Below are 243,793 nucleotides of genomic sequence, written 5' to 3' on the forward strand. Positions count from 1 at the left end.
TGTCCCTAATAAACCGAAATAAACTTGGACCTTATGGCCAAACTGGGATCCATCAAGACAGAGATTCTCCAGAGGAGAATGAATGGGAAAGTCAGTGCTCTGAACGACTGTGTGAAAACTAAGCAGAAAGACGAGGAGCAGCTTTAAGAAGATAAAGAGCTTGAAAAAACTCTGTGACACAGACGCAAGATGGAGGAGGACATGAAGCTCCTGGTCCATAAAAATATTAAGCTGCAAGAAGTGGCTCTGATGTCAGACAAAGACAAGGCAAGGATTAAACAGCAGGAAGAGAAAGTGAAGAAGGAGACAAGAAATAGACTGAAGAAGGAGAGGAAAGAGAAAAAGAAAAAGAAACAGGAGAGGAAAGAGAGAGAGATGGGAGAAAAGGAGAGGACCCCCCCACCCACATGCCAACACTCCCACTCCACTTCCCTCCCTTCCGTCCTTATCCTCTACCTCAAACCTGTAAATATCCAACCCATGTTCGTTTTGTACAGTACGGTTCCATATAGAGTAAAACAGATGACACAGTTGTGGATACCGTGTGATTGACACCTGGTCGATGGTGTAGGTGGCCATTCAGAGTCCTCCTACAAATATAGTTACTTCTGGTTTCAAAAACCTAAGATGGTGCTGAACTAAATGCAAAACTCAAGGCTTCCATACATAAGTTCACAAACCAAACAAGCGCTGTTTAACACTTGTATGGTTCTATGGAACACTCTGAGTCCAATGTTGGCTAGTAAATAATGATAAAAGTTTCCTTTTAAATATCATGTGGCAAAACTCACAGTGGGTCTTAGACACAATTTTAAGCATGATTTAAAGCATGATCAACAGCCAACGGGGGACAATTAAAATGTCCTCTGTTGGCTTGGTGGTCCCCTGTTGGATAGGTACTCAAGTGTGCGCACATGCACACACATAAGCCAATATCCTGACACTCCCCCTTTTAAAGAGCTCCAACCATTAAAATTGATTGTTTTGGCCAAAAGACATGTTCAATATTGAATCAGGCAAATTATAAAATGTCATCTGATAATGAGTTAAGCAGGAGTTTCTATTTCGTAAAATCAATGTACAAAAATCAAACCTGGCAACATGAGCGTCAAACAAACCAGCCTGGGATGAGAAAATACTTTCACCTCTGCTTAACATTTCCTCCATTCCTCACCCAATGTTCTCTCTATAATAAGATTAACTTTCAAAAGATCCCATAATCCATCAATGACATTAGCTACAGAATTCCATCATGCCAGCAAGTCAAAATACATTACCGATTAAATATGGGATAGATTAGTCTGGCCTTGAGCCTGCCATGTGGAGATTGCATGGTACACTGTCAGGGTCCCCTTCATTACATACCTCTCTTTGGTGATGAGAAATGAACACAGTGTGTGGTGGCAGCATTGTGGCTCACTGGCTGACCATTTCGGGCTCGTCTCGGGACATCTTCCCCACACTTGCCATCTGTCTTGGTTTCATTCTAGCTCTCTAAATGGCGTGACTCACTAATGGCTGTGTGTCAGAGATGATGCTCCACATCCCTCCCCAGCAAGGAGTGTCAGGGAGGGAGTCAAGCAACCGTGCAATTGCTAATGATCTGTAGGACTCGCTGGGTTCCTGATTGATTATTTAGTTCTGTAAAGCCTTTCCTTTAACTGTAGTCCTGGGATTAGAAAGTGTTTATAATAGGTTGTACACTGTCTATAAAAATTGTTGTCCCCTTTGCATACAACATAAGCTAAGTATTAGTCAGCTGGCTGTTCCCCAACAGACTTTATTCAAGTCCAAAAAAACAATCTTGTACACTGTGTACTGAGCTGACATTGACTTTTGCATGTAGGTTTGGTAATTGGTTCTGAATCACTTTTTATCTGAGAAAAAGAAAGCCGGGGTCTGGTTGTGTAATAACCACAACCAATTGGTCATGATATCTGTCTGACACTGTCTTCACAAGCTGGAGAGACACCAAAGCAGAGACAATAGCAGGAAGTTATATAGCTAGTCCTCGAAAGGTCGGCGTCTACCAGTCGTCAGGCCGTGCACGTACATGGGGTATTGGGGCGTAGCTTTAACGAGAGGGCCGATCAGTTTAATAAAAAAATAAAGTGTAGCCTACTCTTGCTAGCTTTTCCAGGCATACCAACCCTGCCTTGAAATTGAATACCCCAAAACTAACAAACTTGTCTGAAGCAAAAAGTTTGCCAATATAGCTGCTGACTGGGCTACTGACTCAGTGAGACTAAATCTCCATTTGCAATGTATCAATGTCCCATGATGCAAAAGGCCAACCCTGATAAATGGCTGTCCACTACCTGTCCTTCATCAAACAGCAGACAAAGTCTGTGGCAAGCTGGTAAATAAAGTGGACCATCTAAGCCATAGGCACAGTTATAAAAAAAATTCTAAGAGATGGTGGAGACCAAAACAGAGGTAAAGGCAGAGTTGAAATATGGTCTGTCCTGGCTCCTTAATGGTGGAACGAGCTCCCCAATGACATCAGGGTTAGGGTTAGTCTACTCTACTCTTCACTCTACACCCCAAACTGTAGAGTGTTATCTTTTTTTAAGCTTGTGTTCTTGGCTGGTGTCAACAGGAAATATCAACTTTTCACCTACATGTAACAGTTACGTGTGCAGACGTCATTTACATTTTTTAACGCATGTCTCCCATGGCAGCACTTCAATGTGTATGCATGACTGTGACTGGGAAAGCATCTTAACATCAGTGATCCAAGATGCTAAAAGGCTGATAAATAGATTTCATGTAACAATGTTAATTTACCCATCTGTTAGCATTATGTATTTATAACATCGAACAATGAAAGTAAAGATAATTCAGTAGAGACTTTAAAGAGTTTCGCTGCTGCTCATGACAGGTGTTGAAGCACAAATGAGAAAGTATCTATTAAATCGAGCAGCCACAGACAGTGAGGGCGCTGGGATGGCGTATACACATTGTGTGCAAGGCTGCACTAGCTGAAGCACACTGAAATGACAGCAAGGAGCTGTTAAATGGTATTTCAACTTGCCTGCCTGACATAAGCAAGATTGCTGGCTGACAGAAAGCCTGAGCAGATAACCGAGTGTATTCAGGGGCTGATAATAATTGTGAGGCAGGGACATGATTTGTGCCCTACAGACAGAGTGATGAGAGATTTCCCTGCAGCTCAAACTAAAATTGACTTCATTATAATTACATCAACAACAAATGTATGAAGTGATAGAATTGTAATCTCTGTTAAATTATTAAATTCACAAGTAAAGAACAATGGGATTACCAAAGTAGAATATTGTGCCCCTTTCCAAGCAGGTGAAAGAGAATATTCATATAATCTCTCAAGACTAATTATTTTAGAGCCCAATTTAGCAAGTATTTGAATTCATTACCTATTCCAGTCAAAATCTATCACTGACATTCACATTTATTTTTAGTCCCAGTCTGAATCACCCAAAGCTACCAACAACATGGTGCATTTTCATTCAGGCCCATTTCGTCAGAATTCCCCAGTTTTCTGCCTTTGCCCCTTCCCCCCCCCCCCCCGGATAAAATATTAATGCTGGATCCTTGACAAAATGATGACATCTTATCAATTAATGATGGGTGTAAAAGTGCAGGGGAAATAGAAAGCCCTAATGTCCTTTTTCATCTTCTGGGAAAAAAAGACTGATGTTGTGGAATATTTATACACCAGGAATTAGACCCGGCCTTTAGAGTGGTTCTCATTTTCATTGAAGTGAATGTCTGGTAAGTCACTACCTATATCACAGCATGATGTAAACCAATGCTGACTGAAGCTGTGGTTCACCGATTAAAGTATTGCAATATGTGTCTGTAGAGATGTTTCTGCAAAACAATTTTTTATTAAGTTGCTGTGAATGCAAATGAAACATTTCCTACTGCTGCGACTTCACATTAAAAGCATTTAAGTGGTAAATCATGATTTGACTTTAATTGTGAAGTAGTCAGTCATGAAATACCCATGATCCCTGGTAAGAAAGTATAACATTTTAGAATATTTTCATTTTGTGTATTTGGGGTGCCTTTAGGAAAGGTCATCAAATATCAGGCCAAAAGAATGACATTTAGGGTATTTGTACTGCTGTCAAATGCCAAAAAGGGTCAAATTTGACCCAAACACTATCTAAGAGTTAACTGTCAAATTGTGGGACTAAGTACTAATAAAGGATTATTTTACACACACAAAGAGTGTTTTAAAGAGTTTTAAACATATAGTTAAATAGTATTAAATAACAAATTATTAAATTTAAATCAAATGTAATTTAAATATCTTAATAAAAAACAAAGTATGTACTGAAATAAATGATAAATAAAATAATAATAAAATAATAAATGCAAAACTTCCTCATCGGTAGGTGTTCCCATCACCATAGCAATCAGATGCTCAGATTTGAATTTGAAGCTGATTTTGATTGACAGGGACACTCCCTCAATACATCCACTGTTGCTGTTACAACAGGATGAATCTGATTGGACAACTTTGACAGGAGACCTCTGATTGGCTGTTGGTTGCCTTAAAAACAGTTAAAGTTTATAGACAGTTTGCTATTGCACTCTGACCTTTACTGAGGTAAGTCATGTCTCACTCTCTCTGTATTTATCCAGCATGCTAACCTATACAATTCAGGCTCATAATTAAAGTTTGAAATGAAACTACTGTAGAATATGAAGTTGCTGCTGTTAAATATTGATAATGTGTTGTTTTCTTTGCTAGTTTCTGTTGCTTTCATGAGAAATGTGGGAATATTGATGATGGCTTGTCTTGTGTTTTCTGCTGCTTATCTTTGATTCCTGTGGTATTCTTGTCATTTTATGTTGCTATTTAATTGAATGAGTGATACGTGATAACATGATGCTAAGTAGCGTTAGGTCGCCTAGGCCAGGCAGAGCGAGGCATTGTGGAAAAAATATCTTTAGCACCAGGATATTTCACATCATATTCTACCAAACAATGTGATTTTTGTAACAGTGTGGAGATTAACCTTGGTATTTAACAATAGTATTTAAGGCAAAGTAAAAAAAAAAAACTGCCATCACTGCCAATCAAATTCAGACTCAAAATTCAAATAGAAGCATCGGGTTGCCATGGTGATTGATGAGGGAAGTTTTCCCAGACATTTATTTCAGTAAATACTTATTTTTACTGGTGAGTTTTATATGGTTTATGTGGAGTTTGACTGTGTTTAAGGACAAGTTGACGGGAGCTTAAGCTAACGTTAGGAGCATGTTACATGAGGTGTGTAGCTCCTTTAAGGAAAAACCCATCCCTCTCCATTGGGTCTAATGTTATTTCAGAGAAAACATTTCTGGAAGGAGCATCAACTCCCATAACTCGCTCCCACGGTCCCATTTTAACTTTTTTTTAACTCTCGCCAAACCAACATATATCTCTGTGTTCGGCAAAGTCTTGGGATTCTGTTTTTATTTCACAGATATGAATTATAGTTGTTTGAGTGCTGCACTCAGTTTAGATTTGTCTCTTCCCAGTGGGAAGAGAACAGGTGCATTAGGTTAGTGAGTTTCCATGGCAACCAGATAAACACATAGCAGGAGGGGAGTCTCTCTCTTTTATATTTTATATTGAATGTTTGTTAATAGATCAATTTCACCTAAATGTTACACACTATTTCATGTTGTCACCTGCAGACAAACGTCATTTGACTCCAAGATCCAGACGAGAACAGAAGCTTCTTGAGAGAACGAATCCTCAACGACCACAAACCAACAAACAACTGAGCAGACAAGAGAAAATTGTGCATCAGCTGTTTGAAGAGCTTCATCAAGAAATAGATCTGCTCTCTGTTGTAAGCCATGCATGAACAAGACATTGTGATGAGCCTCCGAGCCAACAGTGAGATTATGTCCCTTAAAAATGGAAACTTGTCTCTGAAGGAGCAGGTGGAGCAGCTGCAACACCAGCTGAAAGACAAAGATGGTCTCATAAAAAAAGAGACCAAGAAACGGCGTGCTCGCTGCAGGGCCTACATTCACTGCCTGGCCGAGCTCACTGAGTGTCCGGCCAAGGCTAGGAGTATGGAGGCAAGTCTGCACCAGGAGCCACCTCAGCCTGAGACAAGCTGGAGCAGAGAGGTGGAGGTGGAGAAGGAAAACCAGGCTCTGAAGGGGCAGGTCAACCTGCTGGAGGTCGGAGAGAAGAGGTTGATGGAAGAGCTCATAAACAAGAACCAGCTCATCATATGTGAAACCAAGAAAAGGAGAACACCTTACATCAGCTGCCCAGCCTTGCACACTACCGAAGAAAAGGAGCTGAGGAAGAGTCGGGGGCTGGAGGTGAAGCTGCAGCTGCAGCAGGAGACGACTCCAACTGAGGGAATGAGCTGCAGAAAGGTGGTGGCCGAGATGAGCTGGAGCAGAGAGGAGGAGGTGGAGAAGGAGAACAAGGCTGTGAAGGAGCAGGTCAACCCGCTGAAGGTTAGACAGAGGAGGAAGGAGGATGAGCTCATAAACGAGAACCAGCTCATCATGAGTAAAACCAAGAAAAGAAAAATTCGTTCCAATGCCTACTTCGGCTGCCTGGCAGAGCTCACTGCCGAAGAAAAGCTGATGAAGAAGAGTCGGGCAGAGACACTGGAGGTGGAGCTGCAGCAGGAGACGACTCCAACTGAGAGACTGAGCTGCAGAAACGTGGAGGCAGTGAACAAAGAAAACACGTCTCAAAATGAGCAAGTTCACCGAATGAAAAGTGAACAGAGGAAGAGTTGAGATATAAGGTAGAGCTGATGAAAACCGAAACAATGAAGAAACAAGCTTCTACGAAATCATGCCTCACCATCTTGGGAATGCTGAGGTAGACAGAGAAGGAGCTGGACAGTGTTGAGAGGATGTGGAGGAGAGAGGAGCAGCAGCTCGAGACAGTGAAGGTGGAGGACCAAGACAAACGTCTGAACCAGCAGACAATCTTTGCTTCAAGAAGAGAGGGACGTTTATCGTGAAACCTCTCAGCCTTTTCCCTTCACCCATTCTTACCTCACCCACTCCTTCCCTCCTTGCCCCCACCTCCCTCACCCTTTTCCTACTCCTCAAAAACAAACCCCTCACCCGTTCTCCCTTTGTACAATATTATAAATATTTTAATGATGTGAATGTTGTAAATATGTTAAATTTTAGTACAGTACAGTAGTACTAGTACAGTAACAACTACCTCTGTCTTTCTGAATATAGATACAGGATTCATGGCCCTGATCAATTAACACAGTGTTGGAGTCAAACACATCAGTGTGATTCATTTAGTGTGCTACTATTCACAACAACACAGCAACAGAAGACAAACAATGTTTCTTTACTTTTTTACATTTGGTCTTATTTATATATTAATTATGACAATAACACAATAATAATAATCTTGTCATCAGTTAGTTTTCATATTTATTTTAACTGTTTGCTGATGATAAATGTAAAAATCACGACATTAGGCAACCATCTGTTTTTGTAAATCTAGATTTCACAGCATCTTTTGTGTAACAATGTCTATTTTGGTTGTTTTCTTGTTTACAAATGATACAAAGATTTGTCGGAACCATTTTGAAACAAATGAATAAGTGGAGCTGGAAACCGCTGCAGGTGTCAAGAGGGAAATCCTTGGCAGTCATTCATGAATCAGAGGACAAGCCAGAAAAACTTCTTCATCCTGGTCCCAAGCAACACAAACTCGCTGTTGGCAAGTAGGAATGTTAAAGGCTCACGCTGTCAGGTTTAGTTAAATCAGGAGGACCCAAGATGCAGAGACAGAAAAGTTTAAACAAAAAGTGTCCTTTTAATGAGGCAGAGTTCTTTACAAAGCAAAATCCATAAAGTCAACGGTTCTCAAAAAACACAAAAGAGCAAAACAGAAAAAGCAAGGGAACACAAGAAGACACTAAGAAGTGAGGGATGATGGAGGAGAAATGACAACGGGTGGAAAGACGACCGTGTACGACGACGAAGGTAAGCACAGGGGAGGCAGGGGTAATTGGACACAGATGAAACACATGTGCAGACAAACACAAGGTCGGGAAACAGGACAAAGACAGGGAGTAAAAGGTGGAAACACACAAGGAGCAGAAACCACCAAAAATAAACAGGAAACAGAACTCAGGGAGAAAACATGAATCCAAACACAAGGAAATCTCAGGTACAGGCAAAACCCAACAAACAATCTAGAATCAAAATGATTTATTAAAGCTACAACTAACAATTACATTCCTCAACTGATTCAATGATTTATTTACTAATTAATGTTTTTTTCTCGAAAGTAAATGAATAAACGCCTAATATATTTTTTCCACAGTTCAAGTTGATTCATATTTTGTATACCCTGAGCCTCAGTTTATTAGAAAGTATATTTAATTTCATGTGGCATGTAAATCTGAATATTAGTAGAATTTCAATAGATTAGTAAACAGCAGGTAGTTACTAAATAAACACTGAGTTTCAGTCCTTCTCCATTATTATTCAGTTTTTTTTTTTATTGTGCCGTTTGTGACTTTGTTCCTGACACTTTTTTTTTTGTTAGCACTGTGGAGTGATGCCAAACACAATCTGTAAAACATGGGCATTCCTGACTTTTTGTTTATCCTTACACACACACAGTATATAACCACCCGCCATTTTATCAGGGGCGGCTGGTCAATAGGGGGCGATAGGGTGCTGCCCTCCCAAAGAAAAAAAGATGATAGTGATAAATGTTGTTAATTATCATTATATCCGTCATTATTTTTAAAATGTACTAAATTATTTCCATATGGCTGAAAATAGCCCCACATCGCTCTCATAGACTTTTATCGTAAAACAGTTTTTTTCAAACTGCAATCTGTTACACGTACACATGGGTACCTCGGATTATGCCACTCAGTCATGGCTAATGGGAGCAACTCGATCGTGTCGCTCAAAGAAATGCCTTTCAGCCATCGTAGAAATGAAGCTATATTGGCAACCAAAGAATTAGGACCACAAAGATCGAATTTAAACATCAAGCAAGCATCTACCAAAGGAGGGAAATGTTATAAGCGGGGATTTTCACGGAGCTGGTATGACCGGAAATAATGGTTAACAGGATGCGAACTAGCAAACGCCTTGTTTTGCTACCCCTGTCTTCTATTTCGTATTATTAGTTGTTAGGGACAATTTTTTCTTCCAAGGACAACAGAGCAAAGCTCTTCATTAATATGCACAAAGGTAAAAATATTAAAAATAAAAGTACTCATAATACAGAAATATTTCCCCTGAGTTTTATATTATTGGATTAATTCTGATGCATTAATGTGTGAGTAGCATTTTTACTATTATAGTTTGTCATGGTGGAGGAGCTCACTCATCTCTATACTGTTAGTAGTTTATTTTACAACAATGCATTGTATTTAACTCATCAGTTTAAACTGATACAAATCGCTGTAGTTTCTACAGTAACATTTTACAGTAACTTCATGTGTCGTTTTACGAAGTTTATCTGTATATCGCAATGCATCTTAATTACAGTAGCTGACAGCATTTTTCCACAATAACACATTGTAAAATTACAGGAAAGTTGTATTCTGACTGTAGATGGTGCATGTTACAGTTAAATACTGTTCATTTCGATTGCGTCGCACGAGGCGGTTTGAAAGAGGACCTTGACATGAGAGCATGGGAGCAGAGGAGCAACAGCCGTGTCCAGCCTCTACGTAATACGTAAGTTGAATGTTAATTACCTACAAAATGTATATGGGCTTCAACTTTGTTGGGATGTCATTGTAATAACATTGTTGAGATCTTAATTAAACCAATGCTATTGTTTGCAGTTACTAAAGTGACAACTTACTAAAGTGAATGACTTGAAGTGAATCAATGATATTTGAAATTGAAAAGCTAGTATGCAACCCTGCCAGGATGCTTTGTTATTAGGGGAGCAGTTAAACTCAGTAACTAAAGATAGCATGCTAACGCTAGCGCGCTAATGCTAGCATGCTAACGCTAGCGCGCTAGCTGGGTGAAATGGGATTGGGCCTAAATTGAACAGTCAGTGACTGCAATTTCCCATTATTGTAGCCAAGTCGTGTTTTGAACATAGGGACATTTGGCATTCATCTTGTCTACTTTATTTGTGGGGAGGCAGTTGGCTGTGGAACTTGCTGATTTGGGTATTCACAGTCTAACAGAGGTGGTCCAGGGCTCAAACTACATGTGTGTTAAGCAAGAAGATCTCCTTGATTATTGTCTATTAATGGTGTACAAGCTGAATGGCACATCAGTGATTATATTATGTGTCAACATTGGGTTCTCACAACGGGGCGGGGTCTATATGTTGGACACGAGTCAAACGCAAGAAACACTCCCAAAAGGGCATCTTTTGAGGAAAAAGGGGGAGTATCATGTGGTCAACTGCTTGTCAGGGTTTTGTATTTGTCAATGTGTAGTTTCCACCGTTTCCAAAGTGTTTTCAGTTTATTAGTACCTTGTGTTTCATGTATATTCTTGTGCTTATGTTTGTATGTGTTTCTGTGTCTCTGGTTTTCCCACTCCATGTTCTGTTTCCTGTTTTATTTTGTAGTCTCTGTTCATAGTCTGTGTCTAGTTTTACTTCCTGTCTGTGATTGTCTGCACCAGTCCTCATGTGTTACACCTGTGTCCAATTGCCCCTGCCTTCCCTGTGTGTGGATATAAGTCTCTGTGCTCCCCTTGTCGGATTGTTGTCGTATGTCAGTTGTGTTCTCTGGTCTGTCGTCTGTTAGTTGTGATATCCTGTCCTGATCTCCGGTGTTTTTCGTATCCTGTGTCTCCTGGGCCTCTGCATCTCCTGTGTAAGCCTCCTGTGTGTTCTCCCATGTGCTTTTGTTGTTTTGTCTGTTAAAGACTCGTTTTTTTGCATTAAACTACACTTTTTGTTAATACTCTGCGTCTGGGTCCTACTGCCTCACACACCCTGACACTGCTTTTTTGTCCATAGAGCAAAAAGTGTTGCTTGGAGGTGGCCATCCCAGGTGTTTGGTTTATCACCCACCAATTTAGTCAAGGTCCTGTAAGGTCATACACACAACATTGAGACCTTAAGATTGCAGTGTTAAAAAAGTCACAAATAGACATTTACAATACCTTTTGAATAGTTCCATTCATTTTTTCCACCAAGCCGTTAGTCTGGGGGTGGTACGGAGAGCAGAGACTTCTCTTAATTCCCAGCTTCTCACAGACATTATAGTTGAGCTGAAAGAAAAGTGGAAACATTCATATTGAGCCCATACCATTTAAGATACAGATGGCATGAGGAGTTCTTACCTCATTAATAAATTCTCTTCCTCGGTCCGTGAGAAGCCTTTTCGGCACACCAAACTTATAAAACAAGTCGAGGATGCACTCTGTGACCTCAGCAGCACATTTGGTCCTCAAAGGATAGGCCTCTGTCCATTTCGTGAAATAATCATCACACAAATGTACTGGTGGCCCTTTTTGGTCGGTGTCAGTTTGCCAACCAGATCCATCCCCAGAAGCTCAAGTGGCTCAGTTACCTGAGGAAAGAGCATGTTATGGAAATGTGTTCTTATTCTGGGGTAGGGACTCATTTCAGTGCAGTCACCTCAATTGGGATGTAAGCCTTCTTTATTTTGAGGACATTCCTTCTGGCCTGGCATTGAGGACACTCCAATACCTAAACAAATTTGAGAAATCAGTAAATGAGAAAAGAACCAAATTGAATATGAAAGAGTGTGTTTAATTTACACCACCATGCACAGATTACTGACAAAATTAGATCAAGCTCACCCATTTCCTTATGTCCTTTTCCATCCCAGGCCAGTAGTACCGCAAGGAAATGGCATCCACTGTTTTCTCCATCCCACAATGGCCTCCATGCTCACTCGCATGGAATGCCACAAACAGATTGTTTGCCTCCTCTGGTGAGGTAACAACTTTGGCGAGATACTCGCCCTGCTTCCTTCTACGGCATACGTAGTGAAGCTGCCCACCTGAGGGCCATGATGATATTAGTAACTCAACATCAGTGCCTTATTGTTTGGAAAGACAAGGCCTACTACTTACCCTTAAAGATGTAATTTTCACATCTCCTCTTTATTATAAATCGGTCTTTTGAGGATAAACCAAAAGGATAGGCAGTATGCCTCAGGAAGCCTTTGATTTCCCTGACCATTTTACGGTCCATTTTAACTATCTAAGTGTCCCTGACTAAACTGTTACTAATCTGAATATTACCCTGTGCTAATTTATGCCTATTGCTACTCAAATCTAACCCTAACCCTTTCTATACTATCCCTGCTCTAAATACTCTAAATACTTCGTCACCTGAATTAACCTCACCTCAACAATCTCCCAAACTCTATCACTTTCTCAATTCTCTTTTGCTATTTGTATTTCTCTCTCTCTCTGTCTCTCTCTGAATCTCCTTACTCTCTACAAATCAAGAGAGCTGAAAAATCCATATATGTAGGCCTTGCCACCACCAGGTGTGAATCATTATCGACTGTGATTGATCGAGTGCGAAATTAGTGTCCTAATTATTTAGGCAATTGGGACAAGCTTAGATCATTAAATTAGCCAAACGTTTCACACATGGATCAAATTAGTATCAAAGTATTTGTATACATATTTATAATTTCCATTTTGTTTTCTTACTGTGATGTTTAAAAACGACAAACAGCCCCAAACTAACCATGTTGTGGATGTGGACCAACAGGTTAAAATATCATTTGTCATTTATTTGTACATTATTGTTTGTGTTTTTTACATGGACAATGAGATACTTGAGCATTTGTATTAAATTAAAACGTTTGTGATGTGCTAATATGTTAATTGGTGAACATTAGCTGGGGAGCCTTTAACAACCTCTGGGCCATGTATTCTGTAGTTACAATTTAATTATATAGTATTTGTATTGTGTTGGAATTTCCACCTGTGTCTGATGAGGAAACGGAGAGATAAAAAACAGATGACCCAAACAAATCTTCAAAGGTGTGGCTATTACGTTGGTGAACCATAGAGGTTATCTGGACATAAATGGGTAGTCTCTACAGTGACTTTTGTAGTGCCATGGCAGTTTGAATTTCGTGAAGATGAGTGCGCAGATGTGCATCTAGACACTAAATAAAAGACCTTACACCAAACCAGCAAACCATGACACTAGTATTTTTTTCAGACTAAAAGCTCTTACGAGCCTCTCATTACTCGTGTTTGTATACTTGCTTCATACCAACCATGATATCAACGAGCATACGAAACGCGCACTAATAGTAAGCATGCAAACTATTTGTGGCTTCTGCTTTGTATGTGCGCAGGATATAGCAGTTTTTGATGATGTCGTATGTGTGGTAGGCACACGGGCGCAGCGGCGTCCAAATGTGTGAAGTCTGAACGATTATTCCGAGTTTACGGTCAAATTGTGACTGTCACAAGTTAACCTGGGCATACTCCCTGAAACAATAACACATGGTAAGATGTGCACAGGCTTCACAGTCATCGGAACATAGAGGTGACTCTGTAAATCACCCCGATCAGTGGCGTGGTGGGCAGTGCCATTGCCACTATGTTAGGCTCTTTTATGTGGACCACAGCGCATCGATTCCCGTGGTGGGATTTCTTTCACATTTATATTTAGTCTGAAGATGATACTGACACAAAAAGGCACTTTATTTTTAATGATGTTTCCTGAAGCGTCCACAATTGCCTGTATCACCACACCACATTGTTCGTGAAAATACAACAAAATATAAATAGTTTTATTATTATTTATCACTATTATAATTTGCCAGAGTTACACAGGGAACTTTATTTACTCCTTCGACTGACACAGCTCCAACAAAGCACGTAGTCATCAGACAGAAGAGAAGAAATACACAACACGTTGCTCGACAATGAACACGTTAAGTTAGTTTTTCCAGATTTGTCATGTTGACAACACACTCGACACACTTCAGACAGATCATCTGATGAGTGCACACAGATAAACAACACTTGCATTGCAGAAACTACGAAAAACAAACACCCGTTCTCTGATGAGCGTTTGGGTTGTTTTCGTTCTCCGATGACTGAACCTGATCATCGACAACATTGAGTACATTTTTTTTTAAATCACGTCTGCTGACTTTAACCAGCAGCGACAGGAGGACACATGAAGCTTTACACGTCCAATAGAAGCACGTTCACCAACTTTACTCACAAAAACACCGCACGAGCTTCCGCTTTGTTGATGTGAGGGGATGTTTTCATATGACACTTGTTTGGTGTGTGCGCATTGTAATGATCACTAGCGTCAAACGAAAGCTCTTTGAGTGGAGCTGGTCACGCGTGTGTATTCTTCATAACTCCCCGTGTCTCCTATGAAGAGGAGCATCAGTTTGTGAAGCCTGGTATTAAGTATGCAGCGTTTATTCTGTGTTCGGACTATCACCAGATAACATGGGCGTTACCTTAAAGCACATCTGGTGTTATACAGCTGACAAAGCAAAGAACGCGACATTTAGGTGACGCGTGATGAAGATCTCAGCGACTCGGTGGCGTAATGAGATCGTCATCAGGCCAGAAGCTAATGGTGCTTCGGCTCGTTGTTTCGAATACCGTTCAAGATTTTTGTGCTATATATATTTTTTTTTTAACCATTTGATTTATATTGTTGTCTCAACGTGATGCTGACACGAACACATTAACTCGTGAAGGGTTTTTGTTTGATGTTTATTTCAACGAGACCTTCAGTAGATCACCGCACTTCACACACAGGCACTTTGTGAAAATGACGAATCTGTGACTGGCTCTGCAACCGACCATCAACATCTGGAATAAAGTAAACATATCGCCATGATCACCAGTTAAACTGGAACACCGGTACAGTCAGAGACAATTTGGGGTTAAGTGTCTTGCCCAAGGACAGTTCAGCACGTGAAATGGGGATCAAACTGCTGACCTTCTGGAGGACTCAGGAGGTAGGTTCATAAAGGAAGTAACAAAGCAACAATACAGGCAAAAACATTATGTATAAGGGAAACACAGTCATTCCAATCACATCTCCATTATTGACCAGGAACTGATATGCACAGTTTTTTGGCGTCTTATGAATTCCCTTTTCTCACTGCATCGTTAAGAGCTGTACTACTTTCTTGTTTCAGATGATCTAACACTCAAAACAGTGGATAATGTCCGAAAGAGCTCATGTGAGAACAAAGAAGGAGATTCTGCCCAAAATGTCCATGTCATGAAATGCCCATCTCAGTCTCCATGTTGAATTTGTCTGGTTGCCTTGGTTACTGCTTTGGAGACAGTTTTGACACTCAGACTGAAGATGGTGTCTTAAAGTTGTATTTGAGAGGGACACTCATTCAGCCAAAAGTTATGGTTGAAATTACACTAGGATTGTTGTATCATAATTATTTGTATTGGACCATTATGTATTGATGAATTCTGATGCATAAATGTTGAATGTGCAGTTTGGTTGTCCTTTCTTTGGGAAAAGTACAATTAATCCATTACTCAACTCTAGTGAATTAACTCAAGTATGATTTATTCACAAGCAGTGCCATCTTTCTTTCTGACTGTCGAACATAATTCCTGTCTTTCTAAACATTTGATGTAGGATTTCTTTGGCGTACTTTAAATATATATCAAGAAAAAAAAGCTCACAAAAAATGTATTTGTCCCTGTCTAATTAAACTGTACAAACATATGCAAGCTCAACTAAAATATTTGCTTATTAGGCTAAGAATTTTTCAATTACATTTTGACATTGCAAGGTCAAATAAGTGGTGTCACTATCTGAAAAGGAAAGGCTGCATTGTAGGCCGCCTATTTGCCTGCCTTTCTCTTATATCTTGGCTGAGCCTGACTCTCAGCTGTCTGAAGGAACTGTGCTGTGGAAGTGATCAGCAGGCCTGATCAACTGGTCTGAATGATGATGGCTTTTCCTCTCATCTTCCCTGCTGTTGTAGTCACTGTTTCTCTGGAACCCCCTACTGGTGTTATCTGAGCAGGGAAAATATTTCCTCTTGCTAGGCCGCACATCTTCATGATCACCTCCTTGTCTTTTCAGTCCTGACCGAGCCTGACTCTCAGTCAGGGAGCTGCCTGTAGGACCTGTGCTGTGCTGGTGGGGATCAGCAGGCCTGGTCCTCTGATCTGACTGATGATGGCGAGTGTACCAAGAATCACGTCTGCTGCTGCAGGTGGATCTGCCTGCAAAGTCATCTCTGCCTCTTTTCCTCTCGTATTCCCTGCTTCTGCTCCTTCTCCCGTCATAGTTTCCCTGGAACCTTCTGTTACTATTTGACCAGGGAAGAGAGTTTCTTTTGTAAGGCGGCACATCTTCATGATCAATCTTCCTCTTTCTTGACCCATCAGGTCCTCTGGTCTGGGTGGTGGTGTAGGGATGTAGGTTGGTTTGGTGGTGCTGGACTGGGTCGATAGCTGTGCACGGGGGCTGCTTCACTGATCCACACACAGCTGTGTCACTGTCAAAAGTCTGGATTTGCTTCTGACAGATTTCCATCATTTGAAAACAGGACTTAACACTGCAAGAAAATGAATCCTTTCATTAGCTAAGTTTATAATGTGTGTGAGATAATTAAGATGTATAAGAGACATTGTAATGACCTATGCATGAACTTTATCCCTAGTAACAAAAGGTACAAGTGGAATATATATAAGGAAATAAATTATATATTTAAAAATATTTAACCAGATCACAATATTGACTTGCTGGTTGCTGTGATGGACCATGCTGGCAATGTGGCGCATGCTGATGAAGTTATGTTCCAGCACCTGAAGGGGTGTGATCCTTCTGTCGGGATCAAGCTGAAGCATCCTCTTCAGTATGTCCACAAACATCAGCATGTCATTCGTCTCTGTAATTTTATCTGCAGAGTTGTGATGGCAGATGCGTTGGATCTGAAACACAAACATATCTTCAGTTGGCTACAGTAGTGAACCTCTCTGGAACATTTGAAGTGTTTTATTTTTATCTTAAAGAAATAAGCTCATGTTGAATGATCTAAAAGAAGACATGCATTCAAGAGTTCATCGAGGGAGGTGAACTTCAAACTCCTGTTCTCCATTGGCTGCTTCCCCGTCTCTTTAAGGTACTCCTCTGGTGTCTGTTCGGAAAGTGTTGTTGTTAGCAGTGATATTCTGGGTACATCAGACTTGCACAGAGAGGGAACCCAATATGTATACAGCAAGGAAGACATGAGATAGAGAAAACATATATTTGAATATAATAAGCTGTTTCAGGTCGGCACCTTGAGTTTCCAGACGGAGGTGGTAGAGGTGACTTCTCTCTTGAAAAATCTGTGAGTTTTACGTCCATGGTTCAGTATGGTGTCTGGTAGCTGACCCTGAGTATCCATAATGAATTTGATCTGAAAATACAACACAACTTAAAAATTCCAGGTGACCTACTACTGATTTATTTCTATATTATGCACATAATATGCCCTAGAACTTAAGAGAATAGAGAAACAGTGCACTTCAAGTTGTATGTGTACCATTTCATATTCACCCGAACCAGGGTAGAGCAGTGCACCGAGGTACATTGCTGCAGACATGCAGCCCAGAGACCACATGTCTATGGCCTCTGTGAAGGAATACCCCAGCAGGATCTCTGGAGCTCTGACAGAGGAGCAACAACCATGATCACATCAATATTTGCGTGGTTTTGAAGGACACCTTAATAACTACATTTGGAGCAGCGTAACTTTTACTGCTACAGGAGTAAAACACCTCACAAAGACATTTGTGTGAATGGATAAAGACAGGATACATGATTTTCCAGCTAATAATACACCACTAAGATCTCTCATGGTTCCAGGTACTCACCGGTATGGACGGGTCTGAATGTATGAACCCAACTTGCAGGCTGACACTTCACAGGCTAGTCCGAAGTCGATCACTTTGACCCTGAACGGCTCCCGATGATGATCAACCAACATGACATTGTCTAACTTGAGGTCTGCATGCACAATCCCTGCAGCTTTCAGGTGGTTGAGTGCATGGGCAATCTGAAAAGTTCAGACAATCATGTTCCACCTGTATATATTGTCATACCGTTTGTTAGTGTAGCGAGTAAAACAGGTGGATATACCTGCTGGACAATTGGTCTAATCTCTTTCAGAAGGAGAGGTCTGAAATATCGTTCCTTCATGAAAGCAAAGAGACTTTTGTCCAGGTGCTCAAACTCCAGGCAAATGTGTCCTCTGTCACTGAAATCCTGGTACCACTGAACAAGGTTGCATTTGTTCTGGTCCAGCGATCTCAGTTTCTTCAGAGTATCCACCTGGTGGTCCATGGCAGGTCACAAAAAGATTGTATATCAGCTTGACACATGTTAACTTAAACAAGGCAGTACATATGTGTAGATATGGATTGCAGATGGTATAATTCAAACTGGGATAAGGACAAACAGATTTGTTTCTTACCTCTTGAGCTGCCATCGTTGCATACAAGCCCTGCTGTTTGATCATTTTGATGGCCACAGTCTTCTTATCGTCCAGTCTCTGGCACTTTACAACTTTTCCAAAAGCGCCCTGTCCGACAAAAGACTGCACCTGGTAGTTGGAGGACCCGGAGGTAAGAAGGCTTCCTGGAGCCAACTGGTTTTGTTTATTTAGAAGGATCCCCATTAGCTCTACCCTAAGACAGAGCTACTTTTAGTGGGGTCCACATTTAAAACATACACACAAATATCAAACATTTAAAACATACATTACAATACCAATATAAAACATTTAAAACCTACGTTACATTACAAATACCAAAAGTTAAAATACATAAAAATAATGATCATACAATTTTATATTACAAATATCAAACATTAACATAGTGGTTATGCAATTTTACCTCTGTCATGATATAAAACACTGATATATCCAATTCCATAGAAGCGAAAACTGCAAACCATGTAAGAGAATACTACATCACCATCTAGTGTCACAAGTATGCTGTACCCAAGTGTTTTATTATTTGCTTTTTGAACATACATTTACGTGTCACGTTTATAATTTCTGTTGGTAGTAGGTTCCATGACTTCATGTTCTCTGTATCCCACAGTGCGTTTAAGAAAATTGGTATTAGCTCTGGGGAGTGAAAACCTACCTTCTATTACTCGTCTAGTGGCATAGTTATGTGAGGCTACATTTTTATTTAGTTGCCTATACTGATCTGCTGGCGTTTTAGACTGCAAGAGGCGGCATGTTGATAAAAGAAGTGCAGCAGCCATCCTGTCTTCAACTTTTAGCCAGTGGAGACTGGCATGCATACTCTGTATGCTGGTTCTGTAAGGACACTCTAGAGCAGTGGTCACCAACCTTTTCGAGCCCAAGAGCACTTTTTAATTCCAAACGTAAGCCGAGATCTACCACCCTGATATCTTCCAAAAAACCCACTTAGGAGGGTCATTTATTATTTTTTGCAATTTCTGTTAAAGGCTGAATGTACAATAAATAAATATACACAAAGAGAGGCAGTTGTGCAACTTTTTCTATTCAATGACAATATTCAAATTAATATCAATTCATATTTACAATGCAAAATATGTAGCTTCTCAGTTCCACATCATGTTCTGCAGAGGAGCTGCTACTGCAGCACAATGTTGTTACATATAGGCTTTGATTTGAATATGGCCACAAATATGATTATTGCCTTGTATGAAAGAAGTCCCTTGTACTCAAATAAATACCAGTACTACACAGTATGAAGCCGTGCATCTTTCTGCTCCCGCAAATATTTCACAATAAAAAAAACTTTTTAAACAAGGGAATGGATATCATTAACAAACTCTGGAATGCTTTTATTTTGAAAAGGCATACAGAAAGTGTTGCAACTATTTGTTTGTGACATAAATTCATCAGATAAGCATTAAAACTCAGGTGAAAGATCATTTTCTCTGTTTATTCTGCTGTGAACCAAAATGTTTATCTGTCTATGACACAAATGTATTTACAACACTTTCCGAACACGTTTCAAAGTAAAAGCACTCCAGCGTTTCACTTTCTGAATCCACTCATTTGTTCCAACGGGGCTTTGATTGTTATCGACAGACCGAAAGATGCGCATCTTCATACCGTAGAGTCCTGACATCTAGTCTCGTACATAATCCGACTTGTATTGAAGGAAATGCAGGAGATAAACCAGCAGCTCAGACGCCAGTAGCGGACACACAGCGCGTGTGAAAAACAGACAACCGACACACAGCTGATCTGCGGCGAGACGACAGCCAGTGAGTCCAGAGAGTTGGGGGATCGACAGTGAAGACTGGGAGATCGACCGGTAGATCGCGATCGGCGGGTTGGCGACCACTGCTCCACATTGTGCCGCTTTGCTGTCGTAACAGTTGCCCCGCAAATGAGACACACATTTTTCTTTCACTGTCGTAAAAAATAACTCTTCCTCCCAATCATTATGAAAATAGTATGTTTTCTTTCGCTTTTCTGCCATGTTTTCTTTAGTTTGGGGGGTAAAAACCACATCTAGCTCGCCGTCGTTGCTGCTCCCGCTAGCTTGTCTCAGCATAGAGTGAGATGGCGGTTTGACTTTTTTTTTTATTTCAAATTTCAGTTTTTCTTTTTTTTCTTATTCTTTTTTTAAGCAATGATCCCCGCGAGTCGCCCGCAATTACATTGTAATCCTTTGAACGTCTGTGTCAACCATTGTAACCCTTGTAAACATGGCTACCCTATTGTTTATTATGGGCCGTCTTCTGTCTGGAATTGATTGGCTATGAAAGAATACAATACTGGAAAATTGTAGTTATTTCAACCACTAGTAATGGTATCCAAATTTCGATGGGGTGTTATTTTATTTAAATAGATATTTTAAATAAAATAATTAAATATTTTAAAGATCAGTTAAGTAGGCAACATTTCTGCAGCCAGAGTTCACCTTCAACACAGAGAGGGTTGAAATATAAAGGCTATCCTGATAATTTTGCCAAAAACTTGTTAATTGATGAAAATATTTTGATTCCATTAACTTACTAATAATAATAACAATAATAGTGTTCTCTGAGCAAGTGAGCAAGTCCTCACTTGCTATTTAAGTTGAACAGCCCTGGGGTATTGTATGATATTGAACTTTGGTTTCGTAACAATTAATGCTGACACTCAAAATGACAAACAATATGAGAGACACTATAAAAATGGGAGACTTGTTCAAAGATGGCAAAACTTTAATTTGATATTAGAACAATTAATGTGAACTTGACATGTAGAACAAAATTGGAGCAAATATTGCAACTTGCCACCTCGCACAGCAGCATCAACCATAACCCTTGTTAAATACAGGTGTGACAGAGGTCTTTAATGTCTTACTGTGAGTGCTTTCATTGCTTTTTGTCTGTTAGCAGGATTATGAAAAAAAACGACTACACTGATTTCATCGTCCCTTGGCGGAAGGGTGCACTGTAACAAATTGCTGTCGCCAACAACAGTGGCACCAAACTGGGACATCTACCAAACATTTTAAACCACAACAATCATGCCAAAAATATGTTTAGTAATAAACAAAAAGAATATATATTAACTGAATATTTAATGATTTTTCCTACCCATTTTATGGTGGCCTCAGACCACTCCTTACTTTGGAACAATTTTGTTTGTTATTGAATGGTAGTATTACTACACACTGGAGCCACTAGGTGGCCTGTGCAGTGGTGTGATGTGTAGAAAGGCTCCAGTGTGTATCCAGGCTGTGTTTCACAAACAAAATAGTTCTGCATTCACACCTCCAGACAATTAAGTCTCTGATCAACCTAACCCCAATCTTAATGTCTTTGACCTGTGAGTGGATGCCGGAGTAACCCGATAAAACCTACGCAACTACATGAGAACCTTCTTCATCTGAGGCGACAGTGCTAACCATCGCACCACTGTGCCACCTTTCTGAATGATCCAACTCAACATATGGAAAACAATCGTCAAATGTTATTTGTATAGCCCATATTCACTAATCCAATTAGTTTCATTGGGCTTAACAAGGTGTGACATCCTCTGAGTAAGGAAAAAAAAGCGTAATAACAATGGAAATAAAAAAACGTAGAAGACTCTGAGGGATCCCTCTCCCAGGACGGATAGAAATGCAATAGATAGTTCAGCGGTGTAATGAAAATTACCTGCCCACATTAACATTCAGTAAATCACTGAAGCTTTTTTTTTTGTCAACATAGTTTTCCTGATATCTTTGTAGCACGATAATAGTCAGCATTTTGTTACAATGCAAAAGTAAGCAAAACAGTTAAATCTCATCGTATCCCTGAGGAGATGAAGGCCTAATGGTCAAATAAGGTGATAAGTAATTTGGTTTGTGTGTCACCATGAGTTATGTAAGTCATTCATTTGGATATTGCTTACAGTGATTTTAAATGGGGTTTTAACTCCTATTCCAGCTCTGAAGATTTTTCATTCACCGCAGCAGCTTTGAGAAGGCTGACATGGAGCTGTGCCAGCCAATTTGACGGATGTTATGTTTATTGTCCTGTGTTGGCATGTTGATACAGTATCAGTTAATAAAACCAACATTTTAATTACGTGCACCATTCTTTAAAAATGGTTAATCCATTCCCATTACACTATGAATTGGGATTTTTCAGAGTCTGGGGGTTTTACTGATCACACTAGTCTAAAGTCACATTACTAACATTTCCATTTTTGTACTACACTGCAGGCAAAATAATTTAAAGCTGAGCCCTTTTTTTTTATATACTAATTCTGCTCTTTGAATGTATGTAGTGAAAAGTGCCCCCAGATATACAGTAATCTACAGATTCCACAAATGTTAAAACACATTTATTGCAAACTGTTCATCTTATCAGCTTCACAACTGGCATGTGTATGTTAATTGCCTGAGAAAGTGCAGGACTGAGTTTAGTGTGATTCGGACACGCGGTACATTACAATATTAATACAAATTGAATAAACGTGACTAATCACAGTCAGTGGATGGGTGGGGGTGGGTTGAACATGTCTTCTTCTATGTCCTCTGAGAAACTACAGCAGTGGTCGGTAACTGGGTCAAACTGTGGGTCAAAATCGCCAAATCATTTTGACTATTTGATTATTTTTATTTCACCATATGGGACTGACACTGACACAGATGGACCGACCCGCGACAGGAGCAGATCTTGGTCATGTCAACGACAGGCACAGAATAATTTCCTGTTGGAAAAGTACAACGTGAACTTGGGTCTGAAGATTGTGTCAGTTGCTTAACAGTCCTCTGAAATGATCCACATGCAATGAATGAAAAAATTGCACCGGATGAAAAGATAATTGAAACTAATAGATGAACGATACATGAACAGTAAAAAAGTAAATTCAGCTTCATTCCATGAAAAACAGTGACTATAAAATCTCCACTGCAGATAAACCAGGTAGGATAAACACAAAGTTTTCTAACTTCACTCTGCACCATAGACTGTTGATAAAAAGCTCTGCACACAACGTCCAGCACACAAACAATAACAAAGTGACGGTATATTGTAGAACTGTTTGAGGAGGACTCACTAATGACCAGGAATAACTCTCAAGTAGCTCCACAGCATTTACACAGGACAAACAAAAAGGCCGGTTAAGAATGGGCACAGCACCAGTATCAATAAAGCTAATAAAACTGTGTACGATACAGGGATTAAGTTGTACATTAGAGAGAAGATCTCTGTCGAACATAAATAAATCACCTCAGTGATTTTTGTTATTGTTAGACTCAGTAGGTGTGCATTTTATTCTATCGAGGAAAAATGCCAGGTCTTCACTCAGCACCTACCCAGATGTGTGAAAAGAACGTTGACATTTGATGAGGGGTGTGTCTAACTGCGACTGTAGATGAGGATCAAAGCAAAGACTGACATTGAAATGTTTGACCTGAGCGATAAGGCTGCTTCCATTTCAGCAGCTTTCTTCTAGCCTTGTAGCCTTGTTACTATCCCACGGAGTATTCACACACCAAATTAATTATTGCTTATTTTAATGTCATCTCAGCTCACACACTGTGCATTTAATCAGCTGTTTTCATACATACAGGCAATCATTTCTGCTATAGAAATGTCTGATGACTAGTTTACTTATTAAAATAAATAAATAAACCATTAATAACAAATGACAGCATATGTGGTGACGGATGCTGTTGGTTTACAATTCAGAATCAGAATTCTTTTTATTGCCAAGTATATTTACACATACAGGAAATTGCCTTGGTGTGGTTGGTGCATTTTGACATAAAAACAACAATCGGACATAAAACAACAATATATACAGAAAGAACAATAAGTTATGTTATGGGCACGTGCGGTGCTAAGGTGCAGTGATTGGTTCCGGGATAGTGCCAATAATATATAAGTTATAAATTATGTGCGGGGGGGGAGTGGCGGAGTCAGTGTGATGCAGGGGGCTTGTTTGTGAGCCCCACTGCCATGGGGAAAAAACTGTTCAGGTGGCGCGAGGTTTTGGTCTTGATGGCCCGGAACCTTTTTCCGGATGGGAGTCTCTGGAATAGGTGGTGGCCGGGATGGGAAGGATCAGCAATGATCTTGCCTGCTCTCTTACTGGTCCTGGAGTGGAACAGGTGTAGGAGAGCCGGCAGGTCGCAGCCGATGACCTTCTCAGCTGACCGAATGATCCGCTGCAGTCTGCCCTTGTCCTTGGCAGTGGAAGCAGCGAACCAGACGGTAATTGATGAGGTGAGGATGGACTCAATGATGGCCGTGTAGAACTCGACCATCACTTTCTGCGGCATGTTGAATTTCTTCAGTTGCCGCAGGAAGAACATCCTCTGCTGGGCCTTCTTGATGATGGTGGTGATGTTCTCAGCCCACCTCAGGTCCTGTGCAATTATAGTATATTCTGTTTTCTATACATTTCAGCCTCCTGTCACGCAATTCAAACCCAGATTAGAACATATAATTTTGACATCACTCTCTTGCCCCCTCTCTGTCCCCAACACAAACCTTCAACACACGCTGACATCTTCATGCACAGTACTTACAGTAAAAGCTTATCATGTAATAACTGTTCTTACATCATTAAGCTCGCTTGGCCTCTGTGCTCATGAATGAACACTTCAGTCTTTTTCTTTCTCCCTTCTAGGTTCCTCAGTTCAGCTGCTCTGTGAAGGATGCCCCCCTTGACACCCGAGCAGCTCTCTGTCATCTGCGAGATACAGCTTCATTTCTCTGACAGTGAATGATCTTGTGTGCTGCACTTGGTGGGGACACACTCATCCAGGAGGAACACACCAACATAGCCTCATATATCCAGCCAAACTGCCATTAGGCTCGAGTTTGGTAATGAACACCGTAAAATACAGTTTTGAGAATTCGGGTTCTCCTTTGCCATTTAAGGGCCACCGTCAAAGGAGAGGAGAAAGAGCAGAGTGCTTTAACAGCACTTAAAGAGGCAATGTCATTTATCCTCATTTTATTTAGATGCTACGTCTGAAGAAACAAGAAGCAAACGGATCCTGAATAACCTGTAAACTCCAGGTTTGCAAGAAAGCCGAGACATGCGGCTCAGGAAATCAAGAGTTCAATTGCTCAGTTGGATCATTGGTCTCCTATTAAAAGCAAAATTACACCCAGAGCTTTTAAATGCAGCAATCAATCCATTGATGGGGGCACTGTGTAATTTATTTCCCTTCTCCTTAGGCTGCCACTGAAGCTGTCTCCTCTGCTCTAAGACTTTTGTTGATGGACTTTATTGATGCACATCCCTGTTCTGTGGCTTCGAGAATAAATGCAGCCATGGTTAGAACATGAAGAACTCGATTGTTTGCTCCATCCCATCCAATTGGATCTGGAGGTCGAGCTGTAGCGGTGGATGATCAATCACAAACTAGGTAGTGGCTTCAGTGCAGTAGGGGTACCACTGATAAACGATGAGGTGCTTGATTTTGAGTCTTGACCGGCCCAAGGGTGCACTCAAGCCAGGAAGCGATGAAGAATGGAATGGTGACATGTGTGGACGAAATTATATAAAAGTTGGGTGTGGAACTTTCTGAGGCATCTGGATTTATTCCCAACGGTAAAACATTGACGACAGGGTTGATTGGGCAGCACTCGAGAGGTTTGATCTCGCAGGATTCTGTTTGGAAAAGGCTGGATTATAATTTGGTCTGCAGATTGATTTGGTGTTGATTTTCTATAGGCGTGGCCACAGGGATGGCAATAACAGTTAGTCGGTCAGTCAGCCACTCTCCAGCCTGACACGTCTCAACAGCTGTAGCTCTTTACCTGCCACAGCTCAGAGGATTGTTGTTTCTCTCAGCCTGTGTGATTGAGCCTGTTCAGCGCTGAAGACAAATGAGTTGGAATAGCTGTCCGCAGCTCTCACTTTCATTCTAACCACAGCTTGTCACACAGATGGCAGCTGTCAGAGTTCTGACTTGACAAGAGTATGAACACAGTGATTTATGAGTGGGTTAAAAAGTTCCCTATAGAAGAATTAGTAAGTGAGTGGATGAGAAGGTGGACATTATGTTTGAGCATCATCATGAAACAAGACACATACGTTACAACTGATGATATTGATTGTACACTTCCATGACATGCATGACATTTTATAGGGTCATTTCCTTTTTGCACTTCATGTCTCCACTGATTCTCATTGAAAACGTTCCAGGTCATAACACACATTAGTGAGTATCGACTTGAGATAGACTAATGTTTTTTATGCCTAACACACACTGAGGAACACCTGCCATTTAGCAGCTTAAGAGCCTGACGTATTACATATAATATATTTGCCACAGCAACTGTATATGTTTATAATATATCAATGACTCTGCATGGATGCCAATATTCTGGTATTAACCCGATTAAGACAATCTGAAAAAGACACTCAATTTTATTATAGCCTTCTCTGCGTATAATCTTATTCAGATGAAGGTTATCATGCCAGACATGTGGAGTATTTTGCATTGATGGAATTATGTAGATATGTATATGTCTTAATCACATTATAAAGTCCTGTTGGAGGTTTCACAGCATTTGCAACATTGATATGTAATATGTTAACAGGAATGAGAATGGAATATTCTATTAGCAACTAATGTAAATATTATGATCTAAAAATCAATCTGCTGCTTTAAGAAAATAACTTTAATAAAAGTAGGTGCAGATTTGATTTAAAGCTATAGAAATGTCATCTGTGACGCTTTACTCTTGTAACAACCAAAGTTCACATGTCAAGGCACAGACTGTATCTGAAGATGGATGATGCGTCTCCATTTCCTCCCACTATCCAGAAATGAAGCCAAAATATCCTGGATACTCTGTCATCTTGTGCATTTGGAGCCACAGTCTGTGCATTAGTGGTGTGCGATACTGCAAGATTTGGTATCGATCCGATACCAAGTAAATACAGGGCCAGTATCACCGATACCGACACTTTTTAATAATTAAGGTGGATGCATTCACTGCTTGTGTGCTGTGCTGCTGGCCGGGGGGAGGAGGCGCAAAGTGTGCCTGCTCCGCTTGCTTGTTTGCCTGGCTGGCGCCGCTGAGTCACGTGACGGTAAGACATCAAAACACAAGAGGGGGGAGGAGGAGCAAAGTGTGCCTGCTCCGCGCTGCTCTCATTACACTGTTATTGATCAATACCAACGTTGGTATCGATATTAGGATCGATCCGCCCACCACTGCTGTGCATGAGTCATCGGGGATGGAGCTGCAGTAACAAGGTCCCGTCGATACACGTGCTGCACCAATTGTGGTCAGTCTCACCTGCCAATAATGGTGTTTAACCCCATTTTTATAACATCACTTACTGGAGAAATAAGCACTTGGGCATGTATCAGTTTGATAGGAACTACCTAAATTGACAGAAATCATTTTTGTAAAAAAAATTACATAATGTGTACATTGCTTTTTTTGTTTGGTCAGAGTCCCATCTACTCCTATTAACATGGAGGAGATGGGTTTTCGTACCTATACTACAGTCAGCCATCAGGGGGCGATTGAGGCACTTTAGCTTCACGTTTGGGGAGCAGTCATGCATTTTTATATACAGTCTATGTGTCAAGGTTAGAGTTGGTATAATGTTTGTCAGTGAAGCTAAATTTATAGATCAAATAAAAAAATTGAATTATCCTTTTATCACAGTTATACTCACTGATAATTTTGAGAAGTAACCGACACACACCATTACCTCGACAGCTGTAAACACAACACAAAAGTATTGTTTTGATTTGGTGTGTTGGAGCATGTCAGCAGAGAGATGATACAATCTCATGGCCAGTCACCAACACACTTTCATCTCAGCCATCGTTCATGCCATATGTGGCTTGACAGTCTTTGTAAATATTTACTATTTCTTCTGCATAATGGATATGGAGTCACTGGTGTCACTATTGCTTTAAAAGGGGGGGTTGCCATAGCCCAGTGGGTAGATGGGAGAGGAAAGACCACTTGAGAGCAGCAGAGATGCTAATCAACAAAGACCTTTAAGCGTGGCAGTGAATCTCAACTACTGCCCCTGTCAGTGTTCCACGGCTGCACAGTTTTTCTTTTTTACCTCTTCATTGTTTGTTCAGCAACAAGCCTCGTAGGTGTCTGCAGTGATTGATTGGGACGCACGATTCCTCGTAACACTGCGGCAGACCAGCACTTCTTTTCTTGCAGGAGATCAGGTTTGCAGGTGCGGTCGCCCCAGCTGATGATACATTTGAGATTGCGTCGACTAAAAACTGCAGTGTCCATTGATTGTGTTCATTATGTAGAATGATAATGATTCACAAGCCAAAAGACAACAACTGCTTAAAACAAGAAGTTTAAAACATCTTTTCATATCCATTTTTATGATCCTAGTTCTCTGGGAAAGTTTGAGATTTTATAGATATTTGAGCTCTCTCTTGTCCTCGCCAATGTCTGCAGGTAATTGTGGTGTGTGTAGTTGGCTGTTGCAGTTCATTCGTATGCCTAACACAGTCTGCCTGTGTGTTTGTGTAAAATAACTCAACACGTAGATTTTCAGGTGGGATAATTCATTTTCTAACTGAATGGTCAAAGGTCACAGTTGAGGTCAACAAAATAAGGGCTAAAGAGATCTAAAGTTCATATTGATGTGAAAAGGATTCCCCCGTCATGTGATCAGTGATGTCATAAAGAAGTCACAATGAAGTCAGAAATGTATCATGCCTAGCACTCATGATGTTAAACCATTTACACTCAAATTCACTTTTAGGGATTACCCAGGGATTAGCCTGAGTTGCTACCAATGCAAACTCCACACAGAAAGGCCGCAGGCAAACAGGGAACCTTCTCTCTGTGAGGTGATAGTGCTTAACGCTGCCCCACCATCCTGCCCTCTTACATTAAGCGATCATTTGTCATCATATGGTATACATTATGTCTGGCCCTCTCCCTGTGCCCTTTGCTGGGATTGTCCCCCTCTAAACTGAGCCCCAAGGGGTTGGGCTAAAAAATCTTCTCATAGTAATAGGGACACCATTCCTTATGTCATCAGCAGCCAACAAACGTTATTAAAATTTAATTTACGGGACACAGAGTAACGAACATTACTGGTTACTCTCACCCGGACTGTTTACATGCTTGTTTTGACAGTGTGAATAGCGATTTTCCTGAATTGCTTGTCACAGCATCTTAATTACTGTTTCATTTTCTACTGGATTAAAATATTCCGCTGGATAAACAATTTTTTTTTTAAGATTAATAATCAATTTGGAGATTTCTTACTTAGATTTATGAACATTTTACCCGCAGCGGTCGCCATCTTGATTCGCTTCTTCTGTTCGTAAAGCATTTCCGAAATTTCTGTCAAACCCTTCGTTTTTGGGCGGTCCTGAATACACTCTGGTTGAAGGGGTGTTTGAAGGGCTAAATGGCCACTAGCCCTACACTACTTAGAACAATGGGACAATGTTACCCCTTTACAGACATGCACAAAATGAAGGGGTAGGGCTTAATTGGTGAATTGGGAGAGGGCATTGTCATTATTACAATATAAAAGTTAGCATTGCTTGATTGTGGTCGATAGCAAATGCTCAGGGTGAATTGCTCCTCCTGTTATACCTTAGGTAGTAATAAGTAGTATTTTTTGTATATGAACTTTTGTATATGCACTTCCTCTACTTACTCCCGAGGCCAGTATGTGACAGTGGTTGATGTACACACCAGTGCTTTGTCTCAAATAATTCAGTCAGTACCATTGTTCCCTACACGCTGCTTTGCTCACTTAAAAATGAAGGTTTTATTTTCTGACCACTGCCGCCTGTGTTATGAGGAATGAAAATTACACCACCACTGGTGCTGACAACATGTCCTCCTTCCACTTCTCCTGCCACTTTCACAAATTTGAAAGCACACTGGTGGTGTAGTCAAGATGGAGATGGTTAAGGGAAAGAAGCATCCCTAACAATAACCCTCTCCATATAATAAGTGTAGAAGCTGGGAAAAGAAAAGAAAATAGATGGAATTTTAATTATGAAATTTAAAATTCTCATGTTAGACAAATGTTTGCTTTCTCAGTCAATTTTGAGACTGAGTAAATCAAACTTATGAAATGTTTAATTTCAGTTACCATTGCCTTTTGATTTACAGTCTCAATTATTTGAGATTTGTGGTCAAATATATGATATAATAGGTCAAAAAAGAGTTTTGACTTTTAATCTGTTTTCATGGTGGAAATGGGCTTCCACATTCTTAGGAACCAGATAGAACTTTCCTCTGTTTGCAATATACTGTGTCCACAGTATATTGATTGCTCTTCCAATGTTTCCCTTTACATGTGGATTCTAACAACTGACAAGGTCGCATGTTGATTGTTGCTATCTGCAGATCTGTGTGTGTGTCTGAGAAGTTTAGAGCTCCCTCAAGGGACAGCTCATGAGGGGGAGTCGATGAAGTAGAGTGTCGACACGCCTGCCTGCATATCTGTATTGGCTAGAATACCCTTTAATCTACAATATTTTGGTCAGTGTGTTCCCCTGAGTCAAACAATAGATGGAGATTTTCCAAATAACGTCTCCATAATAGACCATGCAATATTGTGCGGAGACGTTCCTGCAGCTTCAGGGTCAGTTAATACAGTTCATGATGTGTGGCACTCGCTGTGGAACGTAACATGCATGTGATCAAACATCCATCATTCAGAGTAGGTTTCAAATATTGATCGCTTCAATGTGGGAGCGGGACGGGACCTTGAAAACACCCATTTGGGGGAAGAGTGAACTTAAAACAGAATGAAGACAGAAAATCCTTTTTTAGCACCAGGGAATCTTGAACCTTTGTCATTTAGTTTTCTGTTGTATTTTTGGCAGAGGCTGGACTATAGTTACATGGCAGATGGAAGGACAATGCTCACATAGTTCTCATTTTCTTTCTCTAGTCATCCGTAATCCATGCTTCCCTCCTGCGACGCACGCTACAAAGTGTAATGTACATGGGGTAACATGCATTGAACTTAGATGTGTAAATAGCCATGAATATTTCAGTTCTTATAATTTTTTCACATCGAGGGAACAACGTGCAACAGCAGTTCTTTTCTTTGTATCGCTCAATATGCAACACTGGCAAGACAGTGAGGTGAAAGAGCTTGTTGGTTTCTGGAACATACATGAGTCACAGGGGGGAAAACCAGAAAGGCAAACTGGCAATGAGAAATGACTTGCCTTTATTTTGCAGGTTTACCAATGTTTTAAAGGGGACATAGCATGCAAATTCCACTTTGTTAGTGCTTCTACACGTTAATGTGGGTATCTGGCATGTCTACCAACCCAAAACCTCTGGGAAAAAAACACTTGCGCGTTTTGTTATGGTTCCTCTAAGTCAGAAACGTCATGCTTGAGCGACTCGATTGAGCTTCACACGGGACGAGCATTTCTCCGCTGGTCAGCCCGCGATTCACTCACATGTGGCATTTGTCTGGATCGTTGGGACTGGGAGGCTGCAGCAGCTGCTCGGGAGCGACCGCTCGCTCTCCCATGCGTGAGCTGGAATTTGTGTCAGCGCCACACAGCCAGCAGTGTGGAAGACTTCCGCAGTGTTCAGCCCTACTGTGACACCGAACCCCCCCCACTCGTGACACCGAGCCCCCCCACTCGTTACACCGGACGCGGAAGCGCCGCTGCGAGGCAGCACAGCGCCGTTCTCAAGCGCGCAGCCGCCTGGCTGTTCACACGGGACGAGCATTTCTCCGCTGGTCAGCCCCATAGACTGTATATATAAGGTCAGCCCGCGATTCTGCTTTCTCCGCTTGTTGTTGTACCCGTTGAATGTCGGGGTTCGGGGGTAAATGATGGTCTTCATAGCCCCCCCCCCCCCCACCTCTCTTTCTCTCTCTGTCTGTCTGCTTGTGTGCTTGTAGTGGATGGGCAGAGGGGGACATTTAATTATGTGATTGGGAAAATTAAAACTCCAGGACAACAGAAGGGGAATACAAAGTATGGGATGCATATTTGATAATTTATATCATATAAAATATGTAATTTATATCGTTTAAAATCATGGGGGGAGAGGGGGGAGGGGGGAGCTGGCTCATTAGCATTTAAAGGAACAGGCACTCAAAACAGGTCACTCTGTGGAGGGCTGTTTTATACAGGGTAAAAAGGGTGCTGTTTTATATGATCCTTGTGGTATTTTGACCAAAGTATGTTACAGACATTTCATTAAGACCCCAAGGAACCATATCAACTTGTGGTAAAATGGGCATGCTATGTCCCCTTTAAAAAACTGCATATATCTGCTAATTTTGGTTTTAAAGAGGTATAACTTTCAGGTGGACTGCTTGTTATACAGTCAGCCAGGAGCGTTTGAAGGGACCTGGGGGCCCCACATTTAACCAAACTGACTGAGCTGGTGGGGCCTTATTAGGTTTCTGACCATGATGCCATCGCAGTCCCCTGTACACAGCTGAACAAAGAATTTAAGAAGTTTCAAATCAAAGTGTCGTTGACGTGAGCTAACGTAATTAGCCTTTCTCGGGGGCCCCGGCAAATGCCTGCTTTGCCGCCACGCCCCTGCAGTCAGCAGGTCTCAGTTTATATTCCTGTGTGTGTTAAATACAGAATATGATGATTTACAGATTTTCAGATATGAGTTAAGTCTGGTGCGTTTTTAACGTGTAGTATGTAACAAGAACTTAATAATTTTTCAAGTAACTTGCACAACATTGAGAAAAATTACAGTTACAGACACTCAAATGACAGCAGTGTTCAACATATTGGATGTTTAAGTGATAACTTTGATGCTGACTTTATCATGTTAACTAAGGCTTTGATGACCTGGTTTATTTGCCTGTTTAAGTTCCTGAAATGTGGAAAAAGTGTGTAGGCTGGGAATGTAATACTGTATAAGATCCTCTGTCCGTCATACTCTGTCTCAATGCATTTATCATGCTGCTGGTCAAAGTGAAGAAAACTGAAGATAACTCACTGTCACTTCAAACCTTCCTTTCATGAGCACTTTCAAACTCCCCCTCTCAGAATCATTTTCAGTATAGTTCTAAGGGAGTGAATCATCAGAAAATAGTATAGTCAGAACAGCAGGTGACATCAGCATTTTCTGAAGTCGCAGTTCAGTAAAAAGGAAAATGGTAAGAAACATTTTTTTTAAATGTTGTAGTTTACTGACCCAAAAGTTGTAATTGGCAAAAATTGTAATACCCTAGTGACTTCCATGATCAGCTGGAGGCATCTCTCTCCTTGTTTGTGTGATTCACCTTTGGTCCCAAAACTGTCAGACTTTAATCCACGAGGTTTTGATGTAACCCTCTTATTGCAGTGTAAAATAGAGTAAGGGTTCAGAATATAATTCAATAGAAGAAAACATTGTTATTAACCATGGTATTTTATAAAGTGCTGCATGAATTAGTCTTTTTTGCATTTTGCACTCACTTGTGCTAGAGTCAATGGTTTTTCTAATATTCTATTTTTAACTTAGTCCTAAAAAGGTTGTTGTCAACAAGTGGTAAACGAGACTATTGTTTTTGTCGATAACCATCAGGCTGAACATGAAAGCTGATCTCCTGGTAGTACTCGCCTTTACAGCCTTGGTGTGTTTATTCTTGCGTCGTTCCAAATGATTACTAGCTTTCTCAGAGGCAAGGTTTTCGCAGAAGAGGTAATCTCAACAAATCAAGTTAGAAATTGGAAGCGTCAGTGGTCGGAAGTTGAAGTCATGTGACAGTAGCGTAGTTTGTTTATAGCCTTACATTAACATTGAATCAATACAATATTTAAGAATCAAACTTAGGATTGTCTCATTTCTTTACACAATAATCCAAAAGCAATTGTTTTACTGTATTTCTTGTGTCATTGTTTTTGTGGGTGTTTGTCAGCACATGTCTGGATCTTGTTTTTTGGTCCTCTTTTAATTGCCCTAAACCCAATTGCTTTATTCATTGTTCTTAGCCAATGGTTGAAACTCCATCCACAAATGGATTGAGGATAAGTTATATCTTCTAATATGCACTTCTAATTACTCCCATTTCCTATTGTCGTTATTTTTGCAAAACCTACAAATAAAACAACACAGTGTATAACTGCTTTTCAAAAAATATACTTTAATACAGACATGTTTATAACCAGCGTGCATCTATGACCTTTAAACCATGTAAATCAAACTCAAGACAGAAGTACTCATGACACAAACAAACGTACAGCATAACAAGTCTTGACATGCCTTTGTAAGTACAATACAACAGACGGGCAGAGTTGCTTGATATTCAGGGTGAGGAGGTGAGAAATAGGAGCTTTAACAGATCTACACATGTAGGAAGTGTTCAGCCCCTTTATCAGCATGCAGCGCAGTCTGTTTTCCTTGCACCGAAATGTAACACACTGGCAGCTTTGTTTGATTTATATCCTGTCTGATCTTCAAGGTGAAGTCATTGCTTCCAAAAGCCCCCAACGCACCTACTGTATCTACAACAAGACGAGTGTATGTGTGTGTGAAGGTGGTGGGGGAACAGTTAAGTGCAACTTTCTGATAAGGAAGATAGTTTGTGGACATTTAAACACAAACTTGTTTTTTTCTTTATGACACAGCAGTAGATAGTAGGGGTTACTGACCAGATGTAATATTGATGACTAGCAAGACATGGCCATGTCATCCACATATGAGCAACCAGCATACATTTTTAGTCACAATGTAGCACAGTGGATTCAAATGTTTTGTGCTACTAATTTCTTGAACCTTGTCCGACACAGAAAGCCTGACTGTGACTGTAGGGGCTGTATTGATGGGCTGCTTGGTACGTTCACATGTTGTGTGTTTTCTGGCTCTGTGCTGCTGCTCATTTTTGGATGAAGCCGTTGGCTCACTGGGAGATCAGCAACCACAGCAAACTCCACACAGAAACCACACATTAAGCTTTTCAGTCAATAACTCCATGTAAAATCTACATTTATGACATGACACTTAATTTACCTTACAGCAGAGGTCAGAGTACAAATCATTTGAAGCCACGCTTCATTGTCAGGTTTATGTTTGGCTTGTTCACATCTATTGATTGGTCGCATGTCAAACACAAAAATTGTTGATACATATTTTGTGTTTGTCAGCTGCACCAAGAAACACATGAAGTGTTAGCAAATTCTGCCTTAACACGTTGTATTTATACTAAACAATCAGGTAATAACCATTTGATTGTCCGTTTGCAAATTTGAAGGAGGTTGAGTGTAATACTGATGTTAAAACACAAAATATGGCCATACTGGAATTGAGAAATGATCTTATATACTACAACATATAGGGTGTATCTGTTGAAAGCTTGGCATAGTAAAAAAAATAAACACAAATTGAATTCATACATTTTTGTAGGGAGGTGCCACCATATTAGATTATTATGGCTAATGTGTAAGCATGCAGTTGTCATCTTACTCTCACATACAGAGAACCAGAAAATAATAGCTTTTGTTCATAGTCATTTTTTTGGCCATCTTATTCATGTTAATCTAAAAATCCATGTTTTAATTTTGTTCAAGTTTTGAGAACATAATAGAAACTTTTTTCACAAGCTAGTTGCAAAAGTTCATTCAATCTCATACACTGTGTACTTCCTGGAAACGGTGATCGCAACGTTTGACAGTGATTTTCTTGTCAAAATATCTACCCACTGCTTTGCTCACTTGACTTAAAAATAATTGTTTTACTTTTTTGTACCATTTTAAGTGATAATGGAAATTACACCGCCATCTGCGCTGATGTATCCTTTCTTGGCCGTCATTTTCACAACTTTAAAACCACCTTGGTGGTCCCTAAGATGGGAGGCCAAGATGGCGACCGTTGAGGATGGTAAGTTTCTCATTCCAACTGTTTGACGCGTAGAGTCTGCTCACACATACACAATTGCAAAGTGAATATTGTGGGTCAATGTTCACCAAAGTTGAACACCACATGAAGCCATGCTACGATTTGCTTCACCCCAGGAAACAAATGTTTTATTCACCTCCTCACTCGCACAGATTGGAAGTGAACGACAGGCGAAGGTTAGCCACTGAAACATTTGCGTATGTGTGACCTTGCCTTTATGAATACACCATCAGGGAATATGCACTGCATGTTGCTATACTTGTTATGGGAGAATGCAAATTGAGGCACAGCCTATTCACCATTACAGCTCAGCAGGTAGCTTATTACCTGCTGATGACATGGAGTTGAAAAGACAAGTGAGCTTGAACCATACAGTGAGTGTGCAGCTGTAAAACCAAAGAGGAACTCGTCCTTTTAGCATAACACTGCTGAGTGGGATTTTACCAACATGATGAACCCTTTCACAAAAGCATTTAGCAAATACTAAAATAATGATAAGTGCATGTTTATGTTCCAAAAATGTCAAAAACATGTGATTTTGAAATTAAAAACAAAGCAACAGCGTTAATGAAATATTAGCTCTTAATTCTGGGAAAAACATATGTGAGATAGAGGCTGACTTGGCAGTTGTCTTCACCATGGCCTCATGTTGTTATGCTTCAAAGGCAGTAGGCATCACATTTAGTTTGACACAGAGGCATTGATACTCAAAAGCTGCTGAATGTCACCTCTAACAGACAGAGTGGCCGGACATGATTAGAACACACACTTAGTTCATGGCAGACAGACACAATAGTGCTACTTTTTCAACACAGTGAATCGCTGTGCAGCATAGAGAATACAACAGTGTTTCGACAAATATCCAGTAATAGTGAACAAACATGCACCACAAAGTGAAGAAGAAGACATTTTACAAGTCATTGCTACATCTACTGTAGCTAACGGTGAAGTGTTCAACTGTGTGACCGTAGTTAGCTTTTATATTGCTGTTGACCTGTGCTAATGGTGGGAATACTCATTGCTTCTTTGTTTGCTACTCTTGTGCTAAGATATTTGTTGGTGCTTTATCATCTTCACAGTGCCTTTAGAGAGCTTATTGTAATAAAGGCAGTGAATTGCAATCTGTGTGTGTTCATGTGTGTGTGTTGTGCTGTGCTACTTAGTTGTGTGCATGTCTGTGTGTTTGTTTATCCCCTGCTGGCACTTCATAAATATGTTGTCCTACTACATCTGCAAAAGAGACAACAGGAGACTGGCATCTCGAAGTCCCATTGACCATCTTCACTAAAAGATGAAAGCTTTGACACAAACTAGTCCACGAAGGACTAAAGTAAAGTAAAAGTATCCAAATTCAGAAAGGCTGCTGCATCCTCTTGACGAGCAGAGATGAATGAGGATGTGCTGCCAAAGTACTGAAACAGCATAGAAAAACAACGCTTTCTCTGCAAGCGCCATCACAGGGCTTCAAAGGAGAAGGCGAGGACGAGATGAAAGGCTGGATGCATTGTGGCGTTTTTAAAAAAAAACACTGGCTAGCCCTATACTAACTGATGTCAAGGTTTGCATTTTTAGCAGTCTCTTTTTTTCACGAGGATATGAAGGCTGACGCTATCAAGTCGAATCAAGTGTCCTCTGATGTTACACACGGGCAGGTTTGTAATGATGGTCACGAGAACATTCAAGTTATTCTCTAATATTATGACAGAAGCGTGTCCAGCAAGCAAATATTTACATAGATAACTTGTGGATAAAGCTCAGAGCGTTTCTGTTGGTATGTCTCCTTCTTGTCCTAGCTGTTGTGCCTTTTTTAGTCAAACATTGAACAAACAACTGAAACATGCTAGAGCACAAAACCCTTCTTTTGTGTTTAGTCTCCGTCCTTAATTACTTTTTTTCAAGTGACATAAAAAAATTTGCCTGATCCATCCACTTTGAAAACCTTTCAAGAGCTGACTCTGCTTTGCACTGTCCATCTCCCCAAGTTCTGTAACTGTCTAACAGTTTCAGAAACACACTGTATCTAGATTACAGATGGTTACTATGGGCTCTCAGGGTCAGTAGACAGTAACAGAACGCCTATTGGGTGTGTTACATTGGACACACTTTGTTCTCTGGGATGGGCAGCTGGGCAAACGAGCCGCAGTCGGTCGGGGAATCGTCAGACCTGGGTGATGCATTGCCGCTCAAAGGGATGCGGGCTGCGATTGCTGACATTTCTCCTGTTTGACTCTCTGCGGTAATTCCTGGTCGCTCAGAGGTCTGGTTCATGTTGCTGTTGGGTATGGTCCCCTTGCCGGTGAAGAGCTGGATTAGGCACTTCCGGAACTGGGCAGAAAAAATGTGGATTATGAACAGTGAGATTGAAACAAGATTGAAATCATTTGTGATTGCAATATTTTAGGTTAGGGTTAGAATCACAAGTGACTATATTACACAACATGTAATTGTGTCTGCGCTGTCCTCTCAGACACGCACACACAATGACGATGATTCCCTGTCTAAAGCTGTTCTCGGAAGAACACAGCCATTGTCAAGTGGTCCTCACTAATAGCCCCAAAATCATTTGTTTCCACATTACTTTTAATCTAAAAAACACTAATTGACCTTTTTCAGTGCTGAAGTTCCCACTCTGTGAAGCCCCGGGGGAAAATCCTGATTCCTGACCCTTAGTGACCTGTCTAATTCAACATGCAAGCCTCCTAACTGCTCCCCTCAAGCCAGTAATCATTTTCAAAGTGTTGCATTAACTCCTCTATCACCCTCATGAAAACAAGCAGAGGGGTACTCTAGGACTTAGATCACTCTGGGACCATAAATGTGATGTTAAACCTCTTACATCTCCTACTTCCTAAACCTTTGAATAACAGAGCTTTTAAAAAAGACTCCTGCACAGAGAACACGGTCGTAAACATGAAAGGTGGTGACATTAATGTGAAAGGATGCAGTGCAGTAGTTGCCACGATTAAAGACTAAAGATAAATAAAGGATCACTGTAATTTGACAAAATCTTCACTATTGTTTGGTAGAATCGTAACCTTAAATCTGCATTTGTTGACATACTGTCTGACCTTCTAATGTTGACAACTACCAATTCACACAGACAGTGGAGACGTAGTCACTCTTTTTTGCTCTGGTTGGGTCTCCACTAACCCCTGAAGAATGTGTCTGTCTCTTCAGCTGCTGTTACCCAGCAGCAGGAAATCAGTATCATATACAAATCAATTTATTAATTTTCTAAGAATTTCTTTATTTTGTCACATGCTCTATTTTTAGGCATTTGTGTCTGTTGATGTTGATCAGATGGTGAAGCACCAAGGAATCTGATCCTCAAGTGACATGGGTTTTACAGAATACTATTAGAAGTAAACAGCTTGTTTCTAAAAGGGCTCCTTTACCTTTGACCTTTTGACCCAGAAAAGTCCTTGGATATTGCTACTACAAGTAGTTGTGGCCATGCATCATGGAAATCCCCTGATACTCTGGTTCCCCTCGCTTTGTTACGTTACTCACAGGCCCTGTTCAGACCTGACGTCAACATCCATCTCAAGTGATCTGATCACAAGTGGACAACTCAAGTGTTAATGCCAGATATGAAGAGAGTCAGAGAAAGGAGTATTGCGATCATGCACTAGAGGTCAGGTGACCTCCATGAGCACCAGCAGATTGGTTGAAGCAGCAGGGGCTCCGTATAACCCAGAACCTGTCCTTATTTACATCAAGTGTAAATAAGTCTTAGTGGATGACCCATTTAAAAGTGAGTGCAACTCAGAAGTGGGGCAGTCAGATGGACATGCAGACTCTGTGCTGCTCCCTGGCAAGAGGGTTTTTATTATGGCAGTTTGCCAAGCACATATACAGTGCATGTACTGTAGCTGGACTGTAAAAATAGGTCGCTCTAAAACTGTACTGTGGCTAAGTCTCACATACAGTCATGTTAATCATAACTGGTTTTGACAGTTAGAATGTTCTCTATTCTGACAGGAACGTATAGAATCCTATTGAAACAAATAAAACCAGGCATGCAGGGTGAAAACTTGCCACCAACAGTGGAGCAACGTGCGAATGGTGAGTAATGTGAACATGAAAAGGTCATTAACAACTTGGAGGAGACTTCAGGAGTGTGAACTTTGAACAACGGTGGCGCCAAACTGCAGCGAAAGGTAAAGTAAAACTGATGTGACATCTGTAAATTGGACACAGCATGTTTACCAGAGACACAACAACAGCACTAAGTCAGTGGCTCCAGTCTTCTAGGAGCAGGCAGACCTGCAGGGCATCACAGTTTAGCTTGAGGACACTGTGAGCTCTATTTCTGCACACAAGGAGTGTTTGGCTGTGGAGCAGCGAGTGACTTTTTGCACGAGTAACGCTTTGTTCATCTTAATACATAAACCTCTTGTTACATCAAAATCAGCAATTACACATAGCTTTTTTAATTGCTTGTAAACCCACTAAGCCAGACGTTAGTCTTTACTACATAAACTAGACCACGGACCCCCATTTGACAAGATGTTTGGTTTTAGTTGTTGTTTATGAAATGTACATATGGATGAAATTATTATGAAAATAAATTCACCCCTAGTGGTCCCCGGGGACTTTTTTCTTTATTTTAGATTTTGGTAATCACAGTTAATGAGTCTGTAATCACCATTGGGAGGCAGGTTTCAGCTCACAGCAGAGAAAATAATTGCATGTATTCTAAATAAGGAATGATTGTTTTACAGGGAAGTTACCAAAACAATTGCTCTGTGGTTACATGATCAAAAGTGACTCAAATGGAATCTAGAAACATATGGACAGACCTTTTTATATTTGCACAGTCAACAATGATTACCCAGAGCGTGAGTCTCTAACACTGAGACAAAGAGCGAGACAGTGTAATGCAAAATTAAACAAGGTGGATGGCACTAAAAGAAAATGTCAGCATGCGCCCTTTCACATACCATAGGTTGTTTTTTTAACAACGAAGGCATACATGGACAGTTTTACCTTAGTCACACACTATGCATTATTTAGATTATTTAGCTGACAGACATAACAGAAAAAGAAAATCGTTTCAGTATTCTGCAGCAGCTTTCATCTGTTGCACACATGCTGTGATGTGTCTCAACCGTGGCAGAGGAAGGAATCTCGCCACCTGCCATACTCTGATGAAACTAGAGACTTATACAGCACTGAGCACACAAGGTCCTAGTGCGGACTGAAATGAAAGTTACCTGTTTGTTCATGAAGACGTAGATGATTGGGTTGTAGACAGCGGCTGTCTTGGAAAAGAAGGCGGGGATAGAGGCCAGCCTGGGATCGAGTTGGATGGTCGGATGAGCTGTGACCAGGATGGCGAAGGCTGCGTACGGCGTCCAGCCCACCATGAATGCAACGATCATGACCACCACCATGCGGGTCACCTGTCGCTCCGGCTTCTTGGCGCTGGCCAGACGACCATGAGACACCTGGAGGAAACACAAAACCATGACCGTCCCTACAGCACTTTCTAACTTACTCAACACTTCAGCTCTTAGGATTCAACAAATATAGGCTTTTCAAGGCTGACACGACATTAAATATCCATCTCTCAATCTATTAATTGCATAAAAACTATATTTGGAATTCAGGTCAAGAACTATTCATCTTATCAGCTTCACACTTGCCATGTGTATAAATAAAAGCCCAAGGAAGTGCAGTGTCTAATTTGGCACGATTTGGACGCACAAAATAATAAGATTTGAATAAACAGACAACCAGGGCTCTGTAGCAGCGGCGCATGGGACTCATCAATGCAAGTGACGTTCACAACAACCGCAACAACTGATTCCCCAGTTCAGTTTTGAGTCTTTGTAACAGCTCGACCACAAACTCAGACATTGGAAGTACGTGTGCAGAGGATGCGACAGCTGCCTCGACAGTTTCCTTTTAACGCTTTTTTCTTCTTTTAAATGAAGAATAGGTGCTTACATCTATCTTATTTCTTTTATTTAATATTTCTGTACAACATAAATATCATATTCTTCGATACCTTTGTGTCAGGGTATTTATAAGTGTCTCCAAATCTATATTCTAGTATAGCCCACAATTACTCTCTGCTTTTCATACAACTTTAATGGAAGTGTTTCTGCCAGACTGCAAACTGGTGTAAGCGTAATGCAGGCTGCTCAACAACACGGCCACCAGCGGCAAAGTGTCTGCCCACCACTGGATTTGAGTTATAAACCATGACGGCTCATTTCAGCCAATGCAGGCCGAATGCACGGTAGATAGACTGGTTGTAATGAAGGTATAAATGGCTTTAAGGCAAAATGTGGCCAAGCAGAATCGCAGCAGAGGACGACTCGCACACAGAACAAAACAAGATCCAGACTGAAGTGTGAATTTCACATATGACAGAGCTGTACAGACAGTAAAGAAATGTGCAAGACTGCCAAAGTTTCAGTCCATGTTGGACTGTCCTCAGTGCAGAATGAGATTACCACAGGTCACAGCAGCTCACAGAGAACTCAAACAAATTCTGGTAAACATACATACAGTGATGGAAGTTAGACTAACTGGTGCAGACAGACAATAACAAAGGGTGACAAAAAACATCTCATGTCCAATTCTTCCTTGCAGCCACTAGGGTGGAGTGTTTTGAGGTAAAAAGTATATCTACACTCACATTGGAGTAGAATTTGATTTATATTACCCCCACAACGTTTGAGTCACTTCATATCAATGCAGTATTTGTAAATATACCTTCTTTAATGTTCTGTATATAGTTATTTGCTGCTATTATTGCTGTTTTTTCTGCTTAAATTTAATTTGGAGGAAACCTTTGCACTAATTGCACCTCTGCACATTATTCACTGTCTACAGCTCTGCAACATGTGAAATCCAGACTACATTCTTTGTGTGAGTCCTCCTCTGCTCTTCTGTGACTTTTTTCTGACCGCTGCACCAGAAAAGAAGACATACAAAGAACACTCTTCAAGGCACAGCTCAACCCATGCCTACCATTTAAATGTAGCAAGTAAAATGTCCTCCCTGTGACTTTTGATTTTGCAGTTTTTAATTAAAATTTAAAACTCAGAAAGGATTGATTAAAGCATGTGAGACCAAGGTTGTGCCTCTTTGATATGTCTTGCTTTGTAAACATTGAAATCTTACATTCTAGTTTTCTTAATCATCATAATTTGATATTTAATCATTGCGTTACATATCATTTAGCTGACGCTTTTATCCAAAGCGAATTACAATAATCATCATAAAATTTGATAAAAAGCCTTGGGTCAATTTATAGCTCAGTCTAGTCACCACTCTGTAATGGACAGTGTTGTCCAGGAAGGGACAGAGATAAGTGTCCAACAGGTAAAGCAGCCAGCACCCCCCAAGAAAACACATCCAACATCCCTGAGCACATCACACTAAAAGCTCCATTTTAGCCACACTAATGATTTTCTGTTTTTATGCAGTCAATGAATTTACAAAGAGGAAAACTCTACAGAGCCACTCTCTAAACTGGCCAGCACTGTTTAATTGTTGGTGATAAAGCTCCTAGTGAACCACTCAGTCCACTTAATTAACTAGACAGGCACTCAGTAGAGGACTGAGCCGAGGCCAAACAATCCTAGACGTCTCACTCTTATAATGGAAAATAAAGGATAAAATCTAAAGACCCTATACACCTGAGAAACAGACATGCTTCACAAATCAGCTCCCTCTCTGCACTAAAGTGTAATGGTTTCCTCTCTGGCCTTACGCCCCATCCAAACACTGGTGCAAATCAGTTCAGCACATTTAGCAAAATCCTGCTTGCGAAGACATGGGTGAAACCATAACTTCCTTTGAGGAGGTAACAATATCGACATGAATCCAGAGAATGTCCGGAGATTATCGGGAGTTCAGTGCATGTCTGAACGCAGCTTGTGGGTCCATTTACAGCAGGTCACCAGAAAATTAGCATTCGGGTTCCAATTAAAAGGTAGTTTTCATTTTCCCTCATTTGGACTTCCAGCCTCATAACAATCATGAAACAGACCTTATGTCACATTAAATGCAGTCCAATGAACATTTGGTCTCCACTGGCAGATATTAGGGTGAGTGATTGAGTTATTAAGATGACAAAATGAAAACCAGTAAACTCACGGGAAGAGCATGCATTTTTTTTCTCTATTACATTTGTCAGCTGCAGCTATTCAGTATTTCAAATCCACATGACTGAAAATACAGGTCGTTTACTTTAAGCACACCCCATCAGAGAAAATGTGCCTTTAAAAACATTGAGAGAAATGTAATTAATCTAAAAGCATAGAGTCTTATGAAATAAACTGCAGAAATGCGTTTGAGTGAGAACTGACCTTCCTGAGCTTGCGGAGGAGTTTCCCGTAGCAGAAGAATATCACTCCCAGAGGGAAAATGAAACAGGTGGTGAAGAAAGTGATGATGTAGCTGTGAGCCGTCATGTTGGTTGAATACCTGGTCAGACACAAGAACAGGGACACAGACAGTCACTGTGTGTGTGTGTGTGTGTGTGAGAGAGAGTGAGTGTGTGTGAGAGAGTGAGTGAGTGTGCGACCACAACGTAAACATTTTAATAAATAATGTTTACTAAGCAGAAATGTAGCCCTCTGACTTGTCATCTCTTGATTTTGATGAGGACGTTTCCATCAAGTCGCATAAGATCAATACCAAATTGTCTCTGCAAGAACAAAGTGGTTATCAGGCCCATAATGTCCCGGCTATGAAATGTCATTTTTTAATTCACAGGCTTTTATCTAGCTGGAGAGAAGGATGACAGCTTTGCACCTCATTTGAGCTTAATTTAACAAAGGGACATTTCACAGCTGAGACAAATGTCTGTGGCCCAATTAGGGGCCTGAGGCCTGTAATTTAGTCTAATTATGTTATTTCCATGAGAATACCTACAACCGTCAAATAAAACAAGCCCCCAGATTCATTTTGTAAAGAGTGTGTGTTTGTGTGTGTGTGTGTGTGTGTGTGTCATGCATGCATGCACCTTAATCCTTGTTGAACCAGGGAAGTGTGGCTGAGCACACATTTATGATGCTGCAGCTCACACCTCATTTTGTCATGTGTCACATACTGTATGTTAAATAATTATTCATGATGAATAATTATTTGCTCAGTTCGTTCAAAAATACTAAACTTAAAAAAAACATCCAGGTGAGCAGGATTGTACTGTTGTTCTGTGAAGGATTTGTTGTTAGTTACAAAAGAGAAACTCTAAATATCTGTAATTCCTGACATGTTCTGGGGCCCTTGTATCATTAAGACTTCCTCCCTTCATTTAATTTAAGACAGGACCAGGGGACAATCCACAACAGTAGTTTGTGAAGTTCAGTTTTGAAGCCTCAAGTTTTTGTGGAGTTTTTGTTTTTAAACCAGAAGTGACGCAGGGGGTGAGAGCACGAGGACTTTGCATGTACCACCTACACCTGCTAGCTGTCAAAGCACCACATGCATTTGGGTGTTGATTCTATGCGATTACCATGTATTTGATTCTGAATTGAACCATCATTTACTGAATGAACATCATGCTGTAGTGAAGAAATCTCAGAACTAGAAATTGAGACCATAAACTCTTTAGGAAAACGTTTACTGATGTTATAAATCCGGTGAGAACTCCAGTGGAGTTGCCCTCTGCTGGTCATTTGAGAGAACAAACATTTCAGGCACTTGCGAATTGGCTTCACTTTCCGGACCTGGAGTCTACATCCCTTTTTAATTACAGTCTATGGCCAGGACATGAGCTCATCTGGATTCTAATTGCACCCTTTATGTTCTCTGTAGTTTTATTCAAACTGATTATAGTATTTCTGTGGCAATCTGAGGCCATTGGCTTTATTTCTCTGCTCCCTTAAATGTGCAGTAAAATCTCTTCAAACTCCAAAGAATTGTTGAAATGAATAGTTGCCTTCATACGCTTTTTTCCCAGCAGCTCCACCTTTTGATAAGGAGGCTAAAGTGCTTTGAGATTCAGGGACTTAATGAGCCGCTACGGTCTGTGTACAGCATTTAAATAATCTCCGACAGCGCTGTCTCCAGCCAGACTGTCATGTTTGACGAAGTGCATAACATGAACCTGTCCCGATAAATCTGTCAAAACAATGTTCAACAACTTCCCGCATGACTGAGGGAATCTGCTCATTTGCACTGCAGAGCTCAACACTGGGGTTTCAGGTCCTTTTTTAATACCATCACCAGGAGCCTGCAAATTTAAAAATGTTTAAATCCAACACAGTAGTTGTATTTTTATGGAATATTTATTCTAGGTGAACAAACGTATGTCCAATAGCTTTAATACTATTTAGCTGCATTAAATCTCACAACAGCCACCGCCAGTGTTGTGTCATGAACGTGCTCATCTTTTTTGGTGAACCGAAAGGCTCAGTTCACAACTGCTGAACTTGAGCGTTGTTCACTCATGAAAAATGAAAGATTTAAAGAAAATGTATACTTTTAGAGTGACTATTACCTATGAAATCATGCAATTGTGTAGCCCACAATCTATAATAATCTCTAGCACAACATCTGAACAGTATCTCTGTCATATTTTAGTCTTATAAAGTGAAGCAGAGCAAAGTTAAAGGTTTTAATAGGGACCAACCAAGAGAAGAAGAACTCAATTTCCTATATGTTACTTTGTCACTGTCTAATGTCGACCGGGAACCAGGTGGGTTTCAAGCAGTTACAAAAAAATATATATATAAGAGCGATAACTATATTTCAATCTTTATGAACTTAACTTTTGTTTTTAACTGTGAAATTGCACAACACTAGCCACCGTCCTCACTTCTTACAGAGGAGAAGCAGTGAACAGAGGGGATTTAGAAAGTTCACATCCCTTTACTTTTGCACGTTTGATTGTGTGTGTGCGTGCGTGGAGTTTCTCAGTCACCCAGCTCATGGTGTTTCCAAGTGCGACATGAAGCTAAACTGGACTTGCTGGGGGTTCTTGAACACGTTTCACCTCCTCTATTTCGTAGAACGGTCACCAAAAAATAGAGGTGGTCCACAACACCACCCATCAGCCACTTACAATTCAGTCTTGAGATCCCGCCCCAGGCAGCTTAACACCCATTCATACTACCACTCATGTGACCCTAACAACTCACATGTGATCTCCACAGAGATCAGCACAGCAGGTTTAGTTTTTTTTCCCCCAAAAGGAAATCTCTGTATTGAACTGCTTTCATCCTTCACTCATTTCTCTTCTGACGGGTCTCCCTGTCATCGCCTCTGATGGACTTCAGTTTGTTTTTTGTCCTGACGTGCAAAGTGTGTAGAGGCACCTTATATACACACACACTCACAGAAGTGAGCATCCACAGGATCAAGGTCTCAACTCATCTCAGGGATGAATAAAGCAAAGAAGGAAGCATCTGACACAGCACAGGATCTAATTGTTTATAATACCTTTTAATAGACTACAAGTAAATATTTTTACAAATAAGAACTAAGAACATATTTTCACTTTGTCAATCATGCAAATTTATCCATTAAAAAACTGGAATGGCCCTCAGCAGGTTCAACAGTCACCTTATGAAACCACATTTAAATTCACTAGATCTGGATTTTGATTTAGAGCTGCACAAAATTTCACAAACTCATTAATATCAGTCCCCTAAACATGCCTGATATTATATGCCTATCATATGCCTGAACCCATGAATTATTCTTTGAGAAATTGATAAAAATGTTGAAATGTTAAAGACGGTGAAAGAAGAAATCGTGGATCCACCCCCTGAGCCGGATCCACACCAACATTTAATGGGTTCCTCCCTGACCCACATCAAATCCTTCCACCTAGTTTCATGGAAATCAGTTTTTGCGCTAACTAACAGACAAACACATGAATCTGTGTCAGTGATGTTGGTTAAAGTTAATTCACAAATTTAAATTAGCCTGCAAACCAAGTGATTATTAGCCAAGAAGCTGCAACAAAGCAGCTGGATCAAACCACAGAATGACGCAGGTAAGCTAATTATCACAGTAGATGAATACACTGAAACCACCACAACCACAACTTGGAGGTGTAAACACTGAAGTATCAAAGTCACTTCACAGAGAAATGCATGCAGTCCACATTCCGACACTATGAGCTTATGGCAGTAAGCGATGACGCCGCTGCTGCCAGGGCTGGAAACAAATTAGAATTACAATTTGTCTGAAAGAATAATGTCTGAAAACTGTTTGTGTTAGAGAATCACTTTCTGATGTGAAATCTCAGGACTAATTGTTAAAATACTTTAAATTCTTACCATTTGTTACTACTTTGTATTTTCTGTGCCCAGAAGAAATAGTGGTGGGCTGGTGGAGTTAAAGGGAATCATATGATGTTTTTTTTAAACATCCAAACCACATTTTTACATTAAGGTTGATGTAAGTTTCAGGTAACAGCGTAGCTATTTTTTGTGTTGATAGGCGATTGGTAGGAATGAGTGCAGGATTATTGCAGCTCAATCTTCAATTTGAAAAATTTCAGGTAAAGAATTTCAGTGAACAAGGAAATGACTACAGCTTCTGATCTACAACGATCTAACGACACAGACTCGGTGGCTCTGTTTGTAAAAAGCGAGTTTGTGATCTTTTTTTTTAAAAACACAATAAGTCTACTGTACAAACATGTAAAAAGTGTCTTTATCTGATAACTTAATACAATGGAATCATGGAAAAGATGGTGACAGTCTGTTCTTAGAAGAGCTAAATATTATAAATTAATTATGTCAAAATAAGACAGAAATAAAAGAACATTTTATTGTTGTTGACGAAACTGAATTGGGATAAATTGAATTATTAAAATGTGACGGACACCACATTTTTGATATTGAACAAAATCATCTGTAATGGTTCACACTGAGCTCCACCATATTAAACCACAGTTTCCATTTGGCTTCAGAGATGCTGCCAGTTGTTTTCTCACTTGTCATTATTGATTTCTTATATATAATGTGCGCGAGATTTTCTGAGCAGCTCCAGGGTTTTCAGATGACAATTTCCATCTGTGTTTTTGTAATAAATGTCTTACACAATAGCTGAGCTTGAAGGGAATTGAAAGAGAGTCACCAGTACACTGGTGGTGACTGTATCCCAACCCCTCAGCAAGGATGCAGCCACCTACTGATAATCCACTGACACCATGCAAAATCCTTCCAGTTATGTTTTTTTAGGATTGAGGAGTTGTCCAGTGCTGCATATTGGCAAAATGATGCACACAGATGAGGCATTTGAAATGCATCAGTTTGTGCGCGTGGCTACGCTCCTCACACACCTGTGCTGTTTGAGCTCCGGCTGTTAACCAAATGTTCTGACAGAGCTCATGCTGTGTGCAGCCAGAGGTGGATCGGGTCATCTATGAGATCACACATGGAGTATCCCCATAAGGTGATCTCTTAATTGTATAGTCTGGAGCATCCGTTCCTCCCCTGTATGCTTCATTGGAGTAATGGTGCCTTTAGAGGGCTTGAGGCCAACTCTCAGCCCCCTATCTGCAAGACTTTGATCAAAGCAGCTAAATAGCATTACCCAGATGGCACCCTGAGGGCCAAGGTTACAGCCAACTGGTTTCTTGATTCCGTCCAGGAGACACATTCACACAGTTTGAGCTAATACAGTTGAAGCAACATTGTATATCTGAGTCACAGGCTCAGTGCAGAATGTGTATGACCTTTATCTGTTTGTGTGTGAGGTGTGTGGGGAGGGAAATAATGAATGCAGGGCTCTTCTGGGTTTGAGGTTGGGTGAAGCACCAGGTTTAAAATAAGGTTAAAGTCCAGTATAAACATGGCAATAGACAAATAGATGCTAATTTTACAAAGACTGGACCCCTTTCTGTTTGATCAATGCCTAGATCATAACAGAATAAAGCAATTTCCATTACTGCTCATTTTAGAAAGGTCATTACCAGGAAACATGTTCAAGCAGACAATGACTCATTGCTGCTTCGAGCAGCTATTGCTGGTGCAGTGGCGGATCTAAGATTTTTTCTGATCAAGGGCAATAAAGGGGGCATAATTTAAACAGAGGGGCTTTGTTTACAGTTAGCTCTATAGCTTTGAGCAAATCCACACATCATTGTATATTGAAATGTTTTCCTTGTTCAAGCACATTGTGTACTTCAGGAAAAAAAATGTTTACAGATTGTCATATTTACTGTTAGTAAGGGACTAGTTTATTTTTTTAAAAGACGATTGACTGCACAGGGACACTTCAGGGGCCAATGAGGTTGCAGCTGGGGCTAGGGCCCCTCTGGCCTTGCCCCTGGGTAGTGTTAGTGACATGGCTACAGCTATCAGCACACTGCTGTCCACAGCAAGAAGCAACTGAGAATTTGATTAAGTGATGTTGATCTCAGTGCTATGATTAAATCATCCTGTTCTGTTATTACAAAGGCAGATTCTGTAGCTTTTAGATCAGTCAAGCCAAATATTTTACGACAGACCATAAAAGAAATGTATTCATAGTTTTTACCATTCCTGTCAGCCCTCCCTCTCTGAGTGTCTCTTATAAGAGGTGCTGCGAGTGTGTTCATGGGCGTAACTGGGCTCAGGAAGATAGGAAAGCAAAACTTTGTTTCAGAATACATTTTTTAACTACATGTCAAAAGCATATTTTTGTCTCCGTCAGGACACAATTTAAGATAAAAAAATGAACTGTAGCTTCTGCCATTTGGATGATGTGGCCCATAAATCCTGAAGACTAATTTTCTCACATACTCCTTGTGGTATTGAGCCATGGGGACAGTTTTCTGCCAGGATTTTGAGAATTATTAAATACTGTGTGCAGCCACCTCAATACTATAAAGGTGAACAGAATTTTGTTTGTGCTGATCAAGGCAATAAAAATGATGCCTGAAAGATTCCACAGCAATGTGTCTTTCCAGAAACAATAGCCCGGCTGAAATCAATAACCCGCAAACTTCCCTGTCACCAGTTTTTAATTGAGACGATTTCTCAAGTGGTAAGAACAAAAAAAAAAAACAGGGAGATAGAAAACGTGTGTGTGTTCTGTGGACTGACCCTTTAAGATCAATTTTGCTCTGTCAATTTGTATACAGTCATTGATCCTAGTGAGTTACAGAGATATAGGAAAAGATGTTGGTTTCTTACCAGTCAGGCTCACAGGTTGTTCCAATCTTGCTCACAGTGTATCTGTTCCAGCCCAGCACAGGAGGGAAGGTCCAGATGAAGGAGAAGGTCCAGACGAACAGCAGACCCAGGATGGCGTGCTTCGCTTGCAGCCGGATGTTCCCCAGGGGGCGGCAGATCACGAAAAACCGCTCGAAGGACAGAACGGCCAGAGACCACAGGGCTACGATCCCTGAGGCAAACAGCAGGAGGTCAGTGTGTGGAGACGCAGTGAGAAAACAGCAGTAGGAGAAACACCTTCAAGACCCGGAATTATGAAAATCAATGCTGTCTTTTTATTTGTCATCACACAGTAATACGCCTATAGACTATTCTTTCCTGTCATAAGCCAGAATGTTTGAGCGCATAATGTCTGTTTTTGATTCTCCACTCTGTGGTTGTATTTCATGTTTTGGAACTCGTCCAGCTGGGGTTGCCTGCTTTAACACTTCCCTCTTAAAACCAACCATATTTCTCAATGTGTGAAAAGAAAATGTTTTTGTTCCGAGGTGGACACATCTGTTAGTGTCTGCCCCCCCAGACCCACTATGGGATGTTCATGAATCGCAAATAAAATTTACACCAATACTGCGGTTAATGTTTTTGACCAAATCTGAGCTTTGTAGAAAAAAAAGACACAAAAATGATTACGTTTCACTGTATTAATCAGTAAAGGTGGATGCAAGCAAGCAAAAGACACCTCAGTGGCCTATTGATTATCGATCAACAAAGGTTTCCTCACCCCAATCTATGACATCAGTAGGTTTCTTCTCAAGCCGCAACCGCTTCTCATCCTAATGACAAGATATGGTCCGTGTTGCTGTGTGCTGCAGCCGCTCTTTGCCCTGACGTATTTGTTTTCATCTACTTCTTGAATCCTTCATAATGGTGCTATCTGGGGTGGTAATTCAGTGAGTGCAGGATCCACCATGACAATTCACGTATTTAAGTCAATGTGCTTAGATTAATTCTGTGTCGTGGGGTTTCAGCTGTCCTCCTCTGGCATCTGTATGTTAAGTCGATAACGTGATATATTGCTTCAGTTAATATAAACTGTAATGCGTGTCTGGAAAAGAAAATCCAAGCTGTCTCATTGAAATGCTACAAGTTATTGAAAGTGACAAACTATTGCAAGTGAAAGTAGTTTGATCATATTTTCATAGAATCATAAGAAACTAATGATATTTTCCGGAGCATCTCACATAAATTATGGTCTATCGGCCAATTCGATGTAATAAAAACATCTTGTGACTTCCAGTGTCATTCTGCTGTTGTCGACTTGTCTAAGATGCCAAAATAGGATCGGCCAAACCTTGTTACCAAATCCAATAATGAGCCTGTTTGCCCTGACATGAACAAGTTTCTCTCTTCATGTACTGGAAGTTGCTGGATCCCACTTTGAGGACGTCTTTATTCCGTCTGAAAAGGAGCTTTGGTGAAGGCTGTGAAAGCAATCCACTGACTTAGTTAAATGCTATTGGCGGTCACTGTGCTGGTAACGTACTTAATGGCCAGTCATGCACCACAGTGTGTGAGGAAGCTTCATGTGCCGTACTGCATCTAACATCCGCCACGAATGTGGATTTGATTTTCTGCCTTAGAGAATCACAATGGGCTTTTCGACTGATCCTGAGCTCTGGCTTTTATACAGACAATGGCAGCACAACAGCAAACATCAGGCAGGCATGAAAAATCGGATGCAGGGAACTCTGCAGCGTAGACTCACAGAAGTTAACAATGAGTCAGAGACTATTTCCACTGTTATCCTCACAACTTAGAACACATTTTACTTTGTACACACACTAAAGTCCATCACCTCAGCCCTCATGCCCTGGTTTCACTTTCCCATGTGCTAATGCGGATTACAATTACAGAGCTGCATTGTTGGGAAACATCTTAAAAGTGTGCAGCTCGAAAGGATTTACAAAGTCTATTCTGTGGATTAAACAAGAAGTTTAACCCTGGAAAAAGCTTCAGTTAGGTTGTGTTTTTGCTGCTCAAATCTGGGATTTTATTAAATGTTCTTAAAGTCTTAGGCTCGTTTATAGTGTGTTGCATAAATCTTTCAAAGAATCCTCTAAGAAACTGATCAGTTTTTTTCCATTTTGACAACAGCTGTAGTTGGACAGATTTGTAAATTGTATGTCACCTCCCTCTCAGACGTTTTAATTTATGAGCTGATGTGCCATGTGGGGATGTCATTAATCTTACATCTTTGCACTATATCAGCAATGCATTGAAGAAAAACAGAGGAGAAAGTTGTAAAAACCTACCGAAGAAAGTCACAGCAAACCCCTCCAGGATGCAAGCCCACTTCCCAAGGAAGAAATAACCCCTGGAGTTCGTCAGGAAACTTATTACTCCACCGGTGAGGGAGACCAGAAAGTCAGCGATGGCCAGGTTCACTATGATGTAGTTCAGGGGCTGCCTGAGCTGCTTGAACTTGAAAGTGACGAACATGACGAGGAAGTTCTCGCTCAGGGACAGCGAGGTGACCACGAACATGAGCACCGCCAGGATGGTGAAGTTCCACGGCGCAATGTTCTTGATGGGCGCATTGAAGGGGTCGTCGGTGGCGGGGAGTTCCGCGGCCACGGTGTAGGACACAGCGTTCACGGACAGGCTCGGAGAATCCATCGTCCCCGGACTGTCGGCTACTTGCTTGGTGACCCTAACCGAGAGAAAAGCCCGTCTGCGCTCGCTGCCTCATACCAACAACTTCACGTGGAGTCACTCGCAGGGATCCGCGCTCGCTGCTCTGTGCGCCGCGGAGCATCCTGCGCGCACCGGGACTCTTCTTTCACAAACTTCTGCTGTGGAGAAATCCGCCTCGGCCGAAGCGCACGATGGAGACAGAGAGAGATCCGACAGAAAGCCCGAGCCGAGCTTTTGGACAGCCGGAGTGTGGTCTACATGTGAGGCGCAGCTGCGGAGGATCGAGCCCACGCTGCGGGGCGCGCAGCAGAGGCGATGTGCAGGAGAGCGCTGGCAGCAAAGTGCACGAATGACCGATCAGTGGCATCTTGGAAGCTCTTATATACTCTGCTGCTCCGGCATCGCCGCCACGCGTCCTGATTCGCGTGCGCATCACTGCCTGAAAACCACTGCATCCAAGTGTCCGGGCTTGACGCGCGCACACTCCGGCTACACCCGCCAGGTTAAAGCTGGGTCCGACCCCACTCCGATTTTTTTTTATCACGAACCAATAATCACCGTGAAGTCAAGTGAGTCCCTGTCTTTAGGCGTCACACACGGACACCTGGTGGATTTGTCTTTTTAATGCGCAATCATAAATCATGCGTAAATTTATGCACTAATGGCTGATTGGTGGATTCATCAACATTAAGTACACGAGTGGAGTGCCCGTTCTAAAGCTGGCTTTTTGTTTGTCCGGTGTTGATGCTCTGCAGCTACTTCAGAATGATCCCTTGTCATTAGTGAGTCCTCCTCAAACAGTTCTACAATATACTGCCACTTTTTATTGTTTGTGTGCTTGACATTGTGTGCAGAGCTTTTTATAAACAGCCAAAGGTGGAAGGAGTGAAGTTAGACAACTTTGTGTTCATCCTACCTGGTTTATCTGCAAAGAAAATGTTATAGTCAATGTTTTTCAAAAATACAAATGAATTTGCTTTATTACTGTTCACGTGTATAGTTTATGTATAATTTCGATTGATTTACTCTACTGGTGTTTGCTTTCATAGATTGCATTTCAGCTATTTCAGACAGCTGCAAAACAATTGATATGATTTTCAGGCCCAAGTTCACTCCATTTCAGAATAGATTAGAATCTTTAAAAAGATAGTAATTCAGCCTAATGTGAAGTATTGTAGAAACACAATTAACAATGTTCTTTTACTCTGAAGACAACTTGCTAGAGAGGAAGTGATTCTATGAATGTAGCTGCCATGAAGGAGATCAGCACCCACTGCTGCGGGGACTTTCTGTGACAGTCCGATGTAGTGAAATAAAATAATCCAAATAATCTGTCTGTGATTTTGACCCACAGTTTGACCTTTAGTTGCCGACCTATGCTGTTTTTTATCTAATGATGTAGATCAGGGGTCTTCAGCAGTTTTCTGACCAGGGACCCCTGAGCTGATAGACATGGAACAGGTCTCACACAACAGGCTGAGGTTTGATTTTAGACGCCCTACTAAACAACAACATGCCACCATATCCACCTGCTCACCAACAGTCCAATGAACTTTAAAAAAGAGACACTTTACAACACAAAGGTCCTAAATTGATCCCATTTTCCAAAATGTCCCACTGTCACTTTTTAGCCAGATGTCCAAAACAGAGAGTAAAGCAACAGTAACAGCAGCGGCTGATAGGCGGTCCTGACCCTGAGACATTATTAGTAGCTCAAAGGTCGAACAAGCTGAATGTTGCGGTGATAGTTGTGACGCATGATCAAGCTGCAACTGACATTCTGGTTTCATCCACATGTGTTTCAATAATCCTATTTTGCATTTAACGCCACAGCCTGAGGATTCTAAAGGGCCAGACCTTTCTAAAGCAGTTACAATTTTGCTGTGAATGTATTTCATATCCCACAAACATGTCATTTATATTTCAGGTTCTCCTTTCAAGTTCACTTCGAGCCAGAACTTGAAGGTCAAGTCCGCGCAGAACTTCTGCTAAGAGGTGAATTACCATCCTGCTGAACCTCATCATCTCTGCCCAGTCTTTGATCTAGTTCCCTCTTGTGGAGACCAGCCTGTCACACCAGTGACCATCATATAAATGAAGATGTATTGCCTGTGCTGTCTGTCCGGACCTCTGTGTGACTGCTTTTGCCTTTGACAGGTGTTAAAGTATCATGCGCAGAGTATAATCTTGTACCTTGGACGAAAAAGAGTCAAAAGAGCAGTTTGTGCTCCGACTTTGTCTTTGGGATTTTCTTCACTGTGGCATCATTCACTCTGCAGTACTGATCCGTATAATTGACATAACTATTTTACATGAACAGCTACATGCTGTAATTCAGCGATTTATATGTTAGAGACTTAAGCACTGACAACACTAAAGAAATCACTAGTGTAGGTTACAAAATTGCATTATTGTGACACGTGCAGTTTTTTAACCTTATATTGACAGACAACACAATCCCACCCCTCAATTATGTGATCACCAGGCTCACATCAGGGCAGTGACCTGTGGAATTGGACGGTCCAGCTGTTTCGCAGAAGCTTATGATTGGATGGAAACACAAGCCCATGAGGGAAAATCTTGAGAGGCATTGGCAACTGAGGGACCAACCTGAAATGGAGACGTTAGTGATCATTCTTTCCATTCTATTAGAGTGTGGAAGTGCTGACGATGGGAGAAACCCAGTGAAAAACAATTGAATTAGATGATTGTTAAAGATTTATTGGTAAAGTTAAACTCAGTGTTATACAATTCATATTTCTTTCTCATACTCAAGGTCTGGGACATCACTGTATAAGAATAACATAACTCCAGTCATACGTTTGATGTGAAATAAAGAGCCTGTTGTTTAAATGTGTTTTTATACAGCAGCTTTTCCAGTCTCACTCAATGTGCTTTACAGGACAAGTCACATTCACCCATTCATACAGCGCCTCTATATCATAGAATATGACATAATATAACTTTAAAACAGTATCGGCACAGCCAATATCTTGCCAAGGCAGAATGCAGATTGGAGAACCTTGGGGATCAAACCCCCGGCCTTCTGCATGACCCTCTCTATCTCCTGATCCACAGCCACCCGTTATCATTGTAACACGTTGAAACAGGTGCAGAAGGGTGCAGGACTTCACAGTCACTTGAGGCAGCCTTATATCAAAAGTATTTGTCATATAATATCATATAATAATCTGCCAATTCCACAAACGTCTGACTGTATGTGGAACCGTTCACCATATTAACTTCACTTGTATATACTCGATTGCCTGAGAGAGTGCAGTGCTGATTTTGGTGTGACTTGGACATATGATACGGTCGATATTAATAAAAATGTAATACACAAGCGACCAACCTTGTAATATAAGACTGACACAGACATTCACAGGAGTCACTGGGGCAGATCTCCATCATGACAAAAACATTCATAAAATCACTTCCTCTTGTTGTCTTTTTCTTCTTGCAAGTTGTCTTCAGAGTAAAAGCACAACATTTGTTTGTGTTTGCCTTGCTTCATACTAAGCCAAATTACAAAGCTTTTCTTTTGAAACGTTCTGAATTTGGGTCTGAAGATTGTGTCGATTGCTAAACAGACCTTTGAAATAGTCGACATACAATGAATGAAATAAATAACACCAGATCAATTATTCAAACTTATATATAAACCACACACGTGAACAGTAAAAAAGCACATACATTAAATGAAAAACATTTGTATAATTTAATTATACAATTTTTATTGCAGATAAACCAGGTAGGATGAAAAAAAAGTTTTCTAACTCACTCTGCTCTATAGACTGTTTATAAAAAGCTCTGCACACAACATCCAGCACACAAACAATAAAAAGTGAACGTATATTGTAGAATTGTTTGAGGACTCACTCCTGACAAGGAATAATTCTGAAGTAGATCCAGAGCTTTAACACAGGACAAGAGAACAGAACATTAAAAAGAGGCACGTTTAAAACAGGCACTGCACTAATATAATACAATATAATATACTTCTTGACATATTTCATGAGCCCACTCTTGTTGACCAAATTCGTCTCCTTCCATGCTCCCTGGTTTCTGTGGTTTCTCTCAACCTTAGAGTCTGGAGCGTAAAGGTGAGATAATGCTCTGCTTTCCTGGGGGACAGGAGAAAAACTGACCTCACGGGTTCTGTTTATTTCACCTCCCATGCTCCCGATCACCTGCAGTGGGCAGAAACACCCTCCAGCTCTGAAGCTTTTGTGCTGGTGTGTGTGAGCTCAGTTGCGATAACCTCCTGTGACTTATTTAGGTGAGTTTGGACATGTGCGCTACACACCAGTCTTCCACTCGATGATGGGGTGAAAATACAGAAAACAGTTAAGGGACTTGGCAGCAAATTGTTTTTCTTGAGCTTTCTAAATCTACTGCTGTATACAGTCTTATCCAGGGATTTGAACTGAAATGTTAAATCTATACACAAACACACATTTGAAGAATTCTGTATTCTAAACGCATAGATGCTGATCTTGATGCGCTCTCACAGACCTGTTTGGTTATTAGAAGTAAAATAAAAAATAAACAAGGATTTTGTGTGCCGTGATTTCAAAGGCTACCACACAAACAAACATTTCAGCCTCACTCCAAAAGAGAATTCCAATACTATCCGCATCAGACATTTGAGATTTAATACACACTTTGATCATGTGGCTCAGCAGACCTGCATACTGCATGTGGCACCAGAGCAAGGTGTGTGTGTGTCTCAACATTGGTTCTACATTGAGCATTTTAACATCAAATACACATCACTGAATCTGAACAAAAACTGTTCCTATCTCTGGTTTGGTCTGGTGCTGACATACTGGTGTGTTATTGGAAGCTCATTCCCACAAGGGTATTTATGATTGATTGTCAGCCAATCCCCCCTGAATTGTGCCCAATAATATAGGAAATAGTGCATTGTGTGTGACACAGATCAGAAGAGTACAAAGTAAATAGTTATGCAATAGTAAAATTTATTTTAATTTTAATTCCCACAGCTCTGGTGGTGTTATACATGGCCTTTGTCATAAAACTGTTTGTGGAAATAAAAAAACATTACTTATTTTCACATGAGCTCCGGAAATTACCCAATTTTTGTCACTTTTTGAAATCTTGATCAGCATCTTCTACTCTTTTTGATCCTGAGATATTTGTTGTCTTCCAGTTTTGCATCCATTGCATGTTAGAAATGACATCTACATACCCACTGGAATATGGGCAACTGACTCGTACGTTCGTTTTCTCAGGCACTTCAGTGAATGTCTGAATGCAACTCAAATTGCAATGGATCTATCAACAAAGATTCCAATGGAGGAAATCTGCCTCAATCTATTGACACTCAATTAAACATTTTGCAGTGATGGACCTGTTGACTGTGATTAGGGGTTCTTAGTTGTAAAGCCTTGTGTCAAAAGGTGGCTTTGCAATGACATGTTGTTGCCAAGTGACATGTGTACAGATCTTGCCTTTATATAAAAAGGAGAGCAGAAATAATGTGTGTTCTCAAAAAGGAAATTATCATATGAATGCAAAGTCAAGGACAAACATGAGAAACTGGGAATATGTGCAAAAAGGAGCAACACATCACTGAGGTGCTTCAGTATTCACAACTTACATCGGTGTTGCTCCTTTGACCATTTGACTACAAACACTATCAAACAAAATTGAACTCATCCTACAAACATGTACCGTTAGAGAAGTTTGTTGCCCAAAAAACCCATTAAACACACATTATCTAACCACAAAGCATTTGGTGAGCATTTTTATGTAAGAAAAGGGAGCATCCTCCCTTTTCTTACATTCTGTATTTTTTTTGTCTAAAATTGTTGGACATTTAAAGTAAATAGGACCTCACACTGTCAATTATGTGTACAAACCAACTTAGAAACTGTCAAGCATTAAAGTTTTCTGATCAGGTTTGATTTGCTGCGTTTCAGAGATTTTAAGCACTCGGAATGGCGTCTTAGAAGCGAACACATCTCGTCTCAGTGCACAAAGCCCTGTATGAAAAACAATTTAGAGAATACAGTGATGCAGAAATAGACTTGGAGGCGATGGGGATAATTTCGCAGCTCTTTGATTAGAAGATGAAATTCTCCCCGTTCCTGACGGCTCCCCAGGATTGGATGGACCCAATGTTTTCTTTTTTCCAAGAAGTGAGAGGACCACAAAATCACCCTCACCACTCGACTCCATTTTATCTCCTTCTCCAAATTTTTTAAACAAATTGAACCATAAAAACACATCGAACTAACACCGAGGCCACACAGGATGCGTGAGCGGCGCTGGTGTGTTGAGGAATATCTTGCTTTTCATTTCGGCGCTCATGTTATCAGGTTAGAACGCTCATACCTACTGCGTGAAACACATCTCAGGAATGTTCACAGCTAAAAGGGCAGTGAAAATGATCTCTCACCACAGTTTCAATGTCTGTATCTGTCGGACATGTAACAAACATAAAACACTTCCTGTACCCATTTCAAAGTAAAAGCACTCTAGCGTTTCTGTTGACTGAATCCATTCACTTGTTTCATCATGGTTTTTATCGTTATTATTGCAAGACATGAAGATGCATGGCTTCATAACGTCCTGGCATTTAGTTGCGTACATAGGCTACTGTTATTAAAGCACAGTGATACAGTGATCATACCAGAAAACTCAAGTACAGTAGCAGCTCCGCAGCAGACACACAACAGACATGCTCCCTGTGTGATCAACAGACACATGTGAGACACAACCGATCAGAGACGCAGCCGTTATGCACTGCACACACACACTCGAGTGATGAATAATAATTTTTAAAAATCATACAAACAATATGGACTCAGTGTGCAAAGAGCAATATGACAGAAACAGCTGCTGTCAAAAACTGAAACTTTACTTCAGGTCAGATTTCTACAAAATGCACTCTTGCCTCAAAGAACAACGTGTTGACTTTTTGCGATGAACAGCGCAAAAATCTGTCCTTTAACCTATTTTCAGCTGGTCTGTCTGAAGATACCACTGAGTTTACAAATAACAACTTCCTCTGTGTCACAAAAAGTCACGGGGCAGATTGAAACAGTAAAAGTATCTGGGGGCACCAATCAGCTGATCATGGTCCCATTTGTTTATAGACCATTTAGCAACATGCTAGAGTGTTGAGATGCTACATGTACTGATTTGATTATTGTTAATTGAGAGAAAATATTGAAGTGCACCTCTCTCCCGCAGGTTAATCCGGTGAGACCGATTCGATGTTTGTCTATCTTTGGCACAAGGCTGTCAAACACAGGCCACACAAATTCACTCCCTGTGAAATCACCAATGGGCAATACGGCCTTCCCTCGGCACAGTGACCTTTGCCCATTCTCCTTTTTCAGAGGATGCAGTGTTTTGAGTAATGACTCAGTGAAAGGTCCTGCATTGATTACTCCTTAGGCTCCAGTGGATGGTTTGCTCTGTGAACTGAAAGCAGCAGACCATCGGCAGGGCTCACCGGAGGAATTGCATACCCCCCCATAACATGAGGGCTCACTCATTACCAACAAATCCCTGAAGCAATCCCTCCTGGGTTACCGGATTTCTTTTAGACACACATGTCATTAGGCGCATGAACAACATTTTCAGGAAGAACGATGCACATGATGGGATCCACATCCCCGTGCATGGGTGTGACCGCTCATGCATCTAACTTAGCTTAACATGTGGTCACCTTGAGAGATGATTAATGCAACAGAAACAAACATAACAGATCCACAATGAGAGGCAGAGTCAGTCAGAGAAACAATCTGTATAATTACTGGTCACCTACAGGTATTGATTTCTACATCAGGTCTCGGTTGTGGTTGTGCTCGGTGCTTCCTGCATGTGCTCATCTTCAGCATGTGTTGGAAAAGAAAAAGCCATCGAGAAGGAAATGGTCTCCAGCAAAGTTCATGTTTAGATGAATGAGACTTAGCATGCACATTTTATACACTGGGATATACAGGGAAAGGTTCAGCAATCAGAAATAATCTGGATTGAAGAATCTGAATGAGATTCAAAGATTCAAGATGAAACTTCTTTTCTATTAAATATCACACAAAAAATATATTTTAGAAAGCTTGAAGAGATGAGTCTGCTCTCTGCTCTTCTATTTTGAATGGTTAAGAGTTTTACCAAAGTAAAAACGCTCAAAGAAAGAACAGGTTTTGGTCCATGTCATGGATGTTTTTATAAAATTAACATGAAGGAAGTAAAATTTACTTTAACAAAGATTCACAAGGATGACAACATTTATCTCAGATGGCCAGACTTCAAATCATAAGTAAAAGTATTCGGAAATGACTTATAGGAATTTTTAACACAAGTTTTCACGTAGATTTCAGAAAATCCATGACATGAACTGAGAGAAGTTCTGAATTCTGGCTGAGTTGGCATGAAATGACATTTATATTGACAGAATAGATCAAGAGACCTGCAAGAGTGTGTGTGTGTATGTGTGTTCCTATACTTATATATTTGTGAGGACCGTTTCGAGCATAGAGTGAGGACATTTTGGCCGTTCCTCACTTTTTCAATGGGCGGTTTTAAGGGTTAAGACTTGGTTTTAGGGTTAGAGTTAGTATTAGATTAGGGTTTAGTTTGGATGATTATGGTTATGTTAAGGGGCTAGGGAATGTATTATGTCAATGAGAGTCCAAACGTGTCTGTTATATTATCCAATGTTGTGGGGACCTGAATCTGTTTGAGTCACATTATGGGGAATTGTCTTCCTTATGTGGACAAAAAGACCCCCCATAACGTAAATCATTCAATTGGTTAGGCCAGGTGTGTGTGTGTGTGTGTGTGTGTGTGTGTGTGTGTGTCCTGCACATTAGCCGCTACCATGTGTGTTTTTGTGCCTTATGATCAGCTATAGTCAAAGTCTTCTTATATTTGGGTCAATGAGGTTATTTATCGAGAATACAATTATTATTAAGATACATAATATCAAATGATTATAAAATCAAATCATTTATAATCATGGGGATTAATTTGAGTCACATTAGACTCATGTCCTCAGTATCTCTAAAACCCTGGCTCCAGCTCTGCTCAGTATTTCATGTGATGTGATGTAGGGACAAAAGCAAGATAAGGGGAATGGCACATCACAACACCCTCATTTAAACTCCAGGTGAGCTCATTGGACACAGAACTTCAGTCTGACACACAGCGTGCAGACGGACCAATTACCCCTGACTTGAAAACCCTGTAAGACTAATGGATTTCTACAATTTTGTCACAGTGTGCCTCAATATTTGTATTAAATGCAGAAAGTTTAGACTTGGAGGGAACTTCGACTTGACTCAGCAAATGCAGATCAGAAGGACAGTCGTCTCATCAAATGCACTTTGATTCCGCAGTTCTGTATGTGAAGCTGAGATGACCTATGACAGAGCCTCAGTATCATTTCTGCACCTTCAGCCCGGGCTCATTCCTCCCACTCTGTGGACCTTTTAGAGATCAAACAGTCGTGGCACAGACTGTGTGTGCGTCTGGTCTGGGAAGGGTGGAGGTGACAGAATAAGATTTTGTTGACTTGTTTTGATGACATTCATCCTGGGCCCTTTCTTAATATGCCAGTTGGCTGAATGGCATTACACGTTTCTCGCTCCCAGTTTATTTGCCTTCTCTCTTATCTGCTACATGAGAGGCCCAGACAACCCCCCCATCAGGAGATGACTGATAATTGTCTGCGCCCTTCCAGGAAAACGCAGGTAAGGGAAATGGACTGGCATTTATCCCCCCATTAGTTTATTGGTCCAGCTGGAAGAAAATGGAGGCGAGGCTCCGGGCCGCTGGAAGACAACTGTTTGTGCCACTCCTGCAGACCCCTGAGTGTAAATCACAACCTCAGCAACTGAATTTCTTTCATGAATAAGATATGAAAAAGCTGCAAAAGTTCAAATTCTTTCCTCCATCTAATTTTCATTCTACACCATTAGATGTCACGTTCACTAACATATGTTAATTGGTCTGAAGGGAAAAAAGAGGCATAATAGCAAAGTGGGGCATCACTGAATGCTCTCATTAAGTCACATGTCAGCTGAAACCAGACCTCAGCCTTTACCCCTCCTGTAGTTATCTTAATCATGCCCCCCCGCCACACATGGAACCTATATAAATGCTAATTGCTCCTTTGTAATTGTACACAATGCCAGATGTCCGATGCACATGCTAATAATATGCAACAGTCCCATGAAGCTGCAGCAACCTTTGTGATTGTGCAGATAAATGACTTTGGTTTTAAACTGTTCATTTGTTGTAACCTTTTAGCACTATGCTGAATCAGAGAGCAAAGCATTGTGCCGTTCATTTGGTGTAATGTGACACTGACGTAGGCGGGCCTCCGCTGGTGTTGCAGTGGTTCGACCTTTCCAAACTACTCTCCAGGGGCATGTCTGTAAATGTCGGATCACTTCCTATTATGGGCGGAAAAAAAACTCATGTCTTACTTCTTGTTATCCTGCTTATGTATAGAACAGACATGTGTTGAATGTTAGAGCCAGAGTTATGTGCATGATAAAAATCAAATAAATCCTGCTGTGGTCGGCCTTTGCCTGATATCTGGGTTTGGCAAAGGTAAAAGGAAAAGTCCGATTTGTGTAAGGCGGTTGTAAAACCTTCAAAGTTGTAATCCTTGAGATTTCCACAAAAATCTAATTCCAGTGTTGAGACTACATACATATTTCAACATATCTGAAATTGCGTTTCAGTGAATTTTCATTCAATGAGCTTTCACTGGTGATGGCAGTCTGCCTATCAAAACATGAGGGATTCAGGAAAAGGGATGCATGGATGTAATCAAATGGTTACTTTTCTATCTCTTGACACCTTTTCAAAGCTGCGTTAAGTTATTGCTAAAGCAAACAGTACTGAAATTGCTTCACAATAAATTGTTCTCTATGTGAAACAATGGCTGCTATTGGGCAACAATCGTTTAAAAATAGTTTAAAATGTTAATCTACAGTATCAACAATTTTGTGAGAACCCCTTGAAATTCTATGATCAGCTATGTTCAACAACACCATTGTCAGAAACCTTCTAACGAGACCCCATGCCACTAGATTTTAAAGGTTTGGTTGAAGACTAGAATGTCAGTGTGTATGTGCCTTGGATAACTTCATTCTTGACAACTGCTCATTAAAATGTCTAAAAACATACCTATGTTATGTACTTTGTTGAGTGGGGTATTTACATTACCAACAATTTTCAATCCCATGCAGCGAAATCCCTAATTTTATTAAAGGTAATGTATCGTATATAAATCTACAGCCAGAAGCCTGTTAGACTGTAGAAGCAGGGGAAAAAAACAGCCAGCACATCTGCACCTCTCTCTCTATGTGTCAGTGTGGATCTGCTGTGGCAGGAAGCTTTGGGGACAGACGTTCGATAGCCTCTTCATCTTATTACCACCTGGCTGAAGGCTGGTAAAAAACTGAGGCCACACACACTCTTCAAAAGTAATAGATTTAACTAAGATTAATAAACGTAAAACCTAATGTGCTGCGGTGTGTAAGTGGTAGAGTAATCAATCATGATACAATTGTTGGCTGGTGCAACACACCAAACAAAGGAAGAGGGATGATGAGGTTGCAGCAGGACAGGCTGAGGGAGAGGGTGACACTGCCAAGAGGGCAGTCCACCGGAAGAGGTGTATGCGTGAACACAAATGTCCCAGTGAGATCCTATGGACTTTCTCCACCTTGCCCCTTAGTGTCAACTCTGCAGAGAGTCCGCAGAAGTCGATGTGAGGACACAGCAGGAGATTCCCCACTGGATTCACCAAGTTTGGCTGCACAACAGGAGATTGTAATGACAGATCAATGAGTTTTAAGTCAATGAGTTTTAAATTAAGTTAAGCTTACACTGGCGCACATACAGAATAGGTTTGACTCCCAGCCATGCAGAGACCTTTGCTGCATGTCAAATCTCTCTTTCTCCCACCTTCACATCTCTAGTGTGTATCTCTAATTAAAACCTGAGCTCTCTTTTCTCTACCATGACTTAACTTTGAGGTCAGGTCAGAGCCGGGCAGTAAATAAAGTGAAAACACTGATAAAGGGGCGTTGTGAGGCTGTTGTGGCTGTTTGGAGTAAATCAGTGTTGCTAAATGAGCATGGCCTAAAGGGAGGAGGGTGATGGAGCAGCTGGCTGTCTGTTGGGAGCTTCAGCACCGCTGGAAATCCAGACTGGATGCCCCTGATGCATGTCTCAGACACTTCTGAGAAAGTCAACCAGATTTATCTGCCAAACCCCCCACTCATTACTGTGTGCCTGTGTGTGTGCGTGCGCGCGTGCTTGTTCATGCCTATATGTTCAAGAAAAAAATATTTGAATGTATTCATCCTGTGTAAACATATGGTGTAGGCTGTAAATAGACTGACATTTGTAGATTCTGAAGCTGTCGCAAATGTGCTGGAAAAAAATCTCCAACTTCTGCGGAAGAGATTTCCTCATTTTTCCCAGCATGTTCTGGATAGTATGAGTTATTTAATGTATATAACATGTTTTATTGGAGAAAAACATCTGTGCAGGTAATAGTGAAATAAATAGTACAGCTCAATTACTTTTGCCAAAATATATATGGAATGGAATGTGGGAAATGGACCAAAACACTAATGAGTAATTTCAAAATACAAAATCATGCAAATCACACATTAACAGAGGGGGATCCACGGGGGTACTGGCCCCTGCTGAAGTCTAAATGGCCCCTGAAGAACCCTTGTCCTGTCAGTAGTTTATTTTTTAAATAAATTGGTCACATACTATTAATACTAACAATAAATGACAATTTGTGAAGAATCTTTTATTTTCTTAGCTAGCTACCTAAGTACACAATGTGCTTGAACAAGGACCAATTTTAAAAATGTATTTTACTATTGTCTTTTCAAAAATACCAGAATCCAAACTTTTAGTTGTTCAGCTTCCAGTGAAGGAAAAAAAAGTTGCACAAACATCATGGGAACATGAAGATGTAACAAAAGAGACTTTGAGGGTTAGCAGCTCCTTAATTCTCTTCAAAAAGCACAAATGGGACTGCAGTTGGAGCGGTGCAACTCCAAGGTCACAAATTTCTCCGCGCCTCTTAATGAGGTGTGTTGTAAATTCGAGATCAAACACAAATCATGTCAACAGGGCAGCGGGGAAGGGAGAGGCAGGAGAAGACGGAGCTCCAAAAACGAGGCCAGTCTCAGCTGTTTCGCCTGAAGGCTCGAGAAGGCCAGCGAGATGTGGGTCTGTCTACACGGAGGAAAAACCAACTGTCACCTCAAAAACACAGCCCCCCCTCCCCCCCTCGTCTCGCTGCGACCACATGGGGACCGGGCAGACATGATGTTCTTCACTTCCTTCATCTGTATTACACAACATGACCCACTTTGTGCAGGTCGTCCAGATGAGATAAGGCCAGACTGTCAGTTGCACAGAGTTTCTGAAGTCAAACGTCAGACAGCTACTTGTCTGATGAGCTCTTGCAAATAACAGCTACTCTCCTTTAAAAAAAAAAAAAACGGTATTATTGTTTTTTAATCATGATCCACTGCCAAACAATCCAGATATATCAATTAATGGAGTATTCCAGTATCTTGTTTTTCATAGAAAAGCTATTGGATACATGAGAGAAAAAGGTGTAGAGTACTACTACTTATGAGTAAACTCACCCTTGTGTCACAATATTGTTTCATGTCAGATGAGCTTCGCTTTTGTTTAAGGGACAAGAGAACTATGTACAACATAAACATGCCCCTTTTTAAAGATGAATAATTCTAGTTAGAAATTTCAAAATTCATTGCCATTTAAAAATAATACGAACTTGTCCAACATCATTCCTGATTGTGTGTTTTGGTGAAACACCTCCAGTAGCTTGGAAGTTTAGCCAGTGGATATTATTCCCATATTACTTTTTACAAGCCATTGTTAATGTGTTTTTAATCACAAAAACATTGCGGATACACTTCCATCTGGATTGTAGGGATTTGGTGGACATGAGAAAACAACACAAAAGCCTCAAGGCAGAGACTGATCTTGAATTAAGCACTAAATCTGTTCAATAAGAAAAAGCTAAGAGATCAGGTGAAGAATTATTCAGAATGTGCACAGCTAATGCGAGTTAAGTATGTTAGGGTATTAGGAGAGAAGATGGTCTCAGAAGAGAAGAATAGAAAAAACAAAACACCTTTTCGACATAATGGAAGCAACAAGACTGGCCAAAAGCTCTCAATGAAGGCCCGGTGCTCAGAGTTCAAAAACCTCGCACTCAGTGATATGCAATAGTACTATTAGTTGTTGTAGTAGTTAGTTGTCAGCAGTAGTAGTAGTACGGCCACGTTTGGCTTCCAGGTGTCCTGCCCTCAGTCACCAGGCTCACGATGGAAAGTCTGACCAGTAGAGACTGGTTGTGTCTGAGTGGTTCAGAGAATTTGCCATTGATGGCTGCCACCTTCTCAAAGAAAGGAAGAGGCGAAAATAGGTGAGAGGTTAGAGTCTGGCAGTGGATGATAGAGAAATGTTTTTCTGATCATTGTAAAAAGCCATTTTTACACCTGATGCTGGGTAAAGGAAAATGGGAGAGATTGATGACCCCTGAAATCAGCAGGGCTGCTGATTTAGGCCAATGTCTCGTGCATCTCTGAGATCAGTACGCAGCTTTCAATTGGCATCAGTCAGGAACAGGTGAGGAGGGTTAGAGCGAGCAGGTTTTGGCCACAGGCGAAACATGAGCGGACATGAACTCAGTGTAGAGCAGAGACTCTTTGACCTTAAGTGAGGAAAATGTGTTAAGAGGCAGTAGAGTGGAAGTGACCAGAGAGGTGGGAGACAGGTTGAGGCAGAACAAGACTAGAGGTGGTGCAACAGAGGGCTGTTCCTGGAGGCATAGAGTGAATCCAGTGATAGTGGTCAGAGAGGTGAAGGGGTTTGACCGTTGGGCAGGGTGTGGCACAGTCTTCTGTGCAGCCAGGGCAGCAGTGTTTTCTGGTTCGATCCAAGTCACAGTGACGGGTTAACATCGACAGGAACTAATGCCGAGTTCCGTTATACCTTGGAGTTTCGGATTTATTGGCCCCCGAGTCGGAAGTTGCAACTGGAACTCCCACCATGTTGGAATTTGGACTAGGAAGGGCGGAGGAACCTCACCACCCCAGACTTTGAAATCCAAGATGGATTTAACTGTTTATTAGAACTTCTGACATTAAATCTGTGCTTTTGGTTGGTGGAGTCAAACTGAATATGTGCACCAAATATTCAGTTTGACTCAAGGATAACCTAATTAGAATTTTGAGGTCAAAGGTCACTGACCATACAAAAATCCTTTGGCCTCTTGAACATGATATCTCAAGTCTGCCTTTAGAGAATATCTTCACATTTTGACAAGTTGTAACTTGGACTCAAAGATGTACTGATTAGATTTCAGTGGCCTCATATAAATAGGTTAAAAATATATATGTAGACTGAAACTGCAGTGGTTGGCGGAGGCATACAACCACAAGGTGGCAATACTAGTTAAATCATTTTACTGATATTAGTATTATGGCATGCTATTAGTTTTACTTTGGACTGTATTAATGAAAAAATAACTTGAAAACAACTGATTTATAAAATCTTGACAATGGAATACAATAACGTTTATTATATTGACGGGTTATAATGAGAAAAGATTTCTGAGACCAATCAGGTGAGCCAATCACCTGAGTGCAGTCAGAGTTTAAAATGTCCTGTCTCCCTCCTGTCAAATCAATTAACAGTTTTGCATCATCTGTCTGCAGTGCTGGGCCATATCATTGCATTAATCACTGTGTGTAAACTATGCTATATATTCAGAAAGCACACACAAAGAACTGCCTTTTAACGGAATTTTTAAACATGACAAATGAAACTTGGTGTGCGCTTGAAAGTCTTCAGCTAATTCATGTTCAAGGGTGGAGGTCAGTTCAGGAATGTAAACTTGTAAAGCCTAGGTGAGAGGTTTCTTTAAACTCATTGAAACTGAAATGAACCACCAAATAAGTGTCCTAAATATGTCTGTAATAGGTCTAATAGACATGTGGGACCTATAATATACTTTTTAGAATATGCACAGGGAAAATGTTTCCGACACAATATGAAACAGAATGTGCTCTTAGCGGTTGAGTGGACCAATAAAGGGTTTATGTTGGTTCACTAAATGTGATTTATGGGACCTACTTTGTCTATGCATCAGTACATACAGAACAATATGCAGAGGAGCATCAGATCATTCCACACTGAGCACACCCCCTGCTACAGAAAAGAGGGCATTCACACAAGGACAAGGTAGTTTTTGGACAACAAAAAAAAGTGGTCTGCATTCTTTCAATTGCAAAGTGACTATATGAACATAAAGATACAGATAGATATAGATCAGCAGCAGTAAGCAGTGTAACAGATTGGTAGGGCGGGCGAGTGTCCAAGTTAGGAGTGGAAGAGAACAGCTTGAAGGCTAATGAGCCAATCAAGTGGATATCCTCTGGAAAAATATGTCAGGAGCTGCTCTCATCCCGGTGATGTGCTTAACTGAACTATGGCTTAATTCTTCCTTAGACACACAAGCCCTTCTTGGAAGCTTTAGACGAGCCAAGCAGAATAAACCTATTAGCCTGTTGGACACTTTGTTAAAAATACCACATCTTAACATTAAGCGTCTATCAACTTGCTGTAAAAGCATAGAAGAAGAGGAAGCAGTCAGCTGTGCGGGAATTTACACAAAAAGCAGAGTAGAATCCATAAAATCATGTATATGTCAATCCATGCATGTGTAGCCTACTTCCTGGTCAGAGCAAATCGGTTTTGAAATTGGACAATGAGAAAATAAGGTTGATCTTCTAATTCTCACTTTGAAATGCAATATTCAAATAAGAAAACATAAGCTGATGTTGGTGGTAAAACAGTCTCCAGGACAACTGGAATGAGAAGCACTGTAGTAGTTACGGAGTTGGGATCACTCGGTCTACCAAGAGGATGACCCAGATATAGAGCCCAACGCAGTGAGCCAGCTTTATACAGCATGGAGAATGGTCTGGCTGCACCCATAATCAGTCTGGGGGGGGGGAAAAACCAAACATTGTACCTTCTACCACATTCCATCCCTGTTTCATTGAACCAGTCTTAATCGTCTGGGATGGCGCCAAGTCCAGGATCCAGCAATGGTGACCCTGCAAAATCGAGGGAACTTGTTTCGGTGGAAAATCACTGTCATTAAAATGACAAAAGGAATAAAGATAGACTTATCATATGCTGCTGCAGAGGGAACACACATGGCTAATCCACCCACAGTCAACATCCGGTGAGTCAGACGAAGGTCGGCGGTTCGATCCTCATTTACCCCATTTTGCATGACAAAGTGTCCTTGGGCAGGATACTGAACCCCAACTTGCCCCTGGCGGCTGTGCTGGCAGTGTGCAAGAGATGTGTGATATAGAAAGTGCTGCACATAGATGCATTGTATGATGAGTGTGAATTGAAAAAAACTGCACTGCAAAGCTCTATGAGTGGTCAAGACTAGAAAAGTGCTGTATTGATACAGACCACTTACTAATAATAATAATAATAATAAACATGTATGCTTTACCAAAAGGTTTGTTAGAAACCAAAGGGGTATTGTTGGGAAAATAATCATAGACATTGTCACAACATTTAGCTGATTCTTTAAACAACATTTTACATCTGGTTCAAAGAGAACTTGTGATAAAGCCCACTTGATTTGCCTCTCCCCACAACCCTTAAAGAAAAAGTGGTATAACTAATGGATGGATGTGCATGGATGGATGGATGGATGAACTTGGAGTCCTTATTTGCACACAAGTCAGACTGAGGACGTTGTTCTCCATGGCTTGAATTGGAATTGCTTTGCTGTGGTTGATCTGTGTATAAAAATAAATACACTGTAGCTATTATTAGTCTGTTAAATAAGGGATTCTATCCTCTGCCATGTCAGGGAGATTTGAGGAATTTGAGCGGTGCACAGGCAAACTCCTTGGACTGGTGTCTGACGGATGTAGGCTGTGTTCCTTAAGCAGAGTCCTCCACGCCGGCCTCATGTGAATTCATGAGGGCAGAGGAGTTGGAGTGACTCTCCTCTCACGGTGACAGCTCTCCTGTAGTGATTTACTAAATGGCCCGTGAGCAGCAGCCCCCAGAGAGAACGCTCAGGGTGGAGCCACAGAAACACATCCACGGTAGCCGAGAGTTACCTGAAGCAGGAAATTCAATCCAAATCCTGACATTGTTTATAGTAAAGCATAGATAATGGGCAGTATAACTCTGCATCTCAGCACCTACCCTGATAGCTACAATAGTACAGAAAAGCCTCAGGGGAACTTGGGAGAGAGAAAATGGCTGGTATTAATAGAGGAGATTTCTACTGGAGACTCCTTCACTGTGGCTATGTACAAATGTCACCTGGAAAAACTGAGCATATAATAGGTAACAACCTTGGTTTATCCCTCTGTGTTTATGGGGACAAACAGCAGCATTCTCTTTGCTTTTTCCTCCCATGAAATAAAACCTGGTGCTAATGAAAACTCTAACTCTGAAACTGTGGTCAAAGGCCTGAAAGGGCTAATTAATAATACTGTCAGTCAATACAGGATTTAGGTGATAAATGAGATCACTGAGTCCCATCTTACACCTGGTACAAAGTGGCGTCATGCGTGACGAAAGTGTCTTTGATAGTTTCAGACTCACACAGTTGCTCACGTTGTTGAAATAGCTAAAGCACCTATGCCCACCTGAGAGCATATTGGCACATTGCTCTCCTGAGGCAGTAGAAAATGATTTTAACCAACAAAAACCTTGGTCTGAAGTCAGTGGCACATTATTTCACCGTTATTTTAAGGATGAATGATCAAGATAGAAATATACACTAACATACAGAGAAGTTTTATCATATGGTGGTTTGTTACTTTTTACCAGCGGAGATGGCCCTTAAAGAGGTTACACTGACTGCAGGTAGGATTCCTGCCGGTGCTGCTGATGGTCAGTCAGAATGTGACGCATGCGAGGCAAAGATCGGCAAAAATGCAGAACTCTGTTAAATTTAACTGAAGGTAGAGTGGACAGGCAAAAGTCTGCAGATGAACAAAAGTTCCAGTTGAGTTTTCAAAAAATTACAAAACTTCCAGGGCGCGGCAGAGGAACAGAGAGACTGGATTGGTCGCCTGAACACAAAAGATCCCAACACGCTTTCCTCACGATCTTTTTTTTGCCATCCGGTTTCAACTTTCAAAAACAAACTGAGGATGCCACAATTAAAGGGGACATAGCATGCCCATTTTACCACAAGTTGATATGGTTCCTTGGGGTCTTAATGAAATGTCTGTAACATACTTTGGTCAAAATACCACAAGGATCATATAAAACAGCACCCTTTTTACCCTGTATAAAACAGCCCTCCACAGAGTGACCTGTTTTGAGTGCCTGTTCCTTTAAATGCTAATGAGCCAGCTCCCCCCTCCCCCCTCTCCCCCCATGATTTTAAACGATATAAATTACATATTTTATATGATATAAATTATCAAATATGCATCCCATACTTTGTATTCCCCTTGTTGTCCTGGAGTTTTAATTTTCCCAATCACATAATTAAATGTCCCCCTCTGCCCATCCACTACAAGCACACAAGCAGACACAGACAGACAGACAGACAGAGGTGGGGGGGGGGGCTATGAAGACCATCATTTACCCCCGAACCCCGACATTCAACGGGTACAACAACAAGCGGAGAAAGCAGAATCGCGGGCTGACCTTATATATACAGTCTATGGGGCTGACCAGCGGAGAGAAATGCTCGTCCCGTGTGAACAGCCAGGAAGCTGCGCGCTTCAGAACGGCGCTGCGCTGCCTCGCAGCGGCGCTTCCGCGTCCGGTGTTAACCCGGCGTAACTACTGTAACCCGGCGTACAGTAGTGCTGAACACTGCGGAAGTCTTCCACACTGCTGGCAAGACCATGTAGGGAGACTTCCAGTTCCTTGTTATGACACAATACCCAGGAAGCTCAATCGAGTTGCTCAAGCATGACGTTTCTGACTTAGAGGAACTATAACAAAACGTGCGAGTGTTTTTTCCCCAGAGTTTTTGGGTTGGTAGACATGCCAGATACCCACATTAACCTGTAGAAGCACTAACAAAGTGGAATTTGCATGCTATGTCCCCTTTAAGTCAGCAACATTAACTATAAGAACACACACACACACACACACACACACACACACACACACACACACACACACACTCTATCTGCACACACAGCACTCTCTCATAGGAGATAAGAGGATGGCAGAATTGACAAGTTGTCATGGGTGATTCATGACAACCCCCCCGCGCTCAGTTAGAAAAGATGCATAAGAGACATATATGGCAGCACTAGCATTAATTTGGACTTTCCAAATATTCATCCTCCTTTTATCCTGAAGAAAATATCTGGCTCTCTAGCTGCTAAATGCTCTGCTGTGTTCTCAAGATAAATGCTGACTTCGTCTGTCTGCTGGTAGTTTGCATCAGAGCATAATATCTAAAAACAGCTGTGGGCTGGAAACAAAGCAAGTGACAGTGATGTTGGGCAAAAGGTAAAAAATGTAATTATGAACTTAGAGGGTTTTCATGAAGTAGAGTTTTAACAGCGACACAAGCAGGTTAGTTGTATGTGTCATATATATTTTGAAATAGGGAAAAGTTTTTTTCAGATAAAATAAAAAAAGAAGTTTGGAATTAGTGGTCTCATATGTGCAGTATGGCTGACTGCAGTGTCCTTGTACAAAAATGTGTTTTTTTGTTTTGGTTGTTCTTTTCAATTTGGGAATGTCCTCGAGAGCTGCAGAGTCACTGTCATCCTGTCAGAACATACAGGCTGAGTGTGCGTTTGTCAGGTAATGTGTTGAGTCGACTTTATCATTATCATACATCTCGTCGCTGCTCCTGAACTGCAGGTCCTCTTGTCCTTGCACGATCTCCCGGTACAGACAGTTTTCTCCTCAGCGTTGCCAACAGTACATCTCCTATTGTATATTCAGTCATTAACTCAGAGAATAAACTGATTTATTCCCACTAAGTGACACTAAGACATAATGTACACAGTTACTGGATTCTGAAACTTTAACAGTGCAAGAACGCTGAGGTTGTGTAAGTTTGTGACACACAACGGTTACCGCAACACATGGAGCATTACTCACTGCTCTTATTTGAGGATTTGTAATTTTGATCTGTGGATGAGCGAAGATATTGTCCAAGCAGTGAGTCATGTCTTGTGCTCCGTGTGCCTCACTGTATAGGATTGCCTTGTGGCTGCGCTACCTGACTCGTAGGCTTATTTTAAAGTCCACTTTATTGCACTGATAATTTGAAGCAAAGAGTCTCTGATACTTTTGCCCACTGTATTATATATTTTTTTGAATTTTAATGAAGCACTGTGTTTTGTCAGGATTGTTGGTATCAGCACAGGCAGGTCGGACCCGAATGCAGACCCCAAGACAGGCAGATTTAGTGAAGATGCTTGAATAATGAAAAAGCTGGATAACAAGCAGGCGAGATGACAAGGTTGGCAGGCAGGCAGGGGCAACAGGGGAAAACACACATCAAAGAAACACAAGGAAAACACTCCAACCAAAGCACGAGCAGAAACAAGCAGCCGAAGCAAGAAGAGCCAAACGCAGTGAGCAGCTTTATATGGAGGGAGGCTGATTGACGAACGAGGTGCAGATGAGAGGTGACTGATGTGAAGAGGGAACAGGTGTGTGGGACAGACAGGCACAGATGAACTCAACTTTAAAACAAATAAAGTAGTGCTTTCTGAATATTACACTAAATCTCAATAACGCAGCAGGGTGCTTGTGTGGTTTGTACGTGTTGTTTTAGAGCTTGTTGCTCTTAAAATTGATGGGAAATCATTAATCTTCATACCAACTTAAAGCTACACAAAAAGTTTAATTGAGGAAAATGCACCAATTTATCTGTGGAATCAAGGTACAAAATGGCACTACAATCATTTATATATAGTCTTATATAGAGGAATGTGGGTCTGATTGATGATTCGTTATATAAACTAAATAAAATCATCTGGATCGAAGAACTGCTCAGACAAATCAAATTATATTGATAGTATTTACAGGCAGAGATTGAGTGGTGACACTGTCTAATGCCGGATAGTATTTCATGAGGTTGGGAGTAACTCTTTTCCCATAGGACCTCTGACCAGGGCAAAACTGATTTACTTCTAAAGTCTCAGCGTTCCTTAAGAAATCGACCTTGCAGGGTATGAAGCCGACGCTGCAGCAGGGAGCAAAGGCAATATTTTGGATCAGTTGTGGCTGTCACACAGCCCCCTGTGGTCCTTCCAGTCAATCCTTACCAAAACCCTAAGAACACTGGAGAGACGAGGGGGCAGATCACAGAGAGGTCAGTGGATTATCCTCCTGAATGACGTGGACAAGGTTTCTGGAAAGAGATGTTGCTGTTAACATTTTCTAAATGTCTATTTTAAATGCTGTAAGCGTCACATACAAATTATACTCAACTCCACTGTGTTGAGGTAGCAGCAGAAATCGGTTTCTAACATAAGAACATGTTTAAATGACATTTAAAAGAAAAGAATATAAACAAAACCAAGGGTTAGGGTTAGGGGGTCTGACGGAGACGTGTTGTCGATTCAGATATTGTATTTTCCAACTTAATAAAGTGGATAGAAAAACGTAGTCTTGCCATTTAAATGAAAAAAAAATTACTGAACCTGTTCACTGCGTTAATTTAGTTGCCACTGTCATATCATAATGGTATGAAGACTACAATCAATCCTGTGAGCCCCTTCTGCTTCTCTTGTTCAATGTCTCAACTTCCTACAAAAAACGAAAGTCCGAACAAGCTAACAAAAGAAAATGTTCATACTGGAAACAATCCTAACCTTGTCAAGAATAGATTTTTGTTCATTGGTCAGCACCATGGTTCGGAGCACCTTTCACCTTTCACCTTTCACTGTTATTTAGGTTTGGACTAAACTGAAAATGTAATAAACAGTTCTCTTGGGATGTGGATTTACTCTAAACTGCAGCCCAGGTGTGGGTGTCTTCTTCATACAGGCACATCGTAACAATGCAAGCCTTTCACTGCAAAACTCAATGGAAAAATCCTATTTTTCCTCAGCTGCCCCAGAGGCTGAATGGGAGCCAGGTTACAATCTAATCCTGATTTACTCACAAAATCACATCAGAGCGTTTGAGCTGAGGATATTAATTGGTCTGAGTGGTTTCACAGTCAGTGTCCGTGAACAATACCTTCATTTGTTCCCCCCACTGTGCGACTGGATGTTTACATGTCTGACATGACAGGCGCGGCTGTGGTCTAATTACGCTCGCCATTTATCCACAATCCAGCTGATCTCCTGCTTTTCTGTCCCTTTACAGTCAGATTGTACAATGAGGTATCAGGCTGAGATAAATGGTAATGAGAGCAGAGGGAAAAAAGGCCCTTGTGACAGGCCGCTCTCATCTATCAGCCTTTATCCGAGTCTGCACACCCCTCCTTCTGGCCCGCTTCTATTATCAGCCATGATGGTAGTGTGTGGAAACTCATCACATTAAGCAGTAATGGGGCTCTTGAATAATACTAATGTATATGTTTTACCCACAGCTGCTTGATACATATTCACACACCTTTCAACACACAGATACTGGACAGGACTTGAAATGGAAGATTTTGGACATTTTACATTCTTGCCATCAAATACGTTTACGCAGCAGTTTCAGACAGCAGTGTGAGGTGCTGCGACATGTGGGGATGAGTGTAATTAGTTACAGCGGTAAACCACAGCCATGTCCCTCCTCCATGCTCTCCCCTCTCACCTGGAGAAAGCTGCATCTACCCCTCCCTCACACTGTCCCCACCAGTTCATCTCTATTAGGGAGCAAATGAGCTGTCGAGCTGCCCACAGAAATGCTCAGACAGACGAAGAATGGGCCTCGCTGTCTCCTGACGCCCCGGTATGGGCATCTACCTTCCACTCTGCACGCCGAGGCTACTGATCGATCAATAACCACGACGCTAATTGCTTCTTCAAAAGAAAAAGTAAGGCTTTACAAGCCACTTAAAAACATTGATTGAAAATTGTGTTCGGCAAACCCGCTCTTTAAGGATGACTTCGGAAACAGCAATGGGCATTGCTCATGAAATATCCCCGTTATCGGGGTGATTTGAAGTTCTGACCCAGAAACAAGAGCCTGGAGAACAGAGCAAGCTGCCAGGCCCGGCCACTCATTTGTCTTCATCTGGATAAACTCCTTATCTTTCATCTGCCTTTAATTCTCTCACTTCTTATTCACTCTGTCATCAATATCTGCAACAGCCTAAGCGGGCCGGCCTGCTGCCAAGGAGAGCAGACATTAGCACTCTGTCCCTGACAAATACCCTCAAGAAAAGAAAATGCCGGGGTGTTTTGTTTTTAAGGGAAGAAAGGAAAATTCAAACAGTGGCAGCTGCCGGGGCCTTCGGTCTGCGTCAGAGGCAGCAGGACCTGAGCCATGCTGACCTTTGGGTGTCAGAGTGATCAATCAGCCCGACCCTGTGAGCGTCCTGCTCTCCTGAACGGCCCAGTCTCTACCCTTGATATCTGCCTAAGAGGAGGCATTACATTAATCTCCCTGCTGACTGTGGTTACGAGAGCTCCAGACGCACCAGACAATGGTCCAGCTCCACCTCCTTACCTCAAACCACTCCTCTGATCATCGCCTTCATAACCAAGAAACACTGTCACCCTCACAAAACCATCTCACTTACTGCTGTAAGTGCACAGTTCCTTGGATGTCAATAAGGTCTCTTATATCGACAAGTCATTTTCTTTCAGATCAATAAAATCATCATGGTGAGGAACTGTTTTTCCTCCAGCGAGGTTTGTTGAAATAGTGTGACTCACCAAAAGGACACAGCCATCATTTGTTGGACATCACTGACAAATGAACTTTCAGAATACTCTAAACCAATGTTGCTTTTTTCAAGACGTTAACATTTTAGCAAAAGGTTAATGTTTCATGATTGACAGAGATTTTATTTCGATGCTCGACTCCCCCCAAAAAAAGAGCTGAATCAAAGCGCCGTGAATGCAGATACCTGGAAGGAACCTGTGCAGTGATCGTCTGAGTGTTCTGTCTAAATCATCGCTGCCTCATAGCCTCCCTCAATTTTGTGTGTGTCTGAAATATAACTGATAATCCCACCGGGACTTTGGCAACCAAGGAACGCCCAGTTAAGAAAAAAAATATTTATATTCCACATTCATACTTAATGATCATTGTAGTTTGTTGATTCAAACAATACATTGACATAAATATTAACTGAACTTCATGTTCATATTATTCATACTACACACACACACACTTATAACCCCTGACCCTTTCTGTGGACACTTGAGCCATTTTCAGACGTACTCCTCAAAATACCTGCACAATGGAGTCGTGACTTTCTCTGAAATGTTCCTTAAACATTCAGAACACAGCAGGAGATTCTCCAGTCAGACCCTTTAACGACAACAGAACATTCTCTGGAGCTTTCAGGCGAGGGATGGCACATTATGCCGGACACAGGACATAATGTAGAAATTCTACGGCAGAAATTGTTTCTTTTCCAGGTTGACATCTTCGTCGGTGCCTTCTACATGTATGGCGCCTATTTTGTAGAATGTGAGAAGGCTCTCACTTGGACATTTGCATTCACACATACAACCCCTAGTTTTAGGAGATTATCCAGAGGTCAGTGCATGTCTGAAAGCAGCCTCATTGACATAGTGAATTCCCAACCCCATCGCCCTAACCTTGACCATCATAACTGAGTGCCTTAACCCAACCCTAACCTAAGCCTAAAGATAAGCTCAACCCTAAAAGAAAGTGTTAACCTTTTAACAGCTCATTGATGTAGCATCAAAAATGAGGACTCACAAATGTCCTCACAAATGTCTAATAGCGCCGCAATGCGATAGATGCAAAAAATAAATTGCGTTGACTGTGTATTTAAAATCATCGTGCAAATTTGTGTTGCGAATGGTGTGAATGAACCATAATGCTTTAAAATTAAAATTTACTACATTCTTGAATAATTTGAATAAAAGAAAGTACGGACACAAACTTGAATAGGTTTAAGCACAAAAACTGCTGTGTTATGTTCAGGGAAAGCTCAGAGAGGGTTAACGTAAGTGTTTACAATAAGAAGCACACCGATAAGGCTGTGGAACAGTCACTGACAAAACAAACAATGATGACTAGTGGTTTCAAATGGCACATCCAAAAAAAAAGCTCCTGGTGGTTTTAATTGAGCAATGATTGGATCTAACAGAAGCTGCTTTCAGACATGCACTGAACTCTGGATAATCTCCTGAAATGATCTGGAGCGACTGGGAGAACACAAATGTCAGCGGCTCCAGACAATCTCCAGTCCCATAGTATTCACACAGGATTCATTGTGAGTGAGGGGGCGTGTTGATGTTTCAAACACGCAATGGACGCAGAACTGAATTTTTTATTTTTTGTATTAAACGTAGATTAAGCACCTGGGTGTGTTTGTGTCTATTTATAACCTTGTAATGGTGATTCGACAACGACTGACGGAGATCATGACAGCTTGAAAGGTGACTCAATTTAAATTGCTGTGTCAGAGTTATTAGCACAGCATGAATCTGAGTGTTGCCTAATGGTTTCTAATGGGAAATCAACAACACTGTCCTGTTTCATTACCTGTATTTTGTCGACCCAGTCACTCTCATAGTGTGTAACGTCGTCCTTTATATGCTACACCAGCTTCCTTCTTAATTTACTCCCATCATAATTATTACTGCTGCCTGAGGTCACCAAATAATAAAACTAAGAGTTATAATACGCAACATGCACATAAGTCAGTCTCTGTCTCATCAGGGAACATCGGTTGTACCTCTCACAACCTCTCACTGACTTTAAAGGGATAGTTCACCCAAAAATGAAAATCACTCATTATCTACTAACCACTATGCCATTGGAGGGGTGGGTGAAGTGTTTGAGTCCACAAAAGACTTTTGGAGTTTCAGGGGTAAACATCGTTGTAGCCAAATCCAATACAATTGAAGTAACTGGTGACCACTTCTTCAAATGTAAAAAAAAAACATACTGCTCCTGTGGGGTCATCCAAGTGTCAATAAGCCTCGACATTCAAATTCGACTCGAAACTCCAAAAGCGTTTTAATCTCAATCAGCATAGTGTGGAGTAGATAATGAGTGAATTTTCAATTTTTGGTGAACTATCCCCTTAAGTCCCTGCGATGATTTTCTTTCCCTCTGAGGTTTGTTCTCCTTTGTGTGAGAAGCACCTGAGTCAGCTGCACATTCCTGGAAGATGCCCAAAGAAAACATGGTGCTTACATGACCGGAATCTTAACAATGGAGACTCACCTGGAATTTACTGATCAACAACCACACAAATAAGTTGCCCTATGATCAATAATCAGAAATCAAACTTCGAGTCGGTTAAATGAAGAAGACTTTCTGTACGTCCCGTTCATTCACAATTCTCTCTCACTCTCCTAACCTCTTCTAATCAGCTGACTGTTGGATGTTTACAGTTATCCAATCAGATTTTGCCATCATCTCAATCAGCTCATGTTGTTGCCTCCAAACTTAAACAATCAATCTATCTATCTATCTATCTATCTATCTATCTATCTATCTATCTATCTATCTATCTATCTAATTTTATTTGTATAGCCCATATTCATTTGATTCATCACAATTTGTCTCATAGGGCTTAATAAGGTGTGGCATCCTCTGCCCTTAACTCTCATCAAGAGTGAGGAAAAACTACCCAAAAAGCCGAGCATGTCAACAAAACTAATTACAACATTAATGAGAAAAGACAGTGTCTAACATATATGCAGAGGTGTATCAAGTTGTTATTATCAAAAGTATTTATACAAAGGAAAATGTCTGACAGAGATGAAGGGAGCAGTAAGGACAATTGTAATGATAGAGGTATTGCCAGTATTGGTTGTACACATAAGTAGACATATTGTATATCTATGCAATTTGGTGTTAAACATAATCCATGATCCTGGATCTGTTACGATAAAGCACAAGGACTCTGAGGAATAAGTCAAGTCAGTCCCAGTCAAATTGAAATCTGTTCTCTCTCTCCCCCTGTCAGCTGTCATTGATTCTCTGCGGCCCTCCTCCTCCTCAATCACCTCCAATCTCCATGTGCAGCGTCCTATCATCTCACTCCGATCCTCAACATTCATAGATCCATTCAACCAGCAGTGTTGAGGCCCTGGGGGGTTTCTGTTAATGCACATGGCCCCACCCCCAATCAACCTTGATGACATCACTAAGGGTCTAAGTGTCAAACGGACTCTCATTTATATCACACCTCTTTATTTATTCTTTTCTTTCCTGTTACTGTGCATGGCAACACATTTTTCAACTGAAGCCTCTTCTGATGGAGCTGAATGCTTCCATCCTTTCACCGATGCAGAAATGCACTTTTAAAATTGACTTCACTCACCATCTGTTAGACCCTCAGTTGAGTCTTCAATCTTGAAAATGTTACACACTTGTGCCCAACACGTGCGCTGAGTAGTAATATGAGTTGAGAACCTCTGCAGCTCTGCCTTCAAACACTATTTGGAGACGACGCTCCTCAGGAGAGAGAATTATTGGTGGAGTTAAACCTCAGCGCTTGAAGCCAAAGAAAACCTCAGCTTGTTATTGTGAGTGGTTGGACTGAAGTGTGCATCTCAGAACTGCACAGATCATCTTTGTTTACTGCAGGACGCTGATTCAATTCCTTGACATTGAACTCATCGTGTCGTCAAACTGCATTTATAGACATGCAGTGTATGAAACGGATAGTTGATTAAACCATTTTTACGATAACATGTTGTATCTATGAATCTCCACATGATTAGATCTGTGCAGTAATGACCCAGAGCAGCTGGGATGCACGAGGCCGCAGGCAGTGTGAGTGTGTGTGTGTGTGTGTGTGTGTGTGTGTGTGTGTGTGTGTTATCTCACTCTGTCAAGGTGATTGGTTTTCTCCTCATCTCACAGAGGAACTGAATCAAACACATATATGTAAGGTCGGCCACAATGTTGCCGTTAGTTACGTGAAACGCAGTCTGCAGCCAATCCAGACATCACGATTCGGAGGCTTTTTCCCATCAGCAGCTGCTAATCATCCACAATATGACACCAAGCTCATCTACATCAATGCATTTTCCTGAGCATGAGGCTTCACATAGAAAGAACAAAGATTAAAGTGTGTTTGTCAATCACATAGTGTCACTTAGATTTGCCCTCCAGGGCCAAATAAGGTAAAAATTGAACATCTGAATTATTCTGTACCACAAACTGTAGAATTTAGGCCGTGTCATTGGCTCCCATGTTGCAACCACAAAGCAATAAGCTGACCATGTAGTCTTTGTTAAACCAGTGTTCACTGAGGTATCCATGGGAAATTTAAAGGGATGATATTCCCAAATCCTTAAGTATCCATGAAGATATGGTTGTCTGCCGTCCAGCCCTGCCCGGGCCGAGGAAATAAGGCTGCCTGAGAGTTTTGGCCAAAAGCGATGTTTTTCTAAGCTACAGTCAATGAAAGCCCAGCTGCATCACCCAGCGCTTTCATTTCCCTCATGTCCCCCAAGTTATTGCTCCCTGATCTGAGCAGTAATGCTGCCTCCGACGTCTGATTTCCAAATGGCCACATAACAGAAACAAAGACGGAATGTGTTTGTGTTGAGAGGAATGTGTCCTGAGATGACATGTCATTCAAAGAGCCTCACCGTCTGCATTACTTTTCTTTTTTTTTTACCTGGCTTGAGTTGATTTAAAATGAGCAACGAAAAATGTCACACATTATACTCACTGATCAGACCTCACCTGACTTATGAGAGAGAAGTGGAGCAGACGAAGGAAACTAAAACTGGAACCACAGGACGAAAAGGAAAAGGCCTTGAATGATCATAAACCCTGAGCTGACATGGTGACTAGATGATCTACAGAAAAATGCTTCATTTGGATGTGTAATCATAGGATCACATCTCATCGTTTTAAAGTACTCTAACATTAACATCAGCCTCTACAGTGTGTGGATGGTTCAAACTGGGGCACATGAGGGCAGAGACCTGCAGACTGACACACATTCATGGTCTGCACATACACACACAGACACACAGAGACACACACACACACACAACCAGGTAGTTACAGGTAGTTGTCTCTCTCCTTGATGCAGGCTGCCATCTAGTGGCTGTACTGCCTTCATACTCCTCTGAAGTGTGAGTTTCATCACTGTCATTAAAACTGAGTTTAAACAAATCAGTTTCTTTTTTAGATTAGAACCAACTCACACCACAAAAAAATATCAAGGGAAGCTAAAATGTATTGTGTAATGACACAAACTGGTGTAAAGGGTGTAAATAACTCAGTGGTTCCTCAAGCCATGTCAGTGTGGTTAAACAGGACCTCTGAATAAATTCTATTTTGCTGAAGATGACTGTCAGTAAGCTGGTATCTTACGTGTTTTACTCGCATTATTCATTCAGAAAACAGAAATTAATGAAAAATATTTTTGAAAATATAAATCCATGTTATTTCATGAAAACTCAACCAAGTTCCATGTTCCAAGGTTTGTTGGTGTTGTTACCTGTTGATAAAAATATCATCTGCAACCTGTGTCCAGATCGTTGTTTTCTGTTCGTGGCCACTAGAGGGAGCCATGGCGACAGGGATAGTGTCTATTTACTGATTTTGTTAGGTAGTCAGGGCACGATAGTTAGAGGATTAAATATGTGTTTCACACATACACTGAGATTATCTGAGATACTCACTGAGATAGAAGTAAGAAAATACGACGTGAATCAAAAAACTAATAATAATATGTTATATTTTAAATGTTGGTGTGTTCTCTATGGTGCCTCCAGTGTGAAACACACACAATTTACGAGTATTCACGACAGTTCTTGGTTGATTACTATGAATCTATGTGTAATTGGTGACAGAATTATATAAATCATATACATTGTAAAAGGATTACTGAGTAGCTTCAAGGCCATGTTGTGATGTCCTGTTTTGGTAAGTCAGTAGAGGGACAGTAGGAGAACAGTATTCTGACTCACTGACAAAGTCTATCAACATTTGAGAAGCAAAGGGTGTTCTGTCATTTTGTGGAATGTGACGAAATGCTAACATTTTAGCTCAATATCAAATTATTTACGAGGGGGGGGGGGGACTTTCGTCTAATGCAAAGTTGTACCATTTTGTTTCACAGACACAAAATGGTACAACTTTGCCTTACACGAAAGTTTAACCTGGTGCTCATAAATAACAAATTATATCCAATAACACTAGAGTGAAAAAAGAAAATCTTCTGACATGATTTCTCGGAAACTAATTTCTTTGTTGACGAGTAACCAGTAACAATTTTAATAATCACAAAAATGTTCCTTCACAACTGCAGAGTATCTGCAATAGTATTTATCTGTATTTATCTTATTTTATTTCTCTGAACAGTGGTGTTTCAATGAAACTGCAGATGTTGCTGATGTGTCAGTCAGTTACAACATGAGGCTCCTTCGAGTCTTTATTTTCTGCTCATCCGGGGGAAACGTTATAAATGAAGTAGGGTTCACTTCCAGCCGCTAGAGGGCGCTCCTAGACAAACTAAACAGGGTTCCTTTGATTTCCTGTGCTGCACCATTTACATGCAGTCTCCAGTTTGACAGGGTCCCAGTCTTTATTTGTCCATCAGACTTTTCATTAGGTGCTCACAGACAGAAACTTTATTAAGAACAGCAGTAATTAAATATTTCAACTTGTCTCATGACCTGCTTGTGAATTAATATTTTCTGTTGAAACAAATAGCAGGTTTTAGGCCTTTATCATAGAGCAATGTACTTTTTTAATGTTGGTGAAATTTGGCGTAAATTAGACTGTATGTAAGTGTCTATCTGTGACGTATATATTTCAGTGTGAGTCGCTTTAAATGGCAGACAGACAGTGGGTGCTGTTGGAGCAGCTGGACGTCCCCTGTGACTGAGCACGTCCACCGGCTCCAAACCAACAACAACCCTCTTTTTGTCCAAACATCTGCTTATCTCCTCTGTCACTGCGCTGTCAATTCACATTTGTGTGGAGCTCCCACTCAGATAAGATTATCTTTACGCTGTTTATTAACCTATTTCCAGTCAATGGCGGGACAAAGGCCTGCGGCAGATACGCGCCATCAGCAGGCCAACAATCCACAATAGAGTTTACTGCATCAAGAACACTGCGCTATGAGCACTCAGAGCAACAGGTCTGTGCTAGTCTACTACAAATATATATGAGGAAATGATGTGAATAAAATCCTAATATCATTTAAATTAGTATTCTTATTATTCTTATTATTCTTATTATTCTTATTATTCTAATTATTATTATACTTATTATTCTAATTATTATTCTAATTGTTATTATTTTTTATTAATATTACCGTTGGTTTCTTCATAATTGTTATTGTTATTATTACATTATTATTATTACATTAACATGCAATAATCGATAATTATGTTGGCTATAGGTCTGTCAATATCTTCATTTTTAAAAGTGGACATTTTATTTAATTGGTTTCATTGTTACTTTATTGCTTTCACATATTTTTAAACAATTATGAATCAATATTTTCACTTTCTCTTTCTTTAATAAGCCCCGCGTCTATTTCTTTTATAACAAATCTGCTTTTGAGAGTTTAAACTTTAAATTAGTTGTAGATTTACGAGATCAAAATCCAGATCCTTCATCGTGTTGAATTGCGCTGATGGTTTTGTGGTGACGGGCCGTTTGGCAGCTCTGCTCACTGGCTGCAGATGAAGGTGCCAATCTTTGTGTAATTGATCCCACACTGGGTCAGCCTCTAACTGCATGTGTTTAACTTCACCATCATCACATGGACCAGCAGGCTGAGCTGCAGGGAAATCTATATAAAGCGCTTTTTATTTTTTCATCATTCCACCCAACAGCTTCTCCTATAGTGATCATTTTCAGAAAGACCTTAAAACAAGATAATAAAATCCATGTATATCATCAGGGGGAAATATACGGGTATAAATTAGACACAGAGGGACATTAACAGAATTAGAAACCGTGTGTATGTGTGCATCCCTTTAGGCCGGAGAAATACAGTCAAAATTGTGAATCACCTCGCGTTGAAAACCTTTTTAAAATCCACAATCTTTCCCCGGTGAGCAAATGGTTCAGCAAGGTGCATTTGCTGAAGCCTTTCAAATGCTAACGTGGCCATATTTCACTCTTACAACCTGCTCACATCTCCATAAAATATTACTGCACTCAGAGTGATGACTGCACACACACACACACACACACACACACACACACACACACACACACACACACACACACACACACTTTGCCCCCCCCCCCCCCCAAAAAAAAACCCCTCAGGGATTATCTCCCTCATATAAAATCCAGCTCCGTCCTTTAAAGACTTTGTAGCTTCTCTTAAATGATCCGCTGCACTTTTATTTATTTTTTTACAGGTTTTTTTTCTCAGATGATAAAAAAAAACATGAAACACTGGGGATAGTCAACAAGGTGATGTTAAGTTATTTATTTTTACGAAGTTAGAATAACTCAGTTTATCCCTCATCATCTAGGACCCAGTGACAAAACAGTTTGTGCAAAGGAAAATTAAAATAAAAACATCGTAACTGGTTGAGAAGTCATGACCACATTATTTTATATCGAATAAATCCACTGAAAACAAATTGAAAAAAATACTACAAATCAAGTTGGACTAAACATACTTATTTTTCTGTTTTCTGTCATTTATATAATATTCACTAAAATCATAACAGATCTGTTCCTCTCTGTCTTGTCCCACTTTAATATACTCTCATCGTCTGCCAGCAGCTTATAATGTAAATGTATATTCTTTGTCACATGTAGGAAACAATGATTTCCACAGTGGGAGACGCGTCATTAACAAGATCTTAATAGTGTGGCTGCGTGGTGCGTTCAGGGTCTCCTCAGACACCCTGCCCGCCAGAGGCTTTAATGAGGCTTGGATAAAAATTAGTATGCGGACACAGTTGTTGTATATTCTATTTAGTGCAAAAAATTTGGAGGAATTTTGTCTGTAAAGTTTATCAAATTATAGTAAGTCAGTTTAAAATAGTAAGTCATTTAAAAAAACCAAAAGTAGAAAACTTTGGCTTTGTAGTGCATAGGCCAATAGGCCTATATATATATATATATATATATATATACATATTTATAACACAGTCTTTGTTATTGTTCTGGTGTTGACTCTGCTTGTAACGTAACTTTCAGACAGACTATGATTGATCATCTGTCATTAATCAATTCAGTCAGTCACTGACGCAATGAAACGGCTCCTTCGTGTTGCAGCATAAACTAAAAAAGCTAATATTTCCGACAGTAAGTTAAGGCACCGTTTTTCCAGCGAAGACGCACGTGTGAAGCAGCGGAGTCCCCGTCTCGTCCAATCACGTCGCTGTCTCACTCAGCCTCGTCCAATGGGAATAAGGCTGGTGCAGGTGGCGGCGCTGTTATCAGCTGGCGGCGCCTTAGTGAGAGCAGAGCGGAGAGAAGCGAGGAGACGAGCTGATGGTTCCATCAAACCACTGACACACCACTGACACCCCGCCTCAGGCTCACTGACACCCCGCCTCAGGCTCACTGACACCCCGCCTCAGGCTCACCGACTCCCCGCCTCAGGCTCACCGACTCCCCGCAGGCTGAGCAGGACACATGCTCTTCTCTCCCCGCTGACCCACCGACACACAGACCAGCACAGGAGCCATATTTTGGGAGTTGGACCGAGATCTTCCTCAGAGACGAGAAGTTCGCAGCTGCTCAACTTTCCAACATTTGCTCCTCTTCCTCCTCCAGGAAGCGTCGGGACAGGGAGAAGCGGCCCGACTCCTGAACACCATCAGCCCGCCCCGAGCCTTCTCTTTCTCCCCTGAACTTATTTTTGTTCGCCGTTCTTTTTCTCCGAGCGAGTCTGGTGTTTCATGTCCACAAATGTTAGCGATCGGGCAGATGGAGGCTAACCGGCAGAGTGCTTTCGTCCTGGGCAGCACCCCGCTGGCGGCGTTGCACAACATGACCGAGATGAAGACGTCCCTGTTCCCGTACGCGCTGCAGCACGGCCCGGGGGGCTTCAAGGCGCCTTCGCTGTCCAACCTCAACTCCCACCTCGCCTTAGGAACTCCGCACGGAATAAGCGACATCTTGGGGAGACCCATCACCACAGCCGGGCAGCTGCTGTCCGGCTTCCCGAGGATAAACGGCCTGGCCACCACCGCAGCCGCCGCGGCGGCGGCAGGGATGTACTTCAGCCCGGCGGTGTCGCGGTACCCGAAGCCCCTGGCCGAGCTGCCGGGGAGGGCGCCCATCTTCTGGCCCGGGGTGATGCAGGGCAATCCCTGGAGGGACCCGCGGCTCCACTGTCCCTGTAAGTCCCGGCTCTCTCTCTCTCTCTCTCTGTTTGCACATTTCTAAAAGTTAGTTTAGGATTTGTAGAAATTCAGAAAAACTACAAAAAGCTCCTCTGTGAAATGGCAGATTTTTTCCTGTGATTTTAGACATTATTCAGGTATAAGAACTCTGTCATTACACAAAGCTAAATAACTCCAGTTATAGTTTATTTTCCACTGTGATTACAGGAAATCTAAAATATAATTTTGAATATTTATAGATTTTCCCCCCCAAACGAATTAAACTCTTTTATTTTCACAACATGGTGTTTTTGAGCGTCAGACAGAAGAGCTACTAACATGATGATGATCATAATAATAATGTGACACATGACAGGACGTTGGAACCTGTTAAATAATAAACACATTGAATTATAAATCATGTAAATAATAAGTTCGTAAACTCCACATGTTGCGCAGACACTTTGAGGAATATCGGCGGCTGAATGTGAAGTTAAACGCGTTGACCTTTTATTTTGACGCTTCACAGCAGCGCAGTTGAATAAGCATGTGTGTAACTTTAACTGTAATAATGTTCTAACCGGGTGTGTGCGCGTGTCTCTGCAGCTCAGGCCAGCCTCATGATGGACAAGGACGGAAAGAAGAAGCACTCCAGACCCACTTTTTCAGGGCAGCAGATTTTCGCCCTGGAGAAGACCTTCGAGCAGACCAAGTACCTGGCGGGTCCGGAGAGAGCCCGCCTGGCTTATTCTTTAGGGATGACCGAGAGCCAAGTCAAGGTAAACACCGACCAGCACCTGCTCACTACGATTTACATAGAAAACATGTAGGAAATATTATTACCACCAGTTTCACCTCGTTCACCATTACTACCAGCGCAGGCCAAGGGAGTTATCTATTTTATTACTACAGAATGATTGCACATAACATTATTATTATTGTTGTTGTTGTTGTTGCTATTATTGACTTACTTTGTGGCTGTTGCTATTCATTTCGCACACACACAGGGTTATTGGCCCCTGTTGTGTGATGTGTTAGAACCAGTGCACCGTGTCTGCTGTTGTGTTGTTGTGCCATTTTGATCGCCTGTTTTTTATCCGGACCTGTTGATCGTCCTGTGCGCGTCTCACCGGCCTCCTCTCCTCCTCCACAGGTCTGGTTCCAGAACAGGAGAACCAAATGGCGGAAGAGGCACGCGGCGGAGATGGCCACGGCCAAGAAGAAGCACGACTCGGAGACGGAGAAGATGAAGGAGAGCTCGGACAACGAGGAGGACGACGAGTACAACAAACCGCTGGACCCCAACTCGGACGACGAGAAAATCACGAGACTGTTGAAAAAGCACAAGGCCACCAACCTGGCGCTGATCAGCCCGTGCAGCAACAGCTCGGACACTTTGTGATGCCCACAGCTGGGGGGGCAAAAGTGGGGGTGGGGGGGGGCAAAAGAGTCCAACAGGGACTCGACGCACTCTTTCGGACCCCCTTTCCACCTGACTGCTGCGAACATGCGTCTGAGGGGGATGCGCAATTTTGAGAAATCCAAGTGTGCGCCATGACGCATGGAAGACGCGTTTGGCTGCATCCGAACCCACTTAAACACCCACACACACACACACACGCACACACTCACTCAGACACACACGCACTGTATGCACGGAGATGTGACTCCAGGCAGAGCTGCAGACTGTCGGTGAAAAAGGACACACATGTCGGACTGTATCTGGCAGTTTAACGCATACCAGAGGAGTTTCAACAACAGGTGTAAATGTAAAATACAACATTCCGGATCAGTGTTGGACTCAGTCGCTTTGGTAGTAACGAATACAGCTGATTAACGTTTCTCATAGCTAATGACACTTGTTTCATTATTTTATTTTCACCTGCACACACACAATGTGCGGCCTCTTGTCACCTTGAAGGGTGCGGGTCACGTCTGCCCTGTATGGGAATAGTCCTGTCAGCACTGATGCGATATTTTCATCTGAAAACAAAGTGACAGTATTGTCTCATTTCCTCAATAATTCAGCTGTTTGTGTGATTTTAAACCTCTTTAAACAAAAGCCTAGTTTTTCTTTGACGCAGTCTCACGACAGGTGTCTGTTTAACCTTTTACCAGAGGGGATTTATCCGCAGCCAACACTGATCCGGATCTCAGACGCATGTTACGTTGTGTCAGGTGTGAACGGGGCCTGTGATGCTTCTAAAGCTCAGTTTAACCAGGGTATCCACTGTCCTAGAAGGCGAGCAGGGGAGAATGTTTGGAGGGGGCGCGGGTTTGAGACGAGTGAATGGTTTTTGTGCTGTAGCCTGAGGATGAAAAATGTACGTGAGATTGTGTATATATATTTTTTACTGAATAATAAGTTATGTTGTTTCCGCCTGTGGAAACGTGGCAGCCTCTTTCTTCCCTCCGCAGCCCTGACGCGCTTATTCCCTCCCGGTTATTCCCGCTGCTTGGTTTTGATTCCTGCAAAGTTAAAGTCGTGCCCTTTTTCTCCATCTTTTTTTTCTCTCCAATCCTCTGTTCAGCACCGGCACACAAATGTATAAAACGCTGTAAATAATCACTGTAAAGGAAGAAACCCCGCTTGTTTTAACCACGTCACACCCTTTCGTTTCTTTTGGGATTTTCTTTTTGAAAGAGTTTATGTTTTTACCTCAACTCACAGCGGAACAGAAAAACTGCACCGAGGTTTATGTTGGAATTAAAAGAGTATTATTGCTTCCGGGAAGGTTATAGGAAGAAAACACACTTTGTATTATGAATAAATTATTTAACAAGCATTTTTGTTTTTTTTATTTTCATTACGGGTTTGTTTGAATGTATGGGCTTAATATAAATTAAAGACAAATTCATGACTATCAATAATTGAATTTCGTTATTGGCAACAAGGGTGTTTTTAGAGGATTAATGCTGATTTAAGAATGATTTATATTTTATTCTGAATGATTCACGACGGAACTGATAACAATAATTATTATTATTGTCATCATCATTATTTTCATTATCAGCAATAATAGTCTAATAATAGGCAAAAAATCGGATAATGAATAAAAACAATTCTGTGAACATTTTAGTCTTGTTTTTAACTTCAGCTTTGAGGCTATTTATTTACTTATTTATTGAGGATAAAATTGGGGAATGCAACTTCTACAAATTATAATTACCATAGCTGTCAAATAGGAGGTATTTGATTTAAAGCATCAACCCATCATTATGGTCAATCTAATATAATTAATCAATTATTATTATTTATAGTAGGCCTGTTTATTTTTTAAATATTGTTAATATTGTTATTTGAATTATTTCTGGGCCGCCGTTTGACTGAAATCCACTAAAAAGAAAGTCCGTCCCGTGAGTCTTTGCTCTTTAAAGGAAAACGGATGGTTCACATTAAAGTTATTGAATTTTATTTGAAGTCATTTAAATTTATTGTATAAAATAAGTGTGTGTTTCGGGCCTGTGATGTTTCAGGTGGAGATTTATTAATGTGGAGATCTTCTCACAGAGGTGCGCCCCCTCTGTCTGTAACACGCCGCTGCACCTCTGTGAATCCACTGTAGTTTCTGCACCGTCTCCTCTGGATTCAGCCAATCAGGAATCAGATCATCCTTAAGAATCTCTAATAATCTGAACATGAAGTGAAAACTGTCAGATCAGCGAAGTAGGAAAATAATGTGATGAGAAACTGATACTGAACAGTTTCCTCCTGTAGATACTTTGGTACTTTAAATGTTATTGAGACAAATCAGTGTCTGTAGTATTTATATTGAGTTCAGTTTTTTGCTTTTTTAAATGTTGCACTATTACTATCTTTTACAAAATCATCCTTAAAATCTAATAATCCAAAATATTCTAAATGAATTGTCGGATTGACTGAGCGTAGACTCATAATCAGGAAGGTTTAGTATTACACAAGTTTAAAATACACTATACATACATATGTTTGAAATGTTAAAATTTAAACTTGTTTTTCAGATATCACAACAAGTTTATTATGGACTGATGTGAATAATTTCTGGCCTCTTGCTTCTGTCAGTAAATTTGACTCCATTCACTTCTGCCTGGGTAAAGACTTGTAAATTAGATTTCTTTAGAGATAACAATTAAAATACAAATCATTGAATGGGAATATTAGCCAAAAATAGAAAGACAATATGAATATCCAACATAAAGTTGACCTTATAAATATATTCCAATAGGAATTAGTTTTCTGTTTAGAGGAACATTTTCCAGTCCCTTCTTGTCACATTCACTTCTCCCTGCAGGAAACAGAGTAAGTGTGTAGCTCTCCTCTCTATGGGTCCATGACTGTGTTGTATTAGTACACGGAAGATGGTGTGGAAGACCAACTGTTGAAGGCCTGGATGAAAACCTTCTCATATAGTAATTGTGTAGTAAAGAGGTAAAATGAGGACAAACAGCCATTGAGCTCTAATGGTTTTTATTGCTTGAGAACTGCATCACCTACAGTAGAGGCCAGGCCGAAGGGGCTAGAATAAAATCTCTATCTGCCTTTTTATAAGATGGAGTGAAGAAAAACTGCAGCTTATACTCCTACAGTAAACTCACAAAGACCAGCAGGAACAAAAACAAGCAGGGTTCTGGTTTTCTTATATATAACTTTTTGCCTATGAACCAAATCACACAAGACAACATAAATTCTGCGGCAGGCACAAAATCATTTCTACTTGCGGTGATTTAGATAGAAATAAAAAACAAAAATCAAGGAGGATCAATCTGACGGCTTCACACGGTCGGAAATCTGTAGTGTAGTAAATGAAATCGATAAAAGAAGCGTCTCTGATCGCTCCCTGTAATGCTCAAATGATCTGCAGTGAAGGCTGCTGAAGGCTACATACAAAACAAATACAAAGCAAGTCTTCCTGCTCGTCCTCCACCTTTTAGAGTTTCTCTCTATATTTTTTTTACATTTCATAATCAATACCTTTACCATCTGACTGAAGTCTTTTTTTATAACTCTTACACACTTCATCTCTGTGTAGGATACTTGGCACCATAATGCAGTAACAAAAATAGACAAAAAAAAGTTTACATTTTAAGGATACCCAAGCCTATCTAAAATATCACATTCAGAATCATAATATTATAGAAATAAGTTAGAGTAAGAATAGTAATGTGAGAGTGCTATGTATGAAACAATATCTTATATACTTGCATGGTCTATGGCACTGCTTAAAACATTCTTGGATAGGCAACGAGTCGCTGAGGAGCACTTCCTGTTCCTCTCCTCGTGTGCACACTCGTCGAAGGTCACTGTCGCTGCTCGCCCTCTGCACGCGCTTCAGCATAAACATTTTGGTAAGAATTATAAATTATCTCTTTAAAAAGTACAGTATATAAAATGAGACTCAATGGATGTGTCAGGCATGGCAGTGTGTTGTGCACACAACAACAACAACAACAACGAGAACAACTCAAAAAAACAAAACAAAAAATATATATATGTATATAAACTGTTGAAATAAACTGATAAGATCCATCTATTCCAACAAAGGGACCAGGAAGTTTGGTCAGAAAAAGAGAACGGCACTAAAACCATCAACAACTCTATGTTATACTGTCTAATGTACAAATAATCCTAACAATATAGATATACAACTTTTTTGCATTGCACTTTTCTTTTTTTAAAACACCTTACATACTGTATGGAGAGTAGCTTCTATACATAGAGGCATACCTAAAAATGGCGAGTACGGTGTCTAAACATGTGTAGTAGGACTGATTTCAATTAGAGTTTTGGCAAAGGAGGCTGTGGCGTGGAAAAGAGTCGTCCGTCCTGCTTCTTTCTTCTCTGGGGAATGGGGGTTGCATGGCAACGGTGAGGTCAGCGATGTGTGTCTTGTCTGGAGCCGGGCCCTCGGGTGCTCGTCCACATCTCAGCGAGTGTTTTATGGAGAGAGAAGGGGCCGGGTGTTTTCGTATGAATGAGGTGTCAGGACAACTGCAACTGGTCAGCACTGCTGAAAAAAAGTTTGTCTGTGTTCTTCAGTGTACGCTTGTGCAAAGTGTGTGTGCATACGTGTGTGTGTGCGTGTTTCTTTGAGCGTGTATGTTTCTGTGTGTGTGTGTGTGTGTGTGTGTGTGTGTGTGTGTGTGTGTGTGTGTGTGTGTGTGTGTGTGTGTCCGGTTTGTTTCTCTGGTGTTCTCACAGAGGCGCTTCACGAAATATGTTCTCCCCCCTTTGGCAACACTTCCCTGTAGAGGAGAAAAAAAGAAAACGGAAAAGTTTATTTTGCCAAATTCCAAGTTTTCATTTCAAAGTAAAATGACCTGGTGCCGACTCTTTCTACGTTAACATACGAGATGCAGAGGCTCTAGTTTGTAAGTAAACTTCTTAAAATGACTGGAGCATTTTAAGCAATCATGTCACATTTTTCCACTGATGATGTTTTATTCTGGAATAAAACTTTCAAACAGTCAGCAATCTGCCTTTCAGGAAATGTGTGCAAAGTAATGAAGAACTCAAGCAAATCAAATCAAACAATAGCAACAATGGGAAGAAGAATTATAATAATGAAAAAAATTAATATTTACCACGACATCACTGCACCACACAACACTTGTGCTTATTTGCATTAGGTTTACCTGCCCCCGCTGTAATTCGGAAGGACAGGAAGACGGGCTGGCAGTGGGACAGAGACGGAAACAAAGTTAGAGACCACAAACTGAAGTTATTAATGCTCTCTGGGACAAGTGCTCCCTCTCTCCCTCTCTGAGCACCTATGAACCACAGGTTAAACTCACATACCAGGGCCCTGCGTCTTTGTGCCCGTGTGCTAACTACATCGGACATTTTTTAACATAGCCAGCCGTGATTTTAGCAGTAGTGTGTGGCTCGGAGGTGACGGCTGCCGCAGTATCTGCCGGCGTGCTCGGGTCACCTCGCACACACACACTACTGCATATGTCTCACTAAGCGATGATGAAAGACCTGACTTAAGGCGCCTCTTTTCAGCACAAGACCTTCCGTCTGACACGGCAGAGACTGAAGCGACAGTGTTAAACGCTTTCTATACAGTCAGCTTCACGAAAAGAGGAAAATACAAACTGCGCTCGGCTGAAATGACCTCTCTCCTACTTTTTAAAAGATTCTTCTTTTTATAATTTCAATATCAAATCAGAAGGATCGTTCATGCTAAAAATGTTCTTTCTGTCCATTTGAAACTAAACCTTTACACAATGTTAGAAGAGCAACTTAACACATGAACTGAAATTATAAGATATTTGTTGAAAAGCATTGATAATGATGCAGTAAACCAACTCTTAAAACATTTGATAGCATATGATACTCTTATAGTTCCCTCCACCAAGGAGGCTGTGTTTCCAGTCCTGTTGTTTTTCTGTTAGCAGGATTACATAAAATCGTCTTAGGCCTTTTTATCACTTTAAACAGAAAGAGAGGATTTTTTTCACTGATTGTCACTGATTTCCCAGGGAATAATTCATGGGTCTTGATCCAAAAAATCGAAATCAAAAGTTGTGGTATGGATCCGGGAAGAACCCAGTACATTTTGGTGCGGATCCAGATCAGGGGAAGTTTCGAGGATTTCACTTTCTTTAAAATTGTGAGATAGGATACTTTTAAACATTTTGAGAGAACAATTCATGGATCTGGATGAAAAACAAATCAGGCATGTTTAGAGGATTGATATTTATGAGTGTGAGCAATCTGATGCAGATCTGAATAAAAATCTGGATCTAGTGAATTTAAATGTGGTTTGATAAGGAGACTGGCCTTGGCGGAGGTTTGCCATTCTAGTTGCAATATGTTAACATCCAGTTGTACCATAATAGATATAGAATAGAATAATATAAAGGTAGTTGATTCACATGTGTCGAGAAAAGTCTCTCTCTTTTCTGTTCAGAATCACACTTCACAGTCAACACCTTTTTCACAACAGCACAACACGATGACACAAAGTGAGGATGTGGGCAGGGCCCCTCTTACCTTGTGGTCCCCCATGCAGACATTGGGCCCAATGTTGTCATAGACTATAGACTTCTCTTCATTTTCAGGCTGCAGAGACACAAAACCAACACATTATTTTGTGAAACAAACGTGATGAACAACAGTCGTACTCACACACGCTGTCGCGCGGTGATGCACAGTCAGCAGCACCGTGTTTGTGTTTACACGGCACAGACATTACAGGCTTGTACTGTGGTTTATGACACGTTCACGAATGAGCAATCAAGGCAGCAGCTTCATTAAACACAATTAGCAGGATTATGTTGTACCTTTCAAAATAAAAGCAGAGGTACTTATTTAAATATAAGGTTCAGATATGTATTTGAGGTGGATACTGTAGTGGAGCTGTTACGACAATTTACTGAGGCCCCAGTAAGATTGTGTCACCAGTTCAAGTATGTATTTCTGGTTGATATTCACATTTTTCACATCATTCACTTTGGATATGTAGTAAAGAGGAACTCACACACTCGGATATTAGTAAAGAACCACGACTAGAAATAATATTTTTTTTAGGCAAGAATCAAAACATTTTTTTAACAGAGACAAAAAGAATCAGAAACATCTTCGTCTAAATTAGCAAGTTTTATGACGCTATCTTTATCATCTATAAATATCTCCGAAAATATCACAAATATAAATGTCTTCAGTTAGATTCTTTCAAATGAATGTATTAAACTTCTTACAGATACAGCTCGTCTCCACTGAAGTGAACGCACCTTTAGAAACTCTGCACAGTTTTCACTTTGAAACTTGCAGTCGGTGCGGTGCAGCGAAGAGAAATGAGAAGCAGCAGTGATTTACAAAGTGGACATTTGCCTCTCGACCAAATACACTCCCACCGTAATCTAAGTGCCTATCTGAGAGAATCCTGTTTCAATATCACTTTCTGCACACAAAGAAGCTGTTACCCAGTCACACATGGATCTGCAGACTGGAGAATAAATCACACTTGTCTGGTTGAACTAAAGACTTTTTAAACAGCCGCCCCAACCCCCACGTACGCACACACACATACAGGCTGGTGGGTGGGTGCTAGCAGTTGTGTCTGTGATCTGCACTGGCGCTTCAGACGAAAGAGACAGAGAGCTTGAGAATGAACCATAAAGCAGAATCCAAATTAACTTCAGACCAATCCTGCAGCGGAGCAGGGTCAGCACACGTGCGCCTCCACCTCACTACCTTTTCGAGCGGGCCACGCACTGCCACCTCTCTATTTGTCTGGCAGCCGGCCCCGAGCCGCTGCCTCCCGCAGCCGGAGATACATTCATCAAACACACACTTGATAATTTACAAAGGCAGCATAAAATTGTGGATTTTCGGGCTGCATAATCTTTAGACAGATAAACAAATTACCCGGGGCCCACCGGCAGAGAGGGAGCGCTCGCTCGGCTAAACATTCATTACTGGCGCTCCCGGAGCTGGTGCCGCGCCGCACGGCCGGCGGGCAACCTTTGGCGTGTTAGGGCTCGGCAAGCAGAAAATAACATGATGGCGAGTTAACCGACCGTGCCATGATAGATGACGCCACACGCTGGGCTGTTTACGGGCCCATGTCTCAACAATCTGTAATGCTCAGAGCCGGAGAGTGTGTGCTCAGTGAATCATCAGCCAATCTGCGAACACACTAACTGTTCCACTCTGTCCCTGCATTACAAGCAATTAGCCGGTGCTTGAGGGGAAGAAAAGCAAACAACAACCCAGCTGTGTGTGTGTGTGTGTATGAGAAACACTGTTTTTTATAATTCAGACACATTAAATCGGTGAAACAAACTGGGTGAAATTATTTAAAATGCTCTACAGTCTGCTTTTCACAGTTGAAGGCAAATTTACACCTCTGTGTAGGTGCAGAGGCTACGCTGTTGTGAGAATCGCAACTGCAATTACACTGCCAAAACACTAGGTGGCAGGGTTTCTAGAGCACGAGAGTCTGTGCTGCATTTCTGCAGCTGCAAGTAGACAAGTATTGAGCTCCGGATATTCTCCTGAAAACTTCCGTAAGGGTTGTATGTGAGAACGCAAATGTCCAAGTCAGTAGCTTGGGACTTTCCAGAGTTTTTCCTGCGTCATGTCCTGCCTCCTGCATTCTCTACAAGAGGTACCTTTACTGAAATACCGATACAACGTAGGACAGAGAGACAACATCGGGAAGATAAGGCGTACGACCATTGAACCGACGAAGGCAGAGTTAGCATGAATTTTTTGCTTCAGTCCTAATGCTCCGAAATGCAATGCTACCGAGTAGACCGATCAGTTGTTGTGGTCTGTATTGTGTAGCGACATTTTTAGTGAGGTGCACGTCTTAAACTGCTTTCAGACAGAATTTAAGAGATTCTTCTTAGAAGGAGGTGTATGCGAGAATGCAAATATCCCAGTGAGAGTCTACAGACTTTCTGCGGACTTCCTCCGCCTGGCCCCCTCGTATAAAGTCCACAGAAAGTCAGCAAAAGTCAATGTAGGAACACAGCAGGGGATCCCCCACTGGATTCACTGCAACCGAGTTGGGGGGGTTGACGACACTTCTAACATAAGACAGATGTAAAAAGTATTTTTTTTTCAAACAAGAGAACAAATATCTCTGGGAGAAATGGCGGCGTCACACACATAGAAGACACAGGTGAAGATGTCAAGAGAGTTTGTGGTGATAAGAGCCGAAAATCCAGACCCAATTCTGCAGAGAACCTCCGCAGGACATGTCTGCAAACCACTATATGTTACGTGACTACATCATGTCTAAGGTGAAACTTCTTCGAAGAGGTATGAACGAGCCTGAACTGTAATACAGTGATCAGTGTTATTGTTCTCGTGTGGCTGCAGAGTCCTTGTGATGCTCAGTCAAAGAAGAAAGATCAGGAAGGAATTTCTCATTTGTGGCCGACAAACAAAGCCAAACTTCCTGAGCAGCCCCCTGCTGTGACGTGCTACTGTACAATACACTGCTGCATTTCTTTCACACACATTAACAGATGAAAGCCTGTGTGATCCAGCTCTGGAAACACTCAGGCCTCTAGAGTCAAAGTTGAGTTTAGTGACTAACAATCCGCAATTTAGGGATCTAAACCACTAATGAACTGATTTTTGGTTTTCTCAGCAACTGTTTTTCTTAAAAATTTCAAATGGTGAGGTCATATGAACAAATCAGGGAAACCTTTGCAAAGCTGCTTGACAGATCTCTACAGCTCTTTACACACTGGACTAAAATGGCTTTTGTCTTCAGTGGGAAAAGGATCAATCTGTATTTATTCTGGGTCAAATGACTCTGCAGTAGTCAGGGGTATTTATCGGCTACAGCTCCGATCGCCTGTGATGGAAACATGACACCCGGCTGGACGTACACATTTTCGCTCCTTTTTCTCACGAGATGCCATGATGCTTGTCAGGGAGGCAATGACGGCTTGTCGCCAGCGGTGACATCTGCGACTTAGATACAAATTCTATCTGTCTCTGTTCAATCAGCGCTCGACCATCGTTCAGTTGGCATTCAGCTGTAACATAGTCAGCGGCCGTGACGCTGTTTTGTGCTGTTTACGAACCCTGATTTCCGAAGTGTTCGTGACGTCCAACACACAACAGGAAAAAAACTAAAGAACACTCGTCAACTGGCAAACGGGTCAACAGACTTTAGTGGGTTTACCTGCATTTACAAAACCCACATCCAGAAAACTAAGAGAGTCAAAAGTAAACAGACACAGGCTGTACAGGAGGAGGAGGGAGACGAGGGTATGGAGGTGGCAGATTGGCTGCAGTTTGCAGTGCTGAGCGGGGTCCTGCAGGGTTTGACTCTCTGAGGAAGGAGACAGATCTGGGGTTTTATGAAGAAGATGGGGCCCAGTGTAACTCTATAAGTCTGGGATATATGTACTGTCTGGGTGGACCCGTGGCTTAGCGCTGCGAATTAATATTCACAGACACCTCATCCTTCCATCTGTGAAGTGACGGCGGAGGGGAGGGTGATGTGGATCAAGGACGATGGAGTTGTAGACATAAAGAGCGAGGCATTAATAAAGAGCCCTGTATTGAAGCGGAGAGAGGAGAGGGGCGGTTACTTCTGAGCGGAAAACAGCATCAGGTTGAGACTCACCTTTAAGACCAGTTCTCTGGCAGAGGGAGACATGAGGATTCGGTCACACCAGGCGGGGCATCTGGTGTTCATGTACTGCTTCCCCTGACTGCTGTCTTCACTGTACGGATAACTGAGGAGACACAATCAGAAATACAGTCACATCTACGGTAATTTATGAGCGTTTAAATGCTATCCAGGTAATAAGGGACTTTATATTCCAGTACGGTGCCGCACAAAGGAGACAATAAAGGAAAGCCCACGAGGAGAGCAATAAATATGATGCATGTGAATCAACAGGGCTGCGGAGGAGTCATAAATATGAGACGTCACGTCATCTGCCTTATCTCAGAGACAGATCAAAATGTTTTCCAGAGAAAACAGGAGGTCCATTAGTATGACCAATCATCTGAGTAATCTCTTGAATCAACACACATAGATAGCTCAATCAAACGCTCTTTCTCTGCCAACTGTACAGGTTGTGAGTGAGTGTGTGTGTGTGTGTGTGTGTGTGTGTGTGTGTGTGTGTGTGTGTGTGTGTGTGTGTGTGTGTGTGTGTGTGTGTGTGTGTGTGTGTGTGTTTGTGGGTGAGAGAGAAAGACAATAAAAAAACGAAGAAGGAGGAATGAGAGAGCTTTAGGAGGAGTGGGCCAGAGGGAGATCCAGTTGCCCATATGTATCGCTACATCCCTACACGGTCATCAAAAACAGATTAGGTGCCGCGGCAAATGGCCAAGAGAGAGGGAGAGAGAGAGATTGTGTCTTGGAACAGCAGTGAACAATCGAATGATTTAAGCGGCTGCAGGGCTGGAGTCGAGAGGGGAGCCATTGAGCTGATACAGATTTACATTGTTGAGAATTCAATTTGCCCCTTCGACTCATCAAAGTGCTTCAGATTTACACGCCACCAATCCAATTTGTTTGTCGGCGCTCATCAGGATGTAAGAGAGGGCTTACATACTGTAATACCAATCCAATTTGCTCCTTCAGTGCCACGCGTGCTAACCGTAGCATAGCACAAAGTGCCTCCTCTGCGAGGATGGTGATATCCTAATGATAAAATAAACACACACGCCACACACACTTCAATTCTTCACACTTACCGAGCTCTGATGGCTTAACTGGACTTTGTGCTGAGGCAGAATGTGTTTGATAAGCATTAAGCCGTGGTTGCTTTATATGTGATTTTATGTGTGCATTCAAATTACTATGTGCCTGATGCTGCTGTCCCAACTAAGGTATTACTAGTTCAAGTGCTAGCATTGCCGTTTTCAGACATGAACTCCTGAGAATGTCCACACAATTGGGTCCAGACTTTCTCCAGAGTTTGCCTTTCACTCATGAACAACGCAGCAGGAGAATCTCCGCTCAGACGCATTCACAACAACACAAAACTCTCCGGAGTATTCAGGTGATGGGTGGTGCAGCATGCAGAGGGAGGAGGTAACATATTAATGCTGCTGCAGAAATCACATGTTTGTGTTTACAGCACATTAACACCACTGCATCACCAAAAGCTCTCTTGACATCTTCGTCCGTGTCTCTTTTGTGCATGCTACAAAGCCTCTCGACTGTGATGGAAGTCCTAACATCACCAGTCAATTTATTATAGGGCTGGGCAAGAAAACAATATCAATAATGTAATTTTCATCAATAGCAATATAGAAGACTAATATATATCGATATATTGCTTATCCATTGTGCACAGTAAAGAGATACAACACACAATTGATTTACATCAGATTTATTAAATGTTTTGCTGTTATTATTATTATTAAATAATAATGTGACATTTATTGTGATAATTATCTATATCCACTGACGTGAACACTATTATCTTGGTATGATTTTAACCATATCGACAAGCCCTTCTTTAACGTGAATAAAGTTATGAGAACAAGACGTTAAAAGTAAGTGAGATTCTTCCAGTTAGACTCAAAGTAAAGCTACATTTATCAATGAAAAAAGGTTTTCAGATACTATTGATGACTTTGTGTCATTCGCCACTGTTTGAAAACATATCGCATTTATACATGAACCAAAACACCAGCACTCTCTTTAAATCATCTATATAGCTGATCAATAAGCAGTTTCCCAGTCAAATAAACAAAGAATAAAATAAATAAATATCAATCTTAAATCAGATGAATAAAACTGATTTTATTGGGGATTAGTTATAAAAATGACTAATCCTGAGTGAAACTGTTGAAATGTAATGCAACAGATGACCTATTCGCCCTCAAGAGGATTCTTTGCATAGTGACGACATTGACAATAATACATAGATTACAGTTATTACAATATAATCTATAGATATGTGCTGACAAGTTGACCATTTCTGTAAATAATGTACATACAGTATCTGTCAGTTCGTTTATGGCTGCCCGAGAGAATAGGGTTAAGGCTGGGGCGCCTGCGCGAACACACACACACACACACACACGCACACACACGCACGCACACACACACACACACACACACACAGCCACACAGCCCCCCCACCAGGTGTACAAATAGACCTGCTGAGAGCTACTTAGAGAAGTTCCCTGCCTCCAATTAGCATTAATAGCCCTTAAACCATGGGGGAAATGCATGGGGGTTTTAGTATGCTAATCAAAGTGATCCTGGGATAAAAGAGAATGGAGAAGAGCACGAAGAATAGGATGAGTGACGCAGGGATAGACAGGGAGGCAGAGGAGAGGGGATAAAGATGGATCAGACAGAAAGAGGCAGAGTGAGGGTGAAAGAGAGCAAAGTCTTCAAAGGGCTCGTGGAGCTGCTCGACTTCAGGGTGGCCTGAATACTCCCGCTTCCTGTGGGATGGTGGCCGGCCTCAAACAGCCTGCGAACAATCCTCCTCCTATCAGGGACTCTGTTATAGCTTTATTGACTAACAAGCTGGGGTCATTTTGGTGTTAAAGAGATTGAGAGAAAATCAAGTTTCCCCCCTCACCTCCTTCAAACAATGAACTCCCGCCTGATAGCAAACTTCCCAAAGCACTTCAGCAACAAAACTTTGCTATCGTTCCTTCATTTTTGATGACAGCGAGCCATTGTAAATGCTGATTAAAAAGACTGCACAATGGCCATTAAAGGGCCATTCTGTGTCCCTGTGTGGGCAGGTAGGTTGTTCCCCTTTCTGTTTTACCGCACCCTCCATTGGCTCCAATAGAGATAACAAGTCTTAATGCAACAGCAAACAGTCCAACGGGGCGCTGGGGCCAAAATGATTAATGTGTCTGATTAGCGAGCTCACAAACTTATCGGGGAAGGTAAACGGGCGTGTGGGCTGGAGGCCGTCAGCTCATATCAGACACTTTTTGCCTGCAGCAAGACTAATTACACTAATTAATGGGACAAGCTGATAACTTCAACAATTGTGTACCTGTATAGGAGGGGGAGCTGCACTTCAAGGTATCCACACATAAACATATATGGTGTTCAGATGAAATGAACACGCGCATACACTGAGGTAAGTTTGTTAGTTTTTGTCTCCAAGTTCTGATGTGAAAGCCCTCTTGTATTTAGACTTGTAAAAAGTAATGACATTAGTCCTGTTGTTGTGTTGAACTGTGGAGTTATGAGTATGGAAAACACCTTTTTTCTCTTCCAGGAGACTGTTCAGGGTCATTGAGAGGTGGAAGGGTCAGATCCAGGGAGAGAGCCAGGTGACTGGGGCCCAGCTCATCATGAGGACCCTATAGTCATCACCAGCACAGAGGATGGAGCCACAGGCAGCGAAGCCCAAGATATATATAGATATGTTTATGTGTGTATTTAATAATAATTGAGAGTCCCACAATCACAGGTAAAATGGACATATTGCCACGTCATTCTGACAGGGATGTTAAGGAGTTAATGTGTTCTGTTCTTGTAAGCAATTAGGAATAACATGTACCTCTCACTTCCTAAACTTAATTCATGCACCAGAGCCAAATTGTTCTTACATTTTTTACTTTAACTGGTGGTTCACAACATCATGAAATTCATATATTCTATGACATTTGGATAGTTTTGTTGAGAGAGAGGTCTTGTCTACACTACTGTGGATATTTTTTTTTAAAGAAAACTTTACACTACCTTTAAAAAATAAACAATTACTTCCACGCGACCTTCATTTTACGGAATATCTCCATCTAGACGTGAACACAAAAATGACTACAAAGGCTCAAACAAGCAGACCAGTAGGTGATGATAACGTCTACACCACCGATCCATTAAATACGAGAAAAGAACACTATCAGAACTATCGGGCGAGGGAAATGAATGTCACTAATGTGATGCAGTAATGTGAATAGTAGCTGCAAACTTGTAAGAAACAAGTACAAACCATTAATAGCTCCCATAGTTGTTGTTTTTCTGGCTAATGGTTATTACACGAGGCAGCAGTGGGCATGCGCAAAGTAAACTGGGATGTCATTGTTTCCTAAATACTCAGTACTCCAGTACACACAGAAACATAGAAACCAGGGTTTTTGAAAATCTGCACTACGGAAGGCATTTGTGAAAATCTGTTTTAGTGACTGTTTTGTCTTATTTTGAAGGTCATTTAATTTAAGGCCACAATATTTAGTGATCAAGTACAGTCTTTTGAAATCTGGTTGCATCAAGTAAAGCCGTATTCCAAATGAACACAGTTATGATAACTCAAATCTGTGGGTTCACTTCGTTAAAGTGGAATAATCAAGAGCTGATGAAAATCAGTCAGCATGCAGAAATGAGACTTGTTTGTCAGTGTTGTTTTGTACACTATTCTCCCACAATGCAGTGCACAAAGGAAATGAAGGAGCTGCTCAGAACTGGACAACAAAACTCTAAACTAAGCCTGGAATGAGGTGAAATTGAAAACAAACAATATCAATGAAATATTTGTAAAACCATTTTACTGTCTCTTTGTTGTAGGTTTAAGTTGCATCGGCGTGTTATGGTGTGCTAAAATTCCTAGTTTGATTGATATATTGGATCATTTCCTGTTTGTATGAATGGTTACATATAATTTTTTATATACAAATTGCAAAACCTGCTAACCTGCTACATTAGCATGTATCCAATGCCCAAACTGAATAAAACTGGTACAAAGCATCTTTGTCTTTATGCAGAGTCGGTGAAGGTTCAAAAGTGAGAGAGCTAAAAAGATCTCTACATCCAGGACACCTAGTATAAAGGTTAGTCTCACACTTTCTTGACAGTGCATAACAAGCTGTCATGTTCCAGAGTAAAACTGACTAGAGAAAAGTTTCTGACCGACATCAGTGTTGAATAATGACATCGACACTGCTGATTGATTGATGACTGAACAACTTGTGTCTTTGTCTCTCACTGGTGTTTATGGTCTTTTACAGCCTCAGATGAGACGTGTGTGTACAGTCGCACATTGAGCCCCTCCAGCAGCCATCGAGAGCTCATTCATTCATGCTTGGTTTGGGGTTTAATGTTTGACTTGGCTGCTGACACATTACTCACATGCGTTCCGGTCGATGTCAGCTTGTTTGTCTTCCAACAGTGAAAAAAAAAAACAGCGAGGTGAGCACAGGCTACACCTGTGTCATCCAGCCTCACCCAGTCGAGGGTGAGGCTGTTGGGACATACGTTACTGTAATTTACAAGCTACTGTATTTACACACACACCAATACAATTGACAATAAAAAAGATTAAAAAGATAAAATGCTGCATATAAAATGCAGGCCAGACGACAATCTTCATTGAGACTGGACACTCAGTCTTGGAATGGATATTATTACAACCTGACAGTGCTTCCTGTCTGACAGTGCTTCCTGTTCCCATTCCTGATCTCTTCTTTTCGCCCCTCTCCTCGTTTCTCTCCTCTCAACCCAGCAGACGTCTAGATGACTTTGCACCCTGAGGCTACGTCCATACTAATATGTTGGGGAAAAAAAGACTGTTTTAAAATGAAAACAAACTGTCCACACAAGTCTTTTAACTCTGCATCAGTAATAATCTCTGTTCATACCAATACACCCAAAACGTATACCATTCACGTACACTGGGCATATGCGTGCCGGTGTAGACAGGAAGTAGATTGTCTACTCTGTTGTAGTTTAAGCCATTTTCAGACATGAACTCCGGAGGATGTCCAGAGAATTGTGTCCAGACTTTTTCCAGAGTTTGCCTTTCACATATGAACAAGGCAGCAGGAAGTTCTTCAGTCAAACGCATTAACAACAACACAGAAATCTCTGGGGTGTTCAGGTGAGGGACGTATAAATTCTGTGGAGGAGATCACGTGTTTGTTTACAGCACATCGACAACAGCGTTGGCTCTTATTAACAAACGCTATCCTGACAGCTTTGTCTTCTACGTGTATGGCACCGCATTTTCACTTTTGTGTCTGTCATGTGATTCATCAGAATCATCATCAACACACCTACTCGCTTGCAGTTAATCCCACGGAGGATCTCCTGCTGTGTTCTCACATGAGCTCATTTGGACATTCTTCAGAGTTGTTACTAGGGGGCAGGCAGGAGAAACTCCTGGAGATTTGCGTTCACACATACGTCATCAGAATTTCCAGAGATTCTCCGGAGTTCAGTGCATGTCTGAAAGCAGCTTTAATTACAGAAAACTACCAGCAGTAAGTGTTTACAGCATTTTATATTCGCAGTGGGTAATGGAGCCGTGACTGATAAGAACCAATCAGGAAGCAAATGCGGGTGACTGCATTATTCATCCATACTTAAACGCAGCCCCAGTGTTTTCAAACTACAACAGAGCCAAAGGCATTTCCAAACTTCTCAATTTAAGTCATTTGAGTAGTTTTCTTTCAAAACTAAAACGTAGTAGTGTGGAGGTAGCTTGAGTCCAGTTCTGTCAGAGGTTTCTTCTTGTCTCAAAGCGCTTGCTCATGGGGTAAAATATTGTGTTTATCTCCATCTATTAATGTTAGTTCTTGACCTTACTCTGTATTAAGCCTCAAGATAATACATGTTATAATTGGTACTACTGTACATAAGTCAAATTGAATTGACTTGACAGCTCCAGCCCAGGTGTTCTGCTCCTATCTCTTGATCAAAAGCTAATACCTTGTTCAACATCATGACAAATGAGGCTATTCGCTTGCTCATTTTTTAATGAGGGCAATAACAACTTGTTAAATACAGGCAGGGCTAGCAGCTACAGATAAGAGTCATAGTATCTGAGACATGGGGTCAAGGGTTCATTGTGGGAGGTTGGAGCGGCCAGTGCTGGGCTGGCATTGGCTAAAAAGTTGGAAACTGCGGGTTTCGAACGACTCCCTGCCTCTAAGGCTGTGTTTGTTTGCCGTTGTCAAGGGAGGCTTGACAAAACACACGCACACGCAAACGCACGCACAGATTCAAAAAGATCGGCCAAATGCTATCAATAAAGCTGGATGTTTGCTTCAGTTTGTAGAGCTGGGAGGCTGCAGGCACAACATTGGCATAGTGCAGTACAAACAGAGTGAAATGCCATCAATAGCTCATGGCTCACAGCCTGCTGGGCTTCAGCTATGACATGTTCTGCCTTTAGCTGCTCTAAATGAAGACGAGAAGACACAGATGGCATCCATTTGATTCTCTCCATGTAAGAGTGTTTCAAACAAAGCCTCCCACTCAGTGGCATCATCCCAGACAAGAGGCAATGACACATGACAGCGAACAATCTTCAGCTATTATCGCCACAATGGACCCTCATCACTTTCACAGGCTCTCTAGTAGTTAGAATGATGGATGCGCTGATGGTTGTAAAACAATGTTCCTGTTCAGTAGATCAGCCTGTAACGCTGGATCCCGCTGTGGCGCCGAGCCAACACGAGCCCACACACTTACAGTAGCTCGGACGCAGTGCTATGACCCAAACGTTGTCATTAAACGTACCTCTGTGGGGCGCGTATATGGTGCCTCTGCTCCAGTATAGCAAGGCTGTTCACAGTGCAGAGAACAAAAAGCCTCCTTCATATAGGATAGGCTATAGGAATAATGTTTTCACAGTGAAATAGGGTAATAAGGGTGACATCATCCGTACAGGCCTTCAGAGGCCAGGAGTGTTGTGGGAAGAGTGTTGTTCACAGAACAATGACAGTGACTGTGTACAGGAGAGCCATCTGTGGGAGCACTTCCTATGAGCTCCAAAGGAGTCTTGAGGAATTCTCCACTGCCCTGATAATTCACTCATATGCACTTATTAGCAGTTATTGAGGAGCTGGCAGGCCAGCCATTAGTGCCACCAAAAACCTCTCTCATCTGAGGCGCAAAGTCATTCTGACCTTCCTCTTTCACCAACCTGTGAATGTTGTAGACTTTCCCAGCTCGTCCTCACCAACCTGCAGCTTTAAGAAATGTTAGCCAACATGAAGACGCTGTTCTCAGGGTGCTTCCCAAACAGTGAAGACACAACTGTTTATGTTTCTGTCTCCTCACTGGCCTCACCTCCTGACCTCCGGGCCACACTCTGGTCCCCTGCTTCTTTCCAAAGTCTAGACTTGACAAACACATGGGACTGGAGCCATCCTGTTAGGTCTAACACCTTCCCAGCTTTCCATATGTGCTTAAGGAGAGGTTTGGCTAAGCCATGGACTAAATGGAAAAAGTGCCAGAGAGATATGAATCTTGTCACTCTGCTAGCCAATTCCCAAAATTTACATTTTTGGTTGGCATCCGAACATTTTTAAATCCAAGTTTTCCAGGTCCAATGACAAATGTCAGTGTATTCATGTAACTGCAAGAGGCTCATAAGTTTGTGTTGCATCTTGCACGATGCAACAAAAACACAACAAAAAAAGCTGTGAATGTTGTTCCCCACACTATACCTCATCGTGTTAAAACACATCAGCTGTTGTGCGGTTAATGATACAACTGCTTAAATGCGTAAATGACAAGCTAGTACTCGGACAATCTTTGACAATTCCAGAGGCGTTTTCAGCACGTAATGGAGCGCCGGTTTTAGGTAACGTTTTCAGGCATGTTGGTATGAACAGGGATTCAAACTGAAAGAAACCCGTTTTAGTTTGAAAATGCCATATCCAAATGAACACGTAGTAGTATGGTTGTAGCCTAAGTAAATAATTGTAGCCGATAAAGGATGGGGTTCACACATTTTCCTGTTGGCCAAGAAATCCTAATTCTTCCACGTTTTGTTTCCCTTACAAAGATCCATATATAGACATCTGTGAACATGCATACATAACACCTGTAATGCCGTAATGTAATTGCAGTGACACTAGCTGTATCTCGCTCGTATCCAGATCTTGGCTCTCCTCCTCCTTTACAGACACAGATATGGGACAGCAGCCCATCTTACTCTCCTCCTCCTCCTCCTCCTCCGTCTTCTACTCCCCAGCCTTTTCTCTCTGCACAACTTCCACACCATGTCGCTGCCATGAAATCACTCATGATTTGTCCATTGATGGAGTGTCCCGCTGCTCTGATGTCACTCAAATCTCCCTCAAAGCCCATTCCCAGTAACCATGTTCCAGGCAGAATACATTCTTCCACTGCTCCTGATCGTCCACGGCTTTCCTTCTGAAGCCGGGGTCCCGATTCAATTTTTGCATCGATCGCGTGCAAAAAAGGGCAAAGAAATCAGATCAGGAGAGTACTAAAAGCTTCCTCTAAATCAATCAAAATACATGAATAAGTTACTTTTGCCTTAGTATGTTTTAGGGGATATTACCTTTATTATGCCATTTCAAGTATGAAATCAAAAGAACCATAATGTAGAGTAAAACTTACCATAATCTTCAGTCAAATGGCCGCACTGTAGCCTATGCAGAGATAATGATATAATGGCTGGTTGGAGGCTCATACATTACGCCTGATGGAGAAACTACGTCTAAATAAATGATTGGTTTCTGATTAATAGACTCATCCATTCTCTCTCAGAACACTGGCTATGAAAACCATGCACGGGCTCCTGTGTATGACTGTAAGTGCACGCATGAGTCGTACCGCGGCTGATCAGTGCGCGGCAGCCGCCTGGCTCCAGGTCCAACTGTGACGAGGCCCGGGCAAATTCCTCACCCCAGTGCCCAAGTACTTTGACTAGTCACGGCCAACTTTGACCGACGACTTCTTGAAAGTAAAACGATATGCATTTCGAAGCTTTGGAGGGGAAGAATTCATGTGTGTGCATTTATAGGGACAGAGATGTATGTCTGCCGAACCTGGATGTAGGTTGCATGAGACGAGCTGCTGACCACTGATGCTTCAGCTGTAGTTAGCTGCTAAAAAATATAAAGCTGCAGATACAATTTTCTGCACCGCGGCTGCAGCTACATATGTTTGTCCATCGGTCAATTTATTATCCACCTGACAGCATGTCTCATTTTGTGACAACTTCTTACCCGGCGCCGGACAACAGACAGAATTAACTTGCAGATTAAATGTTTGTGACTACTATTGATTTATAGATTTGAACAAAAGTGAGCCGTGTGCGTGCATGAGTGAGTGTGTGTGTGTGTGTGTGTGTCACTGAGGGTGTGTTCCGATGGCCTGCATTAAAAAGAGTAATAACCTCACAGATGGTGAGGGGCTGGTCCGGTGCAGGCAATGTGATGGAGAACAATCCTTGAGGCTTGATTGCTCAAGGAGCACAAGGCAGACCTGACAGGGGGAGGGGTATCAGTATATGTGTGTGTGTGTGTAGGGTGTGTGTGTATGTGAGAAGTGGGAGGAGGGGGTTGTTTAAGTTTAACTAGGCCACTGCTACCCATTACAAGGCCGACAATGTGGCTTGTTCCACACACACAGAGTAGATCAAATCAAATTTCATACGCTGCTCCTGGGTTTCATCCATTTGATTCATCATCAGTATGAGTATGAGAGAATCATTTGCATTCTTCCTCAGCAGCACATTCATTCCTCCCTGTGGAGAGATGATTCAGTATTATATGGATAGGTGCAAAAGTCAGCCAGTGTAAAAGGACAATAAATCCACCTGTCACTTATGCAAAGTGATGTAAATGGGGTCCCTGATTAAGACACAGAGTCATTTAAAAAACAGGGACTGGAAGAACCTTGACACACACTCACTCTCTCTCACACACACACATTTTGATAGCTCCGTGTATTTCATGCCCTCTCTCACACACAGACGCACACACACTCTAAAATCCCCCACCGCCCCGCGCCTGCCACTAGAGCAGTTTATCAAGTAATTATTGTTTGATTACAGCGTTTCATTATCTGCACTGATTGAGTCACAACCGACGGCAAAGGTCAAGCACCATTAACGCGCTGCTCCCGAAACATATTTCCACGCCGGCCGCATGTTTGCCCTCCCTCTCCTCTGAAAGGGCTAATTGCAAATGCATTTGTTTGAGGAAGAGGAGAGGAGACCACCCGCTCCAATTTCCCCCAAGTCCCACTGAGACGGAATACCAATGCCGCTCAAAGCCAACGCACAGCGACAAACACAACACACACACACACATATACGCAGATACACATGGGAGCAGTTTGGGACCATATCCAATCGTACTTAACAACTGATACCCATCAAGCACAGATCTAAACAGCTTTCATGAAACCATTTTGGACAAAGAGGGGGACGACCGACTCCTTCTGATTTTACATATTAATAATAACTCCTTACGGCCAAGGTCTGGTGAACATGATCACTGCATTTACCAACATGTGGCTCTTTCCTGAGGCTTCAGGTTTGCTCTAGTCATGTCGTTTCATTCTGTCATTTCCTAAAATAATTAGGAATAATTTAAAATGACTCTCACGAGAGTCATTTTAAAAATAAATGGTTTCCACAGGAAAGAAAGGTCGTTATTATGTCATTAATGCTGCTCCATAAAATCCATAAAGAAGACACATTTTGAAACTACCAGTAACAAACCAGAAGAAGTTATTCTTTTACTGGTTTGTAAGTGGTGTAGATGTATATTTTGAGAAACTGTCCTCTGTAAATGATATTTACTTTAAATTAAAAACATCTGTGTTACAGGCCCATCAAGTCTTTGTTTGGTAGATGCAACTCAACCTTTGGGCATAATCACTTCTCATCTCATTATGTAATTGAAAGATATGTACAATGTTTATTCATTCATGTAAATGTTATTATTATAATGATTTTTAAGACATTTAAAATTAAAGACCAGTAAGATCAAACATGGAACATCTAAAAATTCACGTCATCCCACAGTGGCTCAAAATGACGAGACTCAACAGCCCTGATCTCCAAAGATGATAAAGACCCTGAATGTCTCCACCTATAACTACTATGTAATCCATTCAACGGTTGAAGAGATATTTCACTGGAAAACCAAAGACAGCCAACCCCATGCAAGGGGAACAGTCAGTGCCATAGGTTTACAAGGAATTCGTCCTCTGGGGACCTTGAATGTCAACATTTCATGTAGTTGAGATTTTTCACTCACGACCAAAGTGGTGGAAAGGAAGACAGACAGATACACCGGCAGTGCCACACAGAGCCATGCTGCTCAAGTGGCTAAAAAGATGCAGGACATGATATCATTGCCGGAACGTCAGAGAGTAGGATCAAATTTGAGACACTATTCATATCACCCCCGGACACATGCTATGCCAGGTATAAACAGGGCCTGAGACTAGTGTTGGGTTGTAGATGTTAGTAGTGTGAACACAAAGTTGTCGTACCTGGGTGGGAATGAGAGCTCCAGCTCATGCAGCCGATCCTTGAACACCAACAGCTCCTTGTCAAACACTAAAAGCTATGAAAAAAAAAAAGAACAGGAATAAAGAGAGAAAAGTTTAAATTATTTGTTCTTGTTTTTACATTGTTACATATTCAGTGAGACTGAATTACGATTGGTCAGCCGCATGTATCTGCAGGACCTTGATACCATGGCTCCACACCACGATCACCACTGTGCAGAGTCTCGCTCCAAATGTGCAAGATGGCAACGCTACTATACACAATATTTTAGATTAATGCTTGTACAATGGGAGGAAGCGGAAATGCGTTGTCCATCTTTATATAGTGGTACAAATAAACAGTTTTCCACTGTAGACTTCGGAGCAGTTCCATGTCCTTCTGAGTCATTTTTATGATAAACTATATGTGTTCATTCCTGTTTTGAAATTGTCTTTAGAAAAATAAATAGGGTTTTCCCAACGTACAGAGACATGTCAAGACAATTCACTGACAATTTCAAGCCTGTTTTGACTCAGACACTTTAATTTGATGTCTCATCCTAACTGACACTAGAAGTCAATACTCTTCTATTTCCAGGCCTCAGCAAGTTGTAGACAAGAATACATAGAAAAAAACTGAATTGACAAGGATTTTTGGGCTGATTGAGTTACATCTAACACTGCCCAAAACTGACAGCAGCTGACCAGTTGTGTGTGTTCCTTCTGGGGGGGGGGGGTCTCTCTCTCCGCACTAACCGTGCATCCACACACTCTTCATCAATCATGTCTCCTCACCCAGCTGTACTCTCTCACTAGAGTGTACACACACACTTTCCCCAGTTTCCCCCCTTTCACAAAACCCATAAATCATTAGTGAGAAGTGCAATTAGCGGCTGCTTGTACACATTAATTATCTGGGAGATGAACAGGTAGCTCGGGCACCTGCATGACTGCCTCACTGAGAGACTGACAGTGACGTTTCCCAGCAACCCTGGCGGACCTCGCGCTAGGCCCACCCTTTCCTTTCAGACAGGAAGACATCAGGATGGAGGCGAGGCATGTTCGGTTACTGGTAAATTGGGCTATTGTGCATGTTTCAAACACCGGGCTACAATTATGGCCCGACGAAGACCTCATCCTGAAGTAAGGCAGCTTGACGTTAATGGCATTACATTGGTGTAATACATGCAGCGATGTGTTGACGGATACATGATGAAATATCAACGTGGTGCACATGGGGAATGTTCGGGAAGGACGTTCTCGCAAAGTGGAGACATGGGAGGAGGGAGGTGGGTGTCATACGAGTATTATTACATCAGCAGAAGGTAACTACAGTCTTCCATCTACACTGACATATTTATGTTGTGCATGTGTGACCATCCACACATTGTTTGTCTCCACGTGACCGTCGAGACGCCCGCAAATAAGCCGCGTTCACGATGACGCTATGTGTTTGTGTGTGTATGTGTGTGATTGTGTGTCAGTGGTGTAGAACAGTGGCCATTACTTGCAGGCAGAGGGGCCTCCCAGTCAGAGTCTCGGAGGTTCAGGAGGGCAGATGTGTGGCATTCATCAAACTCACACTGCCGGGGTCACAGGAGAGACTCACACACTGTGGATGAGGGATGGCAGAGCAGGGGATGCAACCCCACGCTCCACTGTACACCCCGTTTTACCATCCACCCTCTAGTGTGTGTGTGTGTGTGTGTGTGTGTGTGTGTGTGTGTGTGTGTGTGTGTGTGTGTGTATATGTGTGTGTGTGTGTGTGTGTGTGTGTGTGTGTGTGTGTGTGTGTGTGTGTGGTCTGTGATGCCTTTATCAATTTTGATATTTGAGCGTTTACAGAAATCTGAAAAACATTGTCAATAAACAGAATATATATTTTATATATTAACCATATTTTATATCAATAGTTACACAATATATATTGTTTAATGTGATAATGACAGTCAGTGTCAAGTAAGCGCTTTCCCTTCATGCACAATACATATGCAGTTTTCAAAAAAAATCTGCTTCTCATTTCTAGCCCACACTGTTTTTTTCCCATTAGTTATTATTTGCTTCATTATTTGATTCATTACCTGTACGGAGGTAGATGATTAAGCGAACAAAAGCCTCACGTGTTGGTTAAAAACACTACCTCTTACTGACTTTTCAATATTTTAAACTTTTACCAGCATTGATGAAGACATTCCTCCCATGATGCCACGGTATAAAACTATTATCTAACATTACATTGATCTCATTTCTGGAGATGCTTCACGCTCCAGGTCTAAACTGTCATCTGTGTAATTGTTGTCCGACAGTTATCACTTGTCCACTTCATATTTGCAGTTGTCTAAGCTGGGCAGCTCCCAGGTAATGGAACGTCAGCGAGAGTCATTTGTTCCCTGAGTTTGTCCTTCAGGCGCCGTCTCTTCTCGGGCCTGGTGCAGATTTAACAAGGCACTTAACAGTCCGTTGCCTGTGAAGAGGCACAGCTTTAAAGACAAAAGTCTGCAAACAGAAGTCTCCTGTTTGCTATAAATGCCACAGATTACTGTGCAGGAAAGACTGTAACACGATTGGTTGTAGTGCATATGTGCTCTGTACCTATTTTTAGGGAAAGACACAATTTACTGTAAGTAAATAATGTAATCCTTAGCTATACTTAATTATGCTTTGTATATAGAGTGAGGATACAGAGCCTAACAGGTCCAATAGGGTCAGGGTCAATTTTCTTTAAATGATATTCAGGCTTCATGTGCCTGTAATCACCAAACACACCGGGCTCGGGTCAGGTTGTTAGTTTTCACTCTGGTTCGGAGAGAAAATTGCACCTACGATCTATTTCCCAAATGGTTGCTAAGCTATGATTGAACAATTGCTGTTCAGTTCAGTAGCAATGAATCAACAATGAACAATAACTTTAATTCATTTTAAAGACTGTTTTTAATGTTTTAAAGAAAAATTATATATATGATGATATTTTAGAGTTCCAAGAAAAACTGTGAAATGTCATATCTTTATTTTGGGCATTTCTTTGCTGAAGTTTCTTGTTACTTACTGGCTACAGCTGATATATTGACCCAGCAGATTTATCAGTGAATGTGTGTGTGTGTGTGTGTGTGTAGAATATATTGAGCTGCAGCCTGGGACAAAGGTATTGGGATGTTAAAAGTGTGTGTCAGAGTTTATTTAGCGATGGATGCTCGTACCCAGTCCTAAAATCAATAATTGAGACTTTTGTTTATGTACACATGTGTATCTATGATCACAGGTGTGATTCTGTTTGTTTGAGGTAAATCACCTGGGATTATGAGTGTGTGACACAGTTTAAACAGCAGGGGATGAGCAACATATGGCTGTGTGTATCTACGGAGTGTGGGGCTTAAGTGACTGTTGAGTAATTCATTCAGGTGAATGGAAAAGCCTGCGGCCACAAATTTCACGCTACATTTCATCCCAGGTCAATTAAGCATAATGCTCCGCCGCTCTGGTAGGTCGGTAGTAAAAATAAAAAAAGAAGCTTATATTGGTTGGAGGCCTCATGACTTTATACAGCCAGGATGAGGCAGAAGTGACCTTGGCCGTCGGGGAGGAAGTGGCGCGAGATGCTGCTGCTCTGGCAATATCACAGAGGGACAAAGATGAAGAAGTGTCTGGGTAAAAACGACCCTGTCATAGGCTCAAATTTCTGACTGCTTCGATGATCAGTGCGCTCTTAAATCAAAGTGCTCGTGATGGTTCACAGGCAGGAAGTTGAAGGAGGGGGAAAAAAGAGGGAACATGAGGTCTCTGGCCCCCGACTGTCCCTCCCCTCAGCGTGCTGGCGGACCGTCCACCACCTGTAATTGTGCTTTGATTTACGCGTTGTCAAATATCTCCTGTGACAACACCTGCCACCATTAAAACCCATCAATAAATGTTGGGGTGAAAGGTCATTTAATTTGATTTTTACACCTCACACTTGGCTTTCATTGCAGGGGCCATATTTTTCCTTCTTTTTATGGCATCTTCATTATTTTGTGTGGAAAAGCGATAAACTGTCACTGACGGGGGGAGGGGGGGGGGGCTGATTGGTACTGGGAGCGGCCAAACCAAACAAAACAACACTGTGCTCTTATTTTCATGTCTGTTAAAGCATGTAGTAGAGAGGAATGAGATTAGATGAGGACTGAGTTCTGATATACTGATCAGGAAATGACAACAAATGGCTCTCCACACACTTTTGACTTTTTCAGCACAGAGACATTGCTAGAAGATTGGAATATCAATGGGATTATCGACTAAACAAACCTGGGCAATGGCAGCTTACTGTGCGTGTGTGCTATTCTGATGAGGCTAAATAAGCAGTCGATACTCTCCTGAAGTAGAATAGAGGACAAGCTAAAGGAAAAGACATATCCCCAATGCAGAATCACTTTATATAAGCCTGCTTTAAATCCTTTAAGGTCAGATTTCATTAAGCTCGGCTTCTGCATTGCCACTTAGGCGCTTTGACGGGTAAAATATGAAAGAACTTTGGATTTGAAGCAGCATTTGTTCTTTTTTATGTCCCTCTCATGTTTAAAATGGTCTCTGGGCTTGTGAGTAATGCGGAGGACGACGCCGCCGGCATGACAAGGAGAGGCAGGCCAGACAGAAAGGTTCATCACTTACTACAGCCAGTACACAAACACACCCTCCTCTCCCGCTCCCCCATCTGCCGACACCACGCTGATAAAATTACAATAAAGAGATACTGAAACAAAATCAATGGGGACGGCCCTGTGGGTGTGTGCTCCCGGAGAGGGAGAAAGTGTGCGGCTCCGAGGGCGCACACGGCACAAGCATGCACGGCGCGCATGCGTGCACACACCCATACACAATCACGCTACTCCCGTCTCTCCGCCGGAGCAACACCCCGCGGTGCCCCTTGACGCCACGAAAGCCCAGAAAATTTAATCTTCCCAAATACTCATCAGGGCTCTCCATCGTCCCGCCGTGACAGCGCTGGGGATAATTAATTATACAATTTCGATGGCATATCGACTAAACAAACCTATTAATCATAGCAAAAGTCAATAGGCATGGACACATTCAATCATGTCCTGGCCAATGATTACTCCTCTCAAAATACAATAATTATTTTCAAGAGCTGCCTCGAATTAAATTTCTGTCAAGCCGGTACAAGTCTCACAGTTGATGAAGGATGCAATGGATTTTCCCCCCCCTTCCCCAGTGAGGAGTGTGAGGAGAACATTATCCTTTGGAAAGGTAGTTTGTTTTATAGATCATAACATGGTGTGTTAACTAGACCATGACCATCAGATTATCTCTGATGCCCCCATTATGTCATCCATCTTGTCTGCTCGGTGGGGGGGGGGGGGGGGGGGGGGGGGAGGAGGAGGGGGGGAGGAGGGAGGAGGAGGAAGGAGAAGGAAACGAGGGGGTACCTCAGCCTCCTACAGCTACATTCTAGGTATTTCTGCTGATCACATTCAGTGATGTCTAACAGTACAATGTGCAGGGTCAATAAGTGCCAGCATCTCTGTCTTCAGGCTCCATCTTTGCTTAATCAGTTGAATCATGTCCTTCGCTGCTATTTTGGTGGTGGCCTGTTAATATGCTTTGACAGGGGAGATAGAAGTGATAAAATAATATTCATCCAGGTAATGTGTTGATTATTTCTCAAAAAAATGACAAACCTCCCATTGGTGAGTCCCACTTTTTACCAAAGATAATACATAATTAAGTAATGCTTTATTTTATTTTATTTATTATTTATTTTTCTAATTCTAATTTTAGACTTTTCTGTGACTGAAAACTTATTTGACACCAATTATATTGTTCTGATGTAGTTTTGGTGGTAAACAAAAGTAAAAAAAATCCCTTATCGTATGAATGGGCATGCAAACACAAAAATACTAAATGTACATTTTATATATAATTACCTACAGCACATAATCTACACAGAAATGAAATGCATATCACACACATGAGACAGTAATTGAGTTGAGATGTGGTACATTAATACACTTGAACCTGACCTAGACATCCATAACTGGGTTAGATGGAAGAAATCAATATGAATAAGGACATTTTGGAATATGGAACAAATGTGCAAAATAATGGCTTGTAATTGTAAATGTAATTTTAAGCCTTTTTTAAGACCATAATGAATACAATTTAAGATCCATGTCATGTACGACACATATGAAGAAATATCGGAGTCCCAGAATTACACTTTCCCATAATTGAGTAACGTTGGAACTACTAAAAGTACTAAAAAACATGGAGATGTTACAAAGTATGCATGCAGCCAAATTATAAAATCATTTAAAAGTGTGATGAAGTAGTGTTAACGTAATTAAGACCTACCTAAACATATTTAAGACCTAGTACGTAATATTTGAACATTCTTCCACAGACTACAACAGAGTTTTTAAGGCCTAAACTGTCACATGTGGAGAAACAAATCCACAATCATTAATTAGCTCGAGTCAACAAATAAATTAGAATCCAAATTTCATAATACAAAAAGGATAATACGGAATTATTTCCAAGAACTTCTACTATGTTTTATATAATGTGTGCAACAGTGTAATAAACTCCACTCTGTCAGGACTTGTGGCTTCATGGACCATTCTGTTGATGTGTAGGTGAGCGAGTGTGTGTTCAAGGTTCCTTGGGATTTTAACAAGGTCCAACTCTGAACTACTTAATGTAATATACAGCCATATAAAAGTGGAGGAGTGTGCCGGGTGTTTTTCTTCTGCAGACACTTAAGACTCACCTCATCCACACTCAAGTCTCATTTAAAAGTTAATCCAAAGACATTTGGCCCCTCAGCAGGGACAAAGAGACCGTGTGTTAGGCCAAAATGAAGTGAGAGCATCAACTTCTGCATGATGAAGGTTCAGTAGCTACAAATGACTTGTGTTTATTTTACCTTTACCCTTTCTGTACCTGCTGTCAAAATATACAAAGCCTCAAATCAAATCGTATAGCTCATTCTCTTATGTTCTGTGCCTGTCAGAGATTCAATTTAAAATCTGTTGTTACTATACAGTGGAAAAAATGCTATAAAGCCAGTATAAGATATCAAATTTGTTACAGTGAGAGTAGGGATTAAAGAGTAGATGAATATATGCAGGGTTAGAAAGCACAGGGGTGACTTACTGAGGTCCCATTGTTTTCCCGGAAAACGTCCTGGTTGACATAATTAAAAAGCTTCTTCTCAAGCTGAAGAACCACCTAATCAAAGAGGAGAGAGAAACGGAGCTTTGATTAATACCAATACGAATGTGGACTTCACTTTGTAATTAGAGCACTGATGGGAGCACTAATGAACAGCGGTGTGCTGCAGTGGCAGACAGCACTGTTCATTCTACACTGAGGTATCCCAGTACTTTATACCACATGTTAATACAACCTGTAATACCTCAGGTTGAGGGTTTATGACAATATAGACAATGTAGATATGGAAAATAATTAGTATTTGAACATTTGATTGTGCTAAGTTAAGTTTATTTAAATCCATGAGATAGAATGGTGGGTTTTTACAGTGAATCAGTTCGTTTGAATGGGATTGATAGTGGGCAGATACATTTTTAGCGAGTCTTAAAACAAATTAGTTAGCAATTAAAAAACACAAATCTGGTAGGAAAACACTAACAGTTACATTTTGTTTAAGAGTTTCTGTTCAATTTGTAAACGGAGTGTTGTGTCGGGCAGCATTCATGCAGTACAGCTTACCTTTCGGTCATTATCACTTTCTCGGAATATTAGCTTGTCAACTTCATTGGGGTCGGCGGCTCTGACTGTCTGCAGGGTGGCAGTGGAGCAAAGACTCTGGAGGTGAGAGGAGAAGAGAGCGAGTTGACGCGTTAGAATAAAGGACAAGAATGATACTTCAATAGAAATAATTTATAAATTTATATTTAGGATTTTATGATGTCGCCTAGATGTTTATAGGTAGCTTAAGTATGGCCTATAGCCCCCCCACTCCATCACATCCGCACATTGTGCCCTATGCTTTGTGAGCAGCACCCTCCACCACACTGTGCTGCGTTTGAAAGATTTTTAAAGCACCATCTCACAAAGTACACCTCCACTGTCCCCTCACTTTATCTGGGTCTAAGCACTGACCCCATGGACTGTGTGCATGGTTAAATTCCCCTTTGTGGACTCTTTTAACAATTAGTTAAACATTCGACCATCTGTGTTGAAGACAGTTGAATGAGGTAATCCTCAGCCAGTGGTTCCCATACCACACGGCGGAGACTGGTCGACCTGATTGAAATTCAAAGCACAGATCAGATAATCAGGTCAAGCCAATATAGCTAGCAGAAAAAGGCCCTTTATACTGAAATGTCACAAATCAGTCCCGCTTCGGACACGGAGAAACTTCACACCAGATTAGAACAAACACCGTGCCCTGAGAGAAAGTGGAACAACTCTGTGCAGTCCCCCCCTCTGCCTCAATCCCAGTCCTCCGTGCTTGCCCCCCACCCACCCTTCCCCAAAAGCAACTTTCTAAAGCCCTAACAAATCGCTCCATCTTTCACTCATTTAGGCCATCCAAATGCAGGGTCAATATGGTCCCCTGGCAGCCAAATGCTAATGCGCTTAAGTGCGCTTAAGCAGCTTTGTGCAATGAATAGGCCAAAGAAGGAGCTAGTGAGAAGGGCAAGAGACACTTTCCCTGTCAAAAAGTCATTGTAGCCGCAGCTTGCAAAGACAACCACAGACAGTCATTTTTCTGCCGTCTCTGATTAGCACCAATTGTGGTCATGTGGCCATTTTTTTTCTTTCGCTTCCGATTGAAGGAGCAAAAACTGTTTCCATAAGGTCAAGTAAGGGTTGTGAGTATCACATTTAAAAAAAATATGTTTCTCAAATGGATCTTTAACGTTTTTGGACTCTATAATCATCTTATACTTCTTCCAGGCTACCCTCCTTCTGTCGTCCACTCTGCAAATCCAAAATTCAGTCAAGCAGAAATTTCTGGCCTCCGCACCGCGACTACTGAAGCCAGGAGCTCAAACTGCTTACTGGCACAATACGTATTAATATTAAAGCAGAGAAACATCCCTTCCATTCATGTTCAAATGATTTTTTATGATCCAGTAAACAAAGCTTGGATATGAATATGTCTTCATTTGGCAGCGGTACATAAAGAAGTACATGCAAATACATGTAGATGTGAACAGAGATGTGTTGGCTTCTACTGAGACAAGAGAGGGCTGACATCATCTTCAGTGAGATAACTGGGCCACAGGTTTTGCATTTGTGTGAATCTATACCTTGTGCCAAGGGAGGCACTGCAGGAAAGGTTCCCATAGAAAAAAAGACAATTAGCTAATGCTGTTTTTTCTTAAGGGAAAAAGTCATTGCTCAGAATGATAACACTCGTGATTCGTGGCTGAATTAAACAGGTTTAGCTTCAGGGAAACTAATGATTCCATCTGCAGATTTTAAGAGTTGGCCTATTGCAAGAGCAACAGAGAAGCTCTGCTCACCACATCTAGGCCATTTTCAGACATGAACTCCAGAGAATGTCTGCAGGATTGGGTCAGGATTTTCTCCGAGTGTAATTTTCACACACGAAAAAAGCAGATTCTCCACTCGGAAGCCTTTACAACTACACAGAAATCTGGAGCGTTCAGGTGAGGGGTGATGCAGCAGGCAGAGGCAGGATGAAAATATCATTCCGCTGCGGAGATCATATGTTTTTCTCTACAATACATCAAATCTGGCTTCAGCCCTTTTCACCAAAAACTGTCTTGACATGGTGTCTTCTGTGTTGGCCCCACTTTTTCATCCTGAGATAGTTTTTGGTTTCATTGCCCACTCGCTGCGATGAATTCTGCGGATGATCTCCTGCTTTAGCTGAGAATGTGAGGAGATTATTCGGAGTCAGGGCAGGTCTGAAAGCAGCTTCGGTAACATAACAGAGTAGGGTTTCCCATTTATGTGAGTCTATAAACTTGTGCCAAGAGAGGTACTGCAGGAAGATTCACTTAGAAAGAAAAAGACAATTAGCTAATGCGGCCATTTTTGAAGGAAAAAGTCATTCCCAGAATAATTACACTCGGGATTCGTGGTTGAATTAAAGTGTTTTAGCTTCAAGGATACTAATGAATCCGTGTGCAGATTCTAGAGTTGGAGCGAAGAAGAAGCTCTGCACATCGCTGCTACTGTGGCCAGTATTGGAGAAGAGCCTTAGCATACTGCAAGATGCTGACATGTGATTGATTGATCCTTTCATAGGTTTACTGATTGACCAATCAGTGTGTGTCAGTGCAGTTGGTGGTGGTTGATTGAACTCAATTGATCACGGCTCTCCTACTGTCGTCCTTTCTGGAAAAACATCCTCCGCTTCCAACACACACACATGGTGCTCACTAATCCCAGCATCTCTGTCAGAGGCCACCAGTAACAGTGATACAGGGAAAATGAGAACCCCATGCTGTCACTTAAGGCTGTATCAGTGTAGTGATGTCGGCTCCCTCCTGCCAGCAGAGCCCAGGTGCTTGTGCAGAATCAATGAACAGATCTCTCCCTTCAAAGTCCCTGCCTCCAAAGCATGTTACACGTAAACACTCTCTCACTGACTGCCCTAAACGATGTTACCATAATTCATTTGGCTGCAATTGGCTCCTTATTTGATACATGCCAATTAGTGTGAGGGAAGGAGGGAGCAGAGAAGACAGGCAATGGGAAAATATCAACAAGCAGCTGTCGGGAGAGAAGCAGCCCGTAGTTCAGGAGACAGTAGGGATGTCTTCACTCCTCTGGGCTCCTTTACTGATCCTGCACAGTGACTTTGCAATACATCTCTGCATTATGGGTCAAAGGTCAACGCTGAGTGTTTGCAGAGGGCCAGGGGCCGGGGGGCTGGGATGAGAGGTTGCCGAGGAAGGCGCTGGCTTTGTGCATCAATGGAGGATAATCTCATGACTGTCGAAGGAGGAAGCGGCTGTTTAAAGGAGCTCTCTATTCCAGCTGCTCTCCTTAGAAGAGAGGTTAAAGCAATCTGTCCCACTTCAAAGAGCAAAGACACACACACACACACACACACACACACAGATTCAAGCCTTCTGTCTATGGTCCTGCCAACAGATGGAGGTGATCCACTGTTCCCAACTTAAACAGAGAGAAACCCACACACACACACACACACACCAGGGTATTCCTGACAATGCATATCAAACACAGGGGTGTTCCACAAGTCAATAGTTAGAAAAGAAAATGACATTACATTAAACTTTTACAGCAAAGTCTTAACTGACTAAATATATATAAATATACTATGGCTTTGCTTAGTAGATAAAAAGCTATTCTTATATTCAACTTTTTTTCAACAAATCCCAGAAGAAACACTGCGCTGGTTGCATTGTTCGAGCATTTTTTTGTAGTTTCCTCAGTCCGAAGCCTAGATTCTGTAATTCTCTGCTTACAGGTCACAAATAGACTGGTCGGCTAAAACTGCATTTTAGTCTTGTATTTAGACCAAGAACAAAAACTTTCGTCAAAACTTAAGCAATCTGCTTTCAATTAAAATGACCCTGAATAAATCCTCCTTTTGTAAGGTTTGATTTGTGAGGACAGTGACATTTTATTCTGTAATTGTGTAGGTCTTGGTGATGCTGTACCATGTTGACATATACAGTCACTGTTAAGGTTCTGCATTAATATTTATATATATATATATATATATTTATACATTAGAGGAAAAAAGATTTTTTTGCCCTGTTTTACAAAATGAACAATGATGTCAGAAGATGAATGAAGGAATCTGGGATATTTTCCTGTCAGCTTACCCAAACCCACACAACCATAGGTTAGGGGTCGAGATGGACTAGTTAAGAAGACCAATGAGAGGTCCAGTCTCAGACATAACTGATGATGAGAGGGCAGGTGCAGGCAGGGACACACTGCTGAGCAAACTGAGGGGACCGGAACTGCAAACTGCAGTATGAGGGGGGTGCTATGCTGTGTTTGTATTGTAGTATTGACATGATAACACACATTGTATTTAAGGCTATTAAATACAACCAATGATTGATAACTGATAATGAACGCTGTTTTGTTCTGTTAAAACTATATAATAAAGATTTATTCAGCCTCTGCTTCTGGCAAAGATTATTACTATTCAGATTCAAATATTTTGAAAACATCTTGTCGATTTGAACATCAGTACAAAACTAGTAAAAGCTAATTAATATTCATCAGCATGCAAGGTCCTTGATTGATACTCTGACACCTGAAACCCTTCAAACCATGATCCAGATTTGAGATCCTGTTTAACTTCTAATCTAAAGACTTGTTCTCAGTTGACTATATGTGCATTTGATTTATGTATTAGTCTATACCGGACTGGACCCGACACCGTCGTCTGTTCAGTAGACGTCAGTTCACTCTTTATTTTAAATACGAACAGAATCAAAGTCCGTTAAGTCGAACCTAGTATCGCAGAAATTTGTGACACGACAGCAAACCAGCCAATGCACAAATCAACCTAACTATTCTGGAGTTTATAAATGAATTCCTCCCGCCCTCACCCTACTCCCATGCAATGATTCACACTATTCAATAAACAGTCATTCCCCCAATATAATAATCCAGTGAGTGCATTTAGAACTCAGTGATTAAACCTCAATTAGGTAGAGTGAGAATGAGACCGTGTGCAGAGAGAGAGAGAGAGAGAGAGAGAGAGAGAGAGAGAGAGAGAGAGAGAGAGAGAGAGAGAGACCGAGGATGAGTAGACAATGAGCTAACTATTCATTCTTCATTACCAGAGGCAGGGGACAGGGGCTCCCCTTTGTGTCAGCAGGGGCAGTGGCATTGTCAGAATGCGCCATTATTCTCTCGTTGCCACGCAAAGCGGGCCTGCCAGCTGAGTTAAGGTGTGCCAGCAGGGCTGGCAGGTTCAGCATGAATTGCTTAGCACTCCGATCGCTTTTCTTCCGCTCGCCACCGTTCATCACGCCCATCCCGCATGCATGATTGCGACATCTGCCCGAGCAGGGTAGAAGGGGGCATCCAAAGTAGGCAACAACAAATTTGGCCTCCTACGTTCCTGCCAGCTATTACACAGGGAAGCCAGTAAATCAGCTGTGACCCTCCCCACCCGATCTGACTGGACACAAGCCAGAGTTATCCACTCCTCTCTCCCCGAGTCCGACTAATTTAATGTCTCCAAACACGACGGATTCATCACTGACACACACACACTGCGGCCTGGGGAGTCAACATGGAGGAGGTGAGAGTGGAAACATTATCACCCCTAAAGTTAGCCTGTGGGTGACCCACTGGTCAACGCTTGACCCTAGTAAACCTGGCCTGCGTCACCCCTAATAGTGAGTAACACACACACACAAGCTCTCAACCCTTCCCATGAACTCACTGAGCTGCGTGAGAGCTGACACCGAGGGCTGTCGGCAGTGTGTGCGTAGTAGGAGGTCTCCTAACCTGCCACGCCCTCGCCAAAAACCGAGCACGGAGAGGTAAGAGGGTGTGCGAGGTAGTGATAATGTGCCCTATTTATCTTGTGCATTATAACATCTGGGAAACTTCTCTAAAAACAATGGCGCGCATTGAGGGCTGCCATTCTGGCTTTACCTTCACAAACTGGCCAAAAGCATTTGTCCCCTTGGAATGGATAATGGACAGGCCACAAATCATTCAGGACAACAGGGCTGAGGGTGTGTGTGTTGGTGTGTGGTGTGTGTGTGTGTGTGTGTGTGTGTGTGTGTGTGTGTGTGTGTGTGTGTGAGAGAGAGAGAAACTGAATGTATGTGTATGTTTTGTGTGAGTGTGTGTGTGTGTGTGTGTTCCCCCCTGGTATTTAACTTCTCTGCTGGCCCATTCTGCAGGGCCCCGCAGGACAAATTGCCCTGCATGGTTGTCTTTGAGAGGCAGTGCAGCGCGCAGAGAAAGGGACAGGGCTGAAACACAGGGAACAGGCCTATAAAAATTCATCACTTTGACCCCGGCGACCTCCCACTCCTGGGGGGCTACGCGCACGCACGCACGCACACTCACACAAGCACACACACTTGCCCACCCACCTAAACTCATGGTCTCAGCTGGGAGCAAGTACTCAAAAATGATCTCCAAACATTTTAGGTAAAAATTCATCATATAATAGAAACACACAGTAACTTAAACAAGACAACTGGAGGCACAGGATTGAACCGAGTCTCCGCTCTGTCTCTTTCTCTAACACATGCACACTAGCAGACACAATGGCCGTGGAAAAGCCTTCTACACAGGAAAAGGCCACCAGATGCTTCATTGTGACAGAGTCTGTGTGTAAAGTAGTGGCAGTAAAAGGAGGGTGGATTCTCCTGAGGCATATTAGTCCCACTAGGAGGAGGACATTGTTTCAGGCCAGGCTCTTGACACATTACTGCCACCTGTACAAAGAAAACCTAATGAGAGATTTAATCTGAGAAACCTCCCCTGCCACTTTTAGTCAGCACTTTGAAACCAACCGCGGCAGATGTCTACAAGCCTGTTTAACGTACCGGCTTCCCTCCACCTCTAAGGCCATGCATGCTTAAACGCTCAATAGCCATCTTAATGTGGCATTCATTTGAATGTTGTTAGCTGCAGCTGTTATGTTTTGAATTAGGAGCTTTGTGATGTGAAGGAGTAGCCGGCAGCGCTGCGGCCATTCATGCTTTCCCTTTTCCACGCTTCGGGCTTAAAAATAACATTTATACTGTTAATGGGGAAACAAATTCACATACAACCGTGAAGCAATGATTGTCGCACATTAAATGCTGTTGGTACGGGGAAAACACTGAGCACCTGAAACTATCGCACACTCATTTAATTTACCTATTCCACCATAGCTCCGGCTGGGAATCAATTAAAGGAAACAGAGGTGAGGTAATTTGTCGTGCTGAGTCAATTACGGAATATCGAAGGCCCGATCAGTGACTGGTGATTAGTGATGGTCCAATAGGAGCGCAGCCCGTTGAGTTCATTACTCTGGCATTCGATAAAGATCAGGACCAAACAATTAATGAAAGTCTAATTCTGGACTCTTGCAAGAGGACTGGAGCTTGGTTAGCACTGTGCAATAGGACATCTTTAACTAATTAGATCAAGATTCAGTTGATAAACATTGATCATATCTGCACAGAGTAAAAGGGCCATATTGAAGAAAAAGAATTTGAGAATACTACTTTATTCTCTAATTTTCTTTAAATTTAAGAGGGCCTAAATATTCCATCGTGAAGGAGTGATTTATTTTCTTACAGAAAATAATTTAACCTTCTCTCTCTGATGGTCTTAGGGAAGTTCTATCCACTGCAGTTTGTAAAACCATATTAACCAACTTTTTTATTCTCAAGTGACTTGGACTAAACTATTTTACGAGGTCATACCATCATTGTATTTTATTTCATTATTTTACATATCTCTATCTACTTTGCATTATTTTTCTCCTTCAATGTCATTTTTTAAATTTTGATACAGAATTTGCCTCTTTATTTGTTTTACCACTATTAATCTCTTTACCTCTTTATGCTGCTCTTTTTCATCTCTTATTTTGCTGAAAATGGTTGTAAATTGCTTTCTGATTTTAGATTGATGTCCCCGTACAGCACCTTGAATCTACCTCTGTGTACGAAAGGTCCTCTATAAATAAAACTGACTTGCTTTAACATTTCTGTAGCAACAGTTGAGCTACCACAGCAGTTGATGGCTTTTTCAGCCAGGTGACCTTCCTTCCTTCCAGTGTGCATTGGAGGAGAAGACCCCTGGCGAAGCACAAAAACCCTCCTCACACACAAAGAACATTGATTCATTTGGAGCACCACCCTTTAATTTGTTTGCACCATTTCATCTAAATGATGTGCTTGTCCACCAGGGTGGGAGAGAGAGGTGTAATTCAGCCAAGGAAAGGGGGAAGAGGAAGGTACAGGGGGGAGAGGAGGGGTCTTGACACCCCAGCACAGGGCGCTAGGCAACCATCTAGTGGGTGGGCTTTGTGATACATTTTACCAATTTTTCATGCCCATCCCTCTTGATGTGACCCCACTCAGGGCCTTTTATGCCCCTGACAGCTCCGCGCAGGAAAACATGCTGCCGCTCTGATAGCATGAAATCGGGAACAAAGACCCCCAGGGAGAGGAGAAGGGGGCCACCGAGGCACGCTGTGCTCCGGTCCCGCCTGGCTCCGGACACAAACAGATGTTAGGCCAGCCCCGGCTCTCTCTGCCCCCTGAAAGAGGAGGCCCTACAGAAGAAATGGGCCTGAGATGCATTGTTTTGGGCCTCCTAAGACAAAAAGTGGAACCACTCCTTCTGAAAGGGCCCGGCAATATGGCCGTCACAGATAAATCACACAAGGGGGGCCGGGAGAAAGGCCCATGAATTCTCAATGTGGCCCTTAATGGGCCCTCTTAAATATGATGGGATATTTGTGTGTGAATGGGGCCCAGTGACTTTTAATGTCAGGTTGCAGAGTTGTTTAAAAGCCCATGGTGCCAACGCTGGGTTTACAGCTACAATGAGCCATTCTGAAGGAACATCACTCTGCTGCTGACAATAAAGATTCTCACTGGGGAAACCTGTAGTGCAAATAGTTTAAATAAAATGAGCACTTCTTCTGGCTTCTGTAACAACAGCAGCATCTATCATCACTCATCCGTTTCTATTTTATAAAAGGAATGAGCCGCGGCGAACAAACACCACGACTTAAAGATATTATCTGATTTGAATAAGAACTGTGAGCGACTTGTTGAGTGGGTAGTGAACTCAGCCATGTGCAGCCATTCATAGAGAGGCTGCTATTTGCATATGCATTAGAAGAAACTATAATGAATATAATGCTGCAAATGGCTTTGGAGATGGTGTGTGTGTGCGCATGTTTATGCACAGCCCCCAGAGACAACATGTGCTATCTTGGCAACCACTCGATGCTTTCGAGAGAGAAAAACAATTATTGTGCCGAGGACTGCATTAGTCAAAAATAGACTGACATCATAGAAGTCGGACACTATGTGCCAGGCACAAAGAGATCCCTATCCCTCACAGTTTATGCCACATTTGATCTGCACTAAATAATAGCATCTCTGTTTGCTGATTTCAAAGACATGGGTCCATTCTGAGCTACAGGAGACGACGAACCATCAATAAGGCAAGAGATAAAGAAAGACTGAGCTGGAGGGCAAATTTGATTATTCCTGATTTATAGAGAGATTACATTGTTAAGAAAAAGTACTGGATGAAATAAAAACGACATTGATTCAGTATTGAGTCGACTTGAATTCACAGACTGATGCGATTGTTCACTGATTGGATTTGGAATAATTATGTCGTTTGCATAATCTTGACAACAGCATCAAACAAGACAAAAGAATAATCTCATTATTTTAAATAAGATGTAAATAGTTTAAATTGCATTGTATAAAAATAAATGTAATTTCCTTCTTTCATGAGGCTTCTTGAATCGCACAGACAGAAGGATCTGGTACGTTTAATTGGTATGTTTTTAATGCACTGACAGCTTTTGGCTTATACACTGCATATATAATCCATATGGTGCCAGCTTCTGTAAAGTAATATTTGTTGGTTTCTTACATTTCTATGATAATAAACCGAGTAATTTTGGGTGTAAGACCCCATTCAGGGCTTTGTGAGATTTTAATAGAGATTTTACAGATGAAAAGATAATTCAGTGACTTTATTATATATTTGTAATATTCAGCAGATTAATTGAAGATGAAAATAATCCTTGTGTTGTGGCTCTGATTTGTACGGAGGAGTTCTAGGACTATATTGAAAAAAAGAGGATATTTTTCGAGAATAAAGTCATAATATTGCAGTAATTAAGTCGTGATTGAGAAGAATATCGTACTACAAGAATCAAGCCAGATATTAATAAAAAAATCATACTATATTGAGAAAAAGAAATATGGAAGTAAGTAGCAAGGAGAACACGTACTCACCAGGGAGGAAATTTCCTCCGAGTCTGTTTGGTTCTTTCTTCAGAATAGACACAGTTTCTTGCACAATATTTTCAAAATCCTGATACTTTTTAATAATGTGGTGCTGATGAGCCAGAAGATTACGAATTTCATTATTTGTGAAACTTTTACTAAAGCATAACCTAACAAGATGCTCCACATTCCTCATTTTAACACAGGCGACAGGTTTATAATATTAAGACTTTATTTTTGTAATATTATGACTTTATCGTCATGATCTTACCACTTTATTCTTGTAATAATGCGAGTTTGTTGTAATATTATTAATTTATTCTTGTTATATTATGACGTATTTCTTGTAATATTAAAAATGTTCTTATAATATTTTAGGATAAGGAGGTAATGGTTAGACAGGTAATAAAAGAGGACAGGACAAAGTAAAAGAGAATAAGTAACTGAAAGACTGAGGGAGGTAATGCACTTGGGAGAGTGAGGGTGAGATAAGGAGCATTTAGTTTACTTTGTGTGTTTTTTAATCGCAGTATTTAAGAAATTATAGACTTGGCTTCAGCAGCACTCCATTACGCACATCAAACAACAAACAAATGGGCGCGATAAAGTCAGTTTCCTCTGATAAACAACAATAAAGCTGTTCTGGGAGAAGGAGTGACAGAGCAGCAGCAACAAGTCTGGATTTAAAGGAGACATCTGAACGTTGGCAGAGCTGGAGGAGACAGCAGAGGTGAAGGAGCGAGGGGTAACTCAGGCAACGTCCCTGACCGGGGCCAACCCCAGGGCCCTGCGAGGCGGCCGACCCCCCCTAACCCCGCAGGTCCCGTTAGTGCCAGGCTCTGCGCTCATCCTTGGCTTGGTTTGTCACGCCATCCCACCGTTGGCATGGTGTTCCCAGCTGCCAGTCACAGTGCCCCCCCCCTTCAAGTACACAGTGGCAATAGCATGGCTGGCGCCGGGCTCAAACGGCCTGTTGTTAATGAGCAGCACCAACAGAAGCCATTGCTTGTTCTTCATTTGCCAGCGTTTAATTATATGGACAGCGCTCCCATCAAAGCTGCATTGCTCAAGTTACGCCCTCATAGCTGAACTCTTCTTCCCTCTGTGACTTCAGAGCTGTATTCATTAGCATCGAAAGCAAACAGAGAGAAGAGAGAGAGAACAGACGCTGTTGTCTAGAGGGAATAGTCTCCCTCTATATCCAGATGGGTTATCTGTGATATAATGGGCCCTCATTGTGATAGATTGGACTCTTCTAGCCAGATAATATGCTTTTATTGTATTGTAAAGAAACGTCTCCATCACAAGCTTCACCTGTGAAGCTGTAAACAGGCCTGGGCCAAACAGTGGGTGTAAATAAGCAAATAACTTTACGTGTCTTTGTGTGGGGCAGTAAACCGGGGCGGGGGAAACTGCATCAGGACTATTAAGACAGTGTCAGGTGGGCTGTCTTCCACAGAAAAGTTTATTGATTTAGTGGGCTACAAGAAACCATGCAGACTATTTGTAAATACAATTTGGTGCACAAACAAAAAAGTCAAATACAACCTTCCTAATACGTCCCCTCAGTCTAGCTTGTTTCTCTACATTTGAGAATGAATTAAGTAAAGACGGAGAATAGAAAAACTTTGGCATAAAACCGCCAATTTTCTCATAATAAACTCCCATTTTACTCCAAATCTGATTGAGGGTCTGTGTGTGTAATATGTGTGTTCATATACATCTGTGACTCTGGGTGTTAATGCATGAGAAGCTGAGGGCAGCCAAGGAGGCTCGTGGTCCCCAGTGTCAGGGGTTCCACAGAACAGAGGCCCAATCAGTGCTGGCCCGCTGGTTAATGGATGGATGGCTCCCAAAATTAATTAGCCTGACTAATGTAGTGTACACTTAATTACACTGGCCACCTTTTGATTTATAGCTGGCCAGATACACACATGCTAGTCAAAGTCAGACTAAAAAGGGAAAACTGTTTAGCCTTTACTGGTGCAAATTATTTACCCAGACTAGGTTCAGCAGCCAGGAACAACGGCCATCAACTATTTGATGAACTGTTGTTGGTTTCTGCAGGTGACATGCACACACAACATGTTTAGTTGCCTTCAATAGTTTAAACTTTGAGGACATGTGAAAATGTTAATAACAAAATAACGAATTAAAGAAAATGATTGGGATCCAAGATAGAAAATTTGTAAAATTTTATTCTATTTTTTTACACAATTCGCCATGGAGGTTTTGTTTTCTACCCTGTTTGTTTGTTTGTTTGTTTGTGAGCAAGTATGCACAAAAAAACTACTGGACGGATTACCACAAAATGGTTTGGATCCAAGAAGAATAATTCATGGATCTTGATGAAAAAAGAATCAGTCACATTACGAGAACTGATGAGTATGAGTGAGTGAAATTTGGTGCAGCTTGATTGTATTTAAGGGGCCTGGGCAGAGGTATACTCTCCATCCAGTTGATTACACTTTTCCTGACTGGTTCAAAGAAATCTAATTTCTTCAAAAATGTAAGTTTGGCATCTCCAAACAGCTCATACATATTTACAAAAATAGAGAAGCAATTCATCCAGAGCCTGATGTATAAAATTCTACACATACATGCAGCAATAAAAATATATATAATAAGAACAATATGATTTTTCCTGTATATGTAACCCTAAATACTGCTAACTGATATTTCCATCTCCGCTGTCATGGGCATGTGCGCTGAGCGACTCCACAGAGTGAAAAATGAATGATCTATCATGTCGTCCTGTCATTACTGAGCATTTTACAGCATTCATTAGGAGTGGGGCTAGTCTGGGGCCCCACCTTTAATTTCATGCTGCTTAAGCGAGAGAAAGGACACAGGACAAAGGAAGGAAGATTGATGCCCGGTCTGGCCCCCCCTGCACTTCCTGCAGACGCAGAAAGGGGGTGCTGCTCCGAACCCCTGTCAAGTCAGCGAGAGGCCAGCGAGCCTAATGAAATCTATCCATGTAGCAGCAGATCAGGCCCAATTAAAGCAGCCCCACGCCGTGTCACGGGGACAGTAGATCAAGTCAGCAATTAACCTTCCCGCTGGCCTCTATCAATCCTTAAATTGGAGCGGGCTGGCCAGCAGCACACAATCTCTGCAGATATTAAATTTACATTCTATTAAGTTTAATTAGGAGGGATTTTAAATATACTGGAAGTCTAGGCACGGAGCCCTGAGACTGTCATCGATACCGCTGATTCACGGCCACTGGCCACCTCCAGGGACACACACACACTCCCTCACACACCATTATACACCTTACACCTCCCTCTGACTAAAGCATGGGACCAAGAAAAACTGTGTTTGCTGTTGGTGTGAATGGGTCAACAGGGGTGATTTGACCTGGCTTCATGTCGCAGATTCTAAAAAGGGAGGTGCCACCTCTCAGTCGCGGCCTTAAGAGCTGAACATGGTCTCCATAATAAGATTTTTGGGGTTCCTGCAGGACAACTCATACATGACAGATATTGGCAGCTCCAAAAGATCCACCATCCCAAGTTTCTAATCAGTTGTACCTGCAGCATGTTGTCAAGTGTAAATCAGTGTGTTTCATCACAATGTTGGTGCTTAATTAAGGGCTTGAACTACAACCTAGGCTGATTAAATTACATTAAAAAACAGCGTTATTTGGAGGAAGTTGGAAATGAAAGAATAAGATGTTATAGAAATGGTAATGAATGCTAATAAGTGTCAGCAATGACAGAGTAACTGTTCACCAATCAAAGTTGGAGTAGGGATAACAATTGTATTTTAGGATTTGGAGGTTTATAAAACATTTCTGTCACAGACCACATGAGTGCTTATAAAAGAGTAATGAAGAAAGAGACAGAAAAGACGTGGGAGAAACAAAATGAGCAATATTAAACTGTTACTTGTTTTTCTTAATCGAGTCATAGAGCTGAGAAATGTTTCTCGATGGATGATCAATAAGAACAAACTGTAAAATTTGAGCTGAAGATTCACCCCAGCAAACGACTGCAACATCTGTGAATTTATCCCAATCCCATTACAGCCCTCACTGACCTCTATCTCCCAATTTAACATTTTCTGCCATGAAACAATTTTGATCTTTACATTACATTTGTTTACACTTTAGAAAGTGACCATATAAATAATAGGATTGTTTTATCAGATTCTTCAAATTTGCAATGTCAACAGCCTGTTTAATCCACACAATTATACAATTATGTAGTAATGGATTATGTAGAGAACCTAGTGTGTAACATTTCGAATAATACCTGCACACTCAGCACACAGATGGATGTTGAGATACCAACGATCAAAACACGAGAATCAGGTCTCATGTACAAGGTCTGATTCTAATGTAACAGGTCTCCAGTCTGGAACAACATGCACTGCAGCTCCAGTCAGTTAATTACTACTGGTTTGAATGGCTGCTTGGACACGATTGCCCGATAAGGGATTAAAAGAAACGGGCAAGCGGTGCATCAGCAAGTGGGCTGTGAAGCATCTGATTCTCCAGGCAAAACGTTTCCTTTGTGGTTTCCTGTTTTATCAGCACCGATGCAAAGCATGATCAAGCCAAAGCATGATCAGACCCATGGGAGAGGAAAAGACAAGGCTGGTGGGGACTGGACCACCTCCAGGCTGCTCAGCCCTAGCATTAGTCTCCACGTGGCTGTGTCCTTGTCTGCCAGTCAAAGGGCCGCTGAATGGGGGTCAATTGAAACCAATTCCCTCTGTCGGACACAATTAATGGGGTTTGCCCCAGGGTGGGCAAAAAGGGGACTGCCGCAGGCCTTTGGTTACTGATCCTGCCGCACAAGCATGCCAGGAATTTGCCACCTGGAATTTGCCCCTGTGACAATAACAAATCCACCCCCTTCCAAACCCACCTCCTTTTCTGTACACACATGGATACATCCTAAAATACCCCTGTCCCATCCACCCACCCACAAGGGAGGATGGGTGACAGGGGAGTGGCTAGTGGTTGTCCACAGTTCTAGTCGCCCACAACGGAGCAGAGACAGAGAAGAAGAGAAGTGGTGTAGTGTGCAGCTGTATAAATGGACTGGACGACTTTCTGTTCCAGTGATTCTCAGAGTAGGGCCTGGGGATCCTTCATGGGAGTTTCATGGTTGTCCCCGATTATCATCAAATCAAAAGGACAAGTCTTTTTTTTGGTGATTATTTTGTCCACTTAACGCAGCAAACAAATCTATTCATCTGCACTGCTTTTTCGGGCTCTTTCCTATCAATTGAACTTGGAGCGAGACCAGTGAGGAGAGCGAAAAAATGAGACTGCGAGAACAAGAGCCACCCTCTCTCTGTCCGAATCAATCTTCTGATAAGTATGGGCGATCGATCCACCACCAGCCCCATCTACAGTTAAGCACTCCAGTGGATGTGCACTAATTGTCCTGTTGACATTAATTGTCATTAAAGGGCTTAAAACGGCCCCTCGGCTGTGAGTTTACATCCTGCACCAAGGTTGCAACCCATTTGTTTATTGGCGATATCACAGCTCTCTCTGCCGCACACGCGGGTCACTGTTAAATCAGACAGGTTGGCCAGGGCACAGGACGGGTTTATATGAAGCAGTGCTGCCACTTTAATGGCCCGTTTCTCACAAGATGACATCATTAGTCTTTTCTGTTGTCCCCATTAAATGGTCAGTATGTTTGAAGAACTCATTAAGGTGGAGGGGAAATGTCTAGGTGTGTGTGTGGTTTATGCCACAGCCCGCAGCTCTAACTTCCGGAGGGGAAGTCTAAAAAGCCTAAAGGACCCCCTGCATTGCTGCCACACCCCTGTAAACAGGGTGAATCAATCAGCTTCATTTGGCCTAACAAATTGGTTTGTGTGTGTGCGTGTGTGTGTGTGTGTGTGTGTGTGTATTCGCTCCGGATGTAAATAGGGGGCCAAGGTGCATAAGAAAAGAGCTGTGTGGAGGTGAGAGGGGGCAGAGATGGATACATACCGATGCAAGCCTAACACATCCCTGGAAAAGGGGTCGTGACCCGCGCTGCACTCAAACAGCATTTCAGAGTGGTCGAGACACAGAGAGGGTGACGAGAGCAACTTCGCTCCACAGATCCAAATCATCTCATCGGACTTTGTATGATTGGATGTTTTCCTTTCGTGTAAAACGCCTCCATATTGTATTAAACTTTATTGGTAATGAAAACACATTTTTCCTATGAAACCAATTATTATGATTTATTACACATAGCACAGAGTGTTTTATCACAGCAATGTGGATAATATATGAAACAGCACATTACTGCTATAAAACCACTGCTGTGACCTAAAATATGTGCCAGGTGACATTAAGTTGCACGTCTGAATAGCCTCAGTGTTTGCACATCTGCTGCTGTGGCTTCTCTACTTGGATTTATTATCTCCAAAGCAACACTGTTCACATGATCAGCGGGTTAATGTGACCCAATTACGGAACCATAATCAAATGTACTGCACAAATGTTGAAGCAATCAATCAATGCCCCTGATGGATTTGCTGAGTAAAAACATGTGACGGCCCTCCCACTTCAGCTGGGTATCCTCGAGGGGATGCTGATTCACCACACCTCTAGTGGCCGGATGACTAAACTGCTATAAAGTTTGTTCTTGAGCGCCACACAGAGTGAAGTCCTTCCTAAGTCATTTGAGCAAAACCCTGCCATTCACAAAGCTTTCCCTCCTCTTCCCTTCTCCCATGAATGGGGCCCTGATTGAAATGAACAATGCCCACACCTTGAACAGGCCCACTGGTTCGAGGGCCATTGTGCTGGAGAGGAGGGAGAGGATCGGCCAACAAGTGGCTCTCCCACTCTCTTATCATAGGACTCCACTGTCTGTGGTGGGCCCTTTATTAATTGTTGTGCCACTAACCCCCCCCCCCCCACACACGGCCATCGCGTCACGGAGAATGCTGAATGACTGCGCTACCTTGGCTTTCACTGGCCTCATTTGCACCAGGAGAAGGAGGAGGAGGAGAAAGAGGAAGAAAGAGGGGAGGGAGGGAGCAGGAGAGGAAGGGAGAGAGAAAGAGCCGTGAATGGCACCATAACATAACAATGCACTTGGAGGCTCAGTTGGCAAACACAGCTGGACCAGCCACAGTGAAGCATTTAATGAGTCATAACTCTAAAGAGACAGGGGGCTACTAAAACCACTTTTACTATATTGCAGTTTCTCTGGAATACGCACAAACACACGCACACATACACTTTATATTACTCTGAGTTTGATGGCAGTCAAACGCACATGTATATAATATATTATCATACAGTTGTACACACATTTTCAGCATATTGCACACATAATCTCTATAATAAGCCGTGCGTCTGAAATTCATCAGAAAGAAAACAAAAGCACTCACCTCAATAACCTGCTTTGAGTCCAGCCTGAAGTTGAAGTCCCCAAAGACAAAATGTGGCAACTTTTCAAACCGCTGGTCTGTGATCCTGCAAAACACCACAACCACTCATCAGTGACAATGTTTTAAACAATCATTGCTGTGTTGGGTTCTGGCACAAAACACACCATGACCCTAATGATCCCAAATCATTAGCATTGATGATAAATAACAGAGAAGATCATCTTGGCAAACATCACCATGAGCTGTCAAAGACTTTTTTTTTCAAGCTGCCATGATCCCCCTGACCTCAGGGTATTTAATTCATGAGGACCACAGCACCACCTAGTGGCCTGATCACTTTGATCAGAGCCTCTTCACCTTTGCTGAGCTGTCTGACAGCTGTCTTTGGTCCAACACAATCTTTTGGTACAATAGTTTTACATCATTCAGGATTTATAACAGTACACAGAGTGTAGATGCAATAATGGAGCAGATAGAGACAATCTAAGAAACATGTGACATGAAATACAAACAGGAAATACATAAGGCCTATGAAGATGATTTCCAGGTTTATAGATAAACAGGATATATTTGAACAGAATGCAATCCTGAAAATAAATTTTGGACAAATGGTCAGGAGTGAGATATGAACCAGAAAATCTAAACTATATAATCCTAATAATCCTGTCACCCTCAGAATGATTATTAAATGAAGCTTCCTATATGCAGTTAATGAAAAAAAAAAAAAAAATTCAAACAGCACTGGGACGGCCGATCACAGCGCCCATGTCATCCCTGAACCACATTAAGTTCATTCATATCAGCGTATGTTATAGGGGTTCAACATTCAGTTCAAATTCTACATTTTGATCATTTCTTTTGATATGATCCTTTAGATCTGCTTTTCAAAAAAAGAGCTAAGCAGCACAAAATCCTCTGACTCTCTGGATTCGTTCGTGGGCTTCTGGGTTTAGTCCTCCGATCAGAAACAGACTTTAAGAGCTTGAAAGACTCAATCTGCCCCTGCTGCCACAGGCTCTCCCTCAGCAGGCCTGTAACTAAAGTGACTCCTGCTCTTTTGATGCCTCTTAAGGGTCTTTAAATCCAGCACATTTTATTGTCTCTTGTCTTGCAAATGTTTTTAATACAGTGAATGCATTGCTTTTTAAGCCCGACAGTGTCAAAGGATCCGCAGAGTATTGATCCTCTCTGTCATGAACTACTTCCAAATCTCCGGAACCTCGCCACAGCGCCAGCATCCGAGTGCTTAAAAAAACACACCTAAGCGACATATAATTAACTCCTTTGCCTCATCACTTTCTTAAAAGTGGCTCTTCTACGGAGCAGAGATAGGAAATTAAGGTGGACGTAGCACAGCCTCTTAATTAATGATTCAGGATGCTTGGCTCGCTATCTCCACTAATCGTGCAGATAAATCTCACTGTGGACTTCCCAGGCCCAGATAACAATATATTTATGGGGCTGTAAAGAGAGAAGAAGCTCCTTCTTAGTGGTGGGTCTCGGCTCTGGCCGGCCGCCGTAAAGCATGACCATTTCCTCTCTAGGAGGCAGGGAGAAGGAACGGCACGGAGGCGAAGGTGACTGGAGTAAAGGAACGCAGCTATTATATTAAATGGAGAGTATGTCATTTTGACATTGCATTATATTAAAGAGAAACTGGATCGTCTTTCTATTCCGTGGATTTTTCAACAGGGGTCACCATGGAGATGAGGGCAGCATGATCTAGAATTGAATTTCCAAAGTAACAAACAGTCAATCTTTGCCATTTGAAACATGACTTAAATGACTTATTATTTGCAGATTAACTATTTAAATGTATTGAATTGTTGTTAAAGCTTTACTGTAGATTGAGGGAAGTCGTGTCAGACATTTTTGGCAGAGAAAATGTCTGAAGTGACAGGATCTGAAGAAGAATACAGAACCACAATGTGGGGCAGAACAGAAGTGATGAGGTGCAAGAGAAATGTTGGGGCCTTGATCCACTCCAAAACTTGTAGGTGTATCTATGGGTGATTAAAGACATGTGCAGCTAGTTACATTTACTCTATGTGGACCCACAAAGACCCTCAGGCTACATGAATGCATTAGATAGAACTTGTTGATTTCTACTTAACCTTTATCGCAGCTTAAACAGTTTACTTCAGCACAGTTGTTCAGTAATAAGCTCCATCATTTCTCTGAAGCCATTTTCAGATATGCACTCCAAATCTGCTGCAGAGATCACATGTTTTGGTTTAGAGCACGTTGACACCAGCATCAGCCCTTATCACAAAATCTTGTTCTTTCCAAGTTGAAATCTTTGTCGGTGTCTTCTACGTGTATGACTCTACTTTTTCATCCAGATATTTGTATTCTTTTTGTTTTTTCAGTTTTGCATCCATTGTGTGTTAGACACATTATAAACACACCCACTGATTCATGATGAATCCTGCAGAGGATCTCCTGCTGTGTTCTTAAATGGGCTCACTTGGACATTTTCCAGAGTTTTACTCAGGAAGTGGAAGGAGAAACTCCAGAGAGTGTCCAAAGCAGCTGACTCTGAAATATGCAATCTCACATAATTTCAGGTGACTTTAGTGCAGGTCTGAAAAGCAGCTTGAGTGTACTTCTTCTTCTTCAGAGTAATTGTATTAGAAACCCTGGGTCCAGTAGCAGGTGAGAGGATGCCAGCTGGATAGACGCTCTTTTATATGTGGTCCAGGATGTATTCACACTCACAAAGCGAAGAAACTGTGGACACATGCGTCTCGATCAGACCATCTCTGAATGTGTTCTGAGTCATCGAATCTCAGGACACATTGAGGACACATTTGGGTGCGTTCAGACCTGAACTTAGCACTGACATCTGTGATCAGATGACTCAGGATGGATCTTAATATCAGGTCTGCACGGGTTCAACAAGTAAGGACAACATGTCGTCTTTCTTAACCAATGTGGTTGAATTACAGCACTTTTTCAAGTTGTTTACAATGTTCCACAACAACATGAAGAGCCATTGATGATTCAGCCAAAGACTCACTGCATACCACAATGGTTCAAATTATTACACTAAATTAAAGTCTCGCACTGATCACAGCCTGATAAAGACTGTTTGTGTGCGGGTTCCTTAATACTCTCAAACTGTGACTGATGTCATTAATGACTTCACATTCTGGTGCTAAGAGACTTGGCTCTATTTAAACAGGGTTAGTGGCCAGTTTATCCTGTTGGCCTGAATGCAGAGCAGTAAAAATGGCTGCACATACACGTCAGTGCAGTTGTTATAGGCGTGGGAACTTGTATACCCTGAGCTAATAGAGAATTTACCATGTCTGCCGTTATGAGTGTAGAATAAAAACCAAAAGTAAATTGAGCAAGGTGCAAACTTAGTTTTACTTTCTTGCAATCTGTGCCAATCAAACAAGGACACGAGAAAAGATAAAGAGAAGAGTGTGGAAGTGCAAAGAAAAGAGTAGTTGAAATGTGCGACAGGGAGTAAGTGAGTGTATGGGTGTTTCTCCAGAGCCTGGAGGTCTTTCTCCTCTACGTCCTGTAGCTTTATCCCACTAACAGCCATGTCTAATACCCGCAGCCTGGCTGTTTTGTCTGCCGCTCCAAGGTATCAGCCACAGGTCAAAAGGTAACAATGTGTTTACACGATCATTTCCTAAAGCACTCATGGTGACCCGCTGGTGTGAAAGTTGACTTTTTCCTTGGCCTTTGTGGGGGGAAGCGAAGAATCGCAACATTACTTACAGCTACTGGGATTGAAAAGGGGCCTGAGGGTGGGGGGTCCCAAGCTTGGGGGGCCCCCCCGCTCGACTGACCCTCACCCTCGGAGGGGGCCCCCATTAGCCTCGTCATCACAGTTCATTCAAGCAAACTGTTACAGTGTCAGTGACATTCTCCCACAAAGACGCACTCCTTTACACAGTCTATAAACGTGCTTTCTCCTGGACAATTCATCGCGTAGTGACACCCCTGAAAGAGGCTCCTCACAAGGGCCGTTCTCACTGAGGTTTGGGCTGGGGCCTTCGTTAGGCCTTCCTAGGGGCCACACAAAGACAGGGGTCAGACACTAATTTATAACACGGTCCCCGGCTTTGCTCCCAGGCTCCTTAAACCACCAGCACAAAGCAACCACGGCACATTCTCTCTCATTGCGATCCTACGTCTCTCCCACACACACACACACACACAGTCATAGAAGTGAAAAAACACTGAAAATATTCTTTCACCACAGAAACTGACAGCATCTAAGTTTAACACATAACACTCGTGTATAGCTCAATAATTCCTGGCTGCTTTTAAATCTTTCTCCTTCACACCAGCCTCAATCCCTCACTGACTCCTCTGCAGATTATTCGCTGTGACTGACAGCTAAACTGAGCCGTAATAGACAGTCTATATGGGATTATGAGGGTGCAATTGGGGGCCATGTCATGATTATATTGACAAGATGACTTACCATAAGTTGGCCAGTCAGATTCGACTTTGCACACAATAGCTGGGCTGAACGCAGCCATCCATTGTAAGTAAATGTTGAGAATCTGGGAGAATGTTAACATTGTGAAGAATGTGCTGGGTGACGTCTTTTTGAATAGGCCCTGACAGGACCTTTGACTCTGCAGGACAGGCTTCCCCTCGTCCCCCTGTTAGCTCCTCTGTAACGCCCATCCCGACAAGAGCAACCACACACAGAAAGATGCGGTGCTGAGGGGGTGCAAGGATGCTGCAGCGGTCACACAGAGGTTAACGAATAAGACGGCGCGAACTAACAGCACCTTCGACATACAGACAAGATGGGAATGATGTCTTTTAGGAATAGGGAAGATAGCTTATGGAATTATATGTGGAGTGGAAAGAATGTATTTTTGCTGAATCTTTGCTGAATGAACTTTTGTCTAAAACGGTCTGGATTGGAAAACAGATCGGTCCCAGACCTCCAGTGTTTCCAAACGCACCAGGTTCCATGATGTTCATTGGCTTTGGTCATTTGATCACTTACAAATCTGTTAGAGACTTTGCATCACTACAGTATAAAATCAACTGGATTTTGCAATATTGCATAATTCAAGCCAATTCAGCGTCCATGTCTAGTTATAACATGTTTATTTTTTAAACATTTATATTAATTATATGATGATAATATGGTGCTTTTTTTTTCCTGAAAAGGGAAATGCATCAACATGAAATCAAAAATCACAAACTGACAGTTCAGTTGTTTCTGTACTTTTGGTACTAGGTATGAAACATGGACTCAGCATTATTATTTTTTTGCTCTGAGGCCCCTAACTGATAAAATGCAGGAGCTATTTAGAACTAAGTGTATAAACAACAAATATCAAAATTTGTCGTCTTGGGAATCATGGGAAACACTCCACTTAATTACTTAAGTTGTTTTCATTGATACTGTATCATTGAAGTTGCCTTTATACTGTGGATATGACGTTTCTTTTTAACTGTAAAGTTTCAATTCTGGCATTGCCGCAACAATAAATTCCAAGTGTGGGAATATAAGATCTTTTCAGATGGTGATGTCTGTCCTTATCCTTGCTGTGTGTGTGTCTGTGTGTGTGTGCTTGTGATGAAAAACAGGTCTGCTTTGAGTAGAGAGACACGGGGGAAGATTAACCTCTGCTCCTGAAGGCCTCCCAGGGTGAGAAGGCAGCTCAAAATCACAGTGACACCACACACACACACACACACACACACACACACACACACACACACACACACACACACACACACACACACACACACACACACACACACACACACACACACACACACACACACACACACACACACACACACACACACAAAGTCACCTGTACACACACACACAAAAATTATAATGTACCTGACCTATGTACCTACTTTCTGTTTCTTTAGAAACCAGATATGAACAAATCAGGGAAAAATTGACATATGTATGACATGGACACTGTATTAAAAAATGTAATTATTTGGCATAGAGTGTACCCTTGCGCGTACGCACACAAACACACAGTCTCTTTAATAAATTCATTCAGGCTTTATGGAGGATCTGCGTGTGATTATCCAGTCCTCCCTCTTGCAGCTCAACATATCTATTGGCTGGAAACTCGCCGGCCTTTCTCTCCTCTTTCAGCCTGTTGTTCTGGGAAAAGCCTAAAGGGAAACATTTAGATTGGAGGGGTCTTTGAGACGCTCTGACAGTTGACTGATGACCGTCCATAAAATGACAAAGCATCGCTGTGTGGTGGCCAGTGCGGCCCACTGCCTCCCCATGGGAAACTAATTGCTTTGAATTGTTAACGGCAACATTATTTTTCTGCCAATCATTGCTTTTCAATGCCCCGAAAATGAGCATGAAACAAGTCTTTTCAGCGAACAAAACAGTTAAATGTCCCCAATGTTGATCAAATTAACTTCAGCACTGTGACAATGGACTATATTTGTGTGAAAATAATGGCGCGTCACAAAGGACGCCTTTATGCCAGGATTTCACAGTTGTAATGTAAAACTGTTCTCCCCTGAACCGGACCAGCCACCCTGAATGGGAGTTTAAAAAAAGAAACAAACGCCAATGCACAAAAGGGATTTTTGTTGAGGAAGAGGAAAAAAAAACCTGTTGATTTTATCTCATGCTATCATTTCATGGGCTCATTTAGCAGCCATGTTTTCCATACAGAGAGGCCAGGTGTTTTCAGCATCACTTAAGTTGATCAGCTGTAATAAGCAAAAAAAGCATAATTAATAACTACATACATATTTCTAGCATCTTGTCCATTTGTGTCAAATACTTTATTCCTTAAATTTAACTAGACACCAAGCTATTTTTAAAAGCATGAAACAAAATATGGAGTTTTTTCTTTTCATTGTCCACACAAAATCTATTACATCTAAAACAATGATTTCCATACATCAAGGCGTAGCTGAGTCAACAAGGTAAATAATGCTTGATGCAGCCCTGAGCAGATGCGTGCATCTTCAAAGGACAGGAAAACAAGCAGGGGATGCAATTCAAGCAGAGCCCTGGTTTGCACTCAAGGAAGTGGGCCACACATCAGCAACAGGCTTTAGAGCAGTGCTTTTTTGATGTGACTCAATAGTGAGGTCTGGCTGGCTAAACGCTGTTCCTTCGCAGCATTGTTCCCCAGAGGCCTTGAAGCACTTTGGAGATAAACACCGTTTAGCAGTTAAAAGGGCCACAGAGGAAAAGGCTTATCAGATGTGTTCTCAATGGGCTGCAAGCTGCATTATTAGGCCTGGGCCCCAGATAAGATGGTGGCTGAAGTTTGATGCCCCGCAGCAGAGCTCTGTCCCCGCCGCTGCTGTGTGATCAGCTCCTGTGCCGGCTGCCTCAAGGATCTCAGCTGGCAGTGTGTTCAACAGCACCCCTCCCCTCATCTCCCATTTCGCAATGAGAGATTAGAGCTCAGAGAGGGAGAGAGGAGAGAGAAGAAGGAAGGGGGGGAGTTTGGCTTTAGATATTCCCCCTGTCCCTTTTCCTGCTCTGTTTTCTGGGGGTAGGAGTCAGAGTTAGGACAATGGCCAAAAAGATGGTTCCCAACCAGCCGCTGAATGGGAACACTGTTGGTGGTAGCGCTTCATTCAAAGCCCGGCCCGGGCACATTGTCCTCCCAGATCGGCAGAGGAGAATGGAGTTTGCTGGTGGCTGCCAAAAGGTTAGCAGCCTCTGTGAAAGGACCGACCCATTATTCACTGCCCTTTACAGAGCCCAAGCACCCTTTGTGCTCCTCCTCCCTTCCCGCTGCACCGCCAGCTTTTTCTCACTTCGGTGCTCCGGATCTGCACCCGGCGGTTTCCCCCAAAGTGAGCGACTGAGGCGCGATGCCCCCCACCATCCCACCCCCGTGCCCCTAGCAAGGAATACCAGGGTAGCCAGAGCATATAACGACCTCCCCACCACCACCTTGCCTCACACCACTTACCCCTCTCATCCCCACCCCTGTCAAAAAGGAACCTTTAAATGATATGGCCCAGAAGTAACAACAAGTTTACCATTCCAACACAAGGGGAGTGAGGGAGAGGGAGCATGGAAACTGCCAGTCAGGCATCACAGTTTCGATTCAATCTCCTTAGCCACCCAACAAGAACTCGGAGACTCCGCTATTAGGGGGGGACCTTTGAAAATAAATCACCTTGCGAAAGCATGATGAAAGAAGAGGAAACACATTGATAACACTTACATGTAAGTAACAACAGTGGTCCTTTTCAAACTTCATGATGCCAGTAAATCCAGGTAAGTTACAGCGTAATAAAAATTGCAAAAGCTGCCATATTCTCAAAACACTCCCACTTCCCTGTCCATTAAAGGCAGAGCATTCTTTCATCAAATCAAGACTGAAGCGCAGGTAAAATATGACCTCGCCGTAGAGAAGTGCCTCATAATTCATGTACATCAGATGGCCTGGAGATAATGTATGCCACCCATATGCATGTAGTTATTCAAAGCTGCAGCGGCGGGGAGCCACTCATGCATTCTGATGTTATTTGAATGGGAGGTCACCTGCTGCGCGGCTCTTATTCAGTGTTAGCATGGCCAGGTAGGGAGCAGGGGTTGCACCATGTACTCTATCATTCTGCTCTGCTTCAAATGGATATCCCATAAATCACATTACCATGGGCTATGAATTGATAACCTGGCTTGTTAAAGCCTGTATAAGGGCAGTGCTTTACTCAGTGCACAGTGAAGAAATCTTTACCATTGCTATGACAATACCTACTCCTACCAACACCAAATGTGTTCTAAGGGTTTATCCTCTTGGGAGCTCAAATGTGCAGATGGGAAACTGCCTTACATATAACAATAAATCTAGAATTGAATTGGTAAATATTAGCCTGTTGTTGTTGCTACAATTAACAGTCAGTGGCTCACAACATATTTCAAGGTTTATCATGTTTGGACTATGAATACCTGGGTCAATTTTAATTGATATCTGAATTAATTTTTAATATCCAATGTCTAAAGCTAAAAACAGACCTGAAGACTGCTGGAAATGGAAACAGTGCTAGTGAGCATGAACCTGCTCAGGTAACATAGAAATCTAATTAGAATTCATCATATGGGGACCAGTATTTTCCATAATACATTTCTAGCAAGTTTAACATTTTTCAGTTATCTTTTTGTGACCCACGGCTTTTAATATATAGTGGGACAATACATAAGTTCAAAAAATTATGGACAATCAGGCCAAATTTCACTTTCATTTTTCTACTATTTTGAGAAATATCGTTCCCTGGACCGAAGTGTAATAGACAGACTTGTAGCTGAACAGCCTAAGAATATTTGCATCCTTTCATGCTTGCCAGTGGGACAAAAATGAGGATTACGCCACAAAAAAAGGAAAAGTTGCAAAGTAAGAAGGAGTTATAGGGAGGGACAGAAAAAGAACAGATAAAAGAGACTTGGGAGTCCACAGACCGTGTAGTTAGTAAGACCCCCCCCTACTTCTGCAGACAGATGTAATCCCACTGGTCTAGCCTTGAATCCCATCCAAACCTCTGGTGTGCCTGTGCTATTTAGTCTCGCTCCTATATTACAATACAAATGCTGGTTTTATACTGTGACTAGTATCTGATACCTTCTTATTATTATGCATTTCACATTCTTAATTATAATTTTTTTTAATACTAATTTTAAAATATCAGTCCTGGTGTTGTTCATCTATATGAATTTTACCAGATGAAGATGAGGCAAACAAAAGGTCATCTGCAGATTTTAATTAAACACAACAATACTCTCTGCTCTGCACTAACTTTATTAACTTCCAAATATTAACAAGATTCTGCACGCTATCTGAAAAAAATTAAAATAACTGTAAGGCTTCCTGTTGAATTTAACTTGATTTTGCTTCATATTTAAGAGTCAAAACTTTAAATAGAGAATGAGTTCAACAAACACTGAAAACTGCATCTTCATGGTCAGATCTCAATGATGTTTGCAGGAGGCTTCCCTTGATCTCACTCTAGCTACAGTAGGTAGATGAAAACATAAGAGCAACAGGAGTAGTGTTTGGTGTGTACAGTACCTGTCTAAAACGTAGGCCAATGCCTTCTGCCTGGTCCCAGAGTAGACAGAAGGGCTTTTCTCCCAGGCCACCAAGTTGGAAGCATCGTGGAAAAGGTGGATGTTGACCAGATCAAAGGCACTGGGATCAAAGAGCACATTGTGAGTGAGCTGCTTCTCTCAGAACATCATACATACTAAATGGCATTACACATCTGAGGCTTAAGTCTAAGTGGCAAAAAGAAAATTTACTTTCTCAACATTACTAAAATAAAATTATCTGCCCTGACACGTTAAAATATTATCCATTGAATAACCAGGATGAAACTAAATGTGAAAAGACCACTTCTTAACCCAGGCCTTTGCACAGCATAGACAACTGCAAACATTAATCTGCTTTCTTTTAGTTTGTCCTGTCAGGGGAAAGCAAGATAGCTCAATGTACAGTGATGAACACTGCCCTGCTGATCCTATCAATCTGGGGTATTTTGTAAGCATCGTGTTCAGCAGCGGGACCCGAAGGAATTGGTCTTATCTCGAGGGTTTTATTCTTCACTGACATCCTGAACAAATGAATACATGCATGGTCTTCGCTATCTCTGTCCATCCCATCTCTGATCTGATCTCTCTATTCTTCACCAGCCTCTCTCTCTCTCTGCTGCTCTTGTCAAACGTCATGCCCCTATTAAATGCTTACCGTTTCAGCTCTTTAGTTCTCATGTCATCCTTCTATTAGATTACTATACCCGCCTTCCACCCCCCAGCCACCTTCCCCCCATCCGATCCCCTGTGCTGCACACTGGTAGCCAGCGTTTGTATTCACCCCGTACAGGTTCAACGGCATGTAATGTTTTTTGTCATCTGTCATATGCAACTGCTTGACTAACACGATTATGTGTAATCAAATCCCTCCTTGCTTCTGTGGCACACTGTCCTGAGAGAATTCAGCTGTGCAACTTGCTTTCTCTGTCTGTTCTGCCTATGATAACCACACACACACACACACACACACACACACACACACACACACACACACACACACACACACACACACACACACCACACACACACACACACACACACACACACACACACACACACACACACACACACACACACACACACAGGCAGACACAGGCACGCACACACACACGCAGCCCACTGCGGCTGAAGCCAGATATGACTCACATGGTTAGATCTTCATCTCTAATCACAATGATACAGTTGTAATGATTCAAGGTTGAACAGAGACAAGGATGGAAGTGTCATTGAAGGGACTTATTAATAAAACTCACCAGTCAGCCAGGGCCCATCGAGTTCTGATGAATCCCTTTCTGGACCACTTGCACTGCAGAACACAGAGACTCAATTTAGCATGACAATGGTAGAGTTTGACATTACCGAGGCTTCAGTTGTCATCATGAGGCAAATTAAAGCAACAATGTCAAATGATTTATGAAAGAGTAGTTACAATGTCCACAACCTGAGAGCAAAATTTCACTTTTGACATTTTTTAACAATACTAAAAACTATTTAGTTCAATTTCCATTAAACAAATTATGAAAGGTTTCTGGTGGATTGATACAAGTTAACATTAATGTTGGGAAAATAAGTACTCGGATACCAAGGAGGTAAGTACATTTACTCAAGTGCTGTACATAAGTACTTCATTTTAACAGGTCAATCTGGTGTTTTTTTATACTTCTACTATATAACATTTCAGAGGGGATAATTGTATTTTGTTTATTCCGCTACATTTAGAGTGGCTGACAGTTAAGGTTTCTAATTGCTGTGCACATTGAACATTGTTTACTCTGGTAACATATATAGAAATAGAAATAAGAGAGCAATGATTCTATATTGACAATGCCCACACAATGCAGTGTAAAATATGAATAATATTGATCCAAATATATAAAATACTAAATCATATTAATATCTCTTAAAAAATGGGCCATTATACATTGTGAATAGTTTTAGTTTTGACACTTTCTACAAAAGCACAAGTGAAGTACAGGATTTGAACACGTCTTACTCCACTCAAGATAAGTCAATCAGCTTTTCCACTATTTCCTGACATTTTATAGTGCAAAAGAATTACTGCTCAGTTGGGAAATTAATCAATAATGAAAACAATCATTAGTTGCAGGCTTACACTTGTAGAATACACTTGATGTCGGCAATCTGAATGGGCAGGAAGCCCACACTTAAAACCAAACTGACAGACACGTATCCACACATCTCCTGGACAGATGCTTTGCAACATGTGTAATGAATAATAGATAAGAGATTGAACACAGAGCGGCGGCCAGGGGGCAGCCATGATGTGTGACCACCACAAACATGACTGTGCATATATTGCATGCATGTAACATATCTGTTATATAATAAACATATTATTTCTCAAAATAAAATAAAATACAACACAATATGAAAGGGCTCAATACGGAATGTAGCTTGTATAGGTGAAAGTTATAGAATATATAAAAAGCATACAGCTCAGTGTTGACATGTCATACACAGCTGCTTGATCAGATCCCACCAGCCTCGAGTTAACTATCCAATCACAAGTCCAAAGATCTTCCTCAAGCAGCACATGATTCACCATGAAGCTGGTTATTAAATGAAAGACAAATTGATGTTGTGAGTGTTCTCATTCTGAATAGATAAATACGTCTCCTTCTCTCAGCCTCCCTCTTTTTCTGTCCATCTCCCCCTGATACTCCTGATGTGGAGTTAACTGCACTGATGGATAAACTAATTATGGGCCAGGTCACATAATTACAAATTGACTAATTTTATTTAGAGAAAAAAACCTCATATGCAAATTAAAGGGCTAAGAGGTATTTGATTACGGCTCACATCCTTCAATCTGCATTAGTACAAGATTAACTGTATCAAATTGAATTACATTAGCATACTTGAATTAATCCATACTGCCTCGGCAGGATGTATGGGCCCAATTATAACTCGCTGTCCCAATATTATGACTTTGAAATGGAGCAAATGGAATTAGATCTTAGATTAGATGTTTCACTTGGAAAAATGTTTTTTTAAACTAACTAAACATATTGGAAAGATGAACACTGGCAATGAGGATGGACCAACTACATTCATGGTCACATCCCTGTGTTTATATACACAATATGTACATGTTACATTTTCTAAAATGGAAAAGCCTTTATGCGTTTGTTGGAATAAGTTGAAGAGTGAGAGAAAGTCTTGCAGCGTGGAGGATGAGGAGGGAGAAGATGAAGAGTTAGCGTTAAGGGGGGGGTTCAGGACCTGCTCAATGCACATACAAGCTCTGACTGCAGCAGAGACGTTTAATCTCGATTTAATTTAAAGAGCCATTAACTACAATCACAGCATTAAAATCCATCACTTCCTTGACACCCAGCCCCAGATTGCCCCATTTCCTCCACGTATGACTGATTGACCCCCCGCCCCCCCTGCTCCTGCTTCATTGCATGCTTATAAACACGCTCACACACGGTCCCACACGGTCCCACACACACACAAGGTTTCCACGTATGCGCAGTCGAGTGGAACAAGCATCTTCATATTAAGAAGTAAAAAAAAAAAAGCACTCCGCTATCTAGTTTTACCCAATTTGAGTGCTTTTATTTTGTAATAGGAGTCCGATGAACATGATTAACTCGCACAATCAATCAAAGTGACAAAGAAGAGAAGTGTCCCTCTCTCCTGGTTGACATGATGACATCATGATTTGGTCGCTGCAGCTGATTTTGCAGTAGATTTGATGACACAGATGCTGTCCGGCCCCATTTAATCTCCTACAAAAACATCATCATCACCCCTTCCTAACCCCCGTCTCAAAACACACACACACTTTAAAACATACACACACACAAGTCCATCTTAAGAAATAGTACGAATTTAGCCACTTTGCTCTTCGATATGCTACGTTGGTGATATTTTGAAAAGAAGGTGTCACTGGATGAAATGGATAGTGGCTTGTAATGATATCATATATCAGGTTTGGGGGCTATAAAGAGTCACTGGACAGGGATGAGGGTGAAAGTCAAAGGGCAACGGTAAAAGGTCACAAGGCTCGGGTTGACATTGGGTGACCTTCCACAGGTCAGCGATGGCGTCTCCGCCCATGACAGTGATGAACGGCGGCTACACACTGGGTCACATCCAAGGGTGTTGGGCAATACATGTACGCGCTGACCGCGACACACACACAGAAAGAGAGAGAGAGACAGAGACAGAGACAGAGACAGAGAGAAGATGAGAGACATGAAAGACAAAAAAAGAAAGTGGGGAAACTAGAAACCATCAGATTCTCTTGAACCTGGAGACCACTAGATAAAACTCCCCAATTGTGACCAATGGAAAATTACGCTTGTGTAAAATGTCATAGATGGCACAGATGGGACACACACACACACACACACACACACACACACACACACACACACACACACACACACACACACACACACACACACACACACACACACACACACACACACAATCCTACTCCAGAGTCCCCCTCTAAAACACCCTCCCGTCACCGTTTCCCCCGGTCGTTCCCGTTTGATTCTTTGACCTCTTATATTTCAGCTCAAAGTCTGACCCCCATAAATAATATTATGGCTGGGTGATGTTTTGGGGAAGGGGGGGTGATAGAAAAGTGCAGGACGGGGAAGGGAGGGGGGTGTGAGGAGAGGGGGGCCACACAAAAGCCCCGTGACAGAAATGCACTGTGAGTAATAAGTAATACACACAAACACTGATTGATTTGAGCCCCGGTAGACAGTCACATTTATCTTTATTCCATCATCCAGGGTGGCCCATCAAATAAGACAGGGCCTCACACAGGGTTTATATAACTGGACAGCACATAATGGTACACGTGTGTGTGTGTGTGTGTGGTGTGATGTACCACAAGTATCGTCAGCTCTCAAATATTAAAAAAATTAATGCTGAAAAGCAAAATGATGGATTTAAAGAGGCAAAAGTCAAGTCTGAGGTTTTCCTTCCCTGTTCCCTCTAATTCCACAAATTTCTGTCTGTATGCTGAACACATATTTCTCTAACCATTCATCTTATCAGCTTCACACTTAGCAGGTGTATTATTCCGGGGAGGTGCAGTGTCAAATTTGGTTTGGTTGTTCAATAGTAATAAAAATGTGAATAAACAAGTGACCAGTGCTCTATCCCAGTCAGTGGGGGTGGGGCCCGAACAGGCAGTCTGTGGACTGAGTTGAACGTGCCTTCTTCTACGTCCTTGGATAAACTACAGCTGTGGTCCACAATTGGCGGCCCACTAGCCAAAATGTCCCGTCAGCAATAATATCTGTCTCGCCAGATAATTTGGCTAATTTGATCATTTTTATTGGACTGACATATCGGACTAATCTCCGTCATGGCAACAACATTCATAGAAACGTCTTTAGCAATTTGGCCACAAAGTAAAAGCACAGCTTTTCATTTTGTTGCTGCAATGCTTTTTATCAAGCTGAATTACAGAGCTTTTATTTTTTAAAGATTGTGTCGATTGCTTAACAGAAATATCCGACACAATAATGTTTTAATAATGATATAATAATAATATTAAGGCGTTCGTGAACAGTATTAATTTATTTTATAAAGAAAAACATTGACTATGAAATCCTCATTGCAGATAAACCAGGTAGGATGAACAGTGTTTTCAAACTTCACTAAGCACCGTAGAATGTTAAGACGTTAAACACACAAACAATAAAAGAGTGACAGTATATTGTAGAACTGTTTGAGGAGGACTCACTAATGACAAGGAATAATTCTGAAGTTCTCCGGAGCTTTACCACAGGACAAGCAAAGAGGCAGTTTTAAAAGCGGGCACTGCACTAGTACAGAAAATGAGTGAAGAAAACCTTCATTTGGCTTTCATTTCAACATTATCCCTGCATTTATGAGCTGCTTGCAGTCTCATGGATCACACCTGTCACCGACAACAGCATCTGTGTCACAGGTGTCTTGTCTGGTGATAAATGCAGAGAGCGTTTTACAAGCTATGCCAGTTTAAATGACTTCATCTCCTTAACGTGCGCATCACACCGATGAATCACACGACGCCGGCTTAAATCAAAGGAGAAAAATAGAAGAGGAAGTTAACTTTCATCAGGGGCAGAACTGGAAAGTAATCACAGCCCCGTATCAGAGCTCACTACAGAGGGCACTAAAAGGCATATGAAAAGTCAATGCTTTTATGGACACGCTCATGGTGCCAAACAACAAATAGAAACTCATATGGATGTTGATCTACAGCCTGTCGCCTATTTTCTCCCTCCCTATTTTTTTTTCCCTACGCCTGTGTAAAACAATCAATAGCAAGGGCACATTAAGGTCTGGGTCGTATACTTTATTTATATAAGGCAATGACAAATCCTTATGATGCAATGGTTTTTGGAGGCATGTATTACTGCGCCAAACAAATAAATATATTAATGTCCACTGGGGGGATGGAGAGATTGACGGAACAACGGGAAACGACAAGCCGCCAAATCCATCACGGCGACCTTTCAGAAGAAATGCGCCCACTATTTTGTCCACTTCCCTCTTATTCAGCATTTCAATTAATGTCCCCGCTATTCTCCCCTTCCCTTCCAGCTATAACTCAAGGGTGGGATTATGGAAAGAACTGACGTTTTGCATACGGACGGGTTGTCGCTTAAATCAGAATCTAACTAGGAGCAGAAAGAGCCGCAAGCAATAAGTGTGAATGTAAGTGATTAGAACTAATGTTTTATTTCATGACACAGAGTTTCAGCCACTTTTAAAAGGCGAAATAAGAAAGCCATCATGAGAGTGATTTAGGTTAAATAAAAATTGATCTTTTCAACATTATTAAATTATTCAGAGGGTAAAAGACTTGTCTGCTTTGAGTTCTGTTTGTTAAGAACAGTCGGAGCTGACTGAGAAATTAATTGATGAATGGACTGAAAAACCATGAATCTAGGTGATACGATAGATTTATTTTATAAGTGTTTTCTGTTTTTCAAATATTTTACATCATTGTAAATCTAAACTCTTTGAGTTGTGGACAAAGAGAAATGGTTTGAAGACTTCACCTTGAGCTCTGGAAAGCTGAGGTGGAAATTTTTCACATTTCTACAGACAAAACAATTTATCAGTTAACCTTGAAAATAACTGATGGATTCAGCAATAGTTAAAAAAAAAACCTGTAAGCTGCAGCTGTGCTCCACAATAAAGAATCATGTGAGTAAATACGGACACACACACACTTCATGTGTCGAAACCACCGTGCACTGAAATGTACTGAATGACATTTTGTTTGTGTTTCAAACAAGCAGCCCTCCCACTATGATGTCATCAGCATCTCGCTCGCTGACACTTTATTAATGGGCGACTGTAAAGGTAAGACTCGAGCAGGGAAACATACACATCTGTCTCCCAGCAGCCACCTGAGCTGTCTGCTGTCACTCTAACCTTCCTCCCGCCGGATTCTGTCTGACAACCTGGACGAGTTTCAAACACACAAAGTTTTTATTTGCACCACAAATGAGTTATGAGCACGTAAAACAAGAAACCTGACCGCTAAGTCTCTCCTTTTTTTGTCTACTTTGAATAATTTCAGGTATGAAGACCCAAAGCTGGTTCGGGACCCTGTTGTGGTGTCCCGTGCGGTCCAAGATCCCCCGTGTAATAGGATTCCTCAAAGCTGCAGATGGATGGCAAATCTAGGCGGTTTCATCTACTAAAAGAGGGAATAAATCACCAGCGGAGGAAGCGGGGACGAGGCAGGGGTTATCACCAGTCTGCCTCCCTCATGAGAGCTTTGCATTAAAGCATTAGTGAAATTAATTCATCTTTCATAAGAGGTTTGAGCAGTATCTGTGATCTATGATAACAACCAATTTCTCACTATGGAGGAGAGGAGGAGGGAGGCGGGAGAGAAAAAATACTCGCCGACCCTGATAGACTACACAAATCTGCTCTTTTTAAATGGGCTAACATTATCTGGAGTGCTGCTCTCTGGAGCATCATCCCAGATTCATATCCCGGCCGGGAAAGAGGCATAAATCACTGGGCAAAACTTTTCTCATCTGCCCCCCGCGACACACACCTCCTTTCTCCCTACATCACTCCCCTCATCCTTCTCACCGTGCGCCGTGCCAGGTTTGTTTTGTGGTTTTCTCTGCTTGTCCTGTTAAATGCAGAACAATGCTTTGCTGTAAGCATTTTAAATGGCTTCGCGCCTCAATCAGTGTAATTGGTTTTAGATCATCTCTGCAATGGGAAAGCAGAGATGTGAAGCTGTTTGGGGGTGTGTGTCTGTGTGTGTGTGTGTGTGTGCGTGGATGCATATGTTTGTGTGTATGTCTGGGGTGGGCGGTGGGGTGGGGGAGTCCTGCAGTGTGTGAAAGAGACGGAAATTGGGGGGAAGTGTGTGAAGGGGCCGTATCCATCTGTTTTGCATATATTTGCGGAGGCGGCCGTCGGAGCATGGTTGACAGATGAGTGGGGAGTGCGGGGATGACACACGGGCGGTCGTGCTCTTTATTACTATATCAGCACTGCTATGCTCTGCGCTCAGCTCCCTCCCCACCCACCCCCAACCCCGATGGCACACCGCACCGACACCAGGAGACTGAACACGGCAGAGCGAGCAGAGAATTGCTCCACGGGACACGGGCAAGAAACAACAAGGACTTTTCTCCCGTTTTCACGATTTGAATTTTCTGACTGATTTGTTTTCAAATCAGCCATGTGTCCGCCCGATTTCCTTGAAGCGGAAACCAAAAATTGGACCGTTAAACAAAAGAAGAAAAAGACACAGAAGAAATGAAATGGCTTTTGACAGAAATCAATAAAAAGTAGGGGAAGAGGAAATCTCTTTTGTTTGAATTATTATCTGAAGTTTGGCATTCATTTCTTTTTATAAAATTTCCTATTTAGGAAAAACTATATATGAAAACTCAATTATATGAATTGTCAAAAGACTGTACTTCACTTTGCCATTGATGACTTTATCAAACCTGCATAGTGTCTATGATGTAAACGAGCCGTGTGTCCATATGCCATAACACATGTCCGCCATTCACTGTGATACCTGTCAGTCAGCGTTACAACAGGAAGTCGTCATTAGGTGACAACACCACCATCAGTCCATCACGTGTGTTTATCACTGAACCCACCTCGGGAAAGTAGTCCTGTGGAAACTTTTCCTTCTCCAGCGTTGGTGTCGTTTCTAGTGTCTCTGAGCAGGTTTCCTTTCCCACCACCTTCCGGAATTTCTTGGCTAAAGGGAGGAGCAGACAGAGAGATGGAGAGAGAGGGGGGAGGTGGATGGGAAGTGGGGGAGGAAGGGAGAAACGCTGTTTACTGTTACAAACACGACAGGTTAATTTTTGGAGACCTCTCATGTGATTGATAATCTCCTGATATCATTAGAGCTCAGTGAGAACAAGAGACACCTGGACTTCCCCAGACAACTGCCCCACCTGCTGGTCAGAAAGAGGATCATCTGTATTCAGCTAAAAGAAGAGTGTTAAAGGTCATTCAAAAAAAAAAAGAAAAAGATGTGCCTGTTTATTTCTATTTCCCAGGTTGAATACTACAATAGTACATGAAGTGAATGAAGAATATATCTTAATACAACCTGAGTAAATACTGAAGCAATTAAGACTCAAACAGCAACTCTCTTGGATTTTTGAAGAGGAAGCATAAAGTTGTTGTAGATTATGCATTCAGATAAGACTTTATTTACATTTAATTTCGTTTGCCATAATGTGAACAAAATATAACAAGGTCAACATAGAATAATGCTTCTTTTCTTCTATTCAATTACTAATGCACGTTTGTCTGTCCAGGTTCATCCGCTCTTGGTCTTTCTGAATTTTGACATTTGTATTGTGGGTATTTCCTTCTTTAAATCAAGCCACTTAAGTATAAAATGTGTGTTGTAGAGATTGTAAAGTGGCCTAACACGTTTGTAAACTCTCTTGACCTGAGAGTGACGACAAAGTCCACTATCAAACCTATGTACAAACCCTGCTGTGTTGATTTAATGGGTGTGAAGAAGAATTTAGTGCCATTTATGGATGCAACGACGCTGTGATACAATAGCATGTCATGACAAAGCAACAATTATACAATTATATTTACAATGATAAATCTGGTCATTGTGATTCCTGTTATCTTTTACATAACTACATTATTGTAGGAAAAAGCCGATTTAAAGATATTCTACTATTATATTTTCCAATAAATCCTAAGAGAAAATGTTTTTACTAAAATATAGTTTTGCTCATTTCATGCCTGTGTACAGTCAGTTTGTTTTCATTCCAACTTTAAAAAAATATTGTGAATGTCTAACTGTGAGCCCTGAGTATTGTATCTGTACTGGAGGGTATCTTTTATTGTCAGACCCCTGATTTTTGTTCATGTTCAGTCTTTGCAGAAACCTATTTTATTATGACATTTCACAGAAGGAAAAGCACAAAGTGTGAATAATAAAATATGTCTGAAGACAATTTATCTTTGTCCGTTTCAGGGTCCTGGTACAAACTGGGACACTTGAAGGCATTGTCATGGATGAGCCACGTTTTCACAAAAAGTTCCTGGACCTTCTAACCCCAAGAACTTTTTTTAAGGAACCAAAAGGTTCCAGCAGACAGTTGTTTATCTGTGTTTCCACCACATTTTTAGACTGGGGGAGAATCTGCAAATTAGCCTGCTGACGTAGAAAAACTGACGGCTACGACAAGCTATTCCTCTCCAGTCCACTAGGTGGCGCTAATGCGACAACGCTACATAAATCGAACAGTAAACATGGTGGAGATTAAAATTGTGATATTCTGCTTCGCAAATGGGTTTATTGAGACAACTCTGAAAAAGAGATGAGCAATAAACCACAACAAATGCTAGATTTAGAAGGAAATAAAACGCTGGAGTACTTGACCAATCAGGCAATAATTTTTCACAGTTCCTGGGAAAAGCACGTGGTGTAAACGCTGATTTACTGGTTACACTTGAGCTTTTCTGACTGTCACAGGTCTGCTGCGACAAAGCCTTGTTACAAAAGAAAACAAAACGTGTTCAGTTGTCGACGTAATTTTAAATCAAATCTTTAAAGTCTGTGTGTACGAGGGGAGTGGTCCTGTCCCTTCTCGACCCCTCCCCTGCCTTCGCCCTGTCCTTCACTGGGGTAACTGGTGTTAATGCTGACTTGGGTCTAATAGGAAGCGAGGTGCCTCCACATCTATATCCCTTCTTTAATTAGCACGGCCACTGCACCCCGGGGCCTCTGACACCGCAGGCTGATGAGACCGCTGTAACTGTCCAATAACCCACCACACACCATTACTGTAGGCCCGAAATCGTATGAATTAAATCCTAATATTAATAAGCATTACCATTCTGTCCCGCTCCCTTTACATTATCCTCAAAGCCAATCTTAGCTCGCTGCTTTTGATGGAAGCGGGAATAGCCTGCAAATGGTTGTGTGTGATATGCAGGGGTGGGATGAGGGGGCACGATGTGAGGGTTTCATGGGAGGTGATGTATGTGAGGAAGTGTGTCGGAGGGGGGCACTCACCTTTGAAATCAAACTGGTGGACGTTTTTCAAAGACTCGTGGATAAAGTAGAAACTTCCGAGAGCCTGAAAAAGGAAGAGAATAGAATTTGAGTTAACAGGTTTTCCATGAATCTTCTGAATCTCCCTTTTATTCAAAAACATTCATTTCTATTTTTTTTACTGGATTTGCTGCACCTTTATCAAACCACTTTCCAGGTGAGGATTCTCCATATGAAACATTTACCACCCTTATTGACAAAATTGCCAATGTCCTCGGGGGCTACAATTTATCTCACCAGTGCAGTGCCTTCTTTTAAAACCTGCCTGTTCTCTTGTCCTGTGTTGATGTTACAGAGCTTCTTCAAAATTATTCCTTGTCATTGGTGAGTCCTATTTATAAACAGTCTATGGTGCTGAGAGAAGTTACAAAGCTTTGTCATCCTACCTGGTTAAACTACAATGGAGATTTAATAGTCAATGTTTTTCATAAAATGAAATCAGCACCCACGACTCCTGTAAATGTCTGTCTCAGTCTGTAATGGTGACTGAAAATAAACAAAATAATTAAAATTACTCTGACTGCAGTTTGACCCAGAGATGGGTCCAAACCACACTGGTTCTCGAGATGTGCGTTCCACATACAGACAAACATTTGTGGAATTCGTAGGTAAATAATTTCTCCAGTTTCCAGGATCCCTGATCTTAACCTTTTCAAAACTCGACTAATAAACTGGGCTGAGAGTGCAGTGCCCCACTCTTTAACACACTCCACAGCACACTACCCAAAGCTCCACTCAATGGGAAGCGACAAGCACTACACACTATCAAGTACACAACAACAGGTGCAACGTGCTCCCAGTACAGTACACTCAGCACACCCCTATTCTCGGGGCTCAGAGTCGTCTAATGTGGCGAGTCAACAATTTGAGCTTTCAAAGGACACATTCAGATGGACTTTTGAATGAGCAGAGATCGACTTCAATAGGCTTAAAATCTTAATTTTCCCTGTGAACAATCAGGAAACTTTCCCAGTCGGTGGACAAGCCAATCAAAGTCTGTGGGAAGAAGTGAGAGTCGTGCAGAGCGGGGGATTTGATGCGGTTCACAGTCCACTACACTGCTTTCTGTTGCCCTCTTTACATTTAGGGCAAATGGAGGCAAAGCTCAAGCTCAATCCCCTGTGTCTTTGAGATAGCAGACCTTTGCCTAGGGATCATTCTGAGTCTCCTTTGCCCCTCTCAAAGAATGTCAGAGTGGAGAGTAACTTTTACTATAAAAGACCAGAGTGACCAAATTAAAACACGAGTGAGAAAATCAAGGCAAAAGACAAAGAGTTAGATGAGAAATATGGTGACAGAGTTAAAAGGAAGGAGTTATAAGAAGAGGCAGACACCCATAATGCTTAGGTACAGTAAAAGGGGTTGAATGGGTGTGATCATATGAAGGAGACATCTGGAGAAAAAAAAGGCCGTCATTTGGGAGGATTTAGTGTTTTCTTGTGTTTTCCTATCGAGGCCGGGGGACGGACACCTCTCTTTTCGCTGCACGGGAGATAGTTTGGGCCCAGCCCCGGCCCGGCCTCTGCATTATTTATGAGTGCCGGCACATCTTGAGATTAAACATTTGCTGATTTGTCAAAAGCACAAACATGAGGTCCTGCCCATCTCCTTGACATATAAGTTCAGCCGGAGGAAAACACTGTCGCACATTTAATTGATGAGAACAGCGGCTGCTGACCCGAACCCTCCGCCGTGCTCTCCTCCCTCCGTCATCCCTTCTCCTGTTCGGAGGGACGACGGCAGAGACAAGGGGAAGGGAGGCGGGCAGATGGGATGGGGGGGGGGGGGGGGGGGGGGGGGGGGTTGCATATGAGAGGGGCGTTGGGCGAACACAGGACTCAAGGTCATAGCTTCCCATTGCGAGGGGATGGCTTCCAGGAAAGGCCCCCTATACTTATTTGTGCTCACTTGTCTTTATGGTCTCCTTCACCTTAAAGTGCCGACAACAGACTCGGAGATAGAGATGGATACGAAAAAGGGGCGAGGGAGGAAAAACTGGGCAATTTGTCAAAACGGTGCGTTTGTGTGAATATTTCAGTGGCTCGTGAAATAAAAATGACCGGGTTGAAATATGTCGTGGGAAATTAAAGATATATACTTCTTTCTGTTGCAGATTAAATTGCAGGGTTGCATGTTTTTCTTTGTGCAAAGTCAAGGTAGAAAATAAAAAATGATTAAAATATTAGTAATTGATTATTCGTTTAAGACTATCTTGTTAACTAACTGCACATATGAGGAATTTAAGCTTTCCTCTGTTATATAATGTTGTCAATTGTAAATGACTGTAAATCTTTGGGTTTTAAACTGTTAAAAAACAACAAAAAAAACAATATATGTTAGTGATTGAAAAATAGATTAAGACTGACTTGTTAACTAAATGCACAAATGAGGATGATCTGCTACTCTCTGTTCTATAATGTAAATTGTAAATTGCTGTAAATATTTTTTATTCAAACTGTTGAACAGACAAAATAATAATAATATAAAGAGTAACGTTGGGCTCTGTTAAGACTTTCATCAAACAAAATGATCAATGAGTTCATCAAAACCTACTTACAAACTTAATACAATAATGACTTAAGTCTCCTGAATAATGATTCTCTGCAAAAAAATTAATATATAATATAATAACTGATGGATTAATGGCGTCACTTGAATGTCCGATTGCCACTGTCTCTCTTGCAGTGGCAGCGGATCCCTCTATATGCCCTCACTGCCTCAGACTACTAAAAATAAAATTAATATGACATCAAACAAATCGGCATGAATCAATTTTCAAATAAATGATAAACAACTGTGCTTAAGTGGCTATCCGTGTAATCGCAAAAATCTACTTAACCCTCAACCCTAATAAATATTTATTTGACATCAGGGTTGAGAACCTCGCAGCTCTCTCTCCTCTCCTCTGCCTCCCCCGTGCACTCTTCATGAAGAAGCTATTATATTAGCGGGGCGCAATTAATCCATTTGTCTCCTTACATGACAGGCTCAAAATATTCATTAGGGCCGGACTGCGCTGACAGGCCATGCTTATCTTTTACCAGTAGCTTTACAATGGCCTGTGTCAAACGTATGTTTGTCACGTCCCTCTTTATTGATTAGCTGCCAGATTCACTTGAAATAATTAAAAGTATATTTTACATATTTATAAACCCCACTGCCACGGCGGCTACTTAATTTTCCATTAGTAAAATGCAGTCTATTAAGTGCACCATGAGGGCCATGGGGGGAGGTAAGAGGAAATGAGTAATCACCATAATTGTAGACAGAAAGACAATAACCGCACCATAAAAGCTGGGGTTTTATGACTCGTTCTGGCAATGCTATCTCTTATCACAAGTCATATTGGCCACACTGCTCCCAGATAAGGGCACAATGACACGACGCCGACTGTGCTCGTTCTCTGTGTGCATGTGTGTGTGTGGTTGTGCAAGTGTGTAGTTGACATTTCCAAAACCCCTGCAGATACGGGCTGAACAAGTCCCAATAGACTGGCTGGTGGAAAATAAAGACTTGAGAGCTGCAGTACATAGCCTGCATACTTTGCTCCGCTGAATGCTTTATCGATACCAGGGGCTGCAAGAATTAGTTCTGGCCGACCAAGAGAAGCAGGAATTCTGTGACCCTTGAATAGATTTTCTGCGTCTAATGTGAAAAATGAGCCATAAAGCAAACATAAAAGTAATAATTTTTCTTCAAGGTCTCACCTCCAATCTGCGCTGAGGGAGAGTGGCCAGTCCCAGGAGAGCCGACACATACACACTCCAGTGTCATCACAGTGTCACTGTACAACTTCAGGGGCTAATGTTCTGCTGTCCCCCGACACTGGCAAAGTGCAGGATTATGGCTTTCTGGAGCACAGCGATGAGAACGCGTGTCCAACGAGTGTTTTAATAGGGAAAATAAATGATACACTCCAGCAGCACCACAGCAGGGAAAGCTAATTCAAATATGTGCACTGTTAGTTTTGATCAGGGTGGTATTTTTGGTCTGATGTGGGATAAATATATAATAATCTGATGTAATGGAGTGAGATAAGACTATAAAGATTATTGATTATTGTGAGTTTTTGCAGGTTTCAACAAGTCAAATACAAGACTTTAAAAACCTTTTAAAGTATTTTTGGAAATGTTGCACCTCGTTCTGTCTTGTTTTTGAGTTGAGGAACTGGAGCTTTTTTTCGGCTTCCAAGAAATTAATTGACAGTTGTCATTAAGTAACTAAAAACGTCTGGCAACACAACAAACAGCAGCAGTCAGATGATCAGTCAGATTGTAAAACTGCAGATTATGGACAGCAGGATGTGATACCCAAAGTGAACAAACCTGAAATGCTGGTCATAATCCCTCCTTGATACTTCTTGTGATTTGTTCAAAATGGATCGTGGGTATTCAAGATGGAGACTGTTTCCTTATCAGAAGTATGAGGAAGAGCCTCGTGCTTGAAAAGTCACAGGCACATAAATCCTTAAACGGCAGCTTTAGGTCTCAATTCCTCTCTTTTTCAAATGTTTTATAATCCTTGCACAAAAAGATTATGTGCACTTGAGGGATAAATGTAAATTGTTTTCATTATTAATCTATTAGTCAATCAACATAAAATAAAGTGGCATCGATAGTTTTTTAGCAAAAGTACCACAAACTCTTCGTCCTCTACTAAAGTGGTTGTCTCTCCGTTTTGAAACTTTGGAATTTATGACTTGTTTTTACCTAATTAGGGACATTTTATTTACTAAAATATTAATGAATATAATTTAATAAGTTAACTTATTCAGAGAAAAATCGTTAAAAAGTAAATTAACTTATTTTATTAGTCAGGGCTTCTGTTTATGATTTGACTGAGAGTCTGAATGCAAGTTTCCAAGTAGTCTCAGCAACTACTTGGTGAGTAAAGTCTTATTAGACAAGATGAATCACCAGAACTATGAATACTATACTCAAGCTGCCATAAACCACAATTATCCTTCAACAACTCTTAACTTTGAATTGATACTTGCACCGCAATCATGGTGATTTCGGCCTGTGGGCTACAAGGTTCATTACAGGCACCTCAGAGAAATATCTCCTCTGGGTTTTCAGTGGCATTTCGCCTCCTACAGCGGAGACAGAATGGGCCGTTTCCCAGTTTATATCTCATTGCTCAGAATTCCCTGGGGTCTCCTCATCTGTCAAATCACAAGTGATGCCACACTTCCACATAAACCTGCACATAGATACATCGCCACATAAACACACACACGGACACACACACACACACACACACACACGGTCTTATTGGAAAGGTCAATCAGATATGCTGTCATGAAGAAATTGCGTTGCGATTCATCACAAAAACATTCCATGTCAAAACAGCTTAGAGCAGGAGGCTGCACAGACAAAATGTCTGACTAATAGATTCACAATATCCTCATTAGTCAGCTAAGACCAGCATTCACACATGGCAAAAGTCTCCACGTACTCCAACTCAAAGTGTAAAAGGTGAATCCTTCAGCAGACAATGGAGCAGCTCACTATGTGCTCTGACGACAGCTCCTGAATGAAAGAATCCACATATCTATTTCAGGATCAGTCCCCTATGTCCCAGTGAGGGAGCCATTGATATGCAGGGGCCGGGGCTAAAGGAGCACCTTCACTGGAGCCTCTATGCACAAACCTCCAATACTGCACAAACAGCCTGTTTGTCATCCCCAGCAAGGAAAACACCCCAGCACAAAAGTGAGCGGCATCAATAGAGATGGGCTTTTTTTCAGAGATACAGATGGAGAAGCCCCAGTATTTTCTACCCCTCCTGAGCCCACCGCCCACCCCGGGCTGCCATATGTGTTTGCCAAGGCCCTCTCCCAGTGCCATTGATTGAGTATTCAGAGTATTGAGCCACAGTGTCTATTATTCATCGGCTGCCTGGAAGGCCTGACTGGATACACAGACAAAACTCTCATTAAAACTTCCTCTGTCACTTCCTGTGATTTGAAAGCGACAAGTTTGTTGGAGCCATCCGTCACGTCCTGAAGGAGCTCTTGTCTCTGGGGTGTGTGTGTGTGTCCGTGTGTGTGTGTGCTTGTGTGTGTGTGCATGCGTGTGTGAATGCGTGTGTGTTTGTGTGTGTTTGTGTTTGTGTGTGTAGGGGGGACGGCGTAGGTAAGGTAGGGACAGAGGGAAGAAGTTTAACGGCTCAAAACACAGTAAAAGGAGCCATACATGTAGTTATTTATCTCACAGTAATTAGGATTGAAGTCAGTTTACTCTCCTAATGCTCTTCCGTGGCCCCTGTGAGGGACCTCATGAGCAAACCTTGCTTAAAAATTGGTTAACATTGCAAAGTAGGACTAGAACTGATCCCTTTCAATTAAAACGGAGAAGGCCGATCCTCCATTCTGATTCCCCAACAGGCCTAAACCCACGTTTTTGACTGGCGTTGCAACTGCAGTGGAGAAAACTGACCTGGGGCATCATGATATAAACACATTAGGCCATTTACGCTGTTATAATATTTGCATCTTTGATATATGATTACACATCCTATAATCACACTTGCAGATCTCCAAGGCTGTAAAACTCCAGCTACACATTAGAAATGCATCCACTGTCGATACATTCCAAATAATTATACGTATTTTATTGTCAGGCTTTTGAATAATTAAAAACAGATTGGCTTTTATCGTAATCGTAACATTACTTTAACCCTTTAACCCAATTTTTTATCTTTCATAAGACTTTATTAATATATTGATATCAGGACGTGGGGAGGATTTCAAAAAATGAAATGTTGAACTACTGATGAATAGTGCAAAATAAAACGTCAGGGGATCATCAAAGTTAACTATGAATGTCTGAACCAAATCCCATGGAGACATTTTACTTTGGACCACAAATCAACCTGCTTGAGGTGCTAGAGGGAAAAAGTCAGGGAATCATCAAACACATTAGGATCCATCCTCTGGGGATCATGAACATGTCCACATGTCCTTCTAATATTTGCTCAGATATTTCAATCTGGGCTGAGCGACCGTCACTGTCCTCCCTGGATCCACAAACGGAAACTACAGTATTTGCTGCATTTCCCATTTATTTATGGTCTATTTCACGTAAACCCCCACTGCTGCACGGATCAGTTATGATACATTTATTTCAGCTCTGTACGATTCGGAAAGCTTCTGGCAGAGTGTTTCCGGGCTTCCACTTCATTATTCTAAAATCTCCCAGAATGCAGAGCGACATGCGCTTGTGATTGATCTCAAAACCACTGATTTTATTTTCTTTTGAGGAAAATATTATGGATGGGTCTAAACAAGGCATAATTGGCCAAACCCATGGCAGCGCCTGACCTGCCAACAATCCAGACCCACTCCCAAGGTTGGCTGCCTCCCTGGGAAATATTGTGCATTAATTTCATTTAGTCTCCCCTCCAACATTCAATGGTAGAAGTTAATTAAATTGCTTGTCCATTGTGTTCATCCACTTACAAAGTTAATGATATTGTGCCGGGGAATTAAAGAGCGTTTTATAAAGCGCACGGGATGGGAGCTGGCAGGCACTACATTGCCCAGTTGAACCCTGTCAGTCGGCAGGCTTCTGGACCCCCTAATTAGCGGTGAAATGGATGCTTCCATCTGCCAATTTCCTGCCACGCTCATCAGTCGTGCAGTCGCTCCCCTAACCTGCCCGGCAGAGGGGTCTAAAGCAATAAAACCATCACAGCAATGACATTCAACAACAAAAAAAACAAAAGTGAATACGCGTATACATGATATGACTCAGACTTTAAAAAGGGCTTCTTTATGATGCTCAGGCTGTTTTCTTTTTTGCTCTAGACCGCATCATTGGCTTCTTCAGCATAATTCAGATGGAAGACTTTAATAACTTTGTTAAAAATGTTCCCTACACACTGTAATAGCACCTCTTTTCTATTTTCAGAGGCTGGTTTGAACAAATGTCTTCTAATAAAGCAATAAGAAATGGATGTGGTGCTTGTAATACATGCTGTGTATGAAAGGTACATGTCTCCGGTCTAATATTCAGCTCAATGCATGATTATTGCACATCCCCCCCATTTCCACTTAGGTAGCAGTGCTCTGTTGTGAAGCTATGATTAATGCTCATATATATTCCGGCTGCGTATTTACTAATACCTTGTTGCTACTTCAGCAGCTTTTAACGAGGACATAAAAACTGAGGATCAAAGTAAATGGGATTACACCTGTGGGCCTGTGCTGCTGTTGACCTCTTAATGAGGCTGGGTAAAATGGTGCTTTGCATGTCTCTATGAATTAATGCTTAAAACAAATTAAATGGAGGCACGGTGACGGGCATTTCCTTGGACCATAACCCAGGTACGCCCTAACGCACGATCAGAAGGAGAAAAGAGTTAAAGCAGCAGCTGCTGGTGATGCCGGTCAGTTCAGACCACAATGTTGTTCCTTCTAGTTTCAGTAAAGTAGCAGGAAACAAAAAGCTGATGTTTAATCAGGGGTCACTTGCATGTAAACTGTGCGACTCTGCACCTGATTTAGCCTCAATTGAAATTTTAACGGCCAGTCCACCAATTGTCTACGTTAAATTCAGATGACTTGTGCCAAGGAGTTTTTTTCAGTCTGTGAAACAGTTGTATAAAATCTATGGGGAGCTTCTTAAAGTCGAAAAGACGTATTCCAGATGATGTCATCAGCTTGATTGTGAGACTCAAAAATCTATAAACACAAAACCTGTGTTACAAATTGGTGTTGGGGAATTTAAGGGGCAGGGACGGTCTAATGTTGCATCCATACAACTCTCTATTTTTTTCATTAGGCTACAACCGGATACAAAGACACAATGTGTAGCTTCTATACAACAAGCTGATATGATTGTACTGTTAATACTGGACATTATTTTGATGCATCCTCTAGTGATGGAGCCTTAGTAGCCAATCTGCCAACAGTGTGTTGTGTTCTTTAAATAGTGGGAGATATCACTGGTGTCTCAAATTCCTTAAATCTCCGACCTGATAATAAAAGTCGGAGGACATCATGAACATTTTGCATCAACATTTTTGGAACTTGAGCCATGGAGACAAGTCCCTAACTCTACTGCTTTGTCAAAATCTGTTTGTTTTATTTTGCCTGTTTGTTTGTTTGTTTGTTATGTGTTATTTTGAAGGAAAAGTTTATTTTTCCTTAAGAAAGTTTTGTAGCTTCATGGAAGCACAAAGCTGAGAAGACAATTGTAGAACAAATGTAGTACAAACATTACATTCACAACCATAAATATTAGATTGTCAAATGTGTAAACTAACGTTATTCACAATTATCTAAATAAGTCTATAACTAAATCTAAAGAACAACCATTAATGTAAATTAACTCGACGTTTGGTCAAATGGAGCACACTGCAAATTTTAAGGCTGATCATCAGTTTTCATAGAAGACAACAACTAGACACGGTCATCGTATCGTGGTTATCTGGAAGCATACAGTATAACACCACCAGTGCAGTGATACTGATTGATTTGTAATCTTTCCTATTTAATCCTCTGTCAGTAAAAATTCTTCCTGCATGTAATGAAAAACTTTAACAACTTAAACTAATGCCAATCTAGAACAGTTAAACAAATCTTCTACAAACATCATGTAATGTTACATCATCTACACTGAATTTAGCAATATATTATCAATGCCAAACAGGGCCATTAGGGCCTTGTGTATGCTTATTATATATAATATAAAATTTATAATAGAGTGTTTTAACCTAATTAGAGCGCAATGTCAAAGACTACTCTGTAGTGTCTCATGTGCTGGTGAATTGCAGTTGACTAGAGCAGTTTACCAAAGCAGGCAGAGCAATTCTAAGGTCACCCAACCCCATGATTTACACACAGCTCGGCTGTAACTTCATAATAAAGCTCAGGTCAGAAACACTGCAGCGCACAATTTAATCAGGACACAAGAACAACTAGTACTAAAACAGGATGTAGCATTCACTCAGTGACAAACAGTGAAGAGCGATATGTGGGACAATTATAGTTCTAAAGGGGAATTTTACACTGTTTGTCCCGGCTAACAAGGTCAACTTCTCAACACTAAGTGTATCAGACGTCTGCAATTGGGCATGAAAAGACCTTTCTTCTTCCTTCACAGCTAAATTATCTTTTGAAAGCAATCTTCAAATAAAACTTTGATCTCGGGGGCCGGCATTGGTACATGTCCACTTCCTTTAAATAGCTGCGCTGTCTCTGCTGGACAAAATCATCATTCTAAAAGGGGATATGAGGATGATGAATATTTACCTTATTAGATTGTTTCCAAAGATGAAAAATCAAAGTCTGAACAATTGAGGTAACCATTAGTAATTAAAGTGACATTACCTCCTCTCATATTTTCTCAGGCCGCTGCTTGGTTGCCAGAGCCATTATTCAATCGTTTCGGATGCTGGGGGATAAAATGCCTTTAATATACTTACGCTCATTAATGTAAATCATATTTGGCTATGGATGTCCAATAATCAAAAAGAATATTTCAGCTTGTAATTCCCTGTCTGTAAAAGTATTCCCATTAGGGGAAGAGGCCCATGCAAATGACAGGTCTTTGAGCTCATTGATTTTTCTTTTTTTTCACCCTTTTTGCATTTTGGAAAGGCTGCTAATGTTGTCATGGACTGTTCATCAATCTATATTATCTGATTTAATATTGCGCCTATTCATGTGGCCTCATTTGTGAAAGAACTGATTGGATTAAGATCATACGGGCTGTAGGGAAAATGGAAGCAATATCATTTTGACTGATCACTGAGGTTGAATTACGACCGTAAAGAAGTTTGAAAAGTTCTCCATATTGACTGAACCCACAACTTATTGTCTAGCCTTAAATTAATTACCTATTTTATACATGTAACTGCATTTGTAAAAGGTGAAGGACATGTGCAAGAATACACGTCAACATCTGGGCTAGACTGACTGGTGAAAAAGCAACTTTCAATGTCAAATAATCTGTATTGAGCAAACTCTTCCCTCCCTGAGGACGCTGGGATAGCTGTCAGAGCAGGGATGTCAGCTGGAAAAGTAATCAGTCAGCTTCTGTCCAGCGGCAGCTTTGATTCTGTCCCTGTCCCACGCTGCCTGTGGCTCGCTCATGTGGCCTTGTAGTGACAAAGTGGCATCCTTGGCTGGCCAATGAGATACAGCTCTATCGCGGAGTCCCATAATGAAATATATTAGTTTGCTGCATCTTAGTGGCATTACTTTGTCACTTGTGAGAAGAATTTATCAGGAAGGTTCCCATTTCTCTGCATCAAGAGCCCTTCCTCCTCCCTTAGTACAAACACAACTCTTCCTAAATGAAGGCAACATCGTCTCTAGATCATGAGCCATCTCGTGAAACATCTATATAATATGACAGCTTCCACTGCACAGGGACAATTGATGGCGGTCTATAGTATCTCCTTAGACTCAGAGACTGGAGCAGAGCACTCCTCTGGAGATCAGGACGAGAAGTCGCCCCATCAGAGGAGAGGGTTCAGTTTTGAGTTCAGGCTCAGGAAAAATAATTTTTCCCTCCTCGATGTATAAGAAAAATAAGCAGCTTTCTGTCTGTGTGCTGTCTGAGTATGAGCAGAGGCGTTCTTGGAACACAACAGTGACCACAGGACCGTGAAGCTTTAGAGGAGTCTGCAAAAACACACGCAGCAGCTCGTCTCAGGCTAAGAAGCCCGTCCGGTGGCTCTTTGTGGCCTTCTTTGTCTTTATGTAAAAACCGATGCTCGCCAATGATGTGTTATGTAAAATTCCCAGAGGCTTGATTTAAATGGCTGGATATCCTCCATGCTAGCTTAGTTATACTCCAGTGCATCGCCCCTGAGAGCACATGGACGCTGCATGAAAAGCAAATGTAAATGCAGCCTCAGCTTCTTAGATAACAAGAAATTATGTCATGGGTTTTTCCCTCTTATTGTATTATTATAATAATAAATAAAAAAGAGCGAACAACGGAGGACTTTTCTTACGCAGATGTTTCTTTTTATCCGTACAATCTCCGCATCCGGCCTTTTCCCGTGGCTACTCATAAAAGCCAGCTTTAAGATGTGAGCGAACAGAGGTCCTGTGCCAGGGGCGAGAGTGGCAGCAAACCCACGTCTGCTCTCCTGTAAATATCACACCCTCAGTAATGTGGGAAGAAAAGAGGATTTGGAGGGGCCCGCGCAGGTCGGCAACAAGTCTCCTGGGCCACCCCCTTTGAGAGCTCGACAGATGACCAGGTGGTTCTGAATTGTGTATCCTTGACTCGTGTAAGTCGAGGGGAATACACAATATACAGTGCATCTGTTACATCTGAGAACAAACCAAACTCCGGCTTTGCAGGAGCCGTCATTTACATTCAGCAGAGCAGCAATTGTGCACTAACTAAAAACGTAACCACATAATAGAAATAAAGATGCCTGGTTTCCCCTGTCACTTGTGAATATTGCTGAGGTGAGATGTTAATCATAAATAACTAAATGATATTATCACTGAATCTAGGGTTAATTGTTAAGTTTCATAAAAGTTGTCTTCAGAGACAAAAAGGAGGATCAAATTTAATGTTTAAAGTCGTTTTTTTAAGAGGATCAGACATTTAGTCCTAAATGACTCCATGCTTTTATGTTTTGGTAAATACGTGAATGATTTTCATGTCAACTAAATGTTATACTAGCACCTGCATCTCAGACTAAACTAAATTGTTTGTCTGCCACACCTCCCCTCCCACAGACAGATAAGATAAAAATAAGGTGCAACCTTGGTGTTTCTGGTTTAACAGCACAGTGGTGGGCAGGTGTGTTGTGTGTACCGGATATAAAATAAGAAATACACACAAACACACACAGAGGGCCTACAACTTAATTCTCTGCTAGGGACATCTTTACTCTGTTATATCTTTACATAGACAGTAGCTGACTTAAGGTTGGCTACCTTCATATTTTATGTATTTTCATTGTATTACTGTTTATGTGTATATCTCAGGGTTCAGAGAGGTTCTAAATAAGGCTCATTGAGAGTTGTATGTAGGAAATTGCTATGAAAATTGTATGTATTTGTTAATAAAATAAAAGTAAATAAATAAAAATTTAAATAAGCTGACCGGATATGTAGCTCAGTTACATCTTTATGTTAACAGCCACTTGCTCTCATCTACATACAACATTTTAAAGGTTAAGAAATAGGGCTAGCAAGTTAATTGCAAGTGATAGGTTAAAGTTCCTTTTTGACTAGCTAGCCAGAAGACCATTCTGTGATGCATTTTATGTAAAAAACACACAACAGCTACAAAGCACTTGAGACACAAGCTCTTACTTGATTTGTTATATTATGCAGTGCAACTGACATTTAATGACATATTTAATTTGCTGGTCAGAAACTAATTTCTAATCGCTTCTGTGTCAGTGTGACAAGAACAGCTTGGAAAATGTCATGTCCCTTTAACGAAAGCTACATAAATCCTGCTAATTTGATAGCCTTGCTTTGCGGCTAATTGTTTCTTAAATCAGTCAGATTCACAGAACTATTTACACAGCAGATGTTTTGACTTGTTGCAGCAAAAAAAAACTGGTTGAGGTAAGTCATCAATCAGGGCTTAATTTCAGCAATTAATTGCAGTGCAATGTGAAAAATGTATGTGACTAGTTACACTGTAAAGAAATACAAAAAAAGAGTCTTTTCCACTAATGGCAAAAGACCTGAAATGAGGCCACTAAAGGTATCCTTCAGCTGAAAGCAGCCTGTTAGATCCTCTTTAGAAACAAATATCCTTATATTCTTTTAAGCTCATTCCACAGATTTATGCCTCAAAACATTTATAAGATAGAGACACACTAAACAGAGACGATTCGGCTCTCTGCGGCTCAGCATTCTGAGAAATGCTTCATTTCCAGCCGGCCAAAGCATGCTTTGAAAAGTGTTTTTCTTCATTTTCAGAAATGTAATTAGACAGTTAAAATTAAGAGCCTGAATTTAACTGAAAGAGCATAACATCCAATCTAATTAGATGGCTCTTTAATGAGTTGGTAATTAGCTACAGCATGGTGCACACAGGGTGCCTTTGTGGCTTGAACTTGTGCAGGGACCCTGCTGACTGGAGCACCCTTTGTGTTAGATTGGTTCCCACTTGGGAAGCATTACACTCTGAAATATGGTTATGCTTTGCTTTATACCTTTATAAGACACCACTTGGATATGTGCTGGGGGTCAGACAGAGGTTTGGGCTGCTCATCAGGTTAACTGCACACATTTTTGTAAATATTTAAAAAAATGTAGCAAATGGTGTGAGTTTCACGTATTACATAAAGTAAGAGGTTTGTGTGGATCCCATGTGGAGTTAAGGTTCATAAGATTTCTCATGAAAAGTAAATGACAAGATAAAACAAGGGCAACCGTCCCAACCAGTATTGGGGTGAGTGACTGTAGTCAATAAATGGGCCTATATATTTTCTCGGGCAATCATAGGAGATGCTTTTGGTTGTGTGTATGAAACAACACAGACAATACATCATAAGCTATTGCACACTCCGCCCTCAAACAAACGCACAGTTTAGTTTCATCAGGCAGGTTCTGGCAGTCCCATAGCTGCATGTCGCCTCTCCGTTTGCCCAGCACCGCCCCTCATCTGCTGAAGCCCGTCTACCTCTGACCTCCAGAACCTCACAGCGACTGCATTAATTTTCCTAACCAAAATCAATCGGCAGAGGAATGGGAGAAGGAGGAAGGCCCCTTGTTATTAGACTGGGCAGGACACACCCTCTGACTGCGAGTGCACGGCTGTTTTTATTGGTAATAGTTTAACTGGGGTTGGTGGCTAGAGGACAAAGGGATTGCTCATTTCCCCTGACCCCAGAGATGAGTCATTCCAAATAAACGCACACGTGCCCCATTTAATATCATTAGAAAATTAGGCCTTAAGACAATTTGGGGTTACTTGATGTGAATTTGTTCTCTGTTAATCACAAGGGGGGAAGCATATGAGACTAATTTGTTTGAAAAGATCGCATTGGAGTGTTGAGGTTTGAAAAGGAAAATAATGCATCCAGTCAAGGTCAAGGGAGCGCATATGACTGCAAATTCCCGGCCATGTGGCTGTTTCATTTTTGTCTATTTATATGCTGGCTAACTGAACAGACGCGCAAACATCCCCCAAAATCAGATTAGGAAATTATGAGCCCTATCATTAACCGACTGTGTCAGTCTCGAGCTTCGGCTTCCTTTTTCCTAATGAAGAGCAAGTAAAAGATGATTAAATCACACAGCAAATGCGCTTTATGACCTATTAATATGTAGTACAAAACATAAACATGACAACAATATTGGCTACACATTTAAAGATCTGAATAAACTGTCCACGCTGGGTAAAACACAGAGTTATGACAATTAAATAGGGAAGGCAGGCGGTGCATGGACAGCTTGTGATGCCATTACTCTGACAGCGAGCGGGGGATCATCAGGCCAGGGAGGGAGGCGGAGTGACTGAGTGTGTGTGTGTTTAAAATGGCCTATGTGTTTAAAATGTGCTGCACAATACCTGCTAATTCTATTAAGTGCCTCTGTGGTGTGGCTGTGTGGTTATGGGTTGATGTAAATGGACGGCTGGTTGACTAAACAATGCAATAGCATTAGAATAAGGTGATTGGATAACAGAGTGGAGTAGAAGGCCCGGGCCCGGCCACCCTGGGCTTGCCAAGTCCATTACGTGTATTGGAGACATCTTGATATCCGTCATGGGGAGTTGCCAGCCAAGAGAACGGAGGTTGTTGTTTTGTTCAGCTTTCATCGTCAAGATAGCTTCCACCTCCCGACATGCAGGTGTAGGTAATGCAATCAAATGAGCACCTCACAAACAATCCCTCCCCCCCTCTTTCAATCCACTCTGGGACTTTAAGGCCGTTTTAGGAAACACTGGTAGTCAACTGGCTCAAGGACAAGCACAGGCTTGAGTTCTATTTTGACTTTGCCACAAATCCATCACTGTCTGATTTCATGATGTGCACGAGAGACTTTTGTTTTTTTAGAAAGGGACAAAGAAGACAGACAGGAAATGCAGGAGAAGAGAGTGGAGGAGGAAATGCAGTAAATGGCCAAACAAGGCGTTAGTCGGGCTCAGGTTTGCTTATTTGAAATCCAAACATTTGTTTGAATGTACAAGAACATTGTATATTTAAACTGTAATGACCAGTTCTACTTCAAGCTAGTCACCTTGTGGTAGAGCATAAAAAATCTCCATCAGCTTGACCTTTTCTACGTCCTATTGACCTGTCCGTAAACGAAGCAAATCAATAACTAGAATTACCGCCTAGTAATTGTATGCATCTGCCAACCAGTCCAGTTGCAGGAATTCAGTCACAATCTCCCCTTGAATAATGTCCAGAAAACTGTTTACATCATGTTGTTATAGTGAAGCTAATCTTTTACCTTTTGCATATAAAATGCCATTACTTCATCATTTTATCCTAAAATTTGTCAAAGATAGATATCCCATCCACGAGGTGTGGATTAGATCCTCACAATCCCAAAACATCTGAGAGGCAGTGTGTTAGTATTTTGGGTTCTTCACAATAGATGGTAAAATGACTGCCTTGACGGCCTTCTGCTACTACACTGCTGTGTGTGGGCAACACAACAATATACTGCAGCTAATGTCCCTGTTGTGGGACAAATAAAGGATTATCTTGTCTCATAATATACATTTGTAATGAGAGACATTTGGATACTAGCATCTTTTGTAGTTTTACCTTCAATATCCTTCAGGCAGGAATACTTTAGGGCAGTAATTGGACAATAAATTGATCTTTGTAGAATTGTATCATTTTACCTGAACTGGCCAATATATTATAATATAAATAACAAATTCTCAATTATTTTCCAGACAATTTATAAAAATCACAGTATATGAGTCAGACATAACATTAAACAATTTTAGCTCTAATCTATTAATTTAAGCCCACCCCTACACTCCACTGTTGATTGCACTAACTATGTTAAAAACAGCATATGTCTGACTGGTCAAAAAAGACCCTTGCTGACAGACCAAATAGAAACTCTATCAAAAATGTAAGAGAAAGCTTCTTCAGGGTTATTCTGGGTCAAATTATCCTTTTTTATTCAAACCAAGTAAAAAATAAGTCTCAGCAATATCACATTAACTTTAACCATACACAGTTTGGGTGTTCAAACAGTTGCATGCGGACACTTCCAAATGTAGACAGGAGGAACCAGGGATCAAACCACCAACTATACCATTAACGGCCCACCTGCTCTAACAAGAGGCTAGACCCCAACTCAGGTCACACAAAATGAAATAATACAAAATAATATTCAATCGTTTCTCACTGCAAAGCGTGAGATTGCATGTTAGATGACTGTTGTTCTATTCAGACACACATAGGTCATTTCTTTGCTTAAGATCGACAACAACCATCTCACAGATTTAAGCATCACACACTATAGTGCATAAAGGCAAAGTCGCACATTGATTTTCATGGTTAGACGTCAGGTGTAGCAGACTTCCTTTAGGTGTCTGCTCACTTCCTCGGCTTTATGCTTATCAGCCCCCTCACACTAAGAGGCAGTCATCAAAGGCACTTGTGTGTGGAGTGTGTTCATCGGAGACAGGTGTCAAGAGGTTGTTTTTACAGCTGTAATTACTCTGCAACGCGGCGCTTACCACAGCAGCCACAGGCTTTCTTCAAACTGGGGGAGAAATTGCCTGGATTTAATGTAACGATTTTCCCCCCTGATATTAACCATCCGTGCGTGACACCAGGCCTGAACGAGGAGATCAATTCCCCAGGAAAGTGTCGTCTGCCTCAGACGAGCCGGTGAGCCAGGATGAGAGGGAGAATCACGGACCGGCACTTCCACCACCGGGGGAGATGTTTAGATTAGAGGCTGCCGGCTCGCTGCAGGTGTCTCCCCCCTGCTCCCTCTCCTCCCTCCTTCTGTACATGATACCTGGCACGGGGCAAGGTGCTCCCAGAGGAGGGAGGGGATATATATATACACTTAGGCGGTAGAAAGGTCAGGCGGGCTGGATGTGGCAGGCAAACAGGAGGTGGGGGTCTGGGGGCATGGGGATGAATCACAGGAGAATTGGTGCATGGCAGTGAATGAATAACCCGCCATGGCTCCCCAAACCCCATTATTTCCCTCCTTCTCCAGTGGGGCCTGAAATTCATGTCTGCGCATGCTGGCAGTTCATTAGGGGGAGGATGTCATTCCTCTTCTGGCTGCAGCAGGACAGGCCAGGCGGGCCCCAGGAGGACCGGGCCCTGTTTAATTCCACATCAACCGCTCCACTGAGGGCCTTAATCTCTGCTTGTGTGATCAATACTATATCAGTGTAAATTAAAATGACAATTTTAAAGTAATTAAGCCTGTTAATGCTCGATTCAAATGTCATTATTTGCCCGAGGAGAAGCTGGCTGGATGTGTACAGGCTACTGTATGAGTGAGGGGGCATTTAGATTTTTTGAAGAGGAGGCTAAATTACGAGCCATGTGCACAGTGACAGGTAAAGCGCTTTAACTGGCACAGCCTGATGTTGCCGCTGCATGCAGCCACCAAAAGGAGGGCTTAACAAAAGCAGATTAACTCTCCACCCATGCCAGCCCAGGGACCTCTCCAATTTCAGAGGAGGATAACCCAATTGCTGAAATCTGATTTGTGCGACCAAACCCAATTATGGCCATATTAGATGAGAAGTGGCAGGGAGAGAACGCTTGCCGAGGGAGGCAGGAAAAATAGAGCGGGGTGGACGGGGCGGGAGAGGGTGGCGGGGAAAAAGAAACGTTACACAATAAAAATGCACTTAACTATAGAATGAGGCTGAGCAGTAATTGTGTGATTTGATTATTTTTGTCTCCCCCCCTTACTTGGCTTTTGAAAGCCTATTTAGAGTCATTGTTAGAGAGAAATAAATGAGGCCCAACGTTAACCTTGTACCCTTGTGTGTGTGTGTGTGTGGGAGTGTGTGTCTGTGTGTGTGTGTCATGTCTCATGTGAGGCGAGGTGATGTGTAAGTGAAAAGGAAATGAAATGATCACATTGTTGGTTGTTATTATGACAGGCTCGCAGCCCATAGCCAGGGACCCTCCAACTCCTCTTAGACAAGATTCACCAATTACGCCCAGTCACACCAGATCGGGGCCACGCGGGTCCCCGACAACCACACTTTCTACCACAAATGTGGCCTTGCTGAGATGGGACATAACGTCATTAAGCATCAGCTGCACTTTCCACTTTCTACATTTTCCCCATTTTCCCTAACACATGCATAACAAATGCCCATATCTCACAATCAGCAGCTAAAGTGTTGACAAATTAAGAGGACGGGTAGCGATTAAAAAAGGAGCCATTAGCCATTAGAGGTGTGCGTCAGTCGTGGAAGTGTCCGTCAGTGTTCGGCTCGTTCAGAGAGCTGTCAGGACACAGAATAACTCGGATGCTGTTGTCACTGCTGTCGAACCACCTCAGTGACAGTTGGAGGAAATCGCCCGGAGCTGTAGTTATTTGGCAGCTCAGCAGCAAATGTCCCACAGTGGTGCGACTGCTTCAGATGAATGTTGAGAATCATCCGAATGATAATTATTATTAATGCGCACCATCTTTATCATACACTATCGGCATTTAGGATGTAGGTGCAGGTTTAGAAACATATTATCCGAAGCAAATACAGAATCATTTAACCCATTAAGACCTGGTGCAACGTCAGCGAGCTTCTACCTTTAGGGCCGGGTGAAACGTGTGCGTCTAATACACAATGTCATCATGATGAAATACATTGTGATTCCCTGACATATAAAAGGCAAAATATACTATGGGAAATGTATTCTATTTGTTTGTTTTGCCTGAAAAAACATTTTTTATGTAGTGTTTCAATGGCTGACAATCTAAGCGAGGGGAGTTCTGCTGAAGCAGATTACAGCAATGTTTTGTTGACATAAACAACTATGAAAATAACCATGAAGAAGATTCAAATGCAGGCCATGTTCCTGCTGACCCGCTGGTCGAGGCTTTGTTGGTGGGAGACGTGTTTGAGGAGGAAGAGGAGGGGATCTCACTGAGTTCGCCGGGTTTGTTGTTTTTTTTTTAAACGTTCACGAAGTTAAGGGAAGTAGCAATGATTAAAGCTATCAAATGTTTTTAATTTCATGTCACTATCTGCTACAGAGGCAGATAAATAGAAAGAAACAACACTAAGGTTTTTGTTGTTGTTGTTCTTTTTTTAATTCAGCGCCTTAGGTCTTAATGGGTTAAATAACTTTCCTTTAAGCACAGCGAACACTGTGAACTGTGAGCTATTTAATCTATGAGATGTAGCTGACAGTCTTAAGTGCAAAACCTGAGCCACGTCCTCAGTGATGCAGCTCCATGAATTATTAAATACATGCCAATAGTGAACAGATAGAAAGCATCCCGGCTGAAAAACAAGGGCAGTGTGTGGGTATTTAATTAGCAGGGTGGGGTGCTCCTGTGCATGCCTGATCATGCAGGGTAAAGGACACCCAGGGGCCTTTCAGGGGGCCGGAGAAAAGCTTGGCATTGTATTGGTTTGCATCCAGAGCTGTCCGATCCATCATGCTGTCTGTTGACTGGTGTTTGCAGAGCCAGCCCTTATTAATTATCAGCTCATTTGGAGAGGATGGGGTGTTAAGGGTGGAGCGTGGGCGGTAGGTGGTAGGTTCTTCTTGATCAATGGAATCTATCGCTCTGAGAAAACTCTGCTGAGGGTGATTGAGGTCAATTTGTACTGGCACAGCACTGGATGTCTCCTCAAGGAGAGGAGGAGAGGATGCTCCTGTGGATGGACACGTGGGAGGTGAGTGTGTTAGCTGCAGACAGCTGAGCCACATCGCTTCAACCTATTGGCAAGCACTGGTGATCGTATTAGCAATTGGTTTTTAGTCTAGAGGGTTAAACATGCGCAGCTAAACAGGAGAGTAACACCACTCAAATCCCTCCCTCAGTGTTATATACACGTCTACTCAGTGAAACTAATTGCTGGTGCCTGTTGAAATGTTGGCCACAGTTTATATTTAAATCTTCCAGCCCTCTAAGTAAAGTGAATCTAACAGGCATGTGGGGAAGGGTACCCTTCAGAGCAGTGCCCGTCTCTCCATCACCACAATACTGAGGTGCCCTTGAGCAAACTATTGCAATTGGGAGTTTTCGAGTATGAATTTAACAAAAAACAATGATGCTCAGTGAATATACTGAACAGATATCACAAGGGATTTGAAATTCATATCTCAAAGGTGAGAACAATAAATTAAGTGAATGCTGTAAGGGAGATGAATGATGATTAAAGTCTTTAGTTGTACTAATAAAAGGTTATTTTTAAGTGTTCACACTTTACAATTTTTATTTAAATGCAATACTTACTTGCCCATTACGGTGAAAGAGGAGTCATTCCTCCCGTCGACACTAGATGTAAGGACATTAATTCCTAATGATCTTTCAATATAAATCATGGGAGAGAAAAAATCCACTCTCTTTATTTAGGACATAAATGTGGTAAAAAGTGTATGTGAATCTAGGTTTAAGCAATCTGAGGTCGGAATCCCCTCTTTTTTCTGTTTCTTTGGGCACTGTTTGTTTACTGAGCTGCAGTTTTATTCTAAAGTTTAAATTCGAACTGCTAGGAATCACAACCGAGAATTAAGAGATACGATTGAAGTTAGAATGATTTGTTAATTAGCTGTAGTTATTTGTTACTAGTTACTTTGCAGTGACTTTGGCCTGGTTTGAAAGTGGTTTGATAATAAGGACTGGTAAACTGAAACTCAAACTTGACTCAGCCGACACTCCCTATGGAACACAATGAAACTGAGAGAGCCCTCGATGAGTGTAGTCACTCTAGTCCACTTGGTGGCAATAATGTACCTCTAAGCTTGTTAGCCGGCCGCTAATAAACACAAACTAAAAATAGAAGAAGCAGTTCAGGACAACTGAGTAGCGCATCATGTTTTCACTTTTCACAACGACTATTCTTCATTTCAAATACCCAAATGTTGCCATATTGGCTGAGTTTTAGTTTTCAACGTCTCTTCTCTTCCTGAACTTTCTAGTTAACAGACACAGACATGTCGTCAACACAGGTTACTGATGTAGGCACCTTAATGACAAATGTTGGTTCGGATGGTTCACATTAACTCAGAAATCAAATTAAAACAGGAATCAACACAGCTCTATTTGCACATTACATATATACACAAATTGTATTGATTTATCTTCTTTGAAGTTAAAAGTAGCTCCACCATGACCTGCTACAACATATAAATGTTGCCTACGTCTTAAAACATTGTTTAGAATAATCCAGATGGATAATTCATATAATAACATAACTCTCTAAAAATCCCATAATGAGTATTTCTTGATTTGATTATTTTAATTGACAATTTTTCCAGCTTGATATTGTTAGTTTAACTTAGTAAAAGAGGGAAAGATTTCAAAACTTTCCCCACGGTCAATAAAACACAATAATGCGGCATCACGGGGCATCGTTGCAGTGTTCAAATAAACATATGCATGTATGTGTATGACGCATGTTGCTGTGCAGGTTTTGGGAGTTAAGTGACTGGGATGGGGTGTGTGGGGGTCTTTTTTTCTCCTTGGAGAGTGGGGCTGTGAGGGCTCTCAATAGACAGAGGATTATGGAAATCAAAGCTGAGAGATTAGCTAATGGGAATATAATGGCCACTGACTGCCGGGTCGGCTGGGCCATGCAAATGAAGAGGCTATAGCCTGTGGCGGAGGAAGAATCGATATGTATGGACAAAGTGCTGGCCGGCGATAGCGCTAAATCAGTAATGCTGCACAGACGTACACGTATGAGCACACACAGGCATACAAGCACACACACAAACACACAGAGTGAGGGCCTGACGCCAGCAGACAGGAGTGAGCTTTCAGCGGGAGGACCCGGCTCAAGTGGGGAACCGGTGATATCGCCAGCTCGGGCCCCGCTCGCTCTCACTGATGTCAACAGGCAGCATGTGATTCTCCACGATGCCTGGCACTCATCCCCACTGACACAGCACTGAGACGGTGATACAGGCCCGGCCCCACTCGCCACGCTCCATCAAATATCTATTCATCGCGCCTTGGCCCCAAAACAGAACAAACGTCCTTGTGCACAATCAATAGTGCGGCGACCAGGACGGCCAAGTATTACGGCAGCATTTAGATACCCTAAATAGTTTATTTTGCTTCAGACTCTGGACAATCTGGCATCTGCCATTTAGGATGTGTGGATATTAACCTTCCTCGGATGTATGAGGTAAAGCGGGTGTCGTAAAACGCAATTGACTGGGACACATGACGGCTTTCATCATCAAACTAAATGGAACATCTCCTCTCTTATATATCAGAATACCAATTCTGGGCATGTCAGAAAAATTTCAATTTCAGGTGGGAGCGGCAGGACTCCGGCTCCCCGCGCCTGGCCTCTCCCCTCTCATTTTCATTCCTGCCCGAGTGGCCCGACCATTCATCAGGACCCGGGCAGAGGACACCTCCCGCCTGCTCACAAATGCATGGAGCAGGCAATAAAATTAACCTTGTGGCAATTGTTTTCCCACCCGTTTGATGGCCCCGTGTCAGCTCATCTGTTACCGCGGGAAGGGAATAAAAAAGTCAAAGCTCGGATGTGCAAATAATTATGACTCTATAGGGGAGGTGGATGTGTGTGTGTGTATAGGGGTGTGGGGTGGGGGGGTGTACCTGAATAGAGCCGAGCTAATGGCAGAATATGAAGTCAAAACCCGATCAATCAGCGTTAGAGAGTAGCTGAAAAGATGGTTGTTTGTTGATTTGTGTCCGTGAACAATAAAAAGCATCAAGAGGCTGAGTTGTACTATGAAGACAACTCAGCAACAAGATGGTGGGATTTTTATTTTTTGTACAGTTCAGCTAGCCACCATCCCTGACCCGGTCCTCTCGCTGGGCGGGGAGGGACAAGACGGAGGAGAGGGGAGGGTACGCTGTGGAGGGGGGGATAAAAATCCTTCAGAGGGTGTTTATTTGCTCTCAACACCTCCTAAGCGATCAATATTTTTAATTTGGGTCCGAGTTATTATTTTTCACATCACTGCGCCGGGGAGCAGAGTAAAGTGGCTCATATTTTAGCACTAAAAAGATCGATATGACAGGCTCACCTTCACTCTGCCCCCTCGGTGGCTGGGGGCCGCACATCATAATGGACGGTGGCGAGGTACACCCAGCCCGCCTCATGCTGGAATCACATCATTATCTGTGGACCCCCACCCCTGCACGCAAACACACACACACACACACACACTCACACACACACTCACACTCACACTCACACACACACACACACACAGATACATACCGCACCCTCCACAACAGGACAACAACACCTCCACCTCTAACACAACTGATTTACTTCCCTCGGCTACATCCCATCAAAACACACACACGCGCACACACACAGTTAAACACTTTATCAGAGCTCTGTTTATGGGGAGACGCTTGGTGTGAGTTTGTGTGAAGTGTGTGTATGTGTGTGTGTGTGAGTGTGTGTGTGTGTGAGTGCAGTCCAAAGCCCAGTGCAGTGATGATCCAGGAGGGCAAAAGGCTCAGTTCTACAGATCCGACTCCTCGTAATAAATGCATCAATTTCTCCACCTCTTTACACAATCCATTAATTATATCTACATTTTCAGTCAAAATATTTTCACACGGAGGGGGGGGGGGGGGGTGGTTACCCACTCCCTCTGCCTCATAACTCAAGTCTGATGGCAGTTTCATTGATTGTCGCTCAACACATGTCCAGAGCGTGTGCACGTGTGTGTGTGTGTTCTTTTCTGTGTGCATGCTAGCTTATGTGTTTGTTAGGCTTCGTCGCTGTATACGTGTGTGTCTGCACTTAAGTCTGCCCCGAGAGCATGAGTGATGGCCGAGGAGAGTTATGGCCCGGCGATATTACCGAGCTGACATCTACTCCATTCAAGTGGCCTCAGTCGGTGCCGTACTTCTCACCATATTGAAATAAGAGCTCTCTTAGATTTAGTTTGCAATATTTTAACCTGCTTTATATGCCTGCTGCGGTCTTTTTAAACACGGAGCGGGGGGGTGGTGGAGGAGGCAGGGGGAGGAGGGCTGCTCCTGCTAGTTAACCTCCGTGTGTAAAACCAACAGACTGTACACAGACCCCTCCTCTATGACCCCACTCTCTCTGGAAAGTATATAATCTCTATATGCAACCTGGATTTGTTTCATCATAAAAAAAAAAGGTGGAACAGGGGGAGGATGAGATACATTAAAAAGAAAGAACGAGGGGGGAAAAAAGGCGTTAAACGTGGGTGACACATATTTCTGGGCAACACGGTAAACACACTCACGCCGAGTCCCTGTCAGCACAGAGGGACACTAAGTGTTCATAAATTCCTGGCCAAGCAGAGCGGTACTGATGATTGCATTACAGCACGCTGCCTCCGGAGCAGAGTGAGGCCGAGCTGCTGGCAGCGACTGACAGCGCTGCTCCGCTGACCACAGATCAGGAGGCAGGAAAGGCAAGAAAACAAATAAATAAATAATTAGGCATTTGGCTGATCCTTAATGATTTTGTTGAAAGTATATAAATTAAGAGGCTATAGACTCACTATCAAACCAGCAACTTTATAAAGACATCCTCAATGAATATTTCTTTTTTTCTTTTTTCCCTCAATAGGATTTGTTTGTTCAACCTTGCTTGAGGAAATTAGTCTTTTACCACTTGATGAGACTGATATCAGTATTTAAACACAAAGAAAATATGGAGCAGTTCACCTCCTGGTCTGAGACTCGAAACCACAATTCAGAAGATTGTAAAATTGTGTGTTAAATTCTAATAACAGAATTTGTTTGTATCTAAATTATAATTGCTGGTATTATTGCTTTATGTTGTGTTTCTTACTTTATATTTTGATGTCACACCATTAAAAAATTTACAACACCATATTTTGTATCTTCTGCTATAGCATGTAAGTAAAAACAACCTGAGAACATAAATTATGTTTTAAAAATGTTCTTCTTATATTCTGAATTCTAGAAAATTGGCAGCTTTGGAAGGTGCTTTTCTTCTCTTTGGCTTTCTTAAAGAAATTGGCTGATGTAAATGTTTTATATTCAAATTGTTAAGTCGAGTCGTTTTGAATAGTACTGAAAAAAAAACAGGTTGCTTTAATATATGCTGAACAAAGCATTGAGGAGTTTCCCCTTAAGTTTCAAATGTGTGTTTCTGCTCTTTTTGTTTCTTTTGCTCTCCTCTCTTTCCCTTCCTTAATTTTTTCTGCACTGCAGATTATAAACTAATTATAATCTGTGTGCCATCCTGTTCTTATTTAATCATCTGATAATCTTAGGAGAGCTTGTTTACTATGAATAAATTGTTGAAATCCTACTATACTTCAGAAAAGACCCGTCCTTGGTGGTTGTGATTTAAAGTGCATTTCAATTTATATGAAATTTATTAAATTCAAAGTAAAATTAAGTTTACATGCAGCCTAAAAGTTATACCTATCATATTCAAAATAATGTTTTATATGCAAACACACTACTTTTAAGTCACATTCACTGTTACCTGCTTTTCATTTGACGTCTCTCACAATTTGTAGTTGTTATTCAAACATCAGACTCTGACTCCATTAAAATGAAATGAAAAACCATTGACACGCACGAAGGCTTGATTTGAACTTTGAGTGTGAGTGTTATTAGATCCACAAATTAGCCAGGACAAAGAGCTCGGACACTTAAACGCTGTCTGCGAGGGTGGAAATGTTTGCAAGAACATAAACATGCATTCTCACACACACAGACACGCACGCACAGAGGCACGGTTTAAAAGGAGACAGCGGTGTCCTGTCAAGCCGCAGAGCCTGATTTATCCTCTGCTGCTGCTCTCATTCCTGTCCTGCAGACCACTGACATGAGGGATGCCTTTAATTTCCCATTAAAATGCCCTGGAACAACTGAGGGCCGAGGAGGCAGCGTGCACCGCGGTGTGTCACTGTCTGTGTATGTGCATTGCTTGATTGGACGGTGTGTGGCAGGCGAGTGTTTGCGCATGAAGGTTTGCAGGCGTTTCCGTGAACCTGCACAGACACCGGAGTGCGAGCGTGCGTCGGGAAACGCTAACATCAGTGCACATCATTGCAGATGACACGGGGCTGCGGCAGCTCCCGGGCCAGGCCCACGATAAATATTAATGGCCAAGAACAAGTGGATTGGGAGTTGAGTTATCAGGGCGGGCCTTCCTAATTGACATTTTACCTGCTGTATACCTTAACAAGGCTGTAAAACACCGGGCCCGGCCTCAGCCGTAGGGGGGACGTGTCAGTCAAGCTCTTCCCGATCACAGCTGCCCTCCTCTGGGAGGAGAGGAGGAGCTCCACGGTTCAGATTCAGCATCATGGTGCCACATGCAGCATTTCAACACCAACAAGTTATCAGCATGTATAATTTGAAGAAATTAAGTAAACAAGGCTCCAACTTCTTTTAGTTTATACACAGCAGTGTGCTTCATCGATCAGCAGGTTGGATTTAAGGGGAAATCAGTCACATTTCACATATTAACTGTTTTTACTCAACAAATAATAAAATAGTTAATTTCTGGACAACTTTTATGATTCATTAACTGATTTTTGCTTATCTTTGTCTTTGTGTTTGAAATGCAATTCAAAAAGACGGCTTTTAATATTTCGGATATGTTTGGATGAGTGATTTATTTATTTTCAAATTGTATTTACTCAATTAATCCTTACTTCATAAAATGAATGAAAACCCTGAAGCCATCACAATTCAGCAGTCAAAAGAGATTAAAAATTCTATAATAGAAGACAAAAGAAAAACAAGAAATACTCGTGTTTGACAAGCTTTTGGTCATTTTTGAAATGAAATCAAAATAGAAACTGATCCAGTTTGTTTCGATAATCTAATTGATAAACTAATTTCCAGCTTTAATTGCTGTTGTAAAACAGAAGGAGATTCTTTCATAACTGAACTTCAGACTTTGATTTATCAATCACATTCCTCTGACACAGGGATGTAGTTCAAACACACTCTCACACTGAGCAGGCATGTAAACACTGTGACAGGCCTTTACCACGCACTCGCTACATTACTACACTCCCGCTCATCCAAAACATTCACTTGGCGGCTTCCAAAGAATCCCCACACACACACACACACACACACACACACAAACACACACACACACACACGTAAACTGCATACAAAGACGCAACAAAAAACACACACTCATCCAAAGTGGAAGCTCTGGACCCAGAAAAAGTGTTCCCACTTCCATTATCTGAAAATTGACAGGCGAGGCAGACAACAAACAATTATCCCCGGAGCACAGGGGGGAGAGAAAAAATCGAAGACTGAGAAAACAAATATGGGTGATGTCATCAAAGCTAAATGGCAAGCCCTGTGTGAGAAAGACTGGAGAGTCTCTTCATATTTACTGTTGCCGGGATTTTCAATATCAACATCATAGAAAGCACATCAGATGTTTCTCTTTCCACTGACTGCTTCACAAAGAGACGCACAAACTGCCATCTCTATTTGACGAAAATGAGAACACAACAAAAAGGTTAATCTATAGACAAACACCATTAAATAAACAGCTCATGATGCTGGGATATTAGCGGGAGCTTATATGGAATGGCAGATAATTATATTTTCTAAAGGCCAATGTTTGTAATATTTTTTTGAAAAGAGCAAATGGGACTCAGTGGGTGCTGTGATTTATGAGCGTTTGTAGAGGTGCAGCGTAGCGTGGTGATAAGGCCAAAAACATGGAGGAGAACCACAAGCGACTATGACTCAGTGATCACAGAAAAAACCCGGACCAGGATCCACACCAGGAGCTGTTTATTGTGCTACTGTCCTTTTTCCCCCTACATTATCACCTGGGGACGCACAGAAGATCATCGGATATGCAGCGTGTCAATCGAGCATCAGACATAAAACTACACTTAAATCCACACTTGTTGTAATCCACTCGATGAGCACAGGGTTGAAGTGGCTGCTGCTCAGATTGAGTATCTGGCGCCACCAAGAGGCCAGATTAAAGACTGCTGCTAAACTGTGGGACATATGAACGCACGACACGGGGCCAATCGACAACATTAAAAGTTCTGTCACAAAGATACTTTCCTAAGTGGTCATATTATATTCATAGATATCAGTAATATTTGTTGATGTGTCAGTTGAACAGGAATCATTTATATATTTATATAATATATTTGAAGATGACTGTATGGTGGCCTAATATGTATCAGTGTAACACATTATTCCACAACTGGACAATTGGACTTATTTTACAAAAATAAGCAAGTTCATATATTTGCATTGGTTTTAAGTTTAATTGTTTAAAGTGTTTAAGTGTTTTTACTATATTTTGAATATTAATTTTAGATATAAGATCACCTGTATATTTATTTTAAAGTTTTGATAATAAGAACTAAGAAGGTAATTTTAACGAATTCAGAATTGTTATTATTACTATGTTATTATTTTCATAAGGATAACTTAAGTATTAACTTCGCAGCTGACACCTGAATTATTCCCAGGTGTCTTCTGCCATCGTGTGGCCACTTGTTGTCATTGCGGCTTGAATGAAAAGTGGCACATTACATTATCAGGTTTCATAAACTCATGAGATCAGTCTTGAGTTCACTTACATTTAATACATGCAATACCTCTCTGTGTGTAATGATCTCATCATGCATCTGTGTTTAGTGTTTCTTTGCGTCAACCAACAGCTTCAAATCAATAAATTAAAAAATGTTTATTAATACATCTGATATGATCTGTTTTGGCTGATGAGTCTTGAATAAAACAATGGCTTCTACAATTAGCTTCAATCACAAAGAAAACTAATCTTCAACAACTGAAAAATCAAATCAGTGTTGAGGTGCCAATAATTCACCCTTCATCATTTCAAACTCTCGACATTAGTATGTACTTTTTCAGAGAATGCAACTGCACCATTATCGTATGAGACAGCACTCACTGTGAAATGCTCCTGGGATTTGTAGTTCTCATCGAGGTAGATGCGGGCTCTGCTGTACTCCTTCATGGCATCACTGGACAAAAGCTCTCTGATGGACAGAGAACAAACACACAGATATATCAGGGTGTGTCAATCAAACCCCTCAAAAAATCTACGTTTGTCAAGTTGCATCACATTTACAATACTACAACTACTACTACTACTATTAATAATAATAATACATTTTTGCTGCGCTGAAGTACAGTTTCAATCAACCAGTGGGGGGAGTAGTACACTCAGTTGAAAATCTGTCTACTCCTGTTGAGTTTGTAGATAGGTGTTTTCATTATGTTATTATGATCATGGTCACAACAAAGTACAAACTTACTTGACAAAAGTATCCACGTGTGACATGGACGCCTCGTAATTCTTCCCGCCCACCTCTTGACAGTGCACTGCTAAGAAGTGAGGCTTGTGTGACTGGACTGTCTGTGAGGGCAGAGAGAGAAAAACACCAGGTTACAAAGGATGGACAGTGACAAACAGGTCCATTCACTGCAAGTGCATCCATAACAGCTATAACAACACTACAGTCAGCCCACGGGCTCATAATAAACAAAACTTAATTTGAATTATTCAGCCGAGAGCCAAAGCCCCTGCGATTCTTCCTAACTCAGCTGTGTGACATGCCCGTGTATTTGCACAAGACAAAGTGCCTTGCTAATGTAGGCAGGAGGCACTTAGTGAGCTTGTTCCACAAGCACAGCACTGGCCCCTGTTCATCCGCCATCAGGGATGTGCCTGCAGCTCTGTGTGTATGTACAGCAGGGTGTGACAGATGCTCACACGTCACCACCTCTGCTGACACATCACTCGCAAAAACAACTCCTCGGTTCCAGGAACATGTCAGCAACACGTATTACAACGTGTGCAGGATACAGGCTGTTTTAGTCAAGTTAAAAAGGTGGAATTAAGATCAAATTCAGGTATATTATGTTTTCTGCCTCCACAAACGTCTGTCAGTCCGTCAGTCTGTCTGTCTGTGGAATGCGTATCTCAAACCGTTCATGGAATCGATTAGGCAAAATTGAATCAACAGGCGACCAGTGCTCTGTAGCAGTCAGTTGGGATGGGACAGTGAGTTGAACATGTCTTCTTCTACATCCTCAGATAAACTACAGCAGGGGGGTCAAACTTGCAGCTGGATTGATTTTGATAATTATATTATTTTCATTCAGATTCAGATTCATCCATATCAGACTGAGACAAACATTGAGGGGTGTAGCGGTTGCTGATCTCCATAATGGGAACACAATTCATGGAAACACTTCTTTTGCTGCAATGCTTCATATTGAGCTGAATTACAGAGCTTTTATTTTGAAAAGTTGTGAACTTGAGTATGAACAATGTATAAAAAAATAACAGCAGTTAAGTAAACTATTCAAATATATATAAACCACACGTGAACATTAATAAAAACTAATTCAGTTTAATTTCATGCAAAACATGGACTATATCTTCATTGCAGAAAAACCAGGATGGGGGAACACAACGTTTTCCAACTTCACTTTGCACCTTAGACAACATCCAGCACACAAACAATAACAAGTGACAAGGAGTAAATCTGAAGCTCCGGAGCATTAACGCAGGACAAGCAAACACGCAGGTTTTGAACGGGCACTGCATATAAAGAGTGATTCCATATGCAAAGTAAAGTTGTACGATCCACTTTCCTGGAGTCACATGACCTCATGTTACGTCCCTTAAACATGGCGAGGTGTTTGTGAGCACCCCGTCAGTGGTGTTCAGAGTGGCTGACCTCTAATGGAAAAATCAATAGCACTGAGTGATTTACAGTGCTCACAAGCACTCACAGTGCTCGGGCCTAAAGATGGCAGGCGGAGGCTATGCATCAATGTCACCGGGTGCTGGGGAGGGGGGGGGTCTACAAGCGGTCACTAGACTTTGACGGAGCCCTGATACTTCCCCCAGCACCCGCCTCAGCGCTGCATTATGCTCACTACAGGCCCAATCAAATAAAAGTAATGTATGGCAATAACACTATGGATTTTCCATCAACCTATGGCGTGTCACTTAGCTCGATGACCCAGAGGAGGCAACCTACAGTGGCTCAAACTTGGAAAGATTAGTGGACCTATCAACTCGCACGAGAAAAGGTCACACTCTCAAGGAGCCGGCAACTAATGTCAAGCTCAAATGTGACATGTAGGACACACACACACACACACACACACACACACACACACACACACACACACACACACACACACACACACACACACACACACACACACACACACACACACACACACACACACACACACACACACACACACACACACACACACACACACACTAATCGACTGCATTGTATTTATCTTTCCAGGCTGTAAATTCAGATCTACGCTGGCAAACAGAAAGGTGGTAATTTCATTACCAGAATTACCAACGTTATCAGCCCAACGCCAAACAGCATCAGCCACTGACCTTATTTTACACTGCAAAGAACAAATAATAATAATAAATAATAATTCAATCTACCACTGTTAACAAGAAATCCTACTGACATTTGAGCTGAAATATAAACACATTAAATAACCGCATTTAAACAACATGTTTTTCTATGATGGGCAGCAACCGTGGAGCCCTGTCTAAACAAGCCTCGGACAGCGACAGCTGCTGCGACAGTGGTGAGAAAAGCCTGAGAGGCTTGTGACTCACAGAGCTGCTGCCATAGGAGACCATGTACCTCACAAGGATATCAGAAGCCAATGTGTTTGATACGGAGCAGCTTGAGTGTAAGCACTGAATGTGGTTGATGGGTCAACTTAAGTGTGACCCTTGAGTAAAGTGTCAGTTAAAGTACAATGAGTAAACGACTCAGTTCCAGTTCAGCAATTGAAAGGAGTTGAAACGTAAGTCGAAACATACTGGAAGTGATAAGCTGGCCTGAAAGTGTGAGCTGAAGTGGAAGACCCGAAACAAAGTAGTGACAGATTAAGTGTATGAGTCGAAAGGAGACGTCAAGTGTCGGCTGGCGTGTAAACACAGAAAGCAATTGAAGCTCAATGGGTTTGGACAGGGGAGGTTTCTCAGACTTGTTCCTAACAATTCATAATCATCATAAACTTAAATGAAACAACGTACAAAAAAGTGCATAAAGTCTTATCTCAGTGCCCCTTTAGTCTCTAACAAAAACACTTTGCCTTGTCAATGTCCACGTGCCATCATTCCATTGTAAAATAGCTATACACTGGCAAAAATCCAAACAACATATATATATAATTAAATATTAGTATTTACTAAATATTAATATTTAGCACCAGCATATCGATAATCATATCTCATGAGTAACAACCATGATATATAGATATATCAATATTTTGTCCCACCCCTATATTCTTATTAATTCCAAAGAAAATAAATGATTTCAGTTTCAGTTTGATTCATGTTGATGAACTGATCAAGTCAAAAGCTGCACTGCGCCCCAGATAAAATCCCCCAGACAAACAGAGGCTTTGATGAGAACTAATCAGGACAGCCTGAATCCCATTTCATGGTTCCCATTTGAAGAAAGGTGATAAATAATCAGAAACATCCGATGAGTTTGTGAGCTGACGTACAACAAGGACTCTTTGCTTTAGTCAAAATCAGAAAAACAGAATCCGATCCCTGCAGGGAAATTGCTTTGTTACAGTTACACAACACGCAGTGAGGAAGTCAAAAAAAAATAGAAACTGTAACACAGAACATGGGGAGACTCAGGTCCAGATGATGTCCTAAGTCTCAGGGTAACAGTGTGAATGACGTAACCACTCAACTGTGGTGCATTCACTGACTCAAAAGCTTCTGTGTAGATGTATTGTGGAAAAATGGGGCTTTGAGATACAATCAGGCCAATTCTCCTAAGATTCATGAAATGAATGCTTGAATCCTATTAGACACAGTCACCAAATAATAAATCAATGAATTATATGATGATCTCTCACAAAGTGCATTTTTTGTTTGTTTGTTTTGGGGGATCTTTTGCAATTCACATAACTCATGACTGGATGTGGGGACTTGACACAACCACTGGCCTGTGACCAAAGTCCAGACAAGTTTCCAATGCAAATCAGCTGTGGGATTGTCCAATGCAGTGTGGTTGTGATGCAAAGCAGGGATTACGCTATCGAAGCAGTGACACCCGATTGACATTTAACCCAGGATACTGCTCACGTGGAGCAGGCAAATGACGCTGCTTTGCTTATGTGTAAAAGACTGGGATATCCTGAGACAGAGCAGGAGTCGTAAAACAGGATTTGATTGGCTCGCTGGCGTGAGTAATAGGGAAATGAGAAGCAAATACAAATAATCATTGCATGTACCACAGGCTAGTCATATAACAGCGGTGCATTGCTTTTGATTTTCACCTTATTTAGATTCATGCGGTCCAATACAATTCATCAAATCCCAAGAATTTTCCAGCTTTAAAAGCATCTACCTACAAATTCCACAAAGGTCTGTCAGTATGTATGTGAATGCATATCTCACCTTTCATCTTAAGTGCACTGTTGATTTTGGTGCAATTTGGACGTGCTACACCTTCAATATCAATAGAAATTGAATAAAAAAGGGCGACCAGCACTCTGTAGCAGTCAGTGGGGGCGAGGCAGTGTGCTTTCAGTCTGCTCACCAAGTTGACAAGTTCTTCTTCTAAATCCTTGGATAAACTACAGGAGGGGTTGGAAACTGGGTCAAACTGCGGGTCAACTACGCTGCCTGATCATTTTGATCACTTTTATTTTTACACTACAGACTGACACAGACATCCCCATATGCCGTGGGTGCTGATCTCCATCATGGCAACAACATTCATAGAATCACTTCATCTTGAACAATTTGTCTTCAAAGTAAAAGCACAACGTTTGTTTTTTGCTGTAATGCTTAAAATTGAGCTGAATCACAGTTTTTATTTTGAAAAGTTGTGAACTTGGAGATTATGTTGATGCTTGACAGACCCCCAAAACAGCCGGCATGCAATGTATGAAAAAATATCACCAGTTAAGTAAATCATTCAAACTTATATACAATTCACACGTGAACAGTAATGAAGAAAATTTAGTACCTTCCTTTAAAAACATTGACTATGAAATATTTATTGCAAACAAACCTGTTAGGATAAACAGAAAGATGTTTTCACTTCACTCTGCACGATAGACTGTTTACAAAAAGCTCTGCACTCAACGTCCAACACACAAACAGTAAAAAGTGACGGTGTATTGTACGTTGTAGAACTGTCTTTATGAGGATTCACTAATAACAAGGAATAATTCTGAAGTAGCTCCGGAGCATTAACACAGGACAAGAGAACAGAACATTACAAACAGGTTTAGAACAGAGACTGTGCTAGTTCTTTTTTATATTCTAAGACGTGTTTTGTAGCAGGACAAAATCAAACATTCACTACTAACTGTAAAAGCCTGATGGATATTTTAGCACTCTTTCCTGTAATTTGCTGTCTCTGATGTTCATACCAGAACCATACAAGAAAACGCTGAGTGAGTAATTACACTCTGTTATATGAGGCTGCGCATGTATGAGTATGAGTAAGTGCTGGCTGCCAGATGTCACCGTGAGTTTCTCTACACCCCTCCAGCCATACAATCAAAGGTCGATTCCTGTAAATAGTTCAGATGAAATGCTTTCCTTTACAGAGATGAGCTGCAGTTCTCTCAGAACAGACTTAGATCTGCAGACAACTTGGGGCAATTCGGTTTGCTTGGAGCTGCCTAAATAAACTAAACAAGTTACCACAGCAGAGTTTGTCTAAACTGCTCCAAACACGCCCGGTATGAAGAGGCCCTGTCAGACAACACAGCCGCCGCACAACAATCAAGTGCAATGAGAGTTACACAGGGAACAGAATGGGCAGATCCAGAGCAGGATAAAGAGTGAGCGCTGTTCTGTGGTAGCTGGTACAAATCTAAACTATGAGCAAGGTGTGTCATACAATAAATAATTTAATTTCCTCAAGGAATTCCCTCCAGCTGCAGCTGATCTGGTATCTGCAGAGCCATTACCCGTGATAAATAACCGAAGGAAAGGAGATAGAACAGCCGTGGCTTACAGAGACATACAGCATACACATATCACGTATTAAGACAGGTAGGAGTGCACATACCAACATGCAACTTTGCACTACACCCTCTGCTGTAGCTGCAGCTCTGTAAAAGCCAGTTTAACTGCTTTTATTGTTTATTTTCCAGGATGCTGCAGTGGAACTATGTGATGATTTTTTCTGAGAAAAAAAGACAAATGACAGCTCATTCCTCACAAGCAGTAGACTTACTGAGGAATGCCAACAGTTGCCTTGGAGCAGAGATGCATGCATTTTTTGGGGGGTGTTACAGTGGGAACTGACAACGCTGGTGCAGATCCGGTTAAACGCTTCCTGATGACACAGTGTTCCTACATGATTAAAGCAACAATTCAACTCAATGGTTGTGAGAGCGGAGTTCTCCTGTGTGAACCCACCTTTGGAATCTCGCCAAGTCGACTCCCAGCTCAAGTCAGAAGTCACGACACCGAAGGTATCAGACACGCAAAGCTCAAGTTTGTCAATGAAAAACAAATCTTAGTTCATGACGAAACAGCACGCTAACCAATGGACCAGAGGACACAGTGAGCGTATTGTGTGCACAGAAGGGGTCACGATGAAGCTAGCGCAGCGTGGCTGATTGTAGTTAACTCTCGCCGCCACTGCTGGTTGTTCCCAGCCGTGCCGAGTCCAGAGTCTGATGCTTCTTTCCATGACGTCAGCCGGCAGCAGCACAGGGCTGGCATGAGGGTACAGGCCTGGTTCACACAGGGGCACTCCTCTCTCTCTTGCATTCTCTCATGCTTTCCTTGTTCCACAAACACTCTATTACATACACACACACACAGACACACACTTTCTATGCACAAACAGAGTCAGACATGAAACCCTCCTCTGAAGCGCACAAGCCTGCGGCACAATGCAAAGAGAATTCCTCAACAGCCATGACCAGGACATGTTTCCACACACACACACACACACACACACACACACACACACACACACACACACACACACACACACACACACACACACACACACACACACACACACACACACACACACACACACACACACACACACACACACACACACACACACACACACACACACACACGGCAATCAACAACTGACTGAAATGTCAGTGGCACTGATAATTACAAGGAAGATTAAATCAAAGTTTGACGACAACTAATGGAGGATGCGCAGCTGAGCAGATGTTTGTGTATCTGCATTTTCTGTATTGTCTCAAATAAGGGGACATTCTTTTGAAATATAAACACATTAAATAACCGCATTTAAACAACATGTTTTTCTATGATGGGCAGCATCATAGAATATCAGCATTATGGTTGTCACAAGCCATGTTCAAATATCATTATCAGAGACAACTGAGGTCCTTTCCAATCGTTGGCATTAGTTTGACACCATTCAGATTTGATTACTGTAGCCGATCAGGATCCAGGAATGCACTGTCAACAGTGTGTCGGTGAAAACCACAGAGAAGCATGAACAAATATATAGCCACAAGCTGTCTCAGTAAACATATCAACACTGGCAACCATCACAAATGCTGTTTTGAGGGGCTTGTTATTTTAAATTACTATTTTGCAGCTGTTTCTGGAACATTTCTCAGGTGTACTACTTCCAAAGTGATACTCTTGGTTGAAAATTGCAATTAAACCATAGTATTTTATATCAGAGAGGCTATACAAGCCAGAACAATTTCCGACAAGCATTATTCTCTCCACATTCCTCTCTCGACTGTAGGACACACTTTGGGCTGTTTTAACACATGGATCAAATTTAGGACGAGTCCAAATCCACTTTTAATAGTTCAAAGGTGGGAAGAAAAGGTTGCATTGTCTATTATCCATGGGCGTGTTTTTGGCATGCAATAAACCAATACGAGTTTCATCAGTCATTCCTTTAAAGGCCTGGTATGCTTGCACCATATTATAAGGATTGCTTTGCCAGGTAGATATAAAGGACTTCTCTCTTCACTTTGTGCACGAGCAGACAATCCTCCTGTGTACACTGTGCTTATTAGAATCTTGACACGTCCTTATAATAACAGAGACCAAGATTTTCATTGTTCAGAAGCACAATAGCAACGTACCAACAATGCACCTGACCACACCTCATTTTAAGACCAACACACCCTCTGGTGTGTTGGATAAGTGCAAGTGCATTTGCCATTTAATCAAGATCCGCACTAGACAAGAAAAATGACAACTGCATTAGTCTGAATCTTGATGCTTGAATACCAAAATAAAGAAATTTGATGAAATCTGCAGTGACAGCACCTCCAACACTTGTCCTCTACAGGAGGTGTGATTAAGATAAGAGGAATCTCTGCATTAAAAGCAACGGCACTCCCTACATTTCCCTAGATCATGATTCAAATCCTGTGGTTATGTACAGTACAAAGTGCTAAGGTTACAATTCGATTCACTGGACATTTAGCATCACCACAACTGGACAATGAAAGGCATCTGTCTGCACGGTGTACAGAAAAGAACTCAAGTCATTATTGACTTCAGGAAGAAAAAGGAAAAAAACACTCTGGACTGAGCATGTATGGGCAAGAGGTCGAGCGGGTGGCAAGCTTCGAATACTGGGAGTCCATATTTCTGAAGACCTGACCTGGAGGGTGAACACTACCTCTTTGTCAGGAAAGCACAACAACCTGAGGACCTTGAAGCTCAATGAACTCCCCCAGAAACTGCTGAACAAGCATTCTGACACACTGTTGCACAGTATGGTTCTCAAGCTGCACTGCAGAAGAGAAGAATGATCTGAGTAGTGAAGACTGCCCAGTGGATAGTCGGCTCCCCACTACCAAATCTGGGGACATCCACTCGTGTCGGCTACACAGACGGGCAGTCAAGATCAGCAGGGGCCCCTCACATCCTGGTCCCCACTTGTTCACCACCCTCCCCTCAGGCAGGTTCAGGGTCCTACGTGCCCGGACAAACCGGCTGAGGAACAGCTTTTTTCCAAGGGCTGTGGACAGGCTGTTAAAATCATAACACCGAATGAAATGAAGACTACTTGGTAAAATGGAAGATATCTTGTAGTGTAGTTCAGTATTCTTCTGCACATTGTTATGAGGGTCTCAAGTCAGCCGTACGCTACTGAAGTGGACAGTTTACCTATACTTCCCTCAGATGTCAGTCATTCACTGCCATGGAAAACACCAACCAACGTCCAATAAAGAGTTTTAACCTCATGTGAAAAACGGAAAATCATGCACTTTTGCTACAGTGTTATAATTTTATCATCATCTATATTTACCTGTACGAAAAGTGCGAAGAATTGAATTTCAAATGTTAAAGTCTGACCAATGTATGCACACTGTATAACTGTATTAGGTAGCAAGTAAATATGGAATTAGGACTTGTGTAAATCAGGGTTGTGTAAATCCCACTGTACTAAAAGCAGTATTCAACTACATTATGTTTGTGCCAAGTAAAAGTAGAAGTCATGACACCAGCCACTGTACGTTTCAGGTCTAAGGAACACGCTGTAGCTTTGAGGCAACTTCATGGAACTAACTAGTTTGGCAGTTTCCTGGAAACCTAATCATAAGATAAAGAATTTTTAAATATAATTATAAGATACAGGATTATAGGCAGACTGGTCTGATTGTCTGGCCTTGGCAGACATAGTTAATACCATTCTATTGTTTAATGAGTTTAAATGAGGATGTCTATTATCCAGTGTAGAATACATGAGGCAACCTGTTACTTCTCTCATTTATATATGCAACAAAACAGAGGTGAGGTTAACAAGAGTTAGGGTTGCAAAGTTTCAACATAAAATGTGAGTCATATAATCATCTGAGCATTGTTGTTTTATAAATGTTTTGTTTTTGTGACAATATTGGAATATGTGACCGACTGTATTCTTGTATGAGGCTGAGTCTGTGTGTTCAGGGTGAGTCTGGAATATTTCCAGTCACATCCGATGGACCGAGGGTTTCTGGTACAGTAAATAAGAATGTGTGTTTTCTCAACAGTATTTGACTTGTTGTATATTAATTCAGACTTACGTTCAGTTTAAACAAGGAGCTACGAAAACAACTAACTTTCAAATATGCCTACATTTGTACACATATTAAATTATTTTGTGAAGAGCCTGTTTATTATATCAAATGTGTTTTTATTCACATCTCTTCATCGAGGAGCTCCTGTATTCCTATTAAAACACTTGACACAAAACACATGTTGACTTTTGCCTGTAGAAACACATTCTGCCAAAATTGATTACGTTATGAATGAAGAGTAAAGAAACGAGATACATCCTGGAACAGAAACAGTCGTTGTCTATGTGACGCGGCGACTCTCTGTGAATCCCACTTTTCGAAACTTGTCATGAGTGGATGCTCTCTTTATCGTCCCTCACCTTCCACAACCACTCAAGACTTTCACAAAGGCACTCTTCGCTGTACTGTGGAGTTTATTCATTCATCAGTTCAATGAGCTCACAGCTAAGGACTGTGGAGTCGTAACCGGAAAGTGATGGTCTGCGTCAGCTTGTGCAGTTATTCCAGGACACCTCTACATTATAAAGTTGTGACAAACCACTTGCTGGTGATAAAAGTCACCCTGAGGCTTGAGGGTTTTTATGTCTTTTGAAACTCCAATACTTGCTCCTAAACAGCATCACAGTTTAACGTTTGTTTCTGTGTGTACTAAACATTGCAGGATCCTTCACCTGTGCAGCCAATACACAATCAGTCTATATAATGTACATTCATGGCTCTAAAGCTCCTTGGTTGGCAATGACACACACATCAAAACATGCCTGACAGAAATGTTGAGTAACGGCATAAGAATTTCTCAATTTCTGCTATTACTGATGAACTTGAAGATATGGCTAAATTCATTCAGCCGCTTCTTCTTTTTCTACTGAGTGTTCCTACTTGGTTATCTTTCATTATTTCTCTTTTTCAGTTTCTGCCTGACTTTCATTTTTGTGTCTTCTGTCCATTCATTCATCAACCTCTGCCGCATTTGACTTTGACGTCATCGTGTCAACTTCTATATGGAGGGTTTTATACGGCTGAAGTGACTTTGGTGGGTTAGAAAATACTGCAGCTATTGTGCATATTTTCCCATTTTTCAAATAAGGTGCATTTATGTAATCAGTGTTGAAGCTTCAGGCTTTAGGGACATTTCCGATTAGAAGGCTGGCATTGGGAGACATGCTGGTACCTGACTCAATAAAGAACATTCCCGTCATAGGCTAAAACTTTTTTTGAGCCTCTTTTTCAACAAGCACACAAGGGATGATCTTTTAGCCATTAGACCTATTGTGCTGTGAAGTTTGGACACACACAGAAAGTGGAAACAAGCAAGCTGTTAGGGTGTTACTTTTTGTTCATGTTATTTCAGCACATGCTGAGTCACTGGCAGCTCCAGCATGCTGAGTGTTGAATTCATCCGGCATTACACAAAAGACGGCTGCTTGCAACCATTCGTTTTTTTAGTGGGTCCGATTGGGGTGACAGCAAATGACTGGAATGTCCAAGCTCACTGCAACAAGTGTCAGTCGTAACCAAAAATAAATGAGCCTTGTGATACATATAACCGGAAGATGGATAAAACTAAAATTGTATAACAATAATAATAATAAAAATACCAACAGAAACAATTTTAAAAAACTGTTATAAAGAGGTTATAAATAGGTTTTGGCAATATAACAGTATCAATAGTTATCGCAAAAATCATTTTCATCAAATATATACGAAAGTTCAATATATGTAATGCTTATGTATTGTGTAAGCAAATAGATGAAGTATAACACATAATTGATCTACATCAGATTTGTAAAATGTTTTACCTTGACTCAGGAGCAGAAATCTAACTTAAAAGAAATAATAATGTCACATTTATTGTGATAATTATCAACATTAGAAGATTTGAAATGTTTTATCTTGATGGAATTTCTGGTCATATCGCCCCCAGCCCTAGTTATAAACAATAAATTATTCACAAATATGAAGTAAAAGTTTCATTTTAACCTTTTGCACAACATATTTCTCTGCTGAATTAACCTTTTTTACATCCACACTCGTGTTAGAAAGAAAAACCCTGGATAGCATAGCAAAGCAATCTGCATGTGTCTCTCTTCTCTCTTTCACTCTGGCAGTTTCAGACAGCAGCTCTACCTGCTTCACTTCCCTTACCCCAGTGGAAAGAGTTGTGGTTAGTCAGAGGTTTCCTATGTGTCTGAAAGGTAAGAAATGAATCATGACTGCGCTTGAGCTTTGGCTTTTTGAAAAAAAACGTTGCCTTTAGAAGTTTGTAATAAAGATCACAGCAATGTTATCCAAACATTAGTCTGCAAGATTTGTAAAAATAATAGGTTAGTTGTGAAAAGACATGAATAAAAATGCATTGAAGCTATTAAAAAAAAAAAAAGAAGAAAAAAAGAAAGTGCATCAGAGGTTACAGCAGAATTACAGTGAGTTTTTCTCCTTACACAAAAGACCTTGTACTTTAAGTAGGCACATGCCTTCACTTGACTTAATCTACAGAAGTACCAACTGGAAAGAAAATCATGTGAAATAGCCTGAGGGCTTTTTAGTCACAGTCCTGTGACAACACTCAAAGCTATAGAAACAAATGCCAGCCCGGATGTGTCTTTAGCACTTCAGCCACTGCTCTACTACTGAAGAATGTTGTGGGAAAATAAGTAGATAATAATTATGTTGCATAGACTGCAATGGAAAAAGCTGCAGGGTCATATAGTACAAGGAGAAGTTCAAATGTGGACTAACCTGTTACACCATAATAATCTTTACAATAATTTTAGACTATTTAAGACATGTCATAATAACCTTGAACAAACATCCTCTACACATTAAAATACATAATGATACCGACTGCAGCCAGGAGCTGAGACGTCACTCTGTCAAGGCAGTTCATGTAACATCCCTGTACATGTTACAAACTGACTTACATTTGTACCTCCGGCATTAATATGTTACTAGCGGGATGAAAACCATGACATGTGTGGCTGTGTGAGGCATCTCTTACCTGGTAAAACTCCCTCAGCCATGTCTTCTGTAGATTGTCAGGCTGAAAGAGAGAAAAAACACAAGCTGTTAGTGATGTCTTGAAGAGTGTTCCCTGATATTTTCCGACAATATCTCAGATCTCTTGTTAGGTTCTCTTTTTTTTTTTTACAAGCAGGGTAACAGGCATTCAGTATACATCTAAAATATGTACAATCAAATAACTGTTTATAAAGATGGACGACATGACATCTCCAAAAAGCGAAGCCAAAATTTCTTGATCACCTCCTGGTGACTGGGTGCAGTACAGGTCACAAACCCTGCCTCCTCCTTGTTAGCAGAAGGGCATGTCTGTTAATTCTTCTCAAATAGGGTTTCTGTCATTTTAGGTAGTTCTGATCTATGACAACTCACATGGACCATAACTGACTTCATTTCCTGTTTTATTTTGTTAAATCTTCTCTGTCATGCATTTCAGTTAGTTCTACTTCCTGTTATTGGTCCATTTCCCGCTAGTTTTTTTCTGTTCACCTGTTTTCATCCCATCAGACACTGTTATATTCATACCACCTGTGTTTGACTTCCTGTTTGCCAGATTATCTCTGTTCTACCAGCCAATTTTGTATTTTAGAAGTATTTCCTTTTGTTAGACCTCTGCCTGTTTTTTTGGAGAGGTGCCATAATTTATGAGCTTTGATGTTTAGTGCACTTTTGGCACCTTTGAATTTCCTTTCATTACTTTGTGTGATCCTTGCTAATGAATCAGATTTTGTGTTTTGGTCATCACATTATCACACTAATGTAATTTCAAGTGCTCGTTTTTCTTCTAGCATATCCAGGATATTCTGACTGTATTTTTGGACAGTGGGAAGAAGGGGAAACACGTCAACCATATGTTTAGATACCGTCATTGGTGGTGACCATGCACATACATTAACTGACAGGAAGTTGACTCTTTCCAGAAACAGTATCTTTCCCACAGGGTCATGATTCATGTTCCACAGGGCACTGCTGAGACTATTCTTGCCATCGCTCCCTTTCTTTCGCTCACCTGCTTTCACTCTGCCCACATCTGTCGTTCCCTCCCACTCTCTCTCTCCCTCTCCTTCCTCCACTTAATAAGGATATTCCCAGACCTGGACACCATTCGGTTTGTGCAGTGGAAACAGGGCCCTGGGCAGTCTACCATTTAAGGAGAGATCTTCCTATGTCGATAACTAGGTCTGATGAACAGCTCTGTGTGTGTCTGTTTGTTTATGTATGTATGTGTGTGTCTGTGTGTCTTAACAGGACTGGTCTATAATAAGAATACACAAGGGATCAGCAGGCTTGGTTGGTATCTGTAATAAAGCCCTAATTTAATACAGAAGTAGGTGCGGTATCCTTGGATGGCATGAGAGCACAAAGTACACCACAGCTAGCGTAGCTCCCTCTAAAGTTCATGACACCTATGAAGCTGATTGTATCATCGTTTTACAAGTAGACTTAATTTAACAGCCATGTGTTTTAAAGGTGAATTACAAACTAACTATTCCTTGATGAACATCAGTTTTTCTGCCATTACTTTGGAACACAGCATCTCCATCTGTATCCATGACCTCCTTACAACACGGTGCCTGGTCTATAGCACACCATTCTGCAAAAATACTTCTTTAACAACAGTAAAAGCCATGCATTCATCATGAAAAGTGTTAATTATGACACAAAGTATTAACTGTGGGGCTTCAGAGGTGATAGTAGCACATAGCTAGCATCTATAGGCTTGTGATTTACCCCCCTGTTTCCAGGCTTCGTGCAAGGCTAAGCTAACTGGCCTTCTGGCTCTCGCCCTGTAACACACTGTATTGAGAGTGGCTATAATCTCCACATCTAATTCACTTCAAGAAAAACTAGTACAGTTTTCAAAATGCTGATCTGACTATCTCTACCATCAAAGGGGCAATAGATTTCAGAAATTAATTTAAATGGAACATGTGATGTGTGTGCGTGTGCGTGTGCGTGTGCGTGTGCGTGCCCTGATCCCAGCCTCAGCCTGATCAGAGCATAGGTCTATATAAGGACATGAGCACTGGACCTTGTCATTAGTCACATGGATGAGGGAAGAGAAAGAGAGAGTGAGACAGAGACAGGCACACAGAGGAACAGAAGGGTTCAAACCAGAGAGTTGCCAAGTTCAGATCCTAACTCTGTGATGTGTGGATTCCAGCGATTGTGCCATCCAGTAACATGACAGCCCTTGACGAATCATTCAGATATTTTTAGCTCTTTCCATCGGTTGCTGCTCGCAGGACCTCACGGCAGTTTCAAAGATCACTTTCTCAATCACACACTCAGCAGCACAGAGGGTGCAAGAGCAATGAATTGAATCCCTCCAAAAATCTCCTAGCAAGTGCACAAGTGGACCTTTACTTGAAAGAACTGGCAGCAGACACCAGCTTGACGGAGGAGTGACCATGTTAATGATGCAATAAAACCATACTGTTGACATTTTTATAAACAAGTCTTAAAGTATCTCTTCTGGTGAATACGTGTCCTAGATCAACCTGACATGGAGCAGAGAGTGGAAAGAAAACAGCTACAGCGGATTAGTTGTGTAGAAATTCGTCCAGAGCTTTTCTAGATCGCTCAGATTGAGGCTGACCCAGCTTTGATATCCAGTGGACATGTGCTAAGATTCTGGGGAACAGATGTTGAACAGAGGCGGCCCTCGGGGGCCTGTGCCCTGGAGAGAAAGGGGGCTAATAGCGGAAGAGAAGGTAGGACGGAGCAAGTCTATATCTGTAGCCGCGGCACATTGCCACCCGCCCTCAGCTTTTCAAAAGTTAATTTGCAGTTAATTAGAAAGTGGGGCTATACTGTTGGAAAGGTAAAAATAAACCCATACCCTCCCCAGCCTCTCCTCCGCGTACACCTCCTCTTCCTCCACTGGCACTTTCACTCGCTTAGTTCTCTCCACCTCCTCTCTCTTCTGCCTGTTTTTTCAGTCGATGGCCTACTTCTCAGAAAGCATGGGAACTGAGAGACCCGGCTTTTTATTTTCAGTGGAAATCTATTTAACATCTCGGTCCTTAAAAAAGTAGATCTGAGGAGACCTTGTGTTCTTGATGAGCATAGCAGCAAACCATCCACTATGGGCAAAATACAGGAAAAATGAAATCTGACCTGGGCCCATTAGTTTGGGTCCAAACCATCATAAAACCAAACCATGACAGGATTAGATTTGAGCACAAATCTACCTATCTGTCTTACTCTTGATACTTTTAACACTTCCATTTCACCTCTAAACTACAACATCGTAATTGTTTCTATGAGCATTTAGAGAAGATAAAAACATGTTACAAGATATTTGCTGATTGCAATTGCTCATTTTTTGAATTTAACAAATACTGTGCAAAGCACTTTGGTCATGACGGACAAAATGTTGTGTCACGCTGAAATTGTACAATGTCAATGACCTTGGACAGATTTTTCACAGCAAAAAGATGTATATTGATACTCAGGGTCTTCCCACAGTCCAAAGAGATGTAAAATATGTTAGGTGAACTTTTACATTTTCTGTAGGTGTGGATCTGAGTGAGAATGGTTGTTGTTCTCTGTATGTCAGGCCATCGATACACTGGCAATCTGTTCAGGGTGTATCACCCCCCACCCCCCTACAGACAGAAGTATTTGTATGACCAGATGCTACTAGACAAATGTGTTTTTTGTGCGTCTATTTGTAATTTGAGTGAACTTGACTGAACATATTCTCCCTATCTTAAAAAGGTATTCATTCTAATGTGTAGTGACCCCTGTATTTACAGGAAGTGATTCATCTAAATGTGTGTTAAAGTTCTGAGAAGAAACTTTTACCTAATCTGGACGCCCAGACCTATCAGTGAACTCATGTTTCGCTCTCACAGATGAGTCAAATCCTCCCCCAAATTAAACCAATGTTAATTTGCTAGAGAACTGGTCGGGCAGATCACAACCATGTATTTAAAGTAAGGCGGGCCTTATACAATAACAGACAGAGGAGCGTCCAATGGGAGTATCACTTAAGTATTTATCTTCACCAAGTTCACTCCAGCTGAGGCTGATGTGGAAAGGAGTGTACAATCTGCTACGGAGACAATATCAAAAAAACAAGACGGCATATTTCTCTAGAAGAGGAACACTGTAATCTGTTTACAGTGCTTAATACATTACTTACATTTCTTTCATTCTGCACTACATCACATGTTTTGTTGCTCTGATTGGTTCTAATTCTGCCCTCCAAATGTAAACTACGGCTAATCTTTCACTAGATTTTTCTTTTGCTAAAGTCAGCATGTTATCTATCATTTAAAGTCCGGCGGTTTCTTGCAAGATGGAAAAAGGGTAACATTCCTCTGTCATTCAGCACAATGGTGTCTGTGGCAAAAACATTAAGAGAACTCTGCGAATGGAGCAGAGGTCACAACCTTGAGGCGACCACAGAGCCGCAGAGGTTGTGGCCTCGAGTGGTCTTTCCTTTGTGGCTCCCCAGTGAGACATTCTCCGGCTGATAGTGAGGCAGCATCTCCCCAGCCCAGCTTGGTAAATCATCGGCCTGTTTAAACTATGACTAGAAAGGAAATCACATCAAGGCCGGTCCTGTAAGAGATCCCTGTGGCGATCTTCTGGGAACACATGAGTTTCCTCCTCCATCTACTCCAATTAAGTCTTCCCCTATTTTCTCCTGGCCTGAGGTTCAACTACAACATTATTATTTTCACTAGGTTCTGCTGACCACTAAGTTTGTCCACCATCCTGTCTTCGCTGTCTATTTTGTTTTTTTATGCTTCATCCTTCACAACAATTGTGCTATTCCGCCATTGCCAGCAAGTGTTCTCAACTCTCACTTTCTCAGACCACACCGGCATGGGGTTAGAGAAACACTGTTATAAAAGACTCTGCTCTGCAGCATGCAACCTCCATAATTGAAAAGAAGAGGAGAAGAAGGAGTCTTAAAAAAGCAACGGTTGCTTGGTTACACCTGGCACTTAGACCAGACACGCACAGGTCTACCACAGGATAAAAAGCTGCATTTTGAGGCACAACTTATAAACCAAGGTAGTATGACTCTACTGCAATTCTGTCTATGCCTCTCCATCTGACACACATGCACCTCACTCTAAAGTGAATCAGACACATGGCTGAAAATAGAACGACCTTCAGCACTTGACATCAAGACTCCTTGAAGGACGTGTTAACAGGTTACAAGGCACGAGGACGATGCTTTTATCTGGAGTGCCTGACACACTGATTTGAATAAAGCTACTCAAGGATGAAATTCTGTCTCAAAACCGCACAAAAAAACAAGAAGAAGAACACTTTCAAACCGTTTCATAATTGAAACCAAATTATTTACCACTTTAGATTTAAGGGGTACTGCACCAATTTTGCAAGGTTTTGGCAAATTTGCATTACAAATTTTTGTTTAGAAACATTTACATTTAAAGGCACCACGTTGAAAATTATAAGTTATATTGAAGATGCAATCGAATTCCAACATGGGATGTCTAGGATCCAGTGTTGAGGGAGCTTGAACTACACTAGGGTCAGTACTTTGGGTCTTGTTTTTATCCTGTCTCTTGTAAATCCCACACATTATGGAACAAATCCAACACTAAATCACTGGAGTAACCATTACAGTCAAGATGACAGATGTAGCGAATTATCAATTTTGTATAAAGGTGGACAACCCTTGGTTTCTTTTGTTGCTGTACTAAACCCACATAGTCAGTTTCATCAGTTGTTGGATTTTTGTGGGGAGGTCTAAATATACTTTTATTAGTGACAAAAAAAGTTGCCCTTACACTGTGTTTTAATGTCAAGCCTTTAAAGTCATCATACTCATTTAAGCTGCAGTGGAATTCATCTGAAATTCTAAAAACATATTTGTCTTGGACGCGTCGTCAATGCTGAACAAAGTCAGGTGATACTTCTCTGTGGGTTAGTCACTACCAATGACAGCATGTCCAATTTGAGTAGACAAACAAGGCATGATGAATGAAGAAGGATCCTTCTCTTCTTTTGAAATCATGTCCACCTGATTTGCTATGCAAAATGGTCCGCCACTGCTTAGATGTCATTCTAAGTTCAACTGATTTATAGCCTTTACTTTTTTTAATCTTTTCCTATTCCATGTATCCAACACAAACAACAAAATGCCACAGTGTGTGTGTGTGTGTGTGTGTGTGTGTGTGTGTGTGTGTGTGTGTGTGTGTGTGTGTGTGTGTGTGTGTGTGTGTGTGTGTGTGTGTGTGTGTGTGTGTGTGTGTGTGTGTGTGTGTGTGTGTGTGTGTGTGTGTGTGTGTTGGAAAAAGGAGGTAAACGGCTTCCAAGGGAGCAGCCATCTGACCAGAAATACCCTGCCTAGATAGGGGCCATTGACTGGGGGAGAGGCTTGGCGGAAGGAGAGCACCAAGAACATCAGCAAATGAGCCATTTGATTGGCTGCCCCCCGCCCCGACCTTCAGCAGCTTGCCGGTGATGTCTTTTTCCCTAACAACCCTGCTTCACAGCTGCTCAGTTGAGGCCGGATGGTGGGAGGTGGGTCCCCTTAGTGTTTTATGTAACTCCACATCAAAGAGGCTCATTATGGAATTAATTAGAGCAAACCCACTCTGAGGAAACACTGAATTTGTTCCTGGGCTGGCTCTCGAGAGATGCCTTCATCCTCGTGGAGGTACTGAAGGTATGGAGGAGGTATGGAGGAGGGTTTATTGGATCACTAAAGAGTCCACACCTTTTCATCGTCAGACTCAGGGGGGCTGCATCTGAAAATGTCCTCACCTTCAGAAACAGTTTTTCTGACAAGCACGCCCACCTGTGTGGAGGTGAGGTGGAGGTGCTGGATTTATACTTCTCTCTCTTCAAGGACAGAAACAAAAAGTGTGTGCCGTATCTCCATTTCTCTTTGAGCTCATCCAAATTTAGCAAAAATATTTCAAGAAAATGAGCAAAGGACAAGTGCGTTTCCATTCACTGTTGTAATGCAAATAGTAGGAGTTGGTTCATGGAGATATGCTTTCAATTAAACTACCACAGAAGCAGAGGTCACAAAATGGTGTTTAAAAAGAGCACCAGTCAAGAATACAAAAATAAAAGACAGCGGTTCAGTAAATGTGACAGAAAGATGTCATTTCTCTACTTCATGTATTTGGGAGGTTACAGTCTCACAGATCTGATGTATTTGCCACTTTGTAATATTTAGGCCACATGCTTTTATAATGTCAGCATTCACAATAAGTTTGTTGCTCAAATTATTGTCCTTAGACAACGTAAGAATTTTCTTTTTTACTTTTGATTCCACTCATGTAATCAAAAGTGAAAGTAAAAATTTGATAGGATCGTATAAACAATTTCCCCAGACAACACTCAAAGGGCAGTGACTTTTCTGACTTTGACATTTGGACACAGGAAAACCAATGTCATCCACCTCCATAATAGTATGATATTTTATACAGCTGGCTGATATCACTGCCTGTCGAGAAACTTAATAGCTCCGGATAATTTTGTTTTTGCTGACCTCCTGTGATACATTTCTTGATTTTCTGTAGTGATGTCGAAGTGCACCCCAAGGTGTGTCAGTACATGATAACATCACTGTCGCTGGGATAGTGACACACACCTTAACCCTGGTCTGGCTACTTATTTCCCTGTGTTTTTGATGACTCCGGAGGATCCTGTGATAATGTACCTCTTAAGAAAGAGTTAAAAGGCTCTTTGCCCAAGCAAAGTAACATCATGTAGATGCGAGTAGTTTCTCACCAACTCGAACAGTCTCTCCTCAGAAAGTTGGAACGTAGTTGTTGTTCCTCCTGTCTTATGGCCCATAAGATTTCTGCTGGTACTTCTCTGTTTTGTCTGTTTCTTCTGTATCCGTAAGCTTTCAGAAGACGAGTTCAGGATATGAACTGAACAGGATATGCTGCCACAGTGTGTGCCCTATGTGTGTTCCGTATATTATATCAGACCAGACTAATCGATTACTAAATTGGTTAACAAAGATTTTTATAATCGATTAATTTGATTAGTTATTGCAACCCTAGTGCGGAGTAATGCGCCTCATGCAAGGGGGGAATCACTATCCTGTGTGTGTGTGTGTGTGTGTGTGTGTGTGTGTGTGTGTGTGTGTGTGTGTGTGTGTGTGTAAATTCAGCACAAATAGCTGAAAAACTAGCATTCATACAAACATCATCAACTGGGATGTGTGTCGATTAAGTGTTTTTACAAAACAGGAAGTACTCAGAAAAACCACAAGATTGAGAGAGCCTTTTCCTCGCTGCGTCAGGCAGCAGTGCCATTCAAAAACTCACTTGCCTCTTAGATGCAGTAGCCGATGATACAGTACACGGTACAGTATAGACTTAGGTGTTGCTGCAGTGCAACACTGAACAAAGACTTGCACAATCACGCTGTTGTTTCCTCCGATAAATGATTTCACTCTAACCTTCTCTTATGGCTGAAGTGTAAGGTTAATTCATCATTTAAGAAATTATCCACATAATTACCAAGGAAACTCGGTACCGAAAGATGACACTGTTTAACACACACTGAGTGTAAAGGGAGCCCAGCAACTGAGAGAGCGATGCTACTAGCTGGGTAGTGTGAGCTCTCCCACTCACACCTCTGCCATGTGTTACTCAATACAGACAGCAAACTCCCTCCAACAACATGATGCACACAGCTCCTGTACTGCACTCACATCCCTTATAGTTAGAGCTCATAAACAGGGGCCGTAAATATATGGCAATTTCCAGGGAAAGCACAAATGAGAGAGGTGTGCGACAACTGTGTTGTACTATCAAACGTAAGGCTAACTTATGCTGCTTTTACATACAAAAAGAGTTAGTTTCAAACGATATAACCGTCAATGCCCACATGCGTGCGTCCATGCGTCCTTTACATTGGCATGGTTATTAAGCAATATACCCACTAGAGGGCAGCGCAGAGTCAAGAGGTTGTAATAATGTCTAATGGTCCTTTTACTTGAACTAGTGGCTACATTGCCCCCTACGATTTCCGAGGGTAGTGCACCGTTTTTATCTATTTCAGCTTTCAGAAGACATGAAATGAATGCAGACAAAAGGCTCCATCCATTGAGCGTAAATGAGCCTCTACATAGAACCATTGAGTTTGTTATAGAGCAACAAAGCAGCAAGCTAAAACTGAAATAAAGTACATCCTGCATGATAATGTTTTTCGAATACTTCTTTTATTTAATCCCACTGTCCTATGAGGGTTGCTGTTACATTACAACATGGTAAAAACATGACAAAATTACTATTTGCACGAGCATTAGTATCCGTATTTGCACTTTACTCGGCCAAAGTAAGCATGTGTGTGTTGAAAGGTCAGACGCTCCACAAAAACGAGGACATGTCTTCACAAGACGCCTAAAAATAACCAAATGAGGGTTTGTCAAGCCCTTAGGGAAAACAGTTAAAGTTAGAACATGGTTTTTAAAAAAAGTATCTTTGCACAACTATCAAAGACTTGAAAGGTGGTGACAAAAAGTTTGTATTTAATTGGGCATCCTCTGGCAGTTGCACAACTCTTGTATTGAGTTAAATACTGTATATCTATGCTCTGCATATGGTAATCCTCTAATCCTGTTTTTATTCTTGTCAGTTCAAAGCTATTAACTTTTACTAATGTAGTCGAGTACATAAGGTTTTATTTCTTTCCACAGTGACCTTAGAAACACAGCAGCTCACCAATGAATTAGTAAATGCTCAGCATCCCTGTGTCTGTACATAAAAGATGTGAGACAGAATAAAGCCGTTTTCAGACATGATCTGCGGGTAAAATCCGGAGAATTGGCTACGGAGTTTGCCCGCAGTTTGCCTTTCACACATGCGCTACACAGCGGGAGGTTTCCTGCACAGACACGTTCACAACAGCATCAAATCCTTCGCATTATTCAGGTGAGAGGTGGAACAGCCGGAGATAGGAAGTGACTTATTAACTCTGCAGAGTTCATGTGATTTTCTTCAACACACAGACACCGGCATTAGCTCTTATCACCACAAACGCTATTGACATCTTCGGCCGTGTCTTCTATGTGCGTGTCACCGCTTTTTTCTGGGAGATTTTTGTTTTGTTTTTGCTTTTTCCATTTTTGGTTCCGTCACGAGGAACTGCGGAATTCAGTGCATGCCTGAAAGCAGCTTAAGAGAGAAATACTGTGCACCACTGCAGAGAGAGGAAGGGAGTGTTGAGTGTTTTAGGTGGCACCCGGACCCACCACGCTGTAATTACGAGTCACAAATTAAGCAAAGATAAGGATTATCCGTTCTGAGAGGACCAGCTGTGTCTCCATTTGATCCAGTGCAAGGCTCGTTCACATTCAGCTGCCTGTGATTACAGAAATGAAGGCTGCTTGCTGCCCCTATTGTTCAATTCAGAGCTTCACGGGCAATCGTTCCTTTCGCGAACATGACCATGATATGGTACAAATTACGAACTGCTACCACAGAGAACAACCACATGTTTATTGACTGACTTAGACTAGGGTGGTGTGTTGTATGGTTATTTATGGACCCTAATAAAGAAAAACGCTTTTTCAAGCAGGGCCAAAAGGGCTCACCCAAGAGTAGCCAGGCCTGATCATCAAAGCAGTTTTCAGACATGAACTCTGGAAAAGTTTGTAAAATTGGGTCCAGACATTTTCCATAAATGCTTTTCAAACATGAAGAACGCAGCAAGAGATTGTCTGGGTCAGATGTGTTCACAACAGCAGGAACATGTCCAGGACAATCAGGCAAGAGTTGGCATCTGAGCAGAGGATGCAGAAGGCAGGACATGACATTGCACTGGCTTCCAGTATCACTGAGGATTGATATTAAAATTGTTTTACTTGTTTTTAAGTCTCTTAATGGTACAGCACCCTCATACATCTCTGACTGTTTATCAGAATATGTTCCAAACCGTTCCCTCAGGTCATCTACCGCGGGCTTGCTCAATATCCCAAAAACTAACTGGGGAAGCAGCTTTCTCTGGCTATGCACCAAAGGTTTGGAACAAACTCCCACCACACATCAGACAAGCTTCTTCTGTTGATAGTTTTAAGAAACAGCTCAAGACCTATTTCTACGATCTTGCTTTTAATTAATTTGATCAGTTTTAGTTTTATTCTTTTGTTTATTTTGTTTATTTTATTAAGTCTTATTAAGTTGGATTGCTCACATGTTCTTATTGATCTCTTATTTGATGTCTTTTATTTTATTGATTTTATTGTAAAGCACTTTGAGCTACATTTTATGTATGAAAGGTGCTGTATAAATAAATGTATTATTATTATTATTATTATTATAATTATTATATGAATTCCATTGCAGAAATCGCATGTTTTTATATACAGCACAACAGCGCTCTTGAATCTTGTTGTCTTTTTAAGTCTTCTCCATGTACTCTCTCACTGTGAATTTCACAGACATTTTCCTTCTGTGTTCCCACATGGGCTCACTGGGACATCTTCCAGACAAGTTACTATGGGGGCTGGCAACTGACTCGAATATTTGTGTTCTCACATACAGCCCCTCCGGAACGTTTCAGGAAAACGCTCATAGCATGTCTGAAAGCAGTTTACGTCCGTTTCAAGGAGAAGACATCATTCTTTAGCTGTCGTTCACAATAAGGGGCATCTAGAGGGGAGAACACAGATATTTCACAGAGCAGCTCATCAACAGGGACAGACACCCTCCACTTTTACAAGCATATGCATGTTCCTGGCAAATCATAGAATGTTCCTCATGGCATCAGTAACTTAAAAATCTAATAAAATACTGCACAGGCCTGGTTACTGTCACTGTAACTATGATATATTATTCCCTCAAAAAAAGCCTGTATCCAAAGCAAAAGACCAAGGAAGCATTGTGTATGATGAACCTGAGGCTTTCCACGATACCACTAAAAATAAGAATATTTTTTACACAAAGACCAGCTGCAGAGTAAGTCAAACTATCATGGATCCCAACACAGTATGTATCTGCAGAATATTTATCTTGCCAATGGCTTTCCAAAAATAACTTTTGTCTCCACTATCAGTCATTTTCCCAAGAACCAGTGGGATTTCCCTAAAAAGTTGCATGAGAAGTACATTTCTTAATCTGTGACACTGATATTATTCATATCTTTTTTAGTGGAAGAACAAACAATTCAAGTTGGAGTCTAAGTTGTTTTGGGAGTTTGCTGCCAAAGTTTCAGTTTCACAAGTATTTGTAAGATACATATGTCTTCGTCAGGGTCACAGCTGTGGCCTTAATTATAAACTTGTTCTAAATACTGGAAATGTTGTTGATGTTCTGATCCTTTGTGAGTTGCTTTATCCTTTTGACAAGGAGCAGGGAATCTCAAACAGTCAAAATCCAGAAAATTTCTATTTAAAATTTACTTTCAAGCAGAAGCAGCTACAGACTTGTTCTTATGCAGTAAAATACTGCCAACTGATGTTCAAAAAAATGTCCTCCAGTGTAAAGACAGCCCTTAAGAGTAATAACACAACTATAATTTGTTTTGACCCCGACAGTGTGTCATATCTGCTTCTGGTTCTTTGAATGTAAACTGAGGTTAACTGCTTAACTAGAGCCCATAATAATATGTGATATTCATTGACAACATCGTTTAAAATTATGCCTTAAGACAACATTTTTTTTTTCCATATTAGCTGCAGCCTTTACAAATGTCTCTCTCACTGTGCAAGAATAAGTCCCCCAGAGACAGTTACTACAAGCTAAGTGTTACAACACAATATTAGTACACACCTGTTCATTCAGACTTCTGTCTACATAAACGTATGTTTGCTGTCTCAACGACTGGCAAGGTGCTTTGTGCCTGAGGACATCCTGAGGGACACAACCAAACTGGTTCTGCTCACAGTTTGAGGATTCATTCTCCAAAAAGGACATACTTAGAAACGTGCATAATTTAGCAACTGAAGAAAGTGAGACAGAGAATTAGGCTGTCACAGATTCCACATTTAAATAAAAAAAAGTCTGCTCTACTTTCTCAAGCTCTAAAAAGTCACTCTCCGTCTCTAGAGGCATCTGCACAGAGAGGTTTTGTAGCTTTTGAGTTGTGTTTTTATGTCTGTTAGTGTTTGTGTGTAAAGACTAAAAGTCTGAAATTGCTTTAAATATTGATTCTGGAGATTGGGTTTTAGTGTCAGGGACGGTTTCTTGTATTGATTCAATACAATCAACAAAAAAATAGACTTTTGTTTATAATCTTTAAAAGGTACCAAAAACAACAAATGTTACAGTAAAACATAACAAATCCTTAAAAAAACTTTCCTCTGGTTATGTGAATAACAGAGTGCTGGACTATCATCATGTCATGCTGTATACTGTTGTTATTGGCTGGGAATGTTAATCATGTCATCAGTTCCAATCTCTATATTAACTGCAACTGGTAGTTGTGTTGTCCCCTGTTGTCATTGAAAGGATGAGCCTAGAGGTGTGATGTCTGCAGGTAATTACACTGTGCCTGAACACATCCATAAATTAAGTGTGAAGTGAAATAGTTCAAATTCTTTCACTTCAAAAGAATATCACACATTACATGTGTCACATAACTATTCTAAACAATCATGATTGGGGGATCACGCCTGCAGTAAAAGTTACTTCGCAAATTAGCTCAATATGGACGTTAAGATGGAGAATGCAAAAAACCCACATATGTTGCACAAATCAATCTTTCATTTCCTCGGTAAACAAAGTCACTACTACAAGTAGGCAACAGGAAATGGTTAAGAGTAGGAAGAGGAGAGACAACACAATGTCTGTAGTATAAGCTATGCTTCCTTCAGATGGTAGAGCATGTACTTCCTGTACAAGAATCACACTACACTAGTGATACTGTAACTGTCCTACTGCTCCTTTTCTGTCTCTCTTTGGGTCACCAGGTCAGCTGTGCATCATCAGTCCCCCTGCTATTTTTTCCTCTCCCTGTCCATGTTGTCCCCTGCCCTCTTGGTAGCAACTTTTTTTTTAGGTCTTTCCCCCCTTTGCCGTTGTCTTGCCGTTCTTATCTCACACAGCTCTCCTGCACACAGCATCCTGTTTGCACTGGGGCAGGACAAACATTGTCTCTGTGTGACGCCGAAGACATTTCACAGGCTATCACGTTTTCAGCATGGGCCCGATATCTCTATAATTGTGCTCTTCCTGCTGTGGGAGTGCTTCAGAGAGAGTGAGAATGGAAAGAAAAAAGGGGAGGAGGGAAAAGAGCAAGTAACAGAGGGGGGGGGGGGGGGTGCACAGAAGGGTCAGTTGCTATTTCCACCGTGGCCCCATTAAAATGTCTCAGAGAAGCCCTGCAACAATTCTTTCTGTCACAGTGTACTATGTAGAGCAGAAAGATCAACTATGTGGATCTGTGTCACACAAAAATAGGTTGAATCCATCATAGTTCATCAGGCAAGCCCAAAACGGGACAAACCCGACTCTCTCCTGCTCCTCCAACAGAGAGCACGTCCGAAATATGTCCAAATCAAGAATATGTCTCTCGTTTAATGGTTCCCCTCGGTATTGACCGTCAAAGAGTGCCAGAAAACTGGACTTCCAAAATAAACAGTGGAGAGGGTGCAGGGTTTCCACAACACTGTGCCCATCACCCGGACCTCAACCAGACCCATGGATGAGTAACACCTCCAAAACACTGAAACGGTGATAAAACCTGAGCCAGGCAAAGACATGGGACATACATCAAGCTTGTTAAAGTTGGGTGTCCATAACCTGCATGTAGTAGTCATGTGCAGGGTTGTGATGAATGACTGACCCTGACTCCATGACCCTGCATTGGAGCTGAACTCTTCCTCCAGTTTCACATCTTCACTGCATTAAATACTCTGTGGCTCCTCCCTGGATATTTTAAGAAATTTCCATTTGCTTTCACAGACATCAGAACATAGACTGTTGATTACACTCTGGAGAGATCCCCTTAAAAGTTGCAGATCACATAAGGCCTCTGTAAAAATAACACTTTTATGATTTTCTGTTAATTTGAGCTGAGCTCTGGTAGAGTCCTTGTGTGCAGGACATACAAGATTCCGCTTTATGATTTTCCTGTTTTGGCAATTAGAGTTCACACTTTTGATCCAGTTTCAGACGTTTTCATTGGAACTGACATTACACAGCAGCAGTTGAGGAAGTGAAGAGGCTAGCCTAGATTTCAGAGAACATGTTAAGTGTGTTATATATTTGGCAGAGTGACGACCAAACTTATTTGAGCGTAAAAAGAACTACACCAGTGGCTATGTAGGTCACTTGAAAGACATGAGAGGAGTTTGACATATTAAGCCTCCTCTGTAAGGTGAAGATGTGTCCTGTCATAAAAGAAATAGCATTGCTGTGTTGAGCAATCTTTGCATAATGAAGTGAGCCTATGTTGTTTGGCCATTGGCACATAGTCTATTGCAGTGCTCTGCAACTGCTTACTAATGTAACACAAAAAGGCAAAACTAAGCATCTATAACCATGCTAGCAACTCTGTGAGGCTTTACAGAATTTTAAATACCTGCTATATAAAAGGTCAATGATCACCAAAGTCATTGGGATTCAGACTCTGGGGAGCATGAATATCTGTACATGATTTCTTGGCAATTAATCAATTGTTCTAAAGATATCTGGATGTTCAATTCAATAGGTTTTATCCTCGGAGGACCATGAATGACTGGACGGAAGTCTACTGTATGCCAGTCTCATAGATGTCGGGTTTTTGACCTGATGATGATCACCAGATTCATAACAGTTTGTTCTCTGGGCACTATATTATGACATTTCATGGCATTCACCAAATAGTTGTCAAGTAACTATTTGGTGAATTTCAACCTGGACGTGGCTTAAAGGAAAAGGCCAGGGGCTCACCTAAGTTATTCAAATTCAGACAGCCACTGCTCCCCTGGAGCCATGCTGATACCATGGGTAAAAAATCTTCAACTACACAAATTGTAATGAGTAATAAATGTCCACACTAAATCTTTGTGAAGCTCTTTTGTCTTAAAGTATATGTTGTATGCTTTGTCCTGTGCAAACTTTGAACTCTGTTGAAGCCAGCAGCAGCAATACAATCATTTTAATTTATTCTTATCCCAAGTGAGATTTGAGTATTCACTGATCAAATGAGATACAGAAAATGGGTGTACTCCTAGAATGACCCTGACATTCACAATCATATGTAAGGGCTGAAATGTGAGCATGCGCTGATAGCAGCAAAGTTCACCTAAACAAAAGGTAAAACAACTTCAGACGCACACTGGACAAAAACCTATTCCTGATCTCCTGAAAGTCTATTCCCATCCTCAACATGATTCACTGTTTTCAGGCTGTAATTCTCTGCAGCAGTGTGCTTGCTGTCTGTAGGGCTTAAACCTCACAACAAACAAACACCTCGTCAGTTTTACAGATGCAACCACCCGCATTACTATTTATTTGAGTCGGCTCCCATTCATCATCCGATACTTCTAATCAGGTCTCACGGGGCAGTCCTGTCACTCTCTGGTGACCTTTCAGCGGAATACAGGCACACAATACGACAGGACGAAATTAGGAAACTGCACACAGTCCGACTGCTACACACAAACACACGCACGCAGGATAAGGAGCGTAGTCTAGTCACCATGAGAGATGGGTAAACAGGAATTGAGAGACAAAGTCGTATGTAATCTCGCTGTTCCAGACGCAAAATTCATACAAACTCAGAAACTCCCTTTGTAAAGACACACAACAAACAAAAAAGGAAACCACTGAGGCTAACTCAAACACCCAGTGGCAAAGAAACTCCACTGAGTCACAGATAGATACAAAACACTGTGTGGATGAACTCACCTTCACTTTCACAGAGCTAAACTGAACATGCTTTGAAGGCACACAACAAACGCACACTTGGCCTGTCCAAGTGCAAACATAGACTGAGGGCCATTATTTCCAGTCCTCTAAAGCTGCTTTCAGACATGCACTGAACTCCAGAGATCCTCCGCAGTTTCTCCGGAGGAGGTGCATGTGTGAACGCAAAGTCTGAAGCCCCTTTCCAGACATGACCTATGGGTAAAATCCGGAGAATTGGCTACGGAGTTTCCCTGAGTCTGCCTTTCACACATGCACATAACAGCGGGAGGTTTTCTACACAGTGTTCAAAACAGCATCAAATCCTCCGTATTAATCAGGCCAGAGGTGCAGCAGGCAGAGACAGGAAGCGACTTGTTAACTCCGCTGGCAAAGCACTTGATCATGTTTACAGGACCCTGACACCGGCGTCCGCTCTTATCTCCACAAACTCTCTTGACGTCTTCGTCTCCGCTTCTTGCGTGTCACTGCTTTTTCACTGGAAGATATTTGTTTTCTTTTTTTTTTGCTTTTTGTTTTGCATCTGTTGCAGGTTAGAAGCGTCATCAAAGGTTTTGTGACCTGTGGCCAGCAAATTCGCCTTGTTGTCCAATAGTCTGACATCTTGACTATATTAACCATTGGAGGGAACTGAGCACAAAAATGGATGAAGTTACTTATATTTAATCCTCCTCTTTCAGAGTTTTACCTGCTCAACAAAATACACAGTTTTTAGACAGTTTTAGTCAGTGACAGGAGTTGAAGGTACAAACATGTCTATTGAATAAATTGTATGAATTTAATGTTCAACTTAATTAAGCTAGCAGACTGGCTAGCTCAGAGTCATTTTGTGACCATTGACCAACAGACTGGTGCTTGCATGTTCACAGAACAAGGATGTGAGGACGAAATGCACTCTATTCACTGGTAGGACATGTAATGTAAATCTATGTCATGAAAATGTAATAGAAATTGTGTTCTGCAAAGTGCAAAAATGAGGAGTTCATGCATTCCATGTGCTCGAAAAAGAGTAACTGCTCCTTCACATTGAAAGGAGCTAGTTGAGTTGATTTGGACACCTAATCAGGATGCCTCTTTGGCACCCTTTCATTGTAGGTGTCCTCCGAAAAGCCCTACTGGGATGAGACCCAGGGGTATACCCAGAACATGCTGCAGTGACAGCATATCCCATCTGGGCTGGGAATGCCTGGGGATCCCCCAGGAGAAGCTAGAAAAGCGTGGCTGAGCAGGGGGATGTCTGGAACATCTGCTTGCCCGGCTGCCTCCGTGACCAAGTCTTGGATAAGCGGAAGAAAAGGGATAGACGGATGTACTCTGCAAATTAAAACTAGATTTTCCCGATAGATCCTTGGAGATTAGGGTTATTTCTTTAAATGGAAATAACCACATGCATATTTCAAGTTGTATGGAGTAGGAAATACTTTTTCTTGTGTCAAGTGAAAGGCTTAGTTCATTCCTATAATGGCCCTTCTCTTTAACCCATTACAGAATTAGAATATATCTTAGAGATCTGCTGTGCCTTTACAACCTGTACAACCCAACGCCAAAGAGATTTCCTTTCATACAATCTCAGCTCTTATAAATCCCATTAGGATGGGAGCACATCATTTTTACTGTAGGGGACAGTTAGCCTTTAGGAATGCTAAAGAGGCAAGTCAACCTAGAAGCAGCAAAGGTCACTGTACACCCAATTTCTACATGTTTATACAGAAGCTGTCGCCTGTATAATCATCACATTAAATAAGAACGCCATTAAGATTATATAAACATTTCAAGACAGTCAAGACTTTTCCAGCACCATGATGAAGGCCCAGGCTTATTTTGACAAAACAGATTTTGGAACCATTTCATTGTGTCATTTTTCTGTTCTAGAAGGGGAAAGCAGAAAAAAATGACAGGAAAGGCCAGACCCAGACCAGCATCCCCAGCCACCTATCTTCTTAAGTGTCCCTTCACACACCACTTTACCTCTGCCAGCAGCCAATCAGATAAGACATTCACACTGTCCCTGTGTATGGACCTGTGTGAAAACATGTGAATGTGTGCACAAATAACAGAAAAGGTCCCTCAGTCAAGACCAACACCCAATGTGTTAGACTTACAGCTGAGACTGCAAACATACAGCAGCCTTAAATCCACTTAACTATGTTTTACTTAAAGCGAAAACACACTTCTTAACATATTTGAACAATAAACATTCACTGGAACTTCTCACCACAACTACAGTCTTTCACTACTCAACATTGAAATCTTCCAGTAGAGAAACTTTCAGTAAGAGAGATTTACTCTTATCTTGTTTAAAGGCAACTCAGAGGTTCTAGGTAAATGCTGTAATATAATGTGATCAAGACTTTATAAAGTAAAACAAACTGAAGTAAAGCTTGTCAGGGTAAATTGTCTGCTGGGTATGGGGATTGGTGTTTGCCAAAGTTTTAGGTAATAAAAGCCGAGCAACCGGGACCCGTGAACAAACAAAGGTCTCATCCTGACCTGGAGATGCTGCTATTCACGATGGCGGGGAAGAGGGGCTTGAAATCTCTCTGCTAACACCCCTGCTCAAGTCATGCTCATGTACTGTATGAGAACTGCAGCCTCCAAGCAAAAACACAGCTTGCTGTTGCCATGTATCCTGACAAATGTCAGGCACGTTCAGGTGAGGGGCAGAGCCTCCAGGAGGCAGGACATGATGTATTAATTGCACTGAAGAAATCGCATGTTTTGATTTATAGCACATCAACACCAACGTCGCCCTTACTGGCAAAAGCTCTTAAATCTAGCCTTCTTTCCAAATTGACATTTTTCTGGACGACACCTTGTTTATCCTGAGATATTAGTATTCTTCCACTTTGGCGTCTGTTGTGTGTTAGATATAACATCAATACGCCCACTCGCTTGCTGGGAATTTTCCAAACATTTTCCTGCTGTATTCTCACAAGGCGTCAGTCGGTCTTTATACTAGGGGGCTGGCAGGAATCCTGAGCAATTGACTGACATTCTCACATACAGCCACTCCGGAAACCTTCAGGAAAATGTTCGGAATTAAGTGTATGACTGAAAGCAGTTTAAGCCAGGGGTGTAAAGCCCAATTCATGCTTCTGCATCGAAGCTACGCTGTCGGTACGCACGGGGCCGAACATTCATAGTTTTGTGTAGGTGAATGTGAGACGCGCTGCAATTACACCGCTGAAACGCTAGTGGCGGTAGAGTTGCTATGCTGGTTTCTAGTCTGCTTATTTACTAATTCTCTTGGTTCTCTGTTAACTTCAGAACAATGGAGTGTTACTAAGTGGATCATGTTGGAGTTGAAGCTCTAATGTTCTTAGAATCCATTTCTCTGTATGTCTAGACATAAATACAATAAAGATGTGCCACAGGCAATAGGTTTTAGCTCATTTTACAAAACAGGAGCAGAGACCAGATGCCAAACCTTGTAAAGCCTTGCACTGTTTTGTGTCTGACACTTTAATGTTGCCATTGGTGCGACAGTGAAGATGGAATATCTCTTGGAACCTGACTGACACACTTAACAGGACTTGGACAGGAGCATACATGTAAAAGTATTATTTACATAGTTTAACAAGGTTTCCATCTGCCATGCAGAGAAAGCAAATACCTATAAAAGGTGCATTATATTCATTAACAGGTGGAGAACTGTCTTTTTTTAGCATCCCTTTCTAAGTAGCCTCTCGCTGGCCAAATTTGGGCAGTAAAAACCTGTAAAGTGGGCACGGTAGAGACAGTGCCATCTGTTCAGCTGTGGACTGGCCTGTCCCATGGAGCCTGGGAGACGAACGGCAACTGGTCTGATGGAGTGCTGACAGGCTGCAGGCAAATGGCCAGGGCAACCCTTCAAACCAGGTGTGAGTGTGTGTCAGTGTGTGTGTGTGTGTGTATGTGTGTGTGTCTTTTTTATCCACAGACCGTCAATCAAGATGTCTAGTGTCCCTGTGGGTACTTTGCCACAAAAGGCACCAGGAAGAGCATTTTTTGTGAACTCAAATCCCAACTTAACAATAAATACTTGATAACTACATGATTTATCATCTCCTTTGCAGACTTTGTCACTGGGAGAGGAAATTTGGGTGAAGCTCTCAATACTTCACTGTCACACAGTTCTCAGAACAAGGGAAACCATGGGACCTTTTCCCGTTCGACACCATAAAGAAATAATAGGATGTCTTAGACAAAGATATACTTGTGGCTGAGGTCTATATTTAGCGGCCTCGGGAGAGGCAGACGTGGCGGAGAAACGAGGGAGGGTCTGCATTGTTTGAGCTGTCCACAGTGGAAACTTTACTGTCGGTTGTGGAAGACCGACTGATAACCCTCTGTAAAGGCCAGGGTGGATAAGGCAGTGAGAGGGACCACACGTACACACATGTGAATACACACACACACATAGCACAGGCACAAACGTGCTGGAAAACTGGCAGAGCCCCAGTGACAATTTCAGAAACAAAGGGGAAACCAGTGGGGAGCGGTCAACCCCCCACCCAGCTGTTCACAGCCCAGACAGGAACATGGTCGCGGTCAACAAAAGAGCTGCAGATGATTCTGCTTTTTAGCTTAGAACTGTGATCACTACTAACACAATATTCTCTTGTACATATATTAAATCTGTTCAAATGTCAATCACTTCATTCATTCTGAAATTTCAATCTTGTTCTCCATTACCATTAATCCAAAAATATTTACTACCATCTGCACAAATTACAGTTTAAATGTTAACAGTATACTAGGAAAAGCAATTAGAAATAATAGAGTTAAAAATGGCTGAATTCCATTGAGCTGCCTCAGGATCCTGGTATTGTTCATGATCCCGGAATCGCTATGATTTATTGGAAGACTTAAAGATTGGAATATTGCAGATTGTAGAGTATTATTCATGTTAATAGTGACACCTGTGCAATTCATATTATGACATGTCCAAACGTCAGGTCTATTAGTCTATAATAGTATGTATTAATATAAGGGCTATAAATGGTCTATTAGTCAGCAGCTTACAAATTAATGTATAGAGACCGACAGCTCAACAGCAACAGCCACAACACAAATATTTCCATGTACTGCACATGTATAGTACAAAGTCTAAAGTCAGTATTCCACACCATATTCTTAACTATGATGAATGCAAAGCTGAAACTCTTTGGAGTGCCATGTGACATATAACAGGATCTATCAAGCTATTTCAGTAGTGATGGATAACCAGCGATGAGTGTGTGTATGATGTATTGCTCTAGCAGCGTACATCTTGGCCGGCCTTAAATGCGGACCAGGCTGTGTCAGGCAGTCAAATCCTCGTGTTCATTGGAAGGGAGTTTTCCATTATGGCTCGTCAAGTTGCTGAGAGAAACCAGGCGCAGCTCTGAGTGATGGAAGCTCCACTTCTGATACTGGCGTGAGCACACTTTTTAACTCTCCAGCAACGTATGTTCGTGACCAAATCACATGTGTTATTTATAGAAGCATGGACATGTGGTAATACCATCCAGGTGCTCTGACCCACACTTTGACTCCAGTGGGGGAAAACCAAAAGAGGGCTGGAGGAAAAACACAGTCACTACCAGGCTCTTTTTAATTACTTGGCCAGACCAGCTCGGAGTTTCTCAGGCAGGGGCTATACGACGGAAAAAAAACAATGGCCTTAACTGGGAAATATTCAGCCACCTACTGTATGTTGAGCCGAGACAATGAGCACTCTCCATCAAAAGCTTAGGGTTAAATAAACGCACGTCCTGCTGGGACTGTGTGGAGTGTATGAGAAACAGATAAAGGGAACTGGTGAGCGTAGAGGTCTCTGCAGGGGATAAAGGGAGTGAGAGGAGAGGAGGAGTGCAACCCAGCTGGGGAGTCATTTTTCTCAGGATTCATAAACCAGCATCGCAACAACAATATATGAAAAAGAATCTAGACATAAGGAGACGATTTAGTGAAAGCCTGCAGGCAAAAGCTTATTAATAAAGCTGACTTAACAAAGTGTCCAAAGTGTAAGCTGTAGAAAAACATGACATGACCTTTAGATACATGAGCACTTTCATATTAGCTGTGTCTATGGAAGGACAGCCATACAATTAAAATACTAGTGGCAGCTAGAGGACTCTAAGGATGCTAATGTGTTTTAGTTCATTCAAACTACCAGTTGGGTTTTAGGAGCAATTTCCACTATCCAGCTGAGGTGATGGATGGGATGTGGTCTGTCTGTGGCTTCTACACAATGAATGAATGTCTAACGGCAAAGCTTTTTCTCAAGTTTACTCAGTGACAATGTTACGCCTCAGGTTCACTATACTGCAAACATCAAACAAACACACACACACACACACACACACAAAGTTAGATGTTTGATGTCCCTCCCATGCCTTTATATTAAATATAAGCTTCAACCAGCAGCGTGTTTACTTGGCTTAGTATTAACAGTGGAAACAAGTGTGTAAAAGCTGGTCTAAAACTGTCCAGTCACTTCTAAATCTATTATTTGTTTGATTCGGTATAAACCTGAGATATGAAAACCGACCAACAAGGGTTTTTGTTTATTTTTAGCCAATGGGCAGGATTTTACAATTAAATTTAACCATTATATTTCAGTTATTCTAGGCCCAAAGTCTTCTGACTCTTGCTTCATTTTTACTTAGAGGTCTAGAGTGATATTGACTTTCTCATTCAATGTTTAAAAAAAAGAGAATTAACTCATTACCCAAAGTTTTGAACTAGAATCAAAAAGTACACATCCTCCTTGAGCCTAAAGTCAGATTACAGAAATTTCACCATCCCCAGTACTGAGGTTGTGGCTGTCTCTGACCATTTACTCGTCCAAACTTGTTCATCCCTCTGCGTTTGTTAATTAACATTAAAGCAAGTTGTCGCTCCACGCCCCTGTCCTTTTTGTTCACATCTGCTTCCCTGTGAGGTCACATGAGGTGGTGCTTCGCTGCCTCTGGAGTGCCGTTATTTCCTATCTACTAGTGTGGACGTGTTTAAGATAGAGAACAATATCTGTGAAGTTTCTCCCTATGTTCATGATGCAACCTGATTTCAAAGTACTTAAAACTCCAGTCCTGTAAAACTCAGGTCAAAGTGTAGACAGCTGATCCTATTGTACTCTAAAGTCACTTGGAAACAGAGAAATGAACACAAGTGAACAGTCCAAGTATGGTGAACACAACTTCACAGTTTACTCATCACTGGTGTTGGCACAACATGCAGCCATTCACTGCTCCTCTCTGATTTGATTTTATTGCACTCAGACAGTTTACACAGCAGCGGCTGATACACTACCAACACAATCAAATGTTATTTTTCAAACAAAAGGTGACCCCGAAAATCATCTGGACAAGACAAGGCGTGCTTTTTAATCTTTGGTTTATTTAAAAACAACCAAGGTCAAGTTTGCTTTAAACACAGCACAACTACAGCTACAAAGAGAAAGCACACTTCAATTAATACGTTTCTCAACAGACCTCTGTTTAACACGATAATATAAATTCGGAATTACTGAATTAAAAGCGAGGCACTGCTGAGCCTGTAATGATATGATGGAGAGTCAGTAAAATTCCCTGAAAAGCTAACCCCTTCTGTAGAGACATGTGATATCTGTGACCAACACAGTGTATGCATCCCTCTTTAAAAACAAAAAACCCTGCAGCTGCCTCGGATGTGAAGTGCCTGGGTGTGTGGTGGGGAACAGAGCAGGGAGGACAGACTGTGCTGATGTTCTGCTTCTGTGACAGCACGGACAGGCTGCCAGCCACGGCTCTATTATTTGAGAAGTTTGGCTTCTGTAGAGATAAAAGAGGTATGAGCGCTTCTGCAATCATTCAATCTGTGTCTCTCGCCAGCAGACACAGAGAAAACCACAAGTATGTGCTCATGTGAGCATGTGACAAACACTGCAAGAGGTGTAAAACGGACATTTACACTTGCATGTAATGTGTTGTAATGAGTGTGGATCGTAGATGAAAACACAAGTGGACGGCTGTTGCTAAGCGCGCTCTTTAAAAACATACACACACTTTGGGTTTACAAAAAGAGCGTGAGCCAAATTCCTTTGATAAACAGCACTGACACACTCTTAAATACTGCACATAAACTCGGCAGAGATTCCGAGGTATAAATACCTACACTTTCATGACCCACTGTTAAAAAGAGAAATAACATAAACCTCTTTCTACAAACAATACAACAATCTCATCTTCAAGATTTTATCCAAGTCAACTATAAAGGTGTTCTTGAGAAAAAAAAAAACTAGCTCTGGTTTTGTTCTTACCAAGCACATAACATCCAAGTCGTAACAAAGTCCACATAAACATCCTCGACCAGAGACCCTTACATGCAAAGTGCCTATATCAAATCAAATGAAAGTTCAAGAAGAGGTTCCACTCCAATTACACTATGGGGATATAACAGTTTTCATAACATCATATTTTGGGATTGTAAAAAGAAAAGAAAACTGTTCAATCTAGTTACACCAAATTGCACACAGTCCTATCAGTTTTCTTTTTTACATCAAGATCCTTGGATTTTCTCCCAGGAAATTGGTGAAAAAGTCAAAATATGACCTTGCAATGCACAATCTTTGCAATGAGAAATAAAGTGAAAAAAGTTTCCTGCATTCACACCTTTTTCAGGATAAATGCAATAATGTAGTGGTTTGTTCTTTGCCCCATGTCACATTCTTCCACCAAGTTGTGTGGAAATATGTTTAGTAGATTTTGTGTAATCCATCTGAAACCCAAACAAACCAACCACCCGACGAACTGGGGCAAAAACATAACCTTCTTGGCGGGGGGGAACATTTTTTAAACAGGGTCAGTACAAACAAACCACAAAATGAAAAACACATTTTGTTACTTAGCACAAGGTTGCCATTCAAATAGTTTAGTTTTTTTTTTTGAAAGAGATATTAAAAGATATCTGACTTTGAAACTGAAATTCAGAGCATCTGTAGGGGGGCAGCGGTTGATATCCATCTCCAAACATCAGCAGATAAAAAAAAGCAAGGTCTATCTCTGTATAGATAGATACAACAGCTGTGTAGTGTTTCCGTTGTGATTTGAGTGAACTGAAACCATAATGTTAATACATGCTGAGGACAGTGTAATAAAACTTAGTAACATAACAGCAAAGGAACATCTTGTATATGGCCTCTGAAAGACGTTAAATAAGAACCAGCTACTTCCTCCCTCTTTCTTACTTTCTCATCTCACCAGAGTAGAACACACCTCACACCTAATACCTAAAACCCAAAGCATGAATGACTGAGCAGCCGGGCATGTCTGGACATGGAGGTGTGTTTTCTGGCTGGAGACATATACATGGAAACCCCTTCAGGTAACTCCTCTATGCATGTCACAATCATTTTCATTATTGATTAGTCTGCAGATTACTTTGTTGATTGATCGATTCATCAATTGATTCATTGTTTTGTCTATTCAAGCTCCAAAAATAGTCAAAGATTAATAATAAAGCCCCACACCCGAAGCTTATACACCTTGTTTAGTCCGACTGCGAGTCCAACACCAAAAGACATTCAGTTTACCATCATGTATGGTGAAGAAAAAACATCATATCCTCACATTAGAGAACTTGGAATCAATAGATTTTTCCTATTTTTGGTTAGAAATTAACTAAAATTATTATTTACTTATCAAATTAATTGCTGATCAATTCTCAGTCAATAAACTCATCAGTTTGTAGGCCAATCGTCGCAGCTGTAATGTCAACAGGCATTGAGCATGTAGAGATGGAGGACAGTGGCGCACTGTGGGTTTGACACGTTACCATCAAATCAGCCCTCAAAGATTTTAACCGGGTTACCAAAGTAACCCGGTTTTGTGTTGACGCACGCATGTGAAATGTCAAAACTGGGTTAAAATAGCCCAGTTACAGCTAATTTAATCCCATATTAAACCCAGTACAGCTGGCTGAGTTTTAAAATCAGACTCACACTACACAATATTATGGTGTCAACAAAAAGTGGCTGCGAGCAGTGTGAGTCGAATAACACACTTAATAATTACTTTAAAGCTCTTAAAAATCTCTGGTCTTTTGCTTGTGACTTTGATGAACCTTCAGGGCAAGATCCCTAGGGTTGGTTATCATTCAGGGGGTTTTCTGATACCGGAGCTAAATTGATACTTCTCAAACAACCGGTCCCTTAATAGTGCCAAAAAACGATACTATTTCCTCTCTAAAAAACACAAAACGACAGTCGAAGATAAGAAAGTTATTTTTTATGTTAAGGCAAGCAGGGCAACTACTTCATTACATAGCTCAGGCACCAAAATGAGGCACCAAAATCTGCTTTGTGATTTGTCCTTGACCCTAATCAGTGAGTTGGGTGTGGACGTGTCTCTCAGGCTTTCCCTCCCTGGATAATCATGGTATGACCTCAAACTTCCCGTGCTGTGTGTCGGCACACCCACTCTTATCGATCCATGTACCTGTGTCACAATCGACTGACTCAACAGTTTTAAATGTAAATAAAGCTCTTTTCCATTTAATTTTGTCCACAAAAAGAATTGTCCTGTTTTCTTAATATGGATTTTAATGTAATGAGTTAAACGGGAAAATCAAATGAGTTTCCATGAGTACAAAATGCAAAATTGAGGCGAAGTTAAATTGTGTTTGTCAGTCTGTTTGCTTTTCATAGTTGTAAATAGAACGTTAAGGCCTAATTCAATCCAAGTCCAGTCTCCAGCATCATTACAGCAAATGCTCTTTGATAAAGTCTCTGGCAGAGTTTGGTGTCCAACAAGCAACTTCCATCCGACCACATTCTGACAGACACAAAGTCACACTGGCAGGTTTTGTGGTGAGCGAGCTGATACCTGAGAGGTTGAAACATCCTTCAGATGGAGAACTTGTGAAGGAGCCTTGTTACTGCTGCGGAGCCGCTTAAACTAGACAAAGTAAAATTGTCACACAGAACAATCGCATCGTGAATTACTGATGTGACAGGATGTTCAATGCCCCTCGTGCTGGCACACATTTTTTCATTTTCCTGGGTGAGGTGTAATCTGGAAAAGGTTGACTGTTTCGACCCACTGTAAAGTCCCTGTTATCATAGACTCCAGAGTGTTGAATTGTACGTCTGTCTGCGGATTCAGTACATGTTGGTGAATGTGTCATTCCCCCTGACAGACCCCCACGAGAAGAAGCCCCCCTGTCTAGTTCAGTGAGTGACTGCTTATTTTGCGTGATAAGATCAACAGTTCAGACCAGCCGCAGCGACAGACCATTCTCCACATCAGCCACGTGATCATCTCTACACCTCTGCTGGTTTTGGGCCTGAACACACTCTTCTGTTCCAGGGTATGATGACCTGACTCAGCACCTGGGAGACACAGCTCAGAAAAACAGCCTGGTGAGCATGATGTACCGAGGTGATACACGCAAACAGGAGGTACGAGGATATGGTGATGTACCTGACTGACTTAGGAGATGAAGTGAGTGCATGTGCTCTAATTTTAACCGATGACATAATGTGCAAACATCAACGTGTCAGACTTCAGGTTGGTCTGGCGTGAGGCAGCCTCACACATCCTGAAGCAATATGTGTAAAGTGAGAGATCAAAGAGAACCTGCTTTTGATAAAGTGACATACCATCATGAATAGTCAATCACAGACAGAAAACCACAGGCAACCTCAGTGTTGTGATCTGTTTTTGAGGCATCCCAGATGTGGACTTTTGGTGGCGAATGTCAATACTGATATAAGGGAGTAAACAATTTCCAATACCAATATATCAACCAATATATACTACATATTAATATTACACTTGACAAATTGCAATTATTCCTATGATATAATTATCAAACATTTATGCCAAAGAAATGTAACTGAAGCTTGATATTTTACAATTTAACCATAAATCTTATTATAAATAAAAAGAAAACACAATGAAACTAAATGTATAGCACATGAATTATGAAAAAATAAACATCCTTTCAGCATTGTTAATTCTGTAAAATATAAGTTTTTATATTGGCAAACCTAAACTCCAATACTGATATGTCTGTGAAAGGCTCATATCGGCCAATTTTTAACTCCCAACTGATAAATCAGTCGTGCTCTACTTTGTATTTCTTCCTGGTTTCTCTGCACTGGACCTGGCATCATGTTCTCAGGATTGTACATCACTTCAGTTAATAAGAAGTTACTGATGAGTGGAGTAAGAGTCACACTCACTTGCATGTCTTGGTTTACCTAACTAATGCAATCTGAGACAAAAGTTAATATAAGTGCCATGAAGGTAAAAATGTTGAACTTCATTACATTAATGGGGGGGACAAAATAAGAGAAACGCCTCTTCAGGCTCCTTAAACAGTTTCAACAAAAAACAACATTCATTGCCGAACTGTTGTATTAGATTGCATAATAACTGGTAACTGAGTGCCACCGACAACTGTCTGCGACCCAGGCCTCTCTTGTGGAGCAGTTTGTATGAGGTGAAGCTGAATACAACTGGAGGAGCTAATGCGGTATTATAGCCTCACATTAACTCGTTATTTTATGATAATTTGTGGAAGCGACCTCGTTGACTGATGTCGCACTGTAACAAGTCGGTCAGTGAGCCACACATTCCGCCATGACAGCCACAGGCTGTGTAAAGAAAACCCAGAGCCCAGCTGAGTGATGCAGGCGACAGGGCTTACCGCGCAAAACAGGAAAAAATATTATCCTGGAGGGCCCTCCACTTTCACCCCTGGTGACAAGAGACTACAGCTGCAGGGCTTTCCTTAAAGATGTCATCATTCAAAGCATAATATTAATGGGTCAAGCCATCTAAAATATACATTGATATTTTTACTTGTGTGATGTTTTATTCTTATATTCTTAATAACATAGAGGTAAAAATGGTTTGTCACACATTGTCAATCCAAAACAAAGTGTGACACAAGGTTTACTATGTAAAATTCAGCATTGAATTTTCTTATCATACTCAATGATAAGGATGTTTAATTTAAATATTGAGGAAATAAGAAAGAATGTGTGGTTATAACCGAATGAGAATCCATGTTGGAATGTACAAACTATATATTGTTAACGATTTCAAGATATTGCAAATACCACCAGATACTGCTAGTTGATTACATGGATATTACATGTTAACTGGATGTATATTTGCCTCGGTAAGACGCTACATGCTGATGAGAAAAATGTTGTACGAGTCAACTTTCAGCTCTTTCCAACATCTTTTCCTTTTGAATTTCCAATTCCGTGTTATGACAGGATGGAGGAGGGCAGAGCAGGGAGAGCACCGAAATAGCATCATCTGATCTTTCTTTCATAAACTTTTCCACTCCTGCAGCAACGCACTGGGACAGACTTTGGCAGAGGAAGAAACACAAAATCAAGCTGTCAGAAGGAGCACTTGGTCACAGCCTCTGCTGCTCAAACTCCCCATAAAACCTGAGCTAAAACCCAAGGAGGTGGACACACGGTAAGGACTTGGTATTAAGGATTAAGCCACGCTCACATTGTGTGCTTCCTGTTTCAGCCTCTCAACAACTAGGCATCAGTTGTGCGATCACACATTTGCACTCCTATTGTCAACACTCTAAATACACACCCTTAATGCTCAATTACATTATTCAGTTACGGATTTCACTACCATCAAGCATGTGACTAAAAGCTAAATATAGTTTCCAGGGTCTATGCTGCCTGCAGTAACATCCTCATGTGTTGACAGGGAAAATACATTTTAACCTCACTGCTCTTATGAGATGCAGAGAGATAAGACTGGTAACGACAAAGACCTCTTAAACATTTCACCACCACACAATCACACGCTGTATGATAATCAGTGATAACAAAATGCCTTGGAGCAGTGTATGCAGTGTATGCAGAGCTTCCAGGTTTGAGGAAACACTCCTATTTGTTCCTGCTCCGTTCTATCTTTAGGGTTGTGCCCACCCAGTAGGGTACGGGCTGCGACAGGCAGAGCTAATGAGCTGTCAGTGGACTGGAGAGGGAGAAACACAAGGAGCAACGGAAATGATGAAAAAATAAGTAGGAAGACCAAACCCACAAGAGGTTTAACATAAGCTGTTTTAAGAACTCTGGAAAAAGTGTCGGAAATTGGGTCCGGAGTTTTGCCTTTCACATCTGAAGAACGCAGCAGGAGATTGTCAAGAGATTGTCAGACACGGAGAAGTCAGGCCAGGGGTGGCACCTAGGTAGAGCCTGGCAAGAGTATAAATTCAGATGCAAAAAAATCACATATTTCCGTTTACAGCACATTGACACCAGCATTGGCCTTAATCGTCGATAACTCGATAATCTCTGTTGTCTTTTCAAGTTGACGTCTGCGTCTGGCATCTTTTTCATTCATCTTGCGTCCCTCGCGTGTCATCAACGCTCCCACCACAAGCTTACTGGGAATTTTCTGGAAAATGTCCTGCTGTATTCTCACATGGCCTCACGCTAACATTTTACAAGGGGGCTGACAGGAGAAGTTATGCAAAATGTCCGGAGCAACTGACTCTGAGGCTACATCCACACTAATATGTTTCCGTCTGAAAGCACATTAACTTGGTTACGGATACGCCTGGCATCCACACTTTTAGAGGCCTAGAAATGGAGACGTTTAGACACTGAGAGTACCGAGAGTTGTTGGTTGATCCGCAGAAAACCCCAGAACGGATAATTTTTTGCGTCATTTAAACTGGATTGAACTAAACTATGTTGGGCTTGTGAGGAAGACTGAACCGGACTTTGTATATACGGATTGAACTCAGTCACTCCGTCACCTTACTATTTATTTTTGTTTAAGTAGTTTTATGTGAAGTCAAGTTCAACATGTTCTTCTCTTTTCTCTTCCAAATGTTGGTGTTTTAATAAAACCCAGAAAGACCGCTATTTTTCTTACACCCTCACTGCAACCCCCCCCCCCCCCAAAAAAGGTATGAGCCGAACTGTGGCTCTACAACCGAGGTCCGAACTGAACACGGCTTTGGAGAATCATTGCAGCCCTAGTTGCAATGGATGGGGATTAAAACTGAGCTAACATGCTTGTGTGGACAGAGATCTTTTTTCTTTGAAATGGAACATACTGTAGTAGTACGGATGAAGCCTGACATCTGTGTTCTCACACACAGTCCCTCTGGATAATTTGAGGGAAATATCTGGCCTTCAGTGCATGTCTGAGGCACCTATAGTAATCCATTGCATCACAACATGGTCATCTTGACTTGGCGAACAAGACGTGTGAGTAATCATAAGCTGAGTGGTTGTAATCAAATGAAAACCACAGCAAGTGACCAGTGTTTACTGCACCCAAGGAGACTGCAGGAACCAGCGTCAGGGTAACATGAACAGGGGAGAGAAATCAGAGCAACACATTACCTCACATCCTCAACTCTATAAGTGAACTGGATCGTTGGCATCTGTTTGTTTGATTTTAATCATTTAGCTTTAAAGCAACCAAGTTCTCTGGAAATTCTCCACAAGTCATGAAATGATCTCTCAATTACTGCCAATGAGTCAGACCCAGTTCCTGCCAAAGATCACATAACAGACAAGGGCAGTCCTGTCACACCTTACAGTTTGTTTTCTCTGAACTGAGCGTAAGTGGAAAACTTTTGTGTTGATTTGGCGTGGGTTTATTTAGATTTAAACCGCGAGCGACCCGTTGGCCTGTAAACAGAATTTAGTTCAGGTCCCTGCAACTGAAGTGAAGCATGATGGATATATTTGCATAGGTTTGTCTGTAATACACATGAAAACTAGGCAGTAGCTTGCTGTAACTGGTACAGTGGACTACATTAACAGGTAAACCACCATTCCTACACCTTAAAACAAAACCTGCGCCTAGGGCACCACATTGATCAGTGACACACAAGACCAGCCCGCGCCCTGTCCATCTGCTTAAACAAACCAGTACTAAAAGGACAACACTCTCACAACATGTTTGATGTGAACATGCACACCTACTACAGACAGGAGTTTCCAGCCCGTCAACTGTGATTGTCGGCTCAAGTCATCATCTGCTGCCTCTTCGGGGTGGTGCAACCTGCTTGGTGCAGCAAATAATCATCTAATTTGCACACTCTCAAAGAAAGACAACACCAGTGCTGTTTGTAATATCTGTTCAATTTACAAGTGAGGAAAGAAAATCTAATAAGAAGAAACATCATTCTACTCAACACAGGTTTAAGTCCAGGTGCTTTCTGCATGCGTATGACACACTACATACCAGTGCCACTGCTTCCCATCAGAGCAGCACATTGGTTACTGAGGGTAAATATCCTGTATGTATATCAAGATTAGCACCACACAGACTTGATTTTCTTTGACTAAGAACACCTAAATCACCGTTTCCCAGGCACCCTGGCTAGAGAAGAGAAGGCCCACCTGGGTAGATAAAATCCAACAGATAATCTTACAACTGAAGCCTCTTTTCAAACTAGTTTTTGTGCCACACACCTGTTTGGGTTGCAAACAGCAGAAACTAAATGGGGACTTGAGGCTGTATGTAGCAACATTGCAAGGTTAGCCTGCATGTGAGGCATTTATGGAACATCGGTAAATTGTATCGTCTACTGATAATCTGCAGGAGAGACATTTAGTGGACATCTGTAAATCGTAGCTACGGAAAAATGAACTGGGTTACATTCTCCCCTCTCTGCATCAACATCGGTCTCACATACCGCACCACCCACCACCAAAAAGAAACCACAAATAAATTCTCTACCTTTGAGAAACGCTGTAAATAAAAACAGCAGCTTAACACCGGAGCTGTGGTGCACCTGACTCACATCCCATTTTCCATCTCGGTTTCTGCACTGTGTGTTCAGACTGTGTAGGCCTGCTTTTTTCAGCACAGAAAATGAATAAGGAACCATTAAGGGAGTCAGAATTAGAAGAATCAATAAGGGCACTCGTATCAGTAAAATCGTATTAATCCCTTCCATTACTTTGGATCAGGACCCATAGGTGGCCCTACAATGTCATCAGGTAGGAACAGAGCGTCAAACAGATCCTGGAGAGTCGAGATACTGTATAATGTCTGTTATAGCAGGCTCATCGTCCAACATGAGGACACAAATGAATGGAAACAAATACATTAGAACCAGAAACCTTAATATGGTGTGATTTGGCACTGAATTGAATACCTTTTATTTCTATTCATTCATTTTTTGCCATGGATTTTGTGAAGCACTTTGTAACCTTGTTTAGATAAGTGCTAGTTATTATTATTATTATTATTATTATTATTATTATTATTATATCTGAGTGGCTGCTTGTTGCTCTGTTTAATCAGGTTAGCCTTACAAACTGAGCGGTTAGCTTATTGCAAAAGTAAAGGAGTAAATACACAATCTAGCTGACAGCTGGTGGGTGGGGTGGTGAGGTGGGGGTGTGCGTCAGACTCACCAAAAAGCAAATAACTAATCTTAACTCTGGAAGGTCGCTTTAAAAACACAGGAGAAACTATTGTTTGCCGTCATAATTAGATTCAGTGAGGATGGCTCAGAGCACCAACAGTGGAAAAAGACTTGAGCTTGAGGAGGATTGTTAATCTTGTGCTTTAGATGTTCTTCAAACAAGAACTTGAGAAGTGGAGACATGAGAAAATTCAAATGTCCTAAAAAGACAAAACGAGGCTGACCGAGACAGAATACCTGGCATCAACATCAAGGCGTTTATTCCCTGGGCACAGGCCACATGAGTGCATCGCACAAACAGCTATTACTCTCCATATGAATTAGTAACCGCATGAGGAAAGAAACCCAAATACTTTGAGTGTTTAAAATAATAAAGGAAAACATGGACATTAAATAGTAAGACAGTATCTTGGAGGACAGCACTATGTTAATGTTTATATAATAAAAATATTGTCAGGCAGAAGGATTAAAACTGTTGAAACTTTAGCTCCTGAGAACTGTTCCGTGATCTATTAGGAACTAGCCATTTCATCACTTTACACATAGAGATTATGACTTTTAACAGCAAGGATTATTTTAACTAATTATTGATGTGATGCTACTTATGATATCTCTAAACGATGACTCACAAACCAAAGACCAAACTTTTTGGAGTTCTCGATGACATTATAATTTAACTTTGGAGAATATTTTTACCAATTTCAAAATATGGGTTTGTTTTGCAATTCAACTTGAACTGCTATGATGACTCATAATGCTGTTATTTTGTGTACTGTTAAGATAAATATAGAGCTGGGAAAGTGCTTTGAGAACCATATCTCCCCTCATTTCAACCCGAGACACATAACATTTTGGTTGGATTTCTCATGTGACAAAATAAGCAATAAAATGGCATGAATATCTGTGACAGTGCAGCCCGAAAGTGTGATGATTTGACAGGGAATGACTCTAGTATGATGCTTCCTGTATGAAATTTCAGCAGTTTCTACATGCTGGAGACATCTCAAGCTCAAATCAAGAATGTGTGAAAATAAAGGAAGTGAGATCATGTTAAGCCGGTTTGAGTCATGAACTCTGGAGAATGTCCACAGAATTTCTCCGGAGTTTGCCTTTCGCACATGAATCAAAACCAGCGTCTGGCCTTGTCACCCTTATCACCACAAACTATCTTGACATCTTTGCCAGTCTCTTCTACGTGTGTAGCTCAGCTATTTCCTCTTGAGAAAATGTGTTTTCTTTGTGGGGTTGTTTTTGTTTTTTTTGTCGTGTGTTAGAAATGTCATCAACCCCCCTGCTCGCTCGCGGTGAATCCTGCAGAGGACCTCCTGCTGTGTTCTCACATCCTCTCCATTGTGACTATCTGTGGACTTTTTTCTAGGGGGCTGACTGGAGAATCTCTGCAGAACGTTCGGAGGCTCGCACTCACACATTTGTATTTACACATCCAGCCCCTCCGGAGAATTTCCAGAGGAGTTTGGGGCAGGTCTGAAAGCAGCTTAACTTAGCTCAGCAGCATGCTCTGCTGCGAAAAGTTACGTTCAATGCTAAACTGCAGAGCATCAGTGGCAGACATCGATGAGGCTGACTCAGTGTTGTCAATTATACGGCAGCATGTAACATAAGCAGGGCTTCAGCAGGTTTCAACAAGATAATACAAATGTAAGACTTTTTAAAACCTTTAAATGATCACCATGAATTCTATTTTAGACTAAAGGGATTAGAATGAGTGTATTGTTTTTGTTTCAACAATGAAATTTCAAAACCAATGTCAAATACTACAGATATGAAGGAATATCAGAGTCCCACAATTACTCACTTCCTAATAATTGGAGAGGAGGTGAAGTAGCCGAGTCAAGAAAACCCCTCGATATTCCATGTTACCGTACAAGCTACAGACAGAGATCGAACGTATAGACCAAGTAGAGCTGTAACAGCAAAGCACTTCATAGTGAATTGACCTAGGGCGTGTGTTATTATTCACAAATTCATTTGTTTTCATTTGTAAACTAATGAATATGCTATTTGGGCATTCAAAAGTGTTCACATAGAACCATGCAGCCACGTCATTTGAGTTGGAGGAAGGAAAGTTTAACATTTTCCATGTCGGAATGAAACTATGAGATGATGTGGAAATATACCTCCATCTATTGAGCGCCTGCTGCGTATCATGTTGTATTTTACAGGATCTGGTTCAGGCCATGTGCTGCCGAAACACGATCTTCTCATTGACAGCAGACCTAATAGTGGAATCTGTATTAACAGCAGCCCACAAAGACTTCATTCAACTCATGCATGCATCATAAGGGGTGCCGACACACTGCCGACTAAAGATAGCCTCAAATATGACCAACACACCCACTCACAGGAGGGAAACATGCTCTTATGTGCATTTTGGCTCAGGCTGGTAGAAGTCTGGTGGAGAAAAAAAAAAAAGCACCACAGAACACCCATAGTGTGGCACTTTTAAGAAAGAGGCTATTTATAGGCTTACTCCAGCATGGGAGACTGCTCTTCCCTCATGTTTAGATCCGCACTTCACCCGGGTGAGAGGAGGGAGGAAGAGGGGGGGACTCTCTATTGACACAACACTGAAACTGACACACAGTGTTTGAGCCTGAACCATTTCATTGGAACAGTTACACTTTTCACTATAATTTAGTGGCACTAGGTGTCAATCTGCAATACATGATAACCGCCCAAGATACCATTCACAAGCCGTCACAGAAACTCCTCGAGAGGTGTGACACATCTATTTTTACAACTGAGCATGATGTGTTTGCTTTCTTCAGCCGAACAAGTGAATTGTTTTATCTGGAGTGAATACCTGAATGCTGCCTGTTCTCATGATAATGCAAATAGACGTTAGGTAGGAAACAATCTCAACTGGTACAAGTGTTGGTACCTCCGCCAAGGAGGTTATCATTCTGTCACTGTGTGAGCAGAGTTATGTAAAACCTAGTCAACCACTTTCCATGAAATTTTGTGAAAGGGCGTGGATCGACATCTGCAGAATTTATAGGCGGAGAAAGTCTACAGAAACTCGAGAGGCTCTCACTTGGACATTTGCGTTCATGCATACACACCCTCCGGAGACACTGCAGAGAATCTCTAAGTTCCGTGCATGTCTGAAAGCAACTTGTGAGCAATTTGGTGCAGATCCAAATAAAAATCTGTACCTGGTGAATTTAAATGTGGATTCATAAGGCGACTGTTTGGGCTTGGTGGAGGCAACGTCGTTACCTCAACCACATTTTAATTTCCATTGTTGTTTGTCTGTCTGTTAACAGGAATATGCAAAAACTACTGAACCAATTTTCATGAAATTTGGTGTATGGGCCAAGGAAGAACCCACTTACTTTCACTTTCTTTAACATTGCGAGATAGGGCGTTTTTCCACATCTTTGTGAATGTCTCAAATAACAACGCAGAGATCTTGCTGGGGGGAAAAAATCAGGTAAACTAGACCTCTTATACATCAAAATTAGCAGGTATATGCAGGTTATTTAAACTAGGGTAAACCCACTAAAATAAAGGTGATTGACTCCCTTCCCAGCGCAAGTAGAGTTTGCCTTTCTGCTTCCCCCCCCCCCCCCCCCCCCCCGATGCGTCATGTTCTTCGTCACGAACGATCGGAAAGCTGAGGTATTCTCTCACTTAGTGCGTTCACCAGGAGTTACATTTCCATCACTGACGGCCGGAGCCGAGTAACACCTGTGTGTTCTACAGAGTCATTTGACCCGGGAATGAAAGCTGATTGAATCCATTCCCATTGCAGACAAAAGCCAGATATTAGCAGGTTTTAGTGAATTTTTTGACCAGTGTAAAAAAAAAGCTTTTGAGAACTGACATCTATGAGTGTGTGCAATTTGGTGCGGCTTGATTTGAATTCAAGGGGACTGTTGGGCCTTGGTGGTGGTATGCGCCCTACTGAGTGACATTCTAGTTTACATAGCTGTCTAATTTGGGAAATACTCTCCTGTCCTTTAACATACTGCAGGGAAGACCTGACGTGAACGAGAGAAAAACTAAAAAGGTGTGAAACAGAGGTCACACTGTAGTCTGAATTGCATCACAGATTGTTTTTTGGACATTACTACAAGGCGAGCGATCATCAATAACAGTGAACTCATCCCACAGTTCGGTTTTTAGCTGCCTGGACGCACACCAGCCTTAAAGGGTGGGTGTTGCTCTGCAGGGGTGAACTGCTGCTGCATCTGTGTTTACCTCCGGTTGCAGGTTGGGTAACAAGCGTTTAACATGACTGGGATCAGCATCTCACCTCTTTACACTGTCATTCAAACACAGGAGGCTGAAGACGTGAGAGGAAATGTGGGTCACTACATGTGCAGAACACACAACACACAGACACACACACACACACGCCATGTGTCTTTATGGTTGTGAGAGGGCCCCATGTGTGCGACGCGTGAGAGTGGAGGTGTTTATAGGTTAGGCTACACACACGCGCGCACACACACACACACACACACAGACACACACGCACACGCGAGTCGTGACCAGCTGAGACGTTGTTTACGTTACTTTCATAGCGTGACAAGCAGACACAGTGTTGAGTGGAGAAACTCACATCCTCGAACAGGGATCCAACGTTGGCTGTCACCAGCAGTATTCCTGTGCCCTGCGCTGCTGTCAGCTTCCCTGCCATGGTTCTCTGTGGCCGGCGGCGCTGGGACTCGTGCGGCGGACTTTGGAGGTGGAGACGCAACAACAACCAGAACACAACGAAAACACCGAGCAGAGCCAGGAGCGAGTGTCTCGGGGGAAAGCTGCTCACAGCGGTGTGAACGCGGGACTGGAGCCGGGGTAGAGGCGGCTCGGCTGGAGCATATTTTTTTTCTCAGCGCTGCATGTACCGGGAGGAGCGGAGCGGCGGAGGGTCCGTCGGCGGCCGGGAGCGTGATGCTGCTGCTGCTGCTCGGGCTACTTTTTCCCCTGGAGCGCCATCGTGAAAGTTTCCGTGTTAATCCACAGTGTGTGGGCTCCGTGGGTCCTCTCGGTGTGGAAGAGTCGCTCCTGCTGCAGGACGCTGTCAGCTCCACTGTGGGGCCACCGCTCTGACGTCAGCGCGCCAATGGAAACACGGGGCTGTCTTAAAGGGCCAGCGCACCGTAAACACCGCGGGCTCTGCCTCCCGCGCCAAGGCGTCCATTATCGGACAGGACCGGGGCTGCCCCTCTGTGAGTGCGTCTTCTTCACCTGTGCTGTCGGTCACCGTCACTACCTCCACCATGTTTACACCCGTGTCTCTTTGTGTGCTGGTTTATCTGTTAACAGGATGATCCAAGAACTACCGAACCGAGCTCCGCCAAACTGGGAAACTGGAGGGATGGAGCCTGGGAGGAACCCAATACACGTTGGTGCAGATCAGATGACGGGTT

The 243,793-nt window shown here is 41.6% G+C and overlaps 3 protein-coding genes and 1 long non-coding RNA gene across 13 annotated transcripts in view; 2 read left to right on the forward strand and 2 right to left on the reverse strand.

Annotated features, from left to right (window-relative positions):
* The window catches only part of LOC117775225, a 4,108-nt gene extending 1,590 nt beyond the window's left edge, over nt 1–2,518 (forward strand). Inside the window, exon 3 of the long non-coding RNA XR_004616216.1 lies at nt 2,507–2,518. This is a non-coding gene — a long non-coding RNA (uncharacterized LOC117775225). The remainder of the gene's footprint in view (nt 1–2,506) is intronic.
* A 32,786-nt stretch (nt 2,519–35,304) lies between these two features.
* Nucleotides 35,305–54,416, reverse strand: valopa (vertebrate ancient long opsin a). Its single transcript, XM_034609157.1, has 5 exons — nt 53,628–54,416; nt 51,337–51,547; nt 44,566–44,683; nt 41,455–41,688; nt 35,305–38,563 (listed from the first exon to the last, which is right to left on the reverse strand). The coding sequence occupies exons 1-5, from the start codon at nt 53,989–53,991 to the stop codon at nt 38,327–38,329; spliced, it is 1,164 nt and encodes a 387-aa protein (XP_034465048.1). The 5' UTR covers nt 53,992–54,416; the 3' UTR covers nt 35,305–38,326.
* Nucleotides 54,417–88,620: 34,204 nt separating this feature from the next.
* On the forward strand, nt 88,621–92,904 carry nkx6.2 (NK6 homeobox 2). Of its 2 annotated transcripts, XR_004616332.1 has the most exons (4): nt 88,621–89,509; nt 90,099–90,271; nt 90,646–91,180; nt 92,342–92,352. XR_004616332.1 is itself a non-coding variant. In XM_034609226.1 (3 exons), the coding sequence occupies exons 1-3, from the start codon at nt 89,077–89,079 to the stop codon at nt 90,892–90,894; spliced, it is 855 nt and encodes a 284-aa protein (XP_034465117.1). In that variant the 5' UTR covers nt 88,621–89,076; the 3' UTR covers nt 90,895–92,904. The 2 variants fall into 2 exon arrangements, 1 of the variants encoding a protein (XP_034465117.1); XM_034609226.1 differs by having other exon boundaries at nt 90,646–92,904.
* Nucleotides 92,905–93,922: 1,018 nt separating this feature from the next.
* LOC117775372 (inositol polyphosphate-5-phosphatase A) lies at nt 93,923–243,473 on the reverse strand. Of its 9 annotated transcripts, none has more exons than XR_004616258.1 (17): nt 242,983–243,470; nt 204,176–204,217; nt 191,418–191,518; nt 191,051–191,138; nt 161,004–161,067; nt 158,602–158,705; nt 150,724–150,776; nt 149,451–149,570; nt 139,432–139,516; nt 121,865–121,960; nt 121,289–121,363; nt 114,149–114,222; nt 101,570–101,681; nt 97,468–97,536; nt 96,054–96,141; nt 95,643–95,714; nt 93,923–95,604 (listed from the first exon to the last, which is right to left on the reverse strand). XR_004616258.1 is itself a non-coding variant. In XM_034608451.1 (17 exons), the coding sequence occupies exons 1-16, from the start codon at nt 243,058–243,060 to the stop codon at nt 95,665–95,667; spliced, it is 1,248 nt and encodes a 415-aa protein (XP_034464342.1). In that variant the 5' UTR covers nt 243,061–243,471; the 3' UTR covers nt 93,923–95,610; nt 95,643–95,664. The 9 variants fall into 9 exon arrangements, 6 of the variants coding, with proteins under 6 accessions (XP_034464342.1, XP_034464344.1, XP_034464343.1 ...); XR_004616257.1 differs by having other exon boundaries at nt 93,923–95,610; XR_004616256.1 differs by having other exon boundaries at nt 93,923–95,593; nt 95,626–95,714.
* Between the last annotated feature and the right edge of the window lie 320 nt (nt 243,474–243,793).

This window comes from Hippoglossus hippoglossus, chromosome 15, assembly GCF_009819705.1.
Source record: "Hippoglossus hippoglossus isolate fHipHip1 chromosome 15, fHipHip1.pri, whole genome shotgun sequence".
Lineage (NCBI taxonomy): Eukaryota > Metazoa > Chordata > Actinopteri > Pleuronectiformes > Pleuronectidae > Hippoglossus > Hippoglossus hippoglossus.

Excerpts from the sequence above, each read along its gene's own strand:
- valopa (XM_034609157.1), bottom strand. The coding sequence starts at position 53,991 with ATGGATTCTCCGAGCCTGTCCGTGAACGCTGTGTCCTACACCGTGGCC. Across the intron at positions 44,684-51,336 it reads ACAACCTGTGAGCCTGACTG|GTATTCAACCAACATGACGG; the intron begins GTAAGAAACCAA and ends GTGTCTGACCAG. Across the intron at positions 38,564-41,454 it reads ACGTCTTCATGAACAAACAG|TTCCGGAAGTGCCTAATCCA; the intron begins GTAACTTTCATT and ends TTTTCTGCCCAG.
- LOC117775372 (XM_034608451.1), bottom strand. The coding sequence starts at position 243,060 with ATGGCAGGGAAGCTGACAGCAGCGCAGGGCACAGGAATACTGCTGGTG. Across the intron at positions 191,519-204,175 it reads GGCTGAGGGAGTTTTACCAG|ACAGTCCAGTCACACAAGCC; the intron begins GTAAGAGATGCC and ends CTGCCCTCACAG. Across the intron at positions 161,068-191,050 it reads AATCCCAGGAGCATTTCACA|GCTCTCGGAAGTTTCTACTT; the intron begins GTGAGTGCTGTC and ends TTCCTTTTTCAG.
- nkx6.2 (XM_034609226.1), top strand. The coding sequence starts at position 89,077 with ATGTTAGCGATCGGGCAGATGGAGGCTAACCGGCAGAGTGCTTTCGTC. Across the intron at positions 89,510-90,098 it reads CCCGCGGCTCCACTGTCCCT|CTCAGGCCAGCCTCATGATG; the intron begins GTAAGTCCCGGC and ends GTGTCTCTGCAG. Across the intron at positions 90,272-90,645 it reads TGACCGAGAGCCAAGTCAAG|GTCTGGTTCCAGAACAGGAG; the intron begins GTAAACACCGAC and ends CCTCCTCCACAG.